Source organism: Schistocerca nitens, chromosome 3 (assembly GCF_023898315.1).
Source record: "Schistocerca nitens isolate TAMUIC-IGC-003100 chromosome 3, iqSchNite1.1, whole genome shotgun sequence".
NCBI lineage: Eukaryota > Metazoa > Arthropoda > Insecta > Orthoptera > Acrididae > Schistocerca > Schistocerca nitens.
Window position 1 is genome coordinate 163,830,689 of NC_064616.1, and position 288,358 is coordinate 164,119,046.

At 41.6% G+C, this 288,358-nt stretch overlaps 1 protein-coding gene across 1 annotated transcript; it reads right to left on the reverse strand.

The window, feature by feature from the left end:
- Window positions 1-25,268: 25,268 nt before the first annotated feature.
- On the reverse strand, window positions 25,269-201,969 carry LOC126248103 (polyamine-transporting ATPase 13A3). Its single transcript, XM_049948774.1, has 18 exons — window positions 201,775-201,969; window positions 200,000-200,405; window positions 158,784-158,863; window positions 145,863-146,030; window positions 138,547-138,617; window positions 131,119-131,237; window positions 130,572-130,728; window positions 129,044-129,248; window positions 126,015-126,213; window positions 95,778-96,082; window positions 94,034-94,234; window positions 73,066-73,251; window positions 68,654-68,788; window positions 54,004-54,154; window positions 49,586-49,828; window positions 43,147-43,304; window positions 28,990-29,308; window positions 25,269-26,746 (listed from the first exon to the last, which is right to left on the reverse strand). The coding sequence occupies exons 2-18, from the start codon at window positions 200,097-200,099 to the stop codon at window positions 25,365-25,367; spliced, it is 4,179 nt and encodes a 1,392-aa protein (XP_049804731.1). The 5' UTR covers window positions 200,100-200,405; window positions 201,775-201,969; the 3' UTR covers window positions 25,269-25,364.
- Between the last annotated feature and the right edge of the window lie 86,389 nt (window positions 201,970-288,358).

Sequence of the window (288,358 nt, forward strand, 5' to 3'; positions counted from 1 at the left end):
TGCACCCAGCACTGGGCTGCTCCACCCGTGTCTTTTTTTCCCCCTGAGCCATCCACCAACGCCCCTGAGACCACGTTCATCTGGATCTTGCTGGATCCTTTCTGAGCTCTGTGCGGCTCATTGTCAGGGATGCTTATTCTAACTATTCCTATGTTGTCAGCACGGTGTCCACCATCGCTGCCACTACTCTTGATGTGTTCATCCAGATTCTTGCCATCGAAGGCCTTCCCTGCACCATCATGCCAGACAATGAGCCCCAATTGACAGCAAAAGCTTTCAAACAGTTCTGCATGTCTAATGGCATCCAGCACTAGTTTAGTCAGACATTTTAAACAACAAATGTTAAATGCAGTGGGCACTTCCATAACCACAGCTCCACTCACCATGTTTCTGAGCACGTATAGAACTACCCCTGTGCATAACAGTAGCCTAGTAGAGCTCCTCCATGGGTGGCAGCCCCATACTCCTCTCCATCTCTTAGCTCCACAGAACCCTGAACCCACCGGGCTCTACCTGCCGGGCTCAGCTGTATGGGAACACTCGTAGGGGGCAAATCCTTGTGGTTGCTGGCCGCAGTGGTTGCTACCCATGGGTGGCATTTTTGCATGTGTTCTTTATCTCTGTTACTGCAAGCCCTGTTATTAAGCTCAGATCTTTATCACACAGTGGTTTCAGAGTCATGATTCTTGAGTGCTTCCCAGCACTTCACAGAGGCAGGAAATAATGTTAACAATCTTTGAACTACACAAAAAATATTGTGCAATTATAGATGATTTAACTGCACCATTAACAACCAAGTACTAGCTATGAGTACAGCAAGGGATATAACGAGCTCTTGGATTTTTTTGTGATACAAGCTTGAGTATCACTCTTCTTGCCCTTCACTTGGTCCCACTGTTGTGAGTCCTCTATCTGCAAGCAGTATGCCAAGGTGATGTCCGCTGTTGCCATTTGCATATTCACATGAGTAGAAATCGTGCTACAGGTCGCCAGCATTAGTTCCAGTGCAAACAGGTGTGGAAGTGGAGGTCTCAGTGCAGCTTCCACTCTCTCGGCCATCATTGCCCACACCATTGTTGTCTACACTGGCCCCAGCCTGTTGCCAGACTGTCTGGGGTGTTTCCAGCCCTATGTGCCCATTTCCAGATGGAGGAATCTGGTATCCCACCCCAGCGAGTTTGAAAGCCCACCGGAAGGCATTGACCTTGATGACAGCCACTAGACGGCACTGCTGTAATCTGTGAGTGCTGCTGTTGCTGCTGCAGCACTGTTTATGGAGACACGCCTGTCCTGCCAACCTATAAGTGCTTGTGGGTGCCCTTAAAGCCAGCACTGCAGCTGCTCACCCGTCAGTTGTGATTCCTCTACATTATTGTATTGGTCATGCTACACATTGTTGTCTTGGTTCTTAATTCACTATGCCTTAGGTTTTCAGTTTTGGTTTACTCACTGGACTTGTTATTCTGCCAAGCCATTTCCATTGTTTGTCTTCCTCATATTATTGTCCACCTGTTTACCCTCAGGCAATTTGCTATGATGCCCTTAGCCGGTTGACTTGTGTCTGCTGGTTCCCGAGTCATTTCCAGTCTTGTCCAATTCCGGTCATTATAGCTTTCCTTTGTGCCAGTTACTTCCATTCTATCAGAATGTGCCCTTTTCTGCTCATCAGCTCAAATTGTTCCAGTCTTATTGGATTTTTCTACTAGGCCAACTGTTCAGTCATGAATTTTAAACCTAAATTTTTTTTGTCTGGTGTATCAATTTGCGTTATTCCTGCTTCCTTCAGATCATCTTTTACTGCACCCTTCAATTTTATTGTTTCAGTTTTGCTTTATTGCAACTTAAGTAGAATTCCACAGTCTAGTTAATCTAGTTGGTTCCACTCTTTTAATATGTCTGTAGATTTTTTATGTTAGTCACTTGGTGCACAAATTGACAGTCCGTTGCTCTGTTCAGCATAATGTCTCATCAAAGTTGTATCATAAGTTTATAATATGACTGTTGTGAGAGAGTATGCTCAACAGTGACATGGAAGAAGAAACAAAGGCATGCAAAGATGAAAAGAACAGTTACATGGTCTCTAAGATATAATATAAGAGTGTAATTTATTCATGTAAGCAATATATTTTTATTTATGAATTTGGCCAGCTATGGACCGCATACAACTTAAGACTTATGGTGTTTCTTTTTCTTCCGTTCTTCCCAGTACTACTTCATTTTCTCGCCAACTGCTCGTCTCTGTTCATCTGTCCACACTCTCTTGGGTCGATGTTTTGGTGCATCTTCTTCATAGTTTGCGTTTTCTACAAGTAGCCTAAAGTTATTCCTGTCACGTATTATTTCTTCTGTAACACCTATTTTGTTGGCGTCTTTCTTTACTGCTTCTATCCATCCTACAGTTTTTTCAGCTTACTAACGTAATTAAAAATTTTCTTTGTAATCCATGTTTCTTCCATTCTTTTTAAATGTCCATAAAATTTTAGCTGTCTCTTCCTCATTGTATCTGTGATTTTTCTGTATTTTTGTATAGGCCTTCATTTCTCCTTTTAATCCACCTATTTTCCTTGTTTTTCTCAGGACCTAGAATTTTTCTTAATATTTTTCTCTCTCTTTTTTCTAGTTCTCTTACTTCGCCTTTCTTATTCAATGTTAGGCACTCTGATCCATATGTTGCTTGTGTCCTAATAACTGAATTATAATGTTTAATCTTTGCTTGTATGGATATTGATTTCTTATTGTAGTAGTTTTGTGTTAATTTATATGCAAATTCCAACTTTTTTATTCTTTCTTTATTTATTTTGTTATCCAGTCCATTGGCTTGGATCCACTCCCCCAGGTATTTGAATCTATCAACTCTTTTAATTTTTGCATACTTTGTTTTCATAAACTTTTCTGTATTATGTTTGTGTTCTATATACTCGGTTTTTTCGTAGGATATTTTTAGCCCAGCAATCTCGTGTAACATATCAAGCATAACTGTTGCGTCTGTTCGGTTTTCAGTTATCAATGCCATATCATCCGCAAAGGCTAAACATTTTACTTCAAATTTGTTCTTTCCTTGGCCCATGCTTATACCCTTTGTGCCTCTGTTTTTTAATGTGTTTTCCCATGTTTTTACTACTTTATCTAAAACCAAGTTAAAGAGAATTGGGGACAGTCCGTCACCTTGTCGAACTCCTGTTTTGATTTTGAATGGTTCAGAAATTTCGCCTTGAAACTTAATTCTTGATGTTGTATCTGTGAGTGTTTGTTCAACAAGTATTCTGGTGTTTTCATCTATCCCTGATTCATAAAGTATCTGGAATAGTGTTTGTCTGTCAACTGAGTCGTAAGCCTTCTTGAAGTCTACGAAAGTAACTACTGTATTTCTATTTTGTATAGCTCTCACTCTCAAAATTGTTTTTTAAATTAAGAATCTGTTCTGCACATGATCTACCTTTTCTAAATCCTGCTTGATAATCTCCTATATTAGGTCCTGCTTGTTCCTCTATTCTATTTAAAAGTGCTTTAGAAGGTATTTTGTATGCCACTGGTAACAAGGATATGCCCCTGTAGTTGTTGGTGTCTGTTTTATCTCCTTTTTTATGGAGAGGGTGGATCAATGCTTGTTTCCAGTCACTGGGTATGATTTCTTTTGTCCAAATGTCTTTAATTACTTTGTGAATTTTCTGACATGCGGATAAGCCCCCTAGTTTCCACATTTCTGCCACTATCCCATCCTCACCTGGTGCTTTGTTATTCTTCAATGCTTTGATAATCTTTTCTATTTCTTCTACTGTAGGTGGTTCCTACGGTGGATTTTCATGTTGTGGTTTTTGAAATTGTAACCTGTCATTAGGCTCCTCACAATTTAATAGATTTTCAAAGTATATATATATATATATATATATATATATATATATATATATATATATATATATATATTATTGTTTTGTTCACTGACTTCCTTTATATTTTTAATTTATACCTGATTCAAATATGAAACAATAATTCCAACCATAAAGTATGGTGGTTCGTCAGTGATTGCATGGGGTGCGTAATAAGTTGTGCTGAAATTAGAGACTTGCATTTTATTAGAAACAGTGGTAAATGAAGTACCCTCTGCAACACATATAGATATCGATTTGTAGCTGATGTGTAACTCAGGTAAAAGTAAAACTGCCACGAAAATTAGTATTTGGCTGGACTCCTCACCATTACCCCCTGTGAACCGTGGACCTTAACGTGGTGGGGTGGCTTGTTTGTGTCAACAATTCAGATGCCATATCTTAGGTGCAACCACACAAGAGGGTATCTGTAGAGAAGCCAGATTAATACCTGTTTCCAGAAGAGTTGCAGGAGGCAACAGTTTGGATAACTCACAGATCTGGCCTTCTAACATTGGTCAATATGGCTTTGCTATGTTGACACTGCAAACTGCTGATAGCAAGGGGAAATGACATCATGGATTTCCCAAAGACATTCTGCACTACAGAGGTAAAATAATTCTCCATTCAGATCTCCAGGCAGAAACTGCTCAGGAGGATGTTGTCATTACAAAAATCAAATCTGGTGTTCTGTGTGTTGGAGCATGGAATATTAGATCCCTCACTCACACACACACACACACACACACACACACACATGGCCCGTGTGATTGCTTCAGACAGAGCAGCTCCAACACAGCTGAAGTCAGGCTCTAGTGCCCTGAGATATTGGCCATGTGAAATGAGTTGTGCTTGCACATTCACGCACGTGTGTGTGTGTGTGTGTGTGTGTGTGTGTGTGTGTGTGTGTGGTGGGGGGGGGGGTCGTGCATGTGTGGAGTGCACACATGGAGAGAAAGAGAGAGAGAGAGAGAGATTTCCACTGCAGAAGAAACACTTTGTGTGAAAGCTTTAATATTTTAGCAGTCTTTGCCATTGTGTCCATCTACAACTCAACATCTCCTCTATTTGGTGAGATTCCTTAACTGGTTGGATAGGTCAGAGAATTTAAAAGAGAAATGTATAGTTTCAGACTAGATATAGTGGGAATTAGTGAAGTCTAATGGCAGGAAGCTCAGGATTTCCTGTCAGATTAGTACAGGGTTATCAACATAAAATCAGATATTGATAATGTAGGAGTAAGACTAATATGAAAAAGAAAATAGGAATATGTCTGAACTACTATGAACAGCAAAGTCAATGTATTATTTTAGTCAAGACAGACACAAAGCCAACTGCCTTATCAGTAGTGCACGTTTACAAGTCTACTAGCTCTACGGATGATGAAGAGATTGAAAGAATGTCCAATGAGATAAAAGAAATTGTTTATTTTGTTAAAAGAGAAAAGAATATAGCGATAGGAAATCATATACTGCCAAACTGCACATCTGTGTGCCAGCTATGTGATGTTTATTTTTATAGAGGCTTCAAAATTGCAATCTTCTTCAACAGACCCAGCAGGAATTGTACAACCACATACACAGCATAATTCATTAACAGCTTCCAGCACCAAATTTTCTTATCAGCAACTTATGGTTTTAAAATGTTTTCAATCTACATTTTGCAAATTTAATTTGTCAGTTTATAAGATTAGGAGCAAGTGATGTAAACATTTTTTAAGGAGTCAGTTACACAACTGAACTCTTCTGTATCCCGAGGACCAAATTAATCATTAACGCCTTATAAGCACAGAAAAACTTTGGGCAGCATTTTTTCAAATGCTTTGATGGTATATTGCACCACGTTATGTATACTACGAACTGCGACAACATTTAGTTTTTCTCCCTTATATGATAAATGTGTGTCAAATGCCCATCTTCACAGCACTCTTACTTGTAATTGTTTTCATACAATTAGGCTCAAATTTTAATTATTTACTAATCCAAGTCATTTGAGAGATTTATTTGCCTACTTTGTTATTATTCATTATTGATTTACTTACCTTATTAACCCTCATATTCCTACCAATTAATAAAAAAAAATACATATAAAAAAAGGAAACATTTGGGAATTGAACACAGGTTCTCTGCTCTCCATCCAAATGGGTTGGTCACCACGCCAATAGCATTTTCATTGCACAGAGTTTACCTTATGGATGTATAAATGGCAGTCAAAAAAGTTTCTTTCCCAGATTTCTAGGATCACGTGGGTTTGCAGTTCCCTATATATGATGATGAAAAATGATCAGTTTTCAATTATCTATGGATCTCATCAATTCTGAGTTATAGTGCATCATGAACTTTAGTGGAGTGTTTCTCAAAAATGGGCCAGTTGAGCCGAAATATCTTAGTATTTCATTTTAGGTTGTACACAAGCATCCTGTCAAATGTGAGCCGAACTGATTGGCCTTGTCTTAGGCCATCCGCTTGTAAGTATCCCATTACTATTCAGGTGGGTGAGAAGGCTTGAGTACATTATATGCCCAAAAATTTTAGAAAACGACATAAGAAATCATTCTGACTGGCAGGTACTTCTTGAACTAATTTTCTCTCCTATTTTTAAAAAGAAATTGTTAAAAATATCTGCTACACATTAACTGTCTTTTATAATACTCCCATTCTTTTTAATAGGAATAGTGTCATGGTTGCAACTCTATACAGTGAGCATGCATAATTAAACAGCATGCGTGTCCATGGCCTGCCTAAAGAAGCTGCCTCACATCGGCACAGATAATGCAGCAAGGACAGGGCCGTGTGCAAAACAGCCTTATATAAGGCCAGGCCCTGAGCCACTCTAACGTTTGTGTGACAAATGTATACTCCACTGTTAGACTGTGCCTTAATGTACTCCTTGCTTACAAGTGTTTGTACTGCTTACTACATCATTCAGTGTCTTAGTATATTCTGTCATATGGAAGCAGAATGAAAGAGAATTGGTGGCAATTCTGATATTGCATTTGTGCAATATTAGAATACTTTTGGCGACAAGTGCGATATTCTCTCCACATATTTTGTTTCATGGTTCACTGTGGCAAATATATCAGTGGAAGAAACTCTTCAATCCCTTGTTGAACAGCAGTGAGCTCTCACCAACCAGCAGCGTGTTCCCTCTGTTGCACTAAACAATTTGGCATCACCATTGACGTGACTCCCACCATTTTCTTAATATGATGATTCAATGTAAAATTGAAACACATTTGAAAAACACCTTCAGCAACATTTCCAAGCTTGTGGTGTTGCTGAACCCAATGTGTGTAAGGCTTAGCTAACTCCTCTTCAGGAACCTGCCAGTCTCTCTTTTGATGAGGTGTGTCAGCTGCATTCTGCTTTCACTGCGAATGTACTCATGTGGATTGGTGGTCACATTGAGTTCTACTGTTGTCAAAAGCAGCTGCAACAGTCATAGAGAGCTCGAGCAGTGGAACATCACAGACTTAGCCCCATCGCCAGTTTTTTACTGAAACTCACCAGGGCTCGTATGACAATTTGATGGTTCATGATGCCGTAATATGCTTGGCCCCTAATAGGGAAGTTCATGAATGCACTTTACAATGTAAAAATCACTCCCCCACAGAAGTTTTGAACATAGCCTAGTCTTTTGAAATATTAAGGGAAGCAGAAAATCAGACAGAAACTCGGTGTGAAGTAGCCACCATTGCTTCTCCTGCTCAACCACCATCGGTTAGCTCATGGGGGGGAAGATAACATCGCAGCTGTGCAGTCATGTTCTCCAGGATGCGTGGGGCTGTGCCATGCTAAACCAGCACGCAGTATCACAACAGTGGCCGTGTGCTCCTCTCCATTTGTGCTCTTTTTGTTTTGTTCAATGAGTGATCTGAGAGCCCAAAGCAATGGGTGATGTGTAAATATTGTAAAAACAAGGGGCATATTGCGTCTGTGTGCACCTCTCAACCTCCTCCATCAGAATGAACATAGATGTGAATAGTGTTTCCCACGTGACAGTCGTGGCAAGCAAACTTTATATTGAAGTATGTGTTATGGACGTTAAGAATGTGAGTAGTCACTGTGACTTTGTTAAATTCTCTAACCTACATACACTATATGATCAAAAGTATCTGCACACCTGGCTGAAAATGACTGACAAGTTTGTGGCACCCTCCATCGGCAATGCTGGAATTCAGTATGGTGTTGGCCCACCCCTTAGCCTTGATGACGCTTCCAATCTCGCAGGCATACGTTCAGTCAGGTGCTGGAAGGTTTCTTGGGGAATGGCAGCCCAGTCTTCACAGAGTGCTGCACTGTGGAGAGGTATCAATGTCAGTTGGTGAGGCCTGGCATAAAATCAGGATTCCAAAACATCCCAAAGGTTTTCTGTAGGATTCAGGCCAGGACTCTGTGCAGGGCAGTCCATTACAGGGATGTTATTGTCGTGTAACCACACCACCACCACAGGCTGTGCATTATAAACAGGTGCTCAATCGGGTTGAAAGATGCAGTCGCCATACCCGAATTGCTCCTCAACAGTGGGAAGCAAGAAAGTGCTTAACACATCAATGTAGGCCTGTGCTGTGATAGTGCCATGCAGAACCACAAGGGGTGCAAGCCTTTTCATGAAAAACATGACCACACCGTAACACCAGTGCCTCCGAATCTTACTGTTGGGCACTACACATGCTGGCAGGTGACATTCACCATGCATTCGCCACACCAACACCTTGCCATCGGATTGCCACATTGTGTACTGTGATTCGTCACTCCACACAACATTTTTCCACTGTTCAATCATCCAATGTTTACGCTCCTTACACCCAGCGAGGTGTCATTTGGCATTTTCCAGCATGATGTGTGGCTTATGAACAGTCGCTCGACCATGAAATCCAAGTTTTCTCACCTCCCACCTAACTGTCATAGTACTTGCAGTGGATCCTGATGCATTTTGGAATTTCTGTGTGATGGTCTGTATGGATGTCTGCCTATTGCACATTATGACCTCCTTCAAGTGTCGGCGGTCTCTGTCAGTCAACAGACGTGGTCGGCCTGTATGCTTTTGTGCTGTACGTGTCCCTTCATGTTTACACGTCACTTATCACATCAGAAACAGTGGACCGAGGGATGTTTGGGAGTGTGGAAATCTCATGTACAGACACATGACACGAGTGATACACAATCACCTGACCACATTCGAAGTCCATGAGTTCCGCGGAGCGCCCCATCCTACTCTCTCACAATGTCTGATGACTACTGAGGTTGCTGATATGGAGTACCTAGCAGTATGTGCACCTAATGTGAAAAATGTGTGTTTTTGGGGGGTGTCCGGATACTTTTGATCACATAGCGTGTGTTGATCTGCAATCACCGACATTGTCCACTGCCTCTCATCGGTTGGTGAGTTACAACAAATACACATATTGGGACAGTTTTCTACTCCCATAGTGTATAAAGCAGTTGTTTGGCCTTTGACCTTTTGAGTGGTGGATGATGCCAACACTGAAAACTTATTTGGATTAGACTTCTTCATAATTTTTGGATTCTTTAATTCTGACAAAGTGCATTGTGTGCCACTGATTTCAAGGCTCGCATCACAATGCAACTGATGGTGTAACCCTCTTTTTTTCAGGCCAATCGCCATAGCTTTAGGGAAGCAAGTCAAATCAAAACTCGATCAACTTACATCCTTGGGTGTTGTCACGCCTGTCTCCTCTAGTGAATGGTCTACTCCATTTGTAATTATCGCAAAACGTAATGGCAACATTCGGCTTTGCTTGTTTTAGAAGTCTCTAAATTCACAGTCTATTATTGATGTCAATCCATTATCCCCGTCAGGATGAACTCGATACACAGATTTCCGGAGGCCAATATTTTTCTGAAATAGTTTTGTTAGAAGCCTACTTGCAACTGCCTCTGGATGATGATTCAAAACGTATCCACATAGTGAGTACCTGCGTCAGGTTATATCAATACCACTGTCTACCCTCCTATTTTCCAACTATTTTTGGAGCAACTCGTGGCCTCTCTACACCAGTGTGCATTAATGACTTGGATGATGTTGTGGTCTCTGCTTCCTTAACAGAAGAACACTTGCGAAACCTGCTTGCGTTGTTCATGGTGTTGCAGGACACCTGGTGGAAATGTAACTTGGATAAATCACAATTTTTTTTCAGCTGTCTATTGTCTGTCTCAGTTCTGAAGTCTCACGTGCTGGTGTAATGTCTTGATGTCAGCATGTCAGTGCCATTGCAATTTTGCCATGTCCTGCCGATGTCAGAGAGTTGTGGGCCTTTCTTAGAAAGATTGCGTACTACTATAATTTTTTTCCTGATGCAGGCACAGTTGCTCAACCCCTTCATGCTCTCTGATGTAAAGGTGTTCCTTTCTACTGGTCAGCCACCTGCAAGTGTGCTTTTACCCTGCTGAAGTCAAAATTACACTCGTCACCTTGCTTGGTTACCTTCCAACCAGGCCAACATCTTGTTTTGGCCACAGACAGAAGTGGTACGGATATGGCTCCTCCATCACTGGTGCTCTGTTACAGTCTTTTGCAGGAGAGTTGGCACTGCACCTGTCCATGCCTGTGCTACTTCAGTCTGTATTCTCTTGTGATGGCACGACACCTGCTCCAGCAGTCGCCCCCTTCTGATGAAGACATTGGTTTCTCCACAGTGAACATCTTTCCTCAAGGGGGAAGGAGTGTTGTAAACCTATACAGTGAGCATGTGTAATTAAACAGTGCATGCCTCCACGGCTGGCCTGAAGAGGCTGCCTCTCATCGACAGAGACAGTGCAGTGAGCACATCACTGTGTGCAAAACAGTCTTATATAAGCCGGCATGATAGCCCCTGAGTCACTCTAATTTTTATGTGACAAATGTATACTTCACTGTTAGACATGCCTTAATGTACTCCTTGGTTGCGTGTGTTTGTACTAATTACTACGTCATTCAGAGAGTTAGTATATTCCTTCATATGGAAGTGGAATAAAAGTTGGTTGGTGATAATCCTAATATTGTGTTTGTGCAATGTTACGGTAGTCATCTACTGAGTCTTCTTTCCCTGTCTCTATTTTAACAACATTCTATATTGATTTGATTTTATTGTATGATCTGTCAATTTGTGATAAGAAGTGTATACTGCCAGATTATTTTATAACTTTTTCTAAAACATTTCCGTTCTGTTCTATAGTATGAAAGTAATTCATAGTCCTTACTTGTTCTTGCTATTTTGGATATTTCCCATTTTTGTGCTGAAAATACCTTAATACTTTTAGTAAGCCAAGGTGTATTTGAAGATTTCCTATTATTGTATTTAATAATTTTTTTAGGAAAACTGCTTTCAAAAACAGTTACAAATTTATTAGGAAATAATAAGAATATTGAAATGGCATTAGGCTCATTGTAAACTTCACTCCAGTCAACATTTTTTAAGCTTTCCTTAAAACTTTCTATTGTTTTGTTAGTAATTAGCCTCATTGTTTTTGTTTAGTGTTTCTGGACTGAACATTTAGCTAAGTTATGTAATGTGACTAACTGTGAATCATGAGCTCACCTTTCTTGTTGTGTGAATACATTAGCAATCAGTGTTACTACCTTCAGCTACTTGACTAGGGAAATTTATAAAAGACATTAAAGCATATGCAGCTAATAACATCTATAGATCTTTTTTTTTCTGCCAGATTCCTTTAAGAAAGTTGCATTAAAATCTCTAAACGCAATAATCCTTTCTTTCTTTCTAATGGGCAGCACAATGACTCACTGAAGTTTTTCTTGAAAATTTTCCAATCACCCAGTGGAGACCTGTATGCTCGAAGAATAACAAATGTTATGTTGTCCAATGTTATCTCACAAACATGTGTTTCTATCTCCAAGTCTATACAATATTTACATTTTCTAAATTTTTGTATTTTCATTTATTTTTTTATGAAACTGGGAACTGCTCCACATTGGATCTACATGAATATCCAGCTAATTTGTAACCACTTTCTGTAAGATTTTCTATCCCAGTGTATATATGGTGTTCAGACAGACAAATTACATCAATTTATTTCCAAATACTGAAAACTTCCACACTAAGTTTCTTGCACTGGCTTTATTTCTTCTCTTGAATCATACTCCAACAGTAATCTGCAAACATACAAGGTATCTACTACCATTTGTAGACCTATTGCCTTTCCATAGCAGAAATTTGCTTCTGGAATATTTCACCATGTTCCCCCAATTCATGAATACAACTCTTCATAAAGTACTCTAAGTAACAGAGACATGTTGTATCCAGATCTCAATCCTCTTCAGTCATGTCATTCATGACCACTTTGTACTTGGGAGCTCTTCTTCTGAGGTGGTTTCATGTTGCACTATAGAGAAATACTCAGTCTCTTTTTTTCTTTGGCATGATTCAAAATGTTCATTATTCAAAAAGTTCTTAATCTGCCGTCTCAGAGATTCACCTTCACATATCTTTGCAGATGAAAGACAAGGCAATTTGTCAGTAAAATATGCAGATCCTTTGTTTGTTGGATCCAAGGCCTTTACAAACTGTCTCTTGGGCCATATTTCATGTGAAGTGACCAAAGTAATATATCACCAAAAGATTTCTTTGATGTCTTAAAACTTTTTCTGTCTTGAAAATGGAAATTTGCATTGGATGCTGATAGCTTCTATTTCAAGAGTTTATAACTTGTAATTAGTTTTAACCCTTTAACTGCTCTGGATGTGTTAACGCGCACGCCTTTGTACCTGTCCCTGTGTGCTCTGAACGTGTTTACGCACACCACCAGGACTGGTGCCACGCGTAAACATGTTCAGAGCACACAGGGACAGGTACAAAGGCGTGTGCATTAACATGTCCAGAGCAGTTAAAGGGTTAATAATACTTCCTTTTAATTTGATTTCACTTACTGATTATTGGTGTGTAGTAGAGTAACATTCTCATACACAGACAGTTAAATACAATACTAACAATATTTTCTCAACTGCAATACTTTTAATTTGAATACAATATTTGTTGTTAAGTGCAGGATTATGTTGTACCTTGGAACAGTTTTTCACATTTGGAAAAACATTACTTTTCTGGAGTATTTTTTGTAATTTCAAAGACAAGTAAAGCGAATGCTATCATTTCAAAAGGGTATATGAAAATATATTGAACTTCTATTTCAGATCTGGTGAAACTCTGAAAAGTGTTCCAAGATACAACACTCTCCCTTACTAACCATGACCAATAAATAGCGCTTGGGCCCTCCAAGAAAATACTGCTACAATAATACAGCAGGGTACAAGCTTACCTTAATGCATTTGTTGTTACTGAACGAAAGAAGAATTCTGTCAAAATCTCTTTTTCGTACACGTATTTTCATTGCTTTCCGGTAACGTAATTGCCTTTCTGTCACTAAAATCGATTTGTACCATGAGTGTAAAGTGCCTGACGTGCCGTAGAATCGTTAGCTCTGGGGTCTGGTGTGATGGATGTAGTAACTTTTTTCATTGGGGTGATTGTAGTGGCGTGGGAATTGGGAAAATGAGCGAGACTCATCAGTGGTTCTGTAGGCTATGCAGTAGAGATAGGAAGATTGTGGAACAGGAGGGGAAAATTGCTGCCCATCAGGCTGAGTTAGATGAGGCTAGGCGAGAACTGGGCAGGTTAAGGGGGGAGAAGGGTAAACAGGGGTGGGAAGTGGCAACAGGCATAAGGAACAGGCCAAGAAATTCTTCTGACAGCTTTGTTATTATTGTACAAAATAGGTTTGACCTGTTGCCTCAGTCAGAAACTGATGAGCCTCTCACAGAAGTAGATGTAGACAGGGCTCAACAAACTTTCAGCAGCAAATTGAATAAGAATGTAGGGAAGTCTGCAAAGAGAAAAAAAGTCTTGTTGCTAGGTAGTTCGCATGCTAGGGGCGTGGGCCAACTTTTGCAGGATGAATTAGGATCAGAATACCAGGTCACAAGTTTTTTCAAACCTGGTGCTGGACTGGGGCAGGTTACAGAGGATTTAGGTTCACTATGTAGAGGCTTTACTAAGGAAGATACCGTGGTTATTGTGGGTGGGCCGGGCAACAGTATTGACAGAGATCCGGGGTACAGCATAGAGTGTGACCTGGCAAAGATTGCATCAACATCGAGTCATACCGGTGTTGGGTTTGTGTCGGTTCTGGAGCGCCACGACCGACCTCATTTGAGCTCTTCTGTCAGGAGAGTTAATTTGGAGTTGGAACGGCTACTTGGATCTGGTGCAGGGTCACACATTGGTGTGGTTCCTGTTGATTCACTCCGTAGGTGGGACTATACTAGACATGGCCTACACCTCAACTAGAAAGGGAAGGGTAAACTGGCTGGGCTGATAGCAGGAAATTTAAAGGGGGGAGGAAGTATATCTCATGGTGGAAACTCTTTTTTAGTGTAAGATCAGTGTCCAGGGGGAAACTCAGCCAGGCAAGTAATAAATATGTTAAAAAAGTTCAAGATACTCACAAAAGTAAAGTGAAAAATAATGTTAGTATATTTCATCAAAACATTGGGGGATTGAAGAATAAAATTGATGAGCTTCTGCTTTGTTTAGAAGATATAGAAACTGAGAATGTAATAGATGTACTTTGCCAGTCTGAGCATCACATTGTCACTGATATGCAAAAGGTTAGCATCAATGGGTACAAATTAGCTGCACATGTAAGTAGAGATAATATGATGAGAGGAGGAGTTGCCATATATGTTAAAAGCTTCCACAGTGTAAAAAATTTAGAAACTAAAAAATTTTGTGTAGAGCAACATATGGAAGCATGTGCCACTGAACTTAAACTAAATGATGGCACTTTCATAATTGTAACAGTATATAGGTCCCCCTCAGGGTATTTCCAGCTATTTCTAGAAAACTTGGATGCTTTGTTGTGCTATCTGTCAGACAGGGGGAAGCAAATTATCATTTGTGGGGATTTCAATGTTGATTCCCTGAAAGAGTGTAATAGGAAGAATGACCTTGTAGTATTACTCAGTTCTTTCAATTTGAGCTCAGTCATTGATTTTCCTACTCGGATAACAAAGAACAGCAGTACATTGATAGATAACTTTTTTATAGACCAAGATAAGTTTAAGGACATAAATGCTTATCCTGTTGAGAATGGTCTTTCAGATCATGGTGCACAGCTAGTTACAGTACATGACATAGCTCCATGCAGTATATCAAATCAGACTTTCAAAGCAGTGTGTTCAATTAACAATATAAATATTGCAAACTTTAGGGAAAGCCTACAGCAGCTAGACTGGGATGAAGTGTATAAGGAACCCGATGCAAACTTGAAATATAACGTATTTCATGATACATTTTTAAGGGTATTTGAAAATTGTTTTCCCAAGAAAATAGTTAAACATAATTCCAAGAAAACATAAAAAAAAACCTTGGCTAACTAAAGGAATAAGAATATCTTGCAACCATAAAAGAGAACTGTATCTAACAGCAAGAGGGAGTACTGACCCCGAAATTGTTCAGTATTATAAAAGCTATTGTGCGGTACTAAGAAAAGTTATTAAAAAGTCCAGAAGCATGTGTATCATGTCTGAGATCAGTAACTCTGATAATAAAATTAAAGCAATTTGGAATATTATTGAAAGGGAAACAGGGCAACCAAGAGCACAGGAAGACTTTAGTGCCATAAAACTGAATGACAAGTGTACTAACAAACAATCAGAAATTGAAAATATTTTCAATAATCATTTTTTAAATGTTGTGGAGAAAATAGGATCTAGATCTTCACTAGAAGAGGCAAGGCTACTAATAGAAGAGGCCATACCTGTGCAGTTTGAAACAACTGTAATTCCACCAACCTCTCCCTCTGAAATCGATAAAATAATAAACTCACTGAAAAGTAAAAGCTCTTACGGAATTGATGGCATTTCCAGCAAGGTACTTAAAGCTTGTTCCCCACAGATAAGTAGGATTCTCAGCCACGTATGTAATAGCTCTTTGGAGCAGGGTGTTTTCCCTGATAGACTGAAATATGCCATTGTAAAACCATTGCATAAAAAGGGGGATACGTCGGATGTCAACAACTACCGCCCAATCTCTCTTCTGACAGCTCTATCAAAAATTTTTGAGAAAGTATTCAAGAGTAGCCTCCCATATTTGTAAAAATAAAGTACTAACAAAATGTCAGTTTGGTATTCAGAAAGGCTTTTCAACAGAAAATGCTATATACGCTTTCACTGATCAAATATTAAATGCTCTGAATAACCGGACATCACCCATTGGTATTTTTTGTGATCTCTCAAAGGCCTTTGATTGTGTAAATCATGGAATTCTTTTAGATAAGCTAAATCATTATGGTTTGAGGGGGGCAGTGCAGAAATGGTTTAATTCATACTTAACTGGAAGAATGCAGAAAGTTGAAATAAGTGGTTCATTTAATGTTAAAACAACAGCTGATTCCTCAAATTGGGGGGCTATCAAGTACGGGGTCCCACAGGGTTCGGTCTTAGGTCCTTTACTGTTCTTGATATACATTAATGACTTACCATTCCACATTGATGAAGATGCAAAGTTAGTTCTTTTTGCTGATGATACAAGTATAGTAATAACATCCAAAAACCAAGAACTAAGTGATGCAATTGTAAATGATGTTTTTCACAAAACTATTAAGTGGTTCTCAGTAAACGGGCTCTCTTTAAATTTTGATAAAACACAGTATATACAGTTCCGTACAGTAAATGGCACAACTACAGTAATAAATATAGACTTCGAACAGAAATCTGTAGCTAAGGTAGAATTTTCAAAATTTTTAGGTGTGTCCATTGATGAGAGATTAAACTGGAAGCAACACATTGATGGTCTGCTGAAACGTCTGAGTTCAGCTACGTATGCTATTAGGGTTATTGCAAATTTTGGTGATAAGAATCTCAGTAAATTAGCTTACTATGCCTACTTTCATTCACTGCTTTCGTATGGCATCATATTCTGGGGTAATTCATCGTTGAGTAGAAAAGTATTCATTGCTCAAAAACGTGTAATCAGAATAATTGCTGGAGCCCACCCACGGTCATCCTGCAGACATCTATTTAAGGATCTAGGGATCCTCACAGTATATATATTCACTTATGAAATTTGTCGTTAATAATCCAACCCAGTTCAAAGGTAATAGCAGTGTGTATAGCTGTAACACCAGGAGAAAGGATGATCTTCACTATGCAGGGTTAAATCTGACTTTGGCACAGAAAGGGGTAAATTATGCTGCCACAAAAGTCTTTGGTCACCTACCAAACAGCATCAAAAGCCTGACAGATAGCCAACTAACATTTAAAAATAAATTAAAATAATTTCTAGATGACAACTCCTTCTACTCATTGGCTGAATTTTGAGATATAAATTAAGGGGGAAAAAAAAGAAACAACTTAAACATTAGTGTCATGCAATATTTTGTGTAATGTAATATCTTGTACAGACATCTTTTATTAACCTGACACGTTCCAAATCATTACAAAATGTCGTATTCATGATCTGTGGAACAAGTATTAATCTAATCTAATCTATAATAGTGAAGGCAGTCAAATGACTTCTGAATGAAACTCTACTCAGTGAGATACCTACATCACAAGTGTCCCAGTTTTTATTTTCAAAACATTAGATAGCTGAAATGCACAACACATGTAATATTACCAAGGTGATTGCACTGGTTTAACCTGTAACTTGCCTGTACCATCTGAGTACATCACCATCTGAGTATATCCATCTCAGTCAATAGACTTTGGTGCATAAGGCCTGACCCTGAGATGAATATACCATACTGTGATGTACTCAGATGGTATTATGAATTGTGTTTTATTCGTCTCATGACGTACATTTGCAATCCATTTGGTTTGGCAAGCTACAGGTTGAAACAATGCAATCACTTTGATAAAATTATGTGTGTTGTGCATTTCAGCTATTTGGAAGTCTTCTAATGTTTTCAAAAATAAAAACTGGGGCACTTGTGACGTAGGCATCTCACTGAGTAAAGTTTCATTCAGAAGTTATTTGACTGCCTTCACTATTATAGAGATACTTGGTAAATTCAGGGATTCGCACATACTACCACTGCTTGTAGGGTAACACTGTGCAATAAATGTGTATCAATGGCATATGAACAGACAGATATTGCAAAATACTCTAAATATCTGTGACTTGCACAGGCAGTCATCAAGTGAAGCAGGTGTTGTCCTGTTTCTGCTGAGGAATGGAAAATTCAGGAGCTGAAGGTACCAATAAATATTTCCTAGTGTGAAGCTAAGAAACCATTCACAGCACTGCAGTGTCGAGCATTTGCTACTTTTTTTGCAGCGGCTATCAAGAAATTTATTAATAGAACTAGTTTATCCTTATTATGACTCGGTAATTATATAATCACTTCACAGGAAATGAGTTTCATTAAATACTGATTAACAAGATGTTTGCGACTTCCAAACCCATTAGAGAGCATAAAATCACTATCATAAATATTTATTTTATGTATAGCAGCCATGATTAAGGAATGCATGAAATTCTAATCCTTGTTGTCAAGACCAGATGTTGTGCCTACTGTCTCTTCTTTTCTGCTTAACAAATAATATTTACAGGTTCCACGCTGTAATTCGTATCACTGACATATTTAGAAAACCAAAATTCTTATTTAACTGTGATACTTTTATCTTGACACATGAATGGCAATGCAGTAACCCACATTAAAAAATTAATTAAATGAAGAACCACGCATTTTTGTTCACGTATACAGTGAAATGTGTGATAGTGTACATTTTGCAGCAAGTACTTAGTCTGACTTGGAAAACAGTGTCATGAGCCTTTGGCTCTTGTTTCCATGGTTTTGCACAAAACAGAGGTGATTTAGGAAATAAAATGTCAGATAGTAATGGGTAACAATGAGTATTTACTCAGCACCAAGTTACACATTTTTCTTGTTGAACAGGGTGAAATTACATAATGCAAAATTTCAATATTTGTTCTTTTGTAACAGCAAATGTGACAAAAATATAATTTAATTTAATTTAATTGTGACTGTGGCAGTGGTTTAAGTTACTGTTTATGAGTTGATAAGGGCACAAACCATCATCTTCCTTTAGTACTGATAAACATGGTAGTTCTCAAAGCATGTAAAATCATTTCGAGCTCTCACAATTTAACATTAGCTTTTCTTACAACAACATTACCCAGTTCAATGTTTCACAAAGTCTTTGTAATTTTTATAAAAGATTTGCTGCAGCAGCTTTACCAGATCTGTCCCAATCTTAATCCATCTTAACATACACACAGTTCACATTAAATTACATCAGTCCATGCTTTAAATGACTTATGTTACCCACATCTATATCAAGGCATTGCACTGATAAACATGTGAGATTTATTATTCCCACACAAACGATGCCATTATTTCAAGGAAAAGGAAATAATTAGAGTAATAATCACAAAATGAAAGTTTGGCTTTCATATCCAACATTTATCCTAAGTACGATCAAACATTGACTTTCACAATCAACGGTGATAAAATAGACCATGTTTGAAACAGTTTGGCATACTTAACAACCCACTGTTGGTCAACATTTTGGTCTCAGTCTTAGTAATGTTCAAAATGATATGCTTATTAAAACACTATACAAACAAAATCTTGGTGTTTAACTTGGCAGTATTGCTTCTTTCCTAGTTCCATCTTCATCAGGACTATTCACCATGTAATAGCTCTAACACTTCCACACCATTAAGCAACCATTATCACTCACAAAGAGACATTACATATCTTACCACAAACAAAATTGGTGTATAACATTAAATAGACAGAAAAAAAGAAAAAAAATGCTATCACCAAGGTTTTCTATTTGACCTGCAGGAATTATTATATTGGTTTGCATCAGATGATGATGATGATGATGAGGATGAGGATGAGGATGAGGAGGAGGAGGATGGGGATGAGGATGAGGAGCAGAAGGAGGAAAGTGAAGAAATATCAAACTGTAAAACCATTATCCATTGCCTAACATACGCATGCATGCGTGCGCACATGCATGTCCTCTCTCTCTCTCTCTCACACACACACACACACACACACACACACACACACACTCGCACATACTCTGAATAGGGCACATACTGTTTACATACAAATATTGTCTGGTTATTTTCTACATATTTCTAAAATATCACCCACAATGTATGAAGATGATGTATAGTTTTCCTGAATCACACTCCATTATCAGAGATCATGCTTTCTATAAAATTTTTGAGGCTCTTTTGTATGCACAATATATTGTTAATGACTTCCCACGTGGATACACAGTTACCTGCTCATATTAAGATATAGTGGAGAGATCATGGATCAGTAAAATACAGCATATTGATTGCTGTTAGCATGACAACGCAATTCAGGAGTCTTTACAAATAAATATCCAAAATACTATATGGAATGTGTGCTTGAAGTACTCCATATGGTGTGTAGAATGGTTTTAATTTTTTGCATTTTTTTCTATCATCAGCAAACCAATCTTTTTACTACTTCATAATTTCAAACAATTGCACAAGTAAAAAAGAAAGTTGTATGTCACACAATAGTTAAATTAGAAATATTTAAATAATACATACAAAATACTAGAAACATAATACTGTTCACAAAGTATGTCACATACTGTAACAAAACACTAAATGAGATTATGTACCTTTTTTTAAAAAAATAAAAGCACAGTAATGGAATTCTCAAATGAGATTAGGATAAATCTAAACCATTAACTGAACAAAATCTGCCATGTAATTAAAGCTTCCTGACTTAGTCATTGAAGTACAAGCCACAAAAGTATTGAGAAACAAAATAAAAATTAAATAGACTATTATTACTTTCACAGGTACAAAAAAGAACATCATCTCAACAGCATTTCAACCATTCACATAGTAAAAATTACTGTCACAGTTACTATCACATACTCAGAAATTTGATTCATTTCATGACTGGTAGTAATACTAACTGAACAAATACTTTTGAAAATCACTTTCAGTCAAAATTCACAACATTTCATGAAAATGTTAAAACAACATCACCCAATTAAGCTTCTGAGCAGACGAAGACAGAAACTATATGACATCACAACAAACTTTTAATCTGGTAGCTTTTGTATTTCATTTAATAGAAAATATTTTTTATAGCATTTAAAAAAATCCTCCTCTGTTTTGCATTAGTTGGTCATGGGATGAGTCACAACCTGTTACTAAACAAATTGCAGTCTTAGAATAGTGTTGACTTTAATGATTCATATATCAATTTTCATTACAGACTCTACATTAAAATCAGGATCAAAACTACCACTTTGGATATCAACTTCTTAAACTACATTAAAGGTAGGTTTAAAAGGGAAGTATTCACCAAATCTAGGAATAGTATCTTGGCTGACCAGTGTAAAGAGTTGTTGGCCATATTTTGATCTCACTTAGACCATCCATTATATAAGCAGCAGTCAAATGAAAACTGAACACCTGCCAAAACATGCAGTCCATGCAACAGGTGGCCCACTGCTGTTAGGTTTTGATACTGTCACCACTGTGGTAGGTGAACGGCATAGTGCCAAATCACAGATGCATGTAGTAGCTGGCACACTGGTCTAGCTTTTTGTCCAGCTGCTGTAGTATCGTATGGCTAGTGCCTAAGATCTGACTATCCTTCAGACTGCTGTGTAGCAAACATGGCCTGCATACTTCATCGCTCACTCCATGCCAATCCAGCGATCACATTCCTTGGGTGGGGAACCACAATCGGATGATGGCTACACTTCAGTGATTTGACTGAGAAAGACTGCAACAGGCTCCATACAGCCTGGACCTTTCACCATGTTATTTTCACATTTTTGGCAACCTGAAGACAGACATGTAAGAACATTGGTTTGAGTCTGATGAGGAAGCACAAGAGTGGATGCAACTGTAGATCTGTCAACGGCCAATCATGCTCTATGAAACAGGAATTGATTGTCTCATCTACCTGTTTTGAATGGAAACATTCTGTGGCTATGTTGTGACAAGTGTTTGGTTTTCATTTGCCTGCCCCTTAACAAAAATGGTGGCACCACATTTCTATTTTTCCTACCCGCCATTAAAAACAAAGGCATGGAAAGTTACTTTTGCTAACATGTTTTCCTCATATATAGGTTCTATGTATGGGAAGAAACAATTTTGAGAAGCAAAGAATAATGTCCTATTAATAGCTGTCTACAATTTCTTTGTTAGAATTCTTTTCAGTTTGGGAATATCTCACGCCTTCTAATTTATTTATTTATTTTTATATGAGTGATAGCATACAGACTGAGACAGTAAAACTGAGACTGTTTCAAAACATAACAAAAAAGTTTTTGAGGGAAGCAAGTGACTCAAATGTGCATGACCACTATCAGTATCTACAGACACTATAAAAACTTTAAGCAAATGAGCATTAATTCATTATCAATTAAACATTTTTATGATTTTCATAGATGAGACAGCAGCATGAATGGTTCTGCATAATCAGTAGTGCATATACTGAGAAGTTTCTCATAACCAAATATTTATTTCATATTCAATACCGATGTAGAAGATAAACAAGACAATATCGCAGTTAGTAACTGTGACTGACATAGACCTCTCATGTTTGATTAATGATAGATAACATTCAGGATGGTACCTTATTGGACGCAACACATAATTTTCAAATGGAAAAAAGGATATGTGACACAAAAAAAGACACATGACAAAAACAATGGTGCCTTTCATTTGAGTATAGCTTTATTTACTCTTGAGTTATGACTGATGTTTCTTTCTTACAGCTGATGAGGTTAACAAAAGCCTAATGCATTGAGATTGTCCTGATATCAGGAGAAAGGAGCATCCGTGTTCTTCCAGCAGATTTCACTCAATGTCACTCAGACACACCACCAATTACCTGCAGTATGGTGGTGAAATGCCTTGCGAAATTCCATTAAACTGGCTCTGTCACAGCTGAACCAAAAACTAGACAGTCAAAAGTGGCTCTGGATGAAGCAACATCAAACACTGTTCTGGCATCTTTCAGTAAGAATTCAAAGCATACAGCTCACCATATCTTGCAAGAAACTGGGGTCAGCTGTAAATAGCACCCTTACAAAATGCATGTGTTACAACATCTCATTGAGGACAAACCACATCATAGGAATTGGTTTGCAGAATGCGTGACATGTGAGCTGGATGAAAACTGCCATTTCTCCTATGACATATTGTTTGAGGATGTTTTGCCATTGTTGCTGTCTGAAGATGGGACATTTCCAACTTTCTTATAGCACGCTGATGCCTCATCTCGCTACAGTATAGCTGTCCAGGCATACCCAGATATAAAGTTTTCAAGGGAAGGATACGGCATAGAGATCCATGGCGTGTCCACCATGCTTCCTAAATTTAAGTATGTCAGATTTCTCTCATTGGGACATGTGAATGCAATTGTGTATGTGGTAAGGATCAGAAAACTTGAATGTATTGTTGATACTTGTTTTCACATTCTAATACTTGTGTTGGGTGAAGCAGATTACAACCACCTTATAATGTGCTGACAACACTTTGTGTACATCGCGTGGCCTTCTCGTATTATCACCAGTATTTGCCTTCTTCTATACAAAATGTGGCGAAACTTGAGAATGAATCAAGCTATGTTCAAATGAAAGACACCACTATTTTTTTGATGTAATTACCTATCAGTTTGACATATCACATGCCCTCTTTCCATTCGAAAATTACAAGTTGTACCCAAGATGGTGGCTTCCAAAATGGCACCATGTTGGTACCATAGCCTTGCAGGTTTTCGTCCTTTCCCATTTCACACAAATTGACTTTAAATTTAAATTTATGTGCCCATTTTTCATTTATAAGGATGGTTTCAGTCTTATTGACCACCTTGCACTTTTCTGTGGTGGGTGAGTAAGAAGCGAGATCAGCTTAACTGAGTTAAGGGAACTCTGGAATGCACAGGCATAACCAATTATCAGGAGTGGTACAGCACAGGGTGTCAAATCTGTTGCAAAGTGTGATGCAGACAATGAAGATAAATGTAGAATGAGGGAATGGGAAAGAACAGCAGATTAAAAAGGAATGCACACATTACAGATATGAGTATAAGATGTAAGTCACTATGGGATTATGATGATTTGTGTGTTTATACGTGTGGCGCGAAACATTTGAGAACCACATATTTCATGTAATGAGCCACTACTTGTGATTTTCTTTGCATTCGTTCTGTATTATTCTCTCTCATTCCCTTTTTTCCAAAAGCATTTACACCATAGGTCAACAACTTCTCACATTAAATTGATTTTGCACAGACTTATTTCATGTACAGGTTGTTTAAACTTATCTACTTAATTTTTTTCTCCATAACATTTACCATTACTGGCTCATCTTGGCTTTGACTTTGCCATACTACATATTCAAAACAAACTTATATACACACATGCAAATTTATTTATTTTCCTTTTCAGTTAATAGCTATTAAAAATGGACCCATTTTCTCAATTTTAGGAGCAGACTAAACTACGCAGTAATAGGATATCTCAGAAATTCACTTAAGTGTTCAGTCTTGATCATGTCTCACTTCAGTGACAATTAGGTACAAACACTTAAGACCTTTGATTAAAATACAGTAAGTTTATTTATGCTTTCATGACTGTTAAATAATCTGTTATCCACTAGATAAAATTTCATTTCTTTTGGGACATAAATAAATTGAAGCATAGTAAAGGATAACATTGCACATGTATGCCAATAAAATACCAATCTGCAGCAATGGCTAACGCTAACGTTAATGGTGTTTAACAATTATGATAGCTCACCAGCAATAAAAAGCACACATACCAGCCTAAAAAATACGGATAATTATGGTGTGGATAACATATTAACTCACAGTCTTTCAGTACAGCTGTAACAATTAAGTGAAAAACATATGTGCATCCCTTATCTGCATTACAGTCCATAACTACACAGCCATAAGTTATAATACATTTATTACACATGATAAAAACACAATACTGTTAAAAATCCATATGTGAGTAGCAATTGAAAATTTACAAAACACACATACACACACACACACAGACAGACAGAACTCTTACTTCAAAAATTTGTGTCTGCAAAACACTGTGTGTCATTATGTAGTTTCTGTCTTAACACAGCAAAACATAAGGTTTAATATGATGACTGTCCTTGGTCATGAAATACTCACAACAATTAACTCTATCATCTGTAAAAGTGTTGCCACAAACTGGAATAATAATTTACACACCTCATTAACAGAAGATGAACATGTTTGTTTGAAACGACAGTCTCACCAATGGCAACGTCAAACTGCAGTACACACACAACCTAAACAAGTTAGCTCAGAAGATTAACTGGACCATACACTAAAATTTCCATACATGAAACTTCAGTGATGCTGAAAATACTTCCAAATATGGAAACTTTATTTACATAGATTTTACATTTATCAAAAACAGAAACACATACACTTCTGTTTTGGCATTGAAAGACTAGCTCAGTTTTTCAACTGTACATACAGATGATGTTACATTTGTTCCATTTACAAGAGTCTTTGGTGACACAGTCAATGTTTCCTCACTTTTGTGATCACTGTCAGTTGCATGAATGTCCGCAACAGGATTAATAACAGTATATACAATATTCCTACTGTTCACACCAGACAGTTTATTAGTGCCTATCTCTGGAACACTAGAGCTGGAGTTAGCCACTGAATTACTGGCATGGGTTGATAAGTGTTCAACACTATTTAGAGATGAGATGTTTGTTTTTTTTTGTTCCAAGAAAGTAGCTGGACTTAATGTAACTTCATTATTATGAGAAGAGCCTGCACTTATTAGACTGCTAATATTGTTTTTTCTCTCATCAACACTGTAGATCTTTGACACAATAGGCCTTCTAGTCCTTCTGTTTTCATCTGACACAGCAGAATCACAGACAACTTCCTTTGTTATAGGTGGCCACAGAAAATCGTGTTTTAAATGCTCCTCAACTAAAAGGTACAATTTGGAAGATTTGTTCTTTCGTGGTAATTCATACCTCAGTTTCTGTATAAATATGTGATCAACAATGAAATATTCAAGGAATGCAGACACAACAAAATTTGTAAGAGCCAGTATCAGCATCAACACCCTATATTTCATGTCAGGAGGGAGCATTAGCTCAAATGAGTCTCTCAGCCATTCAAACGGCCATAAAATCAGATAAACTGTGAACCCAGTCAAAACAACAAATGTCAACAAAAAGCCTACATTACAAAAAATAAATTTTCTGTATGGGGCACCTTTTGAGAAAATAAGAGCTAGTATTATGTACTGAAAGCTTGAAACAGCAAAGAGAGCATAGTTTTCATAACACTCAACACTGCCATCCTCATCTTCTCTCACACTTGAATTGAATGGCTCAAACCATGGTGCTTGCTGAATAATAAAAAATGATGCACTCTGGAAAGCTGTAACAGTGATTGCTTGAGTTACAAGTGAAAGTACACAAGAAAAGGAAACCAGAGAAAGAACTGGGGGTTGTTTAAATAATGGACCTTCATAAGCTTCTGATCTCCCAAAGAAGAATGCAAAAGTTGTTATAATGAAAAGATCAATATACAAATACTCAATATCTGTCAAGTTACTATCAATTGAATACAGTATCATAACAGACACAAACTGAGTTAAGCTATATGCAGCCATGTACTTAAAGATACCGAAGGAAGTAACCAATGCAGCACGTCCTTCTCTTATCAAGTTAGGTACGCAGGAAATGTTTGCTTCTTTTGATGTGAATGGTGACGCAACTGATGATTCTGCCTCAGAAAGTGATATGCCTGCATGAGCTGCTTTCAGGGCTCCACAGTCATTGGCACCATCTCCACACATGGCTGCACATACACATAAAAAAGAAATAAATAAAATATGCTCTGCTAATAAATTTAACAAAAATTTAAAACTACACATAAACACCACACTAACAGTTCTCTTAATTAAATTTCACAGAATCCTTGTGAAACATAAATATGTACTGAACTGACGTAAATTTCTCAATGCCACACTTACTCTGCTATTTAAAGACACACACACTTTTTATTTGTGTTCAGTGCCTCCATAACACTAAAATCGTTTGGGTGTGGCATTCAATGGTGAGGTTATTTTTGCTGTAACTAAAATAGCCTAAGGAGTACATCGCTAAAATGGGTAAAGTTTAAAAAGTATAATATACAAACTCAAGTAAAATCAAACTCACTCTTTCTCATTTTTCACTCCCATACATCTGAACCTTCACAATATCAGTCACACTACACAAAGTGAAAAGCAGTTGTAGTTCAACAGGTCTGTTATAAAAAAACAGCTTGGATAAGCAGTCTATCCTGATAACACATTACAAACTTCTCCATATCAATTAGTCTCTACCCTCTTGTCTGAATAAAAGACACTATTCAGTGCACTGGCTGCAGCTTATTGTCTGCCACTTCCAGTAGCCCTCCACCTCACTGTACTTCAACAGAATGAAAAAAAAGCACAAAATGGGGCAGCACATCTACCAACTGATTAGCAGTGCTTGCGTCATTGGCTTTCACATTGCTAATTTATTTGTTTGAAGTCCCCTGTGTCCAGTAAATGGACACATTGTTCCCCAGACTTTGTAGGCAGAGAAAAGTGTCCCCGATGCTCTGGCCTTGTTTGTCTGTTGAGTACATAGGTTGTACAGCTCATGGAGCATTCAGAGAATGGGTGAAGATGAGGTATTTCAAAGCACAGATACAAAATTAATCAGTGGAAAATTCAGGATGGAATGACAATATTATGAAAAGGATAGATTGCTACTCACCATATAGCAGAGATGCTGAGCTGCAGACAGGCACAACTAAAAGACTACTAAACACGTAAGCTTACGTGTTTAAGTTGTCGTTTTGTTGTGCCTGTCTGAGACACATTTGGTTGGGGGGGGGGGGCAGTTATTAGTTATATTGCACTCGGTAAAATCACAAAATTATGTTGGAATTTTTTATTTTCCTTGTTTGATAATAGTTACCTTTTAAAATACATTCAGCAATGAGTTAAAACAAATAATTATTATGGTAGTAAGCAGGTTAACTGAAAACGAGTGGTGTGAATCATGATAGTGTTATGGTGCAGATATGGCAAGCATTAACTACCTACAGCAAAATCACCATAATTGAGTGATAATTCAAACTTTCACCTTCAGGAAATGAAGAAATTGTAAACCAGGACTCACTTGTAACACAGTGTTCCAACTACACCTCTGGTTTTTAACTACAAATACATCAGCGTTTTGACTGCTCACTCATGTACATCAAGATTCCATGAGAGTGTTAAGAGAATTGTAACATCTTGAACCATTTTGATGTGCCAACTAACTGTATGTGTTTTCTTAGAATAGTGCTATGAAAATTTCACAGAATTCAACCATCTCGTGACATAGTGCAGTTATATGGCAGTGCATTTTCTGTACCTGAGCTTTGAAAGGTGAATAGTTCCAATCTACTGAAGTTGTGTTGGGCATGCTGAGGGAATGTACTCATGTTTCCTGCAGCTAAATTAATGGTGTTTAGATGGGTCATGTTGTAATTCTTTCATAGACAGGATGATTGTTTCTGGGGATTGCTGTATTGACTGGATGTAATATGGTCAGAAGAACATCCTTACACATGTACACAATTTCTGGGAGGCCACACAGCACAGGTGTATGCACATCACGTTGCGTCCTCTATAATATGGTGTTGAAGTGGCCATACAGTGCACTAAGAATTCGTTGCTAGCTGGAGGACTAAGGCCACAAGCACCTCTAAAACGACTTCTACTCACACCATAGTGCCATTGTACCTATGTCCATCTGTGTTGTGTGATGGTGAGAATAGAATGGTATTCAGTAGCATTCATTGATGATTGCAGAGTCTGTCTACATGTAAGTAACAGTAGTTTCAGTTTATGTCATAAACTAAGAGAGTGGCATATTTCAAAGCTTATTTGTGCATAGATTCAGCAACTTGTTGATAAAATTTTCTTTCCTCATTTTACCAAATACACAAATATAATCGAGAGGAAAAGAGAAGCAACTAATTTGAAAAAGAATAATATTTAGAGTATTATTTCAGTGACATACCAACATAGTATCCAATATCTTGGAGCCCCTGAACAATCTGCTGCTTCTGTTCAGGACTTGTTCTTGCAAATACTGCACCTCTTGCAAGAATTTTGGGAACTGTGTCTTGGAAATAATCTCTCAATATTCCCCAAGACTGACCATCCAAAGCAAACAAATAGTCTGCTGCATCAATGTTGTTGTCATCCTTAGCCGAAATTGCTTCTCCATGAATACTTGTGAGAGACTGTGTGCCACTTGTGTACGTGGAGTCCAGACTGAGACCACTTGTAATACTATTGCTGTTACCAATATCACCACCAACCAGTTCAGTTGTTGGCTGGAATAAATAACCAAAGTGACATGATAATCATAAAGCCACAATGTGAAGTTATGTAATCAACAATTTACAACTTTCATATATAGTACTGACTACTACGTCAAATGCAAAAGCTGTAAAAGTTCTAAAATTAATAGGTGGAGCAACATAATATTAAGTCCCACAAACTTCAGATTACCATGATTCACAAATTCCTGATATTTTTGTTATGTATTCTTCATAGACAAATGTAAGATTTGTTTTGGATTGCGGACACATCTTAAAATTCTGATCACAACTTTGCAGATACAATTACAAAAATGCAATTTATCTCAATTACTTATAAATGATATGGTACAACTAAGAAGATAATCTATCCCTTTGACAGAAATTTTTTAATACTATAAAAACTCTTATTAGTACGAAACTGTGTCAATGCCACTTCAAAGCAGTGCCCTTAAGCTTTTTAAATACCTTGGAACTTTGTTATACAACTCGATCCCCTTGTTATAGCAGTTAGTGTCTGCACCTTTTGTGTTATGCCTTGCCTGGTGATACAATTTATCTTAGTGTTATAAACAATCCAATGAAAGGGGTTTGGGTTTGGTGCATGTCTGGAGAACATTATCTGATATTATGTATAATGCCAATAGTGAAATACGGGGGAGATGGTGTTTCAGTAAGGCTGTGTTTTTTGTGGTTATGGTTCAAATGGCTCTGAGCACTATGGGACTTAACTTCTGAGGTCATCAGTCCCCTAGAACTTAGAACTACTTAAACCTAACTAACCTAAGGACATCACACACATCCATGCCTGAGTCAGGATTCAAACCTGCGACCGTAGCGGTCGCGCGGTTCCAGACTGTAGCGCCTAGAACCGCTCGGCCACCCCAGCCGGCTTTTGTGGTTATGTGTGGTCCTTTTATTGCACTTAAGGAAACACTAAATGTGAAAGAACATGAACACATTTTACAGCACTGTGTACTGTGTACAGTAGAGGAATAGTTCAGAAATGATTACTGTTTGTATCAACATGGCAGTGTACCTTGTCATGAAGCACCAACTGTGAGGCAATGGTATATGGACAATAAATAGAAACTCTGTCCACAGGCCCTGAAGGGCAGATCGGTACTGACTGACCACCACGTCATCCTCTGCCAATGGTGTCACTGGATGTGGTATGGACGGGTCTGTGGTCAGCGCACCACTCTCCCAACGGTTGTCAGTTTTTGTGACCTGGAGCTGATATTACTTGGGCAAATAGCTACTCAACTGGCATCACGAGGCTGAGTGCACCTTGTTCCAGTCCTCCCACCAAGGAAAAATCCCTGGCAGTAGCGAGAACCGAACCCGGGTACGCTGCATGGCAGTCAGCCATGCTGACCCCTCAACTATGTAGGTAGACAGTTTGTGAACAATAATGTTTTTAAAATGAACCAGCCTGCCCAGAGACTCAACCTGAACCAAATAGAACACCTATGGAATGAGTCAGAATGCCAAATTTGTTCCAGACCCCAGCCTCCAACATCATTACCTTCTCTGCTTTCAGTCCGTGAAGAAGAATTAGCTGCCATTCCTCCACATACATTCACGTTAGTGAAAGAGTCCCCATCAGAGTTCAAGCCATCATAAATGCAGTGAACACACATCATATTAATGTCACCAGGTGTCCAGATACCTGAGATAAGGTAGTGTATGCTGACTATTCAGCTCTGAAGTTGAATACTTAACTAGTTTAGTGGACAAATTTGATAAGTTCTAACTGAAGCAACTGTCTGATATTTACTTTGGTAATTTACAAGGACCATAGAAAATCAGTTTAGACTGATGGCTGGCCTGGGACTGCACTGAAAGTGTCCCCAGCAGAGTTCAAGTCATCATAAAGGCGAAGGATGGGCACACACCATATTTATGTACACTAATACGTGTCTAGATGCTTTTGATCAGACAATGTCCCTTGCTATTGCACACACTGAGTAGATCATTTATGCACAATATGAACTGTCACTGCCAAACTGTGGCTGAGAGTAAATCAGATCAGACTGTGGCGCAACAGGTAGCTGATTATAACATGCTTGATTTCAATGCCTGCTTCACTACCCGAGCTGTCTGGATCCTCCACTCCACCACCAGCTTTTCTAAACTGTGCACATGGGAGTTATCATTACAACACATTCTCTGCTCCTGAAATCATACCAGCCTCAAACTATGGTGACATACTGTCCCCACACCCTCAACCCAACAGTTTCCACCTCCCAGTCCTATCACCTCCTCCATATTCTCATCTTCCACCTTCTTTTTGTGCCACCCTCTGACAATGCACCTGCCCATTCTTCCCTACTCCTCTCCTTCCTTGCCCCCCCCCCCTCCACCCACTCTCTGCACCCTTCAGCCTCCCAATGCTGTGCCTGTTGGCAGTCTAGTCCCAACACACTCTACCTTATAGCACTCTTCTCTCTCCCTACCCATACACTGCTATCCTTTCCCCTTCCTTGTCCCTCCAGATTGCTGCTTCCATTCCATGTGACAGTTACATGCTAGTCCGAGCTGCTGGAGATGGCAGTCATGTGTGCATGAGGTGTACTTGCTTGTGTCAATGAATGTGCGTGTTTCTGTCTTTCTTTTTCTGATGAAGGCTGTGGTCAAAGGCTAACATGTAACTGCCCTTTACTTGTGCCTATCTGCAGCTTAATGTCATCTTTACCGTACATAGCACTCTATCTCTTCCTTTCAATGGATGTTATCTCAGATGGAGAGTTACTGACATAAGTAGAAGTAACTTCACACACACCACCAGTATGTGTGTTAGGACAATTGCTGTTCATGTTGTATATTAATGGTCTTGCATGTAATACAAATACTTCAGACTTTTTGCAGATGATGCAGTTATTTATTATGAAGTGCTGTCAGAAAAAACTGTGCACAAATATTCAGCCAGATCTTGGCAAGATTTCAAAGTGGTGCAAATACTGTCAACTTTCTTTACATATTTAAAAATGTAAATTTGTTCACTTCACAAAATGAAAAAAATGTAGTATCCTATGATTACACTATCAGCAAGCCACAACTGGACTTAGTAAACTCCTACAGATACCTGGGTGTAGCACTTTGTAGGTATATAAAATGAAACAATCACATAGGCTCAGATAGGGGTAAGGCAGGTGGCTGACTTCAGTTTGTTGGTAAAAAACTAGGGAAATGCAGACAGTCTACAAAGGAGATTTCTTACAAATCACTTGCTGAACTCATCGCAGAATATTGCTCAAGTGTGTGGGATGCATACCAAATAGAACTAACAAGGGATACTGAATGTATACAAAGAATGGGAGCACAAATGGTCACATGTTTGTTTGACCCATCATAATGTGTCACATAGAAGCTGAAGAAATTGAACTGGCAGACACTTTAAGACAGATGCAAACAACCCCAAGAAAGCTTACTCACAATGTTTCAAGTATTGGCTTTAAATGATAACTCTACGAATATACTACAATCCCCTAAATATAGCTTCCATAGGGATTTGAGGACAAGATTAAATTAATTACAGCAAGAATACTCTTTCTGCACTTCATAGTGCACTCCAAGAATCAGCCCTAATTACTGGTACAGTGGGAAGTACCCTCTGCCATCCAATTCACAGTGATTTGCAGGGTATGGATGTCACATAGATGTATGCATCTCTCACATTCTTTTACTGCCAAACAATGGTCAATGTGGCACCCTCAAAGAATTATTGTATCAGGTTGTATTAACAAGGGAATTCACTGTTTCTTATATTTGTGCACTTCTTTGTATTGGGATAAATCAGTTAGTTTGGGCACTGGAGTGGCTAAATGTGCACACAGGAAAATAGAATGTAACCTTGTGGGACAAATGATAAAAAGCATTGAATGCCTGAGAATGTACTGGAAGAACTGTAGGCCCCAAGTTAGGGAAATAATGTAAGAGCAAAATCCCTTTATAATGCAGATATGACTGATAAACCTGTGAAAAGAGATTAAAAAAAATTTTTTTTTTCTTTAATAAAATAATATTACTAGGTTTAAATACCTATTCAGGGATGGTTAAGTAGATGAACCTTTACTTAGTTTTATCATGTGTGTGTTCTTAGAAATTGGCTACATTAAACAGATAATTAGCTGGGTGCATCCAGTAGACACAGCTAGGTGTTATGAAGCAGTTAATAAGGGAAATGTGCAATTCACATTAAGTTTAAGACACCAGGGTGTAGGTATCACTTTTCAGGGTTGCTGGAGAAGAGGCTGGAGGTAAAGCTTCTGTAGGATTGGGGAACATCACATTCTCCAGCTCATCAATCACACCTCATGACAGGGCGGTTAGTGGTTTTGTGGATGGGACGGGTGTCTGTCTTTTGGGTCTATCTCTTCTTTCTTCAATCCCAAGATCATTGATCTTTATTTTCCTTTCTTACTTCCGTTACTTCACTCCTTCCAGCTTCATATGTTCTACGGCATGAACCCTTTTCTTTACCAATAAATTTCAAAACTCATTTCCATGATATCCCAAAGTTTATGCATTGACTAAAATTCTTCTTCTACAAGCCTCTCAGGCAGTGTTTTGCTTGCAATAATAATTTTTTCTATAAAAAGGCATTCAACATTTCTTTATCATTAACATTTTTGTCTTTAATGGGAAACAGCATGAAGTTGGACTAATATATAACAATAAGTTAGTAACGTAATAGTAAGGAGTCAACTATAGAAGAAATAATCTACAATTTAAGGTAGATGTCATACCATCTTTCTTGTTACTCATCATGTCATGTTGATAAGGGGGTGAGAGAGGGGGGGGGGGAGGACTAGAAAAAACCCGCTTACCATCAGTAAATGCAAGGTTGAAGTTACGATCCATTAAAATGGCTAGTTGAAAAGAAAAAAAGAGAAATAAATAAAGAGTGAAGAGTTTTATTAGCTGTTCAATAATGGAAAATCACAGGTCAGCTATTTAGTTAGTGATGGACACCATCTACATAAAAGTTACTTGCAATTACACATTGGAGAGTAATTAATGATTGTATAAAGTATGCCTGGTTTCAGGGCAGGTAATTGTAAAGTTCATAAATAAAAGTACATTTGACACAAACCAATGCATGGAAAAAAGCAGGTGTGCTGCCCATTTGAAGTTAGTAATACACTCCTGGAAATTGAAATAAGAACACCGTGAATTCATTGTCCCAGGAAGGGGAAACTTTATTGACACATTCCTGGGGTCAGATACATCACATGATCACACTGACAGAACCACAGGCACATAGACACAGGCAACAGAGCATGCACAATGTCGGCACTAGTACAGTGTATATCCACCTTTCGCAGCAATGCAGGCTGCTATTCTCCCATGGAGACGATCGTAGAGATGCTGGATGTAGTCCTGTGGAACAGCTTGCCATGCCATTTCCACCTGGCGCCTCAGTTGGACCAGCGTTCGTGCTGGATGTGCAGACCGCGTGAGACGACGCTTCATCTAGTCCCAAACATGCTCAATGGGGCACAGATCCGGAGATCTTGCTGGCCAGGGTAGTTGACTTACACCTTCTAGAGCACGTTGGGTGGCACGGGATACATGCGGACATGCATTGTCCTGTTGGAACAGCAAGTTCCCTTGCCAGTCTAGGAATGGTAGAACGATGGGTTCGATGATGGTTTGGATGTACCGTGCACTATTCAGTGTCCCCTCGACGATCACCAGTGGTGTACAGCCAGTGTAGGAGATCGCTCCCCACACCATGATGCCGGGTGTTGGCCCTGTGTGCCTCGGTCGTATGCAGTCCTGATTGTGGCGCTCACCTGCACGGCGCCAAACACGCATACGACCATCATTGGCACCAAGGCAGAAGCGACTCTCATCGCTGAAGATGACACGTCTCCATTCGTCCCTCCATTCACGCCTGTCGCGACACCACTGGAGGTGGGCTGCACGATGTTGGGGCGTGAGCGGAAGATGGCCTAACGGTGTGCGGGACCGTAGCCCAGCTTCATGGAGACGGTTGCGAATGGTCCTCGCCGATACCCCAGGAGCAACAGTGTCCCTAATTTGCTGGGAAGTGGCAGTGCGGTCCCCTACGGCACTGCGTAGGATCCTACGGTCTTGGCGTGCATCCGTGCGTCACTGCGGTCCGGTCCCAGGTCGACGGGCACGTGCACCTTCCGCCGACCACTGGCGACAACATCGATGTACTGTGGAGACGTCACGCCCCACGTGTTGAGCAATTCGGCGGTACGTCCACCTGGCCTCCCGCATGCCCACTATACGCCCTCGCTCAAAGTCCGTCAACTGCACATACGGTTCACGTCCACGCTGTCGTGGCATGCTACCAGTGTTAAAGACTTCGATGGAGCTCCGTATGCCACGGCAAATTGGCTGACACTGACGGCGGCGGTGCACAAATGCTGCGCAGCTAGCGCCCTTCGACGGCCAACACCGCGGTTCCTGGTGTGTCCGCTGTGCCGTGCGTGTGATCATTGCTTGTACAGCCCTCTCGCAGTGTCCGGAGCAAGTATGGTGGGTCTGACACACCGGTGTCAATGTGTTCTTTTTTCCATTTCCAGGAGTGTATTTTTTTAAGAAGCAGCCATGGGCTAACAGAAGATTATAAGAAATGCATTGGGAATAACCAGAAATTTAGGTTTTGATTGGGATATGAGAAAGAATGAAGATGGTTTCTGGTGATATGTTATATAAAGGTGAAGTTTGTTTCCAAGAGAAAATGGTGTTCATATTTATGAGCAGTGTGACATAGGAAATACAATGGGTAAATGTACCACAAAAGGAGGACCTACACCTGTTTAAATGGCTAGGGACAGACTTTGGAGGTGGAAATGATGGATTTATGTTTCATAGCAGACATGATGGCTACTCTTGGCAAAATCAAGAGAGCAAAATGGATGGAAAACTTTTAATAAAATCTAGCTACCATCTTATTTACAAAGTGTGTTCCATAAGTAATGTGACCAAATTCATAAAAAATCATTTATTGAATATATTCATACAAACAATCAAAAATTTTCAAAATAGCATCCTCTTGCATCAATACACTTCTGGAGGCAGTGTTTCCATGCCTGGAAGGCATCCTGGAATACATTTTCCGGAATGTCCTTTAGAGCTGATGTAACATGCGCCTGGATGCTTTCAATCGTGTCCCAATGTTTTCCTTTCATGACTCCTTTTAACTGAGGAAACAAAAAAAAGTCAGCAGGAGCCAGGTCAGGACTGTAGGGAGGCTGGGGAACCAATGGGGTCTTGGTCCTGGCCAGGAAGTCGTTGACAATGAAGGCACTGTGACTTGGCGCATTGTTGTGGTGAACTTTCCACATGTCCTTGATGTCGCTTTGGCAGCGCAAGACCCTCCTTTTCAGTCTTTTGAGCACTTCCAAGTAGAAAGCTGAGTTCACTGTAGTCCCGGTAGATACAAATTCACGACGGACAATACCTCTGACGTCAAAGAAGACAATGAGCATGGTTTTGATCCTGGACTTGCTCATCCCTGCCATCTTGAGATGGAGCGATGATGGGGTGTGCCACTCTGAACCCTGCCTTTTTGTCTCAGCGTTGTACTAAAAAATCCATGACTCATCACCAGTGATAACTAAGTTTAAAAAATGAGCATCATTTTCACACATTTCCAACATTTCTCAGCACCGAAGCACTCGCATGTGCTTGTGTTCGTCGGTCAACACTTTTGGGACGAGTTTGGCACACACCTTTCTCATGTTGAAATCTTCGGTCAAAATGTGGAAAACGGTTGTTTTTGACATGTTTGGAGTTTGTGCTGTCAATTTAAGGCTCAACCATCTGTCAGAGTTCAAACAATCGTGCACACGTGTCACATTTTCCTCGACTCGTGCGGTTGATGGCCGTCCACTGCGAGGTTCATTGGTGATCTCCTCTCGGCTGTGCCATCAGAAAACTTGTGATCTGGACAAGCAATCATTCCCAAAAGCATGCTGAAGTAATGGAAACGTTTCGGTGGCAGACTTCCCAAGTTTAACGCAAAATTTGATAGCGTACCATTGCTCTACAGAATGATCCATTGTGCCATGTTACATAAACTCAAAATGGGGTTGACAGAAACCCACATCCTGACTCTCTGGCAGCTCGCAGCTGAATGAGACAAAGAGCGTTTTGAAGCTAACACCCCCCTACGCTTAGCCCAGCCGGTTACAACACGCTGTGGTGTACCGTTGCATCAGAAAAAATCGGTCGCATTACTTATGGGATGCACTCTGTGTACTGTTTTTACTTCACCCATGTAAATTCTAAAGTCATAGCTTCAGTTATTATGCAAGGACCTCCACTGTGATGTCAAAACACCAGAAATGTTCATCTGCGAATTTTGCTGAATTCTTTTGTATATTTGTTGTGTACATAGTTCCGTGTAGTCAGCGCGTACACAACTTTCCCACTAGAGCGCGCCCCGCTAAGCAGACAGCGCAGGCGCAGCGCTCGTCCGTCTCCGCACTACGAGATGGCGCTGCCATAGAGACAGACCAAATTCTGCTTCCGTCGATCCGCGTATTAATATGTAACACAGCCAATGAAATTGCTGCTAACGTAGAACCTTTTCTCCTCATGGATCACACTCGCGCAGTGATACATGAATGCATGATGTATTATAACGAGTGGACAGACCTCCGATCAGTCAGTCTGCATTTGTCTGCATCAGTGTGAACCAGTCTGTACCAGTCTGTGCGAGTTCTACATTTGTCTGTACCAGTCTATAGTCAAGTTTCAGTCTGCGCCTAATAAGATTACCATATTCCTGTACATAGCCATGAAGATAAATGTATAGACACTTTTGTCAAGTATCAGAGATATACGTGAGAATAAGATTAATGTACCAATACTAAAGGAACTTCAGACTGTCAATTGTAAATAGCATCCAGAACCAAGTTAAGTAATTTTTATGCTTGTTATTATTTTAATAAGTGTGTGTGAAAATTAATCAAGTTCTTTTTAAAGTTGGTCACCGTCAATCTGCTACTCTAAGCATGCAAGTGGCATTTCTATCGTCTGACCTAACAGCAGAAGATAAACACGCCACGATAAGACCACAAGACATATTGCTGACACTCGCCTACTTCGTTAGAGCGACAAGTCAAATAATCTGATGGTGTGTGTACTGAAGGTCTTACAGTAAGCACACCACAATATTACATCACAATTAATTAACTTTCACATACTGCTATAACAGTGTAAACAACATGTGGAAATTACTTCAGTGTGATGTTAGATACAAAAGAAACCAGCAAATGAGGGTCCTTACATAACAACTGAAGTTCGATATGAGAACGAATAAAGTTGGTACATTGGTGCAGTAGAAATGTTATTAATAAAACAGTAGGTCAATTTTAAAATTAAAATTTTTGTAGACAGATTTAGAAATGTGAAGGAATAGAAAAGGTTGTTGTTTTTGAAGGATATTTTTGATGACTGAGTTGTGAGTGATGTTATGTAACACAGCTAGTAATGGAAGATTTGCAAATATGCATTTTTTAAAATAGACTGTTGAAAAAATGCAACACCCTCAAGAAAAAGGTCATTTTATTGACAAGTGTGATGACATGTAGTCAGTCATTATAGAAATATGCGCTAATAAATTCAGACCAAATGAAACACGTGTCAGTAAAATGTGCCCAAACTTTTCCATCAATACACAGTGTACCATCCTCTGGCAGTAATGCAGGCAAACAATCATAAAGGCATCAAATGACTCCTGAAAAGATTGTCCCAAGCATCTTGCACCATTTGCTGCAATTTCACAGTAATTCTTGCAGGCCCTGTAGAACGAGTAAGTTCCCACTTCATCATGTCCCATACATGTGCAATTGGTGAGAGATCCAGTGTTCTTGCTGGCCAGTGCAGTTGTACACCATGAAGAGCACACTGCATTGCAACTGTTGTATGTGGATGTGCACTGTCCAGCTGAAAAAGCACACCACCTTCCCGTCGATGAAAAGCAATAGCACAGGGATAAGAGTTTGTGCAATGTAGTGGTCACGGATTACTTCCTCAGCAGAAACACCAAATTGTACTGGGAGTTGTAACTGATGACCCCTCCCACAGTGAAGCCTGGGATGGGACTTTTGCGTCACGGGCAAATACACTCTGGAATAGGCAGCTCACCACGTCTACACAATGCACCACCCATCACTCATATACAGACAGAACCTACTCTCATCACTGAAGACAACACAGTGCTATTTCACTCACCAGTCATGTCTTTCACAACACCAAAGTAGCCATGCTCTGCAATGTCATTGTGTCAGTGATAGACTGGCCAAACACTCATGTGATCTTAAATCTGCTGCAAGCAGATGGTTCCCAATGATCCCTGATGACACAGCAGGTGCAAGATGTGCCCAGATTTCATCCCTAAATGATATTCAGTCAGCCATTGCTGTTTATACAAAGTGTCAATTCTGATGTGCATCTGTACTATGCAGACATCCAGAACCTGGTCTACAAGTGTGAGGATGTTCCGCAGACCACTGTTGAAAGCAGTGACACCAGCATATTGTGTTCAACATGTTCAGAAATCCATCAATATGTTCAACCAGCTTCCAGCAGGCCCACAATGTGAGCCCTTTCAAATGGCTGAATCTGTTCAATACGAGTATGTACTCATTGATGGGGCATGGTTGTACCCTAGCATGTTGCAAACACTGTTCACTTTTACGTTCAGCACATTTTCTGCACGCAAAGTCAAAACTGAAGGTGCAAAGACAGGCCTCCTGAGTACCATCTGGTCACCAATGACTGAGGCAAATGAATCACTAACACAAAAACTCCTCAGTATGCACATATTATGCCTGATCACAGTCCTTGAGAGTGTTGCTTTTTTCCCTGCGGTTATGGGGAGATAAATTGAGACAATGCCCTATTGATGTAAGAGAGTTCATGTAAAAAGAAGCAAAAAATATAAAGTATCTGAAATATGTTCAGCACAGTAATTCCCAAGAGATAACGAAATCTTATTCTTGCCTGTTATAAGAATGTAAGGATGGTTAAGACATAGAAAAAGGAAATAACTGAGGTGTCTGTTTAGTAAACGTGTTGATAGTAGAAGGTGGGGGAAAAAAAGCTATTGTGTGCCATGTATGATGAGATGATGTACCAAAACAAATATAAAATAATGTAACTATTACATTGGTTACTTACTTGTGAATAATTTGAGGAACCAAAATGCAATACTATACTTGTCAAATATGAAAATATGCAATAACTTTTACAATTAAACTTTGCAAGTACACATAAATATACGAAGAATTTAGGAATTAAATTATGAACACAAACAGAAAAGCTAAATATATGACTTGCTAGTCTCCTAGTGCTTCACCAAAAAGGGATGAGTTGTGCCCAAACAATCTCGAATGTGGTTTAAATTTCTATCTCAGTCGAGTTGAGTTTCTTGTGTACTGTGACAAATACACCACCTCCATTTACCATTAGCCTATTCTTCTGATATACACTTAAATTTTCCCCAAGAACATCACTGCTATTAACTTCCATGTTTTAACCATATACCAAGTATTATCTGAGCTCACACATTTTCTGGAGCACTTCATGCTCTAGTACCATGTTGTGTATGCCGTAGCTGTTTTTTACTAGGATTTTAATACTCTGGCCTGTAGGCCTTTGGATCTTTGGCTAATACTTCCGGCTCTCCAACAGCTGCTGTTTTCTGGACTGGATGGAGAATTCCCCCCACAGAGTCAGCTACTTGGCTGATGTGTAGTGCACACTTGACCCATTTACGGGGACCATGCGGTTCTCAACCACATGGTGCAAGTTTAGGAAGTTGTAGCCAAGCTTGTCACAGAACTTTTGAAGTCCCTGCTTCAGTCCTTCCACTTGTGTCAGAATCAGAGGGCCATGATCAGTGCCAGGGACAATCCTGCAAACTGTGAGCTTCGTTGAAATTCTGTACACTACACCACTCTTCTCAACCTTCTCTGTCCATCTGTGGAATGATCCAAGTATGACCTTGGAGGCCAGATGAAAGGCATTGTTTGATCCAACATGTGCAACAATTTGCAGATGGCTGCACCCTGCTCCCTCAACGGCTGCTTGAATAGTCTCATGAACATGTTGAATGAGGCTCCTATGCATACACATTGAGTACATATGGTGTTCCTTCCTGTTCCTTGCTGCCATTTTCCTAAGGGGTACCATTATTTGCCATACATTTGAACTCCCATTTGGTTAATAGACCCCCATCCTTTTGTGTTTGCCTCCTCTTGACACAGGACACAACAGATTTCCCAACAGGTGAAGTTAGCCCTATATACCCCTTATGACAGAGTAAGCCTTGGTTTTCCACCATATCCATTTCCCCAGTGGCATTATTCCCACATACATCATGACTGTCGACAATGGAAATTTGAATCAGACTTGGATGTACGCTCAGATTGCCATTTTCCTAAGGGGTATCATTATTTGCCATAAATTTGAACTCCCAATGGTTAATAGACCCCTATCCTTTTGTGTTTGCCTCCTCTTGGCACAGGACACAGCAGATTTCCCAACAGGTGAAGTTAGCCCCATATACCCTTATGACAGAGTAAGCCTTGGTTTTCCACCATATCCATTTCCCCAGTGGCACTATTCCCACACACATCATGACTGTTGACGATGGAAATTTGAATCAGATCTGGATGTATGCTCAGACTGCCTAATGGTTAGGGTGACTGCTCACAAAAAGCAGGAAATATGAATTCAAGTCCTGATCAGACTCAAATTTTCAGTAATTTTATTTTTTTAATGCTGCACATCTACATTGATTCTTTCTCAGAAAGAAGGCTGTTAACATCCTGCCTTTAATAACTCTATTGAGGTACTTCCACCCAATCATCTTATGTAAGTCCATGGAGTTTGTCAAGAATGGCTATTTTTCATATATCTTCAAAATCTATTCTATACTATAAAAGTCATTCTTTTATCTTTGTTACCACAAGTGTCAAATTTTTAAATGCTACTCTAATGAACAGTGGGACTGATATAGGCTACACTTATTTTAAATATATATAGTAACAAATATATACATAATATAGAAAGTGGAAACATTGTTACCAAAAATGTCAAAAAATTCTTGACTGATTCACTTCAAAGTTTTACACTATTCTCTAATGAACATTCACAGGGACACAGGCTATATATTTATTAAATGTGTATAATATACGAATGTATATGTAATGTAAAAAGGGGAAACATTATGGCCAAAAATCTTGAAAACTTCTTGACTGATTTACTTCAGATTTTTACTCAGTACTCTAATAAACATTCAGATGGATATACGCTATATGTTGTTTAAACAACAATATACAGGTTTTGTGTTAAAATTGACGGTAAGAAAAACGTGTGGATTTTTTTTTCCTTTCTCACACTCAGTTTTAACTATGATATGAGGGCATTTAAATGTTAGAGAAATTGTTTCCCCATAGATGCTCTTTGTCATTATATATTTTTATACACAAAAGTTGTATACGCAATAATGTACTGTTTTGGTTTATTTCTCACACTCGGTGTTCACAGAATACAGGAATGTTGTATTTCTAGCTTGTTGTTAGAATACCACTACAGAATCTGAATTTGAAATAAGAATAAACAAGGCTTGAAGTTAGAGGTGGGGTGAGGAAATGAACATGTTGAGAGGGAAGGAGGAGATTGACAGCGAGAGGCAGAGAATGAGATGGATGGAGAGAGAGGAGGGGGGGGGGGTTGATGGACAGAGAGAGGGGAAGAAGGAGATTAGAACTTTTATTCAATTCTCATACATACGTAGCAAATTGGGATGCATTGCTGGGTTCACTGGTACACATAAAACTGTAGAAAATACTTACTGCATCTCGTTGGATGAGACGAGAAGAAGCATTTGTGTAGAAAAGTCTTGGAGGGCCTGAAAGCTGAGGTGGCTTCCCATGTACAATAATAATTCTCTGGGATGAATTCACTATTCCACATTCACGCGCTACACTTACAGCAGTGAGCAAGTTGTCTCCTGTAATATGGGTACATAGACCTTAATACACTTACAGCCCTCCTGTGTATATGATAAATGTTTCTAATTAAAGAAAAAATTAAATTACATCAAATAAATGAAAAAAGATGTCAAATTATACACATTTATTCTACTCTGACAGAAGAAATGAGACTGTTCGTATTATTAAGGAACAATTTGTCATTGCATATTAGTGTGTGACTGCTTTGATATGTAGTATCAAATCTGATCAACTCAATGGCAGCTGACAAACAATTTATGACAGATTTGTTCTTGCACTCTGCCAGTAGACAGTAATGGTGGAGCTCCTTCACTGCCCATGGAAAACGACATGCAAATTTTTTTTCAAACAGGGCAAGGAATGAATGAGATATGTGTATACTCAAATATTTCTTACAAGACAGCAAGCACCATTAACTGAGCATCTCTGATAACTAAACAATTTTGCAACTTCAGTCACATTTCTTTTGCATCAGATCTCAGGTGCGACATTTTCTGGCAGAACACAACAACATGCCCGTAGAAACTGCTTGTCTACTGCTGCTGCACTGATCTATTTTGATGAAATGGATCACCGTGAAAGGACAGAGTTTAAGGTTGAAATACAGTCATGCACTAGTACATTAGGCCAAGAGTTCCTTGTGGAATCCCAACACTGCATTGAAAATTTCCTGTATCAGGTTGCATTGACAGTTTCAGTTAATGATGACTTTTACCACATTCCACTAACAGATGACTCAGGATGTAGTAGGCACTTACATTATGGACACAGAATGTTCAACGCTGAGCAGTTGTGAAGAGCTCCAAATGTACAACGTTACTTCACTAATCATTCCAGAACCACACAGGTAATCGTTCTATAATGAATGGACACATTTGAAACTAGTCATCATTAACCCAAATAAAATAGTTCATTTAATTTGTCATGGTGCATTAGTGCATGACTGCTTTCAGTGGTTGATCCAGAAAATATTTTTAATTTTTAAAGTATCAAATGAAATGACAATGCAGAATGAAATGTATGCAAGAATAAGTTAACTACTGAGGTCCCTATTAAATGAAAGCAATAGTTCAGAAAAAAATATTTATACTACTGATGGTTTTATAAGAATGTTAGCTCCAACCTTCAGATGAAAACGAAACAAAAATAAACCAGAACAGAACGTCAAATCATCTGTATATTCTGTTCACACTGTTTATCATTCACTACTTTATTTGAAAGTATCTGAAAGTGACTGTTGTAACCTTATACTGTGAGCACGTATAATTAAACAGAGTGTGGTTCCACAGCCAGCCTAAAGAAGCCACCAGACATGGGTACAGAATGTGCAGCAAGTGCTTTGCCATGTGCCAAAGCAGCCGTATATAAGCTGGCACACCTGAGCCCTTTGCAGACCAATGTTTATGTGACACATGTACGCTCAATGTTAGACTGTGTGTTAATGTACTTCTTGGTTATGTGTGTTTGTACAAGCTACGGCTTCATTCTGTGTCCGAGTATATCCCTGCATGTGGAAATGGAATAAAAGTTAGTTGATTGGAATCCTGATATTGTATTTGTGTAACATTACAATAGTGACCTTTTCCTCATTATTAGTATTCATTGTCTCACATCTTTGAAATGCAGATGCCTTTAACAACATGCAAGGTATACTAAACATAAATATGCAGAATTGTAATCACAAAGAAAATAAAACAGTTATTAGTGGCCTTTGACACAATCTTTTATTTATAAGGGTGACAAAAGTGTAGAAGAACCTTCAAAGTTAAAGCCATTAAATTTTGTACCATTTATCTTACTCCCAGAGGAGGGACAGACTCATGTGCAAATGACAAACATTGTGTTCCAATGAATGATCTGCCACTGGGTGGTCCACTTTACTCTTGGGCACAGTTTGGCAATGGGCACTCATTTTGGTGGTCATGTTCAATAAAACGTTGTGCAGAAGTTACAAGCAGAGTTAGTATATGACATGGCTGCTTTTGCTGGTGGCCCTGTTTCCATAGCATGTCCCTATGATGGGTCTGGAATAGGATGTCCTGGATGGGTATATAGGACAAGTCTTGTACCTTGTATCTTTCGCAAGAATATGACCCATGGGGCAAAGGGTAGGGCAATACATGACATCAAGACCAACCAGGACATTTTGTAGATTGTGTGGGCAGTAAAGTACCATTTTGGAAGAGGTGTACTGGTCAGATGCTGGGTTGTTGTTCGATGGTTGCGGCATAAGTTCAAGTTGCCGAGTCCATTCTTACTGGTAAGTTTGTATAGTGGCAGAGATTGGTGTCAAAGATCAGTACCTCCTAACATATGGGGTCGACATTCACGGTTGCTATCTCTTGTGTACTCAGTCTGACATTTCTGGCTGCCATACTCTGCTGTGTCTTTTCCCTTACTATTTGGCGAATGAGAGAGGTGAGCCGTGGTTGTCTTTCACAACTGCCATAGGGACCACATTTAGCAGTCAGTTGTACCACTTTTGTCCAACTCTCTCATTCTCTCTCTCTCTTCATCCGGTGGCACCAATTAATGAGTACCTCTGACGTAACATCCATCGCCTGAAGAACTCTATGACTCCTTTAATCAGGTGTGAGATAGCTTTGTCATATTTGGATTACGATGTGGCACAGTGCCAAAACATTCTGAATGTATGACTATGTCTTTTCCTCATGATATTGGGCCCTGTTCCTCAATTGTTCGTCTGTAACGTGCTCTTGTAGCAGTTTGCTTCTTACAAGGATAATCTATTAGTGCCACATAGTGACAGTCCCAAAAAACACTCTGCATCATCATGTTCGATGATGTTTGGGACTTCATCTTTTTCATTGGTGGTGAATCCATATTTCCACTGCTGGCTTTGCTCCTTTTTCATAGAGCCATAGTGATACATCCAGCACTTGGAAGGGAGAGAGGGGCAGGACGTATTCCTTTGCAGCTGGTTAGTGGGGGTGGGGGTGGGGGCGGTTGGAAAATTACAGATGTGTGGATATATCCTCTTGGAGATCTGTTTTTGAACTACGTTTGCAGGATAGCACCTGTCTGTGAAGGCCTTCTATATATAAATCTACATGCATACTCCACAAGCCTCTGTACAGTAAATGGCAGCTGGTGCTTTGAACCACTGTTAGTCATTCCCTTTTCAGTTCCACATTCAACTGGAATGAGGAGAAATTATAGTTTGCATGTGTGTATGTGAGCTCTTATCTCACTTATTTGTCTTGATGGTTCATTTGCAACATTGGTGTTGGAAGCCATAGAATCATTTGCAGTCTTTTTCTAATGCTGGTTCATTAAACTCCCTCAACAAGATTTTGCTTTAATAGGACATTCAGCATACTGGGCAAGGAATTACTCACCACGGCAGGTGGCTAGACTGTTAGGAGAGACTTTTTAATGTGCATAGGATGGCGGCTGTCACAGTCAAGGCACGATTTCTGTGGAGTGTTTGCAAGTCATTGTCCAGGACGAACCATGATGAACTGAAGAGGATCAGGTAAAATGGATAGGAGAAAATGTGATATGCATGTCACTGAATGAGGATAGAGTATCTTGGCTCCTGGTATCATCACTGAACATAAACCAACAAGGTTTAGGATCTCAGATTGCTAGGAAAGTTTTCTCTCAGTGGCCCATAAACCAATTTGACATATGAAGCTGCCCTAAAATGATGTGACATCCTTCACTAGAACTTGGTATATGTCTTCTATGACTCCTTTCATCAGGTGTGAGATAGCTTCTGTCATACTTGGATTTATGATGTGACATAGTGCTAAACAACTCCTTTACCAAGTAAATGCACTACAGAAAAACAGGCATTTGGAAGACAGACAACAATATGCTGGTATGTTGGCACCTCGGACACAGAGTATGCTGCAGAGAGAGAAGACAAGTGTTTGATGACTATTAGGCCTCAAGACATCTGAGTACTGAGAGTATGAACACAGCTTATCAGACTGATAATAAGGGAAGCGTTTTTTGATGGATGTTATTCTGAAAATTCTACATGCCATTAGTAAGGAACACCAGCAAGCATTGAGCTGAGGTTCATGAAAGCTGCTTAAACAAATGTAATGGCTTCGAATTTTTGGTTCTTTGGTTTGATGGTGGAACTTTTAAGCTTTTTGTACTGTGAATCCACACTGCTCTATGCATCAGTCCTTGAAGGAAAAAACAATATTGTAGAATGGAAATTATCAACCTAGTATACATCCAGGCTGTTTGGAAATTCGTGCCCAAGCATTCTTCAGTGCTGTTCGAGTGTTTGGGAATCCCACCAGATTGGATTGGAGGAAGACATCGAAACAACTCAAAAGGTGGGCTGCTAGATCTGTTACTGGTAGGTTCAATCAACACACAAGTATTATGTAGATTCTACAGGAACTCAAATGGGAATCCCTGGAAGGAAGAAGACGTTCTTTTCAAGGAACACTATTGAGAAAATTTAGAAAACAGGCATTTGAAGCTGACTGCAGAATGATTTTTCTGTCGCCAATGTACATTTCACATAAGCACCGCGAAAATAAGACGAGAGAAATTAGTGCTCATATGGAGCCAGTCATTTTTCCCTTGCTCTATTTGTGGGTGGAGCAGGAAAGGAAATGACTGGCAGTGGTACAAAGACCCTCCGCCATGCATAACACGGTGGCTTGTGGAATCTGTATGTAGATGCAGAAGCTCTTTATCAGTCACTGCAGGACTAGGTTTTAAAATAAAAATATTCTTTGTCAAAATGTCCCATCCTCCACCGTTTGTGAGGGAAAACTATCTACAGTATATGGTGTGGTAACACTAGAAAATGGAGATCCACATATAGTGAAGAAAAATTATACCGAAAAACCAAGTCACACAATAAACCTTCTTCTGTTAACTTAAGACATCCATGCTTAACATTAACAATGCTGTTAAATCTATGACAGGAACCAATCAAACATTGAGTTAGAACTGAAAGCATCAATGGTGACGTGTTGTAGAATGTTCCCACTCACCTTCTTAAGCATTCAGAAACAATTTTGAATAGTGGCTGTAAATTACTGCAAACATTGACAGTGGTTTCATTGTACAGTTATGCTTATTGGTGTGGTTTAATTTTATTGAACTTTGTATGTACCATATATTACAAAAGGAGAAGATCAGGATTTAACATCCTGTCTGTGAGAAAGGAAAATGGCCATACCCTTTCAAAGAAACTATTCTGGCATATGCATTAAGTGATTTGGGAAAACCAAAGAAAACCAAAATCTAAATGTTTGGATAAGAATTTGAACTACTTTCTTCCCAAATTCAAATCCAGTGTCCTAATACTACATCACTCATTATATCTTTACATGTTACACTTGGTCATACCATTGTAGGTTTGTTCAGTGCTAAACATGAATTGATATTGGCATCTAATTGTAGTTTACTATCCATCAATCTTTGTTATCCCAAATATCAAATTGATATTGGCATCTGATTGTAGTTTACTATCCATCAGTCTTTGTTATCTCAAACAAAGATTGATGGATAGTAAACTACAATTAGATGCCAGTATCAATTCATGTTTAGCACTGAACAAACCTACAATGCAGAACATTAAAAAATACACCCAATGAAGCTGAGAAGATTGAAATTGGAAATCTGAGGTAGTTTTAACTACAACTTTACGCCACTGACCTATGTCATAATTATTTGAAAATGTTACTCAGTCATGAGATAAACTCAAACCACTCTCCCCATCCTGCAGAGCTGTCACATGATACAACTAATAAGAGTTTTTCTCATAAATGTTGTACCACACAACATCTTGGCAAAGAGTAATTTTGTTTTAAATTTCAATGCTGCACTGTATGATGAAGAGCTGGAGTGTGAATTTCCAGATGTCCTTTATAAGATAAGATAATCTCTTACACATATTATTTGATCATTTTTCAATGAACACACTGTTACAGGTAACTCCTGCATAAGAATGTTGCAGGAATCCTCATACTGGAATTGTATCATTTCTTTCTTTAACAATGAGCATTTATATTACTTGCAAAAGGATGACACACCATTAGATTTTCTTAAAGATATGTAACTTTTCTTTAATATATGTTTCCCCAATGAACAGGATGCATTTAACACCTAAAACCAGTTTTACATTCTGTACATCTTAGTATGTACACTACGTGTAATATCTAAAAGATGTCTCTTGAAACAAATTATAAAAGTTCATTTTTTGTTTGATGTGATCGTGTTTACAAATCAGATGATGGAAATTTTCCTGAAAGAAAAACTGCTGAAATAATAGTTTACATACCTGTTATCATAACTGTCCTGATGTTAGCTGATTTCAGTTGTTTTACTATTCCAGTTGTCTCAGGTTTCAGTCTGTTCTCCATAACAATGAACCCAAGAAATATCAGGTTTGATTCTATTTCTTCTCTTTGAATTCTCTGTGTTTTAACATAATTGATTTTTGGGAGCCCTTTGTATGCCAGGGCAAGGACCCTGTAGCCTTCCTGAGCATATCCTTGTAACACAGTGTCAAAATCAGCAGGAACTGGAAGAAAAATGTGCAGATTAGATCAGATACACAGTTCAGTCTGCAGGTATAAAGTGAGGAGATCCTTGAGGATATGGTACATCTTAAAAACATGTAATGCATGTTTACAAAAAAATGAAAAGCTGATCTTCTTTTGACAAATACTAAGTAAATTGTTTCTCAGAGTTGAAACTTAATTTAAATTTTTAAACACACTTCAGTGTGTAGCCCGTATTGTCAAAAGAAAACACACAATGCTAACTTACATAAATGGCTTTATGGCACAGAAAATGTGGATAAGTCAGGTATTAGATACTACACACATTATGAGATATTTTTAATGGTTTGTGCATCAAATGAGTCTATTAAGAAACCCAGCACTCGTGTAGAAATAGATGACCACAAATAAATCCTTAAACTGTGCTTTATTGCCAACTAAACATTTTATGGTTATTGGCAAGTCATTGAAGACGAGTATTTCTCTACAATTCATAGTTTTCCAGGTGAAAAACAAATAATCGGAGGAGAAAAGGTAACCACTCACCACAAAGTTGGACCGAGTGAGGTGGTGCAGTGGTTAGCACACAGGACTTGCATTCAGGAGGACAATGGTTCAAATCTGCATCCAGCCATCCTAATTTAGGTTTTCTGTGATTGCCCTCAATCACTTCAGGCAAACGCCAGGAAGATTCCTTTGAAAGGGCACGGCCGACTTCCTTCCCTATCATTCCCTAATCTGATGGGACCAATGACCTAGCTGTTTGGTCTCCTCCCCCAAATCAACTAAGCGACCACAAATTTTAGACATTGATCAGCCCATGTGACCACAATCAAGACTGAAATCATCACTAACCTTTCAATCTATGCCCTTTCTCAAAAATAAGAGAGTAACAAAAACACACACATACATGCATTGTGCATTGTAAGAGTGATGCAGGCTGACAGGGATGAGGGTTTATATTAGATGGAGTGGGTAAGAGGAACAAGAAGGAGGTCAGGAGAATTTTGGCGAAGTAGAAGGAATGGAAGGGTAAAATGACCAGCAGCAGAAGCACTGGGACTGGTGTATACGTGCAGATGGGAACTACTTCGAGGGTGATGGTGACCATTAGTCCATAGGTAAGGTTTTCAACAGATGGCAGCACCAGCCCCGAAAATTTTGGATAGCACCTCATACAGTGCCTGAAGCTGAAGCTATAGCTGCTTCACATGTGATAGCACATAAATAAAAACAGTAATCACAGATGAGTCAAAGAAAATGAGTAACAAAATATTTCACAGCTGCCTCTAGTTTCCAGCGTGATGGGAGCTACAAGATATATATACTACTGAAATAAATGGTTGTAGCTCTGTCACCAGTTGCATTGAGAAGTATCTTTTTTTATATCTTGATGGTGACTAGTTTTGGACAGGGCATCGACGAGCCCTACCTGGCACAGGCAGAGTAAGTTGTGTACAGCACGTAGAGTGATGGAGTGGGCTGGAACAAAGAGAAACAGAACAGCAAAAAAGGGAGACTGCATAGAGACACAATATGGGTGTAGATTAATGAAGTGAATTGAGAGGCACGGTGACAGGGGCGACGGTATGTATGGTCAAGGGTAAGTGGGAATTGCGGCTACTTTGCTCTCGTCCACGATTTGGCAATGGCCATTCATTCAAATAGCTGGTTAATGGTCATACCTACAAAAGCCTGTGAAGAAATTTGAGTGGAGTTGGTATATGGCATGACTGCTTTCACAAATGGCCATGCCTCTATTAGGGTAGTATATGCCTGTGACAGGACTGGAACAGTATGTGCTGGGTGGGACCATAGGACAGGTCTTGCATATGGGCCTTCTGAAGCAATATGACCCTGGTGGCAAAGGGTAGGAGGTTCTGGATAACAGTTAATGACTCCTCCTGTTGATTGTTCTTACTCCTAGTATTGATTACATGAACTGAGGTGTTGGCCTGAAATACAGGTATATTATTTATAGTAAATTTCATTTGGAAATAAATGCACTGAAAAACAGTGATTTGTGTATCCTTATCCTCTGAACAGGTTTTTTGCAGGGTGTGCCTGAATTTATACTTCAAATAATTCATGTTACATATTTAATAACTAGGACAACTTTGGTTTGCCTTTACAAGCTAATCCAGAATATTATACTTTTTGTCACTATGAGAGGAAAGCAAGGAAATTAGGCAGTTATCTTCTCTTTTGCATCACCTATGACTAACAACATTTACATTGCAAATGGAGATATGGTTAGGTATATCAGCAAATTGTGTGGTATGTTATTCCCACTTGAACTTGTGATCTTTAATCTTTTACATCTGCTCCATCTTTAAAAATCCTGTGAAAGCTTAAGATATAGTCAAGTGGAAAAAGGTTGTGACAACTGAATTTTATAATGCTTTTTAATGTAGATTATTGTCACACTTGTTTTTACACGGATTCCTTTTCTTTACTGAACATCTTCAGTTGCAGAGAAGCCAGTCAGTTTCACGTGCTGTAAAAAGCATCCAAAGGTAACTTATGAAGAAACCTGGTAATCATTGTAAAAATGACCAGCAGCAGAAGCACTGGGACTGGTGTATACGTGCGGATGGGAACTACTTCGAGGGTGATGGTGACCATTAGTCAAAAGGTAAGGTTTTCAACAGATGGCAGCACCAGTCCCGAAAATTTTGGATAGCACCTCATACAGTGCTTGAAGCTGAAGCTGAAGCTGTAGCTGCTTCACATGTGATAGCACATAAATAAAAACATAATCACAGATGAGTCAAAGAAAATGAGTAATAAAATATTTCACAGCTGCCTTAGTTTCCAGCGTGATGGGAGCTACAAGATATATATACTACTGAAATAAATGGTTGTAGCTCTGTCACCAGTTGCATTGAGAAGTGTCTTTTTTTCATATCTTGATGGTGACTAGTTTTGGACACCTGATTACATTTTCAAACCATCTGTACCATAAGTGTGACAAATACAGGCAATAAACTATGCACAAAAACTGCCCCTGCAGTAATGATCAAAGCAGCACTATGGCTGACTCAACGCCTGTTGTATATACTATGCTGCCTCATGCTCATACCTCTTACATCATGCACCAATCAGTGGCATTCTATTCAGGAAAATGAATAGGGTTAAACATTGTGACATATTTTACTTCAACAACTGTGTCCAGTGAGCTATAAATAAGAGATGTTCTCCTAAAACTCATCCTGCTGTATCAGCTATGTAAAATGTGGTGAAATATAACAAAACTACATTAACACTGCACATGAATATTTCCACTACCATGTACTTGTGATTTGTTCTCCTAAAAGTCTTGCACAGAAGAAAATCATGACCATGTCATGAAAAATGGAAAATTTTGCCAACTTGGTATCCAAACCTAAACCTTCTTCTTATAGTAAGCAGTCACCCTAGCCGTTTAAACCATCAAAACATGCCTTCGAGAGCATCTCAAATTTTCAATGCGACTGATGTTTCCCTCCAATTACTTTTGAATAATAAAAGAGGTTCTCCCATGGGGTAAGTGGGGACAGTGCTACTGTAGGAATAAATTTTGTGGCAGACCATGGATCACACTGTCACAGAGACATATGTATATGAGGGTATCTATGCAAATTTAACGAAGGTCACTGAAATGAAATGAATGAATGAAATCAATGGGAATTTTATCAAGCCACATTCATTCCATATTTCTGAACATATTTCACTGATACACTTTCCTGTTATTGCACTTCATTGATTTCACCCTCAATGATTCCCTTCATTTCATTTCAGTAAATTTAACTAATCTGAAATAAAGAATTAGTGCCTACATTTTACAAATATGGCATTTAGACTTTTCTTGAGGAATCAGATATTCTTGAAAGATGACACAGTATTGTATAACTGGAGATGTTTTCCAAGGATCAACTACCAATAAATCATAGATAAAATGTTCTGAGTTTTTCTTGCAATGTCATGTTTGTGAGAAAAATCACCCAGATACAGCAAGAAAACTACTAAAATTTTGTCCAAGAACATTGTTAAAAAAATAATCTTCCAATAACAATAAGTAAGGATATCTCTTTCAATGAAACTGGATCATAACATACATAGAAATAGTGAGTGCAGGGGTGTCACAATAGTTATAGAACAGATAGGTATTATTAATTGCAGTGGTTACAACTACAATGATATATTATGAGCATACCTGTGTTATTATGGCACAGGGATGCAATCATTTCTGGAGATCCCTTGCAGTAAGCAGTGTAATGGGCATCACCAAGCTTTCTCATAATGACACTCATACGTTGTAAGTTAGATGAAAATGGGAACTGACGAACAATGCCCAGCGTTATATCCTATAAACACAAGACAAGAACATATGACTACTTCAAAAGCACTGACACTGTATAATAGTTCAATAATTATGAAATATGAAGGGTGAGAAACACACACCCATGCATGCACACATGCGCACGCACGCACGCACATGCACGCACGCACACACACACACACACACACACACACATATATATATATATATATATATATATATATATATATATATATATATATATATATATCATACTAAGAATTGTGTTCAAGCTAGTGCTACTACCAGAGATGTGTTGATGAGACTTGTACATTTTATTGCAGAAGCACCTAGATCAGCTGAAGATTATACAATTACCCAGGAATTTCTAAGTTCTACTGCTGCAGACTTTTGTGGCACAATAACCACGAATCTTTATTTTCTGTATGTAATTACAACAAAACAGGCTTCATGATAGGTACATGTTAATAGAGAACATAAGCAGTCTGACAAAAATTTTTTTACATGGCATGAACCAAGCAGAAATAGATAGTTTATTGCCATTTTTGAGGATATTCAGTTTGTGTGAGTTTCAGTTTATTCTCAGCCTGTGCCTCATTATGTCAAAATTTGTGTTGGTTTTGGTGTAGAGGTGATTAATTTCTTTCCTGGTAACACATTTTGTAATTTTGCTCCTGATACACAGAACACAGAAACATAAAAGTACTACAGTTCCATAACTGTTAGTACTCTGATGCAAGCAATAAGCTGATGACAGTACCCCAGAGGACTAGCCTTGTATATCACCACATCATCATCATCATCTTCTTCTTCTTCTCTTCTTCATTGACACCTCCATTTCATTTTTACTTCAGTTCCATTCCAGCGTGTCAACTGATTCACTTGTTTATTTTGTCACCTCTTCTAGCAGTTCACAAAATGCACCTCTCCATTGCTCACAGACTGAGCTTAAGTTTTTGTATGGTTTTACCATTGAAAGTTCATATGAAGGGCTTATTTCAATAGCCATTTTTGTTCATTCTGAGATACAGAGTCCTAAAGTTAAATGAGCTTTGCAGTTGAGATACCAGAAATATTCAGGTATATGTACTTTAATATTTCTGGTATCTCAACTGCAGATTTTTCAGCACTCATTTAACTTCAGGACTCTGTGTCTCAGAATGAACAAAAATGGACTTGTACCACAATTGAAATAAGCCCTTCATATGTCACTGCCACAACTCAAAGCTGATAAAACACATAAATTACAAATTTTATGTTTCAGATGTGTTGGATGCATAATTTTGAAAACTCTATTTAAATTAACAATTGCAGTCCAGACCTTTCTTACTCTCTTTTTATTTCTTTTGCTGCTCAGCAATTCATTGTCCTCAGTACCCATAAATCTAAAAGCTCATTAATTGACTGCATGATTTCACTGTTAATTTGTACAATTTCCTTTCTGATGTGTTAATATCACATTATTTTAACCTTACTGTAATTGCTTTCCAGACCTATTTTTAAATGTGCTGCAGTAAGTTCTTCAGTTTGTTGCTGAAGTATATCTGCATTAGAGACGAACAGTGCAAAGTTGTCAGCAAAATAAAGAAGTTAGAAATGGTATTAATTTGCTTGGATCCTTGTTCAGTTCTTAAATGATGCCCCACCATTCTGCTGAAGTTAAACTGAAGCTGTAATTTTGGCACACAGGGTGTAAGGAAATACTGCTGATAAACTGCACAGGGTTGTAGACAGTGTCTTCATGAATGAATTGAGGATACAATCTTCAGAAACATCATCCAACAACACAACAGAAATTGCAGAACACTGGTATAATTCAACTTTAAAGCACTGTATCTCAAATATATTTTGAGTCAAGTGGAAGTTTCTAACTACAGTTTTCAATGATTTTAGGGTCATTCAAGCTGTGGCTTTCTGGACTGGTTCCATAAGGCAAAGAGTTAAAGAAACTCTCTCAGTGGCTTTGGAGTATTTTGTCCTGCAGACAGTGAATAGAGTACTGAAATATATGGAGTTTGTAGATATGGGTCTCTTAGATTAAGTAAATATCCATCCAGTTTGGATAAATGTAACAGGAAATAAACTCAGAAACCAACAAGTATTTGCAAAAAGTATCACAGTTTGAAAAACTTCCAAAATAAAATATGGTTTACACTGACGGTTATCAAATTAATGGAAACACGTTGTACAGAATATGCTTCCACTTCAGATTCTTTTTGTACCATCCGATGCATAATGCAATCTTTGACCTGTACTAGTAGCAGTCTCTGTTAATGCTGTGTAGAATCAATGTTTCTGGTGTGTAGTAAGAGCTATCACCTGTAGAAGAAATTGTAAACTGATTGGATGTTACATTTTCCCAACTGGGATCAATATGTAATTGTTTGGGTAGCAAAAGCAATAAAAACTTTAGTCCATATTATGATTTGGGAACATTGTGAAATTGTACATGATGTAAAACTTTACAATTGTGTACAGGTTTAGGAGTGTGGTACCAGTGTTTTTAGTCTGAATACGGTTACATTCCACTGTGTGGATTGAAAATATGACAATGTGACATCTGTTGGTCAACAGGATGGTCAGTCTGCACAGTAACCATTTCTGAAAACTGCTTGGGAGTTTGATCTAGAAGATTAGTTGCTGTACCCTGCACTCAAGCAACATGAGAGTAATCACACCAGTACTGTTCTAACCAAGTAAAAGGCAATTTGCAATTGAAATCTGAACCACTCACTTGGTCTTTTTTTTATTTTATACAATATACATATAAGAAATTCATGCATGTATTCACTCTCTCATTTCTGTTTACTACTGGAGACAGTAATTGTAGTACAGTGGACACTCATTAACCAGACCAATTGCTCTTGTAAATCATTTGGATAGTTGAAAAGCAAGGTAATTGAACACACATAAAAAAAAGTTTTGCATTACCTAGGTTTCAAGAGTTCCGGAACCTGTACAGAAAATTGGAACAGAGATCAACATAAACATCATTTCCGCCAATTTTATTGCTCATGAAAACCGCACATTGCATCTTGTACCACCATAGAGCGAGACCTTCAGAGGTGGTGGTTCAGATTTCTGTACACACTGGTACCTCTTAATAACCAGTAGCATGTCCTCTTGCACTGATCCATGCCTGTATTTGTCATGGCATACCATCCACAAGTTCATCAACGCACTGTTGGTCCAGATTGTTCCACTCCTCAATGGCATTTGGACGTAGATCCCTCAGAGTGGTTAGTGAGTCACATCGTCCATAAACAGCCCTTTTCAGTCTATCCCAGGCATGTTTAATTGGGTTCATGTCTGGAGAACATGCTGCCATTCTAGTTCAGCGATGTTGTTATCCTGAAGAAAGTAATTCACAAGATGTGCACAATGGGGGCATGAATTGTCATCCATGAAGATGAATGCCTTGCCAATATGCTGCCGATATGGTTGCACTATTGTCGGAGGATGGCATTCACGTATTGTACAACCATTACAGCGCCTTCCATGACCACCAGCGGCTTATGTCGGCTCCACATAATGCCACCCAAAAACATCAGGAAGCCTCCACCTTGTTGCACTTGCTGGACAGTGTGTCTAAGGCATTCAGCCTGACCGGGTTGCCTCCAAACACATCTCCGACAATTGTCTGGTTGAAGGCATATACGACACTCATCGGTGAAGAGAACGTGAAGTCAATCCTGCGTGGTCCATTTGGCATGTTATTGGGCCGATCTGTACCGCATTGCATGGTGTCGTGGTTGCAAAGATGGACATTGCCATGGATGTCGGGAGTGATGTTGCACATCATGCAGCCTACTTTTCACATTTTGAGCCATAACACGATGTCCTGTGGCTGCACAAAAAGCATTATTCAACTTGGTGGCAATGCTGTCGGGGTTCCTCCGAGCCATAACCTGTAGATAGCAGTCATTGACTACAGTAGTGGTCCTTGGGCAGCCTAAACGAGGCATGTCATCGACAATTCCTGTCTCTTTTTATGTCCTCCACGTCTGGACGACATCATTTTGGTTCCCTCCGAGATGCCTGGACACTTCCCTCGTTGAGAGCCCTCCCTGGCACAATATAACAATGTGGACATGATCGAACCGTGGTATTGACCATCTAGGCATGGATGAACTACAGACAACATGAGCCATGAACCTCCTTCCTGGTGGAATGACTGGAACTGGTCGGCTGTTGGACCCCCTCCATCCAATAGGAGCTGCTCATGCATGGTTGTTTACATCTTTGGGAGGGTTTAGTGACATCTCTGAACAGTCAAAGGCACTGTGTCTGTGATGCAATATCCACAGTCAGCGTCTATCTTCAGGAGTTCTGGGAACTGGGGTGATGCAAAACTTTTTTGATGTGTTTATAAAGAAAAGCAATTTTTGTATTATAATTCTAAAAAGATAAATGTACACGTACAGTTCTCTTTTAGCTACATTGTCATACGGTTATCTTCCTAAGGTTAATACATAGTGTTAGGTGTTTCTTCAAAACAACAAAAACAAATTAAACCTATTAAAATCAACAAAAATCAATGTTTATTAAGAGATTAGAGACATGTTTTGTATTTATGTACATATTTTCTCAAAATTACTAAAATATTGCAACTTCAATCATGAAAGACCTGACAAAAGTCACATGGGACAGTCACTGTAGTTTAATTTTGTTTAAAATATTTGATAATTGTGATTTGATGTAAACAATTTTTTTCTCTTCATTGTTGATATATCAAGAATTCATTTTAATTGTAATAAATTCACAGTATCATGCTCTGTTTATTTTTCAAACTATTTTAAAGCTGTTTGCTGGGCTTGAAATGTTTCTGCATGAAATGGTCCTGCATCATTTTCTGCATCAACATTTTCTTCTGTTTCATCTTGCATTTCCTGCTGTTCGCTTGCCTGCAATATGTTTTCAACAATTTCGTCATCTGACGTGATCTGAAAATCTTGATCATTACTGTCACAAGTGAGCCAACTCCATATGGATGGCATCACATTCATGGCATATGTGTACATTTGTCATTATCTCATTTTTATCATCAAAAACAGAATCATCCGCACTGGTGTTGAATTTTCATGCTCCAATTTTAGTATTCTGTTTCAAGGTTTTTTCAGTCTTTCTTTCAATCAAATCCCAATCATCTACAACCATGTAACAACACTACTATAAATTCATTTGCTTGAAAAATGACAAAACGATTACTATGTTATCTTCATCAACAAATAATAATCTACATAAAATTAGTATTCTATAAAGTCATTTTAGTGTTTCAGTAACACTTTGATCCATTTATTGTACCAAGAATGTCACATTAGAAGGCAAAAATTTTACTGTAAACACTCCATTTTCTGTCTCTAACATTTCAGATGAAGGATGGGCTGGTGCATTAACCATTAAAAGTATAACTTTTCCTTGTTTATCAATTTTGTTTTAATATTTTTTTACTTCACGGATAAATGTATGTTATACCAGTTAATGAATATCTCAGTGTCCATTCATGAACTTTTTTGGTTTTTATAAATTAAGAGAAACCTGATTTTTTTAAGAACCTGGAGGTTTTGGATCATCCAATGAGAGGCAAATGCATTTTATGAGTCCTGGTAGCATTTGTGCAAACTAATATTGTTGCTCACTCTTTACTAGTTTTATGTTCTGGAGCTGTACACTCTTGCCAAGAAGCTAATGGTTCTGATGGTAATGATTTTCAATTTAATCTGGACTCATCAGCATTGTGAACAAAGTACAAGTCACAGTCATTTCTGTCCAATTCTTCTTTAAAACAATATGTAAAAGAATTTGCTGCATCTACATCAGCTGACATTTTATCACTTGTACTTCCAATTTGCAAATTCCATGATGAGATTTAAATCAGAACAACCATTTGTTACTTGCCACGAATGATTCATCACCACATTTTCTTTTATTTAACTGTAATGCCTCTTCACAGAGCAAGGGAGCAGCTATCAGCTGATCAGTTGATCATTTTTATAAAAGCCAACAATACAAAGCTCCTTTCCAATGTTCATTTTTTGGTTTCTTCCTTACTTTTTGATGTGTAATTCAAAACTGAATTGGTATTCTTCTTAATATCACATATCGTAGAACTATCTACACTATACTTATCGGCTACATGTCCATACATGCACAGTCTAAACTACAAAGATATTTGCTCACGGTTGACAAGCAAGATATGTATGAATCTGTATCATTGAGGTCCAGATAATTGAGTCTCCACTGTAGTAAAATGAAATAATTCCAGCTTGTCCTTAATTATGCTTAAAAAAGTACCAGCTAATGCTTTACTGAAGGCAAATGCCTTGCATATTAAATCAAAAGCTTTCCTGACTGGACTACAGTGGAATAATAATTAACAAATATTTATCAAATGTGTTTCTGTGACAAACGCATATGGTCTGCATGAATGAATAATAAGAATGTATGTATGTTTATGCTGACATGATTTGGCAGTCAAGGTTAAAAAAAGGGGGAAATACTATCATTTCATTTCAGCTTCACTCGTCTAAGTGTTATCCACATTGGTGTACTATCAGCATTGTTCAGAAATGTGTCACTATTATTATATATATATATATATATATATATATATATATATATATATATATATATATATATATATATATATATACAGAGGGAAACATTCCACGTGGAAAAAATATATCTATCTCTGTCTATATATGTCTGCTTGTGTCTGTATGTGTGGATGGATATGTGTGTGTGTGCGAGTGTATACCTGTCCTTTTTTCCCCCTAAGGTAAGTCTTTCCGCTCCCGGGATTGGAATGACTCCTTACCCTCTCCCTTAAAACCCACATCCTTTCGTCTTTCCCTCTCCTTCCCTCTTTCCTGATGAGGCAACAGTTTGTTGCGAAAGCTTGAATTTTGTGTGTATATTTGTGTTTGTTTTTGTGTCTGTCGACCTGCCAGCGCTTTTGTTTGGTAGATATATATATATATATATATATATATATATATATATATATATATATATATATATATATATATATATATATATATATATATAAGATGATGAGACTTACCAAACAAAAGCGCTGGCAGGTCGATAGACACACAAACAAACACAAATATACACACAAAATTCAAGCTTTCGCAACAAACTGTTGCCTCATCAGGAAAGAGGGAAGGAGAGGGAAAGACGAAAGGATGTGGGTTTTAAGGGAGAGGGTAAGGAGTCATTCCAATCCCGGGAGCGGAAAGACTTACCTTAGGGGGAAAAAAGGACAGGTATACACTCGCACACACACACATATCCATCCACACACACAGACACAAGCAGACATATTTAAATATGTCTTTAAATATGTCTGCTTGTGTCTGTGTGTGTGGATGGATATGTGTGTGTGTGCGAGTGTATACCTGTCCTTTTTTCCCCCTAAGGTAAGTCTTTCCGCTCCCGGGATTGGAATGACTCCTTACCCTCTCCCTTAAAACCCACATCCTTTCGTCTTTCCCTCTCCTTCCCTCTTTCCTGATGAGGCAACAGTTTGTTGCGAAAGCTTGAATTTTGTGTGTGTATTTGTGTTTGTTTGTGTGTCTATCGACCTGCCAGCGCTTTTGTTTGGTAAGTCTCATCATCTTTCTTTTTAGATATATTTTTTCCACGTGGAATGTTTCCCTCTGTTATATATATATATATATATATATATATATATATGCACTTTAATTTGAGGACTGATACACACATTGTGTAATTACGACAGCATTAGATGGGTTGGCTTTATGACAAAGCACATAAAAACATTTAACAAATCATGACCGGTAGCTAATTGTAAGAGCCACCACATATTACAACAGTCAAATAAGATTAATACTGTACTGGATCATTATAGCCACCCACACCACTATGATTCATAGTGGAATGAATGCCCACATCTTATTCATTATTTCAAGATCAATTTTGTGTCATATATAATGTAGTGTAACACTTAATTTAATAAGTGATATGAGGGTGTTTGTCTGGCAACAAATAAATCGCACAACACAAAAATTTATGGTTTAAAACCAACAGAATATCAAATGATTACCATGAAATTGTAGTTCAGACAGTCATCGAACCATTTTCCTGAATAATGGTAGGCTACCCAAGGAATGAGATCCAATTTGCTGTTGAAACAAACTGAAAGCTGACTCTAAAAACTATAACTATTTTTTAGTTTCTTTAGTTCATGCTTCACATCACCCATGCCTGGTCAATCATGCAAACACTGACCAGAGTACTTCTGTCTAATTTCTTTAAATGTAGTAACAAGTTACACTTGCATCAGTGCATCAGACATACAGTTACTGCACTCTTTTTCAGATTTAGAAACAGTTTCTGTAAACATGAGAGAGAGAGAGAGAGAGAGAGAGAGAGAGAGAGAGAGAGAGAGAGAGAGAGAGGGTTGGGGGGGGGGGGGGGGAAGCCACAGGCTTGCAAGGGAAACACATTGAATGTATTCTCAAATTTTAATGGTCTTGTAGCAAAATTTTCTTGGGTTTCTTATCGAGTCAATTTACAGTGATTCCTTCCATCTTCTGGCTGAGTGCTGGTGTCTCACAGACCATCTCCTTATAAAATAGCTGGCAACTTTTGACATTTAAATGCCTGCAATGGTTGCACCTCATCAAGTTAACCACCACCAGTCCCAGTATTTATGATGTCAGAAGCTCGGGCCTCACTGTTTTCACCATCCCATGAAATGCAGATGTCCCTTCCACTTTATTGCTTCCAATGGAGGTTTCCAAGATGCATTGAGGGAAAAGCCCCTAACAAATCAGATTTGGTGACTGCCTCCTTAATAATAGTGTCTCAGAAACCACTCACTGGAGAGATATCAGACGTATTCTCGAAAATGAACTTGTGCTACTCCATTAAGCTGCACTCAGTCCATGTCACTTTACCATCCTGGTGGAGCCTTACAGCATTTATATGATCAATGCAACATACACAGAGTTACAAAATGCTTGTCTATTGTAAAACTTCCTACATTCACAATGAATGCAACAAGCCCCAGATATATGAAGCATAATGGTATCTTTCATGCTGCAATTTTTTTCATTTTTTGTGTTTGCACTTGGCTGGAAAATGGACTCAATTCCTTTGTTGTTTAGAGCTTTGCAGATTTTTGAAGAGGCTGCATCAGCATATGATAGGTAGGCAATTGTGTATTGAACCGAGGGCCTAGAAACAATGGAGAGGCTTTGTCCCGCCATAGCCCTCTGTGGTTCACAATACCAGGTACATGGAGACAGTATTTGCGCAGCAATTGGCGACACAGTGTAACTGAGGTGGAATAAGTGGAACCAGCCCACAGTTGCTGAGGCAGATGGAAAACTGCCTTAAAAACCATCGACAGGCTCGCCAACACACCAGATCTTGACACAAATCTGCTGGACGGTTTCATGCTGGGTGGTGGCACGCCTTCCCGCTAGGTAGGCAATTCTCTAGTTTCTTTCTCTGTTCTTGTTTAAACATCTCTGTACACACAGCACCTTCTGAATACCTTCATTCCTACAGCTATTAGAAGCTAAAGTCTATTCTAGACATTCCAGTTCCATCAGTACATTCTCCTCACCACATGTAGTTCTCACCTTTGCATCAGTGTCATCAGGCACGAAACTCACTGTTAATGGCAGGTTGTCACTAGTGGTTACAATTTTGTGCAAATGACCATCAGGATTCTGTACATAGACATCCAGAAACAGGAGCTTGTTGATCTCAAACCTCCATGTTCAATTCGTCATTTCTATTAATTTCATTTAAGGGTTGACGAATTTATCTAGTGACTCCCTTCCATGTTGCCACACCATGAATGGGTGTGGCCTAGTAATCTCTCCAGATTTCTTCATGCAGAATTTTGCCACTGCAAGTGAGCCCATTCGAATCCCATCAACTTGCTCATAGTAGTTCCTAACATCACAGACGTAGGGGCACTGCTGCCGGTTGGTTTAAATGTTTCATAATCTTTTTCACTAGCCCAGAGGAGTCCAGGATTGTAGTCATATTCCTTGTGATTATAGATGCTACATCCCAATCAATTTTCTTGTAGACTGGATAATTTAGAACTGCTACCATCTTCCCCATAAAGTCAGTTTTGTAGAGGATAGTGAAAGGGGTTTTACCCTCAGTGCAACTTGGCAACCTGTTCTGGAAGCAATAAGACCAGAGTGACAAACTGCATTTTGTGGGAGAGCAATGGACAGCGAGCCTGAGCTGCCAGCCATACAAGCATGGGACTACATGGCGCTTAAATTGTTGTAGAGTGGTCAGTGCCAGGATTTAAATGTCAACTATGGCCAATGAGACGGACTGTGAGACACTGACACTTCATCAGAATATGAAAGAAAGTACATATCCTCCATTGCAGACTCACTGCAAATTGACGCAGAAAAAATGTGAGAAGATTTTATTGCATTGACATGCCACAAAAACCTTCAAGTGCATATTAGATGGTCTTATGATAAATAAATGATGTGTGGTATAATTAGCAAAAAAAATGGCTCTGAGCACTATGGGACTCAACTGCTGAGGTCATTAGTCCCCTAGAACTTAGAACTAGTTAAACCTAACCAACCTAAGGACATCACAAACATCCATGCCCGAGGCAGGATTCGAACCTGCGACCGTAGCGGGTATAATTAGCAGGTGGATGAAAATGTAACTGGTAGTGTAAACTGTGTTAAAGTAGCAAAAGAAAGTACAAGTTTGTTGAAGAAAATAAATTTTTAAAGAAAGGCAGTCCACTCTCTCCACTATTTCTATTATTGTAATGCATGAGCTACTGAGAAATGTCAAGAAAAAAGGGAAAGCTGTAAATATAATGGTCTTTCTCAGTGCCATAATTATTTTTGGAGTAGGCATATGAAGTTCAGAAGTAACCAGTCACATGTCAAAGAAGTGTGGCAACATTTGTGATTAAATGCAATATAAATATATATAATAAAGACTACAATAGCAGTGAAAAAGAAAGAGAGCTCCACCACAGAATTGCTGCATAATGGTAGATATTTTCTTCTTCTTTCTTTCTTTGTTTGAAAGTTATATTTTTAAATATCTGCAGAGTAAAAATGGAAGTAAGGGAGAGGAATAGTGAAAACTTGAGGTAAACTGGGGAAAGAAGCAGAAACAATCCCCAAAAGTGTTAGAAGATTATATCACAGAAAACAAATAGTATGTATTTATACCTAGCTGCAATTTGGGATTGGAAGTTATGAGAAAAAAATCAACAAAAATCAAGCACAGGGATGAACATTTATGCATGTATAAGGAGTAAGGTGGACACTGTTTCCCACAGTTTCTTTGTTTGACTGTAGACAGTATATATTCATATAAATACAACAAATAATTACTTTTGATAGCAGACAATGCATCAAAGACAATATCACTACTAGAAAGTATTAGAGTAACACCCAAAATTGTACACCAATAGAAACTTTCAGCCAGAAGCTTAGCATGAACTGTAACAACATTAATGAATGAAGAATGAAAACATTGCTGACAGCTGATAAAATTTGATTTTTGTTGACCACACTACTGGTTTCATGGCTTACAGCCACATCTTCGGGTGCAACATACATATCAAACCCTCGAGTGGTCGTGCCCATTTTCGTAACAACTGGCACATGGTGTACTTTATACAATGTAAGGAGTAGTTGTTTTTATGTTACTAAGGTAAACATGTATGGGTAAAACCACAGTTTAATTTTAGATTAATTAAACAATAATAGAATAAACTTTCATTATGTCACACTGTTGCCACACAAAAGTGCTACCCCACAGTAACGATCCACTCAAAGCATTATACGGTGCAGTCACATCAGATCAAGACAAAACGCTTATTCAATTACAAATTATCTCACAGACAACTGCCTCATTGTAAGATTGTACTACTAGCTCAGAATCTGGGGCATTTTCTTGCACTGACCATAAATTTTTTTCTCACCTAGCTCTCTGTTTATTTTATTTTACTGCTGCTGACTTTGATGTATGACAAGACAGTTTATCACTGTGTTAGATGAAGCAATAATGAAGGAATAAGTACGGTCTCACAACTGCAAAATAACAATGGAACAGTACAAGATAATGTTGTTTATGTTTGGTACACTTTATATACATGTGCACCCATTCAAGCGTTAAGAATGGAAATATCATCATAAACTGTATTGCTATTTTGCATTATTATATAAAGATTATTTGCAGACTTATGCTCACCAAATTACATAAATCCATAATTGGTGACTGCAATATCCTTAGTCAAAGGTATTAGCATTCTGAGAATACTTTCAATATTTGAGAACTCTACATGAATGAAGACTACTTTGGAAGCCAATCCCTGTAATATCCTATACTAATGTTGCCAGGTAGCTTGAACCCATATAACAGCCTTTCATTGCATATGTAAGTGTCTATAAGAAAGAGAAACAGTGCTGAAGGCTAAAACTGATTCCAAAGATAATCACTCATAATGTAGTTAACAGTGCAAATAGTGCAAGACCGTGGGAAGAAAGTAGAATAAAGTAGCCATGTTGCTTTCTTACCATCTCAAACCAGACACAGAAGGCACAGGTTACAAGAGCAGGCCCTGACTTTGCCGGTCACCAGGAAACACTGACTGTCCAGGTAAACAGTAACTATCACATAGAAGCCTGCCTGGTTAGGGGCACCTGATCCCCAGCATGAATCCCCCTGGCAGACTTGTGTCGAGGTCTGGTGAGCCGGCCAGTCTGTGGATGGTTTTTAGGCAGTTTTCCATCTGCCTCAGCGAATGCGGGCTGGTTCCCCTTATTCCGCCTCAGCTACACTATGTCGGCAATTGCTGCACAAACAAGTTCTCCACGTATGCGTACACCACCATTACTCTACCACACAAACATAGGGGTCACACTCGTCTGGTGTGAGACATTCCCTGAGGGGGGGGGGGGGGGGGTTGTCCACCGTGAGCCGAACTGCACAATACCCTGAAAGAGTGGTTCAGAGTGGGGCGGCGGAAGGGTGAAGTTGTCTGCGGTGGTCGTCGTGGGGTTGTGGACCACTGCGGCTGCGGTAGGGACAGAGCCTCTCCATCATTTCTAGGCCCCCAGTTCATCTACATCTACATGGTTACTCTGAAATTCACACTTAAGTGCCTGGCAGAGGGTTCATCGAACCATTTTCATACTACTTCTCTACCATTCCATTCTTGAATGGTGTGTGGGAAAAAGGAAAACCTAAGTCTTTCTGTTTGAGCTCTGATTTCTCTTATTTTAGTATGATGATAATTTCTCCCTACATAGGTGGGTGTCAACAAAATATTTTCGAATTTGGAAGAGAAAGTGATTGAAATTTGATAAATAGATCTCACTGCAAAGAAAACTGCCTTTGTTTCAGTGACTGCCACCCCAACTCACGCATCATATCAGTGACACTCTTACCCCTATTGCGCGATAACACAAAACGAGCTACCCTTCTTTGCACTTTTTTGATGTCCTCCGTAAATCCTACCTGGTAAGGATCCCACGCCGCGCAGCAATATTCCAGCAGAGGACGGACAATACAATACAATACAATACAATCACACAGAAGCTGTGTCACAATGTACACATGACTAAGAGTGTTGGGTCACTCCCTTACGAAATAATTAACCAAAGAAGCAATGAAAGATTGTCAAAATATTATGATGCTTTAAACCCAACAGACCATTCAACATGTTCTGTATACTACCTTTTTTGTATTTCCACTATCTCCAGTACACTCAAATCCTGGCCCTATTCTTTTCTATGAAGGATTATAAAATTTTCAGCAAGTCTATGCCCCACTTCCCGTGCATGTGAGGTTAATGCAGATTTGGAATTTGTTAAATTAAGATGTTCCTGGAACCCTTTAACTGAAGGACCTACCGGTTTGTCCTATGTATTTTTTTTTTTTTTGGCTATCATTGCATTAGTTACAGTAAATACCTACTGAATTACATTTGTCGCAGGAAATAGTTTCTCTATGCCCATGTTATGGATTAATGTAATTTTGCGAGTTAAGTCTGCATATAATGTTTATATAATAGCACAAATTTGCAATAGAGTTTATAATATTATTTCATTTCTTAAATATGTACATTTCACCTGAATTTGTGGCTGTAAGCCATGAAACCAGTAGTGTGCTCAATTAAAACCAAGTTATACCAGCTGTCAGCAGGGTTTTCATTCATCATGACCTTCAGCTGCTGCAGATGCCCTGCATGTAAAATTGTTTGTAACTCTAATGAAAAACAGATGCTTATGAAAAGTGATGTTCATATAATTAGAAATGCCAGCTTCTGTACCTAAAATTGGCTAATTTATAACTATGACCTTGCAGAAGGTATCAATTTGCACTTATGAACAGATCAGTTGCATGTAACAAAGAGGGTTTACAGCTTAAGGGGTGACTAACAGACCGTCTGATGACACACTAAAATTAATAGCCACTTTGAGAGCAAATATTCTCATAGAAAGAAACAAGAAAGAAAACTTAACCAAACAAAACTCACATCTATGTCAGAGTCCTTTCCAGCAGAGGTGTATCTTCCCTTGGGTGGCTTAACTACTGTTGGAAATAACATATCAAACTTTGAAGTGTCTTCAATGTCATGCTCTTCCAGCTGCCATCCTGTTGACTCAAACATCTGGAAATGATAGAAGTGCAATATATTCAACAGTCTTCAATTAAAGTTAGATTAGAATATCATCAGTAAGGGTAAAGCAGTATTTTCATTCCAATAATGAAAATAATAAATCCATAAAAAGTTAATCTGTCATCAACCCAAGAGTTTTAACGTCACTGTGTTTTACTAGGCATGGGCCTATTACAGGTGGTATGCCATTTCCTTCCTAGGACCTTTGAAGATCGAACTGACTTACTCAGCCAGTAATTGGGGGACCTAAAGTTTAATGTGAATTACAAGCCATGGTGCACCTTGGCATTTTTCACATTAACAAACACTACCAGCAGTGAAAGAAGTGAAGAATAACAGATGAAATTTTTGGACTGACTGGGGAGCACACACAAGACCTTGGATCCATAGTCTGGCACTTTACCACAATACATGAATATCGATCTTTAATATTTTTTCCAAGAATGAAATCTTTACTGAAACTAAATGTGAGATACAAAACTGATGGTACTCCTCACAAAATAAACACTAGTAACAAAGATAGAAATTTGAAGAGTCATGTTGTAAGCAGAGAGAAGAACCCGCTTATTATCTTCCAACCATCATTTCCATTGGTATTTATTTTGTATTGTATACAATTGCCAGTCAGTTTTATCCTACTCTGACTTGAGCATGAAGCTCTGTTTTTCTAAGCTTTTAAACCTCTGCTACAAAATAATATCCCAACATATGAAGTTTGTTAGCAACAATCCACCACCATTTGAAACCAATGGTAACATTCATATAACAGTTGAAGGAGAAATCTATAATCCTTTATGAAGACACGTCATTGTTTAACATTGTTACCAAGAACCTTGAAAAGTACTTAACCAATCTGCTTCAAATTTTTACACGATACTCTAATAAACATTCAGACAGACACAGGCTACATATTTTCTAATATACATGGAATATAAAGATATATTAGCAAAAATCTCCAATTTCCTTGACCTATTTACTTAAAATTTTTACACAATACTCTAATAATCTTTGGATGAACATAAGCTACATTATAAACTCTCTCTCTCTCTCTCTCTCTCTCCCCCCCCCCCCCCCCCCCTCCTCTCTACTAAAACCAATCTCCAAAACTACTACATGAATTTTCATGGGATTTTCACAAGTAACTTTAGCACAGATTGGAGGCAAGATATAGGTTTTATTTAATCACAATTGGAACAGGAAATAAGAAGATATCTTAATTTAAAGTTTTATCTAAAATCATCTGCTCAGCTTAGTAGATCAGATGTTTAAGCATCACAAAATAATACAGCAAAGAACCAATAGATGGTGCTTTCAGTTTTTTTTAACTCAGTGACAGGTATGTTTTCTGAACTGTATGTCAGTACAGAATTAAGCACAACAATCTTATCTTTATGAATACAAACTAACAGTGAATTTACTTGGCTAGTATATATAGATTTACTGCTTTCAATTTCTGTATTAAAAACATAATGACACAGATTTCGTTTTTTAAATAGGTTTCATTTATATTCTTTGCTAGAAAAAGCATTTTGTTTGCAAATAAAAATGCCTAGAAAATGATTGTGTTTTTCTGAATACAACAGAACAGCTAAATGACTGAGTGTATGCAGTCTAAAGCTTCAATTGAAGATCACATGAGGCAAGACTTGCTGCAGCCTGAGAACATCAGGCTTTAACTCGCTCTTTGGAAACTCCTTCGAAAGGTGAGGCATGACGTAACTCTGATCAAGAGCATCATTCATTATCTTGTTTCTCAGAACCCTTCACTCACAGTGGCTTAAAGTTACTTCTCTCCATCATCACAGAAGCAGACGTTTTGACAGGAAGTGGCCCTAGCAAGCTAGTTTTTATACCATGAATTCTGTTTACATCAAACAATTTACCATTTGACTTTAAACATGTACAATTCCACTGAGCTTATGTTATCTCATGGCCTTAGACAAAGTATAAAGCCAGGTGCTGTATGTTGTGGTCGTTGACCTCAGTGCCCGTTTCTTTTTGCATGTTCACCTCTATACTGAGCGAGGTGGCGCAGTGGTTAGCACACTGGACTCGCATTCGGGAGGACGACGGTTCAATCCCGTCTCCGGCCATCCTGATTTAGGTTTTCCGTGATTTCCCTAAATCGCTTCAGGCAAATGCCAGGATGGTTCCTTTGAAAGGGCACAGCCGATTTCCTTCCCCATCATTCCCTCACCCGAGCTTGCGCTCCGTCTCTAATGACCTCGTTGTCGACGGGACATTAAACACTAATATCCTCCTCCTCCTCCTTCACCTCTATGTGGCACCTTCCCACGTTAGTTCAATTCAATTCAATAGTAAAACAAATAAGCTCTTTGTTCATACTATTCCTCAGCACAACACAGGCTGGAAATGGCCAAATAAATTAAGGAGGGTTGTTGCATGGTATCTTTCTCATTACATAAAAAGTGTCCACTCAAAATTTCATTAGTAATAGTATTGGCATTGGGCAAAAACTTGCATTCTTGTAGAAACACACTGTATGTTATATTAAAAATGATTTTTTTTCTCTAAAATGGAAAACGTGATTTGAAAAACAAGACTTACAGAAGTTTTGAAAAAATTGTATATTAACCAATTTGTGTTACAGTACACATTTGTGCCAGATAGCAATAGTACAACCTGCATGAAGCTGAATCTGCAAGATGAACTCACTGTTTAATAAATAAAGAGGAATGGCTGTAAAAGCTACTTGATATTTTACTTGTAGTGATGGTGTAACCAAGGCACTAACCCTGTCTGTGTACTGCCTTAATTGAATGCACAGTTGGCTTCAACTCTACTATGAATATAATATAAATGATGAGCCTGAAAACATGATTCTTTTTATTTTTTATTTTATTTCTTTGTCTGGATGAGACACAAATAAAAATTTCTTGGTGCACTTGTTGTTAATTACAAAAGGATTACTCAATGAAGTAAAATAATGTTATTAAGCATAAAATTAACATTAAATTTATTTTAGAAAGAAATGGTTTATAGACCTATGATATGGCAAGTTCCAAAAAGAGAGGTGGTTGTGTACGAGAAAGATTGTCCTCTGTGCCACTTTCATAAGGAAATAAATAATAATAGCAACATTAAATTTCATTTTAACCTTAAGAATATGAAATGGCTGTTCAGACATAATATATAATATTAGGATGTATTGGTAGCAATTTCATATGTTACAAAGGGACAAATGAAAAATAGTTACATGAATTTTTATGGATATGGAAAAAAGGAAAGTAGTTAGGTTGAAAATTTATAATGCATATAGTTTTGCATAACTGTGCTTGCATAAATATGGACAATCTATGTAGGACAGGGCTAATCTGTGAATGTTGTTTACCGCAGACAGAAAATTGATTTTTTGCTATACGCCCATTGTCTGCAAAAATTTTACAAGTCGTGAGCTTTGTGTGTGATTATTAAATTTGTGTGAAATTTGGTGGTAGATTCTGATTTTATACTAAATATGATAGCTGAAAAACCTTTAATAATGTGGTTCTTCATGAACAAGAAGCTTTTAAGCTCATATGAGGCAACCATTAATTGAATTTGTAACCATCTAATGGCAGTTTCTGTGACATATTTATTAGTTCCTCCGAGTCTAGGGATTCCTAAACTGTCAAAATAATATTGACAGCTGCTTTCAAATTTTGTACAGTTGAAATTCTCAGTTGTTCACGTAAGACAGAATGGATCCTCTAACTCAAGAGCAGAGCACATGCTAAAACTGTGGGCTGGACTGGGACTCAAGCCTGCATCCTTGCTTTTTGCAGCCAGTGTGCTACAATTGCTAATATCTGTGATGGCAGAAAGATATATGTAAATAGCACAGTTTTAATAGCAGAAATGGAACAACTACTGGAAATAAAACACCATATACAGAGGCAAAACAGCTTCAGTGGCACTGTTACAGTGACATTCCTATCTCTATCACTGTCGTTTCCTTTACAATAAATTAATGTTAATGTTCATCACAGACTTTTCGGAAGTTTTCTGAGAGATTAAAGAAAAGACTGGTCTGTACACACAAAGGGGAAATGAACACAAGCTACAGGTTAGAACAGCGTGTTTGAAGTTGCTAAGGTTTATGAACAGTACATCACTATTACAATTTACCACATCAACACTGTTACACACAATTATAGATATAAATCAAATAGTTGAATGAAAACTGGAGAGGTCACTTAACAGCTAATAATAATGTCAAAGTGTGACAAGTATAAGGTAATGCATGATTAAATTATAATAAGCCATACCTTGAGATCTAAGGGTTCACCAGAAAGTTCACCATCAATTATTGTCAGAGAGTGACATGTAGCCATTCCAAACACAAATTCATCATTATTCAAACATGAGACAGCTTTCTGAGGTGTCAAGAATGTACTGTTTTGTACTGGTACAACACCCCACATATCCAGACCATCTTCTGTCAATGTTCCTGTCTGAAAAATAGTAATAAACGTCAAGAAACAAAACACCTCTGGACCTGCAATAATCCATATTTCCTGCAATTTTTTAACATGAAGTAATCAATTGTAAGTAATAATAACAATTCATTACATAATGAAGAGAGACAAATTTATGTCTTACATGCAAATATCTGTATTGGATACAACCATACATTTCAATCTGTGGCTTGATCAACAAAAATATATTTCAAAGAAGAGTGTGTTCAAACTGCTCTCATATGTGACTTCCAAAATGTAATTTACTAACGTAATTCATTGTATCATATATACATTGTGATATTTTAGATGTGGCAGGAAGAAAGAAGGAATATTAAGAGTTAGCATCCTGTCAATGATAAGGTCATTAGAGATGAGATAATAAGTTCAGTTTGGGGAAGGATGGGAAAGGAAGTCAGCTGTGCCCATCCCAGCAATCTCCATGAAAGATTTTAGGGTAATCATAGAAAATCTAAACCTGGATAGCCAAACAAGGCTCTGGACCACTATCCTTCCAAATTTGAATCCAATGTCTTAACACTAGATAACTTGCTTCATGAGAAGTGACAAATACTTGTCTCACAGTGTTAGGCTGGAGTCAGGTTACACCACAGTCCCATTACGTTGAGTGAGTTCCATATAAATGCAGTGGAATAATATCAGTTACATACTGAGGAATGAGTGCAACATCCTCTTACTGTGTTAAATGCAGTCTGTATTATACGAAACTAGTGCATAACGAAGAGTAAGTTCAGTGGAAGACTTATTTCTGGGTTACTTTGCCACACTAAAAATTGTGACAATATACTTCCAATTTTAGTTATAATTGGTGACCATAGACTGCATGAGAAGGTACTCTTTACTGCTGATGGTTCAAAACAAAGTTTTCTTTAGATTTAATTTTGAGTCGTCAGTCATGGTTGGTTGTAACTTATTGTAGTAATGGCACATCAAGGGTTAGGGGAGAATGCTATACCTAGAGCATAATGTACCTAGGAACACACAACATTTTCTGGTTGGTATTTCAGTCTTGTGATTGATTTTATAATCATATGCAGCAATGCGCACTAGAGATCACCTTAAGCAGTTTCTGCCATTTTCTACAGTTTTTATTGTTGCTAGACATGAAGTTGTGTTTCGTGCAGCACTTGCAAATATTTTGAGTTTCATACGTGTAAGTGCTGTACAATATATTACAGCAATTTGGAATATATTATTAATTCTTTAGTTACAGAATTTTATGGTAAATAAAATTCTACATATTTTTAAAACTAGGTATAGGAGCACCATTCTGTACCTTGAAACAGAAGGAGGTCTTTTACAATGAAACATGGGACATTTGCAAATTGCCTGAGTTTCATTAATGTTTTAACATTTTTCCTGTCTTGAAAATGGGAAATTGTTTCAATTTCCAATAGCTTCAGTTGTTAAGCATATTTAACCTGTAACTAAAGTCTGATAATACTTCTGCTTAATCTGATTTCACTTACTGATGACTGGTGTGTAATTGAGTATAAATGTAATAGCAAGATCACTTAATACAGCACTGACACGATTTTCTCGACTGCAACACTTGTCAATTTCAATATAATATTTGTTCCTAGGTACATGACCATGTTGTACCTTGGAATATGTTTTTACATTTGGAACAACCTTAATTACTGGAGTAATTTTTGTTATTTCAGAAAACGACTGCAGCATATAAAAAGTGAATGCAATCATTTAAAAATGGAATAAGAAACTATATTAAACTTCTACTACAGAGCTGGCTAGAGGTGAAAGTCTGAAATGAGTACCAATGTACAACACTCTCCCCTATTTGACCAAGCCATCATCAAATTACTTGCTGCAAAACAGATGTTGAATGGCTTAGGTAATGAACATACACAGTCCAGTCACATTAATGTGATCACCTTCAAAAGCTTGAATAACCACCTTTTGCAGCACGAACATGCAGGAAGAGGGTCAGTGAGGTTCTAGAAGGTACTGACAAAGATGTGGAGCCATGCCAACTCAAGTGCCATGGCCAGTTGCACTGGGATTCACAGCTGAGGATCCATGGCACATGCAGCCCTGCAGAGGTGGTCCCACAGATTCTTGACTGGGTTTAAATGTGGCCATGGGAGTATGGTACACTCATCCTGATGCTCTTTGAACCACTAACATACACTGTGAGCTGTGCGACATGTTGCACTGTCCTGTTGGTAGATACTGTTGTGCTCAGGAAAAACAAACTGTGTGTAGTGGTGGACATGGCCTCCAAGGATAGATGCAAACTTGTGTTAAGCCACTATGCCCTTCAGAATGATGAGATCACCCAGGAAATGTCACGAATACATTCTCCAGACCATAACACTCCTTCTTCCAGCCTGGACAATTCTGATGATTGTTGCACTACACCAAAGGCCATCTGTCTGATGAAGCACAAAATGTGATTCATCTGAAAAAGGCAACCTGTCACCACTCAGTGGACATCCACTTGTGGTTCTGGCATGCAAATTCTGGTCTTCATCGCTGATGAACAGCAGTCAGCATGGGTGCATGAACCAGATATCTGCTGCAGAGCCCCATAGACAGCAATGTCTGCTGAATGGTCATTGTGGAGACACTGTAGGTAGCCCCTTGGTTCACCTGGGTGGTCAGTCGCTCAACAGTTGCACGTCCATTCACCTATATACATCTCCACAATCGTCATTTACACCTGTCATCTATGGTCCTTGATTCACCATAAGTGCTTCAGTGCCTGTTTTGGATAGTGCCGTTTTGTCATGCACAGTATACTTAAACCAAGACGGCATATGAACAGATTACAAACTTAGCCATTTCAGAAATGCTTCCGCCATTGGCCCAAAAGCAAATGATCATGCCCTTTTGTATGTCAGATTAATGGCTCCATTTTTCACATTACGACAACAGCTGCACTGTTTCCTGCATCCCGGACACACTTTATATACCCTCCACTGCTAGTGCTGCCACCTGACATTTGTGTGTGGTTATTGCACATGGATGTCCAACATAGGTGGTGGTCACATTGGTGTGACTAGCTCCTGTAATTTCAGTTGTACTAATGTGTCCGGAAGTGTGTACTGTTATTATTAGACTAAGGGAAGGATGGTCATGAAAAGGGGTAATACATACTTGTGAAAGGCAACAAGCACCACACTTGCCTCACTCGATCAGTCATGAACATTACTGTTTAACCGCTCCTGATACTGAATTTTGGATTTAAAAAAAAAGAAAGAAAAAAGGAAAGAAAAAAGATAAAAAAAAAACAGGCTGTCCCACTACACTGGGGTTTTGTTAACATTCTTCGGCTTGAATAGGATGTGGAGTGGTGATTTCATGCTTGTATGTGTAGGCTTCCACAGCTGTTGTCACTGTCAGTGAATTTATTTAGGTCATGTGATCACATTATCAATATTTAAAATCATCCAACATTTTGGACACTGTTGCAAATGGCCTTACTCAGGGTGTTTTGCTTACTGCTGAATGAGAAAAATTTTACTTCTTGTATACTAATGGAAGAAGCTATTTTCATGACTTGAACCGTTGCTATTCACAATATACATAAATGACCTTGTGGATGATATCGGAAGTTCACTGAGGCTTTTTGCAGATGATGCTGTGGTGTATCGAGAGGTTGTAACAATGGAAAATTATACTGAAATGCAAGAGGATCTGCAGCGAATTGACGCATGGTGCAGGAAATGGCAATTCAATCTCAATACAGATAGTGTTGAGGATCAGTGGACAAAGTTCAAAACCATCATACAATATGAGTTAAATGAGTATGTGCCAAGCAAGATCGTAAGAGATGGAAAAGAGCCACCGTGGTACAACAACCGAGTTAGAAAACTGCTACGGAAGCAAAGGGAACTTCACAGCAAACATAAACATAGCCTAAGCCTTGCAGACAAACAAAAATTACGCAAAGCGAAATGTAGTGTGAGGAGGGCTATGCGAGAGGCGTCCAATGAATTCGAAAGTAAAGTTCTATGTACTGACTTGGCAGAAAATCCTAAGAAATTTTGGTCTTATGTCAAAGCGGTAGGTGGATCAAAACAAAATGTCCAGACACTCTGTGACCAAAATGGTACTGAAACAGAGGATGACAGACTAAAGGCCGAAATACTAAATGTCTTTTTCCAAAGCTGTTTCACAGAGGAAGAGTGCATTGTAGTTCCTTCTCTAGATTGTCGCACAGATGACAAAATGGTAGATATCGAAATAGACGACAGAGGGATAGAGAAACAATTAAAATCGCTCAAAAGAGGAAAGGCCGCTGGACCTGATGGGATACCAGTTCGATTTTACACAGAGTACGCGAAGGAACTTGCCCCCCTTCTTGCAGCGGTGTACCATAGGCCTCTAGAAGAGTGTAGCGTTCCAAAGGATTGGAAAAGGGCACAGGTCATCCCCGTTTTCAAGAAGGGACGTCGAACCGATGTGCAGAACTATAGACCTATATCTCTAACGTCGATCAGTTTTAGAATTTTGGAAAACGTATTATGTTCGAGTATAATGACTTTTCTGGAGACTAGAAATCTACTCTGTAGGAATCAGCATGGGTTTAGAAAAAGACAGTCGTGTGAAACCCAGTTCGCGCTATTCGTCCACGAGATTCAGAGGGCCATAGACACGGGTTCACAGGTAGACGCCGTGTTTCTTGACTTCTGCAAGGCGTTCGATACAGTTCCCCACAGTCGTTTAATGAACAAAGTAAGAGCATATGGACTATCAGACCAATTGTGAGATTGGATTGAAGAGTTCCTAGATAACAGAACGCAGCATGTCATTCTCAATGGAGAGAAGTCTTCCGAAGTAGGAGTGATTTCAGGTGTGCCGCATGGGAGTGTCATAGGACCGTTGCTATTCACAATATACATAAATGACCTTGTGGATGACATTGAAAGTTCACTGAGGCTTTTTTGCAGATGATGCTGTGGTGCATCGAGAGGTTGTAACAATGGAAAATTGTAATGAAATGCAGGAGGATCTGCAGCGAATTGACACATGGTGCAGGGAATGGCAATTCAATCTCAATGTAGACAAGTGTAATGTGCTGCGAATACATCGAAAGATAGATCCCTTATCATTTAGCTACAAAATAGCAGGTCAGCAACTGGAAGCAGTTAATTCCATAAATTATCTGAGAGTACGCATTAGGAGTGATTTAAAATGGAATGATCATATAAAGTTGATTGTCGGTAAAGCAGATGCCAGACTGAGATTCATTGGAAGAGTCCTAAGGAAATGTAATCCGAAAACAAAGGAAGTAGGTTACAGTATGCTTGTTTGCCCACTGCTTGAATACTGCTCAGCAGTCTGGGATCCGTACCAGATAGGGTTGATAGAAGAGATAGAGAAGATCCAACGGAGAGCAGCGCGCTTTGTTACAGGATCATTTAGTAATCGCGAAAGCGTTACGGAGATGATAGATAAACTCCAGTGGAAGACTCTGCAGGAGAGACGCTCAGTAGCTCGGTACGGGCTTTTGTTAAAGTTTCGAGAACATACCTTCACCGAAGAGTCAAGCAGTATATTGCTCCCTCCTACGTATATCTCGCAAAGAGACCATGAGGATAAAATCAGAGAGATTAGAGCCCACACAGAAGCATACCAACAATCCTTCTTTCCACGAACAATACAAGACTGGAATAGAAGGGAGAACCGATAGATGTACTCAGGGTACCCTCCGCCACACACCGTCAGGTGGCTTGCGGAGTATGGATGTAGATGTAGATGTAGATAGGGTATTGAGGATGAGGAAGGGACGGGGGATGGGGGAGGGGGGGAGGGGGGGGGACTGGGACTGTTGGGCATCATTTATTGGTGTTTACTTTATGTCTTGTTATTGGTAGAAATGGACTTACTTGTTTTCTGTTTGCTTTATTTCTTGCCATTGGCACAAATAAGTGAATGGGAAATGGTCGGCAGTTGTGACGTAGTGCTGTTTTATTGCTGCCTCATGGCGGCTGAGGGGTGCCAGTATTCTGTGTACCTATGGCTGCTGTGATCTCCCAATTACCTGTGTGAGCTCCTTTGTTTGAGCTGTTATCCCATAGCACTGTTACTTCTGGCAACCAAGATGCTGAAAATCTGTCCTGTCTTCTCTATTCAGGTTAAAGGGTCACTTGGCTATTTCTACTGCCTCTCTAACCTTCTGCACAAGGTACGTGGCTGTTTTCTTAGAATGTGGGCTTCTTCAAATATTACTTTTATGCCACACTTGTCCTGGTGTTCAACCACCACTGACTTGGAGTGTTATCTTAAGACAAATGTATCTTTCATGTTAAGACACCTGTGTGCTAATTGGTCACCCTGCCTTGCATACATACACTAGATCACATTTGCAGTCGATTTCATAGACTCCAGCAGTATGTAGCATGTCAACTGCATCTTTTGTTGAACCAAGACATCTTTTACTTCATTGCTCTTTGGAAAATTGGCTTGATACCTACTCGGCAGAGAGTTTTGCCCACATGTTCGGCAACCCCTTGTATGTATGGCAATAGGGCACTGTTTTGTGCTTCCTATTGCTCTCTCCTTCTACTTTTGTCTTCATCATTTGTTGCCATAATTTTGCCTAACATCTTCATCCCATAACTGCTGGCTCCAAAGATGAACCCAAAATTTCCTAGTTCTGCCTTCAGATGTTCTTCATTGCTGATCCTATGGGACCTCTTGGTTAACGTGTACAGGGTTTTTTCTCCCCATAGGGTGATGGTGGAAGGAGGCATATAGGTACCTGTCCACGCTGGTGGTTTTTCTACCTACACTGTGGATACGTTTACCATTAGGCTTTCGATAAACTTCGATGTCAAGGAAGGGCAGCACCTCAGTCTTTTCTGTCCCCATAGTAAACTGGATTTTGCTGTGCTGCTGATTGAGGTGTTGGTGGAAGTTCTGTACCTCTTCTCCTCCATGTGTCCAGACAACAATGACGCACTTATTAAAATATTCCAAGCTATTATGCCAAAGTCAGATGACTTTCATGTTGGAACCAAACATTTCGTCCCCATCTACAGGAGACACCTACAAGGGGTTTTTAGCTTTTCAAATGTCTGACACACAAACTGGCTCACTATTGAATACAGTAAAGCACACTCCCACACAGAAGCATGAAGTCACATGTTTCAAAAACTCGAGCACAATTGGTCATTGTCGGCTCCTGTCATCAACTACTGCAGTCACCGTACGGTGGAAGATGGGTACACATCTTTTGCAGGTCTGGAATCCAGATATTATCCAGTTTCACACCCTTCTCCTTCCAATTAAAATTATTAGGGTGTTTAGTAATCTCTATTGTCTCTCTGTACAGTCTCTCATAATACCGAGTTTGTTTGCATGGCCATCCTCCACAGAAAGCACAGAAATATTTGTTTTGTAAATAAAAAATGCCTTCTCTTGCTGCACTGTGTTTTATTCTCCCAGACGCATTTCACCTTTTCTAACTCTAAGGCACCACCATCAGCAGAATCTATACAGTTATGATATATTTTAATTTTGATATGTATTATTTGTGGATTATAAAACAGTTCACTTCTCGCTTTTTATGTAAATAAGTGATTACTTACAGTTCTTCGTGTTTTTAGTTGGCATCTGCATTTCCTCTCATCTGGTCACATGCTGGAGGTCACACTACTGCTCTATTTATGAAACATAAGCATTATGTTTCGTAAATAGGCCAGATGAGAGGAAATGTAGGTACCAACTCAAAATGTTAAGAACTGTAAGTAATCACTTACTTACTTAAAAAGCGAGAAGTGAACTGTTTTATAATCTATGAATAATACATACCAAAAGAAAGTGTATCATAATTGTATCATTATAGATCCCACCAATGAGGCCTTAAAGAGAAAAAAGGTGAAACGCACCTGGGAGAATAAAATACAGTGTGGCAAGAGAAGGCATTTTTTTTATTTACAAAACAAATATTTCATACTACCACTTGTGTCTGCCAGTACCTGAGTCTTATCATATCATATCCAGTTGTCTCCTGGCTGCAAATCATGTTCCGCAACAGCTGATCTGCCTGTTTCTCACCTTTTAGCATCTGCCTTTCCTACAATTAACTTCATGTGGCCACTCCACTTCAGATCATTCTGGATAGTTACTCTTAGGTATTTAATGGTTGTTACTGTTTCCACCCCCCCCCCCACCCCCCCCATAAACCATGGACCTTGCCGTTGGTGGGGAGGCTTGCGTGCCTCAACGATACAGATAGCAGTACCGTAGGTGCAACCACAATGGAGGGGTACCTGTTGAGAGGCCAGACAAACGTGTGGTTCCTGAAGAGGGGCAGCAGCCTTTTCAGTAGTTGCAGGGGCAACAGTCTGGATGATTGACTGATCTGGCCTTGTAACACTAACCAAAATGACCTTGCTGTTCTGGTACTACGAACGGCTGAAAGCAAGGGGAAACTACAGCCGTAATTTTTCCGAGGGCATGCAGATTTACTGTATGATTAAATGATGATGGTGTCCTCTTGGGTAAAATATTACGGAGGTAAAATAGTCCCCCATTTGGATCTCCGGGCAGGGACTATTCAAGAGGACGTTGTTATCAGGAGAAAGAAAACTGACATTCTACAGATCGGAGTGTGGAATGTCAGATCCCTTAATCGGGCAGGTAGGTTAGAAAATTTAAAAAGGGAAATGGATAGGTTAAAGTTAGATATAGTGGGAATTAGTGAAGTTCAGTGGCAGGAGGAACAAGACTTTTGGTCAGGTGAATACAGGGTTATAAATACAAAATCAAATAGGGGTAATGCAGGAGTAGGTTTAATAATGAGTAAAAAAATAGGAGTGCGGGTAAGCTACTACAAACAGCATAGTGAACGCATTATTGTGGCCAAGATAGACACGAAGCTCACGCCTACTACAGTAGTACAAGTTTATATGCCAACTAACTCTGCAGATGACAACTAAATTGATGAAATGTATGATGAGATAAAATAAATTATTCAGATAGTGAAGGGAGACGAAAATTTAATACTCATGGGTGACTGGAATGCAAGAGTAGGAAAAGGGAGAGAAGGAAACATAGTAGGTGAATATGGATTGGGGCTAAGAAATGAAAGGGGAAGCCGCCTGGTAGAATTTTGCGCAGAGCATAACTTAATCATAGCTAACACTTGGTTTAATAATCATGAAAGAAGGTTGTACACATGGAAGAACCCTGGAGATACTAAAAGGTATCAGATAGATTATATAATGGTAAGACAAAGATTTAGGAACCAGGTTTTAAATTGTAAGACATTTCCAGGGGCAGATGTGGACTCTGACCACAATCTATTGGTTATGAACTGTAGATTAAAACTGAAGAAACTGCAAAAAGGTGGGAATTTAAGGAGATGGGACCTGGATAAACTGAAAGAACCAGAGGTTGTACAGTGTTTCAGGGAGAGCATAAAGGAACAATTGACAGGAATGGGGGAAAGAAATACAGTAGAAGAAGAATGGGTAGCTTTGAGGGATGAAATAGTGAAGGCAGCAGAGGATCAAATAGGTAAAAAGACCAGGGCTAGTAGAAACCCTTGGGCAACAGAAGAAATATTGAATTTAACTGATGAAAGGAGAAAATATAAAAATGCAGTAAATGAAGCAGGCAAAAAGGAATACAAACGTCTCAAAAATGATATCGACAGGAAGTGCAAAATGGCTAAGCAGGGATGGCTAGAGGACAAATGTAAAGATGTAGAGGCTTATCTCCCTAGGGGTAAGATAGATACTGCCTACAGGAAAATTAAAGACACCTTTGGAGAAAGGAGAACCACTTGCATGAATATCAAGAGCTTTGATGGAAACCCAGTTCTAAGCAAAGAAGGGAAAGCAGAAAGGTGGAAGGAGTATATAGAGGGTCTATACAAGGGTGATGTACTTGAGGACAATAGTATGGAAATGGAAGAGGATGTAGATGAAGATGAAATGGGAGATATGATATTGCGTGAAGAGTTTGACAGAGCACTAAAAGACCTGAGTCGAAACAAGGCCCCCCGAGTAGACAACATTCCATTAGAACTACTGACAGCCTTGGGAGAGCCAGTCCTGACAAAACTCTACCATCTGGTGAGCAAGATATATGAGAAAGACGAAATACCCTCAGACTTCAAGAAGAATATAATAATCCCAATCCCGGAGAAAGCAGGTGTTGACAGATGTGAAAATTACCGAACTATCAGTTTAGTAAGTCACAGCTGCAAAATACTAACGCAAATTCTTTACAGACAAATGGAAAAACTGATACAAGCCGACCTCGGGGAAGATCAGTTTCGATTTCATAGAAATGTTGAAACACATGAGACAATACTGACCTTATGACTTATCTTAGAAGAAAGATTAAGGAAAGGCAAACCTACGTTTCTAGCATTTGTAGACTTAGAGAAAGCTTTTGACAATGTTGACTGGAATACTCTCTTTCAAATTCTGAAGGTGGCAGGGGTGAAATACAGGGAGCGAAAGGCTATTTACAATTTGTACAGAAAGCAGATGGCAGTTATGAGTCGAGGGACATGAAAGGGAAGCAGTGGTTGGGAAGGGAGTGAGACAGGGTTGTAGCCTATCCCTGATGTTATTCAATCTGTATATTGTGCAAGCAATAAAGGAAACAAAAGAAAAGTTCGGAGTAGGTATTAAAATCCATGGAGAAGAAATAAAAACTTTGAGGTTCGCCGATGACATTGTAATTCAGTCAGAGACAGCAAAGGACTTGGAAGAGCAGTTGAACGGAATGGACAGTGTCTTGAAAGGAGGATATAAGATGAACATCAACAAAAGCAAAACGAGGATAATGTAATGTAGTCGAATTAAGTTGGGTGATGCTGAGGGAATTAGATTAGGAAATGACACGCTTAAAGTAGCAAAGGAGTTTAGCTATTTGGGGAGCAAAATAACTGATGATGGTCAAAGTAGAGAGGATATAAAATGTAGACTGGCAATGGCAAGGAAAGCGTTTCTGAAGAAGAAAAATTTGTTAACATCGAGTATAGATTTAAATGTCAGGAAGTCGTTTCTGAAAGTATTTGTACAGAGTGTAGCCATGTATGGAAGTGAAACATGGACGAGATAAATAGCTTAGACAAGAAGAGAATAGAAGCTTTCAAAATGTGTTGCTACAGAAGAATGCTGAAGATTAGATGGGTAGATCATATAACTAATGAGGAGGTATTGAATAGAATTGGGGAGAAGAGGAGCTTGTGGCACAACTTGACTAGAAGAAGGGATCGAATGGTAGGACATGTTCTGAGACATCGAGGGATCATCAATTTAGTATCAGAGGGTAGCATGGAGGCTAAAAATCGTAGAGGGAGACCAAGAGATGAATACACTAAGCAGATTCAGAAGGATGTAGGCTGCATTAGGTACTGGGAGATGAAGAAGCTTGCACAGGATAGAGTAGCATGGAGAGTTGCATCAAACCAGTCTCAGGACTGAAGATGACAACAACAATAACAACAACTGTTTCCAGTGATTTTTCATTACAAAGATAATAAATTGCCTTAAGTGGTCACCATAGCTGACTACCACACAGAGGACCCTGGTTCAATTCCTGGTAGTGACAGGAGTTTTATTAGGTGGAAGGAGTGGAACAGGGTGCACTCAGTCCCGTGATGCCAACTGAACAGCTACTTGACTGAGTAGTAGCAGCTCCAGGTCACAAAGACTGATAATGGCCAGGAGAGCAGTGTGCTGAACCCCACACCCCTCCATACTGCATCCAGACGCCACTGATGGATATCCAGTAAAAATGGGCTTTAAATTACATACCTTAAGAGCTATGAGCACTTGTTCATATTTGCTACTGTGGAACACATCGCTTCTGATGAAAAAGTTCTCATAGTTCTTATGATATCCATTTTACAGCCCATGTTTACTTGACAATTTTTTATTGTTTTGATCCATAGTACCACCTCCCAAAATATAGAAAAGGTCTGTTAAATGCGAACAAACTTGAAAAAACAATTGAAGATGAGATTTAACATACGAAACTGCAAGATGAATTTGACAGAACACAGTTGATACAAGGCCTGTGAAGTAGACGACATTCCCTCAGGATTATTGAGGTCCTTTGGAGTATAACAAAACTGTTCCACTTGGTATGCAAATTAATGAGACAGGAAATACATCCTCAGACTTCAAGAAGCATGTTTTAGTGTTTTGAATGGTAGGCTGCTAGCAAATATTGATAAGTTCTGAGTAGCTTGAAATTCACACTTTATTAACACAGCTCAGAAAGAATTACATTCAACATAAGGTAGTTTCTGAATGGTAACCTTCTGAATAGTACAACTGAATGGGATTCTTCTGACCTGGTTATGCTGCAGATGAGGAAGAGCTGTGTTAACTGACATCCACAGAGAATTAGTGATTCCCCTGGGCGATGTACGCTGCCCCTGGAGTGTGGGCCCCAAGGTTGTGAAGTGGTTTGTGGAGAGGGAATGGATGAAGAGAGCATGGCCTGAAAATGAGAACAAAAGCGCAAGACTGTCGTGGGGGTGATGAGGGTACAAAATGTTGTGCTGCCATCATAAGGGAGGCCGGTCATGGCTTAATCTCCTTGGCAAAGGTGCAAGGCATGGGGGTAGCATCAGGCATCACTGGGAAGAGTGGCAGGAGAGGTGAGGATCCGGGACAGGGAGGAGAATGCACCTGGAGGATGGGGACTGGTGCCCGGGGCACCACATTCATCTACATCTACATCTACATCTATACTCCGCAAGCCACCTGACGGTGTGTGCCGGAGGGTACAATGAGTACCTCTATCGGTTCTCCCTTCTATTCCAGTCTCGTATCGTTCGTGGAAAGAAGGATTGTCGATATGCTTCTGTGTGGGCTCTAATCTCTCTGATTTTATCCTCATGGTCTCTTCGCGAGATATACGTAGGAGGGAGCAATATACTGCTTGACTCTTCGATGAAGGTATGTTCTCGAAACTTTAACAAAAGCCCGTACCGAGCTACTGAGCGTCTCTCCCGCAGAGTCTTCCACTGGAGTTTATCTATCATCTCCGTAACGCTTTCGCGATTACTAAATGATCCTGTAACGAAGCGTGCTGCTCTCCGCTGGATCTTCTCTATCTCTTCTATCAACCCTATCTGGTACGGATCCCACACTGCTGAGCAGTATTCAAGCAGTGGGCGAACAAGTGTACTGTAACCTACTTCCTTTGTTTTCAGATTACATTTCCTTAGGACTCTTCCAATGAATCTCAGTCTGGCATCTGCTTTACCGACAATCAACTTTATATGATCATTCCATTTTAAATCACTCCTAATGCGTACTCTCAGATAATTTATGGAATTAACTGCTTCCAGTTGCTGACCTGCTATATTGTAGCTAAATGATAAGGGATCTTTCTTTCTATGTATTCGCAGCGCATTACACTTGTCTACATTGAGATTCAATTGCCATTCCCTGCACCATGCGTCAATTCGCTGCAGATCCTCCTGCATTTCAGTACAATTTTCCATTGTTACAACCTCTCGATACACCACAGCATCATCTGCAAAAAGCCTCAATGAACTTCCAATGTCATCCACAAGGTCATTTATGTATATTGTGAATAGCAACGGTCCTATGACACTACCCTGTGGCACACCTGAAATCACTCCTACTTCGGAAGACTTCTCTCCATTGAGAATGACATGCTGCGTTCTGTTATCTAGGAACTCTTCAATCCAATCACACAATTGGTCTGATAGTCCATATGCTCTTACTTTGTTCATTAAACGACTGTGGGGAACTGTATCGAACACCTTGCGGAAGTCAAGAAACACAGCATCTACCTGTGAACCCGTGTCAATGGCCCTCTGAGTCTCGTGGACGAATAGCGCGAGCTGGGTTTCGCACGACCGTCTTTTTCGAAACCCATGCTGATTCCTACAGAGTAGATTTCTAGTCTCCAAATAAGTCATTATACTCGAACATAATTCGTGTTCCAAAATTCTACAACTGATCGACGTTAGAGATATAGGTCTATAGTTCTGCACATCTGTTCGACGTCCCTTCTTGAAAACGGGGATGACCTGTGCCCTTATCCAATTCTTTGGAACGCTACGCTCTTCTAGAGACCTACGGTACACCGCTACACGAAGGGGGGCAAGTTCCTTCGCGTACTCTGTGTAAAATCGAACTGGTATCCCATCAGGTCCAGCGGCCTTTCCTCTTTTGAGTGATTTTAATTGTTTCTCTATCCCTCTGTTGTCTATTTCGATATCTACCATTTTGTCATCTGTGCGACAATCTAGAGAAGGAACTACAGTGCACTTTTCCTCTGTGAAACAGCTTTGGAAAAAGACATTTACTATTTCGGCCTTTAGTCTGTCATCCTCTGTTTCAGTACCATTTTGGTCACAGAGTGTCTGGACATTTTGTTTTGATCCACCTACCGCTTTGACATAAGACCAAAATTTCTTAAGATTTTCTGCCAAGTCAGTACATAGAACTTTACTTTCGAAGTCACTGAACGCCTCTCGCATAGTCCTCCTCACACTACATTTCGCTTCGCGTAATTTTTGTTTGTCTGCAAGGCTTAGGCTATGTTTATGTTTGCTGTGAAGTTCCCTTTACTTCCGCAGCAGTTTTCTAACTCTGTTGTTGTACCATGGTGGCTCTTTTCCATCTCTTACGATCTTGCTTGGCACAGGTGATGAAAAAGGCTCATGACCGAAGGGCAGAGATGGGACCTGGGTTGGCGGAGGCATTGTAGGCACTGAAGACTTGCAGGAAGAGCAGAACAGCAAGATGAGGAACACAACAGTGGGCCTGTGGTGGCGGACTTCCTGTGGGTCTCAAAGTAGTGCGTGAGGAGCATTATGAGAGGGAGGGCTGTTTGGAGGTAGAAAAGCTGAGATGTGAGGTATGCTGGACAATGAAAGGAGGGCCAGTAGCGAAGCCCAGAGTGGCCAGAAGGTCATTGCCATGGCATGCATGGGTGCACTGGAGGAAGCACAGAAACCGGCACATAGTCGTAAGTCAGACAGAAGACAGGAGGTACGGACTGTTGCAACACCCTCATAAGGGAGGTCAGCCACAGCTACACCTTCAAGGTGAAGATGTGAAGCACACAGGGGACGGCTTGACGGGCTCAGTCAAAGGGGGGTTGCATCTGGATGATGCGACTATGATGGTGGAAAAAGAGCCATCCATTGTGTGTTGATATTGCCTGCATGGAAGAAGGGAGTGGTCATACCACTAGAGAAAGTTATGGAGCCAGCACAATGTCACATGGAACCCAGACATGAAATGGCACAAAGTGCTAAACCACCCATGTGAGGAAGGCCGGCTATGGCAGTACCTTCATGGCAAAGGCACAATGCACAGTGGTAGCATCGGATGAGGCTGGAAGTTCAGATGCTGGGATTGGGAATGTTGACTGTACGCTCATTGTCATTCGATGTGCTGCACCACACTTGTACAGAAGGCTGTCCGTGGCTGCATCATCACAGGAGCAGCTTCAGGTGCCCCTCAGGTGAGAACAGTAGTCAGGTGATGGATGAGCCCTGATGCTGTGTGAAGAAGGTCGACTACGGCTGCATCCCACAGGCACAAAGTGCAGGAGCAGCGTCAAGTGCTGCTGATGGAGGGGCAGGAGGACTGCAGATGTGAACTTTGGTGCTGACTAGTGTGGTGTGCCACTCTCACGAGGAGAATCGACCGTAGCTCCATCTTCTTACCGAAGGTGTGAAGCACCAGGTGCACCGTCGGGCTTGTGGCCACAGGAGGGCAGCGGTCAGCTAGTAGATGAGGTCCACTGGAGTGGGATCCACACTGCTAAGTGATATGTCTAGGGCTGTACCACCTTTGTGAGGAAAGTTGTCCACGGCTGCATCTTCTCGGTGATGGTGCGAAGCGGCAACACAATATCGGGCAAAGCTGAGGGAAAGGGCGAGGACCGGGAGTGGGGGTGGAGAGAGGAGGGGGTGGGGGGGGGGGGGGAGTAGTCAGGTAGGGCAACGATGGCAAACGACCCCTGGTGCTGCAAATTTTTTAGAAACTTATCCTCATCAACAACTTTTGGGCTGGAGCAATGCTACCCTCGAGAAAAGGTCTGGTCGTGGCTCTAATGTGTGGAGCAGTGGAAGCAGCGTTGGACATAGCTGCAGGGGAGGTCGCGACTGAGTGGCGGATAAGATCACGTGCTGCATTTATCCAACTTCATCCTCACTGTCAATTTTAGTGTCCTGATTGTTAGGCTGCATGCAAGTAATGACGATTTCCCAAATAGCATGAAAGTAACACTTTATTAACACAGTGTGGAAAGGACAAAGTTCAACATAACATAGTTTCTGAAGGGTACAATGAAAGGGATCCTCCTGACCTGGTAATATGGCACAGCCAAGGGTCCATTGTGGCCTGGGTCATGACACAGGTTTTGATGCTAGTCGACTGTGATGTGGGTCATGAGGGTAACTGCGATAGGTACTGAGTCTGAGGAAAGTCAGTGTGGGATGGTGGTAGGTCAGTGCTGGATAGGTTAAGACCCAAAAAATTACAACTGGCAAATCAATGCATCACAGCTGATGTGAGCTCCAAATGATGGGCCGTGACACAGGCATCAAGATTGGAGCATGAGCTGGTGTACTGCTGCCTGCTTGCAGTCGAGGGCATCTTTATAGGCAGTGGGCAGAAGGATATTGTGCAGTGCTCAATGAGCACATCATGGAGGATGCAACATAGTCCCTGTGATGGCAGAACTGCTGTCACCAATGTGCACGCTACTTGATAGTGAGACTGGAACCCTTGGTGGCACCTAGCAGAGGTCAGTATATTACAGGTGTATTACAGATTGTCTGCAGTAACATTTCCATGACACGCAGTGTACTAGTGATGCCTGGTGCATGACTGTCTCCAGTGGAGGAGTGCCTACAGTACTGGAGCACACTACCTGCTGGTTGTGGGCAGGTTTGATTTTTAAAGGGTGGTCATCGGTCCGCAGGCATTGTGCTGGAAGCTGAAGTGACCAGAGAATGGCCAAGTACATGGCAAATGTAATAATTCCAGTTCCAAAAGAAGTAGTGACAGGTATGAATATTACAGAACTATCTGTTCAGTAAGTTATTATTACAAAATACTGACACAATTTATTTACAAAAGAATGGAAAGACTGGTAGAAGCTGACATCAGTGAAGATCAGTTTGGGCTCTGGTAAAATGTGGCAACACAAGAGGCAATACTTATGTTAGAAAACTGACTGAAGCATTTACAAATTTAGTTAAGACTTTCAACAAGTCAACAGGAATACACTTTTTGTAATTGTGAAGGCATCAGGGGTAAAATATTGGAAGCAAAAAGTTATCTACAACTCGTACAGAAACCAGATCACAGTTATAAGAGTTGAAGAACATGAAAAGGGGGCAGAAGTTGAGATGGAGTTGTAGCCTACCCCCAATGTTACTCAATCTGCACACTGAGCAAATGTTAAAGGGAATTAATAAGAAATTTGGAAAAGGGAGAAGAAGTTAAAACTCTATGGTCTGCTGACTTGCCCACAAATGACATAGGTGCTAGGTTTGAGACCCAGTCCTGCACACAGTTTTGATCTGCCAGGAAGTTGTGACACTGTCATTCTTTCAGTGGCAGCTAAGGACTTGTAATATCAGCTGGACAGTGTCCTGAAAAGAGATTATAAGATGAACAGCAATAAAAATAAAACAAGTGTAATGGTTGGAGTAAAAATAAACCAGGTGATGCTGATGAAATTAGATTATGAAATGAGACATAAAAATAGTAGATGAGTTTTGCTATCTGGAAAGCAAGATAACTGCAGATGGTCAAAACAGAAGGGACATAAAATGCAGACATGGAAGAGCAAGACAGCTGTTCTTGAAAAAGAGAAAATATTTTATCATCTAATATAAATTTAAGTTTTAGGAAATATTTTCTGAAACTATTTGTCTGGAGTGGGGCCTTATGTTGAGGTGAAACATTGATGATAAGCAACATAGACAAGAGGAGAATAGAAGTTTTTGAAATGTGGTGTTACAGCAGAATGTTGAGGCAGAGCTTATCAGCTTGGCCTTTGGGACAAAGAATTCACGAATTTAGTGGACCATTTCTTGGGAGCTACCTGGTTTATCATGGTGGACGCGTTATAAAATTTTCTGTCCGTAGTACAGATGACATCCACCACATTAGCAGTAATGACCAAAGCCCTGGCAAAAAATATATGCAGTAGAGGAGGCATCTATGACCATAATCTTAGAAAAAATTGCCTCGCTTCACAGTTACAAGATTTGCAGAATTTTGCAAAAGAAATTGAATCAAGCACATTCTCACCCCACTGCTGAACCAAGCTTATGATGATGAAGCTGTATTAATAATGAAAACATTTAAAACACATATAAGGGAAGCTTTGAATAACATTTCCAGAGGAGATACTCTCACCAATTTTTTGAGCATATATAGATCCATATGAACGAAAGCAGCAACCCAACTGATCTGCATGGATGGAGGTATTGGACCCTTTCTGGCCCACACCAGTGGCCCTGAAACACTGGTAATGACCCTACTTCCAAGCTGGCTGAGCAGTTTACGACTGCACCTATGAGCACTCACCAGAATGGATACCTGCCAGCATCAGGGGTCTCTAAGGCCAGAAGCTGCTATTCATCAAGGTTACGGCTGCCTACGTCAAATGCAACCAGACCCAACTGTGGCCATGATGGCTCAGTAAATACATACAGCCAAGCCAGGAATCAGCTTCCAGGCTCCAACATGCTGCCTCTATCAGACAGATCACTGTTGCACCACTAGACCCAAGTCTCAAGGGCCACCCCATCGGCACACGCTGTGATAAATGGACAGCTGCTACAGCCTTCAGCAGTGTGCGTAGTGTCTTTGTTATGTGCTGTCACTGTTCTTACATTGTGGATCACTCATGACTTGATTAGTGTACAGTTTATATAGAGGCTCAGGACTCTGATCTGCTTTCTTGTTGGTGGTCTTGAGTTGGTATTGTATGGGTTATGATTTATGTTACCTAATGAAGTTATTATCTCATTACTTAATGGAGAAATATATCCATGGTAGAGGCAGTTGACCATTCAGATTCAGCACAACTTGGAAATATAGGAAGGTCTTGATCACACAATTATTTATTAAGCAATATATGTTTCAAAATTTCATCAACAGAAAGAAGCTGTGGTACAAATAAATTAATGATCACAAATATACAGTAGAGATCCATATACAGAATTTTCAGTTTTTACAATTAATATCATATTTACATTTAAATTTGAAAAGTAAACAAAGGCCAGTAGATGACGCTAGCATTGATCATAGAAACAAAATAAAAGAGTAACCCAAACAAACCATTCTGTATGATGTCACTATACCAACAACTTCTTCACTACAATGTAAAATATTATTTGTGATGTTACCTTACAATGCACATTTCAGGCTATGGAAATTCATCTAATGTCAGCATATGAGTTTCTTCTCTATAAAAAGAGCATGAATGTACATCTGTCACGTTGTCCACAATGTTATGTTATGACATGTAGTTCGTCATTATGTATACATAAAAGAAAATATCCACTGTCAACAAAAGTTTTCCTTTTTATAAATAACATAGGTGTCTTTTAATATAGTACATCATGCTGAAGGAGTTGTTAGTATAGGGACATCACACATAATGGTTTCTTTGTAAAATTACTCTTTCATTTCATTTCTACGGTCAATGCCAGTGTCATCTACCGGCCTTCATTTACTTCTCAGGTAGCTTATTCACCACAGTCAGTGTGACACTAGTTCTCTTCGAACAGACAATGGCACAGTCAGATAATCCCATATGAAATGAGATCTATATTATATCCTGTCTATGTGCTCACTTTTACAAACCTTTTACTAAAGTTTTATTTAAATTTAAGTATGATGTTGATTGCAAAAATTGAAAATTCTGTATATGGATCACTAATGTGGATACTTAAGTATATATTTGTTATCATTAATTTCTTTATATCACAGCTTTTGTTTGGTGATGAAATTTTGAAATGTGTAATGCTTAATAAAGAATTGTGCAATCAAGATCTTTCCATATTTCCAAGTTATACTTAAGTTATTATCACCCCTGATAAAATAGATGGCCACTTTTATCAAAATACTACTGAAATAGTGTGGTTTCCACATAGTGTTACATGTAATACCTACAGTACTTGTACCTGAGTCATAAACCTAGCCCTCAATAACACCAAGAGGTTTCCCAGTTATAGAATAAGCTTCCACTGTCTACAGTAACCCTATGGGGGGATGGGGCGTGAGAGTCAAAGTTTGGTCTTACAAGCAGACAGTGCTAGGTATGATACCAAATTTGAAAAAAAGTTTGTGCGTAGTAAGATGACTGATCAGAGGTGCAGGAAATGCTTTGTGTTAAATTGTTTGCACAAAAACAAGGGGAGAATTAATTCTACAAGACAATAGCTCGTATCCACACAGAGCACGCCTAAAGAGCCAATATCTTGAGAACAACCATATCCAAACAATGGAGTGTCCTCCAAGGCCCCAGGATCTTACATCTCTGTAGCACTTGGGAGCTGCCTGATATGTCCTGTTCACCCTAAGAATTCTACGAGAACTACAACTTGCTATCTGGAGACAGTGGATGTAGATATCAATAAAATTGATTCACAACCTCTATAAATATTTGCAACCACATTAAGTACCTTGTGTTAGAGTTTTTGTTGTAATTATTTTAATTTATTAATCAGTTTATGACTAAAATTTGAAAAAAAAACATGTAACAGAAAAATTAAACAATGCAAATAAAACTGTCATTTTACCTTATCAAAACATACACAGTCTATTGCTCCTGCAATATTAATGTTCCGTGAGCTGATACAATAGATAGCTTTTTTTTCTAAGCGCTTTTGCGCATAAAAGCTACCAACTGTCATGGCAGCAGGTAATGCTGGTGGTACTACAACAGTAACAAGATCACATGCTTCCAAGATTAAGGCACTGACACTCAGTCCTCTCAATACCTGCAAAACAAAAAAATCCATATATTTGAATCTCATCTCAGGAAAATAAAAATGAGAATTATTTGCATATTGGAAAGTACAGAACAGTCTAGCGCACCCCATGAGATTCAATTTGTGCACATGCCAGAATATTAACACATCAAAATTAAATATTAATACAATACTGGAAAATTTTGGGTGGAATACAACTAAACTGTCTTGACACTGAGGTGAGGCACAAGTGAGAGTTTTTTTATTTATGAAATGTCTGATGAACAATGGAAAAGGGAAGGGAAGGGAAAGGAGAAGAGAAGGGAGGGGGGAGGGCTATGAGAGGGAGGGTCAGCATGGGAAACAGGTAGGAATATGTCACCAGAGAGAAATCATCTTTGTGTAGGCAGGGATAATCAGATGGAAGACTGCTGAAAGGTCTCTGTGGGTGAATATTCATAGATTCATAAAACTATGAATCAAATTAAAAAGTGAGGGATCGGAATAAAGTAGTAACGAATAATAAGCTGAGGGAAGAGGAACAGAAAGGGGAGGAGTGATAATGCAGCACATCCCCTGCCAATTCTGCCAAAGATATATCATGTTCATTCTGATCTCGTAACTTCAGTTCAATCCATACATCTACATGTGAATGAACATTCATCTAAATCATTCACTCAGTGTTCCTCCTCACTATTTACAATATATTCTTCCCCCTTCATCCAGCCACTAGCACCAGTGAAAGCTATGCTTTTCTACACAACTTTAAACTATTTGGCATGCTGGACAGTTCATAATAAGCTTCAACTTGGCTTCAGTTACTTTCATCTGCTTAAGTCAATACAGCTAGCTTTGACAGTAAACCAAATTCTTGTCAAATTATCAGTTTTAGTTTTATTTCTCACTGCAGAGGATAGTCAGTTCTTTTCACACCTCGCACGAGATTTTGTACATTTTGTTAATTTCACTGACACACTCTCAATGAAGTTAAACCTGATCCATCTTTAGCTGGTAATTCAAGCACTACAAAAGATAACTGAAGGTAACATAAAGTTCACAGATTATTCATTGCAGGTATAATCAATGGAAAATCCAGGATTGCCACTATTCACTGCAGGTGAACCACTTCTAGGGGTTAGAGATGTTTTCAGGAACATGTTTCAAAGACTGCACAAAAACTATGGTCTTGGCAATATAAAGTCAAGAGATTTAGATAAAGTGGTTATATCTTGCAACTATTTAGCTATCCTTACAACTAATCTGCAGAGTCGTTCATGCAATCCTGTACATTGACCATATATAAAATAATTGAATGAAAGCTCCCTCATAATACTGAAAATGTTTAACCCTATTACAAAGTAATTGTTACTATGGATGACAATAGATATAATTACGGGTATCAATGTTCATGTAGGTTTTACCCGCAAAGTAATTATTACTGTAGGTATCTGCATGGACTTCTATTTGTGTGCCTTAATGTCATTCCACATCTCAACTATATAGTATGTATCATTACTCATTCTATAGCTTAAATTTAAAAATAAATAGCACTAAAATAATGTCAAGAACTAACCTTTGTAACTACAGTGTACACAAAACCTATCGTGGCTACTGCTGCCATTAATCCAATAAACCTATATGAATCACGTTCAAATTTGAAGTCGACTGGTGGTGGATACAAAATAGCTCTCACGAGCTCTCCCTTTGAAGTTGAAAAGCCAGATCTAATTACAACAGCTAACACACTCTCATGTCCGAAGTAGCGAGCTTGGATTATCTGAGTTCCACAAAATAAAGTGTGTTTTGCATGCTCTTTCTTGTCATAAAGCAAGTCAGGATGATTTGGCAATGGTGTTTTGGTCACTGGCACACTTTCACCTGAAACAGAAGTCCTGTAAATTAGTAAACAGTGATAATTAATAATTAAGATTTTGCTGTTTTAAAAGCCCAAATATTTGAAAATTGTGCAGGACAATTTGAATTTTCAGGGAAAAAAACTTTTCATTACAGGCCTCTACAGATTCCTTAATTTAGAGCACAGGGTTTTCCTCTATAGAATTGTCAATGTGCTATGCTCAGTTATTAAGAAAGACATGAAATTGTTTTGGGTGAGGATTTCAATATAAACTTTCTGACAGAGTCTCCACAGAAAACAATCTTAATGGATTTACTTGAATCTTACAACATGGTAAAGACAGTGTACTTTCCAATTAGAGTTCAGGCAAACAACAGCACATTCATAAACATCTTCTTCACAGATTGTTCTCTAGTTGATGGGCATAGTGTGAAGAAGATTAGTAACAGACTGTCAGATCACAATGCACAAACAGTAATACTGAAAGAAATCAAGGCAGTGTCACAGTCCACAGTAGTATACAGAAGATTTTGAGATGTGAATCCACTTGCAGTGCAGACATGTGAAGCCAACCTTGGAGGCACAGCTTGGCAATAAGTCTACACATGACAAATATAGGGTGTTTCACAATTCCTATTACAGGCTTCTAGAGATTGTAGAGGGGACTTAGCAGATAAGGAACTTACGTCTGGAAATGAACCATTTGGATGTAAAGTAAGTTTTAAGATTGGATCACTTTCAAATTGTCTGCTTTATGGTACACATGCAGTGTGGGCAATGAGCTCTGACCTGTGTACTCTACAGGATCCCATATTTCAAGTACTCATCATCAGGTTTTCTTCTATGTAACGAATGACGTCCTCTTCAAAATCTAGAGCACAGTGCATCTGCGGAACACCACAGTCAACCACCATGGTTGTAGACGTACCATTTTCTTGCAGCTGTTGTTATAGTAGGATGAAAATGGTATATGATGTCATAATTCCAACAGGGAATGAAGACTTTGGCCTCTTGCCAATTTGTCTGGATACTGTGAAGTGGGAGGTTTGAAAGTGATCCAGTCTCCAAACTTATTTCATATCCAAATGGTAGATTTACAGACATGGGACCCTTATTGAAGCTTTATCTACTAAGTTCTCTCTACAATCCCAGGAGCCTATAATAGGAGTTGTAAAACGCTCTGTGTAATACATTTCTTCAAAACTTTATCATTTTCTTTAATAACTCTTTCCATTTAAGAAATGCAGACACACATACAGTACTCACAAGCAACTTATTTGGATACCTAATGGCATTAGAATATTGTGTAGAAGGAAACAAGAGCTGTATCATTATATGGACAATCAGAAAGCAGTAACAGAATTTTACTACAGACAATATTGCAAAGTGCCAAGGAATGCCATAGAAAGGCTAAGACAATGTATTACACAGTGGCAGCATGCCATCATGTGCTAATGTGCTACAGCACACTATAAACATTGCACTAAAATTATGCTACTTCTCTTCAAATGTGAGTCAGAAACCACATTAAAGGCACAGATGACCTTCAACCCCACAAAACAACCAACCAAACCACACTAAAATTAGCCAATTTCTCTTCGAATGTGAGCTGGAAATCACACTAAAATTATGCAATTCTCTTCAGATGCATGCTGCTATGCAAATAAAATAGACGAAAAATGTTTTGTAGTACTCTCTCGAAGATAACTACACTGGTGTCCAAAATTAGAGCAACAAATGGCAATTATGCAAGGTTGGATTTTTTTGCCATAAAACAGTACACACATGTGATAGTAAAGTACAAACAATGTAAAGAATACGGAATGTAAACAACTGCAACAAGCATAATGATAGACAAAAATGTTCTTCATTTTTTCCAACATAACAGATTTTCACACACATTCTGACAACTGGTTAATGTGCCCATTATGGGGTATGCTGTGAATGATATGATCAGTGTCATGTTGAGGCAATAATGCTCATTCCTCCTGCAGAGCTGCTCGCAAGTCTTGGAGAGCGGTTGGTGGAAGATGACATGCTACCTGTCTCCCCATGCATCCCAGACATGCGTTATGGGTTTCAAACCAGGAAAGTGAGCAGGCCACACCACAGGTGCAATAGCTTGCGTTTCCAAGAGAACATCAACCACCCATGCTCTATGAGGTCGAGCTTTATCGTCCATTAATGCGAAGTCTGGGCCCACAGCAACATGCAGCAACCCCACATAAAATCCCAAGATCTTGTCATGATACCTGACAGCAGTTAAACCTTGCTGATTCACCCGTACAATTTCGCGAAGGTGTGTCTGTGCGGTTAACATAATCCATTAATCCATGCTACACCACTAGGGATCCTCCTTGATATCAGTCTCTTTCCATAGTATTTGGGCCCCGAAATCTAGTTCCACGTTCCCTCCAGATGCAAATCCATCGAGAATCTCTCTCCAGACCAAACTGGTACTCATCTGTGTAAAGGACATTGGCTCACTGTACGACTGCCCATGTGGCATCTACATCTACATCTACATCCATACTCCGCAAGCCACCTGACGGTGTGTGGCAGAGGGTACCTCAAGTGCCTCTATCGGTTCTCCCTTCTATTCCAGTCTCGTACTGTTCGTGGAAAGAAGGATTTTCGGTATGCCTCTGTGTGGGCTCTAATCTCTCTGATTTTATCCTCATGGTCTCTTCGCGAGATATACGTAGGAGGGAGCAATATACTGCTTGACTCCTCAGTGAAGGTATGTTCTCAAAACTTCAACAAAAGCCCATACTGAGCTACTGAGCGTCTCTCCAGCAGAGTCTTCCACTGGAGTTTATCTATCATCTCCGTAACCCTTTTGCGACTACTAAATGATCCTGTAACGTAGTGCGCTGTTCTCCGTTGGATCTTTTCTATCTCTTCTATCAACCCTATCTGGTACGGATCCCACACTGCTGAGCAGTATTCAAGCAGTGGGCGAACAAGTGTACTGTAACCTTCTTCCTTTGTTTTCAGATTGCATTTCCTTAGGATTCTTCCAATGAATCTCAGTCTGGCATCTGCTTTACCGACAATCAACTTTATATGATCATTCCATTTTAAATCACTCCTAATGCCTACTCCCAGATAATTTATGGAATTAACTGCTTCCAGTTGCTGACCTGCTATATTGTAGCTAAATGATAAGGGATCTTTCTTTCTATGTATTTGCAGCACATTACACTTGTCTACATTGAGATTCAATTGCCATTCCCTGCACCATGCGTCAATTCGCTGCAGATCCTCCTGCATTTCAGTACAATTTTCCATTGTTACAACCTCTCGATATACCACAGCATCATCCGCAAAAAGCCTCAGTGAACTTCCGATGTCATCCACAAGGTCATTTATGTATATTGTGAATAGCAACGGTCCTGCAACACTCCCCTGCGGCACACCTGAAATCACTCTTACTTTGGAAGACTTCTCTCCATTAGGAATGACATGCTGCGTTCTGTTATCTAGGCATGCTGACAATTCCACTCTAGACGTTCCCTTCTGTGACTCTGCCAAAGCCTCCTGTACACCATTTACCTTGATACAACACATCCAGTGGGTACTGTGGGGTCATACACCAGTTGCCGCGCAGTACTAAGGTGGTACTGATATGCCCCTAGAGCCAAATAATGATCCTCTCTTTCTGATGTCACAAATGGTCGGCCCTGTCCTAGTCTTTGGGATACATTTTCGGTCTCTATAAACTGTCACCATATCCAAGAAACAACAGAACAATTCACATTAAACTATCAGGCCACATCAGTTACTGCTTCCATTCTTCCTATGGCCCTCCACCACAGAGTCTGACAGGCGTCTTCCCTGTTCCATACTGCACTGTCTGTGACTGTGAACACAGCAATTGTGGATGAGGGACTCCATGGCAAACACTACCCCATTTGATAGGTGCCCTGATGTCATCACTGGCATGGTTGTCCATTGACCAGAATGCTACCTTCCGTGCAGAACACAATTGTATGGACATCTGTTGATAGTTTGTATTATTACATTGTGAATTAGACACAGAATAGGGAAACAGTCATTTGTTGCTTTAATTTTGGACACCAGCGTAGAAACCAGTGTCGAGTGCTGAAATGAGGGTCAATCATGCTACGATCAAATCAGAGAAGGGATGCAGCTGTCTGTTTTCAACTGTGCATGCTGTGAAGTGATGCCATCCCTTCTGGTACTACGTATTTACTCGAATCTAAGCCGCACTTTTTTTCCGGTTTTTGTAATCCAAAAAACCGCCTGCGGCTTAGAATCGAGTGCAAGGCAAGCGGAAGTTCTGAAAAATGTTGGTACGTGCCGCCACAACTAACTTCTGCCGTCGAATACATGTAGCGCTACACAGGCAATCAGGCATGCTTTGTGAGCACAAAGATAAATACTGGCGCCAAAACCTCTGCGTCAGTAAATAAATTTCGACCACTGCATTTTCATACATTATCCAACGAATTAAATACAAATTCTGTATTGTTCATCTTCGAATGTAGCAGAATTTCAGTGTACTACGAAAATCCGACTGGCAAGACTGGGATGTTTGTCAATATGGCCAACTCTACGTTCTGAATTTTTTCCTGCCTGTGGGAAGAGATGGTTGCTAATAGGAACCTGATGAAATGTGAATCACATGCAGTATTCTCTTCACCATAAGAATAATACGAATGTAAACATTATGTCATGTATTCTTTTGTGTTTGCAGCTATCTCATTTAAATCCTGTCTGCTTAATAAACTACAAAACCACGACTAGATTTTTAAATCTAACATGACTAATTTCTGTGCAGAATTTGATGTACTAAAGAAGCGGCCGCAAGGATTTTCAAACGGAGAAAAATTTTCGCCTTAACTCTCATTCAGAACATGTTCTATCATACGCAGTCTATTATATGGTTCTTGTTGATCATTATCAAAGAAAGCAGCAGTGTAAGTAACAACAAATAGCAGTCTCTTGCCATTGTTTCACTAATGAGACGATTCCTCTCTCTCTCTCTCTCTCTCTCTCTTTTTAAAAAAAATGGTAAGCGGCGGTAGCGCGCACAAAGGGAAGGCTTGCCGCGATCGGCGACAGGCCGTAAACACGCACTATCAGAATGCGACAAACAATGCATGACACAGTACAGTAATGCATTTTCAGCTTAAAGTGACGTAAACACCTATAACAAAGAAAATGGCACTTATCAGATCAAAGCAAAATAAGCAATCGATTCAAACTAGACGAAGCACGTGAAAAAGGAAGGGTACCCTTACAGATACGGACGGAGCGCCTGACGCATAGCAATGGCTACCTGGTAAAGCTTAACTGCTAAGCTTACGACTCGAACCAAACTACTGTAGCTGTATCGTCATTCATTCGACCTAAATTGTGTCTCATATTACAATGGACCAACTTTGTTTCGATTTGGAGGTGCAGCCTAAACCTTCTCTCTCCCCTTGAATTTCGAGTCTCAAATTTCAGGTGCGGCTTAGATTTGGGAAATTTATTTTTCCTTTATTTCGAGTCTCATTTTTCAGGTGCGGCTTACATTCGAGTGCGGCTTAGATTCGAGTAAATACGGTATATATGATACATTGCTCACAGCACCAAGTCAATATTTTTCTTTGAATTGGCGTGTAATATATTGTGCAAGCATAGCATATGAGGAGCAGTTGCTGTAATGGCTCTGTGAGCAAATAGTGAAGCCCACTGTTGGCAATTTGTGAACTCAGGTTCGATTCCTGGTGTTACTGACTTTTTTTCATTTTATTTTATTCCTTGCAATGTTAAACAATTAATTGTAAAATTTAAATATATTTAAACAGTTCAGTTCAGTTTAGTTATGATTACTACCCTTGTAAGTCAAAAGACTATAAATGGCAGTAAAAAGACAAGTACACAAGCAAGTATAGTATGAAAGACATTTTTTTCTTTTTTCTTTTTTTTCCATAGCGGGTATCACAGAAATGAATTTATTAAAAGAAGGTGGCATTGCCCACCTTTGCTGTATTAATTGTATTTGCTCATGACTAGTTTCAGCCTTCTAGCCTGTTCTCAGTTGATTTTATGGTTCTGCAATAGAAAACTATGGCTTACCTATTGCAATGTCAGTGTCTTTAAATTTATGTTTTCTATTCGTTTTGGTTCACAGATGCTGTCTTGTTGGTTTGACAGCTTGACATTTATAAAGGTGAACCAAAATGAATACAGAACACAAATTTAAAGATGCTGACATTTCAATATGTAAAGCATAGTTTTCTATTGCAGAAACATATTCTCTGCTGCAGAAAAGCATCATCATTTGAGAATGGCCTAGAAGGCTAAAGCTAGTCATAAACAAATAAAATTAATACGTCAAAAGTGGAAAATGCCACCTTCTTTTAGTATAAATGTTTTTTCTTAAGATGATCTGCTAAAGAAGCCCTTTCCAGTAGATCTTTGGAGGAGGAAGCGAGTTATAAAGAGTTAGGTAGGTCTTCTCCAAATGCAAATCCATGTAAATTGAAGCAGGTAGATGCCCATTTCACGTTCCTATAATATTTCGCCTGAATGGGCCACAGGAAAAGGTAAAATTCTCGCTAAAGATTTATGTGTAGAGCATCAGGGTTTTTTGAGCAGCTATTCTACGGAGGGCATGGCAGCCAAGTGGTTAAATGCACACTCTTAATTTGGCAGCTTGGTTTCGATTCCTGCTGGCTCCTTCATTTTGTTAAATTTTTTTAATTCCTCACAATGTTAACCAATCAATTATAACATTTAAATATATTTAAACAGTTCAATTTATGTACATAAAATTAATATATTCAAGTTAGTCACGATTACTACCCTCGTAAGTCAGAAGGCGATAGGCCACCACATTGTAGCATGATGGTAAAATTTTGCACAAGTCACCACTGGTATTACACCAACAGAATAGAAAGCTCTCAGAACAAAATTAAAACTGCATGGTCAATTGTGAAAGAGATATCAGCACATAACATGGGTGCTCAACATATTACACCTCTCTTGTATGAGAAGGAGACCGTTATTGAGCCACTAAAACTGTGCAAAATATTTAATAAATGCTTCTTGTCCATAACTGGCAAGGTAAATAAAATTTTTGTTGGTGTGCAAATGAAACTGCTGGTGATCCAGATTTGCACAAAATATTTCATGATTATTTCTTGTCACCAGTTGACAAGTTAAATCAAAATTTTATTGGTAAAGGTAAATATGTAGAACTCTTACAAGCTAGTGTTAAGAGACAACTAAATCATGTGCAATGACAGGAAACAAGCAAATATGAAACTGAATCAACTGCAATATCATAAAAAACATAAAAACTCCCAAGGAATGATGAAATTTCAGATACATTCATGAACTCCAACGCACCATACATTAGATATGTATTTAGTCATGTGTGCAATGAATCTTTTAGATGTGGTCAATTTCTCGGCAGATTGAAGTATTTGTTAGTGAAACTCCTTTATAAAAAGGGTTAAAGAGGTAACATACATCATTTCTGGACAATTTATTTGCCATCAGCGTTCAGACTCTCAGTTCGGATTTAAGAAGGGAGTACTCACAGAAAATGAAAGTTATTCTTTTGTGCTTGAGGCACTAGCAGGGCTAAATAATAGGTTGATGAAAGTACATATTTTCTTTTATTTAACAAAAGCATTTGATGTGTGGACTATAGAGTACATGGCAAGTCACTCTGGGCTCAAACTGCAGCAAAATAATGCCCATCCACACAAAGCGAGAGTTTCTACTGCTTGTCTTCATGCATGCCAAACCCTTCCTTGGCCAACAAGGTCACTGGATCTCTCCCAAATTGAAAATGTTTGGAGCATTAGGGGCAAGGCCTTCAACCAGCTTCGGGTTTTGATGATCTAACATGCCAACTGGACAGAATTTGATACAATATCCCTCAGGAGGACATCTAATGACTCCATCAACCAATATGAAGCCAAATAACTGCTTGTGTAGGGCCAAAGGTGGACATATGTATTATTGACTTGCTCAATTTGTGAAGCTCTTTCCCTTGAATAAATCATCCATTTTTTCCAAAACAGTAATCATTTGTCTGTCTGTACATGTACATCACATCTACCAATTTTCATCCCATTCAGATAATTCCTTCATGGTGTGAGTGGGTTCTTTCTTTTTTTTTTTTTTTTTTTTTTTTTTTTTGTCTTAGAGTGTACTTGTACTGCCAGTGCAATATCATTTTTTTATGTTATGTGTTACAACATGATAGGCACAGATGATGGGATTTTTTGTGTTTGTTACGTAAACACAGGCCCTGTGTGACAGAATACCTTACCAGTTGTGCCATTCTACATCAACTTCTGCAACAGCAGTTAGAGGGAATGTCAGGACGTTTGGCTCTGCATTGCTCTCCCAGTCACTGGCTAGAAATCTGTCACCATTCTTTCCTTACAAGACTCTGAAAGAGTGGGAAGCATACACAAAGCTCCTCCGGCAGCACTTTGCTGCAGTCCAGGTAACAGAGCTAGCCGTAGTAAAATCACTTACTTTTCCTGTCATGGATCACACATAGTATGTACCAGCTTATATGCAAACTGGGCCCTCTCACGAAACTGCTACATCTGACCTTTGACGAAATTTGTGCTCTATTAACTACCTATTTTCATTGACACTGCCATGTCATTGCATCCTGTGTGGAATTTAATTACTGTTGTAAACAGCCAAATCAGTCATACCGTGCATGGGCAGCTGAGTTAGAAGGACTCGATAGGAAATGCTGTTTTGTCATATGCCAGAGAAAATTGCCCTGATTGGTGGGCACAGTGTGAGACATGCTGGAAGAAAGGACATTTTGCATCTGTCTGCCGTGCTCTGGAAAAAAACACTAGCCTCGAGAGGACCCAGTGGGCAGTAACATGATTTTCTCGAAGTCTCACACCACAGTGGTGCCATCTAAGAAACTGTTCATCAGACTCACTTTGCACAGACAAGTTCAGCTACGAGTTGACACAGGTGCCTCGGCATCCCTGTTAAACACACAAATGTATCTAAGGCTGAGAGCACTATCACTTCAAGCCACAGCTCGCCACCTGGTGACATTTAACAAACAACACATTCCACTCAAAGGATAATACACAATCACAGTGATGCACAAAAATGTCGTAAGGCACCCCATCTTCCTTGTGGTTCACAGCAGAGTCTATTCAGCCTTGACACTTTTTCTGCTTTCGGATTTGTCATCCACGACTCAGTCTACCTGGTCTTGGAACAAGAACCATTTTGGGAATTGGAAACATTCAGTAAGGAGTACTATGACATATTCTCTACACGTTTAGTAAAAAATTAAGAACTTTACAGTGCACTTTACATTGAAGAAATTGGTGCACCTTTATATCTTCTGTGCACAGCCCAGGCCGCTCACACTGTGGGTTGCCATCAAGAAATAAGCTCAATAGATTGACAGCCTTGGATGTCACTGAACCCGTGGCTAAAAGAGAGTGGGCAACACTTTTGGTTATTGTGAAAAAATTATTGGGGAAACTGCATCTGTGTAGAGACTTCAAGGTTATGGTCAGTTCCCATTCAGAGATCGACATGTTTCCTATTCTGAAACCAGACGAGTTTTTCTCTGCAGTCAAGGGAGGCCACGTAGATCTCTTTGAAGCTTGTTTACAGCTACCCCTGATGAGGAATCATAAAAAGTCCTGGTAGTAAACACACCACACGAATTATATTGTTTTAAATGCTTATTTTTCTGGGTGGACAGTGCCAAGAAATCTTTCAAAGGTTCCTCAAGCAACTGCTGTAGGATGTCCTGGGCCACATAAATTATATAGACAACATTGTGGTGATGAAGGCCACAAGCTTGTTGGCAGCTGTTCCACACCCTCCAGTCCACAGGCCTCAAATGCTGTCTCAAAATATCTCTAATTTTTGAACCATTAGTGGAATGCCTAGAACATCATCATCTCTCGCAAAGGTACATAGCCAACACAGAAGCTGGTCGAAACTGTCATCAGGCTTCGTCACCCCATAAATTTAAAGGAATTCCAGTCATTCTTGGGAAAAATATGTATTGCTGAAAATTTATACCAGGCCTGCCATCAATTGCGAACCAACTCAACAAGCTGCAGAAAGAGAGTGAGCCTTTTGTATGGTTGGAGGCATGTGGACAGTTGTTCAGGGTCCTGAAGCCTCACCACATTTCAACTGGGCAGACAGCTAGTGGTGGTGACAGGCATCTCTGAATGGGGCCTAGGAGCCATCCTGGAACACAGAGACATGGGTGGCTCTGAACATCCATTCACAGCTGCATTGAAGGCGCTCAATGTCATGCAGAAGAGGTATTTGCAAATTTAAAAAAAACTGCCTTTGTGATCATCCTTTCACTGAAGAAATTCCATATATTCTTATACAGAAAAAAGTTTCACCTAATTACAGATCATAAACCATTGATCTCCTACTCCAATCCTGCAGCAAAGCTACTCAGCAGGTAAGATTCACTTCCGCAAGAACAATCACCGTGCCAACACGGACACCCTGTCCCATCTCCCAATGGGCCCTGACATGGAATTCAACCAAGACAAGATCTCGTGCTTAAAGTTTGATGTAGAGGCTCGACAGGCAGTGGACACACATCCCATCAGGGGGGGCCACGTAGCTGCGTACATGGCCAAGAACACCATCTTACACCAGGTATGGCAGTACATACAACAGGGTTGGCCAGACCACATTCTCGTCAGGACTTCAACGTGCTGTCGGCATTCTCCCACCTCCACTACCAACTATTCCTGGTGGACAGAATTATTTTACTAACCGTGGGTCAATGGTCTGCCTAGGTAGTACCACTTGAACCTCCATGCACGACAGTCTTACAGATATGGAACCAAGGTCACTGGGGCATCTCGCAAACTAAACTGCCCTCCTGGCACCATGTATACTGGCTGGGCATAGACTGGCAGATCGAACATACTGCCCATAACTGTCATTAGTGTGAACAACAGTATGTAGTTCTCTGCCAAATGTTCTCCCACCTGGCCGATGCCCTCATGCCGGTGGGTGTGCACTCGTGTCGACTTACAGGGCCTCTTCCTGGACACTATCTGGCTGGTTGCCCTCAATGTGAACACCGACTTTCTGTACGCGGTCAACTGTCCCTCAACGAGTGTGGAGGCTACAGTCGCAGTGCTCGGCAGAATTTTCACTATTGAAGCACTTCCTTCCTCTTGCACTGGTGATAGTGAACCAGAATTTTGCTCCCAAGTTTTTGGTGAGTTCTGTCACCAAAATGATACTCAGCATCTGCTGTCTCTGCCTTTCCACCCTCATTCAAACGGTGAGGCTGAAAGACTCGCGCAAACTTTTTAAACACAGTGAAGAAATATGTGACTGATGCTACTATGAATGATGCGCTAACACTTTTTTTGAATTCCTACAGCCGGATGCTGATAGTGGAGAAGAATGCAGTAGAACTCATCCATGGCCATCAGCCGCACATGCTCCCCTATCTCATACAGCCAATGTCTGTAGGGAAGACTGCGGTGCTGCCACCTCTCTCCCAGCCAGGGCAAGGGGATTCTGGAAGTTGTCCAGCAGCATTGTGGGGATACCGCACGTTCACTCTGCCGAGAGGGACTGGATGATGATATGCCATCAAAATCAGCTCCACCTGCAGTGGAGCATCCAGCCGTCACTGCCTCTGGACCCTTCGGCGAACACACATCACGGTGACACTATCTTTTGGCTCTCTTCTGCCAGACCCTCCGCTATCTCTCCCATTGCTCCCAAGCGGTTCCTGTCTCAGGTTATAAATTCTGTTCACCAGTCCTGGCCACACCACTCCCTCTGTTTATAAGCCAAACAAGACGGATCGGATGTTGGAAGAAGATCACGACCCCAGTACCGGCCCCAATGGCGCCATCTCCACCACTACAGCTCCCTTCCGTGCCAGGAGCCAACATAGACATGCAGGGGCCTTTGCTACCAGTATCAGAGTCACCAAGAATCCAACTGCACCACCAGGCGGGGACCTTCTGGCCGTACACTCCTGTCTGCACTGAATGGGAATGGGTAAAACCTGAGGGGATCTATGATGTTCCCAAAGACTTTGGCCTGGTTTGGAGCACTGCCCAGGTGCCCAGCCAGATGGGTTCAACACACCAAAATGTAGCTTGCTGCTTCCTCATGGAAGAAGGGATGTGATAACCAATGGGCTACCACCTAGACATCAGGCACAGTCTGATGCATCTGATATTGGCCATCATCACACAAGCAGCATATATGACATGACAGTCACTCCACATTCACTACTGCACAGCATGGCCACCAGGGGAGACACTGCAGCTGAGAGCGACCACACACAACAGCTGCACAGGCACCTTCCGGCACAACCTGTGACACACTATCTACACATATGATTGCCCTCAGTCTGCTCTCACTCACCATGCTTTTTACTACACTAGCTATGAGGGTTGTACCAAAAGAAAGGTTCCCATATTTTTTACAAACAGAAAACATTGTTTATTGTTATTAATTTATACATCATTGAAAAGCTTTCACTTTTGTCTATTTTTCAACAGGGTCTCCATTTTTTTGACACACTTTTGAAGATGGTGCTCCAGCTTTTGTATTACTAAGTCGAAGAAGTCTCCTGCCAACCCGTCGAGGAAGCGTGTGACCTCTGCTCGTACTTCATCATCGCTCTTGAAGCGTTTGCCACCTAAGTGTTCCTTTAGCTTGCGGAAGAGGTCATAATCGCTGGGGGCTAAGTCCGGGCTGTACGGGGGGATGGGGTATAACAGTCCACCCAAATTTCTTCATAAGCTCCTGTGTTTGACGAGTGACATGGGGTCGAGTGTTGTTGTGAAGAAACACTACTCCCTCTGTCAGTTGTCCTCTCTGGTGATTCTGGATTGCTCGCCAGAGTTTGGTCAATGTTTCACAATATCTGTCTGAGTTTATTGTTGTGCCAGGTTGCATGATATCAATGAGGAGTACCCCCTTCTGATCCGAAACAACAGTCGCCATAACCTTTCCTGCCGACCGCATTTGTTTGAATTTCTTTGGTGGCTGTGAACCGGAGTGATGCCACTGATGAGAGTAATGTTTTGTTTCAGGGGTGTAATGAAACACCCACATTTCACCTCCCATGGCAATAGAGTCCAACAACTCCTCATTGTTGCCTCCCCCCTTGCATTGTTGAAGAAATTTACGAGCACAGTCAAGGCGTTGCTCCTTGAGTCCATCAGTCAGCATCCAGGGGACCCAGTGATCACACACTTTCCGATAACCCAACATTTCAGGAATGCATTCAACAAGTTCACAAGACAGTAAGCCTCCAATCTTTGAGCAGCTCACTGCTGATCTTCACGACAATCGCATCCGAAACCGGTGGTCTTCCACTCTGTTCTTCATTGTGAATTTCTATGTGACCCTCCGCAAAAGTCCCGCACCATTTGCGGATATGCTGAACGGACATGCACTCTTCACCATAAACCTCAGTCAGTTGCCGACGAATCTCCACGGGCAGTAGCTTCCTTGCATGGAGAAACTGAATTACTGCTCGAACCTCGCACTTGGTGGGAGCGGTGATCAACACTTTCACCTTTGACGACTGCCAAGCCAACACTGAGCGATGTAGCAAATCGCGGACAGGCGGGCCAAGAGTGGGGAAACCACTGCGCATGGCACTGTTGTCAGATTTAGCTTAGCACCTTCCCTCGAGGCTGTAGCTCATTGGGAACCTTATTTTTGGTACAACCCTCGTAGATCTGTGCTGTACACGTCTTGCCACATGGGTATGTCAAACATTGAACCTGCTGTGAACTACTGTCCTGTGAGACTGTTAAATATAGTTGTTCTGGAGGTGCCATCTTGTGTCTTATTTATGTTGTGAGTTACAACACTTTACTTACATTTTTGCTGGAAATTTGTTTGCCTGCCGCACACAGCTCAGTAATAAACGCAACACCATCACTTAACACTTTCACAGTCTACATTCTAAAGACTCATAAATGCTGAGATAGACATATTTTGGTTGCTAAGATAGTAAGATACACCATGTGTGTCCCACCTAACTTCTTCGCAGTACTGCTTGCCAGCACCACCCTGCATACCGCAACACACTGCCCACACTGCTAAGTTACAATATCGCTGCCATACGTTCCCACCCCTACAGCGGTCACACTTGATGGGCTCTCTAACCAGCAGCCTCCTGTTACCCCTCCTACCCCAACACGTATAAGCACTTCAGAGGTGTGGAACTCTGCACGCATCTGTCAACACTACAGAACTGCCACTGACTCAGCTGACCAACGGGGCAGTGCGCCCAGTGCAAGCTAACCCTGCAGACACCACTGGCAGTGTGCTCGTGCTGCAGTGTGGCAGTCGTGCTGCTGCTCACTTGCTCTCCTTCAACCCACGAAACACAGGCCTGTAGTTTGCTTCCATTGAAGAAGTTTTTGGAGGTTGTGCTACCACGAGCAATGCAACGAAATTCGGAACAGTTGTCAGCATCTCGACCCGAACACCACCACGCAATCTGGGATGTTATTTCATACTCACCCCCCTCCAGCAGCTACATTAAACTAAAAGAATACAAGATATCCAGCTTCGTGCCCTAGAAGCAGCAACATGTGTGTAATTTTTTTATCATCCAAGCAGTGCGACAACATGCACCTACCCCTGTTGCTGGGTATCATCCAAGAACTTGCTGAACTGCACACCCTCCCCAAAGGCCTGCTCCTAAATTGCTGGCTCATGTACCTTCTCACCCCCATACAGGCTGCCCTGGGCTCGCGCACCCATTTATTGTATGGCGACACAACAGTCTTGGGGGATAAACTGTTTGAAACCCTGAACGTCTTTCCCACTGCGGTGGCAGTGCAGAATGCCGCCTACCACCCTGCAGCTCTGGCCGGCTATTCACCGACCCCTCCTTCCCCACCGTAAGCCATTGCGTGTGTGACATCACTGATGCTATTGACCCTCTGCTCAGCTCACAAGCCCCCGACCTCTACCAGATTCTGAGACATTTGAGCTCTGAGATGGCAGCACTTACTGCCAGTGTCATCCACCTACACCTCATGCACCTGCCGCCAGTTACTGATGGCCTTCATACACACACAATGCCGGACCATGCAAAAACAGCTGCCCCCGCTGGCATAGTTCTAAACCCCCCCCCTCCCTCCCCTGCCCCCAACAACCACAACCACCATGATCTAGGCAAAGCCTGCTGGTACCACCAGAGGTTTGGCAAGAACATGACCAACTGCAGACTTCCATGTTCCTTGCCACAAAACTCTGGCAGTATGCGCGCCCTGTTGCTGTACCACTTCACAGTGCCTATTCATATGGGATTTGAATGATGCTAGTCCCCCTGTCCACTACCTTGTAGACACCGGCTTTGCCTTATCCATATTCCCCCACAAACTACTCCTAAATCCTGCCCCCTCCCCCCCCTCACCCCTCCTCGCCACCACAGCTGACAACTCAGCCATCTCTACTTAAGGGGTGCATATCCACTTGATTGATCTACGGTTCCAGTGCGAACTCCCATGGATCTTCACAGTCGCAGATGTTACTGACCCCATTCTGGGTGCTGACTTCCTCGGCCATTACAGCCTACTGGCCGACGTAATGAAGTGCCGTTTAGTTGACGGCAACTCCGGTAGGACTGTCCGCTGCAGCTCCCGCCCTGCCATGTGCTTTGCCATGAGACAGCTGGCACTTTCAGGTCCATATGCTCAGCTCCTTGCAGAAATCCCCCTCCTCATCCAGCCACCCAGCGCCTCCCTGAATGTTCAGCATGACACTGAGATTTACATCGCCAGTACCCCTGGCCCCCAGGTTTTCTGTTGTGCCCGCCCCTACCCACTCACAAGCGCAAAGTCGCACAAAAGGAATCTGAAGAGCTGCTCACTGTCGGTGTACTTTGCCCTACCAGAAACCCCTGGGCTGCAGTCCTTCACCTCACCCCCAAGAAGGACAGTTCCTGGTACCCTTGCGGCAGTTACTGTAAACTCAATGTCCACATCACCCCTGAATGCTATCCGGTCCCACTCCTCTGCACATACAATGATGTCATCTTGGGAATTACCATCTTCAGTAAGATACACTGCACTAAAGCCTACACACAAATGTCAGTTACCCCAGAGGACGTTGAGAAAACAGCCTGTTTATGAGTGAATTCATGAAATTTGGCCTCAGCAATGATGCACAAACATGGCAGCGAATTTTCGACAACATCGTCCGGAAGGCACCATAGTGTTTCGCCTGCCTAGATGATATACTCATCTACTCCAGAGACCCTACTGAACATCACCAACACCTACAGAATACTTTTTCCCACCTGCAGAAAGTTGGGGTGATCCCCAAGATGGCAAAATGCATTTCTGGGGTGAGCAAGATCGAATTCCTTGAGCACTTAGTCTCTGCTGCCGGCTCCCGCCCCTTCCTCAAGACAATACAGGCAGTAGCAGACTTTCCATGCCCTACTACCTTCAAAGACCTCGGTGTTTCATTGGCATGGTCAACTTTTTCTGTTGCCACCTTAATGATGCCCCAAGAGCCCCTTACTACAGCACTTTGTAGTGATAAAAACAAAGGCAACACGCTGCTCCCTTGGACCCAGGCCAGATTCAAGATCTTCGAAAAACCAACATGGGACCTTGGGCAAATACGTCCCCACCCTAATGCCACCATCTCAACAGTGGTAGATGCGAGCCAGACGTCTATCAGGGCCATCCTACAACAATATGCGGACAACATTTGGCATCCACTCTCCTTCTTTTTGTCCAAGCTCTCTGATGCACAATGCCATTGGGGCAAATATGACTGTGAGCTGCTCGCAGTCCATGAAGCTGTCCACTAATTCCGATCTTCAGTCAATGGATGCATCTTTACGATCTTCACAGACCACCGCCCTCTAACCTCTAGTTCTGGCGGGAAAGACATAGACCAGATCTCACCTCGACAGATCAGGCTGCAGGAGTGTATTGCACAATACGCTATCAATGACCAGCATGTTGGCAGCATCGATAACGTTGTGGCAGATTGCCTTAGCCATTCTTGTGCCATCACCCAACCCTTAGATTACGATGTCCTCACTGCTGCTCAAGAGGGGACCCGGACCTGGCTCATGCCCCTGAGAATATGCAATCTGGCTTCAAACTCCAGCTACAATCCATATCCGGCTCTGACTGTAAGATCTAGTGTGACGTCCTCATGGATCCTTCACAACCTGATGGTTCTAACAATCGCTCTGCCACTTCTTCCCTCTGGTCTTCAAAAAATTTGACCATGTTCATAGCCTCACACGCCCAGGCATCTATAGTCGCGCCAACCTCATGAAACAATACTTCGTCTTGCCAGGCATCCAACATGACTGCAGCAACTGTGCCCAGTCATGTGTTCCGTGCCAGCACGCCGAGGTCAGATGACATGTTCACTCCCCTGTGGCCACCTCTCCCCCCACACAACACTGGTTCACACGTGTTCACCTCGATATTGTCGGTCCACTACCCTCCCCCAATGGATATCGATATCTGCTGACAAATTACTGACCGATTTACTCGCTGGCCAGAGGCTACCCCATCCCCAACAATTCAGCCGAAACAGTGGCTGCACCCTTTGTTTGGACCTGGGTGTCCTGCTTTGGTTGCCCACATGACATCATTACAGATCACAAGTGCCAGTTCACCTCAGCTCTCTTCCAATCTCTGACAGGCACCTGCAGCTCCAATTTCCATTATACCACCAGCTACCACCCTGCAGCTAATGGCATGGTGGAGCAGTTCCACAGCACACTTAAAGCTGTCCTCACACACATTATTCTTCTGAATGGTCCACTGTCCTACCCCTGGTACTTCTAGCTCTGCACACAAAACAGACCTGGGAACTTCTGTTGCTGAGCTGGTATATAGACAGCCACTCACCACTCCTGGTGATTTTTGGAACCAACCCTGCTCCCTCCTGACAGCAATGTCCCAGGATTTGTGCAGCAGCTCCATGAATTCATGGCCCGGCTGCGACCAAGATCTCTGCAACATCACAGTGAGCACCCGACCTTCATCCACCATGACCTCACAGCATGCACACAAGTCATATCTCCGGTAGATGCATACCAGCCACCTCTCCACCCTCAATATTCAGGCCCGTACTTGGTGTTGCAACATGGGGACAAGACATTCTCCTTTTGTCTGAATGGGGTCGTGACAACCATTTTCATAGACTGGCTCAAGCTGGGCTACATTCTAGACCCCCTCCAGCCAATGGACACAGCACCATCGAGGTGGAGTTTCTCTCTCCTACCACTGACCCTAGTCACAGCACCATCAACACTGCACCCAATACGACGCAGGCCAACACTATCCCCTCCACTGTTCTCAACGTGTCACCAGTTGACACCACCCCTAATGCTGTGTCCGACACACCACCAGCTGATGCTGCCTCTGGTCCACCGCCAGATGACTACATGACTGACACACCCTCCAGTGCCTGGGACTCTGATGTCACACTGCACTACCCTTTATGCAGCCTCCATCTGATGGAGACAGCACCCCACCACCACAGATGGCCCGCACCCCCAACAGAGTGTCGTCACTACCGCTGCTAGCACCTGCACCATTGGAGCAGCAACGCTACTTCACACACAACGCTGTACACAGGAGCTGCCCATGCCCCCATTCTCATTACAAACCACAGCAAGAGCATGAGCACAGCAGCAACAACCCGTGCATACCTCCCAGCAAGCAACCTCAGTCAGCTTCAAACATCCCTCTGTGCGGATGGCACCGGTGTTTTCCACTCAAAAAGGTGGAACCGCGTGGTGACTCCTTCCATCGCCTCCAACTGCAGCAGTAGATGACGAGCTGCGCAGACCAGAAACCAGCCCTCCAAACACCCTCACTGGTCACTTTGGCCAGAGGTAGAGTTTAGATAGCCACAATTTCCATACACCATGCATCCCAAACCATTGCTCAAGTGGTCTCTTGTTCCATACTGAAAAGGCAACACCTCCCAGCCGTGCTCTTGGCAGCTTGCCTGCACAATGCCACATGGCTCGTGTCATCGTCTGCCACATTTTGCCGGGGTATGGGTGAACAGCGGAATTCTTATTCCGGGTTCAGTGTCAGTTTTCTGTTGCAGTTCTTCTAGCAATAGGAGTGTTACCATGTTTTCCCCTGCTGCCTTCCCCCGAGCTGCATCCCCTTGAGGTGCTTCTATTGACTACGGATGTACAAAGCCTGATGCCACATGCTTGTTTCATCCTCCCAATATCAGCAATTGGAGTATTGTGTGCAGTGTAGTGTAAATAGTGCAGTGCATGCCAGGAGTACCAGACGGGTTTATTACTACTCCGTCCCCAGATGTTCTCATGCCCGCTTTGCCACCAAGCACATCAGTGGAGTGGGTTTTTTCCCGTCCTGCCAGACGATGCTGAACAGAGGCTGTAAGCTATTCATAGTCCACACTGTCCAATAACTCCACCCCTAGTGAGGACCCTCCTTGATTAATAGGTATTAACTTGTTGAATTTTACTGTAGTAAAAACATTTGTACATATAGCTTTTTACTTCCAATATACAGGGTGTCCCAAGAAGAAAGGTCAATATTCTGGGATATTACAGAGATGTTCAATTGGAAGCAAAAAACTTCATATGTTTATATGCCCTATTCTGAATGGTTTCTGAGATAGGGCACATTTAATGTACATCTGTTTCTGGGCCAGTGGTGCTCACGTATTTGTCTTACCCAACCAACCTCACTGACATTTGATTCTAGTCCAACCTACCTCCTTGCTTCCAATCCAACTACTTGGGATGTCTTTCTCCCATTAAACTGATCTGCTGAATGTGTAGCTTTTCATGGTGTGTTGAGAGCGAAGTAGTGTGAGGGATTGACAGCATATCAGGTACACGTGCTGGCTAAAATGCGTCATGTTTATGCTAATGAAGAATATGCACATATGGTGTATGTTTATAGCTTCTGCTGTCATAGTCGTCCTGCTGCTGTATAAGGACACTGTCAGTGTTTTCCTTCCTATCAAATTTCTGACTGTAGAATGTTTACAAGAGTTTTCAGAGCATTGCATGAAATAGACATTCTTCCAAGTTCCTATTTTTCTTCTGAATGTGTAGTTCAATAACCTATGGAGGAACAGAAACACACTGTTGAAATGGTGCGTCATAGTCCTGCTACCAGCAAATGGCAACTTTCTGCACCTATAAATGTCCCACAAACATGTGTATGGTGAATGTTACATGCGGAAAACTTGTACCCATTTCACATAGTGTGTGTCCACAATCTTCACATTGATGACAATGCCACACAGCTTGAATTTTGTCATTGGTTAAATGAAAATTGTCATCTGCTTCCATTAATACTATTCCCTGCTGAAGATCAAGAACACATGTAATAAGCATTGATTTTTGCAGCAAAATCTGCATGCTATTCCAAACCAATTTCCAAATTTGTTTTTCGATCAACAGTTTGGTGTGGCATGATTGGACATACGTTGAAAAGTAAAATCATTTTAGGAGAGAGCAAATGACAGGACAGAATTACTTGCAATTGTTTTAGAAAACTCATTTGTTGAACACCCCAAGGGTGTTCCTTTGGCCACACTGACTAATGTACCTCCAGTATAACGGAGTCCCCTCTACATTTTAGCAGACGTGAGGGAACACCTGAACTGTACTTATCCTAAATGCTGAACTGGTTATGGTAGTACAATTAACTGGCCACCAAGATCAGTAGCCCTTATGCCATTAGATTTTTGTTTATGGGGATGGATGCAGTTTGAGGTGTACAAATGAAAGGTGGACACAGGAGATGAACTGTTGGGACATATGATAGACACGTCAGCCCTCATTAGGGAAAGTGCAGAGGCACACAGACAAGCAAGACAACATGTCCTCCTAAGAGTGCATACATGCACTGAAGTTGATGGTGGGATATTCAAACATTTATTGTGAACCTACAACAGCTGTAATGTGACACATATGATAATACTTAGAGGCGAATGTATTAAAAATACATATTTTTCAGTCAAAACTTTGCAAAATGCATGTTGTATTGTTTACTTAATGTTGTACATGTGTAAACCAAACAGTAAGTGTGTTCTACCTCAGAAACCACTTGTAATATGAAGTTTTTGCTTCAGATATTCATTCGCATGTACCATCCCCCATGGGACACCCTGTGTTAGACATACTTGTGATAAAATGTTACTTATACAAATTTGCATACATTAATGGCAAGACTTTGATATTATTTCATCATACTGTAGTAACAAAATCAATAATTGAAAACACTGAATTTTTTACGGAGAATAAAAACTGTTAAAGATTATTTTAACCAGGTTCCTGCTCAAAACTTTGCCTTGTGAGGCATTATTCTTCTTCATAAAATTGTCTGAATGGATTAATTATGATGATGATGATAGGAATTGGAGAAAAGTATATATCGGCAAAGTCAATGCTGATGCAAAATAATCAAAAGCAGCATTGGTCATCAGGAAGTGGTTAATGAGAACCAATTACTTGCTGCAGGACAACCTTGTAATCAATAAAAGTTTCAAGTACAAACATTTAGACAACCTGAGTGGAGTGGTAGAAGGCAAGATTATGTTTTGAGGTTAAAAGTGGTTCTTTTAAATACTAATAACAAGGCATGGTAAGAAATTATGGAAGAAGTTGCTCCAATGTGGAGAATAACTTTGATATTGAGATATGTCTATGGACATTTAAAGTGTGTCATGCTCAGTCACAATGTTAAGTTCCCCTCGCAATTAGGAGAAGATTTACAATGGTGAAGTAGGTCCAAAATGGACTGAGAAAACTGTTGTAAAATTATATCAATGTGTGAGGAGATAGCACTATCACTGTATAACTTATATATGCAAGTGGGACAAAAGCTTTCCAATAGTAACATGAAACATCAAGGAATATCATGGCAAGGGAGGAGCTATGGAGGGGAAGAAAAAGTTGGGGATGGTAGGGGGAGAGGAGGGGGCAATAATAGAATGTGCTGAGAGATGAAGGGCTGGGGGATGAAGAGAGAGGTGAGAGGTAAAGGATGGAGGAACAGGGGAGAGGTATTAGCAATGAAGGAGTGATGGGGAAAGGAATGAGAGAGGGAGGGCAGAGCATGGAGTGAGAGGCAAGGGAGAAAAAATGAGGAATAATGGAGAGAACGAGGCTCAAAGGAAGGACAGGAGGCCTAAGGAAGGAATTGTTGGCCAAGAAAAGGAGTAAGAGAGATAGGGAGGAAAGGATGGAAGGTGGGGCAATGGAGGGCTGCAGGGAATGGAGAGAATGAAAGGCAGTTGAAAGATGAGGCATCGCTGGAGGAAGAATGAATAAGAAGGAGGTGATTTTGAAGGACGAAGGTGTCATTGGGATGGGAGGGCATGGGAGGGAGTGGAAGGTATGAGATAGAGGGAAAGGTGAGGGATGGAGGGCAAATTGAGTGATGGAGGGGAGAAAAAGAGAACGAGAAAAAAGAGGGAGAGAAAAAAGGAGGGTTGGGGATAATGAAGGAACAAGGGACAAACAGCATGATAAGGTAAGGATGGCAGAGGAAAGGAGGGGAAGATGGCATGGTGAGGGGGAGAAAATAGGGGAGGTTGATGGAAGGAGAGAGTAACAAGGGAAAGAGGGTGATGGAGGGAGGTGGGGAGGGATGGAGGTGTGAGGTATAAAGTCAGGCCTACACATGCAACATAAGTGATGCCACTTGGCTGCCCCTTAAGTGGCTGCACCGACATTACATGTGGAAACACCTAAATTCTTGTGGTGCCACTCAAGTGACACCACTTTTAGCCATGCATTAAAGACTGCTGCTTTAACTTTGTGATGCTGCTCTCTTTCCCCAATTAATTCCACTGATTAGTGTCAGAAGCAAACTGTGCAGCCACCATCTTGATTCCAGTGCTTCCGAAGCTAATACGTGTATTAGGTGGGTTTCGCATTTATACTTATGTATTATGAAAATATGCTGCTTCAACAATACACCGCATTAGAAATCTGTTCAAAATGCATAGTTTTTAGCACAGTTTTTGTGTTACATTGGTAGGAAGTGCGACTTCAGCATATAAAACCCTCATAATGGTTAATCTATTTGGTGAAAGTATATTGTTGAGTGAGTAAGCAAGCATTACTGAGTAATTAGTGAAAGGTGATTTTGAGTTTCAGAACAGCTCACTGAATTCTACAAATGATGAAAATTAATGCAATACTGAGAGTATATTCAGATTCTAGTACTGGCAACTTCAATACCAATAAAGCTTGCCCAATAGATCTGAGAAAGGGAGTAACAAGGTTTCTGGTGGCAGGATAATCTGAGACTGGATGTAACTTTTAATAAAGGAAATAAACTATATTGAAGTGTCTTTAATGTACTTGCATGAAGTGTAACTTCAAAATTCTGTATAGAATAACTAATATTTTGTTGTATTCTACTGATTTGGGTGCAAGAGTGAAAATATTAGCTTTCAAATGGGCCTTCAGGGCATTTTAAATAGCATGCAACACACCACAATAGAACACTTTTTAGTTTTACGGAGGTGACAGAAACATTGGAGAGATGACAGGCAATAACCAGATGTCAAATATCAAAGATTAACTTGTAGTTTCACTCGGGCAAGACTCCATCTCTAATGCATCGGATTTTTTTAACAGAGAATTCAGTTTACAATGGAGGAGGAGGTAGATGAAAAATTACATTTCCTCAATGTGGTTGTTTTTAGAAATGAAAATGGTCATTTGGGCCACTCAGTATACCGCAAACCCACGCACACGGACCGTTAGTCGCACCGGGATTCGAACCACCACCCACAACAGAAGCGGGGTGTTATCAAGACTTTAGCGGACAGAGCTAGACATATTTGTGAACCTGAGTTGCTCGACGCTGAGATGGAACATCTCCACAATGCACTAATGAAGAACGGATATTCGTCCGCCGAAATAAAACGTGCGTTGAGGCAGCCACGCAGATATCATACTGACGTACAGACTACTGCAAAATCTAAGGTTTTCCTGCCATTTGTTAAAAATATAACGGAAAGAATAGGGAGGATCTTGACGAAGTGGAATATTACCGTGATTTACAAGTCCACCAGGAAGATACAGGAATACCTTAAGCCTGCCAAGGACGCTCGCAAACCATTGGAAAAAGCTGGAGTGTATAGGATCCCCTGCAGCTGTGGTGATGTTTATGTGGGTACCACTAAAAGAACGGTTTCTAAATGTTTGGAAGAGCACAAGTCAAATTGTAGAAGAGGAGAAACGGAACGATCAGCTGTTGTGGAGCATGCTTTCCAGCCAGGGAACCACAATATTCGTTTCAAGGAGACACAAGTACTAGCGGCCACAAGCGGATATTACGAAAGGCTCTACAGTGAGGCAATTGAAATAGCTAAACACCCAAATAATTTCAACCGAAAGGAGGAGGGCGTGAAATTAAACGGTATATGGATGCCGGTGATAAAGAAGATGTGTACCACCCGTCCACTACTGGGTGATGGCAACGGCAATCGACGGTGTCGGACAGCGGCCAATTGCACTGACGTTTGCAAAACACGTGATGTCACGCCGCAGCGTGGGAGTGCACGGACACGGAATTTAGCAGCAGTCAGTAGCGAGCCAATGGGTGTGTTGGACCTTACATCGAGCTACGGATAAACCGACCACGGCATAACAGCCCAGATAATTATAATGGACATGATATTTCCGGCCGTGAAAGTCTACATTTTAGTATCAGACGCCTCTACGGGGAGGAGATGTCAAGAGAAGTGTGACGCCTGGAAGGACTCCAGAAGAAGAGAGTGCAGCTTTTGTGTTCCCTCACATTCCTGTCTCGTTGCAGAGCCGTCGGCGTTATACCGAAGTTTCTGAAGATAAAGCAACTGTTCTATTTGGGAAAGGCACAACACATTTTCAAACAGACTGAGGAGGCCTTATTACGAGAGTGCATTCAGCAGACCCGACGGGACTTGGCAAACACAAACTGTAAGTTAATGTCTCTCCATATTATGATCAGTAATAAACTGTGCAGCGGTGACTGGGATAAAATTGATAGACTACTGCATGATACCATGCGGAAGCGTATGTTGACAACGTCTAGTAGACAGAAGAAGAAGTTCGATAATTTGCTACCTAATCAGACTGTTCGGCATTTAGACGTTTCCCGGACCGTTATCAATTTGTCCAAACGTTCGTTATCTGACGATGAGACATCTGTGCTTGCCAAGAGAGGAAATTTTGCTGTTAGTCCGCATTTTGTGCCCACAGAAGAAATTATAGCCAGTGTAGAAGCAGGAATTCGCAGTGTGGACTCTGTAACAGCTGAAGAAATCCGTATAGAAACAGTGAGAATATTAGCCAATGCAAAACCGCCAAAAAGTAATATAACTGTGGGTGAGAGAAGAGCTTTAAAACTCCTGAATGACGACAATAGTATTTTGGTTCTCCCAGCTGACAAAGGAAGCGCAACGGTGGTTATGGATGTGGCCGACTATCAGAGTAAAATTACTGACCTACTGGATCCGCAAGCATATAGCAAGCTGAATAAGGACCCCACTAACAACGTTCTCAGAACTGTGTCGCGGTTAATAAAAAAGTCCTCCATTGAAGAGAGTGTACAGAAAGGTCTCTGCAATTCGGTTGCGCTACCACTGAGGCTTTATGGATTGCCCAAAATTCATAAAGAAAATGTGCCGTTAAGACCGATACTAAGTGCCATTGGTTCGCCCACCTACTCGTTAGCCAAGTTTTTGACTACGCTGTTAAAACCACATGTGGGCCGTTCGGACTCTTATATAAAGAATTCGACACATTTCATCAGCAGATTGCATGGCATAGTGGTCCAGCCGGAGGGCATATTGGTCAGCTTCGATGTGGTTTCACTGTTTACCATGGTTCCACTTAATGATGTATTGGAACAGCTGGATCGAATTTTTCCTGCCGACATTTCAGAACTGTTTAAGTGTTGTTTGACGACGACATATTTCAAGTGGAATGAACAATTTTATGAGCAAACGGATGGCGTGGCTATGGGAAGCCCCCTAAGTCCCGTAATTGCAAACTTCTTCATGGAGAAATTCGAAGAACAGACCTTAGGTACTGCCAGCAAAAAACCAAATGTATGGTTCCGATACGTGGATGACACGTTTGTGCTGTGGAGACATGGTAGGGAGGAACTAAGCCGATTCCATGAACATCTGAACAGTATAAACACGAGAATTCAGTTTACAATGGAGGAGGAGGTAGACGGCAAATTACGTTTCCTCGATGTGCTTGTTTTTAGAAACGAAAATGGTAGTTTGGACCACTCAGTATACCGCAAACCCACGCACACGGACCGTTATTTGCACCGGGATTCGAACCACCACCCAAAACAGAAGCGGGGTGTTATCAAGATGTTAGCAGACAGAGCTAGAAATATTTGTGAACCTGAGTTGCTCGACGCTGAGATTGAACATCTCCACAATGCACTAATCAAGAATGGATATTCATCCACATTGAGGCAGCCACGCAGAAATCATACTGACGTACAGGCAACTGCAAAATCTAAGGTTTTCCTGCCATTTGTTAAAAATATAACGGAAAGAATAGGGGGGTTCTTGACGAAGTGGAATATTACCGTAATTTACAAGCCCACCAGGAAGATACAGGAATACCTTAAGCCTGCCAAGGACGCTCGCAAACCATTGGAAAAAGCTGGAGTGTATAGGATCCCATGCAGCTGTGGTGATGTTTATGTGGGTACCACTAAAAGAACGGTTTCTAAACATTTGGAAGAGCACAAGGGAAATTGTAGAAGAGGAGAAATGGAAAGATCAGCTGTTGCGGAGCATGCTTTCCAGCCAGGGAACCACAATATTCGTTTTGAGGAGACGCAAGTACAAGCGGCCACAAGCGGATATTACGAAAGGTTCTACAGGGAGGCAATTGAAATCGCTAAACACCCAAATAATTTCAACCAAAAGGAGGAGGGCGTGAAATTATCGGTATATGGATGCCGGTGTTAAAGAAGATGTGTACCACCCGTCCACTACTGGGTGATGGCAACGGCAATCGACGGTGTCGGACAGCGGCCAATTGCACTGACGTTTGCAAAACACGTGACGTCACGCCGCGGCGTGGGTGTGCACGGACACGGAATTTAGCAGCAGTCAGTAGCGAGCCAGTGGGTGTGTTGGACCTTACATCGAGCTACGGACCACCTTGAAGATGTCTTCCGCAGTCGGAGACGAAACGTTGAGAATCAATACAGAATTCATCAACCGACCACGGCATAACAGCCCAGATAATTATAATGGACATGATATTTCCGGCCGTGAAAGTCTACATTTTAGTATCAGACGCCTCTATGGGGAGGAGATGTCAAGAGAAGTGTGACGCCTGGAAGGACTCCAGAAGGAGAGTGTGCAGCTTTTGTGTTCCCTCACATTCCTGTCTCGTTGCAGAGCCGTCAGCGTTATACCGAAGTTTCTGAAGATAAAGCAACTGTTCTATTTGGGAAAGGCACAACGCATTTTCAAACGGACTGAGGAGGCCTTACTACGAGAGTGCATTTAGCAGACCCGACGGGACTTGGCAAACACAAACTGTAAGTTAATGTCTCTCCATATTATGATCAGTAATAAACTGTGCAGCGGTGACTGGGATAAAATTGATAGACTACTGCATGATACCATGCGGAAGCGTATGTTGACAACGTCTAGTAGACAGAAGAAGAAGTTCGATAATTTGCTACCTAATCAGACTGTTCAGCATTTAGACGTTTCCCGGACCGTTATCAATTTGTCCAAACGTTCGTTATCTGACGATGAGACATCTGTGCTTGCCAAGGGAGGAAATTTTGCTGTTAGTCCGCGTTTTGTGCCCACAGAAGAAATTATAGCCAGTGTAGAAGCAGGAATTCGCAGTGTGGACTCTGTAACAGCTGAAGAAATCCGTATAGAAACTGTGAGAATATTAGCCAATGCAAAACCGCCGAAAAGTAATATAACTGTGGGTGAGAGAAGAGCTTTAAAACTCCTGAATGACAACAATAGTATTTTGGTTCTCACAGCTGACAAAGGAAGTGCAATGGTGGTTATGGAAGAGGCCGACTATCAGAGTAAAATTACTGACCTACTGGATCCGCAAGCATATAGGAAGCTGAATAAGGACCCCACTAACAACGTTCTCAGAACTGTGTCGCGGTTAATAAAAAAGTCCTCCATTGAAGAGAGTGTACAGAAAGGTCTCTGCAATTCGGTTGCGCTACCACCGAGGCTTTATGGATTGCCCAAAATTCATAAAGAAAATGTGCCGTTAAGACCGATACTAAGTGCCATTGGTTCGCCCACCTACTCGTTAGCCAAGTTTTTGACTACGCTGTTAAAACCACATGTGGGCCATTCGGACTCTTATATAAAGAATTCGACACATTTCATCAGCAGATTGAATGGCATAGTGGTCCAGCCGGAGGGCATATTGGTCAGCTTCGATGTGGTTTCACTGTTTACCATGGTTCCACTTAATGATGTATTGGAACAGCTGGATCAAATTTTGCCTGCCGACATTTCAGAACTGTTTAAGTGTTGTTTGACGACGACATATTTCAAGTGGAATGAACAATTTTATGAGCAAATGGATGGCATGGCTATGGGAAGCCCCCTAAGTCCCATAATTGCAAACTTCTTCATGGAGAAATTCAAAGAACAGGCCTTAGGTACTGCCAGCAAAAAACCAAATGTATGGTTCCGATACGTGGATGACACGTTTGTGCTGTGGAGACATGGTAGGGAGGAACTAAGCCGGTTCCACGAACATCTGAACAGTATAAACACGACAATTCAGTTGACAATGGAGGAGGAGGTAGACGGCAAATTACATTTCCTCGATGTGTTTGTTTTTAGAAACGAAAATGGTAGTTTGGACCACTCAGTATACCGCAAACCCACGCACACGGACCGTTATTTGCACCAGGATTCGAACCACCACCCACAACAGAAGCGGGGTGTTATCAAGACGTTAGCGGACAGAGCTAGAAATATTTGTGAACCTGAGTTGCTCGACACTGAGATTGAACATCTCCACAATGCACTAATGAAGAACGTTGAGGCAGCCACGCAGAAATCATACTGACGTACAGGCAACTGCAAAATCTAAGGTTTTCCTGCCGTTTGTTAAAAATATAACGGAAAGAATAGGGAGGATCTAGACGAAGCGGAATATTACCGTAATTTACAAGCCCACCAGGAAGATACAGGAATACCTTAAGCCTGCCAAGGACACTCGCAAACCATTGGAAAAAGCTGGAGTGTATAGGATCCCATGCAGCTGTGGTGATGTTTATGTGGGTACCACTAAAAGCACGGTTTCTAAATGTTTGGAAGAGCACAAGGGAAATTGTAGAAGAGGAGAAATGGAACGATCAGCTGTTGCAGAGCATGCTTTCCAGCCAGGGAACCACAATATTCATTTCGAGGAGATGCAAGTACTAGCAGCCACAAGTGGATATTACGAAAGGCTCTACAGGGAGGCAATTGAAATCGCTAAACACCCAAATAATTTCAACCGAAAGGAGGAGGGAGTGAAATTAAACGGTATATGGATGCCGGTGTTAAAGAAGATGTGTACCACCCGTCCACTACTGGGTGATGGCAACGGCGATCGACGGCGACAGACTGCGGCCAATTGCACTGACGTTTGCAAAACACGTGACGTCACGCCGCGGCGTGGGAGTGCGCGGACACGGAATTTAGCGGCAGTCAGTAGCGAGCCAGTGGGTGTGTTGGACCTTACATCGAGCTACGGACCCCCTTGAAGATGTCTCCCTCAGTCGGAGACGAAACGTTGGGAAGCGACACAGAATTCATCAACAGACCACGGCATAACAGCCCGGATAATTATAATGGACAGTTATTATTTTACCTCAACTATAAAAGAAAACTATAAAATATCATGAGATGCTGACATTAAACATGAAAAACCTGTACCTGTTAACATGCTCTCATTAACAATACAGTTGCCAGTAAGCAACACAGCATCACAGTTCATTGTATATCCATGGCGAGGAATCACTAAAACATCACCAGGAACTAATTGATCAGTTGATACTGTTTCAGTTTGTGCTGGACCCCGCATCACTGTTGCAACATCAGACGCATGTATGGTGCTTCTTAATTTGTGTTGTGTCTAAAACAGAGGAAAAGTTAGTAAATATTAGACATTAAAACCTCATTAGTTTGAAAGTGCAAGATATTCAGTTCTACAATTAACTTAATTTTGCATCATAACTAATAAACGTAAGATGAACACAGTGCCCTCTCACAAGCATACATGACAAAAGACACACATATCAAGTTTTTAAATCTATGTCCAAGATCATATACCACAGACAATTATAATTACATGTGCTTTTATGTGTTGGCACTATAAAATTAAACATTAATCTTAAATTAAAAGTTTCCTGACTCATTGTTTCCTTAGTCTTATTCCATAATCTTCATTAATTTATTTTTTTCACTAGAGTTTAATTATCTCTTGCAGCAATTTCAAACAATAGCTACAATATACAAGATTCTTATTACCAACAGAAAGACAAAATGTCTCTTCAGGAAACTGCACCAAAAATAAATCATTCAAAAACTGAAGACAAAGGTTCTGTTTGGCAACATGAAACATGGCACCAAATGATGTAGTAGAGTATCTTGAGCTTTGGAAACAAGTGAGCTGTTACCTTCATTTTTGAATTACCCTTTTATTACATATAAACTGTTTTCTCTTTCACAGGTATGTTCAAACTATTCACATTTCTAAGCCTGTCTCTCTTGACTATTAATTTCTACAACGCTATACTATGCAGTCTCTCTTGGATTAAAGACCTGAAAAACACTAATATCTAGTCTTAGAAACATTACCACATATTTTGCTTTTAAATTTTATACTGCAGTAAGGAAACCATAGAATCACAAACTTTACAAACTATGATCTATTGTTTACACCACTATATCTGCTTCCTGGTGATTCCATAAGCAAAGTCATTATTTAATTATTACTTTGTTTCAATATACAGAAGTGCAAAATTCCTAAGAAGGAATAACTAGAGGACAAATCTGCAAAACTGGCTAAGCAGGAATGGCTAGAGGACATATGTAAGGATACAGAAGAATATATCGTTACGAGAAAGATAGATACCGCCTACAGGAAAATTAAAGAGGCTGTTGGAGAAACAGAAGCAGCTGTATGAATAACCAGAACTCAGATGATAATCAGCACAAAGGAAAGGTGAAAGGTGGAAGGCATATATACAGGGACTACGCAAGGTAAATGAACTTGAAGGCAATATTACAGAATGGCAAGAGGACGTGGATGAAAATGAGATAGGAAATATGATACCACAAGAACAATCTGACAGAGTACTGACAGACCTAAGTTGAATCAAGGTCGCTGGAGCAGATGATATTCTGTCAGAACTACTGATATCCCTGGGAGAGCAGCCCATGACAAAACTGTTCCTTACAAAAAAAGAATGGCTGACAGATGTGAATGTTATTGAACCGTCAGCTTAATAAGTCATGGTAGCAAAATAGTAAAATGAATTATTTACAGAAGAATGGAAAAACTGATAAAAGCTAACCGCAGAGAGATCAGTCTGGATTGTGAGAAATGAAGGAACAAGTAAGGCAATATTGACCCTATGACTTCTCTTAGAAGATAGGTTAAGGAAAGTCACATCTATGTTTATAGCATTTTTAGACTTAGAGAAAGCTTCTGACAATGTTTACTACAATACACTCTTCAAAATTCTGAAAGTATCAGAGTTAAAATACAGGGAGTGAAACGCTATTTACAGCTTGTACAGAAACCAGATGGCAGTTACAAGAGTCGAGGGGCACAAAAGGAATGCAGTAGTTGACAGGGAGTGAGACTGGGTTGCAGCCTATCCTTGATGTTATTCAATCTATACATTGAGCAAGTAAAGAAAACCAAAGAAAAATCTGGAGATTAAAGTTCAAGGAAAAGAAATAAAAACTTTCATATTTGCTGATGGCATTGGAATTCTACCAGAGACAGAAAAGGAATTGGAAGAGCAGTTGAACAGAATGGAGAGTGTAATTAAAAAAGGTTATAAAATGATCATCAACAAAAGTGAAACAAGTCAAATTAATGTGGGAGATGTTGTATGGATCAGATTTGGAAATGAGACATTAACTGTAGTGTTGCTATTTGAGCAGCAAAATAGCTGATATGACCAAAGTAGAGAGGATTTATAATGTAGAATGCCAATGGAAAGAAAATTGTTTCTGAAGAAGGGAAATTTGCTAGCATCGAATATAGATTTAAGCGTTACGAAGTCTTTCCTGAGGGTATTTGTCTGGAGTGTAACCTTGTATGTAGGTGAAATGTGGGCAATAAACAGTGCAGACAAGAAGAGAATAGAAGCTTTTGAAATGTGGTGATACAAAAAAAAAATGCTGAAGATCAGATGGATAGATCATGTAACTAATGAGGAGATATTGGACACAAGTGGCTAGAAAAAAAAATTTGTGGCACAACTTGACTAAAAGAAGGGATCAGTTGATATGACACATTCTGACTTTCTGAGACATCACGGAATCACCAATTTAGTATTAGAGGGAAGAGAGAGAGGAGGGGGGGGGGGGGGGGGAAGGGGGGAGGAAAGTGTGTGTGTGTGTGTGTGTGTGTGAGAGAGAGAGAGAGAGGGGGGGGGGGGAGGAGATTGTAGAGAGAGATGAATACAGTACGCAAGTTCAAAAGAATGTATGCTGCAGTAGTTATTTGGAGATGAAGGGGCTTGCACTGAACAGGCTAGCACCGAGCACTGCATTGAACCAGTCTTTGGACTCAAGACCGCAACAACAACACACAGTATGATAATTATGTATCACTTGCAAAAACATTTCAGTGTTGTCCCAGTTAATTAATTCTTTAAAATGAACTTAAAGTTATCTGCAAAGTAACAATTATGCACATGAAACAGAGCAAGTAATAAATAACTAACCTTTCTGGCTTGTATTACAGACATTATAACACCAAATGCTGACATAGCCAAAATGGTGAGAGCGTAATACATGTAGTCATCTGCAAACCACAGGATAAATGACAGCAACTGGAACACATAGTATGGGTTCAGGACTTCTAGAAACAGCAGTGTTACCACTGACTGCACTGGAACGATTATTTCATTTGGACCAAATGCCAAAATTCTGCAACAGATTAATTCATTGTAGGTTAAAAGAATTATTTTCATATAATATACACAAACAAAACCAGTAATAATAATTACATCATGGAAGTGAAAGACAAATATAAAATTTATTAAAAAGTTAGACTTTATAGAAGTTTTGTCCTAATTTATTCCCTCTACAACCAGAATGAGGACAACAATGAGAATGGCAGCTGCTCCAACATCTACATGAATCCTGAGCCAATTTCATCACTTTATTACAGAGTTTTTTTCTCCTGGGGAGAACATAGTTACAAATAAAATACAAGTATCGATATGAAAACAAGTATGGGTATTTTTGTGTTAATTGTTTCAGGTGATTTTCCAAGGCACATGTTCATAACCTACTTCCATAAACAGAATAAATGTGCTTAATGAGTATGAATACAGAACACCTTTGAAACTGAACCCCAAGGAGATTTTTTGGCCAACAATGTCTTACAACATTTTTTACTGGTTTTTAAACACTGATTTAGTCTAAAGAGGCTTGTCATACACATTCACAGTGATCGGAAAGCTACTGAATACCTCCTCATAAATAAAGTTAACTCATCCCGTCTCCGTAAATAAAGTTAACTCGTACCTTCTCCAGATTAGCAGCCAACTTCTTTGATGTTGAGCTGCTGAGGGCCAATGTTACGCATTTTCATGTATCTATTCAAAAATAAGCAGCAGCAACTGTTTTTATGATGCCTGGCGAGCTTTCAATGGTTTATGCTCTCATTCCTGGTTTTGCATATATTGTTTTCTGATGTCACCTCAGCTTTCTTACATTCCACCATTCCAGGTTGGAACAAATTACCCACTCACTCATGCTCATTACACTTCATATTAACCGTATTATCTAAGACCAGAATTCAGGAAGTCTACAGATGGAAAATTTCCCTGAAATAGATGTGATTGGATTTAATCAAACAATGGAAGATCCAGGGCAGAATAAAACCCTTTGGCTGAAAGCTTACTTGTTTTACAGTCTTTTTGTTGTGCCTATCTGTGACTCAACATATCAGCTACATGGTGAGTAGCATTGTAATTAGATTTATTTATTTCACCTGGCTTGCACTTTCATTTTCTCCCACACTTTCTGTAACTGTGTCCATTTCTTTGTTTTACTCTCACATTTCCACACTCTTTATCAGATTATAAACATTATTACCATCATTGCCATCACCACTATTGCTCCCACTACAACTCGTTTACCACTACTTCCTCCTTGACTTTTTTACTTCAGCTATTGAGTATATAAAATTTTTCTTGAATGCTGTATTGTACCATTAGGCTATTTTTTGACAAATATCCATACCTTGACAGTTGTTCCTGCTGTGTTAATCCTTGGTGCTGATGTAGTACACTTACAAGCACACGCTTGTCTAAGCCACACAACTTATGGAAGTCCCCACTGTCCTCATCCCACACATAAGTTTGCTTCTTGCACCGAAAAAGCCGCAAAACATTGTATGCTAGAAGAAAGTAAAATTGAATGTATCTGTTACTATTATCATGCTAGAAAAACTAACAATTTATGTGTAACTTTCAAAAATTTTCCCTTACTTTGATTTCATAAATGTACTGTTAGTACACAGCAAAACACATTGCTCAACAGTGAAAAAACAACGATGACCTAAATAACGAAAATATGGCTTTACACACAAAAATTTACAATATGGAGTTTATGATATTCTTCTACCACAAAACCATTTGTATTTTACATTGCCCTGCAGTGTTCAAGTAATGGCAATGTTATTTAAATACAAGAACCAAACAGAATTTTTTAACAAAGCAATGCTTTAATAGGAATAATAAAATATATTTTCATAGTTTTTGGTAGTTATGGATAGAAAATTACTTACATTTAAAACTTCCTCCACTGAAGTGTACAGCCAAGTGTGCTTTTTCAATATAATTGACATCTGTAAGCATGTGGTCATTCCAACAAGGTTCTGAGTCAAAGCCACTTGTGCCGCGATTTCTGTAAATGAAAATATTAGCATAAAAAACTAATCTAAAATTTAACAGACTTAGTGCATAAACTGGGTAACTAAGGAGAATTTATCCCCAGTCACCTAACACAGCCAGTCTTTTTATTTTCTAACATAGATGAAAATGCAGTAATAATACATATTCTCCGGGGGGAAAAAAAGTTCACACCTGCTCCTTGTGGAATCCAGGAACTTAAAATATTGCTGTTTATCTTAACTATAAGAAAATTAAGTATGAGAACATGTGTGAGAGAAATTGCAGTACATAATCTGAAAACAATTAATCCACATAAAAATGGTATTCCTCTAACCCAGAGAATTTCTATAAAACTAATTCAATCCCCAAAGCCAAAAGAAGTTTTCAATTGTGTATTGAGAGTCATAGTTATTAACAGACACGGGTTCTATGAGGAATTTTATTTAACATGGCAACTCCTGTTTAGATCATAAACAACTCTGGACATACATTTTCCATTTTTCCCAGTTACTATAGTTCGCAGATTTCCAGCAGGAAGCTTGTGCACATACAAGAACATTATTGTACTCATTAAGCCTTAACACTTCTTTTTATTCTACACAGATACACTTATAACATGGTAACACTCATTACCAGTCTTGGCCATAAATTGGCCATCATCAGAGTCTTTACATAATACCTATGACATATTGAATAGGAAGATGCCCAACGTATGGTCAAAACTGAAATTGTTGTTATTATATTCTATACATGATTATTTTTTAAATAAAAAGAAGTTACATCAACAGTTGGGAAAGATCTTGCCCACAGGAGGACTTGTATACTTGTGGAACTGTGATCAATAAAATGAATTAGATTTGTAGAATTGTGGCAAACATTTGATCTTCAGGTAATTATGACAAACAGAAGTTTGGCAGTCACCGGCTAACATGAATGGTAAGAAACAGATTGACCATGGTGCAATCTCTAGCTGAACAATAAAGGATATTATGAACATCAAACTACTGAAATGTGCCACATTTGAATCTGATCATTGCCATTCCTAGGCTAATGTGAATTTGTTCCTCTCTAGAAGATTCCTCCAAAAACTGGAAATAAAATTCAGAGACATCATATGATGAAACTTACGATCGGGCAAGAAGTTAAGGAGCAGCAGCACTGGAACTTGACCTCTAAATCTGAGATTTGGACTAACATTGCATTTAGCAGTCAGCAGGCAGCCAATGTGACACTCCTGACAAGTCCTAAAGAAAAACTCCAATCGTGGAACAAAATCTGTGACAATACACTGGATCTTGGGACAATTTCCTGGAAAAAATTGACATTGACGAAGGAACAGAAACATTTTGATTCAAGGAAAGTTGTAGCTCGAGTGTTTTGATGTGTAAAGTAATCATATTGGAAACAACAGATAGAGGTGATACATCACTCATCAGGATTTCTTGAAGTACAATGTTAGGGACTTTTATCAAACCTTCAGGTTTAGTGTGAAAGGGTATCAAGACCCTAGTCTGTGTTCTACAGATGACACTGAAAATCTAGTCCTGAACAACATGGCAAATTGCAACATTTTGGCTCAGTACTTCAACCAACTACTCAACTGTGATGAGACAACAGAGAGCTTACTCATCTTCCCTATTGTTCAATGTCTGTCTAATTCTCAGCCACCTTGTAATCCAATAATTAAGCAGATCATAGAGAACATGAAAGAAAATGAAGTAGCTGACAAAGATCCTATTATGGTGGAACTACTGAAGCTATTTAATGAAGATTCTCTTTAAAGAGATCTGGAGAATAGGTACAACAATAGCTAAATGGCAGTCGGTACTTACCCATAGGAGATAATAAGAATGTCAACAATTTTGGGAGTATATCAATAGTGCCTGTTCCTTATGAGATTCTTTCTAAGGCATCATAAACACAATAGGAGTTCAATGTAATAAATGGTTGGTGAGTACCAGGCTGGTTTCAGAAAGGAGTGCTCCTATACAGAACAAATTTTCAGTCTGAAGAACATCATCAGATATAAGACTACAGGGAGGCTTGACTATGTGGTTGTATTTGTTGACTTCAGAAAGGCATATGTGATTAACTGAGAGCCATTACTAGATATCATGAAATAATTTGGAGGGGATGATATGTCCAGGAACGCGATTAAAGAGACTCTCACCTTTACAATTCTAAATGTGAAATTCAAGAATGACATTTCACAGACCTACGAGGTAAAGTCTGGGATCAGGCAAGGAGATGGATGTTTATCTGTCTGTTTTCAGTTGTTTCTTAGAAAACATTATTCAGGAATGAAGAAAAATGCTGAACAAAAAAGGTTGGAGATGAAGATAAGTTTTAGTTAAGGCCCAAATTCAAAGCAGTGTATGTATATTGAATGAATGGCTTTTGCAGACGACATGGCCATTTTTGCCAACAACATCAGTTAAGAGCTCAGGAAAAAAAACCATCTTGAGAAGAAGAGCGTCAGTGATGAGCCAGAATATGTGGTAACTGACAATAGGAAAAACTGGAAGAATCAAGATGTTTGAGTACATACATGAAGTAATCCAACAAAATGGGCTAGAGCACGAAATGGCCAGTATCTAGATCCAGAATTAGAATGGGTGTATCAAGCAACTAAAAACATATATAAGAAAATGCTGAGTGTAGGAGCCAAAGTAAGACATTGCAGCACTGTTGTATGATGAGAAGATTTGTATGTTATGGAGAAGCTGTGCATGAATCAAAAAGGACAAGTCAACCAGTTGCGTAAAAGGGAACACAAGATACTATAGAATTTCTTAGGCAACACATATGTTGATAGAAGGTTTGAACGGGGTACAATAGAGTAGTGTACAGCAAGATGGAACCAATAACTACAACAATTAAAAGGAGAAGACTACTTTCCTATGGGCACATCCCCCATGTGGATATATTTCACAAAGAAAATCAGGAATTTTCTAAATCCGAAGTCATCTAAGTTAAGATGGTTCCAAGAGTGTGAGAGAGATCTATAAGAGGTGAACATTGCTGCAGGCAAAATAAATTACAGGGATGCTGTCAGGATAATAATGAAAAGCTATCAACGTTTTATGGTACAATCAGATCCCAGAAGATGGAAAGAGCCTTTAACAGAGAAGTAATTAAGAAAGTGCTGGTTCATAGACTCAAGTGATACTAGCAGAATTTTGGTACCACGCGCCGCGGAATTTGAATCCGCGCCAGACGTCATGGACGTCGAAGACCCATAGAGGTTGCTGCACCGTAAGCTGTGGCGGCGCGTGCCTCCTGGCCCGCTTTTAGTGTGGGGGTGCCACAGTGGAATACGTGGTCCCAGCGGCCAATAGCGGCGCCCCCGAGAGTGTACTTAAGCGCCGGCCACTCGCTCATCCAGTCAGTCTGATCTCGCTTACGTAGGTTTACACCTCGCTTGCGCTAGACTGCTTTCTTCCTGGTTCGTGTACGAGTTTGTTTCCTTGTGACTCTGTTGTTCGGTCTTGTCATATTCATTCTGTCCTACATTGGTCGTGTCCATCCTTTTCCGTTGTGTTGTTGTTCGCGGGCCTCTCCGCGGGTCCCGCCACACCTTCCGTCAGTGCTACCCCGCGACCATCCTGGTCGCAGTTACAACAAGAATGCCAAAGATGGCAGATGAACAAGATCTAGGCACTGAAAACGAAACTGGTTTTTACACCCATTCCACAGCAGCTCAATTCGCAATTTGATTGGTGTGGGGGGAGGGGGGCAGGAGGAGGTGTATAATATGTCACTCACTCTTCTCTGTATACAAGTGTCATTTTTTTCCAAACCCTATAAAGCCCTTGAACTAAAAGGAAGTGATAAACAATCAAGCAAGTAAGCAATGATTAACAAAGTAAAAAAAAGAAACAAACCATAATAATTGATGATGGCCCATGGAGCCACTACTCCAATTGTCCCATCTTCCATCACATCCTTGCATCTACATCCTATACCCTCAATTACCTCCCCCCTCCAAATTCCAGTTTCAGACTTACCACATGCACACACAACCATTTATGCATAAAAAGAGAAAGAAGAGACAGAGGGCACATTTTTTAATGCAATAAGAGTCAAACCCTTTCACTGTACCTCACTTATTAGCTAATATGATAAACAAAAGAGGAATGAATGTCACATTCTGATTGAAAACCACAAACATAATAAGTCTGAATAGTTCACTAAGGTGATTGACAACATTGAAAAATTATACACAAACAGAAAATAGATGTTTGTGTATGAACTAGTGATGTGTGAGGTTGTAAACAATGAAATGTTTGTTTAGCTGTTAGAGAAACAAATGAAGTCTACTGTTGATTTAGAAATAGATCCGAGATGAGACAATTTTGAAAAATAGTGAAATTAATAAGCATTAAAAATCTGGGAAATATGTTTCAAAAGTTGTTTACAACATAAATAACAAAGGTTAAAACTGAAAGTCAAATGTCCAAAATATTTTCAGTAATATTTACCACATATCTAATGCGTTTATTACTTCCAGTTCTGCATCACAGACACATTTCACAACTCAGTTATCAAAATCTTACAGGCAGAAAAAACAACAGTTCCAAATTGTATTTCTTCAATTCTCTCCACATCACCACCATCCCTTTACCCATTCACATTTCTTTTCCATCATAAACAAGTAGACTGGACTCAAACTTTGTCTTCAGGTCCATCAATAATCACAGTATATCCAGTACATGTACTTCCTATTAGCAGTGTACCTCTCAGACAATGATACCCTTACAAGTCATACTTAGTTTTTTCTTCCTCCACTCTGAAGCCTGTTTTTGAATAAGATACTGTCCATTCAGGCAAATGGTGGCACACTGGGACTAATGCAGCTTCACCAGAGCCCCGTCAGCCGTCACTCTTCAGGGTTCCTGTAGGGTTTTTACAGCTGTTACAGCAGTGCAGAGCACAGGGCATCTTTACTGCATTTCATCCCTACAGGCATTCCCCTACTCCGTGCCGTTGCCCGTCTCCCGCGAACTTGGACGTGGGGTTGGCCTTCTGGGAGACACTTTGCACGTAACAGAAGTAAAATCATTAAGATAATACTCCATCCACAGTCATTTCAAGCTCCATCATACTCTGAAGGAAGCATTTAATTATGAAGCTTCATTTTTAGTTACTCTCCTGTTTTCCCAAACTATTACATCTTTTACTGTGAAAAAGTTTGAGGCAACAATCTGGCACGATAAAATACTTCCTTTGACCACTGAAGATGTCTGCTTACACAAGCATTGTTATGAAGAAGATAACTCCAAAACAAATAGTGAACATCAGTGATAGCTTAATATGGAAAGTTTTTGTGTAAGTTTACTGTGTCAGTAACATACCCAATATTCCAGTAATTGTGTCCCAAATAAAGGAATCAGCAAGGAAAAAAATCTATGTGCCCATTTTCTCCTACTATTTTTAATTGCTAGCAGGCTTTAGACCAACCACAGTAGATATCAAAATCTGACAATGACATGTGGTAACCCAGTAAGCCAATATGTTGGTTTAAATAAATAAATACTGTGGGATTGTCTGTAGTTTTTGAGTATCAGTATGTTTCATCAAGAATCCAATGATGGAAAATCCTACATATATATGAGGATACTTCATTACTCACAAAATAGACAAAACACACACACACACACACACACACACACACACACACAAACACAAACACATTATGGTCATGGACATGTATTGGTGTTGACTGAATTACTATTAAAAACAAACCAGGCAAGAAAACAGTACTTCATTAATTATACTCCTAAATAGGTCAGTAAAAAGTAGTACAAAGCATTAAAATGAAGCTCTAATGGGGAATATGATCATCTCAAACAAAAATACCCACTTCTGTAATCTGAAATTAAGATATTGATCACGTTGGACTTATATGCATTGTTAGCTGGATACATCACTCTACAAAAATTTGACTGGTTTCACTTGCACATTACACAGATCTCAAACATAGCATTTCAGTAAATGTTAGTTTTGGCTATTATTATTCGAGGTGCAACATCACAGGCCTTCATAGTAACATTTTTTCCTTAATTTACAGTAAATGATATATGGCAGAAATGGGCTGTTATCTTCTATTTTTCAGTCTATGGCCATTTATTTAGGATATTAAAATAACTGAAGCATGTATGTTCCAGAATATGTTATCTACATTTACATCCATATTTCACAAAACACTTTCTGATGTGTTGTGGGGGCTACTTGTGGTACCACTATATCTCTCAATTTTTTCCTGTTTAATTAGCAAGGTTGTTAAACATCATTTATGTTATGTCATTTGTTACTACAGTGAAAGAAGTATATTAGGCAGTGTGACCATAGTGGTTTAGCAGGTAGAGCACTAGACTCTGGCCTGGAGGTCACAGATTTGATCCTTGATAGGGGTGGAGTTTTTCGTTGTCCCAGTCTCTCCAGTATGCCCGCAAGTCCACTCAGTCTCTATCAAATGAGTACCGAACATCTTTCCTGCGGCAAAAGATGGCTGGAGCAACAGGCTTGCCACCCTACCCTCCGTATCATCGCAGCGAAGAAAGCCTGTACTCTACCTACAATTCTGCCAGTAGCCCAGTCACAGCTGTGCACCACAGACTTTACCCTGTTGGCATTAGGCAGTAACGATCCTTTGGTTTGTAAGGCTCTAAAGTTGGTATATTTTCTGACAGATTTTTTCCTTGTAGTAAAGGTAGTGATGTCATATTTCCATTCTTTGTAACACACAACACTTTACCATCAAATCAAATGGTGGTGCAGAAGCCCACCAAGATGTGATGGTAATGGAGCACTCGTGATGTCAACTAGCACCCAGCTTATGAACTCCATGCTCCACAAACCCTAACCCACCCCTTGCTTGCTGACCTCCCTGATGTGCTCTCAATATGGTACATCCAGTATTTTACATTACTAATGCTTTTAATCTTAATTGTTCTTATAGCTTCAGTTTTATTCTTGAAATACATCCAGCTTTATGTAGTTCTCAGAATATTAAGAACATCCTCATCTTTTCTTCCTATATCCCTTAGAAATTTCAATTATTATATTCAGTCAACACTGGTTAAGTTTTCACAAGAAAAATGTATTAATGATGCTCTACTTTTACATTCTCATGATGGCTGCTGTCATTGTACCCTCATGGTACAGCACAAATGAATTGTAGGCTCCGTTTAAAAAATTATATTAGCTCTGCATTGAATCTAAATATCAATAACTGATGAAACAGAGTAATGAGCACAAGTGGAACTTTACACTTTTTAGTATTCAGTCAATTATAAATTATCTTAGACGTTACAACTCACAAGGCACTGTCAGCTCTCACTGTTTTCACTGTCTTCACGTAGTACCGCCGATGTCTTTTGTGGTACTGCTCCTATAATGAAATCAATAACACAGAAGTGAATCAGCTACACACTGGAAACTGCATAACTTCACTCTGCAAGTGCAGTAGTGGTAAATTACACACTATTACATTTTTACAGTATGAAACTTGTGAGTGAGATGTAAAAGTATATTCCTGTTTTTACCTCAAACAACTAAGTATATATGGTGAACTTATGAATACATGAATTATATAAAATGGGAATACAACTGAGAAAATAATTACAATTACAAATACTCACCTTTCTGCGTCTTCGAATATAGGAATTATTAGACATGATACGAGAGAAAAATGTGCGCAACATAATTAGGAAAAGAAAAAGTGTGAGAGCACAATGAATTTTAGTATTAAAAAGCAATAAATAAAAATAACATTTTATCAGAAACTCCAAAACTGAGATGCAGTTGATAACACGCTATACACATGATCCAAATTGAGAGTTTTCAAATCACCTCTATCATTATTTTCTCCAAATTAGCACCATAAGAAAAAAACCAGTTTTCCAGAAGTATGAGAGTAAATTTATGACTCTCTCTCTCTCTCTCTCTCTCTCTCTCTCTCTCTCTCTGTGTGTGTGTGTGTGTGTGTGTGTGTGTGTGTGGTGGGGGGGCACACATGTGTGAAAGGAAGAGAGGGAACTCTGAAGGAAGGCTTTTTCCAAATATTACCCAATTTCAGGCATGTTAACACTACAGTACAAGAAGAGAAGAAGAAGACGACGACAATGCAACAGAAGTAAATAATACTACAAAAAACAGCAACTGTACTACTTGTAAATGGTTACTGGCTTACCTTTTTATTATCTGTATTTATACTGGGATACAGATAGTTTGCATCAAATAATGTGATTAATTCCAAGAGAAAACACAACTAGTGAAGTAATCAGTCTTCTGACTGATTTGATGTGGCCTAAACTTTAATGAGCTATGACCATGGAAATTAAAATTAGAATACTGGGTGAAGTCTTTGGTATCATCTGAACTTGTTTAAAAGATGTTTGTGGCACAAAAAAAGAAAATAAAATACCACAGGATTTAGCAAATGAAAAAGGGGGAACTTAGTTGATAAACTCATTTATCTCGTTCCAAATTAACACAGACATGTAACCAAAAATAATATTATTTGTGTTTACATCTAGTTTTATATAGTAAATATAGTGGGTGATGAGAAACAGAGATAAACGGACACAACAACAAGGCATTCCCTTTAATGAATAATAATGATGATGACAATTTTGTTAATCTGTACGTATAAAAAAAGAGTTACAGTTGATAAGAGCTTAATACATTTGAGTCATTAGAAATAGAGCATCAGCTATTGCTCTGTCCCAGAATTTACTGACCTGATTTAGGGTAGCTACAGAGAACCTAAATTAGTTGGCTGTTTTATATAGATTTCAAAACACATTACTATGATAATGGAAGGCCTTGGGTGGGATACAAATAATGTAATGATTAAAGATAATCTGTGGTGTCACCGCCAGACACCACACTTGCTAGGTGGTAGCTTTAAATCGGCCGCGGTCCATTAGTACATGACGGACCCGCGTGTCGCCACTGTCAGTGATCGCAGACCGAGCGCCACCACACGGCAGGTCTCGAGAGACTTACTAGCACTCGCCCCAGTTGTACGGACGACGTAGCTAGCGATGCACACTGACGAAGCCTCGCTCATTTGCAGAGCCGATAGTTAGAATAGCCTTCAGCTAAGTCAATGGCTACGACCTAGCAAGGCGCCATTAGCATTACATTGCATGAATCTACAGAGTCTCACTTGTATCATCAAGAACGCTACCTATCTCTAGCCTGCGTCAGTAACGCGTGCCTTTCGGCTACTTCAGAGTGGCGTGGTTGTCTCACTACGCTACAACATAATCAATCCCTCACAATATTCTTGAGGCACTGTGCAGCTGATAGGCATGTAGGCAAGAATGAAGACATTTGTTGAGATTCACCTTCTGGGGGAAAAAAAATCTTGTTCAAAAGCTCAACAGCATTTTTAGTCTTGTTTATGTGTCTATCAATCACTCAATGTCTCAGTTATACGATGAGTGATTATCTTTACCCCTTATATTGTTTGTAGACTTCCACAGATTCTTATTAAGGTATCATATCTACTGTTTGGAAAATCAATAAAAGTAATTAAATATTCTCTGTTGAGACATTTTAAATACTGATAAGATACTTGTCACATCAGTGTAGCAGATATGTCCTAGTTAATGTTGAAAGACACAAGTAATGGAATGAAGGACGGGAGAAAATCAAACCTGATGCCAGTACATAGCTTACTTCTCACAAAAACTGCCAGGTCTCACATTCCCATGCAGCAAGTATGAAAACAATTACAACTTTCTTAAGTTCTCATTTTGCAAAGCAATGAAGAAACTCGTCCAGGACACTGGTGTGCAACTCACTGATCAGTAACTGTACATCATTCTGTCTCCTTGCATTTCTGGCTAAATTCTCAAGACAGAAAATGTTAACATCACCACAATTACAGTCTAAATTTACTCTTCTGTGCTCATTTAACACCTCTTCGTATCTGCAAGTCATCTTGATGGATCCCAGGTAACTCTCTCCCTTTTGCCGTGCCTTCCACACCTCTACTATAAGAATCTCATTAGTTTACTTGTCTTGAGTGATACGGGGTGATCTGTCTTATGGGCTGTTACTATGGGGCTACTAATGTCATGTCCGGGGTGTACTACAGATGCAGAAAAAGGTGCTATGAATAAAGTGCAAGGTTGGTCCAAAGGAACATTGTCGTCCCTTATTCATCAAAATGAAAATGATGACAGTGATAAATATTTACATTTATGCATCACTGATACATGCTAAAAAGAACAGAACAAAATTTAACACCAGAGAGAACATACACTTTCATGACACCAGAAATAAAGAGAGCACTGACATTCCTAGACATAGGCTGACAAAAACAGGCAACTCTCATAAAGTGAACTGTTTGAAATTATTTAAAAAATTTCCACATACTGCACTCAATACACCTTTCAATAATTTTCAAAGTAAACTGCACAAATGGTTAATAGACAATCCATACTACAGCCTTAGAGAATTCTTGATATTTGTAACATAGAAATTGAGTATTAGCGGATGACTGCAATACTGTACAATTGATTAATGTAGCATAAATATTTTGTACTTGTAATGCAAACACTAACCAATATAGTAAATCTTCTGTATCTTGACATTATTATAAAGCCTATTTCAATGCATGTGGTCAATGGCAAATAAAGAATCTGAATCTGAACTGCTTGAAAGAAAGTGTACTGGCTGCAAAGATGTACACATTAGTGTTTGGTATGAGCTATGAGCATCTGGCAAATTATTCTGTATATTGTGGTTTTAGCCTTGACTTGGTGATGCATCATTCATCTTGTCCCGCACACACCTGGCATTGTTTTAGAAAGAGTACTTGTACAGCTGGTATAGTAGACAAGTAATAACCTTTTATTGAGATCTGAAGATGGTAACCATGCTTACTGAAACCAGTAATCGACAATAATAGTTGTTTACAAGCAATCTTGCCTAAGAAGTTCACCTTCTCTCAAGTAATAAGAATATCACATGACACAACTGCTTTCTTCTCTGTCACCTCTAACATTCCTCAGAGATGTCAATAATGACCCTATGTGATTTCTTGTCAGTTTGCCATTCAACACTGAATCACAATGAACTCCTTATTCATTTTACAAGCCGAGTAATCTCTAAAATAAATCACTCAATTAGGTGATTATTACCTCCGCCCTTTTGACAGTTTCTTTGGCTTCCCTCTTGATTTGTTGGAAGTGGAACATACTAGTGTTTTAAGATAGTTTCTACCGTAGATATACTATGGACTTCCTCTGTCATCTGACTGGTCATGGGCCTTCTTGCATGTATAGTAACTCTTGTGCTTTGCTCATACTAGTTTTGCCTTCACTTAATTGCTTGCTGTTCTCAGTGGAGATATCTAAATCATCTGTTCGCTCTATAATGATCCTACTTTTGAAACTTGTAATTTTTCAGAGATGTTTGAGATTGTGAGAGTAATACCTTCAAACAATCTTCCATGGATTTTTCTTCAAATCTGTGGAAAACTTTTATTTTAGAAGCTACAGTCCTGCTACTCACTGCTATGTAGTTTCTAATTCAGGAATAACAAATACTTGATGACACCATATTGTAACAATATAACTTCAGAAATCTTTAACATATCCTCAGTTGTTGTGTAGCTTTAAGGCATGACATTTAATACAGCTTCACACATTTTCTGCTATCACTACACACAGACATTTTTCTTCCTTCCTGGAGGTACTGATTAACAGCCACAACTACTGTGGATTCTTTCTGTTCATCCATTGTTGCTTCCTTTGTAAATATCCCACTACTCTAGTAGAGTACTGCAGCTATTTTTATGCAACAGACCAAAGTCTTCATCTGATTAGTTTATATAAACTCTCTCACTTGACTGCATATTCTAACTTGAGAAACATGACATCATTTCACCAATATATTGTGTCATAATCAAAATTGCTCACTTCACCAAAGAAGCGTCAAAAAGCATATTTTACAACTAAGCTTCCTTTCCTCTATATTTAAAAATAAAATCTTGAAAGAGAGAAAGAAATGAAAAAAAAGACACCTCTAGTTAAAATAAGTTCCAAATCAAAAACACATCACACTATGTGAAAGACAGTGTGTTACTACTTCTTGCAGTTATGTGGGGCCCTGTGTCTTTGAGGCGTCAAAGTGTCATTATTTCAGTTCTCAATCTAAAATTACTTTTAGCCACCATAATTTGTGAGCTTCAGTACTTTTGCCCTAGCTAATATAATAATTTCACTCTGTGAGTTCTGTATGTGATGCGCATTTTGGAATGTAGCTTCAACATTTAGCACTGATATTTGAGTTAATATGCATTTGATGATGCCAGTCTTGTTATCAGAATGTTCACTACGGATGACAGTAAGGAGACATGTCTGCTGCTGTACATGGGACACTGTCACATATTTCTGGCTCAACTTTTCAAGAGAATATCAGAAGCAGAAGCTGTGCCCCAATGTGGAACATACCCCTCCCTCCATCATCAGTTGCCAGGAGAGAAAGTTTTAATAAGCATCTAATGTGGGATTAAGAGAGCAAGAGCAAGAGAGTGAGTGAGTGAATGAGTGAGTGTGAGAGAGAGAGAGAGAGAGAGAGAGAGAGAGAGAGAGAGAGAGAGAGAGAGAGCAAACACATGTCACAAACAATATATTTCCTCTCTTTCTGTGCAGAATGTATTGCTCAGTCACCTTTTTATACAGGGTGTTACAAAAAGGTACGGCCAAACTTTCAGGAAACATTCCTCACACACAAATAAAGAAAAGATGTTATGTGGACATGTGTCCGGAAGCGCTTAATTTCCATGTTAGAGCTCATTTTAGTTTCGTCCACATACGCTCAATGGAGCACGTTATCATGATTTCATACGGGATACTCTACCTGTGCTGCTAGAACATGTGCCTTTACAAGTACGACACAACATGTGGTTCATGCACGATGGAGCTCCTGCACATTTCAGTCGAAGTGTTCGTACGTTTCTCAACAACAGATTCGGTGACCTATGGATTGGTAGAGGTGGACCAATTCCATGGCCTCTGTTATATCCTAGCCAGTAATGCCAACCGAGCCTGCTGCCAAAAAGGTTGGCAGCATCAAAGTCCGGACGCCGTCCGCATAAGCAGCGCCAGTGATACAGGAAATCGCCGCAAGTCTGCGCGCGCCACCGCTGGCTTCTGGCTTCTTAAGCGCTGGAGTCGCGAGCGCTAGGACAGTACTGTATTCGCCGCTCAGTTGTATACTCGCCACCGAATTGTGTACCTGCTAGTCAGTTGTGTGTTCATCACAGCAGAGTTGTTGTTTGTCGTCAGCCGACGCTGACCTAGCCGCACCGACTCAAACTAGACAGATTTCTGTAGACCATGTTCACCACTGTGTTCTGTATCGTCGTTAATAAAGATAAGTACCGACTTTCATTTAATCCGAGTGTTTGGGTTTTCATCTTTCTGTTCACTGTTCCAGCGGACCGGTCGGCCCGCTATTAAAAGTGTGGCGGTGACTTCGTAGGCCGTTTCTACAGCGAAGTGTTGTCGCTACGAACGCCGCCACAAAAGCCTCCACGCTCTCCTGACCTGAACCCTCTTGACTTTCATTTATGGGGGCATTTGAAAGCTCTTGTCTACGCAACCCCGGTACCAAATGTAGAGACTCTTCGTGCTCGTATTGTGGACGGCTGTGATGCAATACGCCATTCTCCAGGGCTGCATCAGCGCATCAGGGATTCCATGCGATGGAGGGTGGATGCATGTATCCTCGCTAACGGAGGACATTTTGAACATTTCCTGTGACAAAGTGTTTGAAGTCACGCTGGTACATTCTGTTGCTGTGTGTTTCCATTCCATGATTAATGTGATTTGAAGAGAAGTAATAAAATGAGCTCTAACATGGAAAGTACGCGTTTCTGGGCACATGTCCACATAACATATCTTCTTTCTTTGTGAGTGAGGAATGTTTCCTGAAAGTTTGGCCGTACCTTTTTGTAACACCCTGTATACACACTACTATCCACCTGCATAGCCGAAATCGTAATGTAAGCCTGTGTGGTAGGCTGGTTCAAATCTTGGAGATTGAAGAAATTTTCACCATCAGTATTTAGCTGGCAATGGGAGGGGATGTGGTGGCATAAATTCTTTATCACTACACTTTGTGCCAATACCTGGATTACATACCATAAATCTCTACAACATTTCATGAAATGAGAGCATATGCCACTGTTGGTGGTGATTCGACTGTCAGATGGGGACATTTAAGCCCAGCAGACCCTAAGGTGCCATTTGAGAGGAGTAAGCCATGTGAAAGCATTGGGCTTAACCCTCCCCCTTATCTCATCATCATACAACACAAACGCGATGTCTCACTGCACACACCAATTACGGTCACCTACAATCAACAGGTATACTTAACGCACAATCCTCACACTTCATGAAGGAAAGGTGTTGGTGGGCAAGAATGAATGGAAAATCTTTCCAGGTAGGTGACTAAATCTATCTCTCGGGGTAACCTAGTCAGTAATGCCATACGATAATCAGTCAATACACACTACTCTAACAAGGTACAACCATTTCTTTATGTAAAAGCATTCTCCCCTCCCCCAAGTTTACATACAGTTTTATAAACATATCCATCAATGACTACTTACAGCAACCAACACTTTCTCAGCACTCTGAAGTGAGCATCTTTTGTGTGTAGACTTGAGCATCCAGGTTGGTTTCCAGTGGAAAAGTAATCTTGCTAGTCCACATGTGAGCAGTATCAGCGTCCATGTCCCAGCAGTTTTCCAAGGACACTTCTTGTATCCATATATTTCCTAAGGAAAATACATAATTATTAACTATATGCCAATGACATAATGACAAATTACAATTCTTTTGTTATAATGCTATTCACATGGTGTATATGACCCGGGACAACCGGGAAAAACCCGGGAATTTTTTCATCCGGGAGAAAACCGGGAAAAACCCGGGAATTGTTTAGAATTCCGGGAATTTTTCATTGTTTTGGTTTTCAGTTAAATTTTTGTGATATTGACTGGTAAGAACCAATATTCTAACAAAGGATATTACTGTATCCCGCTACTGCAGAATAATACTGGGCAACAAAACATGAACAGGAGAAAAAAAAAGAAAGAAAATAAAACTTAGGTTGCAAAGGAAATGCGCCGTATACAACAACAAAACAGTACTCATACAAGCGTCTGCCAACAGCAAAGTGTGTCAAAGGCTTTAGGAAGACTATTCAATTGCCTCCGATAAGCATGGCGTGACAACTGTTAAAATTAGATTTGTTTGAGCTGTTGCGGGCGGGCTCTTGCGCACGCGCAGTTGAGTCACGTATGAGTAGTACCTTCTCCCGCTTCTCGTTCCAGATAGGTGGCTGGGCACCACTACTTAATATTGCCCCAGTTCTGAAATTAGTAAATCTGGGGCTGATGCAAAGAGCAGTCTGAGTTGTGGTGGGTCGTCTCCACGTGGCCTGTTTACATTTAGTCATTTTGATGTTTCCTCTTCATTTATTGCTCTCACGTTAAATGATAACAAAACAGATTTTTGCGGCCGGGAGCTACCAAATGAATTAAAAGATGTTCACGTAATTACGGAGGGCTAAAATATGTTATTAGTTTTAGATTTTATTTCCACCTTTCTGAGAGTCAAACATTAATCGCCTTACAGAACAATGAAGTTATTTTGGCCAGTTTGCAAAAGAGATTTGGCTTTTATTATTCTTTTCTGTTGAGGCAGTCAACTTATTTGAAACGAAGTGTTTAATTTCACACTATTGGCCAGTTTCAACTGTTCGCTGCATTTCAAGTGCACTTATGGCATTATGCCATAATAAAGAATCAAACATGAGATAATACAGTACTGTTACTCCAAGAAAATTTGTATACGAATATGCATTTTAAGCTGAATTATGCATTTTAGTATGGTTCACAAAATTCCGACACTCTTGAAGTATCCTCTGATGTCTTGTTTCAAAATGGTTCAAATGGCTCTGAGCACTATGGGACTTAACTTCTGAGGTCATCAGTCCCCTAGAACTCAGAAGTACTCAAACCTAACTAACCTAAAGACATCACACACATCCATGCCCGAGGCAGGATTCGAACATGCGACCGTAGCAGCAGCACGGTTCCTGTAGCGGCTAGAACCGCTTGGCCACCCCGGCCGTTGATGTCTTGTTTCTTTTATGACATAATGTAAGATCTTTTAATGTTTTACACGTGCGAACATATGGGCTTCCAGTGTCATCGTAGCTGCGCAAGCGTGGTGACGGTTGTTATCTGGCGCTCTCTTACAACTGTTGAAACGAACCTCTTTCTAACTGGTCGCATGAAAATATTGCGAACGGTGGTTTGAAAAGTGTTACATTCAAAGGAGATTTCCTTTTACATAAGATGAGCTATGTGCGAGAATGTACAATGAATTTCTTAAATCACAAAGCGTTTGACTCTCATTTAAAAATCAACTCTTTGAGGATGACCATTTAGAAGAATTTTGAGCCCAGAAGATCAAACATTTACGTCGTTATCAAAAATTTTACTGGCACATTTGTGTGATGTATCTTAAGGGTAACAAGCACAAAAAAGATCAACATTATATGTGGAGGCTTAGCTTCTCTTCCATCTTATTAATCTTCGAGACCAATATTACAGGTGAATGCTATGTATATTAATTTAAACCATTAACATTTCTTTTTTGTGTGACGCTGCTTAAGAGTGATCTTGCTATTGGCTGACTACATCATGTGTCCTATGCTGTCATCAGCTGGCGAGATCATGTGACATGAGCCATGACTGGCTTACAAAAGTGCATCGCAATCTCAATTTCAATGCTACGGAAAGTGACATGTAGTGTTTGGTGGAATTCTAATTTATACCTTTGTAATACGAAAATATGCAGCGTACATGTTTCTGCACATCAAAGGTCTTTCAAAACGTGTTTTTCCCCCCTGAGTTACGTTTTCTAAAGTGCTGGGAAATTCTACTTTGGTATATAAAACCATTAACATTCATAGGATTGATGAGTTTTACAGTGCCGAATAAGAGTATACCGTCACTTAACACAGAAAAAGTGTATTTTCACCTGGAAGAAAGGGTATTTTTAACCAAGAAATCCGGGAAAAATCCGTGAATTTTTTTTCCTTGTCAACGTATACACCTTGTATTCAATAAAATTCATAAAGAAATCATTTGTGTAAACAATACGTATGTCACAAATGTCCAGCAAGATGTAAGCGAAACAGATGTATAGGATGAATAGGTGGATCTAATTTGAATACTGTTGTACAAGTGTTTTCCAGAAGACCAGAAAGTTTGGAAGATGATAAAATCTGAGACCAACTCTAGTACATATTTTAACACAGACATATAACCAACAACAATAAACTATCACACAGTTAATGTAGTCACACTTTGAGCTATCAGTTTAATGGCTTTGTTCTCAGAATTTGATTATAAAAAACTTGAATGCACAGTATTAATTTTCCACAATATCTATTTAATAGTTTGTTATGAAACAGCTTTTGGCTTCCTAGGCCACGTCGTATCTGGCGACGGCCTTGTAAGCTGAAAGTAGGTTCATAATGAACTATTAAACAAATATTATTGTGGAACATTAATACTGTGTATTCAAGTTTTTAATACTTCTATGTGCCTTCAAGATCAGACAGAATATTCAATAAATATGATTCGATTAATTTCTTTTTAACTTTACAACCATTCCCACCTTTTTACTTTATAAAAGTTTCTTTCAAGAAAAGAGGTGCTGGTGAAGCAACTGAATTATACTACTAACAACCTTTTCATGGAGTAAACCATAGTGGCAAATATACTGAATAAATGATTATTCTTACTGGTAACTGAATAATAGCAGCTATTGTTTGTAAATAACTGAAGAACAGATTGGTGTGAGAGACTGGTCAAACTCGTAACATGTTCTATGGTCTTCTCAACAGAGAACCTTTTCCCTCCAGCAGGTCATTAGCCTTCTGTAGAAATGACGCAATATCATCTTCACTGTGTGGGCAATTTTAAGTTCTCCAAATAACTCTTTAATTAATTTATATTCCATGGGATACATTCATGTCCCAGGTCCACTTTCTATGACATAAAAAGAGGATTTTCATTACATAATTTCTTTTTTCACTCAAGGCTTGGGAGCAGAGGCAAGTATTGCAAGTATTTTACCAGCAGCACACAGAAGATACAACAGGAGGGATATGCTTATGGAATAAAACATAAGGCTATGTCTTTGTTGACCTATTATAGATTTCTTTTTATGAAAATCTCTGTCACTGTTCAGGGGCCAACCAATGCATCTGTTGCTTTAACCCACATCTATATGCAGACAGGAATTTGCAGTGAAATAATGTTCACTTCTCACTTTTAACAAACTGAATTTATTGCAGAAAAATTAAGTGAAATGTCCTTTTCCACTATTCTCAACAGTTTACTATTAAAATAACATCTGTCGATGCAAAAATCTTAGTAAGCCAACCAGCATCATTTGTTCGCTGAACCTAAACAAAATCACAGAAAATATTTAAAGTGCTCCAGCAAACTTCTACACAGAAGTTCTGTAATCATGAACTAACAACATTTTTAACTGCAGATCAGAATCAAAGTTAACTGCCTAACAGTTCACAGATGTAAAACTAAGTACTGTAACCCCAAAGTTTTTCATAGTCTTCACACTAAAAATGTTTCAAATTCTTTGTGACAGACACTTGCAAAATATTTACAAGTCTCACCCAACCAGTTCACATGACACGAATTTTTCTAAGTGCACACAAATTAAAAATATTTCAGAGTTCCTCGCATGTACTTTTGCGAGTCCATGACCGAAGACTTAGAAAATATTTCAGTTACACACACAAGGGGACTTTCAGCTGCACATACATGCTGTCTGTACATCCTCTGCTCCAATTGTATGCTGAAATCCAAGTTGTCCCATGCAAAAAACATGCATATCTGACTTCTGAAAACTTTTAAACTGCAAATTTATTAAAAAAATTTTCTTTTTAAAATTCAGTCTTGATCGCACCACGTATGCTACAAGAACATAGGTGACCAGTTTTGGTCATATCGCATGACCATTATCAGACCCATGGCACCCTTCGAAGTTGGTATGTGGAACATTCTTCTCAGCTACTGTGATGTCAACTGGTCATCACAGCAGCTGAGAAGAGTGTTCCACATACCAACTTCGAAGGATGCCATGGGTCTGATGATGGTCATGTGATATGACCAAAACCGGTCACCTATGTTATTGTAGCATACATGGTGCGATCAAGACTGCATTTTAAAAAGAAAATTTTTTTTAAATTTTTTGATTGCTGTTCCAAAAATGTTTATTAAAATTGCAAATTTATTGTTATATATACATATCAAACATGAATTTGGAATTAAATTCCATCAACTTTTTAATGCTGCTTGTATTATTCATGTATCTTTAATGGTTTTCCCTCAAATAGTGTCTTTGCTCATATGGATGCCATTTTACATTGTTATATCACTAATAAAAATTAAACTAATTACAGTAATACATATCTAATACTTCTATTTACTAATGCTGCTGCTACCTTCACTATTTCATGTTTTATTTACAGGAAAATTCACTTTTTCATGTGTGGAATATACATTCAGGCCTGTAATTTGAAGTACATGATATTTACATATGATTTATTAGAACAGTTCAATAATGCTCACTGAGCCCTAGCCATTAACACTATGTTGGTCTGAAATGCTTAAGGCATTGGTGATTTATTACTATTTAAAGATCATGCTACATCCAAAACTTGTAAACTAAATCTCATAGTCAGGGTGTACCTTCACTCACGCACTCATCTAATATTTGTCTTTAAAAACCATATGAGTGGTTTCTCTGTCACTGATTTGATTTAGTTTTTATTTACAGTTCCCTTATTTCATATTTTCTTTATTCACTTAGTTTGGCCATAGCAGCTACCCTCCACAGTTCATTCAAACAGTTGAGTATTACCCACTACATGGCCTGTGTCTCCGGCTTGTTGACCTGCAGTCAGGATTGCTCATACTTTGAGCTCTGTCAATCGTAGTGTGTCAAAGGTCCTGCCACCTATTGACAGAGCTGTAAAGCTCATCTGGGTCGGCATGACCCCCTCAACTGTCAAACCTCGTTCTCTTGGCTGTCATAGCATTTGCCAATTTAGCTGCTAGCATTACAACAGGACACACGTACACGGCCGCATCTGTTGTTAAAGCTCTTCATAGGCATTTTCGAAATGTACCATCTCACAGTGAAGACTATAATTCATCGAATCTCACTTGTCGACTTTACCAAGCTCCCCAAGAGATTGATTCCAATTCAGTGGAAAGCACTGCTGCTGGCAGGTAGCAGATGCCCCAGAGGTAATTGCAACATGTGGTTCCGTTGCTGGCATTCCTTACAGTGGCTCACATAGTGTCTATCAGACAGATGAAGACCTGGCCAGTGGCACCTGCATCTCATACTTTTTAGAATCTTCACAAATATGATGTTGGTGCGTCATGGAATTATTACATGATCGCTAGGTTATACGAAATGGGATGACAAGCAACCATTTCCACCCCATTGGATAATATTAACTGTTCTGTTCATTAACTGGAATTCTCTTTCGGTTGGTTCCTCCTTCTTCAAGACTTCTATGGTTTGCTGAAATGATGGATATTCCCTCTGCTCAGCAGCAATGTCATTTAAAGCAACATTGACTGAGATTTCTTCCAAGCTGCTGTGTTCTGCCAAAGGGTTCCTTGAAGGGCAGCTGGTGTCCTAGTGCTTGCATTGATTTTTGTATACCACTGAGATATCGTATACCTGAAGCCTCAGAGCCCATCTCACCAGCCAACCCAGTGGGTCCTTCAGGCTACTCTTCCAGCACAGAGAATGGTGGTCCATCACAATGGTGAACGGTTTGCCAAATAAGTATAGCCAGAACTTGTTGACGGCACAAACATCGGCAAGGCACTCTTTCTTGGTTGTAGAACAGTTCCTTTCAGACTTGGAGAGTACTCTGGAAGCACAAGCTATCATCTTTTCAGCACTTCCTGGATTTGTACTAGAACTGCACCTACCCCATACCTGGTAACATTGGTGTAAAGTGCTGTGTCAGCATTCTCATCATACAATTCTAGGACTGGAGAATGTGTTAGGACTTCCTTAGTGAGGAGGCAAGATTTTTCTTGCAGCTCATTCCAAGAAAATTTGGAATCTCCCTGCAATAGTTCTTGTAAGAGATGTGTATTGGCACAGAAGTCCTTTATGAGTCAGTGGTAGTATGAGCACATGCTGTGAAAACTTCTCACATCACAAATAGGCCAAGGAGTCACAAAATCTGTGATTGCTCTTATTTTCTCTGGATTGGAACAGACCCCATCACCAATAGACTCAAACTCTTTAATTTCTTGTGTGTTGAAGATGCACTTTTTTGGATTCAGGCAGTTCAGGCAGAGAACTGCAATCTGAACACAGTAGACATTCTTCAAATATCTTGGGGGGGGGGGGGGTGGAAGAAAGAAAAGAAAACAATGACAATGTCATCCTGATAGCAAAGACATACTGTCCGTTTAAGGCATTGAAGCAAGTTGTCTATCATATGTTCCAAGGAGGCCGGAGCATTACACAGTCCAAACGGCATAACATTAAACTCATAGAGCAGATCAGGAGTTATGAAGCTAGTTGAGGAAAACTTTGCTCCTTTCACACAGTCTAGGCTGTCATCAATGTGCGGCAATGGATACACACTTTTATTCATGATTTTGTTCAATAGTCGGTAGTTGACACAGAAATGTCAAATGCCGTCCTTTTTATAAGGATCACAGGAGATGACCAAGTGCTCTTTGTAGGTTTAGTGATGTTATCTTGCACAATCTTCACGACTCCCTCATCAATTATCCCAATTATCCATTATTCAGCCACCGACAATCTATTCGAGTGTTGACTGATTAGTGGCTGATCCCCAGTATTAATGTGGTATTTTACCATGTATCACTTGGCCTGTCTTTTGTCCATTTTGGATTTGAAAGCAACCAAAAACTGACGCAGAATGGCTATCATTCGCTGACATTGCTGCTCAGCTAGGTCACATCCTTTTGGCAATTTTATAGTAGCTTTCTCCCCAGCATTGTCTGTTGTGGTAGTGGAGCACGATTCCTCATCAATGACACCAAGCTACCCTTCCTGGACTACTGTGTCTGTCCCTAAGCACATATCTGTAGGGATGAGTTGCTGCTTGTAACAATTAGTGATCCAAAGTTCTCCCTGACCACATACAAAGCTTATGATCATCACTGGCATGTAGATTTCTTTTGTGAGCCTGAGTAGCTTTTGGCAATTGACAAAAGCTTTACAGTTTACCTGAGCACCTCAGTTGATGACTGGAACTTGTCTCATTGATGACAGTGGGATAACAAAATCATCATTGGCAAACAGTGCCAAGCACAATCTTTGTTATGTGTGATTGCTGAAATTGCTTTATTACTCTGCAGCACTGATCTTCCTCAGTCTATGGCTGCTTGTAATCCCTGCAAGAAATCCCATATAAGAATAACATTATGACAAACAACAAATTCAAAAAGCTGAGTTCTGACATTGATATCTTGCAATACAAGTCCCTGTCAGCTGACCGTATTTTCCATTTGTGACTTTCACCAAAATCACTTTCATATCATAGAACACAGTCTTCTTTAGCTGGTGATAATAAGAACTCAACATTACAGGAAAGAAAACTCCTTAATCGGCAAGCATCTGAACAGGTTGGCCGTGGATCATGACGTTAATAAGATGTTCTGAAATCTTGGTGACTGTCATCCATTATGGACTTGCATCTGTGGTGGCTTCACCTCCATAGATGGTTGCTTTGCTTAGTTTTCCTCAATTCAGTGGCTAGGAGAGCGGCTGGTACACCTGTACGGCAATGGGGAATGGCTGTGCAATGTTGGGGAAGGAACTCATCCTGGGTACAGCGATAAAATTTGTCCAGCAGGTCGACTAGAATCATCTGCAGTCGACTGGTGCGAAAAGAACTGTTGAGATAATTGACATCTGATGGTGTAGTAGTAATTGAAAACATGTTTTCTTTATCTGCAGTAGTGTATTTCTCCAGGGTATCCACAGTGGAAACATACTGGTGTGTTGTCCTCTCTCCTCCAAATGTCTGTTCTTCTGCAGGGTGTTGTACTTGGTGGGGGAGTTAGTCGTTCCAGTGTTGGTCTGGTGCTGGATTGTTATCTGATAGCTGTGATGTAAGTCCAAGCTGGCCGAGACTGTTCTTCCTGGTGTGTTCAACTGGTGGGGGAAATTGATACAGCTCTTCTTCAACACTATCACCTCCTGCCATATGAGTTCAACTTTTATTTCTGCTAAGTCTTGCTTACATGGTGCAAAAGTTTTGGACCCATAAAATGCTGTATTTCTTCTTTTACAACAAGGTGTAGTTCATGGTGAACTGCCATAGGGATCACAGCCAGCAGTCTGAAGTAGCTCTTTCTTCTGATTCTTTTGTGTTGCATTGCCTCTATGCACTGGCACCACTTGATGAAGTCCTCCGTTGCTGTGACACCCTTTACCAAAAGAGCTTGGTACATGTCTTCTGCAACTCCTTTCATCAAATATGAGATTTCATCAGCTTCTTTCATATATTGATTCACAATGTGGCATAGGGGCAAGGTATTCTGTATACAGGACTGTGTCATTTCACCATGACATTGGGCCCTGTTCTCAAATCGTTCTTCTGCTATGTGGACTTCCATCTGATTGTTACCAAATGTTTTCTTCAGTTCAGCCCAAAATTTATCAGAGCTGTTCAACATCTGCCAGTGGCCTTGCCACAGTGGTGATACCTGTTCACGTCAGATCATCGAAGTTAAGAGCCGTTGGGCTTGGCAAGCACTTGTATGGGTGACCGTCAAGGTGTGCCAAGTGATGCTGGAAAGCGGTGTGCACTCAGCCCTCATGAGGCCAACTGAGGACTACTTGATTAACAAGTTGCAGGTCCAGTCATAAAAACTGATAACAACCGGGAGAGTGGTGTGCTGACTACCTGCCCCTCCGTATCTGCATCCAGTAATGCCTGTCAGCTGACGATGACAGGGCATTAGACAGTACCATTGGGACTTCTGAGGCCTGTTCGGACGATGCACCGAACTTCTGTAACCTGTCCTCAAACCACTGTTGGGCTGTGCCACCCAAGTAAAAGTATACTTCTGCCAAACACATTATGTCATCCCACCTGTTGTATGTGACAAGTCGGTTGATTCCTTTCAGTCATTCAGTGGGTTCTGACCACCATCTCCAGGAAATGCTGATGAGTGACTTCTGTTCACCTGACTTATTGCTATTTTGGAATTATTGGTCTCCCAAATACAGGGATGGTGGGAATTATGTACCACTTATATTCTGGCTCCTGTATAGCTACAGCTTTTACATTGCCTAATTGGAGCCACAGTGATGTATACGTTTTGAAGTACCAGGCACCTCCATCAAACAATGTCGTCATAACCAGAATAAAGTCCAAATCAGAAAGCAGGATCATAAATGAAGTGCAGTACTTGGCACTGAAAGCATGTTTATTACGAACACCAATACAGCCGGAACAAAATTAAACCCCTGGAAGGAGAGTGCAGATATTTACACAAAACTGAATATTTCAGAATGAAATAAAACATTACAAATGAAGGGTATTTTGAGAACCATCACAAACTGATAAATATTAAATGATAAACAATTGCAAGTTGTTGTGTTTGACTGGGTGACCCACAGCAAGCCAGCTTGTGATGCTAACTTGTATGCTACACTGCATGCAGCACAACACATTACAATATAATTGCAAAATAAATTAGTGGAAACTTTAATGTTACATCACATTAAAAAGTTTGTTGGGACTAGGTTTAATTCTTGACAATTGTATTAATGTATCTATTTTTTCTGTAAACTAAGCAGAATATGTTCTTTCACGCAAGTAATTAGTGACAAATTGTTCCATAAGCGTTATTAGATACAAGAAGTGTGAATATTTGCAATATTTTCCTAAAGCACTTATTTTGCAACTCTGCAGACCATTCCATCAAGTTCACCTGCTTTGAGGAAGGAAATTCTTGCATTTCATTTATATCGACAGAAAAGAGATCCATAAACCAAGCTTTTTATCAGTTAGATTACAGGAACTATTTACAAGAACTTTGTCACAATCCACAGAGTTACTATGCAAGACATCCAATAATCTGACGTGATGGTAAAATAGCCACTCTGGTAGATACAAGTGAATGCTGGAAGCTGAAAAATGAACCACAGCCACTGTTTAAGAACTGTCATTCTGATAGTTCTAACTACTTTATCCAAGATTCAGTTTTGTTTTGTACTTCTAACCTTCCTTTTTATAAATGTAGTAACATAGAATGAAAATATTTTGAACAACTTAGGTCTGCTTTTTCCTTCTGGTCAAAGAATAAAATGTACTTTTTTAACTGTAGCATACAGTGATTCAGTAGATGGCAATACGGCTCAAAACAGACAAAAACTAGCCCCCCCCCCCCCCCCCCACCTAAAAACAATGGTGGCTTTTCTGTGCTGTTTGTGGAAATGTATAACACTCCATTATAAATGCCAAAAACTATGAGTCAGAGAGTCTAAAAAATAAGTGTAATACATAATGTATACAGAAAACCTCAAATAGTGAACATAATGGTACAATAAATACACAGCTTGCACAAGGAAGCTATTCCATACTCACCATGCTCGGCCAGTCTCTCAACAAGTGACCACCACTGTGTGATTATTTCAAATGGCACGTACTTCATCAACAACATTTCTTTCAACTGAGTTATGTGCAAACTTTCACACTGAAGTTAAATATTAGCCAAGAATAAACAAACTGAGTGTAAATCTTAGAACATAACTCCTTCTAAGTTATTAGGACATGTCTAACAGGACTCTGATTTTCATTACTTCCACTGTAAGTTTTAAAATGGCACACTTTCTAATTTATTCCCATATTCTTCTCAATATACTGTTTTCATCAGTGACATTGCACTTTTTACAGTTTGAAACACAAAGATATACTTTTTTCATGTGTAGGAGAGAGCCTGTTTACACTAAACTAATGCTTCATTCAAGAGAATAGCAACTGAAACATCACTGGGCACAGAATTCCACTGAGGTGACAAAAGTCATGTGATAGCAATATTCACATATACAAATGGTACTAGTATCACTCGCTCAAGGTATAAAACAGTAGTGGACTGGCAGAACTGTACTCAGAACTTGTACTCATGTGATTCATGTAAAAAGGTTTCCGACATGATTATGGCCACATGACAGGAATTAGCAGACTCTGAACAGAGAATGGTGGTTAGAGCTAGACGCATGGGACAATCCCTTTAGGAATTTGTTAGGGAATTCATTATTCTGAGATCCACAGTGTCAAGAGTGAGCCGAGAATATCAAATTTCAGGCATTACCTCTCACTATAGACAATACAGAGGCCGACGGCCTTCAGTTAACAACTGAGAGCAGCGGCATAAGCACAGGGTTGTCAGAGTTGACAGACAAGCAACAATGCATGAAATACTTGCAGAAATCAATGTGGGATGTACAACGAACATACCCATTAGGACAGTGTAGGAAAATCTGGAATTAATGGGCTACGGCAGCAGATGACTGACATAGGTGCCTTTGCAAACAGCACGACATTGCCCTTAGGGACTCTCTTGGGCTTGTTACTGTATCAGCTGGAACCTAGATGATTGGAACACTGTGGCCTTATCAGATGAGACATGATTTCAGTTGGTAAGAGCTGAAGGTAGGGTTCAAGTGTAGCACAAACCCCACAAAGCTGTGGACCCAAATTGTCATAAGGCACTGCGTGAACTGGTGGTGGCTCCATAATGGTGTGGGCTGTTTTTACATGGAATGGACTCGGTCCTCTGGTCCAACTGAACTGATCATTGACTGGAAATGGTTATATTCGGCTACTCGGAGAGCATTTGCCGCTATTCGTGGACTTCGTGCCCCCACATAACGAGTGAATTTTTATGGGTGACAGTGTACCATGACACAGGACACAATTGTTTGTGAGTGGTTTGAAGAACATTCTGGACAGTTCAAGCAAAGGATTTGGCCATCCAGAATGCCCGCAATGAATCCCATTGAACACTTATGGGAAATAATGAAGGGGTCAGTTTGTGCACAAAATCCTGCACTGGCAACACTTTTGCAATTATGGACAGCAATAGAGGCAGCATAGCTCAATATTTTTACAATGACTTATTGAGTCCATGCCACATCGAGTAGTGCACTACGGTGGGCAAAATGAGGTCCAATACTATATTAGGAGGTATCCTATGACTTCTGTCATCTCCCTGTATGTCCACTACTAAAGCACAGACACAATACAAAGTCACTAGTACATAACCAATAACAAAATAGTAATCTGTAATTTATACATATAACGTGTCTACACACTAAATTTTCATTTGAAACAAGAACTAACAAGCTCCATTAGTAAACAAAATGTTCCTCAACAAAAGTTATGATGTTTTAGAACATACCATTTGATCTTCTTCCCCATAGTTAATGTATTCAAAATCTGATTCTCCAGGAGGGGGATGTGTCATTGTGTTCCCTGTACCTGTGGATTAAACCACCATTCATTAAAAAGTGAACTCAAAACATGTTAAACATTTTATTTTCTTAGCTAACTTAAGATTGTTCATATGACTCATTGGCATAGATAAAGATAGACAAAAAAAGAAAATACTTTTCCACTCAAATTCAGGTACAAGCTATATTATATAACTACACTACACTGGAACAGAGATAAAAGTTAAAAAAAAAAAGAAAGAAAGCCAAATATGGGCACACTACAGACTCATAGGATCAAGTGAAGGTTCCAGAGCATCAAATTGAGAACATGTGGTAGGGAAGGTGAAATTTTTTTTTCCATTCGACCACTGCCATGAAATCATAAATCACATCAACATAGTATCAGTCTTAAATACATATTATACTATACATTACATTAATTATACTAGCTTAGTTGGAAAATGAATGTGAAAGGAAATTACTGGTGGCCTGTCCATAGGACTAATGCTAACATTCACCTGGAGTGATCTATCAAAACCATAAGAACTACAAAGTTAGAAAGTTGGTTCCCCCAAATACGAGTCCATTGCCTTAACCACTACTCCAGCATACTTGTTATGGTTAATGTTGGCAATATAATGATTCATTTATATGAGCTGTAGTCTGAGACACACCTTCCTCAAATGTCAAAGCTTCTAACGCATGGATGTGAGATAGCACTTGACTTAGATTAAACCAGTTTGAATCTAGATGGTGGGAAAAATTTAATCTAAAGTATTTTGACAGAAAGTGGAGGACATAGTGACACCGGATTCCTGATTATAGGTCTTCATGAAAATGCCCTGGGTTAATTTCCAAGCCACACCACATTATATCACGGAGTGAAGGTATATGAAATGGTGACAGTGAATCAGCTGTCACATGAGAACATTAAAGTCAGTCCCCCCCTCCCCTTTCAGGCTATTCTGGTGGGACAAACTATACGTCAACACCCTCACCAATCTTCCTCATAAAGATTATCATCAGCAACTAAAACACAAGAGCATGGGAATAAGGGGAGTAGAAGCTGGACCAGTAAAGGCTAAAGGTGATGAAAAGAACAGATTGTCAGCACAGAGAAAGAGAGAATGGGGGAAGAGAGAGTGGAGAGAGGGATGATGAGAGCAGAAGGGGAGTGAGAGAAAGGGAGGGAGAGTACGGGGAGAGAAAGATGAGGGAGGGAGAGGTGACAGAAATGGGGAGGGATGAGATGTTATATACACACACCAAAAGAAGTTTTGCATCACCTCGGTTCTGAGAGTTCCTGAACCTGTACAGAAAATTGGAATAAGATCAACATAAACATCATTTCTGCCCTTTTTATTGCTCATGAAAACCACACATTGCATGATGTACTACCATACAGCGAGACCTTCGGAGGTGGTGGTCCAGATTGCTGTACACTCCGGTACCTCAATACCCAGTAGCACGTCCTCTTGCATTGATGCATGCCTGTATTCGTTGTGGCATACTATCCACAAGATCATCAAGGCGCCGTTGATCCAGATTGTCCCACTCCTCAACGGCGATTCGGCGTAGATCACTCAGAGTGGTTGGCGGGTCACGTCATCCATAAACAGCCTTCTTCAGTCTATCCCAGGCATGTTTGATAGGGTTCATGTCTGGAGAACATGCTGGCCACTATAGTTGAGTGATGTCGTCATCCTGAAGAAAGTCATTCACAAGATGTGCATGATGTGAGTGAGAATTGTCATCCATGAAGACGAATGCTTCACAAATATGCTGTCGATATGGTTGCACTATCAGTCAGATGATGGCATTCACGTATCGTACAGCTGTTACGGTGCCTTCCATGACCACCAGTACACGTTGGCCACACATAACGCCACCTCAAAACAGCAGGGAACCTCCACCTTGCTGCACTCACTGGACAATGTGTTTAAGGCATTCAGCCTGACTGGGTAGTCTCCAAACACGTCTCCGACGATTGTCCTGTTGAAGGCATATGCGACACTCATCAGTGAAGTGAATGTGATGCCAATCCTGAGCGGTCCATTGGGCACGTTGTTGAGCCCACCTGTGCTGCGCTGCATGGTGTCATGGTTGCAAAGATGGCCCTCACCAGGGATGTCGGGAGTGAAGTTGTGCGTCATGCAGCCTATTGCGCACAGTTTGAGTCGTAACACGACGTCCTGTGGCTGCACGAAAATCATCATTCAACATGGTGGCACTACTGTCAGGGTTCCTCCGAGCCATATAATCCGTAGGTAGAAGTCATCCAGTGCAGTAGTAGCCCCTGGCCGGCCTCAATGAGGAATGTCATCGACAGTTCCTGTCTCTCTGTATCTTCTCCATGTCTGAACAACATCACTTTGGTTCACGCCGAGACGCCTGGACACTTCCCTTGTTGAGAGCCCTTCCTGGCACAAAGAAACCAATGCGGACGCAATCGAACTGCGGTTTTGACTGTCTAGGCATGGCTGAACTACAGAAAACACGAGCCGTGTACCTCCTTCCTGGTAGAATGACTGGAAGTGATCGGCAGTCGGACCCCTCCGTCTAATAGATGCTGCTCGTGCATGGTTATTTACATCTTTGGGCAGGTTTAGTGACACCTCTGAAGAGTCAAAGGGACTGTGCCTGTGATACAATATCCACAGTCAACGTCTATCTTCAGCAGTTATGGGAACAGGGATGATGCAAAACTTTTTTGTTGTGTGTATATGCTGTCCACTCACATTAATATGACTACCTGTCAAAAGCTTGAATAACCACATTTTGCAACACAGACCACTGTGAGACATGCAGGGAGAGAGTCAGTGCGATTCTGGGAGGTACCGATAAGGATGTGAGCCATACTGCCTTCAGTGCTATGGCCAGGTCTCTTGGTTGAGTATTCATGGTACAAACAGCCTAATCAAAGTGGTCCACAGATTCTTGCTTGAGTTTAAATTCAGGGAGTCTGGTGGCCAGGGGAGTACATACATTGCAAGCTATGTGACATGTTGCATTGTCTTGTGGTAGATGCTATCATACCAAGAAAAAACAAACTGCATGCAGGGGTGGATATGCTCTCCAGGATAGATGCATATTTGCATTGATGTAATGTGCCTTACAGAATCATGAGATCACACAGAGAAAGCCACAAAAATGTTCCTGAGAATATAACTCTCCTCCTCCTGCCTGGATACTTCTGACAATTGTTGCAGGGCCATAAACCCCAAGGGCCATCTGTCTGATGGAGCAGAAAACATCATTCATCTGAAAGGCCGCTTGTCTCCACTCAGTGGACGTCCAGCTGTGGTACTGGTGTGCAAATTTCAGCATTCGTTGCTGCACAGCACAGCAGTCAGCACGGGTGCATGAAACAGGCACCTGCTGCGAAGGCCCATACGCAGCACCATTTTCTGTACAGTCACTGAAGAGACACTGTTGAGAGCCTCTTTATTCACCTGGACAGTCAGTTGCTCAACAGTAGCATGTCTATTCAACTGAACACATCTCCAAAGGTGCCATTCACCGCTGTCATCTAGTGCCTGTGGTGCAGCAGAGTTGCCTCAGCGCCGGTTTTGGATAGCGCCATTGTGCCATGCACAGTACAGTTTAACCATGGTGGCACATGACCAGTTTAAAAACATAGCCATTTTGGAAATGCTTCCTCCTTTGGCCTGAAAGCCAATTATCTTGCCCTTTTGGACTTCACATAAATTGCTGCATTTCCAAATAATGACAACAACTGCACTGTTTTCCACATCCCCCTGACACACTTTATATACTGTCCACTTTTAGTGTTAGCCACCTGCTGTCTGTGAGTGGTTATCGTGCATTGATGTTGAACATAGATGGTAGTCACATTAGTGTGTGTGTGTGTCCCAAACTTTTATGGGTAAATTACACATATTAGCAGAGGTTCCTAAAGAGTGTATGTTGAGACAAGGAACTAATGGTCCAAAAACAATATTTATCTGCTTATTGACAAACAACGTACACCTTACAGATGCAGAATCAGCTTACACACATTGTTCAAAGTTATGTATTGTTGTGTTAAAATAGAAAGAATGCATTTGGCTGTTTTGCTGAATTAATGTCTGTCTGGGCAATAATCCACATCTTGAGTTTAAGACATACAGCCTTGTGAATATATAAATGCACACAGAAGCTGGATACTATAAACTTTTTATAGCACAGAAATGGCAAGTATGCTCACCGGTCAAAATATAATCAACCCCTTTAAGACTGCACTGCTCACTATGGAGTGCTGTAGATGGTGTAAAAATGGAACCAGGTGGTCACGTGACCTTCTACTGCTGGCGTAGCTCGTGGCAATGAAGTGATGTGTATGTGCCAGTCTGCATGTGGAACCATCACAGTAAGATGTGGAGGCATGAAAGAATAGCAGAAATGAGTCATAGTGTTTTGACCTCAAAGTAAAGGAGGTTGCCCGATATGTTGGTGTTGCAGTGTGCACTGTCCATTGTATCTATTGTGAAAACTCTTAAAGCTTTTTAAATAAAAAAGTTATTAACATCCTACATCTTTATTCTTCATGTCTACATATTTATTTCTCAACATAGTCACCCAAGTGACAAACACATTTCTCCCAATGAGAGAGCTGTTTGTTGATATCACCGCCATAGGATGTATGAGTTTCTTCATGGAGCAACAACCTCACCTCCACAGACACCACTTCATCATTGAAAATGTTTTTTAAGTTTAAGAAACAGATGAAAATCAGATGGGGCCAAGTTGGGTCCTTATGGAGGATGATCAATGACAGTGAACCCAAGGCGTCAGATTGTTGCAGATGTCGCAGTGCTCATGTGTGGTCTGGCATTGTCATGCTGAAAGAGAAGGTACTCTGTGTGTGGACAAATTCTTCGAATTCAAATATCGATTACAGGACACTGTTTCTGACACACTGACACAGTTACATTACACACTGTCATGTTACATGTTACAATTCGGAGCATTCTTGCAGCAGAGGACTGCAAGATATACAATACGAAAAGCTTTAAGAGTTTTCACATAAAAAATTTTTGAGGCATTGCTTTTCAGCACACCCTTGTACAAGGAATGGTGTACCACCCACAATTATGTCACACAATGTAGGCAGAGTGATCTTAAAAAGATCCTGGCAGACAAGGGGCGGAGATAAGTATCGTCCTGGCAGACAAGGACCAGAGATAAGTGTCATGCCTTGTCACTGAAACAAGAATTGCTGCCATCAGTTAATGCAGAGCCATCTCAACCGGTTTCCGAGTATACATCATGAAGAGAACAGTATGCAGTGGACATTTGGATCAGGTACCCTGCAAAGGTCATTGCTCAGAATGGCACATAAGGCTGTAAATCTTCGATGCACCAAATAACACAGAAACTGAACAGACTGACTGGAGGCATATAGTGTAATCCCACAAATCAAGACTTTGTGTCTTTTTAAAAGATGCAAGAAATTTAACCTGCAGTGTGTTGCATGCTTGTAGGTCCACTGTCCATTCACCTACCTGCAAGTCCTGTCTACCTGCAAGACACTCAGACGCTGTTCTGCATCCGTTCTACAGTTATCGAGGCACTCGTGTCTACAGATAAGCTATATACATGTGTGGTGTCTCTTCTGTGGGACTTGGCCAAGATGGTTAGGGCAACTGCTTGCATTAAGCAGGAGATCGGGGTTTGCGTCCCAGACCGGCACAAACTTTCAACTTTCACCATCAAATTATTTTAATGCTCGATTGCAACTGGAGTTGGTCTCTCCACTGAAATTTGGTATAGTTCAGGTCAGATGTGCTTGACTATGTAATTTCCGTACACGTTTTTCATATCGTGACTTGTGCCCACTCATTCAGGTAACCCCGGACATTAACTACAATGTTTATTTCAACATCCTAAATGACCAAGTTGCCCTTTCTTCTGTATCTTCATAATAAGTATCCTGTGACACTCCCATACTCCCGGCTGTATTCACAGAGCTACACGCATGCCTTCCTTGTTTGATGAAAACTCGTGCACCACATAGCACACTGACAGACCCATTAAATCATCCAATCTTAATTTCACTCAAAATGTTTGTGACTATTTGGAACAGCGGGTGAAATATTGTAATCAACATCCCGGCAATTTGGTAGCTCTATGGGATCTAAACAATGAGTGGCTTCTGCTGGAAATGGCTTACCTGAAGAAACTGGTGGGCTCTCTTCTTTGCTGAATTGAGGGCATTATGACGGCTAGAGGCAGTGTTACACAGCATTCTCAGTATGTCTCCTAGCAGTCTACTTTTTTATACAGTGTACTTACCTGGTGCAAATGCTAGAGGTGTTTATAATATGCATATGTTTTATTTTATTGTTCACTTACAAAATAGCTGTTATATAGACTGTGTTTCCAGTCTGTGCATTTGTTAGCACACTGTTTTGTCCCCATTTGAGTTCCAAAGGAAAAATGTCTTAATGCCAAAATATTCTTTAACTTTCAGTGCATCTACAAATAAGGAAGTAATGGGGCTTTTATGATAAGAAGTCGTGGAATAAAATGGAAGGCTCAAAGTTTTGCATGCAATGATTTCGTGACTGATGCTCGGTATGAATATATGGTTGATCTGAAAATGATTTTAAGCTGTGTGGAAACACCTGCAGAAAAAAGATTGCTGAAAAAGATGGTGTACAACAGTGCACTTCTTCAATAATTACAGCACAGTGGGGTTTTAGAGGAAGAAAAACCCCTTTAAATGACAACCAGCAGAAACAGATGGAACTTGGACAAAATACACTGCATGACAGTTGTTAAGGAATAAAGACATTGCTGGACAGCAATAATCACAGGCAATGATGGATGGCATGAAACACAGTACATACATAATAGAGGTGGAGTGGTATATTTATCACAAGAAATGGTAGATTTCACCACATGGGAAAGCAAGTTAACAGGCATAAATAACATTTATGTTTGAAACAGGTCATACTGCCAACAGACTCTCAGAGAGGAATATGCCCTCCTCAGGCACAAATGCACATTTTGCGCCTATTATTCACGGTGGCTACCTAACTGTCGAGTAGCCCTCGGAGGATATTCCCATCCCTCTCTCAAGGGGGTTTTCAGTTTATGTGCGGTTCGCAGAGCAAGTGTTTGTTGACAAACACAACTGAAGAGAATCTCCAGTATGTTTTATAGGGTATAGGTCTGAGCAGTACACAAGACATTCCATATGTTCAACATCTTCACTTTTCAGTGTGTCCAACACCTCAACGGTCCCGTGTGGGTGGACACTGTCGTCCATAAGAGGAAGTCTGGCCCTTCCACACCCCTTAACAAATGGACACGATGCAGAATAATCTCCACGCAATACCACTGTGCTGCAACATTACCTCACGCAATATGCAGCAGTATTCAGCCATTTTACATACGGTCTGCCCACACCATCATGCCTAGGCCAAACCAATGACGTTCATGAACATTCAATGGTGTGTAACGTGTTCCCCTCTCTCTCCAAACTGATGACCAGAACCAGTTGCCACACTGAACCAGGATTCATCGCACGTCACTGTGGACCACACTGTTGCCGACCCCCAACAACTTTGCTCCCTAGAACAACGAACTCTTTCTCAATGAAGGCGTGGTTGAAATGGTACGCATTTAACAGGCCTTCGAGCATACAAACCTGGCTGAAACAATCACCGAAAAATGGTTTTGGCAGAGACATGCAATGTTTGCAGCGATCTGCCTAGGAGTGAGTTGTCTGTTCCTTTTCGCTGCTTGGGCTACATATGTATCCTCCTGCAGTGTGGTGGTCTATCTACAACCACTGGCACGCTTTCAGATAACATTTCCACCTTCAGTGGCCTTTTTCAGTTGCGAGACGACACTTGGACACACCCATTACTGTGACTACAGTAGTGACACTGAGATGCTTCGCTGTCCAACTGCTCCTCCACGATCGGCAGCACTCCAATGATGTCTAGCAAACATGTTCTGGTACCACACACAATGTACCACTAAAAGATTCCACGACAACCTTCGTCCAACACTGTACCGCATGAACTGTCGAATGCATACAGAATGTCCGTGCACAAGCTTTGCTGCAATTAACACGACCTGCCCTCTACATTTTCTTTTATTATTATCGGTCGGATGGTCGGTAGCAACTGGCAGCTGTTCCTTAACAAGTGTCAGTTGTTCTTTAGCAACTGTCAAGCAGTGTATAGGGCAAATGTGGATAAAGAAAGTTTTCATAAGAATTATTTTCTGTCAATCAAGTCTTTTTTGTCAATAAAAATAAATAAATGACTTGCGAGTTTCGTACTGATGCAACACTTTCGATATGATGCGATTATAGCGACTTCCGTGTTGGTGGTTATTTACTCGAGCAGTTCCTCATGTAGCCTCATCAGACTGAGCAGATCGTGGTCCAGGCATTCCCTACATAGAGAAATCTAAGGTGGTCAGCAGAAGTCGAGCTCGAGACCGCAGCAACAGTACCCCGAGACGCAGAAGCCGCGCCGCACCTAGCAGCTCTGCACCACGCAAACGGCGCCGGGAAGTCCAGAATCAAGCAGGTACTCGTAGGAGTGCAGCAATGTTCCAGTGTGTGTGTGTGTGTGTGTGTGTGTGTGTGTGTGTGTGTGTGTGTGTGTAAGCGCGCGCGCCTCGAAACAATGGAAATGAGGAACGTCGACCAAACAAAGCCGCGCACGAACGAACCATTTCCTTTGATGCACCGACGCTGCGCGGAACTTGTTCGTTGTTGCGCAGAGCGGCGCAGTTTGTCATCCACACAGGCGGCGCCGAACCTCTTTTCTTGGTTTTGCGCGACGCAGCACGGCCGCTGTGGGTACAGCACAACCGTGAGAGTTTCGATGCTCTAGTCTGTATTAATAGTTAAGTAAGATAGTCCGTCATTTATGCATAACATAACCAACCGACGAGTGCATTCAGGAACTACCCTAATTCAGTATGCACAGGATGTACTTGTTTCTCATTGCTTTCTATCAGTTCTCCGGAAAGCTGATGCTTAGTATTTCATATTGCATTTGCACTCAAATACACGAAACAGTCCACCTCTTTCCTTCCAATGCGAACACTGCCTCAGTGCTGCCACTCCGCTTGATAAGGATAGAGCTTTCGAATGTTTAATCAAGTGCAGTTTTTTTCCCCTTGGGCCATTCCCTGTACCTCAACACCTACACAGAACAGTGGATAGTGCGAACAGATGATTTTAACGCCAGTGTAATGACATGGCTTAACGTTCCTGGATTTATTATATGGGAGAACACTACAAACGAACTGATAACTCGTACCGGGGAAGGTCGGTTAGTATCGGAGACGTAAGTTTTTACGAAATTATATTTTTTCTGAAATTTGTATTGGAACTCTCTTCAGACAAAAGAATACTATGATAAGTTACTTCCTAGGATTATAGAACTTAATGTCAGAAGGATATACTTTCGTTTTTTTTTTTTTCATCTTTCAAATTTTAGCGTTTTAATTTTTCGAGTGCTGTATTGGACATGAACAATAGTTTAAGTGCCTGTCAATGAAAAGGAAATGGAGGTGACATGAAAAAGCACTTAACAGAACAATAGGTTAAGTACCTGTCAATCAAAGGAGAACAATAGGTTTGCCCCCGAGTGCATAGCTGCCCCTGATGTAGGCAACCTGCACTAAAAAATTGTGCTCATACATAGTTTGTTCTACTACTATCGTCAGGAATGCCCCAGAGAAGTGTGATAGGACTACTACTGTTCTCTGTACGCATAAATGACCTGGGGGATAGGGTGAGCAGCAATCTGCAACTGTTTGCTGATGACGCTGTACTGTGCAGGAAAGTGTCGTCGTTTATTGACTGTATAAGGATACAGCATGGCTTACAATTTACATTTTGTGAGATGAATTGCAGCTTGCTGTAAATGTAGAAAAAGGGAAGTTAGTACAGATGAGTAGGGAAAAGATCCTGTAAATGTACGAATACAACATTTTTGGTGCGCTGCTTGACACAGTCGCTTCGATTAAACATCGAGGCGTAACATTACAAAGCTATATGAAATGGAACGACAAAGTAAGGGTTATAGCGGAGCAGGCGAATGGTCGAATTTGGTTTATTGGGTGAGTGCAGTTCACCTCTAAAGGAGACTGTGATATTGTAGAACACTAGTGAGACCCATTCTAGAGTACTTCTCGAGTGTTTGGAATCCTCACCAAGTCGGATTAAAGGAAGACTCCGAAGCAATTCAGAGACGGGCTGCTAGATTTGTTACAGGTTGGTTCGATCAACATGGTCATATTATGTACGTGCTTCAGGAACTTAAATGAAAATCCCTGGACGGAAGGCGACGTTCTTTTCGAGGAAGGCTGTTGAGAAAATTTAGAGAATCGGGATTTGAAGCTGACTGCGAGAAACCCCACAGCCGCCAGCGTATATTTCGCGGTAAGGACCACAAACGTAAGATAAGAGAAAGCAGGGCTCGCATGGAGGCATACAGACAATCGTTTATCTATTGCTCAATTTGCAACTGGAATAGGAAAGGAAATGACTAGCAGTGGTAAAACGTACCCTCCGCCACACACCGTATGGTAGCTTGCGGAGTATGTATGTAGATGTAATTTCGGATGTCCACAGAGATGTGCGTTGGACCCATAGCCGTTCGTGCTGTATATTAATGAGCCCGCGGTTATTAATAGTTCGAACAGTCCACGGGTGTACTGTCGGTCCACTGTGTCCAACGGGCACAATATTTCGGCGATCAGACATGTCGCCATCGTCAGGTGCGCTGACGAACTGAGCTCCTGAGGGCGGACGGCGCGAGGCGTTCTCTCTGCGGTCACCCAAGAAGGTGTCCTCGCCCAAGAGATGGAGACTGAGCGGGATTGAAATGCGACGACGAGAAAGTCGGCTAAACATCTTAATGCACGATGGACACGATGCACCATGTAAGGCGCCCTTCCCCAATTGGCTCGTTCTTCGGGAAAATTTTGAAGAATGGAGGTCAAACCCTACAGGGGTCCATCACATAACGGCCAAAACGTGTGAAACTCCTTTTAGTCGCCTCTTACGACAGGCAGGAATATCTCCGGCCTGTTCTTACTCCCGGATCCGCTGGGGGCAGACAGAGAAGGGCAGCAGGAATGGTCAACAGGTTAGTTTGACCTGCGGGAGAGTGTCACAGAGATGTTGACAGAACTGAACTGGCAGGCACTTGACGATAGACGTAACTATCTCGCGAAAATCTACTTACAAAGTTTCAAGAACCGCCTTTAGACGATGACTATAGGAATATAATACAACCCCTACGTATCACTCCCATAGGGACCATGAGGACAAGATTACATTAATTACAGCTCGCACAGAGGCATTTAAACAGCCAGTCTTCTCGTGCGCCATACGTGAATGAAACGGCAGAAAACCCTAATAACTGGTACAATAGGACAAACCCTCTGCCATGCACGTCACAGTGGTTTGAAAATTATAAATGAAGCTGACGTAAATGTATCTGCAGCCAAATAAATATGAATTACGTAACTTATTTTTTTCGTGCTGATAATTAAAACCTTATGACTCCCTTCGTAGATGAATTTGGAGAACCCTTTTCTCACTCCATCCACTAAATTAAAGGAACGAGCAAGAGACGGTGGGGAAAGGGGGGGGGGGGGAGATGTTTCTGTTACACGGTGTACCAACTGCCTCCCGCCGTATAGTGTAGAGGTTTATGATCAATATCCTGGAACCTGTGAATGAAATGATCGGCATCACCAAGGCGTTCCTATGATCGTACAATACAGCACCAATTTTTTGATAGGGCTGTGGTTATTCTTCAACGCAGCACGAGCCAGAAGAACAAGTCTGCGGGGGTGGTTTGGACCTGCCGAATTCCGATTTCTTGGAATTACCAAGGATCAGGCGCGATTGGAAAAGTATGTCAGTAATGACATATCCTATTCATTGTACTATGTGACATGCGACAATCTGACGTGAAAAGTCTTTAAGTGTTCCACTGCAGCAAAAAATGATATGCGACTGGACACTGTAGACCGGCAGTACACCCGTGGATATTTTGGTTTAATACATATCTCCATGCTAGTATATCCTGTCCAGCCTCTTCATCTCGACGTAACTGCTCAAACCTGCTTACATTAAAACCTGTTTAGTAGTCATAATCATTTATTAGTCTATGCTCATCCATTACTTACTTAAACACTACACACAGAACAAGTCGAGTAAGGGAGCGAGCGATTTATAAATTACAATCACAAATAACAAAAAATACAATTTAAATGGTAGAAATTATCCATAACTACAAATTCAGTTTTCAAATGCTGTGTTTTGCAATCCACGCCTTGATCTCCTCCTACAATTTTTACCCCTCACAATTCTATCCCTTAGCAGATTAACTACGTGTCCTGTCCATTGAACTCTTCTTTTCGTCACTTTGTAGTACCAGTTTCTTTTCTCTCCAATTCGAGTCGGTTCTTCCTAATTATTTATCCGATCTACTTATTTAATATTGGACAGTCTTCTGTACGACCAAATTTCAAAAACTTATGTGATCATCTTGTCTGAACTGTTTGTCATCCACCTTTCACTAATGATACACCCCAAATAAATACCTTCAGAAAAGAATTCCTAACATTTAAATTCATATTCGATGTTTAAAGATTTACTTTCAGAAATGCTTTTTTTTGCTGTTGTCAATTTACATTTTGTATCCTCTCTACTTCACCCAGTATCAGATATTTTACTGTCAAACAACAAAACACTTCTAGTTTAAGTGCTATTTCCTAATTTAACTCTCTCAGCATTGCCTGATTTAATTCGATTACGTCCCATTTCTCTTGCTTTGCTTTTGTTGATTTGCGGGCCTAATGAGGAAATTAAGGCCCAAGGGGAGCAGCAAAGTTACATCATCTGTAATCAGCGAGTATGCAACACACGAGCTTATACCAATCTGATTTAAGCATGGAGGTATAAGGAGGGGAGATGGCACTATGGCCGTCTGCTGTACGTCTGTTTGAAGCCGGTGGGCCGCCATGTTTGATTGGTCAAAACAGTGACAGAGCTCTTGTTAGAATTGCGTGTTCTTCATATTTAACGTTATGTCTGCGAAATAATTTCAGATGATGAGTGTTACAATGTTTACATGCATAACACGTCAGAATAGCTTTTTCAGGTGTTTTCGTTTTGTTTTTAATGCGTTTTTGCCCCAGCAATACCACTGATTTGGTCTCGTTAACTTAAGTGTTTCTTTTGGATACGAACTTCGAATGATGAAAAATAACAGTGTACAAAGCTCTTTTCAAACTCAAATCACCTTTTACTGTATTTGTGTCGATGTAAACTGAAAGCAGAACCCAAAAGCTATGCTAGTTTACATACCGGATGATATTTCTTACTCGTTTACACACTTATACAAAATTTCATTTGTAAATACAAACATCGTTTGTGCTTTGTCAAGAAAAATAAGCATATGAACCCACAGAGCCCTACGAGCTTCATTGATCGGAAATCTGAAATAAAATAAGAAGAAAACAAGTTTCACAAAACGTAAACAAGGCCGCACATCTCACGAATATAAACGACAATATTTTACGAACGGGGCCACTTACGCATGGAACGTGATTCCTTTTAACTTGGTAGCACTATTCCAACGGTTAGTACACCCGTAAACAACGCAAACCGGCATTTTAAAATGAAAAAACCTTCAGCAGCTCTAGACAGTAGCACAATCGGAAACGAGTCTTCTGACCAAACTGCAATGGCGGAGCTCGGTTTCTGTCGGCTTCAAGTTTGTGACGTCATGGCATCTCCCCTCCTTATAACTCCATGGATTTAAGCCACACCGCCCAGAGGCAGTTGTATCGATTCTCTACACAGTGCCTCCGATTTGTGAAACATAAACGTCATACACTTCATATCACTATCCACTATTCAAAAAGAGCTCACTGACACACACAATTCAATTTATTTTTTTTAGTAAATGTATTCTTCAGTGTTATCTCTAATACTACCAATCAACATATTTTTCCTCTGATATTTTCCTCCTCTATAAAAACCTGAGTACGACAATGTCCGGTATCCGTGGTTCTAATAGGAAAGCTTAAGTCCATGCTGTTCCTCACAAGAGACTTCTAACCAAATTGCGTGCGTATGGAGTACGACTCGATTCGTGGTTTCCTGTCAGGAAGATAACAGTACGTAGCAATCGACGGAAAATCATCGAGTAAAATTGAACTGATATCTGGCATTCCACAAGAAAGTGTTATAGGTCCTCAGTATTTCCTAATGCATATAAATGGTTGAGAGGATAATCTGAGGAGTCCTATTAGATTATTTGCAAATGATGTTGGCATTTACCGTCTAGTAAAGTCATCAGAAGATTAAAACAAATTGCAAACTGATCTAGACACAATATCTATTGTGCGACAAGGGGCAACTGCCTCTAAATAAGAAAAAGTGTGAAGTTATCCGCATACTTACTGGCTGGTTATAATTACAGTGCAGCAACTCACGGAGGTCCAGTGTGGGCTGTAATTATCGTATAGCAGCGAAACTAATGCGTTAATGATTCAAATGGCTCTGAGCACTATGGGACTTAACAGCTATGGTCATCAGTCCCCTAGAACTTAGAACTACTTAAACCTAACTAACCTAGGGACATCACACAACACCCAGTCATCACGAGGCAGAGAAAATCCCTGAGCCCGCCGGGAATCGAACCCGGGAACCCGGGCGCGGGAAGCGAGAACGCTACCGCACGACCACGAGCTGCGGACAATGCGTTAATGCAGAACCGATTTTCGCTGGAAAAAAAAAAAAGTTCCAGTTTCGGCCATTAGGTGCAAATCTGGCACTGTACACGGTATGACAGTTGACATCCACGTTGTGTTATTTAGCGAGCCATAACGCAAGTGAAAAATATGGCTATCGACAAGAGAGTCCGTGCACTGTTGGTGAAGAGTGCCGCACCAACTGAAAGGTCTGAGGAGAGGTCTGTTGTCATTTAATGATAATGAAGTTCGAAAACACGTGTGAGCTTGGCGTAGCGCCTAGAAGAGGAGGCGTCCAGCCTGATGGAAGTTATTGACGAGATTGCTGTTGCTATAACTGACCATGCAGCACCTACTCCGGCTAGTGCTAGTGCTAATGCTCACGTGCGCATATATCCGGAGGCAAAGGGAGGCCGCTGCGCCTCCCCCCCCCCTCCCCGCCCCTCACCATAGCTCTCCGGGAAAGGAAAATATATAGTGTCGTCAGGTGTTCTCTTTCCCCCCCCCCCCCAAAAACCCCCCCCCCCAAAAAAAAATTGATAACATAGTCGGAACTTCAACTATTATGGCTACTTAAAAGTTGCCTATCCTATTCGAAAATATTAAAAAACACTCCATAACCTATGTTTAGCACCCCGCGCCCTATGTATGGGTGCCGTGCAATGCCACGAGAATTGTCCATCCCATGATCAACAGTACGGAAAGTTTTGCAGTCTATTTCGCACTAGTACCCGCACAGGATCCAGATGGTGCAGCAACTGAAACCTCGTGATCCGCAACAACGTTCTGAATTTGCTCTTCGGTTTCTGGAACGGATCGAAGTTGATGAGGCGTGGCCAGTCAATATTCTATGGAGTGACGAGGAACATTTTAACTACAGGATGCAGTGAATGCCCAGACAACACCACCTCATGCCGCTCGCCCAGTGAAAGATCTGCTTAATGCAACCTTCCACAAACATGTTATCTCCAGAGGTTTTCCAAATGCATCGTCTGTAGATCACTTGGTCTGAATCCATGTGACCTTTGGCTCTAAGGATATCGAAAAGAACGCTTTTAACAGGGACACGTTCAGTCTGCATCTATCTGCAGGCCAGTATACAGGAACACGTTGCTGAGATTCCACCAGGACTACTGCGAGCAACTGTTGATCACGTCGTTTTACGAATGCAGCACCTCGTCGACGTCTCCGGTGCTCGTAGTGAACTAACTGTATAAGTGGCAGTTAATAATGAAATAAACATTATGCCTTTGTCACTTGTTTGACATTTTCTGCCCATGCGCAGTTTCTAATCCATCACATATAAACATCTCTAGACGTGTTCCTTGCAGTCACAGTCTGCATCTGGTGGTCAAAATTGGAACCATTATTATTGCAGTGTAACCTGTTCCGCATTAGAATATCTACCAAGTTTCGCTGCCATACGATTTTTACAACCCACACTGGACCTCTGTGAGTAGCTGCGCACAAATCACACAAATTTGAAGGCCGTCAATTCAACTAAATACCTTGGAATTACAATTCCGAACAACTCTCCCTCCTCTGCTAGAGTATTGCTGTGTGGTATGGGGTCCTCACCAGATAATATTCCAAAGAAGGGCAGTTCGTTTTGTATTATCGTGAAAAAGGGGAGAGAGGGTCACCGATATGATGAGCGAGTTCGGATGCAAATAATTTAAACAAAGGTGTTTCGTTGCGGCGAGATATTTTCTTGCGGAATTTCAATCTCCAATTTCTTCTCTGAATGTGAAATTATTTTAGTGTCGCCATCCAACATAAAGAGAAATGATTATCGTTAAAAAATAAGAGAAATCGGAAACCGTACGGAAAGATTAAAGAGTCCATTCTTCCCACGCGCTGTTAAGAGAGTGGAACAGTAGAGCAATAGAAAGTGGTTCGAAGAACCCTCCGGCAGGCACCTAAGTGTGAACAGCAGAGTAGTCATGTAAATGTAAATGTCACATTTTGGTGTTACTGTGTCATACTAATTCTACAAGTTGGAAGTACATTTTAAGTCAGATCTTGCAGAAAATACATGTGTAACTGTCCAACCATATACTTCAAGGTTTAATTACACTTGCACCACAAAAAAATTGAAAAAAAAAAAACCGGTCAAATATTTTGTGAAATGATTTGTCTGAACGTAAGAAATAAAATCTATTCGAGAAACATGACGTGCCTTTGAATGATGCTCGAAATCACCTACAGCAAATGAGATGCAGATTGAGAATTTACATTTTTTATCGGGAAAAGTGAGAGGACGAGAACAATAATTTCGACAATCTTTCAAATTGCTTCCTGCACTGCATGCATTCTCTTTCCTGATATTTGAAGTGTTCCGTACTTAAAAAATTTTTGGAACTTTTTTACACCTTCGGGAGTAGATTACACAAATATGTCAACGTCACACAATAGAAGACTGAACGGTCTACATAATCTCCCCCCCCCCCCCCCCCCAAGACAGATATCGTCTAGCACTTCGTTTTCAAGCCACGAGTGGCTAACCGGGACCATCCGACCGCCGTGTCATCCGCGGTGGAGGATGCGGATAGGAGGGGCGTGGGGTCAGCACACAGATCTCCCGGTCGTAAGATGGTATTCTTGACCGAAGCCGCTACTATTCGGTCGAGTAGCTCCTCAATTGGCATCACGAAGCTGAGTGCACCCCGAAAAATGGCAACAGCGCATGGCGGCCTGGATGGTCACCCATCCAAGTGCCGACCACGCCCGACAGCGCTTAACTTCGGTAATGTAACGAGCGTATGGCATTGGTGACCGGGAGACCCCTCGCGGGGCGGTTCGGCCGCCGCTCCACAAGTTCTTTAACGCCACTACGGCGACTTGCGAGTGAATGAGGATGAAATGATCAAGACCACGAGCCGCGGACGCTTAACTTCGGTGATCGAACGGGAAACGGTGTATCCTCTAGCACTCTTTAAAATTATAAGTTAGACATTGAACTTTAAATTATCAATAGGTACCTTTTCTGTCGTACATGATTTCGAGCATCATTCAAAGGCGCGTCAAATGTTTCTTTAGTCGGTTTTATTTCTTACTTTGAGGCAATTCATTTCACAAAATATTTGTGACGTTTTTCTTATCTTTTTTTATTTGAAGTTTTTGACACTCAAATATCACATAAATGTATCTTTTTATGCACAAAATTGCTAGCTCTTTTTTTTTTGACACTTCATTTACATAGCTAGCAGCATCTGTTCGTCAAATCCCTCAAATCACTAAGTTTTTCTTAATATGGGGCCGCGGGTGTTCATGTCTGACGCCGTGTGCCCGCCGGCGCCCACACTCTCCTCCGTTTAATACAGAAATACGCATTACTGAGTTGACGCCGGCGTACAGAAGATCGGGTACAATGTCTTGTTCAACATTGTGAACTTTGTTTTTTTTTGCAACTGTACAAACCACCGCCAAGATACAGAGTGAAGCGTGAGGCCGCTGGCGACCACACAGTGTCAGGCGTGAACCTCTGCTCTTTCAGTCTGCGGCCTCGCGGCAGTCACGCGTTATTTGGAAAAATGGAAACCCCGTGATCAGGCACTGAAGACAGTCGTGTGCCCGCCAATCATCATCGGATACGGTATGGAGGAACATGGGGTCAGCACAACGCACTCCCAGCCGTTGTCGACGTTCCGACCTAGGAGCTACTGCCTCTCAATCAGGTAGCTCCTCGTCTGGCTTTACGAAGCTGAGTGCACCCTAATCCAGTCCTCACACCAAGGAAAACTCCCTTGCAGTATCGGGAATCGAACCAGGGTCCCCCGGAAGAGGGTTTGTGGGGTTGACCACTCGGCTATGGAGGCGGACACGGGTTAAATAGCTTCATGTCCCCGCCCCCCCCTTTTTTCCCCCAAAACTAGACGTCACACTGATCAGTTCGCTACCCCATTTCCCACACGTTGACTGCCAGGAGCTTGGTGATGGATGTTTTACAGCCAGGCTATGCACACAGCGTTGCGGCAGTCAACGTATTAAGTATGATCGTTTTTTTAATTATTTCATTCACTGAAGTGTACATAATCGCTGACGTATTCCAGCCTTTTGATATTCACTACTGGATAAAAGCCGCCCCTACTCTTTCCATATATAGGATCTTTAGGTATATTGGTGCACATTCAAGCTGCTGCTGTGTGTTTTCTAGTGCCATCCCACCTATCTTCCCTTTGATCGCCGTTTCCGTCTTATTATCCCTAGGTATATAGCACAGGACGTTCTCGGTCCATCTTTAGGTATATTGGTGCACATTCAAGCTGCTGCTGTGTGTTTTCTAGTGCCATCCCACCCATCTTCCCTTTGATCGCCGTTTCCGTCTTCTTATCCCTAGGTATATAGCACAGGACGTTCTCGGTCCATCTACCATTCATTCGTATTCCGCCTTCCTCCACCTCATTTCCATTACCGGTGGAATAATTATTACCTCTCTGACTCCAGTATGTCCTCTGATCCAGTTGTTTTCTTATATATCCATTCCTCGTCACGCAACTGACAGCCTTTTTACAACGATTTTTCCATTTTAAGTCCACGTCTCACTGACTAAAGACGTGAGAATGATCGCTGAGAAACTAACATTGCAGTCGAACGGATGTAGGCGGAACAAAGATATGATCGAGCATTCCAAATTTATAATTCTCGGTTAATACTAACGCGGAGATCTGTATTTCGTTCTGTAGATAGTGATCTGAAATCTGAGCGTGAGTTACGGCTCCTTACTACTGGAAAAACATTCCGTCAACGACAAGGTCATCGATGCTCAAGTTGCTGCGTCTTTCTTTGGTGAAATTATAATCTTAGTATGCAACAGAACCACGTTACTGAATCACAGGGAAAAAAACCCGACCATAACTGGAATGAATTTTCTACTTTGATACTCCGAAAAGTATCGTAAAAAAACTGGTGTGATCAACATGCACATCAAAGTAGCGATATAACTGGTTCAACGTTCGTATCAATTTGTATGGACGTCTGAGTTGATTAAAATTCTCACGTTAACGGTGGTTTGATCTAAATGAAGGTTTAGAAACTTTCATCATAGCTCAGTCGTAGTGTAAAAAATTTTGTAAATTTGTGGTAAGATACTATGCACTTAAACTAACTTCACTTACGCTAAGGACACACACGCTAACGCCCCCCCCCCCCCACACACACACACAAACACAAACACAAACACAAACACACAGGCGCGCGCGCCCAAAGGAAGACTCGAACCTCCGACGGCGGAAGCCGCACGAACCATGACAAGGCGCCTGAGACCGCGCGGCCGTCGCAGTGTAGATCAAGAAGTGACTACGCCTAGTCTTCAGTGCAGCTGAACGAGAAAACCAGGTACGGCGGAAAAACTGCACCCCTCGTTTTAATTTTCTACTTATTCGCAATCACCCACAATATGCACAAAATTCTTTATCAAACTTAAACACAAGATGTTTGTTTCTACGTTCAGGTTTCAAAAACTGAATGCCGTACATCTTCGTACGGCTCCATTTACCAGTGGTGTGCATCTATGGTTGTTCCTGATGGGAAACTTAAGTGATTCCTAGTATAGTATTTAATGTAAATGTCACAACACTTCATAATTGACTGTAATCAAAATACTGGACTCCAATTCGAACGGACGACTGTTCAATACTATATCCAGATTAAAGTCTCCTACGATTTCATTACCTCGCAAGGAGCAAATGTTGGGGAGGTGTCATCGAAAAGGACACGGATAAATTTCTTCCCTTAATGCAGGCTTGTGCTCAATCTCTACTCATCTCGTCGTTGACGGGGCGTTATACCAGAATCCTGAGTCTTCCTTCCGACTGTACACAAAGACCATGACAGATGCAATCATTTTAAAAACAATGTGTTGCGGTCAGCCACAAACTGATACAGGCCATGCCGCGTTCCCTTAGTTATACAATTCACTCCATCCGGCTAGAGAATATTAATTCTTCTATACCTGTTGCTGTGAAAATGAATGCAGTCTAGGTCAAATTATTATGTGCATTGTGTTATGAACTCTTCTGTACTCGTGGCTCACGTTACTCTTTCTATCACCAAATTATACATATATTAAAAAACAATTGTCAGAATTAAGTACAGCATACTTGGTCAATAGAAGCTCACATATACACATTACAGTACAAATCGTGTAGTTGTTCCGCCTAAAAAGCCTTGTACCACATTGGAAATGCGCTGTAGGATGTTTACAATTCTGACAACAGTTTTCACTTGCTACGTTATAAGTTACGTGACAGACGAACTGTAAAAACGTCATGAGGCTTTGTCTCCTCGTGAAGATTTACTGTTTTGCGGACGGCAGCGTCAATAAAGATGAATTACCTAGCTTACAACCAAAGGAAGATAGCGCTGGAATGTGACAGCAGTGTTCATCGCGCCATGTGCAGCAGCTCCGTCTGTAGACCATCCAGAAAAATACGAAAAGTAGCTGAAAAGGAACAAGTTGCTGGGATGTTTACAATCAAGCAGTAAGTGCCTGCAGTACCATAGTCGCCACTGTTTCTCTCATATCTCCGACAGTCCCAAACAACTGAGGGGCAAAAATGTGATGTGTGATATGATCTCCCTGGTACGCCGCAATATTGCCTGTAAAAGTTACCTCCCTCGACATCTTATTCAATCTTTTTAAAATAAATTACTGCAGCTTAATAGCAGTACAGTTCAATGTGACACCGAATTTATCTACAATTTTACGCATGATGTAGAATTTTAACTTCATACTTTAAAAAAAAATAACTTCTCTTGCTAGGTTCGGTGGTTAAGGGCCAGAATACGGACTCCAGGATCTGGGGACATTATTGACACTACAGTCTTAGGGAAGTTGACAGATAATCAGACTGGAATTTGTTCAAGACTCAATTCACTGTGCTGACAAGAATCTAAACTGCAGATTATACACGCTGCAGTACTTACTTTCTATGCGAAGAACAGAAAAAAAAAGGAAATATATGTCTAATACAATAAAACTTGTGTGATTTTGGTACCTAGACTTTTTCTAGTTCGTATACCTAAATTGTGCTCAAATCAAAACTATCTGAGAACTTAACAGTGTTAGGTCACTATAGCGTTCGGACGTTGGCGGGATAAATTACCAAGTTAGAACGTAGAGAACGGGGAGGGGGGATTGAATATTCAACGTAAGGTAAGAATTAGGCAAATAACTTGGCAGATAAAAAAAAAGGGGCTTGCATCTTATCAAATTTACCGTCATCGTATACAGTTTCCTATTCCTCCTGCAAATGAGATCCTCTTCGTAAAAGCTATTTACGGACTATCAGGTTAAATACTTCTCTTATTTTTCATATGGAAGCTTATAATGTGTGGATTCTATGACAATTCAGGAATTTTCAGTCGGACATCAAAGTGTCTCCAGTTGTTTTGAAGCATTGTACGGGAACAGAATCTTAGTATTCGGGCCAATATGCTTAAGATCATTGTCTTACAGGGGAACTGTTTTCTGAATACATTTTTTTACCACTTAGATGCATGTTAGTCATTGTTCCTTCAGTGACAAAGATTTCCGACTCTAATCGAACTTATATTGCTGTGTTTTATTCTTGTGCCAAGACACTGTGCTTCTCGCCAGATTCAAAAAATGTTAATACTTACTTCCCTCGTAAACAAAACCCTTATTCAACAAGTCTCAGCGTGGTTTCTGTGTTTAGTGGTGAATGATGGCTCTTCTTCCGATTTACTTCAATAACTATTGCCTTCTTTCTAGATACTCGCCCATGATATCTTTCTAATGATAAATTTATTCCTCTTTTGGGTTCAGTGGCTACTTTTGGAGTCCTGATTTTTTGTTCTCCTGCTGACGTGGGGAATAAATCACTTTCGCGTACCATGGACCCATTGGCACCGATCTGCTTCTTGGGATAGCTTGCGACAATTTGTATCGTTACTTCACAGGATCTATACTAGTTATTAAGATGTACTGATCCCCCGCACAGCCTTCAACGTCAAACTGTCTTCAAGGCACTCACAGGTACCCTGATGTCTCACAAGCAAAATAAATGGTTACCAGAACCACTGAAGTCAGAACTTTGTAATACTTTCTGCCAAGTGTCCGAATTCTTGCTGCGTTTCGAAATGGACGACTGTTTAATCGTTTCATTTGCAATCTGAATTCTAAAGTTAATTTTGTCATCCTTCACACCTATAACATATACTACAGTATCTACACTGATCAGCCAAAACATTATGACCACTGCTCACCGCAAGATTGAATACCGCCTGGTGGCATATATAAGCGGAGAAGGGAGAAGTGGGGAGTCATTCTAGCGATGGTATGGGCCGCAGAAGGGGAAATCAGCTAATGTAAAGGAATTTGAAAAAGTTCAGATTGTTCACGGCGCCTGGGGACGAATATCTCAAAAACTGAGAAGCTGGTCGGGTATTCGCGCGCTACTGTCGTTAGCAGCTATGAAAAGTATTTGAAGGACGGTGAAACGCCAAGGAGCCGACAAGGTGACGGACTTCCACGCCTCTTCACAGAACGTACGGCTCGTAGATTTGCCTGCTCTGTAAAGTAGGACGGGCAGCGATCTATGGGAGTTTTGACATCTTACAATTCCGGTGCAGGCGTAAGTGTTTTGGAGCACAACGTTCAGGGTTCACTGTTGAACAGATGACTGCAGCAGACGACCTATGTTTTTGTCATGTTGACACAGCTATAAAGCCAATAACGATTGCAGTACACAAGGGATCATCGAGGCTGAACCGTTAAGCTATGAAAAGTGTCGCTTGGTTAGAAAAATCACATTTCTTGTTAACACCATGTCGATGATCCTGTCCAGATACGCCGTCATCCAGGCGGCAGGATATTCGATACATGTGCCGCGCCACGGTTGCAGGCCTTTGGGAGCAGAGTAACACTAGGAAGGGCACTTACAATGGGCTTCCATGAGACCTGTGATAGTAATCGAAGGCATCGTGACTGCTGTGGACTACACGAACATTACTGCAGTTACCTGCGTCCTTAACGGGTGATATCTTCCACGGTGGCGATGGCATCTTCCAGCAGATTCAAATGGCTCTGAGCACTATGGGACTTAACCTCTTATGTCATCAGTCCCCTAGAACTCAGAACTACTTAAACCTACTAACCTAAGGACATCACACACATACATGCCCAAGGCAGGATTCGAACTTGCGACCGCGCGCCTAGAACCGCTCGGCCACTCCGGCCGGCCTTCCAGCAGAATAACTGTCAATGTCACAATGCCAGAATCATGCTACAGTGATTTGGGGAGCATGACAGTGAACTCAGGCTGATGTCTTGGCTATCAAATTCGCCTGATGTGAACCCAAAAGAAGAAATCTGGGATGCTATCGGGAGTCAACTCCGCACCGACAAACCACTAACCCGTAATTCACGGGAACTGCATGACCTGTGCATTGACATACCTCTGGAACCTACTAAAGACATGTCGAATCCATGTCACGCAGTGTCGCTGCTGAACTGCGCTCCAAAGGTGGACCAAAAAAATATTAAAAAGGTCGTCATAATGTTTTGGCTCGTCAGTGTATAAGCTGTACTGTAAGTTGTTAGCTTAAGAACCTGCGCCGAAATACCTGTGTGCGAATTCATTTTACACTCACGGTGTATCTGGAATGCAAGGACCAAAGTACTGAACAATAGGAATGCGGAAGATAGGGCATGGTACGATATTATTTGTGAATTATTCTCATTTTTCACTGACAAAACATGTGCCGCAGGATAATTTATTAGTAAATGATCTCTTTTTGTCTGTGCATCGCCAATAGCACATTGCGTGCGTTACACGATATTGACGGAATTACAACACAACCTAGCGGCTTACTTTCAATAGACGACTTAAGCCTTTTTATTCAGGGAAACGTAAGCCGTTTATAAATACGCCAACATTCCCGCAATTGCTCGCATATTAGATAGTTTTTTTTTTCTTTTGCCACAACAACAGATTCATAGAAATAGAGCAGTCAAGTAGCAAAACTTCAGGAGGAATCAGCTAATCCAGTATATTAGTAAACAAGAACTAAGGGCAAGTCAAAATCTTACGAAGATATCCATAGTTCACATAAAAATAAATACGTATTTTATTAATTTGTTTTACTGTAAAACGTGCGCAACAAATACGACGAATCAAACGAAATGATAGTATGGCATTACTGACCGAAACCCCCGCCTGGGGTAGTTCGGCCGCCTGATGCAAATCTGTTCGACTTGCGCTTCGATGAAGATGACAGTGCAAACACCCAGTCCCCGAGCGAAGAAAACCGGGAATAGAAACCAGGACCACGGGTTCTACAGGCAGAGACACTAGGCACCAGACTACCAGCTGTGGGCAATACGACGAAAGACAGACGAGAATGAAGCCACCATGACAGCATATATTTTTTGTCAGATACGATAGTGCATTTGTTTCCAGTTCTCTCTAATTTCGATTCAGTCATTCTGTCGAATGTTGTTTTCGGGTAATGACGTCAATAACAGAACAAAATTTCTACACATTTCTAGCTTTCAATAGTAATAACACAAAGGAAATGTTACTTGACCGTATCTTTATTAAAACTTAAACAGTACATGTTAAGATGTTTATGTGAACAGTAACAGGTACTGGAAGTTTATTCGAGAATACCTACACCAATCGCAAACCACGTACCTACCACATTTTCATTGCAAACTCCTCGGGGTACGAACGATGGGTTACATAGTTTCAAAGAGAGAGAGGAAAACTCTGAAAGTAGTTCATTATCATGCATCGATTTATGACTGACACGTTAAATATTAAAATTTGTTAATCGAATAGCCCCATTTAACGTTGTTCGATGAAGATTACGCAATGACAAAAACAATGCGCAAAACCAGTTATTTTTACCAGAAGAAAAACGTTTACCAGAAAATAACTCCATTAATGCTTTAATGTTTTACTTCATTCGCACAAAATTGTAACACAAAGGTACGGAGTGATTTTATCTGTTCGTATAGTCGCTACATTAAAAATTACTTGATAATACTGCGAAAGTCTGCCACAGCTTCCGCTTTCTTACATCACAGCGAATCAAGTACATATGGCCGGACGAAGTGGCCGTGCGGTTAAAGGCGCTGCAGTCTGGAACCGCAAGACCGCTACGGTCGCAGGTTCGAATCCTGCCTCGGGCATGGATGTTTGTGATGTCCTTAGGTTAGTTAGGTTTAACTAGTTCTAAGTTCTAGGGGACTAATGACCTCAGAAGTTGAGTCCCATAGTGCTCAGAGCCATTTGAACCAAGTACATATGGTTACAGGCGCTGCGAAACTGTTGCGATTTTATTTAATTCGTATATTTCACAAATGTAGCGACACTTCAGGATGTGGATTCACAAAGGCACACATACTTCCAACTCCATTCGGGGATTGTATGCACAGTTTACAGCCACTGGAAGTCTGTACTGTGTAATACACCTTCCGGGCGACAGTGGCTTATGAAATAGTTGAGCGCGCACAGGAAAGCACCCTGCGCAAACCGTGAGCGGTTATGAGCAGCCAAGAGAGCAAACATTCTACAAACGACCGTTTGGGAGCTCTGGTGAAAACAACTGAAGCAGAAACTTAACCGCTCGCAGCTGCTACGAGCTACACCTGAGGAAAAAGCAGCTTTGATTTCAGAATGAATCCTCACTCCGCAGCGCAGTAAGCGCTCATTTGAAACTTTTAATATGTCAAAGTGTGTGCCCGATTGGGACTCGAGCCCAGACCAGTGTCTTTCAGCGACTTATCGTGATGCCACTCACGACCCGCCCTTACAGCTTCACTTCCGGCAATACCACTCCCGCATCCCAAACTTCACATAAGCTCTGTTGCATACAGAATAAGGTGGTTCCTTTGAAGAACTTACCTTTAATTGTGAAGCAAGAATTTTTTTGTGAATGGTATCGAGGAATAGAGCGTATGAATCTGGGACAGAGAAAATCCTCTCTACGGTGCAGCACGTTCGTGACACACCAAAAGTTAGTGTCTCCTGTTCCATCTCACAGTTTATGGTCCCTTTGTCTTTACGGAACAGACTATTACAGATAACACACACAGATGCCGCGAAAGTGGCTCACCCTGCAGCTAGCAATCGGCAGTGTGAAAATACAATAGGGTAGTGTTCCACCTCACTCACATATACATGTTCGCGACTTCTTACGTAAATTGTTTTGATTCTTTGCGCTTTAAGGAAGTCGTATATACAAGCTGGAATATCGCGCCATCTCAAAATTTTATATTTTATTCGCAAAGGAAATTTTTAATTGTTAAAAATGGGTTTCTAAATTCAGTCGTGGCGAACCTCTCTAAGATGATTCACTTTAAGCACTTCCCAAAACTGCAGACAGGGGTATGCCTTACGTATATTAGAAGAAAATGAACAGAACATTTTATATGAAAACTGTGAGAAACGTTCGTTCAAGATCTGTACCACATTTGTCACGTACTCACCAACTGAAAATACTACGGGAAAAGGAAAAAAGCTTTCAGAAGGGCAATGAACCTACTCACAATGCGCATTGGCAATGAATAACCTGAATTTGGAGTTACGAACGGTTGGAAAATCCATACTATTCACCTGATTATATACATTCTTAAGAATTGCACACAGCCCTGTATCTAGAGATATTTGTGACCTGAAATGTTTTTGAGTCCAGTGAAAATATGTGAGAGACTTAGTAGCGTGTTTTACAGATCTACCACATTCGCATTTCAGAGATGTAATCTGCATACTGTAGAGACATTGTACAAAGAAAATTAACCTAAAACAAGGACTACGTTAATAAATAAGTGCATTTTTACATTAAAAAACTGTATTCCACTATTAGTACCAGATATTTTCACTTGTCACATTTTCTTCTCTTTTGAGTAGTGTGTTCACGTGTCTGGCTGATCGAACATTCAAGAAAGGTGAGAAATGCGGACAAAGTAAAGCACTCAGTAGCTAAATATTGGTTTAAACATGTCAGTGTCCTATCACGTGTGCACGTTTGTGAATAACACGCCCGTAATTTGACGTACAATCTAAACTACGGCTTTTTTTTTTTTTAGCAAAATTTTCGGGGAAGAGCAATGTTGTCCAGCAAAAGACGAACATACGATTATAGCTTAGAATTTTCTGTTATTATGGAACAATTACCAAATCATGTAACTTCAAATGATTATGGTTGTATATAAACAAATGTTACCGCATAGCGTTAGAGTCGAGGAGTTAATAACTGGAATGGAAGGAAAGCTACTACTTATATTGTGATGTAACTAATTCTTGAGGTCTTACCACAAAACGTCACGATGAGCTGGAAAGTTTCAGACCCACTAAACGCAGCTATATTAGCATCTTTTCAGTTATAGTTAACACTTCGACAAGTTTCATATTTACCAAGTATTGCTTATAATCTTTAAAACATCCAGTAAACTCAAACACAGAAGGGCTGTGTCGCATAAGTTATTGTTACGATCACAAAATGTTACGCTGAAATTTTTACACTCTTCTTACATAGGTACTGACGGCCGAGAGCGACAGTAAAACACAACCTGGGACGAGAATGTTGCAAGCCAACTGCGGTATGGTACAAGCAAACAAGTTCCGCTGTACAAACACATCACTACAAACAGTAGTTCGTGGAATGACGAAACACAGGGACCTGACAGGAAGGAAAGTTATCTGTCGTTCACAGGCGATCAGAGTGAACAGTGAAAGTTACACGAAAAGTTCACGCACGATGCGACGCCTTTCACGGCTAATGTGGCATTATGGATTTAAAATTTACTAACAAGAGAATACTCTACGCTGGGCTTCTGCAAGTGATACACACAGGGGGCGGATAAAAATATGGAAATACCACGCTATACCTACGCTATGTCCTCAGTTCGTTGCAAGTGTCAGAACAGTGTTCTGTCTAGCTGTGAGTGCATAACGCGTAAGTTCAGCGCACGTGTGAACTTGTTGGTGCACGTGTGGTGGATACTTCAGTAATCAAGGAGGCCGAAGTGTTTGGTGTTTCAGGAGGCACCGCATCGAAGATTTATACAGAATTCAGGGAAAGTGGAGAAACATCATCTCAGTCACAACGCGGACGAAACTGTGTGTTGAAAGATCGTTACGGCCGGTCATTCAAGAGGATTGTGACGAAAAATTAAGAGTATGGCAGTTGCTTTGAATGTCACCCCAGAACTGAGCATAGCATACGCCAACCCTGTAAGCAGCAAACCAACACTAAGGAAGCTCCGTAAGCCCGAAAGAACAGACACCATATCCATGGCAATACCGGCCATGACCTCCCCCCCTCCTGTGCGGATGTACACATATTCCCCGAACTCTTACGGGACTTTGTAAGAATGTCTTCCACGAGTAATGACAAGGTGAGAATGTGGGTCTCGCGGGAGGCGTGCGCGTGATAGTCCCTGCAGTCGCGCAGTCCTCTGTGCCCTCGGTGGCTCAGATGGATGCCCGCACTGTAGCTCAGCGTGTTCGGTCAGAGGGCTGCTCGCCCTCTGTAATAAATAAATAAAAAACTGAGTAAAGGAATCAACGATCAACTTGAACGGATGTCTTGTTACGTCCGCCCAGACCAAACGCAACGAACAATACCGAACAAATCCTCAAGACCAACGCACATGTTTTTTCAATTGTTGTTTTGCTCAGTTATGGCGGTTTTTGGCACCATTTTGGGACAAATCTTTCGCATGTGCAAAACTTCAGTCAAAATTTGATGTACGCTGAACGTGTTTAAAAGGTCGCCGATCATCCTTATTGTTAAACGTTGGCTTATCTCACAAGAGCACGTACACGTTCGACGTTTTCATCGGTTTTTGAAGTTTAAGGTCTCTGCTTCGACGTGTCCTCGGCCTTCCAATAATGATTTGTGCCAGCGAAAAAACTTGTGCTCTTGATAATAAATGTTCTGCATAGGAATGTTTCTACTTTTCGCAGATCACATTCGCGGATTCCCCTAAAGTTCTCACAACACTTGACGGCATAACGTTGCCTTAAATTCCGCTGTTGCATTTTCGTAAACCACAACAAAAACGCAACTTCACTGATGGCGCTCTCAAAAATCACGTGATAGCTGTACGGGACAAACTGGCTGAACACCTGGAAGGGGTGAACACAGCGGTCTACACACGTAAGACAACAGAGTGTTGCCAGATCGCTCGAATTTTTGTCAGTCTCATTACTTTTCTCACACACCTCGTTGTCTGGCGATTTTTGAAAACATGAAAAATTAAACATGCAGTGTTCTGCCACAATCAGAACGAATATTTCAGTTTAGAATACAGTAGCCGTCCGAGGTGGCCGAGCGGTTCTAGGCGCTACAGTTTGGAACCGTGCGACCGCTACGGTCGCAGGTTCGAATCCCGCCACGGGTATGGATGTGTGATGTCCTTAGGTTAGTTAGGTTTAAGTAGTTCTAAGTTCTATGGGACTGATGACCTCAGAAGTTAAGTCCCATAGTGCTCAGAGCCATTTGAATAAAGTATTACATATGTGAGTATATTTCTCCGTCTGGAGATGATGCAGGGCTAATCACATCGGAAATATTTCTCTATCGTATTCCACTTCAAGTAGATTCGGGGACTCTACCCTTTTAAAAGGTTCGCGGCCGATTCCCTGCGTGGGCTTTCAAATGTGACATGTAGCAAGTTTCTTCTTCTTCTTCTTCTTCTTCTTCTTCTTCCTCCTAACCTTTACCTCGTATCTTCACGGGGTCCGCATGTTAGTTATTGGATACAGCAATATCAGTGGTAGGATTCTGTTCATGCCGCCACCTCCAACGGGGAGGAATATGTGTACCCGAACTATGAGGACAATACTAGGGTAAGAAAACACAAGAAAAGTGAAACAAAACTGCATAACAGACGAGACAAAATGTACAGAAAAGGCAGGGAGAACCTGGGCGGTGTGGAGGCAAGGTCAAGTCCTCCATAACCAACACCTACATTAACTAAGGGACTCAAATACCAGGGTTTAAACCTAATACGACAAACCACTTTCATGATGAAAACCGTGGACAGACTTTACCATGCTAACACCCAAGCCAAGGAAGGTGGGAGAGAATGTTTAGTGAGAACGGCCAAAAGGCGGCAGCAGTCCAGCAAAATACGAATCACTGTGAGGGGAGTCTCACAACTACAAAAGGGGTTGGGGGGGGGAGGGGGGGGGGGGAGGAGGGGGCGGCCTCACTGAGGAATAAGAAACCATGGGTCAATCTAGTATGGCCAAGACAAAAACGGCAGAGGACAGCATATCCTCACCACGAGAGGCAGAGGGAAGAATGCCACGTGGTGGGAGTCTCTTCAATAGCACGAAGTTTATTAGATGGGACGGTGGTTGCATCCCAAGAGTTGGTCTACAACTGAGCAAAAGCAGATTTGATGTAAGGCTGCAAATCCCCCTGCCTTCCAAGAGTGGATACAGAATGGGGGGGGGGGGGGGGGGTGCCTCACCCCTAGTCAGATGATCAAGTTCACAACCTACATGACCAGGAACCCACAGGAAATCAACCAAACATGGCAGAGACCAAGAGGTGGCGGGAAAGACTCCGAGTGCTAGCCTGAAGGGCACTCATTAAGTTTGTACGTAACAAAACTCTGGTGAGGGAGGACCATTTAAGAAAGCAGAGGACCTGATATATGGCCATCAGTTTCACAGTAAATACCCCACACATGACAGCCATGAGATGGTGTTCCATGCCAACAGGAGACATGAAGGCATATTCCACACGATTAGCAGATTTAGAGCCATCAGCATAAAAAACAATGGCATTCTTAAAACTCCCCTAAGTGCCTTTGTAACAAACAATGGACCACCACTGGAGTCTACAAAGGCTTTCGGACGCCAGAAGAGATCCATCTGAATCTCGGGCAGAGGAACTAACCAAGGGGGTGGTGGGGGATGGAGGGGGCGGGGAGGCAGGAGAGAACATGGGGAAGAAGACAAGAAGGTGAGATGGCAGCCACAGCAGAGAGAAGCAATGTGGAGCCCAACCGGTAAACCCACCTGAGGGCAGACAGCGGGTGGGCAATGGACCAAAGCCGCATTTTCGCAGGGGAAGAGCAGATATTGATTGCATAGGAAACCACGAGCTGGGACTGCTGAATCAAAAGTTGAGGGTCCCAGTGTCAACCAGACTGCTATCGACAAGACTAGTGTGAAATGCACCGATGGCTAAACGGATACCATGATGGTGAACCAGGTCCAATCCATAAACTTAACCCTGGTGCAGACAAGGCAGAACTAGTGCCCAGTAAAGGCAGAGAAAGGTTGAACCATCTGCACCCCAAGTGCTGTGGGCAAGGAAGTGAAGGACATTGAGTTAACGAAAACAATCAATCTTCAAATGACAGATATGGGGCAACCAAGTAAGCTTGTTGTCATGAAGAAGAGCCTAGAAACGAAACTGGGGGAGCACTTTCAGGTGTTGCGCGTCGAGGTAGACCTCTGGATAAGGATGGATCATAGTACGGCAACAGAAATGCACCACAGGGAGAGAATTTAAAACCATGCAAGTGTGTTCTTGTGGAAGCACACTGGATGGTACCCTGCAGCTGTCATTCAACAGAGGCCACTGAATGGAAGATAGACTAAATACAGAACTCATCCACATATAAAGTATGGGTGACCAACGGTCCGGCAGAGGCCATAGGTCCACTAATAGTGATTAGAAAGAGGACACTTAATATGATGCCCTGTGGAACACAATTCTCCTGGGTCTGCAGAGAGCTGAGAACAGTGTGAATGGACTCTTAATGACCGGTGAGACAGGAACTGACAAATAAAAAATCTGGAGGGGACCCATAAGACCCCACTCATGGAGTGTAAGGAGGATGTGATGGCACCAAGCTGTGTTGTGGGCCTTATGAAGATTGAATAAAACTGCAGCTAGATGGCAGCACTGAGAAAAGGCCTGTTTAACTGCAGTTTCCAATCTAAGTACATGATTGGAGACCGTTCCTCGTGAAATCTAAACTGATAAGGAGATGAAAGGTCCCGAGATTCAAGGACCCAATTGAGCTGATGAGCCACCATCTGTTCTAGCAATTTGCAGGGGACACTGCTCAGGCTGCTTGGCTGGTAACTATCAAGGGACAGGCAGGGCACAGAAGGGGAGCGAGCTTCTGCAAGATCTGGAACCAAAAAACAGGGCAACTTTGCAGTGCACAGACTGTGTGTATCATGCCTGTGTTGTGGTAGCAGGCCTTAGAAATGCAGGGAAGACAGGTCCCAGGAGCTAGCCTAATCACTGGCGAGTGCTGAATAAGGGGGACACTTCTTCAGCCAGGGAAGGTGAGCAGTACGGGGAGGGGAGGGCATGGGAACTGCAAGGAAGGGTAGAGAAGAGGGAGATGGGACTGGGCTAATTAAGAAGGGGAAAGGACATAACAGAGGAAAAAGTAGAAGTCATCAACACAGGGTGAAGTCAGTCATATTGTTGATGAGCCTCAGAGTAAGTTAAACAATCAACGGACTTATACTACTGTATCTTATTTTCTTTCTTAAAAGCTGGGCAATCTAATGAGCAACGAGAATGACACTCATGACAATTAGCACACGCTGGCGGCGGAAAAAAGGGGCTCCCCTCGTGGAGTGGGTGTCTTACATTCACGATGTAGAGGGTCAGCCATACATCACGAAGACGTGCCCGAAACGCAAGCAAAGAAAGCACCTCATGGGTGGCAAGGTGTACAGCTTCACATCACACTGATAACACACAACTGTGATTTTCTCCAGGAGGCAGTCTCCCTAAAAAGCTAAAAAGCCAGTATTGGTGTTACTGTCTTTATGACCTTTCTGCAGACACCAAACAAAATGAACACCCCATCTTTCCAGATTGCCCTGGAGTTCATCAGTTTGAAGGCTGGGGCCCCCATGAAAAATTACTCCCTGAACAATATTCGAAGACTGGTGCAGTTTAATGGACACCAGGATGTCACAAGATGATCAAAAGCATGAAGGGCTGCAGATTGGATGGCAGGACAAGTTCTGATCAACAGGGAACCTGACTGCATCTTGCAGAGAGACTCCACTTTGTCAAATGTGTTCACTATTTTCTGCAAAAAGTAATGGCTTAGTGGCAGTGAAAGTGTCCCTCATCCATCCTAGTACATATGGTGTAGTGAAGAAAGTGTTTCATTTTTGGAGCCGATCAGTGGCTGCCCCCATGGGCACCGCCAAGCCACAGAATGAGCCATGTAGCATGGTGGCCATTGCTGGGAGTTTCAGTGCTCCAGAATGACAAGTGACCACTCTTAGGCCTACATGGGGGACTGATGACCACAGCAGTTGAGTCCCATAGTGCTCAGAGCCATTTTGAGCCTACATGGGGAGGCAACAGCTCAGGTATCATAAGCATGATCCCTGAGTTGTCAGGGGGATCAGCCAAATGGGTACATAAACAGCCCCACCACATAGACTGGCTACATGTGCTGGTGGCCAAGCAGGGCAGATGGGGGGAGGGGGGGGGGGAATCTATGGCGGGGAAGGAAGTGGGGAGATGCTAGGGAGTGTGTTCTTCCCCAAATGGCTCACACTACAGAGAGAAAATTAAGAAGTGGAGGTTCAACCCCAAAGGGGAACCAAAAATACCAAAAACAAAGGACGAAAAAGAAAAGGCAAAGGGAACACTACTGCAAGGAATATAGGAAACCAGTTGTATAGCCAGGTCAACATAAGTAAGAACACAGAAAGGGGAAGGAGGGGGCAGCAAGAAAGGAGTGAGTACGTAGAGAGAGGTACACAAGGAAGAAAATGCCAGCCAGGAAGAAAGGAAGAATGGGATGCAATAGCTCATGGCCCTGTGGGCGTCACACATGAAATCACAAAAGAACCGTGAGCTCCTTTGGGGCACTTCCAAAGAAAACGCTGTAATTATCCTAAGTTGTGTACTGGCCAGAATTTTTTTGGTTGCAACTATGCGCCCCTCAATGTCCTCCTGCTCAAATACTGTAGCATCACTACACTATCACAGAAGTTATGAAACTCATAAAACAACACTTCTACAACATACTTTATATAAAAAAAAATCCTCCCCTCCACCCCTCACACTGAAGAATGCGCCACCAAAAGATATAGTTAAGGCTCCCTCTCAGCTCCAAACAATCTGAATGTTTCAAGTGGACCTCACTTTTGTCTCAGCAGCTACTTTGATTTATCTTTTTAGTAATTTGTTTTATGTTTCCTTTACTCACAACAGCCATTGTCCACACGTAGCATCCAATGAAAGGAGTACTGGTTATGAAACCTCAAGGCACGTTTGCGTTATAACTTCACATTTCTAGCATTGTTTTCCAGTTTTTCCACTTCCAGTAACTTTTAAATGTTTATCATATTTTGTCCAATTGACTTTATTAAAGTAAATTTACATGTAGAAGTAAGTTGTCTTTCATTGTCAAGGTGATGTGCTCAATCAGAGCAAGTCAGCAATTTTGTTTTTATAGCAATGCAATGAGAAGTAACAGAATTTGAAACAAACAACTGAAAATTAAACTTCACTCACACTTTAAATGAATTATAATTTTGTCTGTGGAACTGTCGCTGTACTTACATGAAAATAATAAAATTGAGATATTTAGCAACTGATATAGTAGTGCCATGTGTATTAGGTACAAAAAAACACACACATCTGTAAATTAATTATTAGCAAAAAGCTTAATACCTCTTCACAAACTGAATTTATCTGCTTCCTATAAATTAGCTGAGTGTTGTTGGCACATGAATGCCTTGCAAATACCTGCAGTAGGACAACTATTGGCAGATCAGTGGCTGGCCAAATGAAGGCAGGTATGGCCATGTGGTCAAATGTTAGTTATTCTATTATGAATTGATTGTGGCAACAATTTCTAATGGCAGGTTTGGCAAGCAGCAGAAATATACTTAAGGACAGCCAAGGGATACGATATGTGGTGAACAGAACTTGTTGTTATGTGCCCTAAGGGGTAGGACTGTGAGGCAATTCCAATTACTGTTTGCACTTGCTACGACCTTCGGAAATGTGCTATCAGCAAGTACTATGTGTAGAGTTCGATATGCTCGGTGACCTGTCATGTATGTCATGGTCACCATTCAGAATAAGAGTAACTACTTACAGATGACATGCCAACATAAAAATTACTGTATATAAGTGGAATACCATCCTCTTCCAAGGTGAGCCTTTGTTAAGAATGTTCAACATGCTATTGACAAGCAGCAGCACTAGTTAAAATAAGACAAGGAAAAAAAAAAAAAAAAAAAAATCTGTAGATGTCTTACAGGAATCACTGTGGTTGCTACCCTACATAATTTGGGCAAATCACCTCATGCAATTATGAAGAGGGTTACAATGGAATTTGAGCCCCACCCTCATTAAGAAAGAGTCCAGTGTCATAAATGTACAACAGTTTAAATGTAAATACTGCAGAACATATAAGATTTGTGACCAAGCACTAAGCAGTTTGGTTTCTATGCAAAATGCACCAGTGAATCAAAATCCTCCATTCAGACATTTCATTGCACTGGCACCAATAGGCGAGATCATAAAGCGAAGATTAAAAATACCATATTATCTCCTTGAACTAGCTTTGCTGAAGAACATTACACGGCAGTTCCACATTCAAGTGTTGTACAGACACAAATTACATTAAAGGGGGAAAAGAGACTAAAGAACTGAAAACTAAGTTAATTTGCACTATAAATGAAAGAACTATAAGACCTGGTGAGAGACTCGTAAAATCCTAATATAATTACAACACTCTACCAAAACACCACCCTGTCCCCCATCGGCTAGTATGGCCCTGCATCACCAATTGATAAATAACAAGTTTGCTAAAGGCAGATCCCACTGAAAACATATGTTATTGTTAAAGCAAACACAGACAAAAGAGCTACATCATCACGATGATTATATGTTTATGGAATATCTGGCCAGGTACGCAATTAGACAATTTAAACAGAACATGGTACATCACTGATAATGAGCACACAAATTTAACACTGGAAGTGCCCCAACAACATGTGACAACCAATGTCTCCTCTGCCACACACTACAGTGGCTTGCAAAGTACATATGTAGACATTAATCCTGGCACCACAAAGCTCCAGCTGCCTTTTGGTGACATACCAGGAGAGTAGCAAGTTATATATTTAGCTTCTCCCATGCATTTTCACAGTTAATTCTTAAGTTAGTAAGCCTAGGATGGTTATAATGTGTGTGTACTGTGTGGGGATGCAGGATCAGCTGGCCATAGCTCATGAACAGATGAAGACACTTCTGGCAATGGTCAGCCATCTTTAGGCTGCTGCCTCAGAGCATAGTGACAGCGAAGAACGTGGTGTGCAGAATGGGACCCCTCCGGAGTCACTTATTTTATCCAAGGGCTCAGCTGCCGAGGCACACTGTCCAATGTGGGGGTCAGCCCTCACCACATGGTGAATGATGGGTTGTAAGGTGTTCGCATGACTTGGGGGGGAGAGTCAATGTGGAGGCTCCCTGTCTCTTCACCCATTCACAGTGGATGCTCCTTCAGCAGGGTTAGAACAGGCGCATAGGGACGGGGATTGCCAATTATCACGAGCTCCAAAGTTATGCAGCATTATGGAGCATTTTATGGAAACAGCATCCAGCGCCGGAAAGATGTCCAATGTATGCTCAGTAGGTCCACAGGAGGGCCTTGCCTGCGACTAGTGCAGGGTTCAGTTGCCTGCATGTTGTGGCTCATGTCTGCACCAATGACATAGGTCGCTTGGCTTCTGAGGCGATCATCAGTTCCTACAGGTGATGGGTGGAAATGGTGACTACGGGGTGCAGTCGTAGCTCATGACTTGCAGTACCACGCTCAGTGTTGATTGGGGTATGGTTTGGAACTGAGTGGGTGGTCTCAACCAAACTCTCTGTCGACTCTGTGATGCTCTTGGCTGCAGACTTTTGGACATGCATTGCGGTGTGGAGTGTTGTAGGACTGCCCTCGATAGTTCAGGGATACCCTACACAAAGCAGCTATTTGTATAACAGATAGATGTGAGGAGCATGAGGGGTCTTTTTAGGCTAGGCAGTAGTTTGAGGTCCTCTGATGAACTTTACCAGTCAGTACACAGAGAGCAAAATCATAGGAAGTAAAGACATTTGTACTATCAAAATTTTAAAAGTGAATTGTCAAAGTATTTATACCAAAGTTCCTGAATTTACTGCCCACAATGAAAGTTATCGCACTCAAATTACTGTCGGAACTGAAAGCTGACTGAAACATGAAGTAGAAAGATCCAAAATATTTAGCGAGCCATGGAATGTATATCGGAGAGACATCTGATGCCGTACGAACTGCAGAGTTCACTGCAATCGACAATAATACTTTGTCAATTGAGGTCAAAACTGAGTAACTGTGAAGTTATCTGGACCAAAGTAACAGGTCTAGGTGAGCTTCAATTGGTGGATGTTTTTTTACCGGCCACATGATTCCACTGTGACAGTTTTAGAACCATTCAAAGCAAGTCTATACCCAGTAGTGTGGAATTACCTAGATTATGCAGTATTAATTGGAGGCAACACTGACCTACTGAGTATAGACTAGAATGACTGTGGATTCATTGCAGGTAATACAGGTGGAAGGCAGTCTTGTGAAGCAGTTTTGCACATTTTTCCAAAAACTGACTTGAGCAGCCCAAATGCAATGGCAATATTTTAGATTATTACATGAGGAGGACATTGATTAGTTCTTGGCAACTGTGGTTCATAATACTGCTAGCAGCTGAAACACAGGCATGAGTATTCAAATACAAAGATATGTAAACAGGCAGAATACGGCATTGCGGTCGGCAACGCCTATATAAGACAACAAATGTCTGGCACAATTTTTACATTGGTTACTGCTGCTACAATGGCAGGTTATCAAGATTTAAGTGAATTTGAATGTATTGTTATAGTCGGCACGCAAGCGATGGGACACAGCATCGCCAAGGTAGCGATGAGGTGGGGATTTTCCCATACGACCATTTCATGAGTGTACCATGAATATCAGGAATCCAGTAAAACATCAAATCTCCAACATCACTAAGGCCAGAAAAAGAACCTGCCAATGTTGGGACCAACAATGACTGAAGAGAAACGTTCAATGTGACAGAAGTGCAACCCTTCTGCAAATTGCTGCAGATTTCAATGCATGCTGGGCTATCAACAAGTCTCAGCATGTGAACCATTCAACTAAACATCAAGATGGGCTTTCGAAACCGAATGTCCGCTCGTGTACCCTTGATGACTGCATGACACAAAGCTTTACAGCTCGCCTGGGCCCATCAACACCAACATCGGACTGTTGATGACTAGAAACATGTTGCCTGGTCGGACAAGTCTTGCTTCAAATTGTATTGAGCGTATGGACATGTACGAGTATGGAGACAACCTCATGAATCCTTGCACCCTGCATGTCAGCAGCGGACTGTTCAAGCTGGTGGAAGTTCTGTAATGGTGTGGCGAATGTGCAGTTTGAGTGATATGGGACCCCTGATACGTCTACATATGACTGACAGTTGACACGTACATAAGCATACTGTCTGATCAGCTGCATCCTTGCATGTTCATTGTGCAATCTGAAGGAATTCACCAATTATAGCACGACAGTGCAACACCATACACATCCATAATTGTTACAGAGCCACTCCCAGAACACTCTTCCGAGTTTAAATACTTCCGCTGGCCACCAAACTCCCCAGACATGAACATTACTGAGCATATTTGGGATGCCTTGCAATGTGCTGTTCACAGGAGATCTCCATCCCCTTATACTCTTACGGATTTATGGACAGTACTGCGGGCCTCGTACTCATGGATTTATGGTCAGTCTTGCAGGATTCATGGTGTCAATTCTCTCCAGCACTACTTCAGACATCAGACGAGTCCATGCCACGTTGTGTTGGGGCACTTCTGCGTGCTGGCGGGGACCCTACACGATATTAAGGAGGTGTACAAACTTTTTTGGCTCTTCAGTTTATAATGCTAGATAGCTCCTATCCAGATTGACAACACTACGTCACTGCACAGATGGTGGAGTCCTGGTTCATAACAATAGAAAACTAGGGAAGAACATATATACAGTGTGAAACTTCCTGGCATATTAAAATTGTGTGCCGGACTGAGACTAGCACTCGGGACCTTTGCCTTTCGCGGACAAGTGCTCTACCGACTGAGCTACCCAAGCACAACTCATGCCCCATCCTCACAGCTTTACTGGCAGAAGTAAAGCTGTGAGGACGGGACGTGAGTTGTGCTTGGGTAGCTCAGTTGGTAGAGCACTTGCCCGTGACAGGCAAAGGTCCCGAGTTCGAGTCTCGGTCCGGCACACAGTTTTAATCTTCCAGGAAGTTTCATATCAGCGCACAGTCCGCTGCAGAGTGAATCTCATTCTGGGTATATACAGTGTGTTTCACATTTCATGATAAACATTTCTAGAGGTTGTAGAGGTGGCTTAGCATATCAAGTATTATAAAGGAAACCCTGTCCGGAAACGAACAGGTCTTAAGTTATAAGTGAAAACCGTTGTGATACCTCTCACAGGGAACACTTGCACTGGTACTGTTGTTGCTAAGATTGTAGGGCAGGCAATTTTTAGAGGTGGTAATATGGACGAAAACAAGAAGAAATGTCCAGTAAACAGGAGCTCTAAAAAGCATACTTTAAGAGCTATGAGCACTTGTTCAATAGAGGAGATGTGTTTCGCAGCAGCGAAAATGAACAAGTTCTCATAGCTCCTCAGCTACGGATTTGCAGCTACACATTTTAGAGCGCATGTTTGCTGGACATTTTTTCCTAGTTGTCATCCATATACTACCACCTCTGAAAGTTGTCTACCCTACAGTCTTAGCAACAACACTACTTGTACACATATTCCACTGTCAGCGGTACGATATCAGAACCTTTTCATTTATAATTTTGAAACACTTGTTTCCAGTACAGGGACCCTTGCCTCACATCGATACATTTATCTTTCTCCATAATCCTAGAAAATTTGTACTGTCATCAGGAATCACCCTGTACATACATACATTTACATGTGCCAGTGTCTATGACTGACACCCTGCAGCGTCGTTGGATGATGTTTCCCAGCACGGGTCCCTATGTAATACTTGATCTACTAAGTCCCCTCTAAAAGCTCTAGAAGTGTATAACGTGTATTGTTAAACACCCTGTGTACACAGTTAAGTAATACAAAAGATGCAGACATACACTGAATAGAATTTACAATAACAGTCTTGCAGGAACTATTTAGTTTGATCATGTGTTAGGTTACCAGATATTTTCTAACAATAATTCATTAAATTCATTATGATTCTCTGAGGATGCCCCAAATTTTATACTCAAATGCAACAGTTATGATTAGGTGACTTATCAAAATGGTTTCATCATTTTGCAGCATTCATGCATATCACAAATGTTTAATGTCAAAGAACAGAAAACAAACCTTCTAGTAGCCCTGTGTTTAATTCACGTAGACCACTTCCTCGAATGCCACGATGGTTAGTGGTCCGTGAGAAATGTTTGTGGCTCGGAGCGGATGACATTTTAACAGTTTATAAACAATACACTCAATATAAAATACTGTCACACGACAAAAAAATTATATAGCTCCTTAAGCAAAAAACTTAAGGAAATAAACTTTATGTCAAAAAATTGTCACTGTAAAATCACTGAAATCACATCCGCTGAATCAATAAAGTGTTCAGCTGTTCACGTAAGTTCATCAGAGATGCCGGTGTCAGTCTCCAGGATCAGATTTCCTCCATCCAATATACAAGTTTTTCTTTTCACTGTAGGAAATCATCCCATTAAAATGACAGATGTATGAAATCCGACACATTCCGAGTACTCTGGAAAAAAAGAAAACACAATGTAAATGATTATCAACATAAATGTTACAATTTTAGTAACATTCTAAGCAAGCTATGTCATTTGTTTCTACTATGAGCGACATGAATTTCAAGATGTGGGATTACAACACAATTTGTAAACAAGATTGGTAGTAATACAAATATAAATTTTTTATACAGAAAATGTTCTATTAATATAAACACTTATTTCTTTGAGTATCTGTCTGCAATGATTTTTTGCATTACGCTTCCCTGAAAGAACACAGATTCCAGCCTTGTTTTGGTACAAATACAGGTGTAATAGTAATCATGGTCAGCTGTTATGAAATGGACAAAAATGCATAGAATACCAGTTCATAAAGTTTGCTGGTTTAGTTGACAGATAGCACCGCTAAATGAAAAGTTATATCAGTCTAATATTCAGAAGCAAACATACAAAGTGAAAGAATTACATGTGGTTGCAGGTGCATTTGTAAGATGTGGCGGGATAACAGGAACATTATAAAATTTCAATCAATTACTAAGTAGGCCTAACAGATTAGTCTTCAGAACTTATAGATTAACGAGAAATGGGTCAAATAATTTTTGCTGTCCAGCTGAATACGGCACTTCATGTTATAAAACAATAAAGAACGGATATCCCTTCTCAATTTCCATGCCTTATATTGCCGAATAGTGAAAATCTGAATACACAGATACTATCACCAACACAGTAAAAAGCCAGGGACGAAAAATGAGACTAACAGCATGTGTTGTCATGCATTAGTTACACATACCTGTGCATGTTCTACATATCACCGGTAAAAATTACTCACGCACAAGGATCGGCATGTTTCACTGAGTACACTCGACAAAAATAGAAATCTGTATTTCCCAGAAAATGTTTACATTACAAGATTCTAACAGAACACCTAGGGGCACTACATGGAACCGGGTAATGATACACCAACAGTTTTTACTAAACTCTGCGTTACAAGGAATATAGCAGACGTGCGGTATTACACAAAAGAATGCGACAGTGTACACCACGGTTACCGAATTTGGTCGGAAAATTATATTTTTCAATTGCCGTACAACACGTATACGTCGCAAGGCGGTAACAATCAGCACAAACAGAAGCAGACTGTGTTCCTAGTTGTAATAATGCCATAATACAAAAGTTTCGCTGCCCGAGCACATGTTCAATCTCAGTGGTTTTCGTTGTATTTGGTGCACAATGCAGGTCTCGTATTTTTTTTTGTGTGAATGCTGCGCCGATTGTACACGAAAATATTTTAAATTCCATCACTTTTCATCCCTCCGTCCTTTATTTCTTTTTAATGGTCAAGCAATCGCTAGTATGTAATTCAATACAGCTAAACTTCCTTACTGTTTTCCTGTTTTCTTTAGAACTGCATACTTATAGCACGGCGTCAATACGAACAACAGCGTTCACAGATATTTTTGCTAACTGCATCCACATTGTATTCACTTAACACTTTGACAACACATAACCGCAACCACAACCGCACCACGCTCCCAACTGCTACCGAATACGGACAGCTGTTGAAATAATTCTCGCTCCCTAGACTGCAAAGCAAAGAGTATGGCGGACAGAGATATCACTTCACTGCTGAATGACAGAGAGCGACACATTGTTGTCTTCTTTTTGCAGATACACGCACGGGATTGGAATCTCACAGCATAACATATTAAACTGTGGGTATCTGTTGTCATTATGTGTGCTGTTGGCCCTGCTACTATACCAATCTTTTGTAAATTGACGCCAGGCAAAAGCCTGAAGCAACTATTGTAAAACTTAAATCTAGTAGCGATTTACCATCCATAATTTTGTAACTGCGACCAGTTAACGTATAAACGACACTTTGTTAACAAAATAACTATATAGAGACGTGATGCAGTGAACTGTAATCAGCAACACTTTCGTTTTAACGAAAGTCACTTATCAATATACGGTCGCTGTTGGCGCCACACGTACACGCGCCTGCACAACTAGCACCACCAGTGTTTCCACGCGCTGCCGTCAGATTTCACTGCCGCACATGCGTCGCAGCATCTGAGATCAGAGCGGTTTTGCCTTGCGTGCAGAATGAACTTAGTACTAGTGCTGAAAATATGTGAAATAGAAAGAAGATGAAGCAGAATACTGAGTTGTTGATATATTTATAGTTGCTGTTAAAGCTTAACAGGCTAGAGCTCGCTATACACAAGGTTGGAAAAAAATAATCAGGCATCGTATACATCTGCACATACAGTGTATCAGTATCGAAAGAATACATTCCTTAGTGAAATATAAATACGCTTGGTGACTAGGTCATACATATAATGTGTCTTAAATAGAGACCACTTGGGAAATAGCCACTAATTTCAATAGTTGTCACAACGACAACTAGACTCACCGAGCGAGATGGCGCAGTGGTTAGCACACTGCACTTGCTTTCGGGAGGGCAACGGTTGAAATCCGCGTCAGGCCATCCTGATTCAGGTTTTTCGTGATTTCCCTAAATCGCTTCAGGCAAATGCCGCTGTGGTTCCTTTGAAAGGGCGCGGCAGAAGTCCTTCCCCATCCTCTAACCCGATGGGAACCGATGACCTCGCTGTTTGGCCCCCTCGCCGCCCCCCCCCCCCCAAAAAAAAAAAAAAATCAACCAACGACTAGGCTCCCACATCAATACTGCAGCAACTACTACATATATTAGTAGGTCCCATGACCATTTCCACTTCCTTGATTGTACTGCTACGATAGCTGATACTAATATTAGTGGGTCACAGAACTATTGACATCACTAACAACTACTATTGATAATTATGCTACTAATACCAATACCATACTGCTACTTCTACCCATGGGGGTCCGTACGGGGGAGCAAGGGAGGGGGGGGGGGCACTTGAACGCTCCTTGGAATCTGATAATCAATTCTCTGGAAGATAATAAGTTTTTTTGTTGCACCAATAAAATTTATTTCTTGAAGCAAGACATGCCTTGAAATTGAGCAAATCATTTCTTTAACAATGGCAATTCTAGTCTCCCCCCTCCCCCCCCACCCCACCACACACACACACAAATAAATTTCTGCGGGTGCTAATACTAATATCCAATTAGTATCCTTTTTGATACTGACATGTGTTTGGGCACTGACCTTGAAAGTACGGCTGAGTAGAGCATTGGCTAGTTTCATTACACTTGCATTCTTTTCCGTTTTAATCTGGGAAAGGCTGACGCACTTTATTGTTACTTGATTAGTTTCACTGCACGTTATGGCATCTTGTGGAGTTGAATCAGGAACCGTCTGAAGCTTCAACTGGCTACTCCACGTACTCCCAAAGAGAAAAAGAATTCCATGTCAGCTACAGCCCAAAGGCTATAAAACTCTCGGTTATATCAGTTATCTAGTGCTATAGAACTGTAGGATTTTGGAAGGAATCAAGAGCAGCTAGAAGCAGATTGTAGGTCGGCCATGAGGCAAGCTCGACTAGCGCAATAGTAAAGCACTGCACGGAAGTCTGATGTCTGGGTTCGAGTCCCATTGCGGTACACAATTTAAACTTGTTACATGTAATCAACGTGTTATTACTTTTTTCCAATGACGATTCTGACAGTAGGATACCAGTTATCAACAAGTTTTGAAATCTATGACTGGTCTAAATGGCTCTGAGCACTATGGGACTCAACTGCTGAGGTCATTAGTCCCCTAGAACTTAGAACTAGTTAAACCTAACTAACCTAAGGACATCACAAACATCCATGCCCGAGGCAGGATTCGAACCTGCGACCGTAGCGGTCTTGCGGTTCCAGACTGCAGCGCCTTTAACCGCACGGCCACTTCGGCCGGCTTATGACTGGTCTCCCACATATAATATTCTGTTGTACGACAGACAAGTTATACACACATCAAAAAAAGTTTTTCATCACCTCGGCTCCAAGATTTCCGGAACCTGTACAGACAATTAGAACAGAGATCAACATAAACATAATTTCAGCCCTTTTTATTGCTTATGAAAACCACACATTGCATGTTGTACCACCATACAGCGAGACCTTCACAGGTGGTGATCCAGATTGCTGTACACACCGGTACCTCTAATACCCAGTAGCACCTCCTCTTGCACTGATGCATGCCTGTATTCGTCGTGGCATACTATTCACAAGTTCATCAAGACACTGTTGGTCTCCTCAACGGCGGTTTGGCGTAGATCCCTCGGAATGGTTGGTGGATGACATCGCCCATAAACAGCCTTTTCAATCTATCCCAGATATGTTCCATAGGGTTCATGTGTGGAGAACATGCTGGCCACTCTAGTCGAGAGATGTTGTTATCCTGAAAGAAGTCACTCACAAGATGTGCACGATGGGGGCGTGAATTGTCGTCCATGAAGACGAATGCCTCGCCAATATGCTGCCGATATGTTTGCACTATCGGTCGGAGGATGGCATTCACGTATCGTACAGCCGTCACGGCGCCTCCCATGACCACCAGTGGCGTACGTCGGCCCTACATAACGCCACTCCAAAACATCAGGGAACCTCCACCTTGCTGCACGCGCTGGACAGTGTGTCTAAGGAGTTCAGCCTGACCAGGTTGGCTCCAAACACATCTGCGACGATTGTCCGGTTGAAGGCATATGCTACAGTCATTGGTGAAGAGAACGTGATGCCAATCCTGAGCGGTCCGTTCGGTATATTTTTGGGCCCATCTGTACCGCGGTGCATGGTGTCATGGTTTCAAAGATGGGCCTCGCCATGGACTTCGGAAGTGAAGTTGCGCATTATGCAGCCTATTGCGCACAGTTTGAGTCGTAACACGACGTCCTATGGTTGCACGAAAAGCATTATTCAACATGGTGGCGCTACTGTCAGGGTTCCTCCGAGCCATAATCTGTAGATAGCCGTCAACCATTGCAGTAGTAGCCATTGGGTGGCCTGAGCGAGGCATGTCATCGACAGTTCCTGTCTCTCTGTATCTCCTCCATGTCCGAACAACATCGCTTTGGCTCACTCCGTGACGCCTGGACACTTCCCTAGTTGAGAGCCCTTCCAGGCACAAAGTAACAATGAGGATGTGATTGAACTGCGGTATTGACTGTCTAGGAATGTTTGAACTACAGACAACACGAGCCGTGCACCTCCTTCGTGGTGGAATGACTGGAAGTGATCGGCTGTCGGACCCCCTCCGTCTAATAGGCGCAGCTCATGCATGGTTGTTTAGATCTTTGGGCGGGTTTAGTGACATCTCTGAAGAGTCAAAGGGACTGTGTCTGTGATGCAATATCCACAGTCAACGTCTATCTTCAGGTGTTCTGGGAATCGGGGGTGATGCAAAACTTTTTTTGGTGTGTGTATTTTAGGGGCAATAATGATGACGTCATCGCTCTTCTGATACCTGTAGCAACACGGTTTGTTGAAGTACCCAACACCAGAAAAATCATTTTACGTTCTGAGGTACACTGCAGCAACTCGACCGAAACGTGCGTTATTTTAATATTTTACGTATGTATAATGACACGACAGTTCACCCACAACGATTTCAATAAAAAAAAGATAGGGGACATTGTACGGGAACGCCTGTAAGCTACGATTTCATCGTTGTGATATGCATCTGGAAGGAGCGTTTTAAAATTCTAAAGATAATTACCTGTAAGAGCAAGTTGATGCTTTCCCATCCCGGCAACGAAAAGAGGTGTATTTATTTCTAAATTGCATTTATTTTTCGACATAATCCTCTTTTGGGCCAATACATATTGTCTACCGTCCTTCAGTGAGTAGATTCCATCCCTCAAGTGGGCGTCTGGAAGATCTAGAAACTATCCAAACTACAGCCCACAGCTGTCCTTTGCTTCAAATCATTTTTAGGCCGCAATGAAGATTAAGTTATAAAGTCTCAAAGACGGCGAGAAAGTTAGGTACAGAACAAATGCTCTGGATGGACAAGGATATGTTCGAAACTGGCGGTGTTCTTTTCAAAGATACCATACTGGCATACACTGAAAATGATCTAGAGAAGCTACAAAAATTTAAATCTGGATGATATGACGGGGATTTAAACACCGCTCCTCTTTAATAGGGGGCCAGTGTGCGAGTCAACGTGCCCCCTCGCTCCAAATATTTCAGCGACAAATTGCTCTAAATTCGCAACTAATCGGCGATCAGAAGGTGCAATAGCTGGTGAAAACGGTGGATGTTCCAATAAATGTCGGCCGCTGTGGCCGAGCGGTTCTAGGCGCTTCAGTCCGGAACCGCGCTGCTGCTGCGGCCGCAGGTTCGAATCCTGCCTCGGGCATGGATGTGTGTGTTGACCTTAGGTAAGTTGGGTTTAAGTAGTTCTAAGTCGAGGGGACTGATGGATGACCTCAGATGTTAAGTCCCATAGTGCTTAGAACCATTTGAACCATCCAATAATTTGTACTGCATACCCATCAGTTTTATCACTGCTGACCGTCTTTTGATTGATGGACACATACAATATCTGATCAGAAATGTTTGGAAGCGTATTAGTGGACAAATATGAAGTGTGCCCACATTTGCCTTTATGACGGCTCGAACTCTGCTGGGGACACTTTCAACGAGATTTCTGAATGTTTGTGGAGAAATGCAGTCCATTCTTCGTCAATAGCCGATACCAAAGAAGGTAGAGATGTTGGACACTGTAATCTGGAGTGAAGTCGATGTCCCAACCCAACTCAAAGATGTTCCATTGGGTTCAGGTTGGGACTCTCGGCAGGCCAGTCCATTCTAGGGATTTGTTTGTCCAGAAAAGATTGACTCACAGATGCCGCCCTATGAAAGAGTGCAGTGTCATGCTGATACAAACATCAAACAATGATCGTCTCCAAACCGTTCCTCTACTGTATGCAGTATGCAGCGCTGTAAAATGGTCACACCCTTCTGAATATAGCGTTTTCTTAAGCGCAGTAAGGGGACCATACCCTAAACACGAAAACACTACCTCCTCCGTACTTCACTGATGACACTACACACGATGGCAGGTAAAATTCACCAAACTGAAGCCCTTCCATCGGACTGCCACAAGATGTAGGGTGATTCATCGCTCCAAACCACACGTTTTCAATCATCCACTGGCCGCTCTTTACAGCACAGCAAGCACAGCTTAGCGTTGACTACAGAAATGTGCGGCCTATGAAGAGGTGTTGACCACTGTACCCCTTTCTTTTTAACTCCCTACGCACAGTGATTGTGCTGGTAGCGCTTTGGAACTCACAGGTGATTCTTTCCGCTGCCTGATCTTGAGTTAGTTGTCGTGTTTATTCACGTTTACAATTTACAATCAGATCACCAACAGTCGACTTGGGCAGCTTTAGACAGGTTGAAATTTCCCTAATGGCTTTGGTACTCATGTGACATCCAATGACTAATCCATATAGGAAGTCACTGAGCTCTCGTGGACGATCCCGTCTGCTGTTACTGCCTCTCTGCGGACAACACAATACCCCCCGCCTCCTTTTACACTAGTGGATCCGCTTCTCGTGACATCTAGCGATCACTGCATTGCATAGGGTGTCTGGGAACTTATCATCAGAAACTGTATGTCTCACTAAAGGTATACGAAGTTTAGAGCGATGAGACGTCTATAACATATATTTGTCTAGTGCTACCTTCTAATGAGAAGCTTCCTGAACTTGAGTAAAATACTAAGCACTATGAGATGAATATATACACTACTGGCCATTAAAATTGCTACACCAAGAAGAAATGCAGATGATAAACGAGTATTCATTGGACAAATATATTATACTAGAATTGACATGTGATTTCATTTTCAAGCAATTTGGGTGCATAGATCCTGAGAAATCAGTATCCAGAACAACCACCTCTGGCCGTAATAACGGCCTTGATACGCCTGGGCATTGAGTCAAACAGAGCTTGGATGGCGTGTACAGGTACAGCTGCCCATGCAGCTTCAACACGATACCACAGTTCATCAAGAGTAGTGACTGGCGTATTGTGATGAGCCAGTTGCTTGACCACCATTGACCAGACGTTTTCAATTGGTGGGAGATCTGGAGAATGTGCTGGCCAGGACAGCAGTCGAACATTTTCTGTATCCAGAAAGGACCGTACAGGACCTGCAACATGCGGTCGTGCGCTATTCTGCTGAAATGTAGTGTTTCGCAGGGATCGAATGAAGGGAAGAGCCACGGGTCGTAACACATCTGAAACGTAACGTCCACTGTTCAAAGCGCCATCAATGCCAAGAGGTGACCGAGACGTGTAACCAATGGCACCCCATACCATCACGCCGGGTGATGCGCCAGTATGGCGATGACGAATACACGCTTCCAGTGTGCGTTCACTGCGATGTAGCCAAACACGGATGCCACCATCATGATGCTGTAAACACAACCTGGATTCGTCCGAAAAGATGACGTTTTGCCATTAGTGCACCCAGGTTCGTCGTTGAGTACACCATCGCAGGCGCTCCTCTCTGTGATGCAGCGTCAAGGGTAACGGCAGCCATGTTCTCCGAGCTGATAGTCCATGTTGCTGCAAACGTCGTCGAACTGTTCGTGCAGATGGTTATTGTCTTGCAAACGTCCCCATCTGTTGACTCAGGGATCGAGACGTGGCTGCACGATCCGTTACAACTGTGCAGATAAGATGCCTGTCATCTCGACTGCTAATGATACGAGGCCGTTGGGATCCAGCACGGCGTTCCGTATTACCCTCCTGAACCCACCGATTCCATATTCTGCTAACAGTCATTGGATCTCGACCAACGCGAGCAGCAAAGTCGCGATACGATAAACCGCAATCGCGATAGGCTACAATCCGACGTTTATCAAAGTCGCAAACGTGATGGTACGCATTTCTCCTCCTTACACGAGGCATCACAACAACGTTTCACCAGGCAACGCCGGTCAACTGCTGTTTGTGTATGAGAAATGTGTTGAAAACTTTCCTCATGTCAGCAGGTTGTAGGTGTCGCCACCGGCGCCAACCTTGTGTGAATGCTCTAAAAGCTAATCATTTGCATATCACAGCATCTTCTTCCTGTCGGTTAAATTTCGCGTCTGTAGTACGTCATCTTCGCGGTGTAGCAATTTTAATGGCCAGTAGTGTAGAAGGCGTGAGCAATCAAATGGGTTGGTACGTGTTGGTAGATGGCACAGTGTGTGTTTCACAAAAACTAAATCAAGTCACCATCTCTGGTAATCCAACAAGGAAAGTGGGACTGCATCCGGTCATGAAGTACTTGTATAATGATAACAAAACCAGTGGCTGTATTTGAATCCAACGTCGTTTAGTCTTCTTTATACATGCTACCAGTTTCAACACCAAATAGTGTCATCTTCAGGTTCCAAACCTAATCTTCCATCCACAACTGTTTGCATGTGGAATGAACACAATCGTATGCAGCGGGCCAAAATTAACTGTATTCCGTACCTTCAGTGCTAATAACAAGCCCAGCATGGTCAGACGTCCAAACGATTTTGTTTCTAACGAGAAACAAACCGACGTCTTCCGTTGACGTTGGGTGTCGCATGAAAAGTGTGATGGACAGTATTATCGGCTGATTCGAGCTATACATATCAAAACGAAATTGCAAATATTTTCCGAAACACCAGAGAAAATGCACACGACGACTCGTAGGAGAGATACCAAATAGAAATACAGGGTGTAAATGGTAACTGTTTACAGTGTTCCACGCTGATGTAGCTGTACTCGAGACGAACGAATTGATAAAGAGGGGACTGATGACCTCAGATGTTAAGTCCCGTAGTGCTTAGAGCCATTTGAACCATTTGAACCTTCCTCCCGAATGAAAGTCCAGTGTCCCACATCTGTGTCGCTCCCCTCGGTCATTCTAGCAGCGATATATTACAATTACACATATTTCAATATAACACTAATGTTGTACCACTTGCATGCAGCCGGCCGCTGGTGGCCGAGCGGTTCTAGGCGCTTCAGTCTGGAACCGCGCGACCGCTACGGTCGCAGGTTCGAATCCTGCCTCGGGCATGGATGTGTGATGTCCTTAGGTTAGTTAGGTTTAAGTAGTTCCAAGTTCCGGAGGTAAAATAGTCCCCCATTCGGATCTCCGGGCGGGGACTACTCAAGAGGACGTCTTTATCAGGAGATAGATAACTGGGTTTCTACGGATCGGAGAGTGGATTCAGAAGGATGTAGGTTGCAGTGGATACTGGGAGATGAACGAGCTTGCACAGGACAGAGTAGCATGGAGAGCTGCATCAAAGCAGTGTCAGGACTGAAGACCACAACAACAACTTCTAGGGGACTGATGACCTGAGATGTTAAGTCCCATAGTGCTCAGAGCCATTTTTGAACTTTCATGCATCAGTAAGTGGAGGTGGCAGCCAATGAAACAAGCTCCAGACAAGTAGTAAAGAAAATTCTTGTTGTTCCGATGAAAGTTTTAGCGATGTAGTAAATCGACATTTTACCCACGTCATTTAACAGGGTTGCATGACATATCAAGAGGTACACTGTTTGTCCCATCTTGTGGCGCAGTACTGGTGGTTCCCATTACCTCTCCTTATATTGTGCCCGTGGCAGCACCCATTGATGCACAAACGGCAGCCACTTCAAAAAGATTCAGTTGGCCGCTCGACGCCGTTTATTTGGGTGGCAATTTGCCCTAGAGGGACAGCGTTTGTTACCTTCTGCAACTTCCAACGCGGGCTACCAAACTGGGCCAAGGTAAATCCGGTATCCTGGCCAACGAGATTCTAAGACAATCGTATTTTTGTTTCTTTCATCACGCTGTCCTGGAAACCATCAGATCAATTATTTGGCGACGCAGTTCCAAAAATTAAAAGTGTGATTCTCTGATACGTTGCAAAAACACGGAGCAGAGCAATGAAGTCGATATCAAAGAACTTTTATTTGTGTTTGGTACATGTTATGCATTAACGTACGAAAAATGTCGTTTACCCCTGCGGAGTAGTGTTTACCACAAGGCTGCTTAGAGTAGTCGTCAGTGTTTCGTCCAAATCGATAATCTGGAACTCCCCTCCCTCCTAAAATTCTTTGTTTGGTCACTTTTTCGTGAGCGTAAAAGCATCTAAAGTTGGTGAGGGTACAAAAGAGTCAGCTTTTTATTTTCGACACCTAATAAATGGATGGTTGCATTCAGACGTGGCGATAATTTTTTGAAAATGATGCCCTAAAACTGCAACCACTAATGGAAACAATATAGTAAAGAATCTTCGGCGATGGAGGTACGTGGAACAGCTTCCTCTGTAGGCATATCGTCGGCCGAGGTGGCCGAGCGGTTCTAGGCGCTTCAGTCTGGAACCGCGCGACTGCTACGGTCGCAGGTTCGGATCCTGCCTCGGGCCTGGATGTGTGTGATGTCCTTAGGTTAGTTAGGTTTAAGTAGTTCTAAGTTCTAGGGGACTGATGACCTCAGATGTTAAGTCCCATAGTGCTCAGAGCTATTTGAACCATTTATAGGCATATCAGAAGAAAAAGAGCAAAAATGAAATCGCCGTGTCCTGGCCCAGATTTGCTAATCGCGACCGACAACAACCGTGTCGTCCTCTGTCAACGGCGTCAACTGGATGCGGTCAGTGGATGACGCCAGCACACCACTCGGCTAGCAAGAAAGAGAGAGGTACACTTACACTGCGAGAAACTTTTGTGTTAGATGGGCACTGCATTTGTTGAATTCTTACCAAAAGCAAATACGTAAACGAATTTTTTCAAAGTTCGGACAACATTAACAAGCACCCAATTAACGCTGTGCGCTGATTTTTGTTTACTGTCGATGAAATGTGGGTCCGCCTGCCATTTCACAACAGAAGGGAAACAGCTACCAAATTAAAGTGTGCAAGCCAGTTCCCTGCACAAAATATAGCTGATTCGAATTAATTTGTCGGGAACTATTACGACCGGTGTTCCATCTGATACAAAACGTTCGTCTTTTTGATCACCTTGCCAAGGACAAAAAACTGGCCATTACTATACAAGTCTTCCAGGCCAACTGGATTAAAAAATAGGCGAGAGGGAACCTGAATTGCGAAAGAAAGTGAACATATTTAATGAGGATAACGCCCTTGCCCAAGAGGATCCTTTGGCAAAAGGAAAGCTGTAGGATTTCAGTTTGAAATAAGAATGGTTGAAAAATCCGCATTGTTCACTAGTTTTGACACTGCTTGACTTCCACTTACTCCCTTATGTAAGAAAATTACGTCTGGGAAACGTTTTGTATCTAACGAAGACATCACGGCAGCCAAAAGTGGTGTTCCATAGACTTTCCAAAACCACAACTTGTGATGGAATCTCCTTACAGGAAACATCTTGGGCAAAGTGAATTAACCTGGAAAGAGACTTCGTCGTCGACTATGAGCATGTTTGACCACAAAAAAGAACTTCCCTGGCAAATCGAGAAATCACCTCCGTATCCTCGTACAAGGACGTTCAAACTCCCTACTCTATCGGTGTTTACAAAACTCGCTTACGAAACATTCTTGAATACAATCTACGCATATGCAGTACAATACCCGTACCACCCGAAAAGCCAAATGCGCTAACGCGCCGCACCTGGGATTCGGGGCGACGAGCCTGCACCGGATCGATTCCGCCTCGCGGTTTAACGATGACGGCTGGTGAGCCGGCAAGCCTGTAAGTGGTTTTTCGGCGGCTTGCCACATTCAACTAGGTAAATACCTGGATAGACGCATGCCCGCCTCACGTACACACTACACAAATACTTAGAAAACGTTCTCACAATAAAATATAGATTTTTCTCTAGACACAAACAGATGAGGTAGACATATTCCGTCCCGCGGGAGTGCTGGCCTCAGGACGTGCACCCAAACAGCGCCAACACCGTAGTCAAATGGGACAAGACCAAAGAAGAAGACATTACAATACGTGTGAATTTATGAGTCGATAGAATGAAGTTAGAGGCAATGATGAAATGAGCCAGCCGTTAAGCATTTCGCATATAGGGTACTCAGTAACTTTACGCTGATGATTTACGTTTTAAACAAAACGAAAATAATTAATGGCACATAGCTACGAAGGCATCCGCGGCCGGTGTTATGATGGTTAAAATTTCTCTGGGAATGGTACCGCGTAATTGTATAAAAATCTTAATTATAAACCGTAAAACCAACATTCCGACCGCATTACAACGGCTACCCTCTAGGAAAGACTGGTTTTGGTGGAGGAGGCACCTTTCCCCCACCAAATCCAGTCTTTCCATGAAGAAGGCCGTTGTAATAGATTGAAACGTTGGTTTCACAGTTTACAATTAAAGTATTATATATAATGACGTGGTACCACACTCACAAGAATTTTAATCATCAATTAATGACACAATTGCAGGCTTTTTAAAAACACCGATTATGATGAATGAGATCAAAAAATGGTTCAAATGCCTCTGAGCACTATGGGACCTAACTTCTGAGGTCATCAGTCCCCTAGAACTTAGAACTACTTAAACCTAACTAACCTAAGGACATCACAGACATCCATGCCCCAGGCAGGATTCGAACCTGCGACCGTAGCGGTCGCGCGGTTCCGGGCTGTAACGCCTAGAACCGCTCGGCCACTCAGGCCGGCTGAATGAGATTTACTTTACACTGTAAATAATGCAAGGAAGATGAAATGTTTGTTGAGAAATGCTACTAGAAACATTTCGAAAGATACACATTCGAAAGGAAGGAAGGAGTATCAGAGTTTAACACCCCGTTCATGAGGAGGCCATTGGAGACGAAGTACAAGCTCGGAACGTGAAAGGAAACTGGCCTTGTTAGTTTCAAAGAAATCGTCCTGATACTCGGCTTTAGCGATTCAGAGACATTAGGCAAAACTCAGTTTTGGATGGTCGGGCCAGGATTTGAACCACTGTCCTCCCGAATAAGAGTGCATTATGTCACCACTGCACCATGACAACATTTGTACAATTATTCCCTCCTTACGCCATACGCACGTTGTAAGATACACACCAGAAAACATAACGGAAACAATCTGGGAATCTTCTCCCAATACTTACAACCACCGGCAGCGCCTCCGGTCCACCAACCGCAATGAAGGGACACAAATCTCTGTGAAAGCCGCCCATTCACTGGGGCGAGACGTTCCAAATTCAACAATTAATCTTAGAAACTGAATGGGGTACAAATGGGCTCACAGTATTAAATGAAGGCTACAGTCTCAACTGTTACATGTCATCTTTCCTATACGAAAAAGAGGCGTGTGTAAAACTCACTGTTTGGCACCTACCAGAAGTTTCCAGTTTTCAACACCTGGATCATCGATGTTTTCGTTTGTCCTTTTTTAATGCTATGCGTTACCTAAATGTTACTCAAATAGCGTGTTTATAGTATAGAAATTAACATAGTTTAGCAAGGATAGATCTGATAATGCTCTGTCTTTGCTTTTAATAACAGTGATTCAATTCGAGATACCGGAAGTCGTACTACGATCTTTCAAAATACTAATCCTACAGTTAACATCTACATCGGATTATTCTGCGGTTTTTTAAAAAAGAAATATTCTGAAAGTAAAAAAAAAGAACATCTGAAATGCTACATTATTCATAATGACTAAATATGACTAAATTGTGAACTAATAACGAGTTTTGCGTTTTATGTTGATAGTGCTCATATAGTAGCATATTTACTAAGCGATAGTGAAGCAATTACACGTTAATGCCTGAGACCTAGGATTTGTTTAACAGATTATCTGCAGATTCAAATGTAAAAAAATCTTTTAACTGTGATTCTTGAAATTTCCCCAGCCTAAAATGTATTTCATGAAGCTTCGGGATTGCAGCCGGATGACGTCAACTTCTTGCCACTGTGTTTCGGTTGACAGCCATTCAGCCACCTTCAGGTAACTGTTTTATACTAGAGACTGCTAGGTTACGTTGCTAACTTCATACGAAAACTTGGCATGCGCAAAAGCAGTTGCTACATGAGCGACCTCTGTAGGGTTTCACGACCTCTTCGAATATTGCTCCACCTATTGCGCGCTGGGGTATGAGTGGTGGTGATATTACATACGCGCTCCCTGTCGGAATACGGGCTCGCGGAATACAAATTAGGTGACAAATTAATAAAATTAACTGTCGCTAGACGTGTCGTTAGGCATAATATGTTTTCTTTCTGAATATACACTACTGGCCATTAAAATTGCTACACCAAAAAGAAATGCAGATGATAAACGGGTATTCATTGGACAAATATATTATACTAGAAATGTGTATTATTATACTAGAAATGTGAGTACATTTTCACGCAATTTGGGTGCATAGGTCCTGAGAAATCAGTGGCCAGAACAACCACCTCTGGCCGTAATAACGGCCTTGATACGCCTGGGCATTGAGTCAAACAGAGCTTGGATGGCGTGTTCAGGAACAGAGCTGCCTATGCAGCTACAACACGATACCACAGTTCATCAAGAGTAATGACTGGCGTATTGTGACGAGCCAGTTGCTAGGCCACCATTGACCAGACGTTTTCAATTGGTGAGAGATCTGGAGAATGTGCTGGCAAGGACAGCAGTCGAACATTTCCTGTATCCAGAAAGGCCCGTACAGGACCTGCAACATGCGGTCGTGCGCTATTCTGCTGAAATGTAGTGTTTCGCAGGGATCGAATGAAGGGTACAGCCACGGGTCGTAACACATCTGAAACGTAACGTCCACTGTTCAAAGCGCCATCAATGCCAAGAGGTGACCGAGACGTGTAACCAATGGCACCCCATAGCATCACGCCGGGTGATACGCAAGTATGGCGATGACGAATACACGCTTCCAATGTGCGTTCACCGCGAAGTCGCCAAACACGGATGCCACCATCATGATGCTGTAAACAGAAACTGGATTCATCCGAAAAAATGACGTTTTGCCATTCGTGCACCCAGGTTCGTCGTTGAGTACACCATCGCCGGCGCTCCTGTCTGTGATGCAGCGTCAAGGGTAACCGCAGCCATGGTCTCCGAGCTGATAGTCCATGCTGCTGAAAACGTCGTCGAACTGTTCGTGCTGATGGTTGTTGTCTTGCAAACGTCCCCATCTGTTGACTCAGGGATCGAGACGTGACTGCACGATCCGTTACAGCCATGTGGATAAGATGCCTGTCATCTCGACTGCTAGTGATACGAGGCCGTTGGGATCCAGCACGGCGTTCCGTATTACCCTCCTGAACCCACCGATTCCATATTCTGCTAACAGTCATTGGATCTCGACCAACGCGAGCAGCAAAGTCGCGATACGATAAACCGCAATCGCGATAGGCTACAATCCGACCTTTACCAAAGTCGGAAACGTGATGGTACGCATTTCTCTTCCTTACACGAGGCATCTCAACAACGTTTCACGAGGCAACTCCTGTCAGCTGCTGTTCGTGTATGAGAAAGGGGTTGAAAACTTTCCTCATGTCAGCAGGTTGTAGGTGTCGCCACCGGCGCCAACCTTGTGTGAATGCTCTGAAAAGCTAATCATTTGCATATCACAGTATCTTGTTACTGTCGGTTAAATTTCGCGTCTGGACCCACGCCTTATCCAGTTGAAAGCCGCCATCCTCTTTAATAATGTCTTCCGTCAAACGTATTTTCACCGATTGCTTCATAATTGAATCCCAGAAGGATCTCGTCGAGTCCAAGATTTCCGTGGCAGAATAATCCACGGAATGTCCTGTGGAGGTACAATGCTCGGCTGTGGTTGACTTACTAGGCTCGGAAAGGCGAGTTTGGCGATCATTTTCAGCACACCTTTCACGGATTGTGCGCGTTGACTTACTAATGTGGGATTTGCCACACTGGCAAGATATTCTGTAAATTCCAGCTCTCTGCAATCCCAGATCGCCCGTTGCTGAACAGAGAAGAGCACAAGTCTTTGTAGGTGGGAGAAAGATTAGTTTGACATAACGTCTGGTAAAGACTCTACCTAATTTCTGCAGAGAATGGGAGGAACGACCAGGACATTTCTTCTTCCTTAAGGCTGTGCTGATAAGATGTGAGGAATCCTTCAGACACAATACATTATGTGATCAAAAGCATCCGGACACTTCCAAAATCATACGTTTTTCATATTAGGTGCATTGTGATGCCACCTACTGCCAGGTACTCCATATCAGCGACCTCAGTAGACATTAGACATCGTGAGAGAGCAGAATGGGGCGCTCCGAGGAACTCACGGACTTCGAGTGTGGTCAGGTGACTGGGTGCCACTTCTGTCATACGTCTGTACGCGAGATTTCCACACTCCTAAACATCCCTAGATCCACTGTTTCCGAAGTGATAGTGAAGTGGAAGGACACGTACAGCCCAAAAGCGTACAGGCCGACCTCGTGTGTTGATTGACAGAGACCGCCGACAGTTGAAGAGGGTCGTAATGTGTAATAGGCAGACATCTATCTAGACCATCACACAGAATTCCAAACTGCATCAGGATCCACTGCAAGTACTATGACAGTTAGGCGGGAGGCGAGAAAACTTGGATTTCATTGTCGAGCGGCTGCTCATAAGCCACGCATCACGCCGGTAAAAGCCAAATGACGCCTCGTTTGGTGTAAGGAGAGTAAACATTGGACGATTGAACAGTGGAGAAACGTTGTGTGGAGTGACGAGTCACGGTACAGAATGTGACGATCCTATGGCAGGGTCTGGGTATGGGGAATGCCTGGTGAACGTCATCTGCCAGCGTGTGTAGTGCCAACAGTAAAATTCGGAGGCGGTGGTGTTATGGTGTGGTCGTGTTTTTCATGGAGGGGGCTTGCACCCCTTGTTGTTTTGTGTGGCACTATCACAGCACAGGCCTACATTGATGTTTTAGACACCATCTTGCTTCCCACTGTTGAAGAGCAAATTCGGGGATGGCATTTGCATCTTCCAACACGATCGAGCTCCTGTTCGTAATGCACGGCCGGTGGCGCAGTGGTTATAGGACAATAACATGCCTGTAATGAACTGACCTGCACAGAGTCCTGATCTGAATCCTATAGAACACCTTTGGAACGTTTTGGAACGCCGACTTCGTGCCAGGTTTTGAACCAGTAACTCCAGTAAAACTTCGTGCCAGGCCTCACCGACCGACATCGGTACCTCTCCTCAGGGCAGCAGTCCGTGAAGAATGGGCTGCCATTCCCCAAGAAACCATCCAGCACCTGATTGAACGTATGCCTGCGAGAGTGGAAGCTGTTATCAAAGATAAGTGTGGCCAACACCGTACTGAATTCCAGCACTACAGATGGAGGGCGCCACGAACTTGTAAGTTGTTTTCAGCCAGGTGTCCGGATACTTTTGATCACATTGTGTATGTGACCAGTGCACCAACGTTCGAAGGCCGCCCACAGTTTATGGTGGCCGATGGCAGCTAGACTCCTGCAAATACATGTCTGTATGTGTGGCCTTACGGTTAACGGAGTGCCCCAATGATACATCCACTTCCGACTCTAAAAGGGGAGCAAGTTCTTTCGCATATTCTCTGTAGAATCTCACAGGTATCTCATCCGTTCCAGATGTCTTTCTACTATTAAACGAATACAGTTGCTTTTCTATTCCGTGATCACTTATCTCAATTTCTGACATTTCGGCGTTAGTGAGATAACTGAAAGGAGGAAGCATTAGGATCCTCCCCGGTGAAATTGTTTCGGAAGACCAAATTCAGTGTTTCTGACTTCACTCTGACATCTTCCGTTTCGGTGCCAATGCACTGAACGACTGTGATTTAACTGGAGAAAACACAGCATGTCGTTCTTAAAAAAAATGGTTCAAATGGCTCTGAGCACTATGGGACTCAACTGCTGTGGTCATAAGTCCCCTAGAACTTAGAACTACTTAAACCTAACTAACCTAAGGACAGCACACAACACCCAGCCATCACGAGGCAGAGAAAATCCCTGACCCCGCCGGGAATCGAACCCGGGCATGTCGTTCTTAACGAAGGAAAATCATCACATGTAAAAGTAGCTTTGAGCATATTCCGAGGGAGTGTTTTGGGGCCATTGTTGATCGTAATGTACATGACCTAGTGTGTAACGTGTCTGTTGTGTCCTCGGCGTAACGAGGTGGATGAACACTTTATAACTCATCAAACACTATAAAATGATTAAAACATAAATGTGTTTATTTGTAATATATTCGACATAAAGCATTGTGTGTATTGTGTATTGAACCGGGGGCCTAGAAACGATGGAGAGGCTGCGTCCCGCCGTAGCCCTCAGTGGTTCACAACTGCGCAACAGGCCACAGCAGTCCACCCACCCCACCACCGCCCCACACCGAACTCAGGGCTATAAACATAAAGCATACATAGCTTTGTATCTTGTAGTCTCTCTCTCTCTGTTCCAGTAGTACCGGTTATCAACATTCACTAGCAGTCTAAGTATCAACAGCGTCGAGCTAGGTTCATAAAGTTGTCACTGGCTTCGTGCTACGTTTGTAAGATCTCACTGCACTGTAGTCCGAGCACTCGGTGTGATCGGAGAGAAGTCTGATGATAAATCTGAAGGTGATCTGAGGACAGTCTGTAGCGGGACTCAGAGTACGGCGACCTAAAAAGACACACGGATCAGTCGCAATTGCAAGCAGTGAGGTGAGGCGAATTTTGCGTCCTCTGGTGTATGCAGCGCTACCTGGAGACGCGAGCCCTCTTTAGCAGCGACTCACGGCGACATAATTGTTTCTCCTGCGCAGATGAGACGACGACGCGCCGAGTGCGGTCGACGAAGACATCGTTGGTATCGTAATCTAAAGCGAGATGAGGTTGTACACTGAAGCGCCAAAGAAACTGGTATAGGCATGCGTATTCAAATACAGAGATATGTAAACAGGGACAATACGGCGCTGTGGTCGGCAACGCCTATATAAGACAAGTGTCTTGCGTAGTTGTTAGATCGGTTACTGCTGCTGCCATGGCAGGTTATCAAAATTTAAGGAAGTTTGAACTTGGTGTTATAGTCGGCGCACGACCGATGGGACACAGCATGTCCGAGGTAACGACGAAGTGAGGATTTGCCGGTACGATTATTTCACGAGTATACCGTGAATATCAGGAATCCGGTAAAACATCAAATCTCCGACATCACTGTGGCCGGAAAAAGATCCTTCAGGAACGGGACCAACGACGACTGAAGAGAATCGTTGAATGTGGGAGAAGTACAATCCTTCCGCAAATTGCTGCAGATTTCAGTGCTGGGCCATCAACAAGTGCCAGCGTGCGAACCATTCAACGAAACATCATCGATATGGGATTTCGGGGCCGTAGGCCCACTCTTCTACCATTGGTGGCTGCACGACATTAAGTTTTACGCCTTGCCTGGGAAAATGGAAATTTGTGGGAAGTTCTATGGGACCAAACTGCTGAGGTCATCGGCCACTAAACTTACACAGTACTTAATTTAACTTAAACTAACTTACACTAAGGACGTCACACATACCCATGCCCGAGGGAGGACTCGAGCCTCCGACAGGGAGGCTACCCCGCGCACCTCGCCTGGGCCTGGCAACACGGACACTGGGCTGTTGATGACTGCAAAAATGTTGCCCGGTCGGACGAGTCTCGTTTCAAATTGTGTCGAGCGGATGGACGTGTACGGGTATAGAGACAATCTCATGAATCCATGGACCTCACATATCACCAGTAGACCGTTCAAGCTGGTGGAGGCTCTGTATTGGTGTGGGTCGTGTGCAGCTGGAGAGATATGGGACCCGTGATACGTCTAGATACGACTCTGACAGGCGACACGTACGTAAGCATCCTGTCTAATCACCTACATCCATTCATGTCCACTGTGGATTCCTATGGACTTGGGCAATTCCGGCAGGACGATGCGACACCCCACCCGTCCAGAATTGCTACACAGTGGCTCCAGGAACACACTTCTGAGTTTAAGCACTTCCGCTGGTCACCATACTCCCCAGACAAAACATTATTGAGAATATCTTGGATGCCTTGCAACGTGCTGCTCAGAAGAGATCTCCACCCCGACGCACTCTTACGGATTCATGGAAAGACCTGCAGGATTAGTCGAGTCCATGCGACGTCGTGTTGCGACACTTCTGGGTGCTCGCGGGGGCCCTGGACGATAATAGGCAGGTGTATCAGTTTCTCTGGCTCTTTAGTATAGGAAGATGATGCGGTTGTATAGGCAGGGGCACCTTTTAGTGACCCGCGGGCCCGATTCACATACTTACAAGGGAAACGCCCCATTGGAACCCCCCTCAGATTTAGTGCTAAGATGACCCAGTGGACAGCCCGTCAAAAACTGAACACAGATGAAGCATGAAAACAGGAAGAAGGTCTACTGAGCTGTGAAGAAAGCGAAATTGAAACAAGAGCAATATCAAGAAAAATAGACCAGTCGCGGCGTCGTAGGTAAGTGGTCTCGGTATTGGGTTCTAAACCGGACGCGCTGTGTTCAAAACTCCCTCGTGTTGTTTATTTTTACTTATTTTTTTACAACATTATGAACTGTCCGTCCAGTCATTGAAATGTTTGTTCTCGTTCTGTTTTCGTACTATACGTTGGTTATAGAACATGAGTCATGCGATAAGAATACGTTACCGTCGCAAGTAAATCTGATGAGTAGTGAGAGCAGGCGAGATAGCACGTAAGACGTCTTACAGAAATGAAAACAACGAATAAACGGATGTTAACTATGTAAGATAGCAGGGTTAAAATACAGGGAGCGAAAGGCTATTTACAATTTGTACAGAAACCAGATGGCAGTTATAAGAGTCGAGGGACATGAAAGGGAAGCAGTGGTTGGGAAGGGAGTGAGACAGGGTTGTAGCCTATCCCCGGTGTTATTCAATCTGTATATTGAGCAAGCAGTAAAGAAAACAAAAGAAAAATTCGGAGTAGGTATTAAAATCCACGGACAAGAAATAAAAACTTTGAGGTTCGCCGATGACATTGTAATTCTATCAGAAACAGCAAAGGACTTGGAAGAGCAGTTGAACGGAATGGACAGTGTCTTGAAAGGAGGATATAAGATGAACATCAACAAAAGCAAAACGAGGATAATGGAATGTAGTCGAATTAAGTCGGGTGATGCTGAGGGAATTAGATTAGGAAATGAGACACTTAAAGTAGTAAAGGAGTTTTGCTATTTGGGGAGCAAAATAACTGATGATGGTCGAAGTAGAGAAGATATAAAATGTAGACTGGCAATGGCAAGGAAAGCGTTTCTGAAGAAGAGAAATTTGTTAACATCGAGTATAGATTTAAGTGTCAGGAAGTCGTTTCTGAAAGTATTTGTATGGAAGTGAAACATGGACGATAAATATTTTGGACAAGAAGAGAATAGAAGCTTTCGATATGTGGTGCTACAGAAGAATGCTGAAGATTAGATGGGTAGATCACATAACTAATGAGGAGGTATTGAATAGAATTGGGGAGAAGATGAGTTTGTGGAACAACTTGACAAAAAGAAGGGACCGGTTAGTAGGACATGCTCTGAGGCATCAAGGGATCAGAAATTTAGCATTGGAGGGCAGCGTGGAGGGTAAAAATCGTAGAGGGAGACCAAGAGATGAATACACTAAACAGATTCAGAAGGATGTGGGTTGCAGTAAGTACTGGGAGATGAAGAAGCTTGCACAGGATAGGGTAGCATGGAGAGCTGTATCAAACCAGTCTCAAGACTGAAGACCACATCAACAACAACAATGTTACAACAAAGAATTTCAAGAGTCAAATCTTCCAAAATGGAATGCAACTTAAAAACGTATGTTTTTACAAAGCACAGAGAAACTGTGTGATTGTGAAACTGTTGCGCTCATTTGTTGCAGCTTATGTTACAAACTTTTATGCTTTCATCATTTCAGAGTGATCACATTCACATTCATACGAACACCTAAATCGGGCAAGGAGGCATATCTCAGTCACTTACCAGGCGTACAAACTAGGTGCGTCGATAAGAGATTCCTATCATATGACACATTTTTGTGCCGGCCGCTGTGACCGAGCGCTTCTAGGCGCTTCAGTCCGTAACCGCGCTACTGCTTCGGTCGCAGGTTCGAATCCTGCCTCGGGCATGGATGTGTGTGTGATGTCCTTAGGTTAGTTAGGTTTAAGTGGTTCTACGTCTAGGGGACTGATGACCTCAGATGTTAAGTCCCATAGTGCTTAGAGCCATTTGAACCATTTTGAACCATAACGCTCTCTCGATTGTTGTAGGGTGTCTGCTTTCAGACGTTTCACGCCGTACACGCCATGGAGCATAAAACGTGATTCACTGGAAAAGGCCACCTGTCACCAATCAGTGAATGTCCAGTTACGGTACTGGTGTGGAAATTCCAGCTTTCGCCGCCGGTGAACAGCAGTAAGCATGGATGAACGGACCAGGCAAGCAGCAACGTTCGCTTAACGGTCGTTGAGGAGACACTGTTAATAGCCCCTTGGTTCATCTGGGCGGTCAGTTGCTCAACAGTTGCACATCTATTCGCCCGTACACATCTCCTCAACCGTCATTCACCCCTGCTATCTATGGCTGTGGTTCGCCACAGCTGCATCGGCGCTGGTTTTGGATAGCGTCAGTTTGCCACGCACGGTGTACTTTAAGCATGGCAGGACGCGAACAGTTTACAAAACTTAGCCGTTTCGGAAATGCTTCCATCCTTGGGCCACAAGTCCCCAATGCAATCATGATGCCCTTTTGGAAGTCAGATAAATCGCTCCGGTTCCGCATTACGACAGCGACTGTACTGTTTTCTGCCCCCCCCCCCCCCCCCCCCCCCCCGGCATGCTTCATATAACCTCCACTGATAGTACTGCCACTTTCTATTTCCGAGTGGTTACAGCAAGCTAACGTTGAATATTGGCGATGGTTATTTAAATGAGACTGGCCTGTCTGGTTGCAGGTAGTTTAATAACTTGATCAAGAAATGTGTGTGAAGTCGAAAGGGCCTACAAGAAACTGCCTCAGGGCTTACCATCTTGGCAAGCAAATGGTTCAAATGGCTCTAAGCACTATGGTACTTAATATCTGAGGGCATCAGTTCCCTAGACTTAAAAGGGAACCTCCCCATCGCACCCCCCTCAGATTTAGTTATAAGTTGGCACAGTGGATAGGCCTTTAAAAACTGAACAAAGATCAATCGAGAAAACAGGAAGAAGTTGTGTGTAACTATGAAAAAACAAGCAAAATATACAAACTGAGTAGTCCATGTGCAACACAAGCAACATCAAGGAACGCGTAAGCGCAGTATCGCCGTGGTCCCGTGATTAACGTGAGCAGGTACAAAGCAAGAGGTCCTTGGTTCAAGTCGTCCCTCGAGTGAAAATTTTACTTTCTTTATTTTCGCAAAGCTATGATGTGTCCGTTCGTTCATTGACGTCACTGTTCACTGTAATAAGTTTAGTGTCTGTGTTTTGCGACCGCACCGCAAAACCGTGCGATTAGTAGACGAAAGGACGTGCCTCTCCAATGGGAACCGAAAACATTTGATCGCAAGGTCATAGGTCAACCGATTCCTCCACAGAAAAACACGTCTGATATATTCTATACGACACTGGTGACGGCATGTGCGTCACATGACAGGAATTTGTTGTCGACCCACCTAACTTGTACACTTGGCGCATGGGTAAATAGATTCTTCTGTCTTGCCCGATTTAGGTTTTCTTGTGGATGTGATAATCACTCCCAAAAAAACTGATGAAAAAGTAATAGTTTGTCACATAAACTGAAAATAACAAAATTAAACTTTTCACTCGAGGGAAGACTTGAAGCAAGGACCTCTCGTTCCGCAGCTGCTCACGCTAACCACGGGACCACGACGCTCCGGTCCATATACGGTCCTTGATGTTGCTTATCTTACACATGGACTACTCAGTTTATATATTTTGCTCATTTTTTCATAGTTCCACACAACTTCTTCCTGTTTTCTCGATTGATGTGTGTTCAGTTTTTCAAGGCCTATCCACTGTGCCAACTTATAACTAAATCTGAGGGGGGTGCGATGGGGAGGTTCCCTTGTTAGAACTACTTAAACCTAACTAACCTAACGACATCACACACATCCATGCCCGAGGCAGGATTCGAACCTGCGACCGTAACAGTCGCGTGGTCTGGCGAGAAGAGGTGATGCTATTTGTCACTTGCACTTCGGGCTCTCTCCCGTCCACGTTCTCATAAAAGACGTCACAACCCATGTTTAGTCATCTTGAAAGCCCACAAACCTCGTGAATGACATTTTAGGTTTTCTTGTCTTGACGCTATCACCCCTGTCATCAATGGCGTGTGGTTCACCACAGTTCCCTCGTCGCCGGTTTTGGATAGCACCATTTTGCCATGCACAGTATTGCTACGTGGTATGGGATCCGCATCAGATAGGATTGACGGAGGACATCGAAAAAGTTCAAAGAAGAGCAGTTCATTTTGTATTATCGCGAAATAGGCGAAAGCGCGTCACGAAGTGGATTCAAAATGGCTCTGAGCACTATGGGACTTAACTTCTGTGGTCATCAGTCCTCTAGAACTTAGAACTAGGACATCACACACATCCATTCCCGAGGCAGGATTCGAACCTGCGACCGTAGCGGTCTCGCGTTTCCAGACTGTAGCGCCTAGAACCGCTCGGCCACTCCGGCCGGCTCACAAAGTGGGGTGGCAGTCATTAAGACAAAGGTGTTTGTCGTTGACGCAGGATCATCTCACAAATTTCAATCACCAACTTTCTCCTCTGAATGCGAAAATATTTTATTGGCGCTCACCTACATACGGAGAAATGATCATCGTAATAAAATAAGAGAAATGAGACCTTGCACGGAAAGATTTAAGTGTTCGAGAGTGAAATGGTAGAGAAATAGCTGGAAAGTGGTTCGATGAGCTAGGCGCTTGACTGTGAACTGCACAGTAATTATGTAGGTGTACAACTTGATTAAAAGAAGGGATTGGTTGATAGGACGCGTTATGGGGCGTTGAGGATTTGTCGGTTTGCTAATGGAGGGGAAAGCGTGTGTGTGGGGGGAGGGGGGCGGGGGGAGGGAGTGGTGAATAGTGGGTTGAAAGCTTGGCTACAATACGCAAGTTTCCTTCATAAAAAATGATTGGAGGTTGCAGTAGTTATGCAGAGATGAAGAGGATTGTACAGGATACACTAGCGGTGGAGAGCTGCACCAAATCAGTCTTCGCACTGAAGACACAACAACAACATGAAATGAGTATTTCCAGCCGGGACAGTTTCTAATTCAGCAGTCGAACGAAATGTGAGACGAAATGTGAGAAGTAATGAAAATAGCCTCAGCCACGCTCCAGTTTCTGGGAAGACAGGCATCCCGCCGGTGTCTCCGATTCTAAGAAAGGAGCGACACAGTTCACCGGGCGCCGCATGTAACAGGACGTCTCAGCTTCCGAGAAGTATTCGTAGGCGTTAGGAATGTGTCCTGCAGCAAATATATTATAGCGCCTGGAGCCGTATTCCGAGAAAAATCTTGCGCTTACGGACGGTCGCGTCTTACAGAACAGTTTTGTTTTCAGGATACAAATTCTATTCTTGGGGAGAAGTGCTCATGTATCTTAACGCTCTTTGGAAAGGAATGCGCTTGGCCAGTCTGAAAGTGGTTCCTTTTTTGAGGGGTTCTGAATACATGCCTAACAAGGAGAGGTCAGACGATGTGGCCCACCGATCTCGACGTCCTTCTGCATACTAGTCGAATGAAAGGGTTTAGGTAACAGAACTTTCGTTTCTGGGATAATGGGAGCCAAATTGTATGACATAAGATCTGTTTTGGGCCAGGCTGAACCATTAGCATACTCGAAAATAAGAAAATTTTAATTTTACGTTTCAGGCCCGTATGGGAATAATTTCCGAGAAATGGAAGAATTAGTGGTTTCAATCTGCTGTAGATATGCTTGCGCATGCCAACTGGGACAATGAACAAGTGGTAAAAGCCTGCATTCAGATCTCAGATTTGCATCTGCGTCTTGTACGAACACACAGTGGTTTATCAACAGCAGCAGATGCACTTGCAGTAACAGAATATGACCACATAATCTCAGATAACAATCAAGTCCTTCAAACAACATCACGCGGAGGAAAGTTTTTCACAGCAGTAATTCCTTCAGTACTATTCTGATCTATTCGTACAATAGTTATGGTAACAAAATTTTGGCCACCATGAACATTAATATACTTATATCGATATGGCCCGAAAGAACAGACACCATATCGATATAAGTATATTAATGTTCATGGTGGACAAAATTTTGTTACCATAACTATTGTACGAATAGATCAGAACAGTACTGAAGGAATTACTGCTGTGAAAAACTTTCCTCCGCGTGATGTTGTTGTTCTTTCGGACATATCCGACACCATATCCATATAAGTATATAGTTCTATATAAGTATATATGTTCTTTCGGATATATCCGACACCATATCCATATAAGTATATAGTTCTGGCAATACCGGCCATGACCTTCTTCTTCTGTGCGGATGCACACATATTACCCGAACTCTTACGGAACTTGGTAAGAATGTCTACCACGAGTAATGAGTGTGTTAGGGTGAGACACTAAGAATGTAGTGTGTGGGCATACAAGGTGAGAATGTACGTCTCGTGGGAGGCGTGCGCGAGATAGTCCCTGCACTCGCACTATCTTCAGTACCCTCGGTGGTTCAGATGGATGGAGTGTCTGCCATGTAAGCAGTAGATCCCGGGTTCGAGTCCCGGTCGGGGCACACATTTTCACCGGTCCCCGTTGATATATATCAACGCCCGTCAGCAGCTGAAAGTATTAATATAATTCTAATATGAAAATTAATGTTAGTTAAAAATGTATCAGATTATGGGTCTAGCGCCACGTGACATCCGCAGAAGAACAGTCGCAGAAATGGAGAAAAAGAAGCAGGAAATCGATCCCAGACGGCCCTTGTTTGGATATGAACCACCAAAATCTAGGTTGAGGTCAAGGAGGAGCTTCATACGTATAACATTAGCTGTTCCATCGGCACCTGGACCTCGCCGAACAGAGCTGGGGCGGAATTCATTAACCGAAAAGGTAGGGGAGCACACCAAAGATGAACTTGCTGCGGCTTTCATCTGCCGTGTGTGACATGGACCGACAGAGGACGCAACCTCAGGAAGTGGCGTTTCATGACTGAAGATGAGTCCTATGAGTGTGGTGACCAGCAGGACTCGCAACGTCTTCTGGTCTGCAGAAACTTGTCCGATCCTTGTACTACAGAAGATCTATGTGCAAGTGATAGGGCCAACGAGACAGCGGAATTCTGGAGATTACGGACCATCTAGCAGAAAATCAGTAGTGCTTGGTGGAATTTTGTTATTATGTTTCTTATTTTGAATTACCTAAATTGTGGACACGTAAAGGAATAAGGTAAAATCAAATTTCACTCCACGATAAACAGCAGGACCACAAATAAATTCTTGCGTGTGGGTCGTCTCGTACTTTCTTCAATAGATTTTACACAAAAATCTGTTCAAAAATGGCTCCACGCACTATGGGACTTAACATCTGAGGTCATCAGTCCCCTAGAACTTAGAACTACTTAAACCTAACTAACCTAAGGACATCACACACATCCATGCCCGAGGCAGGATTCGAACCTGCGACAGTAGCAGCAGCGCGGTTCTGGACTGAAGCGTCTAGAAGCGCTCGGTCACAGCGGCCGGCACAAAAATCTGTAATCTTGTACATAATCACTTGTCAGCCCCAATATTTCACACGTTGTTATAGTGTGCATGGTACGTATCGAACCTACCCGCCTCCATAAACAAAGACGAAGTTTGCCTTTCATCGTATGTTGGGAGGGAAATACGTGTACGAACTAAAAGTGGTTTCCATTCAGGGTGCAAGCGTGGTGAAGAGAGAAGAGGATATTGAGAAGCAGAAAGAGAGAGAGAGAGAGAGAGAGGAGGGGAAGGGGCAGGGGGAGAGAGCGCGTGGGAGATTCAAGCAACGATTGTTTAATACTTCTCATCACAGTTAATGAACGTTTTCATTTTCCCTATAAAAGAATAATATATTTTGTGAAAAAAGACTCTGACGTAACACAGAAAATCATACAATGTACGCGGAGGATCAAACAAATGTTGTCAAAGTTGGTAGGCACTTACACTAATCACTTTTATATTTTGTTCACAATAAATTTATTTTCCTCTAAATAGCAACATATATATTTTGTGATAACTTTTATTCTCTTGGCAAGTAGTAGAAAATATTGCCAGAAGTGTGATTTCGACTCCGGGCGCATGTTATTGTACTATGACCAGAACGCAAGCCCAATACCACTTAGTCACCGCCTCAGTTAGCAAGTATATCTGCAGCGGATAGAAATCTCTAATTCTTCAATTTTTTGGAAACTATCAGGATGCAGGCCTTACTCGTAAAAATAAAATTTCCTCATCTTTGAGTGTGGTAACGATTCAACCTGGTTTGCGAAAGGTTCCTACGCCACGATATTTGACTTCCATTATTTCTGAAAAAGAAGAGGACCGACCTAAACCCTTTCACAGGAGTTAATAATATGTTGAAGCTCGAAATCGGTTGGTAATTGGGTCTGGGCTCTCACTGTAAACAAATACTTGGCAGGTGACGCGTTTTTGCTTGAGAAACACAACTCACAAATAGTTAAAAAATACGGTTATACGTATAAAAAGCTTGGCACCGTTCTCAAGCAGGTTCGGTGTACATTCTGACCACAAATAACATATTATCAAGAACACAGTTTGGATTTCTGAAGGGTTCTGATATCGAGAAGGCTATTTACACCTACAGTGAAAATGTACTTAATTCATTAAATAACAAATTACAAGCAGCAGGTATTTTCTGTGATTCGTCAAAGGCATTTGATTGTGTGAACCACAACGTCCTTTTAAATAAATTAGAATTCTATGGTGTCACGGGCAGTGCTGCAAAATGGTTCAAGTCATACCTAGCTATCAGGAAACATAGGGTTTCAGTACAAGGGACTAGTGAATTAAGTCATCAGTCATCATCAAAATGGGAAGAAATTACATGTGGTGTCCCACAAGGATCCATCTTAGGGCCATTGCTTTTTCTTGTGCACATTAATGATCTCTCATCAGTTACACTGCCAGAAGCAGAGTTCGTTTTGTTTGCAGATGACACAAGTATTGCAATAAATAGTATGTCGAGTGTAGTTCTAGAAAGATCTGCTAATGATATTTTCATGGATATTAATAAATGGTTTAAAGCCAACTCATTGACATTAAACTTTGAAAAGACTCACTGTATGCAATTCAGAACCTGTAAGAGGTTTCCACCCAGCATATGCATAAAGTATGAAGAAGAGCAGATAGAAGAGGTTGACAGTCTTACATTTCTGGGATTACAACTTGATAATAAATTCAGTTGGGAGGAGCACACCACAGAACTGCAGAAACGCCTTAAGAAATCTGTATTTGCAATTAGAGTATTAACAGACATAGGCGACATAAAAATGAAAAAGCTTGCATACTTTGCCTACTTTCATTCCATAATGTCATGTGGTATATTTTGGGGTAACTCTTCAAGTCAAACAAAAGTTTTCAGAGTCCAAAAGCGTGTAATACGTATTATTTGTGGAGTAAAGTCACGGACGTCATGTAGAAACCTCTTCAAAGAACTGGGTATACTAACCACTGCCTCTCAGTATATTTACTCGTTAATGAAATTTGTCCTAAATAATATATCTCTTTTTCCAACAAACAGCTCAGTTCATACATACAATACCAGGAACAAAAATGATCTGCACAAAGACTTTAAAGCACTTACTTTAGTTCAAAAATGGGTCCACTACTCAGGAACACTCATCTTCAATAATTTGCCAGCAAACATAAAAAATTCAGTTACAAATAAAGATCAATTTAAAAGGAGCCTGAAACAGTTGCTAGTGGCCAACTCCTTCTCCATTGACGAATTTTTTAATAGAAACAAATGATGTATAGTATATATTCATACTATTAGTATTGTTATTTCAGCTATATATATATATATATATATATATATATATATATATATATATATATATATATATAAAGTTGACATGTTCCACATCCACGAGGATCTCCTCAGCATGGATCTATGGAACGAAAAACTAATCTAATTTAATCATCTAATCTGTGGCGACAAGAAGAATGTTGCGGGTGGGAGAGCCCCGTCACATGCCGTGTGAGGACTTACAAGCTGGGGGGGCTGTCGGGTTATTTCGAGAAGAGCTGGAGCGAAGCTTCGCCTTCCCCCTTTCTTTTACTCCGTGCTCGTGTCTAAGAACACAAACACTATTCTGCACCAAAATCTTATCACGATCATGCACGATTCTCAGTTGGAGGTCCGGCACACCATCCATTATTAGACCACGGTAAAGGATATCGAGAAGAAAGAAATTCAGGTTTGCTGCACTGAAGAAACCTAATTGTGTCTCAAAACAAACAACTAGTTCCTTTCGTTGTGAGTGTCATACATGGCACTGAAATTGGAACGAAAAATAGCGTCCACAAACCCATGACTACGTCTTTCAATAATTTTTGCGTGGAAGAATAATCATAGTTCAGAGATCAAGTTTTAAATTGTTTGCAAAAATAACACTTATAACTGCTGACAAATTTAAATCCACCTCAGAAAATATTCCAGTCTCATTCCAAACGCAAAATCACCGTAGTTTTTTGAAGGTATTTCTTTTCTGAGAAGAAGAAAGTAGCTTTTTGAATGACAGGTGATGTATGTGTCGAAAAGAGAAAGAATGATATCATACCCATAACGTTAATACTGTCGTCAGGAAAAACAAAAATGGCCTTCTACAGATCGGAGTGTGGAATGTTAGATATCTTAATTGGATAAGAAGGTTAGGGAATTTAAAAAAAAGGAAATTGTTAGGTTGAAGTTAGATATAGTAGGAAATATTAAAGTAAGGTGGCATGTAGAAGAGGACTTGTTCTCAGGTGTGTAAGGGGTACAAATACAAACACATATAGGGATAATTCAGGTGTAGGTCTAATAATGAGCCGGCCGGTGTGGCCGAGCGGTTCTAGGCGCTTCAGTCTGGAACCGCGCGACCGCTACGGTCGCAGGTTCGAATCCTGTGATGTCCTTAGGTTCAAAATGGTTCAAATGGCTCTGAGCACTATGGGACTCAACTGCTGAGGTTATTAGTCCCCTAGAACTTAGAACTAGTTAAACCTAACTAACCTAAGGACATCACAAACATCCATGCCCGAGGCAGGATTCGAACCTGCGACCGTAGCGGTCTTGCGGTTCCAGACTGCAGCGCCTTTAACCGCACGGCCACTTCGGCCGGCCATGTCCTTAGGTTAGTTAGGTTTAAGTAGTTCTAAGTTCTAGGGGACTGATGACCTCAGATGTTAAGTCTCCTAGTGCTCAAGGCATTTTCTAATAATGAATAAGAAAATAGGAGTGTGGGTAAGCAGCCACGAGTAGCATAGTAAACGCATAATCGTATCCAAGATAGACACAAAGCCAGCACATACCACAGTGGTACAAGTTTGTATGCCAACCAGGTGAGCAGATGATCTAGAGACTGAAAGAATGTATGATGAGATCAAGAAAATCATACAGATAGTTAAAGGAGATGAAAATTTAATTGTGGCAAATGTTTACAATTCGGTAGTAGGAAAAAGAAAAAAAGGAAAAATAGCAGAAGAATGTGAACTAGGGGAAAGGAATGACAGAGGAAAGATACGGGTAGAATTTTTCACAGTTCATAATTTAATCAGCTCTAATACTTGGTTTAAAAATTATGAAAGAAGGTTATATACATGGAAGAGACATGGAGGAAAGGTAGATTTCAAATAGGTTACATAATGGAAAGAAAGAGCTTTCGAAACCAGAATTCAAAGTGCAAAAAGTTTCCAGGAGCTGAAGTGGACCTGGATTATAATTTATCGGTTATGAACTGAAGATTAAAACTGAAAAGATAGCAAAAAGTTATAAAATTATTATGGGACCTAGACAATTTGAAAGAACCAAAGATAGTTGAGAGTTTCAGAAGGAGTATTAGACAACGCTTGAATAATACTGGAGAATAAAGTAGAAGACAAGTGGGTAGCTTTGAAAAATGGAATAATGAAGGCAACAGAGGATCATATAGGCAAAAGCACAAAGTCTAGTAGAAATTCTTGGATAACTCACGAGATATTGAATCTTACTGACGAAAGCAGAAAATATAAAAATGAGCTGGCCAAAGGGAATACAGACGTTCGAAAAAAAGAGATTGACATGAAGTTGAAACGCCAAAATAAGAATGGTTAGGCGAGACATGCAAAAATGTAGAAGCATGCATAACTAGGGAAAAAGTAGATGCTGCCTGTAGGAAAAGTAAACAAACCTGGAAAGAAAAGAGAAGCAGCTGTATGAATATCAAAGACGCAGATGGAAAACCAATTGTAAGCAAAGAAAGGCACAGGAAGCAAAGTTAAAGGAAATATTATAGAAAAGGAAGAGAAGTAGGTGAAAATGAGATAGGAGATATGATACTACAAGAAGAATGCGACAGAGCACCGAAATACCTGAGCCGAAACAAGGCCCCTTGTGTAGATGACCTTCCTTCAGGATTACTGAGGTTCTTGGAAGGGCCAACTATGATAAAACTATTCCATCTGGTGTACAAGTTATACGAGACGGGCTAAACACTCTCAGACTTCAAGAATGTAATAATTTTGATTCCAATGAAAACATACTCACAGGCTATCAATTTAATACGTCATGATTGCAGAATACTGACAAGAATTATTTACAGAAAAATGGAAAGAAACTGGTAAACGTCGACCTCGGAGAAAATCAGTTTGGGTCCCGGAGTTACGTACGATCATGCAAGACAATACTGACCCTACGATTTATCTTGGAAGACGGGTTAAAGAAATGTAAACGTACGTTTATAGCAAATGCGAACATACAAAAAAGGTTTTTACATCGTTGACCAGAATACATCCTTTGAAATTCTGAAGGCAACAAGGATAAAATAAAGGGAGCGAAAGGTTACATACAGATTGTAGAAGAATTAGATTGCAGTTGTAAGGAAGCGATGGTTAAAAAGATAGTGAGACAGTGCGGTGGCCTATCCCCGATAATATTCAATCTGTTCATTGATCAAGCAGTAAAGGAATCGGAGGAGAAATTTGAAAAAGGAATTAAAGTTTAAGGAGAAGAAATAAATTGAGGTTTGAAAATGAAGTAAATCTGTCAGAAACAGCAAAGAACTTGAAGAGCGATTTGACGGAATGGACAGAATATTGAAAAGAGGTTATAAAATGAGCATCAACAAAAGCAGAAATAGGGTAACGGAACCAGTAGAATGGGTGGAAATTAAATTAGGAAATGAGACATCAAATGTAGCAGATGAGTGTTGCTATCTGTGCAACAAGATAGCTAAATAAGAGAGGATATAAAACGTAGACTGGCTATAGCAAGAAAATTATTTATGGAAGAGAAGAATTTGTTAACACTGAATATAAATCTAAGTGTTAGGACCTTTTATCTGAAGGTGTTTGTCTGGAGTTTAGGATTTCATAATGGTTCAAATGACTCTGAGCACTATGGGTTCAAATGATTCAAATGGCTCTGAGCACTATGCGACTTAACTTCTGAGGTCATCAGACGCCTAGAACTTAGAACTAATTAAACCTAACTAACCTAAGGACATCACACACATCCATGCCCGAGGCAGGATTCCAACCTGCGACCGAAGCGGTCGCTCGGCTCCAGACTGTAGCGCCTAGAACCGCACGGCCACTCCGGCCGGCAGCACTATGGGACTTAACATCTGAGGTCATTAATCCCCTATAACTTAGAACTACTTAAACCTAACTAACCTAAGGACATCACACACATCCATGCCCGAGGCACGATTCGAACCTGCGTGTAGCAGTCGCGCGGTTCCGGACTGAAGCGCCTAGAACCGCTCGGCCACCGCGGACGGCTTTAGACTTGCATGGAAGTGAAACGTGGACGGCAAGCAGTCCAGAGAAGAAGAGAATAGAAACTTTTTAAATGTGGTGCTGTGATGAACACGGTAAGCAAGTTAAAATGGATGCAGGCTGCAGTAGTTACTCGGAGATGAAGAGGCTTATACAGAATATATAGCATAGAGAGCTGCGTCAAACCAGTGTTTTGATTGAAGACCGCAACAATAACAAAAACAACAGGAATAAGTTTAATATTGACATGTTGAATAACCGGGTCTTCTGCCGGTTGTTCGCGTCGTTCTCGCACGATATTTCGACGGTGTGACTCGCTGTTATATATAAATTCAAAGTTGGGGGGGGGGGGGGAGAAATGAAAGGAAAGGGATTACTGATTTCAGCTGCATTGGGACATTAAGCGGACGACGAGCAAAAATGTGTATCGGACCGGGATTCGAACCCGGGAGCTCATGCTAACTTTTTTTTTTTTTCGATACATGAGAACGTGGATAAGTGCGTTGCATCATGTGATGGGTAGGCATGGCACACCCCAACTTTGAGAGGGGGTCAAGGAAGATGCTGCGGAGACAACCGGCAAAAGTTTGTCGGTAAGATGGTTTTCGGGTGAGGGTACTATGCGCGGTCACAACTTTGTACCAGAAGTCAAGGACTGTATGCGAACCACTCTGAAAGAGCTATTCTAAAGCCTGTTCTCGAAACCAGATGAGTGTATGGTGCTTACAAGGGAACCTCCCCATCGTACCTTGATGTTGCTTATCTTGCGCATGGACTACTCAGTTTGTATATTTTGCTTATTTTTTTTCATAGTACCACACAACTTCTTCCTGTTTTCTCGATTGATCTGTGTTCAGTTTTTCAAGGCCTAGCCACTGTACCAACTTATAACTAAATCTGAGGGGTGTGCGATGGGGAGGTTCCCTTGTTAGCAAGAGGGTAGTGAAATGTCTGGGGCAACAAGAAGAAATCTGGGGTTACCGTCGTCGGCGGGGCATGGAGGTAAGAGCCCACGATTCGTTGGACGAGGAGCCAAACGTTTCGTTTCAGGAGGCATGTAAGACGGTGCTCGTCGGTGTCTTCGAGCTGACAGTCAGGGCAGAGTGGGGAGGTGGCCAGTCCTATGCGATGAAGTCGACTATTATAGGCAGGTGCGTTAACCACTGGGACACAATGTTATCGTAATTTCGTGGACTATCTCGGCATGCTTCACGGCTGACCCACATTCCCACCGCGTGCCACCTATCCACAGTCCCTTTCCATTTCCTCTTGGTCCGAAAGAACAGACACCACGCATTCATTTAATTCGCGTAAGTGATTCGCTGTGTTCTTCATGGGCTCTCTGAGACTGTCTCAGGAGTTGCTCAGTGACTTTTGGCGAACTTTCGCGCGGATGAGTTGAAGATGGTTGGTTGGTTGATTCGAGGAGGAGACCAAACAGCGAGGTCATCCGTCCCATCGGATTAGGAAAGAATGGGGAAGGAAGTCGACGTGCCCTTTCAAAGGAACTATTCCGACGAAGATATTCTTTAAACAGAAAGGTGCTGAGTAATAAACATATTGTACAGCGCGTGTTCCAACGTGCCTGTGAAATCGTAATGTAAATCTCCAGAATTCGCATAAGCCATTGGCCCAAACGCCGCTGTAAAGTGGATCAACCACATTTTCTGAACTACAGGGCCGTTATTTTAAGTCTCCAGTTGCAGTACGTTTCTGTGTAGAGAATGAGAAAATTTATTTGTTTTAGCCTATAGTCGCACTTTTATTTTGCCTAAGGATTGCTGGTTTCGGTACCAAGTACCACAATCAGGCCATTATACGATCAAAGGTGACACATTGCCTAGTTAAAATACTCATTAAGAAATATCAATAATTTGTTTTTTTTTTTCTGTGGTATCTGAAGCACGGTACAAGCAGCTCATTAGCTCAAACGTGTAGTCGTCAAACTCATATGAAATGTAAACTTTTCTGTTAAGTGCACAACTAATTGGGCTCAAACGTCACCCATGGTCGATGATGGTAGGTGCATGATGGGACACCGTCACATTTTGTTGCTGGTGTAAGATGACATACAGGATGATACCGTGGTGATGCTACAAACTCTCACGAGTGGTGGAGGAGGCTAAATGTATCAATTTGAGGTAAGGGAACCTGCTCCGGAAACGGCGACTCGGAAGTTATTACTGAAAATCATTCTGATGTCTCCTGACGATGGAATACATGTACTGGTACTGTTGTTGCTAAGATTGTAGGGTAGACGACTTTCAGATGTGGTAGGATGGACCAAAACAAGAAATAATGTATGGTAAACATGGGATCTAAAATGAATACCTTAAGGGCTATAAGCACTAGATCAGTAGAAGAGAGGTGTTTAACTGTAACAATGACGAACATGTGCACATAGCTCGTAATTTATGCATTCTAGAGCCCTGATCATTCGACATTTTTTTTCTTTTTTTGGACCGTACTACCACCTCTGAAAGTTTCGTGGCCTACAATCTTTGCAACAACATTGCCAGTACATGTATTCCACTGTCAAAGGTATCAGAACGATTTTCACTTATAACTTTCGACTCGGTTGTTTTGGACCAGGGTCACTTACCCCAAATCAGTACATGTGCCCTTCTCCATAATCCCTGAAAGTTTGTAACATCATCACGGAATAACCCTGGATAACGCGCCAATGTGTGAAGAAGGCCGGCCGCTGTGGCCGAGTGGTTCTAGGCGCTTCGGTCCGGAACCGCGCTGCTGCTACGGTCGCAGGTTCGAATCCTGCGTCGGGCATGGATGTGTGTGATGTCCTTAGGTTGATTAGGTTTAAGTTCAAAATGGTTCAAATGGCTCTGAGCACTATGGGACTTAACATCTGTGGTCATCAGTCCCCTAGAACTTAGAACTACTTAAACCTAACTAACCTAATGACATCACACGCATCCATGCCCGAGGCAGGATTCGAACCTGCGACCGTAGCGGTCACGCGGTTCCAGACTGTAGCGCCTAGAACCGCACGGCCACACCGGCCGGCTAGGTTTAAGTAGTTCTAAGTCTAGGGGACTGATGACCTCAGCTGTTACGTCCCATAGTGCTTAATGCCATTTAATTTGTTAAAGAAGGATAGGCCGAGCAGAGTCTGTTCGAAGATCACATGGCCTCAATTCTCTGGATTTTTCTTGCTGCGTACATCTCTAAACTGAAGCGAACAGCTCTCCTTTTGATAAGATCGAGAACTGGAACGTCGAATAGTCAAGGTTTACGAGATGATCCGGTTTTGTTTGAAACGATTCGTCTAAGTGGAGAGACGAGTACAGTATTGCAGCCAAATGCGAGGACACATGGAACACGTCCTTTTACTGGCGCAAGTGTACAGTAAATTGTAACAAATAACTTGCTGGAGCAGTGTTTTACTTCTTGTTAAGGTAAGCCATGGGTGAAATTTTGTCCTTGTTAGTTGCTTTTTTTACATTTCAAATACATCTTACTAACTAGTACAATATTACATACTGAAGTCAGTGGTAGCTCATAATCACACATTCACAATTATTTCGCAAACGGCTGACCCATGTTTACTGGAGTGTTTTTGCTTGTATTATCGTATAGTTTCACCAGTGTCAGGTTACGTAATTAATTATGACAGACTCTGTAGACAACCAGACCGATAGATCTGTAATGCCTCTAATTGATCCCAAAACAAAAAGAAAACTGTGAATACAAGTTGTGATTATGGCTGACTCGATAAGTGTATACGAAAGCAAAGCTTCAGACATATCAGTAACTTCACTTTATCCGTTATATAATAGTTGAGCGAATGTTTGCTACTATCTGAATATAATGTTACTTCTCAAAAGACATACATAATTTCTGGTAGCAGTCATTGCTCATACCGCTGTTTCACTGTTATAGTACGATACATTTTGAAATTTTGCTCTCATTTTCAAGAGCTTAATACTTACATTTTTATAATTAGGGGGCAACGCATGCGTTTTTATGATCGAACAACTGAATTTCGTTTTGCTTCGTCCACGCTCGAACTATTAGGAACGCGCTCAGGCACACGACCGTCACACAACGTAAAGACTAGCACTTGACTCGGAGAAACGCGCACGTCGTCAACCAGGAGTGAAAACTTAAGCACGAGTAGCTGGCAAATGAGAATACATTTTCGAAACTCGCCCACTTAGCACAATAAGTCAATGAATAAGTAGCGACTGGTAACAGGTATCGTGTAGTCCCTGTGAGAATCATCATTGCGTATAAAAACAGCCGTGTACCGCAAGTTTCTAGAGGAACGGAAGGTTCCAAATGATTGGAAAAGAGCACAGGTAGTTCCAGTTTTCAAGAAGGGTCGTCGAGCAGATGCGCAAAACTGTAGGCCTATATCTCTGACATCGATCTGTTGTAGAATTTTAGAACATGTTTTTTGCTCGCGTGTCATGTCATTTCTGGAAACCCAGAATCTACTCTGTAGGAATCAACATGGATTCCGAAAACAGCGATCGTGTGAGACCCAACTTGCTTTATTTATTCATGAGACCCAGAAAATATTAAATACAGGCTCCCAGGTAGATGCCATTTTCCTTGACTTCCGGAAGGCGTTGGATACAGTTCCGCACTGTCGCCTGATAAACAAAGTAAGAGCCTTCGGAATATCAGACAAGCTGTGTGGCTGGATTGAAGAGTTTTTAGAAAACAGAACACAGCATGTTGTTCTCAATGGAGAGACGTCTACAGACGTTAAAGTAACCTCTGGCGTGCCACACGGGAGTGTTACGGGACCATTGCTTTTCACAATATACACTCCTGGAAATTGAAATAAGAACACCGTGAATTCATTGTCCCAGGAAGGGGAAACTTTTTGACACATTCCTGGGGTCAGATACATCACATGATCACACTGACAGAACCACAGGCACATAGACACAGGCAACAGAGCATGCACAATGTTGGCATGTACACTAGTACAGTGTATATCCACCTTTCGCAGCAATGCAGGCTGCTATTCTCCCATGGAGACGATCGTAGAGATGCTGGATGTAGTCCTGTGGAACGGCTTGCCATGCCATTTCCACCTGGCGCCTCAGTTGGACCAGCGTTCGTGCTGGACGTGCAGACCGCGTGAGACGACGCTTCATCCAGTCCCAAACATGCTCAATGGGGGACAGATCCGGAGATCTTGCTGGCCAGGGTAGTTGACTTACACCTCCTAGAGCACGTTGGGTGGCACGGGATACATGCGGACGTGCATTGTCCTGTTGGAACAGCAAGTTCCCTTGCCGGTCTAGGAATGGTAGAACGATGGGTTCGATGACGGTTTGGATGTACCGTGCACTATTCAGTGTCCCCTCGACGATCACCAGTGGTGTACGGCCAGTGTAGGAGATCGCTCCCCACACCATGATGCCGGGTGTTGGCCCTGTGTGCCTCGGTCGTATGCAGTCCTGATTGTGGCGCTCACCTGCACGGCGCCAAACACGCATACGACCATCATTGGCACCAAGGCAGAAGCGACTCTCATCGCTGAAGACGACACGTCTCCATTCGTCCCTCCATTCACGCCTGTCGCGACACCACTGGAGGCGGGCTGCACGATGTTGGGGCGTGAGCGGAAGACGGCCTAACGGTGTGCGGGGCCGTAGCCCAGCTTCATGGAGACGGTTGCGAATGGTCCTCGCCGATACCCCAGGAGCAACAGTGTCCCTAATTTGCTGGGAAGTGGCGGTGCGGTCCCCTACGGCACTGCGTAGGATCCTACGGTCTTGGCGTGCATCCGTGCGTCGCTGCGGTCCGGTCCCAGGTCGACGGGCACGTGCACCTTCCGCCGACCACTGGCGACAACATCGATGTACTGTGGAGACCTCACGCCCCACGTGTTGAGCAATTCGGCGGTACGTCCACCCGGCCTCCCGCATGCCCACTATACGCCCTCGCTCAAAGTCCGTCAACTGCACATACGGTTCACGTCCACGCTGTCGCGGCATGCTACCAGTGTTAAAAACTGCGATGGAGCTCCGTATGCCACGGCAAACTGGCTGACACTGACGGCGGCGGTGCACAAATGCTGTGCAGCTAGCGCCATTCGACGGCCAACACCGCGGTTCCTGGTGTGTCCGCTGTGCCGTGCGTGTGATCATTGCTTGTACAGCCCTCTCGCAGTGTCCGGAGCAAGTATGGTGGGTCTGACACACCGGTGTCAATGTGTTCTTTTTTCCATTTCCAGGAGTGTATGTAAATGACCTAGTAGATAGTGTCGGAACTTCCATGCGGCTTTTCGCGGATGATGCTGTAGTATACAGAGAAGTTGCAGCATTAGAAAATTGCAGCGAAATGCAGGAAGATCAGCAGCGGATAGGCACTTGGTGCAGGGAGTGGCAACTGACACTTAACATAGACAAATGTAATGTATTGCGAATACATAGAAAGAAGGATATAGAAAGAAGGATCCTTTATTGTATGATTATATGATAGCGGAACAAACACTGGTAGCAGTTACTTCTGTAAAATATCTGGGAGTATGCGTACGGAACGATTTGAAGTGGAATGATCATACAAAATTAATTGTGGGTAAGGCAGGTGCCAGGTTGAGATTCATTGGGAGAATCCTTAGAAAATGTAGTCCATCAACAAAGGAGGTGGCTTACAAAACACTCGTTCGACCTATACTTGAGTATTACTCATCAGTGTGGGATTCGTACCAGGTCGGGTTGACAGAGGAGGTAGAGAAGATCCAAAGAGGAGCGGCGCGTTTCGTCACAGGGTTATTTGGTAACCGTGATAGCGTTACGGAGATGTTTAGCAAACTCATGTGGCAGAGTCTGCAAGAGAGGCGCTCTGCATCGCGGCGTAGCTTGCTGTCCAGGTTTCGAGAGGGTGCGTTTCTGGATGAGGTATCGAATATATTGCTTCCCCCTACTTATACCTCCCGAGGAGATCACGAGTGTAAAATTAGAGAGATTCGATCGCGCACGGATGCTTTCCGGCAGTCGTTCTTCCCGCGAACCATACGCGACTGGAACAGGAAAGGGAGGTAATGACAGTGGCACGTAAAGTGCCCTCCGCCACACACCGTTGGGTGGCTTGCAGAGTATAAATGTAGATGTAGATGTAAAAAATGCAGCATGATAGGAGAAGATATGTTGTGACAGTACCTGTATAAAAAAGATTCTGTGTGCGCAGTTCGGGTCCGCGCTGAAGATTTTTCGTGGAGACATCTGGATACAGTCATAACAAGTGTTTCGTATTAACATGTAGTTTAACTATCAATCTCTTTAATATAATGGTTGCACAGAGTAGTACAATGGCTACAGAATAGATAAATAGCAAATTTTCACTGTCGCTGGTCACCGTTATGCATGCCTGATCAGCTACGTACTCGCTTTGTATTGTTTTTTCACTTCCCTTTCGAGCTGCCTGAGCACCAGGCGTTTTATGCTTTTTAGATTCCTTTCGATAGGAGCTATCCTCTGACTTGCGTTTTTTGTAATTCCGATCATACTTACGAGTCACACGAGACGACATGTTTCATTATTTTATAAATTTCAATTCAATACCGATTTTCACTTATATTCCGGCGAATATTTTTATTGTCGCACTTTGGGTCCTAGCAGTATTCCGCAAGTTCTTCACAATGGCACCTGACTCATTGTCCTAGCTAAACGTTTTTCCACGGTACACCAAAATATAATTTTACACAAAGGTAAATCGTACAGTCACGCGCATGCGCTTACACTGGTACGATGATCCCCCAGGCAAAACAAATTCTGCGCTACGAGCACGCATAGACATTATCCTTTGTGGACTGAACCTTTGTTTATGCATTACTAGTCTCGTGTCCGCCCCCGTAGCTGAGTGGTGCCGGCACGGTAACTCAGCCTGTTCGGTCAGAGGGTTAGCTGCCCTCTGTAATAAAAAAAAATGAGTTAATGGACCAACGACGAACTAAAACGGGTGTCTTGCGATGTCCGCCCCGAGCAGATACAACGAACGAAAACGAACAAAATGACATTTTTTTTTTAAAGTGGCCAGCGCGATGGAATGTCAATCATCAGGGCCCGGGTTCGATTCCCGGCTGGATTGGAGACTTTCTCCGCTCAGGGACTGGGTGTTGTGTTGTCCTAATCATCATCGTTTCATCCCCCTCGACGCGCAAGTCGCCGAAGTGGCGTCAAATCGAAAGACTTGCACCAGGTGAACGGTCTACCCGATGGGAGCCCCTAGTCACACGCCCCCCCCCCCTTTTTTTTTAAGTCTCGTAGTTATCAACGACTCAAATCTGACTGTATTTTGTCACACGAAAAAGTTCTATGGACGAGAGAATATACGTTTTCGCGTCAAAACTGTTTACTCTGGATTGGAGAGAGAAAATAGCTAAGTTTACTATCAGTCTGCGGTATCGGTCCTTATGCGACAGCATGCGCTGCCAGTATGTTCCAAAACGCCGCGCACAAAAAAAGGATTTTCCCTGGGCTCATACCTCGGGATCTATTCGTGTTAGAAAGGCAGGATCAAATGCTTTCGATGGCCCTTAAGCTAGAAACCATTTGTATACTCAGCGGAAGGACCGTCTTACTATAACTATCCTGCTATGCAGGATCAAGTTTGAATACTACACACTTCTTCCAGCTTAGGCAAATGGAGAAAATCGGTTGGTTCTTTTTGAATTAGATGTGGTCTACGGTGAGCCTAAAGGGGCTTATGGAGGCACCGTTTAGTTCATGGGCGGTTCCTGTGAAAACCCGAAAAAGTTGGTTTTTGGTTACGAAAACCGAGCCGCGGACTCCAAGACGGCTATGCAAAGCAAATGGCTGGAATTTTTTGGATATATTCCTAAGATCTCGATCTCGAAGAACCTTGAAAATTGTCTTGTTATATGTATCAGTTTTCAAGTTAAATAGGTTACGGTACTTGTACACGTAATATGCGTACATAAAATCCAGTGTGAGGCGAAAACGTGGTATACAAAGTGACGTAAGACGGAGAAATATGCTGCAAAGCAGGGGTACTCAACTGTTTTTATGTAACTCCCACTTTTGTGTCTCCGTTAGTAGTAAAATTCCCTAACCGACCATTTCTTTCTCAATGTAGGTGGTTTATAAGGTAGGGAGGTAACTTAACAAATCTTATAAAGCAGAGTTGGAGCGAGGTACAGCATATAAGAATAATTACTTACCAGACACTTTATGTTAAAATTTTACGAAAACCTATTGAAGATGTTCTTAAAATCCCTATCGCTTACCGCCCACCATTAAAGTTGAACGCCGACTGGTAGGCGGTAGGGACTAGGTTGGCTACCACTGCCGTAAAGTGTCTCCGTTATCATCAGAAGGGTTATGGGAACACCATGATGTCGCAGTACTGAAGCACATGCAAAATTTTTATGCACATAAAATCCGATCTCAGGTGTGTAATTATATAGTTTTGCGATATTTCAATTTCACATAAGTAAATTAACAAAATTTTACTGAACAATAAAGCATATGAATGACATGCCGTGTTGCAGCAGGGAAAAGAATGGATCCAGCGGAAAAATGCTCCATTGGAGTACAAAAGGACGAATATGCTTCTGTTTATTAAAAGACTGACTGAAAAGTGGGCTACCAGCTGCCTCATTTCTACCTTGCTCAGCACCATTAAAATTTTTCCAAAAATTTTGAAATGAACACATTTTCATACTTTTATATGCTGAGAGGGAAGGAGACAGTGACAGCGGGAAGGAAACGGAAAAGTAATAAAGACTGAGAGATGGTAGGCAGTTGTTGTGGTATAGAAAGAGCGAAGTAGACAATGGCATTGTGAGAGAAAGAGAGGCATGCAGCGGCAGCGGAACGTAGCTTCAAATGGTTCAAATGGCTCTGACCACTATGGGACTCAACATCTGCGACCGTAGCAGTCCCGCGGTTCCGGACTGCAGCGCCAGAACCGCACGGCCACCGCGGCCGGCTAGGAACGTAGCTGACAGTGAGAAAACAATCCTAGTAAAAGAGTGAAAGAGACAGTGCCAGTGGGAGAAGGATAAAGAGAAGGAGAAAGTGGAAGTGATAACGAGAGACAGAGTCTATGACAGCGACAACTAGAAGAGAAATGAGTTGGACTGAATAAGTGAATGAGAATGGGCAAGCGGGAGGGTATGAGCATCACCACCTGGTCTCTCTAGGTGGTGGTGGTATGAGCGGCTTACAGCGATGGTTAGCGGGTGTCAGCGAGGAATGTATGAATTCTCCGCCCTGCGAACTTACCACCCCACTAGAAATCTGCGAACTCTCCGCCTCGTACCTGCGTCCATTGTGTCCCGTCCTACCTGCAGCCGGACTGTGCTAATCACCTTGGTCTACCTGTTCCCTGGACTCGGCCGAACTCCGCCCGCACAGTCCCGTCTGCCTGTTAATGTCGCTCTAGTTTTCCTAGACTTCACATCGCGCCACTTGGATTTTACTGTCTCAGTAGTTATGATTCTCACAGGATGGCAACATAGTGAAAGAACTGGAAGCGAGGTGTAGCAAAGCTAATGCAGTGAGCGCTCAGCTACGATCTACTCTCTTCTGCAAGAAGGAAGTCAGTACCAAGACTAAGTTATCTGTGCACCGTTCAATCTTTCGACCAACTTTGTTGTATGGGAACGAAAACTGGGTGGATTCAGGTTACCTTATCAACAAGGTTCAGGTTATGGATACGAAAGTAGCTAGGATGATTGCAGGTACTAGTAGATGGGAACAACGGCAGGAGGGTGTCCACAACGAGGAAATCAAAGAAAAACTGGGAATGAACTCTATAGATGTAGCAGTCAGGGCGAACAGGCTTAGATGGTGGAGTCATGTTACACGCATGGGAGAAGCAAGGTTACCCAAGAGACTCATGGGTTCAGCAGTAGACGGTAGGAGGAGTCGGGGCAGACCAAGGAGAAGGTACCTGGATTCGGTTAAGAATGATTTTGAAGTCATAGGCGTAACATCAGAAGAGGCACCAATGTTAGCACTGAATAGGGGATCATGGAGGAATTTTATAAGGGGGCTATGCTCCAGACTGAACGCTGAAAGGCATAATCAGTCTTAAATGATGATGATGATGATGAGAAGTTATGATATGCAAGTTTCAACGAAGGTTATTCTTACACAGTGAAGAAAATGAAGGAAGATGGGACTGTGATTTGGCGCTGTTCAAAACAGAAAGAGAAGCATTGCCGAGGAAAGCTTAAAACCAAGGATTCTACAGTGCTCTTTTCGCACGAGCATCAATATGGAGCTCCGGATGACGCAAGGTTGGAAGTACAGAGGACTCTGAACCAGGCAAAGAAGAGGGCACGAGAGGAAATTACGTCTATTTCCAAAATCTATTCAGAGGAGATAGGTAGATTGCATAATCGAGGGTACGACTTTGTGACAGGAATGCCAGAGCAGCGAACAACGAAGAGGACGTTATACAAGCAAAGAGCAAAGTCGCAGGGAAGTGAGAGGGATCCAGAGACAACAGAAGAAATTGAACTTAAAGCAGAACTATTAACTATGAATGATGACAGCAGTTTCCTGTTAAGCGACGAGAAATGTGGAGACAGGATAATAGGTTTTTGTTGAAGAGCAGGGAGAGAGTCTCTAAGAAGTAAATGAGACTTTTTTATGGATGGTACGTTCAAGTGCTGTAGCAAACAGTTTTCACAGAAATATACAATTCATGCAGATTTTGGAAGTAATAAAAATGAGACTAATATCTACCCAGTTGCATTTGCTCTATTACCAAATAAAAAAAAGAGACATAGATCCGACTTTTCAGAAATGTGCTGCAAAATATTGCAGAATGGAACCCTGCAAGTGCGACTGTAGATTTTGAGTGAGCAGCGATTTCTGCAATTATACATATGTTACCAAGTACCTCAGTGCATGGATGCTATTTCCACATGAGAAAGTCTCTCTGGAGGAAAGTACAGGATCTTGGACTAACTCGCGAATATAAAGAAAATGAAGAAGTGAGACAACGAATTCGCGTATGTGCTGCGCTGGCGTTTCTACGGTCTGAAGATGTATGTGATGGCTGGCTGGAGATACATTCACAGGCACCGGATGTTCCTAGGCTTTCTCACTTTTTCGACTATTTTGTAGAGAGGTGGTTGGAAAATGAAGAAAACCCTATCAGCCTTTGGAGCTGCTACAAATGGCTCCATCGAACAACTAACTCCGTAGAGGGCTGGCATAACAAAATTAATAATATGCTAGCCAAACCAAATCCTAAAATTAGTGATGTAATTACTTGCATGAAAACAGAAGCAGAAAATTCAGCGTGCACGTTTATGAGAACAGAGCTGAGTATGGAAGGTAAAAGAAAGAAAACAGTGTACATGAAATGGGATGAAAGGCTAGAGAAAATATAGAAAAAGTACGAGGAGGATGGTGAGATAAGGGCTTGCTTGAAGGCTATCTCCTACCTTCAAATACAAGACTAAATAATGAATCAGAATATGTATACAAATAAAAATATATGAAATGTAAATAGCAATCTTAAAAAATACAAAAAAAACCAAAAGAGATAAAAAAATTTGGCGAAACTTATAAGCTGATTTTAAACACGCCTAAATGACAATAAAATTACTTTTGCAATTCAGCCAGTCCAAAGCCTGGATAAAGTGCGATGGGAATCAGATTATTTTTAAAAGTGTAGGTATGTGATGTCTAAAGCATCTAAGCCCAAAGCGGCACTAGTTCCATGCCTCGTTTACTAATTAACAGTTAAAATTAAGCTACACTACACATGTGTGAACATAAGACCACTTAATATTTCCCTGTATTTAATCACTTTTATGAAAATATATCTATTGACAGTGACTGCTGTCTGGTCCTGTAAAAGAACCGAATCTTCTTTATGTACTGAAATATTCTTAAGTCTCTGTAAAGTCTATTTGTTGTTTATTGTACCAAGTGAGGTTTGCGCAGTGGCTAACCAGTGCTCAATCATCTGGCCGTCCATATTCGTAAACCGTGTTTGGTTTTCCTTGTTGCTGTGAAGGTTCCTTACAGAGGTCATGGTGGCTTCCTCCCCCCACCCCCCCAAACGCAGAATTGGTCTTTATAGATTGTAATGATGAATGATCATATACTGATCTAAAATTAAGCATATCTTTGGAATGTAAACTTGCTTTTTGTGAGTTCCCATTCACTTTAGAAAGACGCGCACTAATGATGCAAAGATGAGACTCCTGAGCTATTTAAATATTAAGTTATTGAATGACTTGGCGATGTTTGCCATGATCAATTTCGAGCTTACACAGAACTGTATTAATTTGCTATTTTATTACCTACACGTCGAATATTTTGTTCTTCTTCAAACTGACGTTTACGCAGTGGTATAGCTATGTATTTTAGTACCTAACGCGGACTTCTGTCGCCCTCACCAATTACCATCCTCACAAAATCATTTATTTATTTAGTAATTCCGATAGGACCATTCTTCCGTTTGAGGTGCTGTCTAGGTAAGGTATTTCTGTTTACAGTTAGACTTGTTCCTAAGGTTTTAAGGTTTAAAAATTCAACCACGCTGGAAAACTTTTAACAAATTTATATGCGTTGTTCAAACTCGTGCCTGTGGTAAAGAGACTACAACAAGATTAGTACAAACTGTGATTTTTAGTTGAATGTGCCATCCAAGTTCTAAAAACATTCTCACGCTGCGGCTGATATGGGAGTCAGACGTTAACTGTTAGATAACGCTTTTTTATCTCATTGTCTGTTAAACAAGAACTAATGATTAATGTTTGTTTTTAAATTTTTTGTCACTTATTATTTTGATGATTCAACTGTTAGATTTCGAAGACAGTCAAAGGTCACTGACAGATGTCAGAAAAGAAAATATTACTACTTCTTTCATTTGATTCTTCTTCATGTGCTTTTTCTTCAACTAATATACTGTCTTCTTTTGCATGACAGTTATGTGCAAGATTTTCTAGGTTTTCTTTAAGTCCTTCAGATTTATCAAGAACCACCTCGTTAATAGGTTCTTAATTTTTGTTAGTCTCGTCAATTTTTTGATCATCTACAAATGCACTCTGGAACTATAACATTTTTGCGCCTTATTTCATGTCTTTTGGGTCGAGTGCTTCTCTGACGTAAGTTTAACGAATTTCAGCACTGAACCAGCCAACAAATGGCCCTTCAAAAACCGGACCGCAATTTACTTGTTTATTTATTTATTTATTTATTTACTTATTTTGTGCTCCACTTGGGCAACATCGCTGTGTATGTGTTCTAAACCAAATTTCTACATAAATTAATAGAATATTTTGGATGTGACGTCCACCAGTTACGTAAAAACCGTTTTTCTCAGTGCCCAAACATGTTTCGGCACCACTGTGCCATCATCAGTGGGTTTTCGTTTATATTTATTCTCCAACGTGAATATTTTTGTTAAATGATTATAAAATTATGTGCATTTTTAGTTCAAACAACATATCGTTTCTTTTTGTAAATACCTTTATATTTGGTGTGCATGAATTTTCTGGATAACTTGTGTTTTAATTACTACAGGTAGCTTGTCATCTGCAACCAAACGATGTAGTGGTTCAAATGGTTCAAATGGCTCTGAGCACTATGGGACTTTACATCTGAGGTCATCAGTTCCCTAGAACTTAGAACTACTTAAACCTAACTAACCTAAGGACATCACAGACATCTATGCCCGAGGCAGGATTCGGTCGCGCGGTTCCAAACTGAAGCGCCTAGAACCGCTCAGCCACACAGGCTGGCCCAAACGACGTAGTAATTAACACAAAAGTGATCCAGAAAATTCATGCACACCAAATGTAAAGGTATTTACAAAAAGAAACGATCTGTTGTTTGAACTAAAAATGCACATAATTTTATAATTATTTCACAAAAATGTTCACATTGCAGAATAAATAAAAACGAAAACCCACTGATGATGGCACAGTGGTGCCGAAACATGTTTGGGTACTGAGAAAAACGGTGTTTTGCATAACTGGCGGATAACTGCAAACACGGCCAATACAAGGAGCTGCAGATCAAAAAGATGGATAATAGATTTTTTTTGTTACTTTTAATCAGTAAGAGCTCTCTACGTGAAAACATATACTTATCAGAACTAATAACACTGAAATTGTTACATGCAACATATAGTATGGCTGGTACCTTACGGCTTGAGCATGCTAGCTCGCGTCCCCAGGGGATTAGTGGGCTCTTCCTCGACCTTTTCTGGGCGGAAATTTCACAGGGCGCAGAATACACGACACCGTCAGCGAGTTACAGTTAGGGCAGTTTGTGGGAGTGACGTTTTCGCTGGTGAGTCTATACCTGAATATTGTTCGTTTAAAATCGCATGAGAAATACTACATGGCGAAGAAAACACGAGAATTGAAAAATTGCTATTTTCAGTATCTGCGCAGAAACTGCTGCGTCTATCGAAAAACTAAAACTTTAAAAGAGCGTGTCACATTGCTGCATATACTTAAAAATCTTTTTATGGAGGTACGTAATGTACCTCTGTATTTACCTTTCCACTTCGTTCCTTACACAAAGCCTCCGCTTTTTGATCAGGCAATCTGCCGATAGCGGACGTACCCATCCACAGGCATTTCGCTCGCGTGGCTCCAAACCGAGCAGCCATGTGACGGGGCGAGTCTGTGTCATTTATAGCATTTCTCTGCGTTTGCCGCACAGAGCGATCTGAAACGGCGAGTTGATTTCTGTGACTGTGCTAACCAGCAATTAAAAATAACGCTGTCCTCTTATTAGAAAGGTGCACCAGAACAGCTGCATGTAATAATTAATCTTTAGTAACGACAGTTTCGGCATTTATCACCATTGCCAAGTACTTGCGGAAAACAATTCTGGTGGGACCGTATATCAATGTGAATGTAATTTATGTTGAAGTAACTGTACCGTACTCACGTCTAGGACGGTGTGACTTCCATATTACATCGCTAGTGAACTGTCTTATAACTATCAATTTTTTGATTATGTGATGACTGACGTAAATATATTGAAAATAATACGTTAATTATGGTTTGACAGTAGTTTGGTAGTTCTACTCTTACGATGTTATACGTTTACAAAGATTATAAAGACAAACAGCGATGTTATTTTATTAGCTTAAGCTTTGACACGATTACCTTTGCTTGTTGCATATATTATTTCCGTGTTCACGAAAGTATTTGACGTAGTATTTCTGTCTAAATGCTGTACACTCGTTTGATGTTTCTTGTGGGTATTTTCTCGTGTGTTCATAGATGTCCGATTCTTCAAGAAAGTTCATTGTATGACGTTTTGGTGTTCTGCGCAGAATTTGGAGTGTATTTTCGGTTGTATTAGCAGTGTGGTTTTGATTTTACAAACGTAGAAAGAAGCTCGACTGATTATTCTCGCTGTTTCTTCTGTGTACTTTATGTCTGACGTTAAAATTTCTTCCTGTTTGGCCGATGTAGAAGTTACTGCAGTCGCTACATGCGATTTTGTATATGCCTGGGTTATCATATTCGGATGCTGTCCTAAAGAAGAAAAGGAAAAAAACTCTATCCTTGATCAGAAGGTTGGGTTGAACACTGCAGTGCTTTACTATTCATGATTCTACTGGAGGTGGTATTTTCTTAGATTCCTCCGACAAATAGGCATTTATGTGTTAAACGGTTTTGTTGAATTGTTATGTTAATAAGCTCCTCAAACTAAATATTAATCACTCCCTTAAAAGAGCCCACTGGTCGCTTTGCAGCGCCGTGAATGTTGTACAAGTGGCACCAGGTGGTCGTGGTACCCTACTCCAATAACGTAAGTCATGGCAATGCAGTGGTTCGTTTGTGCCAGTAGGTTTTCTGGAATCAGTGAAGTGAAACAATGGGTCGACGTGAAGACGGTACAGAATGGGAGAACGGATCCATCATGTTAGGATGTGCCCATGCTCACACTGCGAATGAAATTTCCCGACTGGCTGGTATAACAGCGGGAACTGTCCGACTTGAGCTTGTGTGATGGTCATCAATGAGATGTTAAACCGTAATTTTTCTTCCTTGTGTTAGCATATGAGTGTGGATTGGGTATCCTATATTCAGTATTAATGCGGGCAGTGAATTCGTAGCCGACCATGTCAAGAAACGAGCAACAATCTTCATGTCACAACATTTTTGTCTGGAATGTCGTGTTGTTAGATTACACAACAATGCGACCATATCAGTAGGAAAAGAACGCCTCATATGTATAGTCTTTGAAGGCGTAGTATTTTATTTGTACGTTGCCAATATCAGTCTTTTGCACTTATTTCCACATTCGCTAGTTTCTTACCATTATTGGCCCGAAAGCAATCCTATTTCCTTTGTGCTTGTATTCTGTCATGATTGTGTAGCGTTAACATGTATATTACCCTTCTTCTCAATGACAATTTCCGTTAAAAAATGGCTCTGAGCACTATGGGACTTAACATCTACGGTCATCAGTCCCCTAGAACTTAGAACTACTTAAACCTAACTAACCTAAGGACATCACACACATCCATGCCCGAGGCAGGATTCGAACCTGCGACCGTAGCAGTCGCGCGGTTCCGGACTGAGCGCCTAGAACCGCTAGACCACCGCGGCCGGCAATTTCCGTTAGTTAAGACCAAAAGAATTATGATGAAGAAAACAAAGAAAGCACAAAATTCTTTCCATGTAAAAGGCGAGGTACTTTACAATAATGATGTTGGTATGTACCAAAGTCTGTCTAAAAGTGGCAGATCGCTGGCTCTTCCTGTCTCTAAAAGGAAAGACTTCAAAACTCTCCTGCTGAAACACTTTCGCCCAATTTGGCAAGATCTTCAGTCGTTGAAATTTTATCAAACAACAATATTAGCTGGTGAAACAGCTTGCAATGACAGTGAGAGTTCCCACACAGTCTCCGAAGTCTGAGTCAGTGATTCACGTGAAATATCTGATATTTTAATCTAAATGAGAGCAAACTGAAGGCTTAAAACAACAATATTAATAAGTATGTATGAACAATGTCTATTATAATAATGCACATAATATATAACATATTTGATTATTTGCAGTTTTTTTTGGCAAACGGGGGGGGGGGGGGGGGGAGAGTGGGGACTACAAGGAAGGTGCCTCCTTAAGACCACTCCGCTGATAACACGTCATCATAGATGATCTGGTGTGTACTGGACAACGTTAGGAGTTATACTAGGGGCAGAACCTTCCACCGCCAGGACGACAGCAACAACGAGACCAAAAGGCTTTTATCAAAACCAGCTTCGACGCTAATCTCCATGAATAATGAGGGTATGTCATATGAGAAAGAAGCTTTGCTATTAGACATCTGCAATCACATAAACTGCGACTTTATTATGACACAAGAGAGTCACATAGGCCCCTATGATCGGAGGTCAAAGGTAAACAGCATGAAGCTGATCAGTGAAAGACCAAAGTTCAGTAAGTAAGTGCAATATTTGCCAAACTGGACCTTCTTATCCTATCGACGGACCTAACAGCTGTAGAAGACATATAAATTCTGACTGTTGAGGTTCAGTCATGCACAGCGACATCGGTGTATAAACCACCGAAAACAGACTTCAATTTCAAGGAACCAAATAGTTTCTGCTGCATACCAACGAAACTGGCCATGAGTGATTTCAGTTACCACAGATCTTCATGGGGCTATAGGGAAATGGACAAAAATGGAGAATCTTAAGGCTGGGCCTAAAGCATGGAACTGAAGCTCATACACGACACGAAGAAACCACCCTCTTTCAACAGTGGGAGGTGGCGCTCTGGATATAACTTTATATGGTCTTTGTAAGTGAACACATAGCGTATTAGTCGAAAAATGAGAAATGACTATTTCTTGCCCTTTTACTTTAGCAGAACTAGCGGATACCAAATGCTGCATGAAGAATAACAAAGATTCAGGCCTAGATGATCTACTAGTTGAACAAATAACCGAACTAGATGCTAAAAATTGGATTCTAAATCTACTTAACAACTGCACCTCGAAGTTACAGATACCCAAAATCAGGCATAAAGCTAAAGTGGTAGCCATAACGGAAACCTGGCAAAGATCCAACAGAGCCCAAGAATTTTCGGCCAATATCGTTTCTCTGTTATCCACACAAACTATCTACATATCTAGATATGTAGACAAGACCCTTATTAAGCAACAGGCAGGATTCCGCTCCGGAAAATCATGTTGTGGCCAAATCTTCAATCTGACTCAGCATATTGAGAACGGATAAGAGAGAGGGCACATTACAGGCGTGTCATTCGTGGACCTAACAGCGGCGTATGACACAGTAAATCATAACAAAAGCGCAAGGAAGTGTAACGTATATGCAGCCAATATGTGACGTTCCTACAACAAATATTGCCTATGTTTGTCTGTGAAAATGGACTCGATGAGCAACCTGAGCTATCAGTAATCGGAATCTAACTTGCATAACACTGTGAGCATGTTGTAAGAGTGTCAGTTTTACTGTCATTTAAGCCCTCAAAAGATAGTTACGCGAAAAATTTAAAACTAACATTCGGATAAGCTACCTGACTGCGTATTTGAATATGAAAAACTACAGGAACAAATGAACCTCTAACAATGAATACGTAAGCTATCTGACTGCGTTTTCGAACCAGAATTTATAAATGACAGAATCTGGCTTGTGCAACGGAATTTACTGGATTAGAGTACATGACATGTTGCGGTGTCTCTGCTTTGAACCTAAGTTTTGCACTCACCTCTTTAGATGACTGCCTTTTTCCGTGTGGTTTACAGCAATTCGCAGCAGCAGCGGCTAAAGCTTATTATTACTAAGAACGAATTTAATAAATTGGAGTTTGCGTGGATCCTATTAACTACTATATAACTTATGAGAAGGTATTTCATAAATTAAGTCTATTTAAAAACTTCAGAAATCATCATGACCAAGTAATAATAATGTCGAAATGCCTCACAATGACCGTATAAGTATTAATAATGGCTGAGTGCCAGATTAACAAATTACTTCAATTTCAAAGTTAGATTAATATTTAATAACCACAGCATATTTATCATTTAGATGTGCAGAATAATTATTATTATGTGGAGGATAAGGAGGCTTCTTTAACTGACAAGCAAAACATTGGATTATTGCAAACTCGGACTAACGATCACGAGCCTAAGCCTGCAATTGCTATTGCGCTATGCTTCCAGGCCGTGCGGTTCTAGGCGCTTCAGTCTTGAACCGCGAGACTGCTACAGTCGCAGGTTCGAATCCTGTCTCGGGCATGGATGTGTGTGATGTCCTTAGGTTAGTTAAGTTTAAGTAGTTCTAAGTTCTAGGGGACTGATGACCTCAGATGTTAAGTCCCATAGTGCTCAGAGCCATTTGAAATTTTTTTTTATGCTTGCGAATTTTACCTTGAATTCCATCTTCAAGCATAGTGAAGCCATCTAAATCTCTCCTGGCTATATAAATGTAATCACTCCTTGAGTGTGGTAAGATCGGCCATCACTTACGTGAGGGCAGCGCAACACGTTTTCTGTCTCTGAGCTCTCAACAGACACTACTACTTTCTAGAGTTGTGGCGATACGTGAATGAGTCGTTCATTTGAACGACCCTAAATAAAGAATCGTAAGAATCGAATCGTGATACGGACGAATCGTCGTTCAAAAGAATCGTAAGAACGAATGCGTGTTTCCGAGTCGTGACGATTCCAAGTTCCAACGATTCATCGATTCTTAGTAGGCTATGCTTCGAAGGCAACTGAGAGGTGGCATGAGCCTCCTCTCATATTTCTATCTTACGATTTTCCTTTCTAATTGCATGTGGTGAAAAGTTGCTATTCCTTCACACGTGGACTTCCCATGCAGCGTCTCTCGTCACCCAGGTGGTCCGGTGACAGGCGGGCTCTTCTGATCTTGAAAGGGTAAGCCGACGGGTGTGAGGGAGTCGAGTGAATGCTTTCCAGACGCCGACATTGTCAAAAGAGACGCCCGGAGGGGCCAGAAGTAGCGGCTGGGCTAGAGGTTCCGTTACTTCGCAGAAACTTAGCGAAAACACTTTCTGGCAGGCTACCAGCGAGGCGTGGGAATGACTTGTGTTCCCAAGCAGCCTTGGCGTGCAAATTCCCGCGTTTTCTGCCGTATAGTAACTGTGATTGGCTTGCTCAGGGCATAGCTCCGTGACGTAGCAAAATCGGCGCAGAAATTGGCGCCAAGAATCTCACTGGTGGAATGGTAGTGCTCCGGCAATAGAGTGGAATTTTCCGCCGGTTTTCGAGTTGCTGATTGGAACGGTTAACCACGGCCACTGTCGTGGAGGCGGGAATGTTCTGTGTTCGGTTTGTACGGGTGCTCTTGTGAGGGGTCGGCTCTCGCTTTTCGGTCGGAGTAGGTTACAAGACTGAGCTCTCGCTGCTCTGGACAGCCCGCCTTCCGTTGGCTGTCTAATATACTTTTTTTTAATTGTAACTGTTTGACGAAGTTACTGAAGTTTCGACTTCAACGTAACTTCCAGAGTACAGTTGGCAATTGAGCGTTCTGCGTACAAGCGGCCTATGTTGTCTGTCTTGAGCAGTTTTGGCTAAAGTTGACTGTATCGGAGTTACAGTGTGACTTTGCTTGTTAAAATCAATCACTGTACCGTCAGTGATTGTGTGGCGAGCCTTCTTCGTCTCCCTCAGAGGCGCATTTGTATTGCTAGGAAGTCTTTAGTCTGGAACAACCAGACCAGGATAATTAGTTTCGGGCTATACTCGCGACATTATCATCACCACGACGGGACGTCGAAGCAACCAGCCATCGCCTCCGGTACGCCAGATCGTGTTCTTGCAGTTAAGAAGACAGTTTGGTAATGTATGTCCGCAGCACCGGCAGATAGGGATTTTCCTTGGTGATAATCAGAGCTAAGCAGAGCGTGCCTGTTCGTCTTTTTCTAACTTTATTCTGTCTTGGATGTTCATTGACTGAATTCTCACTACTGTAGCAGCAATTAATGTTGGGTTGGCTGTGTGTCTCTCTTAAGACTTGAGTTGCAAGGAATTGGCTCCACATACCACTTCGTCATAAATGTCACAATCTACTTTAGGGACTACTTCACCTTCACAGCATTTATTTGAGTATCCAATTTGAGCCAATGTGATGTATTGTAAATGTTTCATGTGTTTTTGTTTATTATTTTGAGTTATAATAAATCATATTGTTATTTTGGACAGAACTTTCATTCTGTTAATCGGTAGAGGAACCCTATCATTTCTCACTACGTTAATGAAGCTTTCCTTTATTTAACTTATTTATCAAATGAAATTATTGCAGGTGCCAAACTCTTTTCTACTCCACTTGCAGGGTCGATTACAGTCAGTTCGCGTTTCTTTTTAATCCATGTGCAAAAGCAAAAGTCGGAGTTAGAATAGGGGGGGGGGGGCTTAGAGCATCATTTACATATGTAGATTCTAGAAGAATTTTGTATTAAATACACTGCTAGCCCCGGCACCTCGCACAACTTCCGAATCATGCCGAGTCGTGCCAAATGATTATGACCGTCACATGGCAGTCAAGTGGAGGATGCGTGTGAACCATAGAGTAATACTGTATGGTGTGAACCAGTGATCTCTATACTATGGAGATCACTGATGTAAACAAAGGAAGCTCGGAACGAACAAACGAAGTTCGTGGGTCGTAATATTACTCGTGAAAACCAAGCTGGCATAATGAAATAAAACAATAGATGCAATCAAATCAAACGTGACCTTTCATCACTTAAGGCATTACACGTATAAATCGAGAATCACACTTGTAACGTCATATGCATGTTTACTCATAAATAAACTATTTCTGATATATCTTATCATGACACAGTTCGATTCTAACCCCATTGACAATTTCAGACATGTCCTGCCATCTGTGAGTAAGATGTAGAACGTTTTGCATTCCGTAAGAATCATGCCATCGCAGACTAGAATGAATCGTGAACGAATCGTAGGAATCGATTCGCAATGTGAGATTGAATCGTAGGAATCGAATCGGGAAACAGAATCGTATTGCCCAACTCTACTACTTTCACTGTCGCCTCTCGCAGACAGACCTTGTCTCACAACAATGCTTAGAATCGCGCTCCCATGTTTCGCCCTCAGATTGTTACTATCGATATCTGAGTGCTTACACAATGCAAATAATAGCGTTAAGTTGACTATATTGTTTTCGACGTAATGTTCTAACAGAAGATTTATACTATCACCAAGGACTTCCGATTAAAGCAGTTCATCCAAACCTTACTACAAAAGAGGCAGTTCTTTGTCACATTAACAACAAGAAAAGCCGATGGAGAATCCAGAAGAACGATCTTTCTCAAGACAGTGTGCTGGCACCGCTGCTATACAATGTCTACACCAATGACCAACCTAACGGACCAGACACAAGAGCTTTCATGTATGCCGACGACACAGCGTTTGCAGCCCACGGAAGAACGTTCGAGGAGGTAGAAATGAAATTGACTGCAGCCCTCGAAGATCTCGCAGAATACTTCGACAATAACCACTTAAAGGCTAATCCATTCAAAACACAGGTGTGTGCGTTTCACTTGAAAAATAGGCAGGCTAGGAAAAAACAGGAAGTAACTTGGAGGGGAAAGCATTTATAACACTGGGACATCCCTACATAGCTCGGAGTATAGGTCGATCGCACACGTACTTTCAAAGACCATTGCGAGAACAAGAAAAAATGTTCAAATGTGTGTGAAATCTTATGGGACTTAACTGCTAAGTTCATCAGTCCCTAAGCTTACACACTACTTAACCTATATTATCCTAAGGACAAACACACACACCCATGCCCGAGGGAGGACTCGAACCTCCGCCGGGACCAGCCGCATAGTGAGAACAAGAAGCTCAGAGCTTGCAGCAGAAACAGTATTATACGCAGGCTCACTAACAGCACATTAGGAGCTCAACCAAATGTACGTACGTCTGCTCCGTCTTTTCGTTTCTCTGCAGCAGAACATGCTGCACCAGTCCGGCAGAGCTCTGCACACATAAGGCACGTGGACACAGCTCTTAATGAGACAGGGAGCATTATAAATGATTGCCTACGACCAACTCCATTTGACAAAATCGACTATCTTATAGGCAAATACATCCCAGGATATCAGACGAAGAACAGCAGCAGAGGTTGAGAAGACGAAGGAAAATGATCCCAGGAATCCGATGTTTGGAAGCGAAGCATCGTGTGCTAGGCTGAATTTGAGAAAGAGATTTCTTCGAGCAACTGAAGGCATTACATCTTCACCTTCCACTCGTCCAATAGAACTGTTGCGAAACAAGGCAACCTGAAGTAACAACCGAAACCTAAAGGAAGAATCCGCTGCTGTTTCCAGCTACTTTACCAGACGTGGAAGACTTTGAACGGGCTGCAGACGCGGAACAAACAAAACTTGAGCGGGTGGGCTGCATTACTGGAGATGCAACCTGCGAGTGTGGAGAACTTCAAGGTAGTGAACACCTCTGGGTCTGCCCAAAGTTGTCTCCAGCCTGCACGCTGGAGGACGTGGTTTCAGCAGATGTCCCAGCAATCAAGACTGTCGAATTTTGGACTCAAAATCAATCTGACATCTTCAGAGTTTAATGTATATGTTATATTATACTGCATTATTTTGAATTTATAAATAACTGTACTGTACTGTCCTGGACACGATACTATTATTATTATTATTTTCTTTTTACTGTGTTCAGTTTCTAACAAGGGAACCTCCCCATCGCACCCCCCTCAGATTTAGTTATAAGTTGGCACAGGGATAGGCCTTGAAAAACTGAACACAGATCAATCGAGAAAACAGGAAGAAGTTGTGTGGAACTATGAAAAAAATAAGCAAAATATACAAACTGAGTAGTCCATGCGCAAGGAAGGCAACATCAAGGAGGTGCGAGCTTACGAGCGCCGTGGTCCCGTGGTTAGCGTCAGCAGCCGCGGAGCGAGAGGTCCTTGGCTCAAGACTTCCCTCGAGAGAAAAGTTTAACTTTTTATTTTCAGACAATTATCAAAGTCAGACACTCACACATAATCAACTTCGCTCTCCAAAATTCCAGGACATGTTCAGATTTGCTTGGACATAGGCAGGATTTGACGGTCTATACACGGAAGCATTTGAAAACGTAAAAAACGTATGTTTTGACACAGCACAGGGAAAATTGTGCGACTGTGAAACTGTTGCATTCATTTGTTGCTGTTTATGTGACAAACTCTTATGTTTTCATCACTTTTTTTGGAGTGATTGTCACATCCACAAGAAAACCTAAATCGGGCAACCCATTCAACTTATTACAGTGAACACAGACGTCAATGAATGAACGGACAGATCGTAACTTCGCGAAAATAAAGAAAGTAAAATCTTCAGTCGAAGGAAGACTCGAACCAAGGACCTCTCATTCCGCAACTGCTCTCTCTAACCACGAGACGACGGTGCTCCTCAGCTTGCAGTGTCCTTGATGTTGCTTATCATGCACATGGACTACTCAGTTTGTGTATTTTGCTTATTTTTTCATAGTTCCACACAATTTCTTCCTGTTTTCTCGATTGATCTGTGTTCAGTTTTTCAAGGCCTATCCACTGTGTTAATTTATAACTAAATCTGAGGGGGGCGCGATGGGGAGGTTTCCTTATAAGTGGCCTACAAACTTTTAGTGTGAGAAATCCTACTCTATTCTCCTTAGTGTTCTGATGTTCTTCTTCAAATGTTATTATCCAATTTATGATGAAACGCTTTTTTATTGATATAAAGAAAAGTAATCACAAAGTCTCTTTTTCATAAGATTTTGTATTTTAAAAAAAGTATAGTTTTATAAAAAAAAGAGTAAAATTAAGTAAAACTGAAAATAAAACGGCCAAGTCAAATCTTAAATTAACAAAAAATGGGTTCATTATGAATCAGATTTGACAATAAAATTTAAATAGTAAACCATTAAGGATTTATCTATGAATGAAAAGCGTTTTCCACCATCATTGTCTTGTCTCTAGAAGTTTCTCATCTATACTAAAAAAATTGCCTTCAGTGACTTGGCCGGTTTGCTACTACTCGCCTCGTATTTTCAACGAAGCCTCATAGAATTTACGATGTCTGGAAAACTTCAAAGCTTACATATTGGCCTGCTGACCAATAAAACATCACCTCCAGCATGCCGCTCACATCCACCAAAGCACTTACTCATATAATGGTTCGATGAACGGAAGCTGCTCATTCGACGCTGCATGCTAAAACATGCAGCTGGTACCTGCCTTCGTCACTCATTAGATACACGTTGTGAAAATTTGTCAACAGCAGTAGCACACATATAGGTGTGTTCCATTCGACATCCGATGCTTTTGCAGATAGTAAAAGTGAATTTGCAGTAAAAGGGGATATTTAGTCGCTAGCACTATTAAATCAGTCACCTACTCTATACACTCTACATGAATGCCAAAATGCTTTACACTGTGTAGCCAGATGTAGGTTCTGATGTGCAATGGTGTCCAAGCAGTATCATACACACAGTTGGCTTACCATCGGACTGCAAATGGGGACAAACGTAGAGGGAGAGGAGACCGGTTTATAAAACTGATATGTTGCGGAAGTTGGCGCACAAGCTTTGAATTTTTTTCTTTCATAGTAGGTTACGCGGGTTTTGAAGTACAATAACCTCGAAAATGCGGTAAAAAAGAAACAATCAAAAAATACTTTTCAACATTAGCAATCAAACTCATAGGTGATCAAATAACGATAGGATACAACGAATGGTATCCGCCCACTGAAACGTAATGATAATCGCAAAACCAGGATAAGTAAATGCTATCTGGCTGAAGCATGTGTAAATATTGTCTTTTCGTTAGTTTTTAACTGTTTGTGCGGAGTGTTTCTGATACAAAAATAAGGAACAACCCGTCATTCGCTTAAAAGTACCTGGGAAAACGCGTAAAAACAACTCTCACTGTACCCATTGTACCACACTACTCGTGGTTAGGCCGGTATTACACTATCAAATTTCTTTGTCCAATATCTTTGTCCAATATCTTTGTCAAAGATATTTGATAGTGTAATGGGATCTTTGACAAATGTCGTCCAATATTTGATCAAATCTAGGCCGAGGCCGTATATTTGATCAAAGAAATCGCTTGTCTTCTGTTCACTGCAATGCGAAATGTTACCACGCGGAGCGCCAGCATCGCTGGAGCGTTCTGTCATCTTTTGTGTTTGTAAACATGGCAGCTAAATACAATTGGTGTGTGGCGTCTACCACAAAATTAATTGAAATGTACGAAGCGGATGAGGCGCTTTACAATGTGAGGCACCTTGAATATAAAAATAGATTAAGAAGATTGGAGAGATATAAAAACATAGCAGATATTATTAGCCGTGACATACGGCCAGGATGTACGGCAGAAGATATAAAGAGGAAGATCAATGGCCTCCGTACTAGCTACTCGTACGAGAAAGCAAAAGTACGTATTGACATATTCATTTATATTTATTTATGCTAGTAAAGTTTACATGTCATACAACTGATTAGCATTAATATGTTCACTGCAGCGACTTGAAGCATACAATAATGTTTACGTAACCTACAAGTAGTTTTAATTATTTTCATTATTAATATTGCAGATGAATAAAAGCAAAAGTGGAGCCAGTGCGCAGGCGGCGTATACACCACAGGTGTACTGGTTTCAAATGTTGAAATTTCTAGACCAGTCAACAGAGGCCGACGAGAGTATGTGCAATTTGGAGAGCACGGAAAGTGAAACTGGAAGTGAACGTGCCACACCGACGTTTGAGGAAATGTGTGCGGTATGTACATTTGTTTACATTTTACGTTACTAAATGTGATTATCTTGCCAGGGCACTTTCCCAGCGCCATTGTAAAATGTCTTAAAGTATTCCCTAACTGCTCTCCCATGTACTGTACGTCCAGAAGCAGCTTGGCAAGCTATAGGTTCCATTTGCTGTAGGTCCTCAGTGCTTTGTGTCTCCAGATAAGTGCAGTCTCCTACTACGGCAGACACTGTTTCCTGACGTGTGTACAAGTGTTTTCTTCTCTCAGTTAACAAGTTGTGCAATGTGCAGGCAGCCAGTGTTATTGTGGTAACTTTTTCAGGAGGCAGATTAATGGTAGTAAGAAAAATCCTGAAACGACTTGCAAGAATGCCAAAGCTGCTCTCCACTAATCTTCTCCCTCGTGACAGTCGGTAATTGAAAACCTTTTCTTCTTTTGTGATTCCTTTTAAGGGGTATGGCTTCATAATGTTATAACTCAGAGGAAAAGCGTCATCTGCCAGTACTACCATTGGAGTTGTAATATTTGTGTTCCCAAGCTTCCTGCCTTCAGGAATGTTGAGCATAGATCGGTCAATGAGACACTCACGTAGTTTGCTTTTTGAAAACACTCCAGCATCACCAACACGCCCATTAGTTCCTACATCTACATACAAAAATTTGTAGGAAGCATCTACCATGGCAAATAAAATGATACTGTTGAAGGATTTATAATTGAAAAAGTGAGATCCACTAGCTTGTGGACATTTAATACGAATGTGCTTTCCGTCCATTGCTCCTATAGTGTTATAACAGTTCCACTTCTTCTCGAAATCCTCTGCAATTTGCTCCCACTCTCCTCTCCTTGTGGGTACCTGTAAATAAATAAGATTTATGTATGTGCAAGGAAGTACGTAACTAATTGCTTTTATCTTTTGTTTTATAGCCTGAGATGCAAGAGCCTGTCGCATGTAGCGAGGCACAGCCACAGCCCCTGCGTCAAGAGCGGCCTCCCACAAAAAGGAGGAAAGTCACGCAAGACGTGGCAACTAACGTCATGGAGGAGGCCAGCAGGACACTACAGGCTATGGCTGATGCTGCCAGAACCATACCTGTCCATGAAGACCGCTACAGCACACTTGGCGCCCACATCGCAGCAGAACTGCGTGAAATGGAAAGGGTGGGCGGCAGGGAATACACCACAGCCACTATGCACAGTCTGCAGCGGACTTTAATGGACAGGTGGGATTTGCTGCATTCCACAGCCCGTGCACAACCGTCCACCTCTGGATATATCCAGGTTGCCTTGCAGCAGGCTGGAATAGAGGATGAAGATTCCATTCCATAAATATATGTGTGTATAATTTTTGTATCTCTCCAATCTTCTTAATCTATTTTTATAATCAGGGTGCCTCACATTGTAAAGTGTCTCATCCGCTTCGTACATTTCAATTAATTTTGTGGTATCACACATCTCATTTGCCATGTAAATAAATTAAATAAATAAAATAACAATTTATCTTCATGAACATAAAGTGTATCGAACAGTTATTTACCTTCAGACAATGGTCCTTTAGTGCTTTATAAATTGCTTCACACGTTTCAGGTATTATTTTACTTAATGTGCATTGTGGAATTCGAGTGCTGTACTGTAAGCTAGAGTAACTTTCTCCCGTAGCAAGGAATCGTAGTGTTACAGTGAGCCTGTCTTCTGCAGATATAGCAGTTCTTAGGTGAGTATTGTGTTTTGAGATATGAGGAATCACTTCACTGAGAACATACTGAAAAGTATGCTCATCCATTCGCAAGAAATTGATGTATGACTTGACGTCTTCCACTATTAGCTCACGTAACAAGTTTTGCTGAATGCTTTTTTCGTCTCGTCGTGAAACCCACGGCTTCACCCAGGTACGTTTCCTTTTTTTCCCCCGCTTCTGTATCGCATGTGCACACACAGCAATTGTGGCACATGCAGCAGCTGCTGCGGTTAATAACAATTTGCTTTTGCCAGCCATCTTGAACTTTGACGAAATCTTTGATGACAGTGTAATACCCCTTCTAGCGCTACGTCAAAGATCTTTGTCAAATATATTGGACGGAATATTGGATCACATCTTTGATCAAATCTTTGACAAAGAAATTTGATAGTGTAATACCGGCCTTAGTGAGGTGTGCTAAATCGGTGCGCCTCTGTCGCAACTGCCCGTTTCATAAGCTAACGCGCTAGGCATTAAATTATAGGAACAAGTCGTGTCTGTAAAATCTCTGATAGTGGAGTATAAAACACGCACACACACAAACACACACACACACACACACAAAGGCGCGCACGCGCGCGCGCGCGCTCCAACACGTTTTACACACATCAAAAAAAGTTTTGCATCACCCTAGTTACCAGAACTCCTGAAGATAGATGTTGACTGCGGATATCGTATCACAGATACAGTCTCTTTGACTGTTCAGAAATGTCACTAAATCCACCCAAAGATGTAAACAACCATGCATGAGCAGCGCCTATTAGACGGAGGGGGTCCGACAGCCGATCACGTCCAGTCATTCCACCAGGAAGGAGGTACACGGCTCGTGTTGTCTGTAGTTCAACCATGCCTAGACGGTCAATACTGTGGTTCGATCTCGGTTCTCTTCACCAATGACTGTCGCATATGCCTTCAACCAGACAATCGTCGGAGATACGTTTGGAGGCAACCCGGGCAGGCTGAATGCCTTAGACACAGTGTCCAGCGAGTGCAGCAAGGTGGAGGTTCCTGATGTTTTGGGTGGCATTATGTGGGGCCGACGTACGCCGCTGGTGGTCATGGAAGGCGCCGTAACGGCTGTACGATACGTGAATTCCATCCTCCGACCAATAGTGCAACCATATCGGCAGTATATTGGCGAGGCATTCCTCTTCATGGGCGACAATTCGCGTCCCCAACGTGCACATCTTGTAAGCGACTTCCTCGAGGATAACGACATCGCTCGACTTGAGTGGCCAGCATGTTCTCCAGACATTAACCCTATGGAACAGACCTGGGATAGATTGAAAAGGGCTGTTTATGAATGATGTGACCCACCAACCACTCTGAGGGATCTGCGCCGAATCGCCGTTGAGGAGTAGGACAATCGCGACCAACAGTGCCTTGGTGAACTTGTGGATAGTATGCCACGACGAATACAGGCATGCATCAATGCAAGAGGACGTGCTACTGGGTGTTAGAGGTACCGGTGTGTACAGAAATCTGGACCACCACCTCTGAAGGTCTCGCTGTATGGTGGTACAACATGCAATGTGTGATTTTCATGAGCAATAAAAAGGGCGGAAATGATCTTCATGTTGATCTCTATTCCTATTTTCTGTACAGGTTCCGGAACCGAGGTGATGCAAAATTTTTTTGATGTGTGTATTTAGACAACTGATCTGTCAAGTTAAGGACTAATAAAGCATTCATTCAGTAACTGTAAAGTCAATACTATAATTACAGAAAGACACAGAAATGGATGCCCACAGCCGGGTTCAGGTCCGTGGCAAGCGATTTCAAATACTGGGCATTCCTGCATTGATGGGAGAAATTTAGGATATGATGCAAAGCACAAAAGTAGCAGAATAAGGTATGAAATTTTAGCTCGTATACTCTCCAATCACTGCTATAATCCAAAATAGTTGCCAACGGTAAGAGAGGTAACAAAGTTCCACGGAAACGAGTAGCACAGTGGGCAAGCCATCCTCCTCCCGTCTCAAATATTTGGGCACACTTGAACTGCTGGTGAAGGCGAGAAATGTACCTTATCACTGTTCTGTACAGTTCGTTTACAGGTACCACTGAGCTCCTACAGCGCGTCTGACGAATATTTACGTCTGAGACGCGAGCGCATAGAAAATAGTGTTGGTTTATATACAAAATCCGCAACCATCGATTAGAGGGATTGCCGCTACGCTTTGCCTCAGTCCCTGTCACCAACGTACAACTTACCAATAATCCTTCTAACTCGACTTACACCGAGGTGACAAAACTCATGGGATATCTTCCAATACCGTGTCGAAACTCCCTCTGTCCGGCGTGGTGCAGCAACAAGTCGTTGGAAGCCCACTGCAGAAATATTGAGCCATGCTGCCCCTATAGCCCTCCATAATTGCGGAAGTGTTGTCGGTGCAGAACGTTGCGCACGAACTGACCTCACGATTATGACCCATAAACGTTCGATGGGATTCATGTCAAGCGATCTGGGTGCTCAGATCATTCTCTCGAATTGTCCAGAATGTTGTAACAGGACGCATTGTCATCCATAAAAATTTCATCGTTATTTGGGAACATTAAGTCCATGAATGGCTGAAAATGGCCTTCAACAATCCAACATAACCATTTCCAGTCAATGATCGTTTCCGCTGGATCAGATGATCCAGTCCAATCAATGTAAACACTGCCAACACCAGTATGGAGGGTTCACCAGCTTCCACAGTGCCTTGTTGACAACTTGGGTCTATGGATTCGTGGCCGGCCGAAGTGGCCGTGCGGTTAAAGGCGCTGCAGTCTGGAACCGCAAGACCGCTACGGTCGCAGGTTCGAATCCTGCCTCAGGCATGGATGTTTGTGATGTCCTTAGGTTAGTTAGGTTTAACTAGTTCTAAGTTCTAGGGGACTAATGACCTCAGCAGTTGAGTCCCATAGTGCTCAGAGCCATTTGAACCATTTGGATTCGTGGGATCTCCGCCACACTCGAATCCTACCAGCAGCTCTTACCAGCTGAAATCGGGACTCATCTGACCAGACCAGAGTTTCCCAGTCGTCTAGGGTCCAACCAATATGGTCACGAGCCCAGAAGAGGCATTGCACGCGGTGTCGTGCTGTTAGCAAAGGCACTGGCGTCGGTCGTCTGCTGCCATAGCCCATTAACGCCAGATTTTGCCAGACTGTCCTAATGGATACGTTCGTCGCACGTCCCACGTTGATTTCTGCTGTTATTTCACACAGTTAGTTAGTTAGTTGTTTGGGGGAAGAGACCAAACAGCGAGGTCATCGGTCTCATAGGGTTAGGGAAGGATGGGGAAGGAAGTCGGCCGTGCCCTTTCAAAGGAACCATCCCGGCATTTGCCTGGAGCGATTTAGGGAAATCACGGAAAACCTAAATCAGGATGGCCGGACGCGGGATTGAACCGTCGTCCTTCCGAATGCGAGTCCAGTGTGCTAACCACTGCGCCACCTCGCTCGGTATTTCACACAGTGTTGCCTGCCTGTTAGCACTGACGACTCTACGCAAACGCCGATGCTCTCGGTCGTTACGTGAAGGCCGACGGCCACTGCGTTGTGCTTTGTGAGAGGTAATGCCTGAAATGTGGTATTTTCGCACATTATTGACACTGTGGATCTCGAAATATTGCATTCCCTAACGATTTCCGTAATGGAATGTCCCATGCATCTAGATCCAAGTAGTATTCCGCATTCAAAGTCTGTTAAATGCTGTCTTGCGGCCATAATCACGTCAGAAACCTTTTCACATGAATCACTTGAGTGCAAATAACAGCTCCGCCAATGCACTGTCGTTTTATACCTTGTGTACTCGATACTACCGTCATCTGTATACGCGCATATCTCTATCGCATGATTTTGTCACCTCAGTGTAAATCCTGCAGTAAACAGTAATTTTGACAGCCCATAACAACATTGTCTTAAGTACTCACTGTATCTACCTCTCTACACTCTCCCCCCCATCACGTCCTAAATAATACGGCTGGGTCATATCGCTGCTGCGGGTAAAAATTTTCAGACGATCTGTAACACTGGAGTTCATGTTTTAATATACGAGGCCTGTTCAGAAAGTAAGCTCCGATTGATTGCCAAATTGAAACCACAGTGAACATCAGAAATGTTTTACTTGTAACAATTAGCTACACCTTTCAGCTACTTCTCTACGTAGTCGCCGTTCTGACTTAGACTTTTGTCATAGCGTTGCACCAACTTTTCAATAGCCTCATCATAGAAGGCAGCCGCCAGTGCTTTCCGCCAATTCTCCACGCTGGCCTACACCTCGTTGTCTGTGTCAAAATGTTGTCTTCAAAGACAGCGGTTCATGTGACCAGAGATGAAACGCAGGGGGAGACAATTGCGGACTGTATTGTGGGTAATCTCACATTTCCATTTGAAAACGATGCAGGAGCATCTTCATTGCCCCTGCAGAATGCGGCTGAGAATTGTCTTGAAGAAGAAACAGCACGACAGTTATGTAATGTTAGCTGCATAGCTTCAGGCGAAATTTCTCACCAGGCCCTCGTACTTGGCGGCAGACACTATTTTCTAGACATCTTTACGCACTCACTGCGAGCTCAGAAATGAGAAGAGCGACGTGATGCTAACTGGGGTTATACTAGAGACACTACCCAACACATCTGTGCAAAGCTTTATCGGATTTTCATACTCGTTTCCATTTCGCGACCGATCGGAGCTTACTTTCTGAACGCCCCTCGTACTTATTGTTTACATCTTCAAGAGCTAGCGCACATATTGCAAGAGTACGGCGTCGTCTGATCAAGCACAAGGTATGTCTGGTGACGAGAGCAGCTCGAGCGTCCGCTGAAAGTGAGAAACGGAACATTCACAGTCAGTATTATCGACGCACACAAAGGAATGAGGAACAAGGACGCTCCGACAATCTTAGAGCCTCAAGTTGTTCCAAAATTTACCCTCATACTTCTAAACACATACTTCACTTGGGCAGTCTTGAGAAATTTGTTGCTCTTCTATTCATTTACTAACTAATGGACGTAAGTAGCAGGGAAGCAATAAGGCTGAGCCAAAACTAGTACCTATGTGAGAGACGTCGATAGCACATCCTTGTACACGAACTAGGGCAGATGTGACCCAGACATGACAATGAGAAGGGACAAGGGGGGAAAAAAACCCTTCTGACTTTGAAGAAAAGTGCTTCATGGTCTAGCAGCACAATTATCGGTAAACGTATTGATCCACAGGCTGACGGTCACTGGAAAAAAAAAATACTATGCGCAACAAAAGTAAAGGATCACTTTTTCGAAACGCCGTAAGATCAGCCCATTGCTACTCTTAAGTATAAAATTTGGCTCAAACTTGTGTACAACCTTAGTCTGTCATGGTGCAAAAGCGTGGCGCCCTGTGATGTCACCCTAGTGCTCCCTGACGCTTAAAACAGCAAGGTGGCGATACTTCAGAAGAAAAGGCCACAGCTCAGAACTTCAAGAGGTGTGTCAGATGGGTTAATGATGTTACATTGGCACCACATTTCACCACAATTCTGTCCAATGCCACCGTGGACGTGTCGCACGATCAGAAGGTCGCCACACACCCTCTTACCCACATTCCGTTCCTTAATTAGTCAGAATCGCGACGCCCAGCACTGAAACCACGCGGTTTCCTTATGAGCTGCCGAGCAAACATTCCACACACACCGCCGCTCGTAATCGGCATGAAAAGGCCGCACGATCTGGCATAAAGGGCATCAATGCAACCGCCCCTTTCGGTGGTGCAGTTACACTACTGGCCATTAAAATTGCTACACCAAGAAGAAATGCAGATGATAAACGGGTATTCATTGGACAAATATATTATACTAGAACTGACATGTGATTACATTTTCACGTAATTTGGGTGCATAGATCCTGAGAAATCAGTAACCAGAACAACCACCTCTGGCCGTAATAACGGCCTTGATACGCCTGGGCATTGAGTCAAACAGAGCATGGATGGCGTGTACAGGTACAGCTGCCCATGCAGCTTCAACACGATACCACAGTTCATCAAGAGTAGTGACCGGCGTATTGTGACGAGCCAGTTGCTTGGCCACCATTGACCAGATGTTTCCAATTGGTGAGAGATGTAGAGAATGTGCTGGCCAGGGCAGCAGTCGAACATTTTCTGTTTCCAGAAAGGCCCGTGCAGGGCCTGCAACATGCGGTCGTGCATTATCCTGCTGAAATGTAGGGTTTCGCAGGTATCGAATGAAGGGTAGAGCTACGGGTCGTAACTCATCTGAAATGTAACTTCCACCGTTCAAAGTGCCGTCAATGCGAACAAGAGGTGACCGAGACGTGTAACCAATAGAACCCCATACCATCACGCAGGTTTATACGCCAGTATGGCGATGACGAATACACGCTTCCAATGTGCGTTCACCGCGATGACGCCAAACACGGATGCCACCATCATGATGCTGTAAACAGAACCTGGTTTCATCCGAAAAAATGACGTTTTGCAATTCGTGCACCCAGGTTCGTCGTTGAGTATACCATCGCAGGCGCTCCTGTCTGTGATGCAGCGTCAATGGTAACCGCAGCCATGGTCTCCGAGCTGATAGTTCGTGCTGTTGCAAACGTCGTCGAACTGTTCGTGCAGATGGTTGTTGTCTTGCAAACGTCCCCATCTGTTGACTCAGGGATCTAGACGTGGCTGCACGATCCGTTACAGCCATGCGGATAAGATGCCTGTCATCTCGACTGCTAGTGATACGAGGCCATTGGGATCCAGTACGGCGGTCCGTATTACCCTCCTGAACCCACCGATTCCATATTCTGCTAACATTCATTGGATCTCGACCAACGCGAGCAGCAATGTCGCGATACGATAAACCGCAATCGCGCTGGGCTACAATCCGACCTTTATCAAAGTCGGAAACGTGATGGTACGCATTTCTCCTCCTTACACGAGGCATCACAACAACGTTTTACCAGGCAACGTCAGTCAACTGCTGTTTGTGTATGAGAAATCGGTTGGAAACTTTCCTCATGTCATCACGTTGTAGGTGTCGCCACCGGTGCCAACCTTGTGTGAATGCTCTGAAAAGCTAATCATTTGCATCCCACAGCATCTTCTTCCTGTCGGTTAAATTTCGCGTCTGTAGCACGTCATCTTCGTGGTGTAGCTATTTTAATGGCCAGTAGTGTATTACCACACAATTGGTGGTCGGAAACGACAGCACGCTGTGCGATGAGCAACAGGAAAACGTTGTTCCATGCCTTTGACACTGCTGATACCCACGGGCGTGTCAACCTTTCTCTAAGAACGTTGTGCGGGTGCATCCCCACAAAACGTGATCGCACCCATCCGGAGTGCAGGCGACCGCAGTTTTCGCAGTCACGTACATGTTGGAGCCACCAGGATCCGTTCAAAACATTCGACGAAATTTGAAGGTGATCCGAAGCAGCTAATGGTGTTCACGCTTTTTCAGCGCTCACATTGTGCCTCGTTCTGTGGCGTGATCCCAGGGGGACGTGAGACTGACGCGTGCGTGAATAAAACGAGATACATCTACGTGATTACTCTGCTATTCACAGTAAAGTGCCTGGCGGAGGGTTCAATGAACCACCTTCAAGCTGTCTCTCTACCGTTTCAGTCTCGAGCAGCGCCCGGGAAAAACCAGCATTTAAATTTTTCTGTGCGAGCCCTGATTTCTCTTATTTTATCCCCATGTAGGTGGGTGCCAACATAATGTTTTCGCTGTCGGAGTCGGAGCTAGTTACAGCGGACTGGCTGGCACACAATGGAAAGACTGATGTGAATTTTATAAGGCCTGAGTAGGCTGCTTCCCTACAGGAGGAGAAAACTGGTGATTCAAATTTCAAGAGAAGATCCCGTCGCAACGAAAAACGCCTTTGTTTTAATGATTGCTACTCCAATTCACGTATCATGTCTGTGGCACTATCTCCCCTATTTCGCGATAACACAAAACGAGCTGCTCTTTTTTGTACTTTTTTGATGTCATCCGTCAGTCCCACCTGATGCGGAGCCCACACCGCATAGCAATACTCCAGAATAGGGCTGACAAGCGTGGTGTAAGCAGTCTCTTTAGTAGACCTGTTGCACCTTCTAAGTGTTCTGCCAATGAATCACAGTCTTTGTTTTGCTCTGCCAACAACATTATCTATGTGATGGTTCCATTTTAAGTTATTTGTAAATGTAATCCCTAAGTATTTAGTTGAATTTACAGTCTTCAGATTTGTGTGACTTGTCGCGTAATCGAAATTTAACGGATTTCTTTTAGTACTCATGTGAACGACTTCACACTTTTCTTTATTAAGGGTCAATTGCCACCTTTCGCACCATACAGATATCTTATCTAAATCATTATGAAATTCGTTTTGCTCACCTGATGACTTTACAAGACGGTAAATGACAGCATCATCTGCAAACAATCTAAGACGGCTCCTCAAATTGTCTCCTATGTCGTTAATATAGATCAGGAACAATAGAGGGAACGCCGGATAGTACTTCTGTTTTATTCGATAACTTTCCGTCTATTACTACGAACTGTGACCTTCCTGACACGAAATCACGAATCCAGTCGCATAACTGAGGCGATATTCCATAAGTACGCAGTTTGGTTAGAAGAAGCTTGTGAGGAACGGTGTGGAAAGTCTTCTCGAAATCTAAAAATATGAAATCAATTTGACATCCCCTGGCGATAGCACTCATTACTCCATGAGTATAAAGAACTAGTTGTGTTTCGCAAGAACGACATTTTCTGAATCCGTGCTCACTATGAGTCAATAAATCGTTTTGTTCGAGGTACTTCATGATGTTCGAATACACTACATGTTCCAAAACCCTACTGCAAATCGACGTTAGTAATATGGGCCTGTAATTCAGCGGATTACTCCTACTTCCCTTTTTCGTTATTGGTGTGACATGAACAATTTTCCAGTCTTTAGGTACGGATATTTCTGTGAGCGAGCGGTTCTACATACACTCCTGGAAATGGAAAAAAGAACACATTGACACCGGTGTGTCAGACCCACCATACTTGCTCCGGACACTGCGAGAGGGCTGTACAAGCAATGATCACACGCACGGCACAGCGGACACACCAGGAACCGCGGTGTTGGCCGTCGAATGGCGCTAGCTGCGCAGCATTTGTGCACCGCCGCCGTCAGTGTCAGCCAGTTTGCCGTGGCATACGGAGCTCCATCGCAGTCTTTAACACTGGTAGCATGCCGCGACAGCGTGGACGTGAACCGTATGTGCAGTTGACGGACTTTGAGCGAGGGCGTATAGTGGGCATGCGGAAGGCCGGGTGGACGTACTGCCGAATTGCTCAACACGTGGGGCGTGAGGTCTCCACAGTACATCGATGTTGTCGCCAGTGGTCGGCGGAAGGTGCACGTGCCCGTCGACCTGGGACCGGACCGCAGCGACGCACGGATGCACGCCAAGACCGTAGGATCCTACGCAGTGCCGTAGGGGACCGCACCGCCACTTCCCAGCAAATTAGGGACACTGTTGCTCCTGGGGTATCGGCGAGGACCATTCGCAACCGTCTCCATGAAGCTGGGCTACGGTCCCGCACACCGTTAGGCCGTCACGCCCCAACATCGTGCAGCCCGCCTCCAGTGGTGTCGCGACAGGCGTGAATGGAGGGACGAATGGAGACGTGTCGTCTTCAGCGATGAGAGTCGCTTCTGCCTTGGTGCCAATGATGGTCGTATGCGTGTTTGGCGCCGTGCAGGTGAGCGCCACAATCAGGACTGCATACGACCGAGGCACACAGGGCCAACACCCGGCATCATGGTGTGGGGAGCGATCTCCTACACTGGCCGTACACCACTGGTGATCGTCGAGGGGACACTGAATAGTGCACGGTACATCCAAACCGTCATCGAACCCATCGTTCTACCATTCCTAGACCGGCAAGGGAACTTGCTGTTCCAACAGGACAATGCACGTCCGCATGTATCCCGTGCCACCCAACGTGCTCTAGAAGGTGTAAGTCAACTACCCTGGCCAGCAAGATCTCCGGATCTGTCCCCCATTGAGCATGTTTGGTACTGGATGAAGCGTCGTCTCACGCGGTCTGCACGTCCAGCACGAACGCTGGTCCAACTGAGGCGCCAGGTGGAAATGGCATGGCAAACCGTTCCACAGGACTACATCCAGCATCTCTACGATCGTCTCCATGGGAGAATAGCAGCCTGCATTGCTGCGAAAGGTGGATATACACTGTACTAGTGCCGACATTGTGCATGCTCTGTTGCCTGTGTCTATGTGCCTGTGGTTCTGTCAGTGTGATCATGTGATGTATCTGACCCCAGGAATGTGTCAATAAAGTTTCCCCTTCCTGGGACAATGAATTCACGGTGTTCTTATTTCAATTTCCAGGAGTGTAGTTGCTAAATATGGAGCCATTGTATCAGCATACGCTGAGAGGAACCTGATTGGTATACAGTCTGGACCGGAGGCCTTGGCTTTATTAAGTGATTTCAGCTGCTTTGTTAGGCCGAGGATATCTACTTCTATGTTTCTCATCTTGGCAGTTGTTCTTGATCGGAATTCAAGAATATTTACTTCGTCTTCTTTGGTGAAGGAGTTTCGGAATACCGTATTTAATAACTCTGTTTTAGTGGCACTGACATCAGTGACTTTACCGTCGTTATCGCGCAGTGAAGGTATTGATTGCGTCTTGCCACTGGTGTGCTTTATGTATGACCAGAATCTCTTTGGGTTTTCTGCCAGATTTCGAGACAGAATTTCGTTGTGGAAATTATTAAAAGCATCTGGCATTGAAGTACACGCTATATTTGGAACTTCTGCAAAACTTTAACAGTGTTGGGGATTTTGTGTTCTTTTAAATTTGTCATGCTTTTTTCGCTGCTTCTGCAACAGCGGTCTGACCCATTTTGTGTACAATGGGGGATCAGTACCATTACTTATTAATTTATATAGTATATGTAGTGTCGGCAGACTTGCCAACACTACGCACACTAATTGAAAGAGGCGGCCAAGATGCACGCGCTAACTCACGAAGGATGGAGTGAGGTCTGAAACAGGAGACTTAATGAATGTGATAAAGAAAATACGTATCTTTGGAATATACTTAACTTTTAATACATCCTTGTATACATCGTTCTTGATGAGATATCTGGAGATTGTGGCGATACAAGTGACTCTTTATATACAAGCTATTTAAGGCTAATGGCGCCTTGCTAAGTCGTAGCCATTAACTTAGCTGAAGGCTATTCTAACTGTCTCTCGGCAAATGAGAGCTGATGCTTCGTCCTTATAGTCGCTAGCAACGTCGTCGTACAACTGGGTCGAGTTCTCGTACGTCTCTCGAGACCTGCCGTGTGGTGGCGCTCGGTCTGCGATCACACAGTGGCGACACGCGGGTCCGACATGTACTAATGGACCGCGGCCGATTTAAGCTACCACCTAGCAAGTGTGGTGTCTGGCAGTGACACCACATTATATATCTCTCAATTGCTGTCGATACTATCTCTCTGAAATCATTCGACAACTTTTCTACGCTTACATGATCAGATCGGAAGGAGTGACGACTTAAAAAGGCATTAAGAGCATTTTTATCAGCTTTTATTTTTAAATAGATATATTTTGCGTTTCTTTTTGATGGTTATAGGTGTTACGGTATTCAGCCTAGCAGCAACTGCCTTGTGATCGCTAATCCCTGTATTCGTCACGATACTCGCTATTTATCCAGGATTATTTGTTGCTAACAGGTCAAGTATGCTTTCGCAACCGTTTGCGCTTCGACTGGGCTCGTGAACTAATTGTTCAAAATAATTTTCTGAGAAAGCATTCAGTACAATTTCGGATAACGTTTTATGCTTGCCGCCGGCTTTAAACGTATAATTTTTCCAGGATATTGAGAGTAGATTGGAGCCATCACCGACTGTAATTTTGTGAGTGGGGTACCTATTTGGAATGAGACTCAAGTTTTCTTTGAACTGTTCAGCAACTGTATTTTCTGAGTCGGTGGGTCGGTAAAATGATCCAATTAATAGTTTAGTCCGATTGTCAGGTATAACCCCTACCCACACTATTTCGCAGGAACTATCTATTTCAATTTCACTACAAGGCAAACTACTTCTGTCAGCAATAAATACTCCATCACCAATTGTATTTAATCTATCCATTTTGAACACCGTTAGGTCGTTTGAAAAAGTTTCGGCTGAATTTATTTCCGGCTTGAGCCAGCTTCCTGTACCTATAACTATTTGAGCTTCAGTGCTTTCTATTAGGGCTTGGAGCTCTGGTTCTTTCCCAACACAGCCACGACAATTTACAACTACAATACCGATCGTTTCTACAACTACCGTACTGTGTTTTACCTGCCCCCTTTTAGACGGACGTCCTTTCTATGGTTCCCTGAGAACCTCTAACCTAAAAAACGGCCCAGTCCCTTCCACACACTCCCCGCTACCCTTGTAGCCGCCTCCTGTGTGTAGTGGACTCCTGACCTACTAAACGGAACCCGAAAACCCATCACCCGATGGCGCAAGTCAAGAAATCTGCAGCCTACACGATCACAGAACCGCCTGAGCCTCTGATTCAGACCCTCCACTCGGCTCTGCACCAAAAGACTACAGTCGTTTTTGTCGACGATGCTGCAGTGAGCTCCGCCTTAATCTCAGAGCGGCAAGACTGGCAATCTTTACCATTTCCACTACCCGGCCGAAACCAGAGAGAATCTCCTCCGATCCAAAGCGACACACGTCATTGGTACCGACATGAGTCACCACCTGCAGTTGGCTGCACCCTGTACTCTTCATGGCATCCGGAAGGATCCTTTCCACATCCGGAATGACTCCCCCCGGTATGCACACGGAGTGCACACTGCTTCCTTCCCGTTCTTAGCAGCCATGTTCCTAAGGGGCCCCATTACGCGCCTAACGTTGGGGCTCCCAACTGCCAGGAAACCCACCCTCTGTGAATGCCCAGACCTCGTGGGCTGAGAAGCTTCCTCTGGAACAGGGTGGACGACTGCATCCGGCTTAAGAGACATCGCCAGCCACAGATAACGCCGAAACCTGTTCGTCAAACGAACCGGGGAGGCCCTAAGATCGTCCCCTCGGAAAATTTTTCGCTGCCTGCCAGTCTTTGGAATGATCTCCCACTCGACCACATGTGAGGGGTCAACCTCAGTGCAGGCAGTGCCTGGGGCGGCCACAGCAGCGGACCGATCGGGGAACACGTGGGACGTGCTGGAAGTCCCTCGCATCCCCGCGTCCGACCCCCCACAGTGAAGCCCCTTGGCAGCAGCCTCAAGTTGTGTGACGGAAGCCAACGCAGCGTGGAGCAGTGAGCGAAGGGTCGCCAACTCAGCTCGCATCTGTACACTGCAATCACAGTTCCTATCCATTACTGCAGTCGCTCCTGTTTGAACCTCGTAAAAATATGTAACAAACGAACGGTGTACTCGCATTATTAGCAGCAGGAACACGAGGTGCTCTGTCTCTGACGGTCCATCCGACACTGAGCTATAGTAACCAAACCAAAGAAAAGCCTATACGGTACGAGGGTCGATATTACGGTCGATAACAACGGCGGTACTGTACGCTACACTGTTATTAAAATAAAAGCTTGCGCCTAGTAAGCACTCGAACACGCAAAAAATTACAAAAATAATCTAGTAACTACACATGTATCTGTAAATAAGTCGCTCGTAAAAATATATAACAAACGAACGGTGTACTCTTCGTATTTGCAGCAGGAACACGAGGTGCTTTGTCTCTGACGGTCTATCCGACATAGGCTCCCTTTAAGAGCCCCGACTTCGGCAAAACTCTCGGTGGCACCCGTCAACTTTATTCAGAATTTTAAAAATGTACCTGTACAGACAGAACCCGTGACGACGTCCTAGGCGCTTGCAGACGGTTAACCCCTTTGACACTGACACTCTCCGACTCCAGATGGCTTACTATCAGGCGCAAGAGCTGCATTGTAGCGGCGAAAGAGCAGCAGCGTAACCGGCTTGCAGGCAACTGGTACTCTCGTCACGGTCTCTGTCTGTGCCGATTCTGAGCGGCGGTCTGTCTGAAATGTTTTGCTCGGCAACTCCTAGGGAAACCGCGTGATTTCAACGTTGGGCGACGCGGTTCTGACCTCCGTCGCAGAGGCGTCAAAAGAAGGGGTGAAATGTGGGTAAGAGGGAGTGTGACGACCTTCTGCTGTTACGACACGTTCATGGCAAGAGTGGGCAGAATCGTGGTGACATCATTAACCCACCTGACACGGCACATGTGGCCTTTTCCACAAGTGTCGTTACCTTGCTATTTGAAACGTCGTCGGGGCCGACGGTGAGGTCACAGAGCACCACGCTTTCGCAGCATTACACACGAAGGTTGTACGCACGTCTGAGCAGAAATGTTAGTCGCTCTAGACACAGTTTTATCTGCTAGCTAACGTTGGTAGCGACCAAAAACGGGTCAATGCCGGTGAACGTCATTCGATTTCTGTCGATCAGTAATGCCATCAACCATCTCGCTGAGAATATTCTTAGAATGCGCATGTAGTAATGAAATTGGTCGATAGTGGAACTGAAACTGGAGAAAGTATTTTATTTCCGTCAAGCAATAGCCTGTGCACGAGTCGTGACTTATTTCAATAAGTTTATAAAGACCGTGGACGCAAAATTCAGACGTAAACATGTTATAAGAACTCTTGTCAGTATAAACAACAGTGATGTTTAGGAAATGAGGTGAGAGTAGCAGTTGCGCACATTACCAGCCACAGAGAGTGCGTCCGCAGCTCGTGGTCGTGCGGTAGCGTTCTCGCTTCCCACGCCCGGGTTCCCGGGTTCCCGGGTTCGATTCCCGGCGGGGTCGGGGATTTTCTCTGCCTCGTGATGACTGGGTGTTGTGTGCTGTCCTTAGGTTAGTTAGGTTTAAGTAGTTCTAAGTTCTAGGGGACTGATGACCATAGATGTTAAGTCCCATAGTGCTCAGAGCCACAGAGAGTGCTTTCCATGAGCCTAGCCGACTTCGGCCTATCTCACATGTGCCAGTCCGAGTACCTAGCAGCCCTATTATTGTTACGTAAGTGTATCAGACTGTGAATAGCTGTCTGGTCATGAACTGAATCACGTCGCCTCGCCGTAGATTCATCTTCATAACTGACTTTAAATATTCTTGAGGGAGATCACTACCAGCTACAAATACTTAAAATGAACTTTATTTAGCCAGTTACCGTTACAGACCATTATGCACAACTTAATACGGCTACACTTGTTTTGTTACACTGTCGGTGTCTGCCCCTGTAATGTACTCCTGTGAACAATGTTTTGTTCCTTTATTTCGTTTGAATTTTTGAGAAGGAACACGAAATGCTTAAATACATATACAACGAACTGAGCATGCCCTTAACACTGCTTCATGTCACCATATAATAAGAATTCACTTGTTATAAAAGCATTATTTATATCAGAAACAAATTTCATAGGAAGTATCATGTCAAATGGTGACTTTGCAAACATCTACCAGCACCGTTGTTATAGCAGAGTTGCCACTTGGCACGGTTCTTTGTATCAGGTCTCTTTCTGATATAAATTGAGAGGTGGCATGAGCCCCCTCTCATATTTCTATCTTACGATTCTCCTCTCTAGTTGCATGCGGTGGAGGGTTGCTTTTCCTTAACACGCGTACTTCCCACGCAGCGTCTCTCGTCACCCGGGTGGGCCGGTGACAGGCGGGCTCTGTGGAACAGGAGAGAGTTAAGCCGACGTGTGTGAGGCAGTCGAGTGAATGCTTTTCAGACGCCGACATTGTCAAGAGACACGCCCGCTGGGGTGTGAAGTAGCGGCTGGGCTAGAGGTTCCGTTACTTCAGAGAAACCTTGCGAAAACACTTTCTGGCGGGCTACCAGCGAGGCGTGGGAATGACTTGTGTACCCACGCAGTTGTGGCGGGAAAATTCCCGCACTTTCTGCAAAATCAGCACAGAAATTGGCGCCAAGAATCTCCATTGGTGGAATGGTAGTGCTCCGGCAATGGAGTGGAATTTCCGCCGGTTTTCGAGTTGCTGATTGGAACGTAACCACGGCCACTGTCGTGGGGGCGGGAATGTTCGGTGTTCGGCCTGTACGGGTGCTCTGGGTAGTCGAGAGTCGCCTTTCGGTCGAGGACGTCGCAGCAGCCAGCCCTCGCCTGCGGTACGCCAGATCGTGTTCTGGGAGATAAGAAGACTGTTGGTAATGTACGTCCGCAGCACCGGCAGATAGGGATTTTCCTAGGTGATAATCAGAGCTCAGCAGAGCGCGCCTGTTCATCCTTTTCTAACTTTGTTCAGTTTCGAGTAACAGCAATTACCATTGGGTTAGCTGTGTGTCTCTCTTGAGATTTGAGTGGAAAGGAATTGGCTCCACATACCACTTCGTCTTAAACCACACGATCTAAGTTAGGGACAACTTCACCTTTATAGTGTTTGTATGAATCTCCAATTTTAGCCAATTTGATGTTTTATAAATTTGCTGTGTTTCTTTTACTATTCTGTGTTTAATCTTAATAAATCATATTGTTATTTTGAACAGAACTTTCATTCTGTTAATCGATAGAGCAACCCTATCATTCCTCACTATGCTAATGAAACCTTTGTTTATTTAACTTATGTATCAAATTAAATTACTGCAGGTGCCAAACTCTCTTCTACTCCACTAGCAGGGTTGATTATAGTCAGTTCGCGTATTTTCTTTATCCTTGTGCAATAGCAAAAGTCGGAGTTAGAATAGGGGGGGCTTAGAGCATGATTTACACATGTGGATTCTAGTAGAATTTAGAGATAAATACACTACTAGCCCCGGCACCTCGCAAAATAAAGATTTTATGACAATTGGCTTCTTGTTATTTAGCGACCTAAAGCCGTGTTAAGTGCATGCTCAGTTGATTAGCATAACGGTCGTAAACCTCCAGCGCGACCTACTGTCGCGAATTAAAACAAATACATTGTACACATTCCGTAATCGACAGTGACAAGAAAACACATTAAAATAGTAACATAACAATTGCAGCCTCAGACATGTACTTTTCAAGAATTATTTAATTTTTCTGCACATGGACATTAGTGGAGACGACAGTGACGATGAAATAAAGCAAGTATCTGAGAATGGGAAAGGTGGCCACAAACGATAACTGAAAAAATATTCTTTAAAAGCATTTGTGGCTGGTTGCGGTCTCCCTTAACAATGACTAGTTGAGCAACAGCGAACAAGAACCATCATAAAAAAAGCGAAAAGCAGATTGGACAGCAACTGTTAAATGAAAAGACCGAATCCAGCTCAGTTTTGTAATTTCAGCTCCTTGGAATAACAACGTGTCAACTAACAATTCATTCCTGTCAAGTAAATTGATGTCAAAGTGGCATTAACTCATTATTCAGTTGTATCTACAGCTACAACAGCGATTTTTTGAAATAGGATTAATGAGGAAGATAGGGGGACCTGTAATAGATAACGGAGAATGGGGGAGGAGGAAAAACGAGGAAATCTACCTTCTGATGCGACAACCAATTATCCTACAGAAGATAAATAGCAAAAGAATACAATGGGTGGGCCGTGTAGCCCGTATGCCAGATAGGAAGACCGGCGAAGATGGCACTAGCGGGGAAACCAAACACCAAACGCCCCATTGGACGACGGCAACGCTGGCTGGACGAACTGGCGAAGGACCTAGCAGCCCTGGGAATCGAAGACACCTGGCGGAACCGGGCACAAAACAGGAAGGAATGGAGGCAGTTTGTGGAAGCAGCGCGTGGTCTGCAGGGCCTGTGATCGCTGAATATCTATCTATGTTGTCACAGTAAACTGCAAAGAACATTTACAAAAACATTGTAACAAAATTGCAACATAACTGTGTTAATGTGTTAACGTCCCGCCTGCTTCATTCTTTGTAAAACTGCTGCTGCAAACAACCTCTGAAAACTACAAGCCATTGGTATCTGATCATGCTATTCAAGCTGTTATGCATTTTCACGTGTCAATTACCTCTACTATTGTTTTATCAGTCAATTTATAGGAGCAAATTTCCCTTTTCTTGTTTTTTTTTCCTTCAAAAATGGTTCAAATGGCTCTGAGCACTATGCGACTTAACTTCTGAGGTCATCAGTCGCCTAGAACATAGAACTAATTAAACTTAACTAACCTAAGGACATCACACACATCCATGCCCGAGGCAGGATTCGAACCTGCGACCGTAGCGGTCGCTCGGCTCTAGACTGCAGCGCCTAGAACCGCACGGCCACTCCGGCTGGCTTTTTTTCCTTCCAAAAATGAACAAATTACATGGTAGATTTTTTTTGTTTAAATCCTTAAGTGTGTTAGGTCGATGACATGTGAGTAACGAATAATATAATTATACAATTATTCAACTTTATGTATCATTATTTACAAGAAAAATAACTCGACGATAAAAAAATTAAGTTCCATCTGCTAGAAAGAACATTGCCATCCCGACAAATCAAAGTGTAATGAAGAGAGTAGTGATGAAGAGTAGGCTGAAGTTCAAGACATTAGTCAGGAAGAATCAATACGCAAAGAAGTGGGATACGGAAGCACTAAGGAATGACGAGATACGTTTGAAGTTCTCTAACGCTATACATACAGCAATAAGGAATAGCGCAGTAGGCAGTACAGTTGAAGAGGAATGGACATCTCTAAAAAGGGGCATCACAGAAGTTGGGAAGGAAAACATAGGTACAAAGAAGGTAGCTGCGAAGAAACCATGGGTAACAGAAGAAATACTTCAGTTGATTGATGAAAGGAGGAAGTACAAACATGTTCCGGGAAAATCAGGAATACAGAAATACAAGTCGCTGAGGAATGAAATAAATAGGAAGTGCAGGGAAGCTAAGACGAAATGGCTGCAGGAAAAATGTGAAGACATCGAAAAAGATACGATTGTCGGAAGGACAGACTCAGCATACAGGAAAGTCAAAACAACCTTTGGTGACATTAAAAGCAACGGTGATAACATTAAGAGTGCAACGGGAATTCCACTGTTAAATGCAGAGGAGAGAGCAGATAGGTGGAAAGAATACATTGAAAGCCTCTATGAGGGTGAAGATTTGTCTGATGTGATAGAAGAAGAAACAGGAGTCTATTTAGAAGAGATAGGGGATCCAGTATTAGAATCGGAATTTAAAAGAGATTTGGAGGACTTACGGTCAAATAAGGCAGAAGGGATAGGTAACATTCCATCAGAATTTCTAAAATCATTGGAGGAAGTGGCAACAAAACGACTATTCACGTTGGTGTGTAGAATATATGAGTCTGGCGACATACCATCTGACTTTCGGAAAAGCATCATCCACACAATTCCGAAGACGGCAAGAGCTGACAAGTGCGAGAATTATCGCACAATCAGCTTAGCAGCTCATGCATCGAAACTGCGTACGAGAATAATATACAGAAGAATGGAAAAGAAAATTGAGAATGCGCTAGGTGACGATCAGTTTGGCTTTAGGAAAAGTAAAGGGACGAGAGAGGCAATTCTGACGTTACGGCTAATTATGGAAGCAAGGCTAAAGAAAAATCAAGACACTTTCATAGGATTTGTCGACCTGGAAAAAGCGTTCGACAATATAAAATGGTGCAAGCTGTTCGAGATTCTGAAAAAAGTAGGGGTAAGCTATTGGGAGAGACGGGTCATATACAATATGTACACTCTTTGACATAAAACTTGACCGGCGGCCGGCCGCTTCAGAGGCTAAGTCCGCGCCGATCGCGACATGGGACAAAAAAACTGGCCAACTCGCTAATTCTCTAAGTCCGGTTATCTGCACAATCTGGCAACACTGTAGACTGCGGCACTTCCTGGAGGAAAACTTGTCCCATGATAGAGAAACTCTAGGCTGATTACGCCTGTGGTCTAGCGGTAGCGTGCGTTGTTTCTGTTCATAATGCCAGTGGATCGAGAGCAGCTGGCATAAAATATTTTTATAGCCTCTTCTGTCTGAATGCTGAAGACGTGAATGTAATGGTAGCGCAGATTCAATCTATTTCGCTTTGTGACACACCGATATCAAAATTTTATCCAGTAACGATTTTGCGGCAGATTTCCTGCAGACTGTCCTCCTCTGGACGCCGTATGCGGCAAAGCTCCGGGATCCATTTGCTGGCTACTGGCAGCGGCCGTGGCGACAGCAGCGGCGCTGCACTCCCCCGTTCTTTATCGAAAGCGCCTGCTACCGCTCATCACTTTTGATGATTTAAAACGATTTATTATTAAATGTTGCTCCACAGAAAATTTCTACAATTTCCATTCGCGCTCAAAAGCAACGGAGACAGACGCCCTGATTAGTAGGCGGGTATTATATTACATTAATCGGCAAGAGCTGAGTATGGCCCGAAATTAATTTTATAGACTGGGACGAAATTAAACCACCTCACTAAATTCGATGAATTTATAAATGCTTCATACCTCGTTTCTTTTCCTTTCAAACTCAATTGTTTGTGCAACTTTTGGTCAATGTTTGGATGTTTTCGTCAAGCCAGAGTGAGCGTCTGTGGTGTAAAGTGTATTACAGTTCTTGTTTCATTCCTTATGGTAAGTCTATGCGATAAACTGTGTGAATACCCTGTAATGCATGCTCTGTAGCAGTGCAGGAACACTGCACATTTGGAGTTCCATGTATGGGTTCATGAAGTATTTATTGTTGATCGGAAGTGATAGTTAAGGTCATCAGATTTAAACCAGAAAAATTTGTCGTTTTGAAGGTTTCAGAGAACGGAAAGCAATTGCTAACGCCGGTGTTAGAAAACGTCTACAGTTAAATGCTATTGCAAAAATTTAGAAGAAGGGAACTATATTAATGAACATGTGCACTTCATAAACAACCTTCTGACATGTTAGACCTATATGACGAACAAAGCTCAAATTTACATCGTTGACAGTCGGTTTGAATCTTTTCAGGGTCTGTTTTACAGTGAAGCACCTTGTAATTTGCAAAACAGAAATCCATGATATTAACTTAATTTACTAAGTCGAAATCGGACGAAGATTGATGTTTAAAGGCATTCTTCAGATTTCGCATAAGAAATTTTTACTAGCAGTTTGCAACTCCATTAATTAAAATGGAAAATAAAAGGTTGTAGTCAGCGGCTTCTACCGTGATTCGAACTGATATGTCTTATAGTACAAGCACTGCAACGCACAAGGGAACCTCTGAGCTAACGACACACTGGCGGCCAGAGGCGGAATATAGTCACTGCGATTTTGCCTGAGCCTCAAAACGCAACCTTAAACACACGAACAGAGGAGGTGGAGATTACTGTTTTAACGTCCCGTCGACAACGATGTCATTAGAGACGGAGCACAAGCTCGGATTAGGGAAGGATGGGGAACGAAATCGGCCGTGCCCTTCCTAAGGAACCATCCCGGCATTTGCCTGAAGCGATTTAGGGAAATCATTGAAAACCTAAATGAGGATGGCCGGGCGCGGGATTGCACCGTCGTCCTCCCGAATGCACACACAAACAGGTGTTACTTATGTGAAGAACGCCGTTCTTGGAGTCCAGAAATTAAATATACTTTCTAATTGTGTCATCTTGCAGTGGATTATATCGTACGAGTCTTCGATGTGGGAAACGAATGTCAAGTGAATTTAGCGAGGTAACGCAGACCTACACCCGGAAGTAAATGCACTATCAGAGTGTTGACAAATACTTGCTACGACGCTGCCATTTCTAGGCTCTCTGACGAGGCAGCTCTTCAGCGAAATGCTTGCCGTGATTCTCCGATACGGTTCTTCAGAGTGGAGACGCGCGCGCACGTTTGGTTTTTATGCGGCGTTCTCCCCTGATGGTTTCTGACGTCGCCTTGTGGGCTATGTATACATATGAGACATTCAATTATCATTAATCCAGAATGATACAAGTTTCAGCTTCCGGCGTGGAAGAAGGCTGTTGACGCCGACATTATATCATTTCAACGTAGGGAAAGCAAAACGGATCATTCAATGTTTCTCATTCAACATAAAGCATGTGAGATAATTTTCCGTAACGTTCATAATCATCTAAAAATACAAACGAAGTAAAAATACACCGGAAGCTTATTCGAATTGAATATAACGCTTTGCACCTCGATGTCGAATTTGTCCACTTGCAATCTTTTGCAGCATACACATAGAATGTCATGATTACCACGAGAATGAAGAAATATGTTGGTAAGGATGGAAGCAAGAAGAGACGCAGTCAACAAATATTCTATTCCTCATGGCATTCATTTCATTTGACACGTAAGAAGAGGTAAAGCGGGAATTTACTTTCGTTAACACGAAAGATATGCCGCACATATTGATAACGAGGAAGTCTGCGTCTTCATACGTTTCCTCCTTGAAATCTGTATGCTCTATTATATACTAAGTAGCCCGGTCATTGTTTCAGTAATGTTACCCTCTTGTTTGACCCCGTAACGATGAACAGATTCCAAATGCATGTCTCACTTCCTGGGTTGTTTTTTGTGTTTTATTGCTTGGAATTCCTGAAGCAGACCACTGTGCCTTCCCCCCTCGTGGGTTAGGTCTCAAAACTAAACCGCTTTGTATCCAATGGCATAATTTATTCAGACAGCATCAGCATAAGACTATCAAACAAAGCCTTCCATTTACAGTTGCAGCACTCTAACCAGCACTGACCAAAGTGTAATCCACGGTCATGGTCCTAAATTACCAGCTGTCTGCTACTGTGGCAAAGTCCGTACTACACTTTCGATTCCGCAGCACCATTTTATCTGGTAACACTGTGTAGTTGCACAGTTGTGCTACCAGGTCTGTCCTCACACTGTCAACTTTATGTATCTCACTTCTCCTGTAGCGTAGATCACGAGGAGCCGAAGTAAATGAGTGTATTCTGCATGACGTAACATTCAGTATTCCCTTCTTTCATAGCCACTCTTCATGTGCATCGATACCAAATAGGAATGCGAAAACTCTTGCGAGTGAGAGAATGACAATAACAATCGTAACAAGAACAAGCAAATAATGAATGATGTTTATTCCAACGCAGAACGAGAATGGCTTTAAATATAAAAATCTGTATCTATATATCCATATCTATTGATCTTTGAGTTGGCACAATGCAAATATATTCTTAGCATTTAGTTACTGAATTTAGTTCTGGATGTTTGCAGAGAAAAGGAAAAGTCGGTACTTCTCGCTAGTGTAATATAATGTGAACCAGCAACTACCCTTTCCTTAGAACACGACTCAAGCAGGTCCTCAAGTAGGTAGCAAGGCACTGCTGCATTCTGTTCCCTGACATTGCTCTGATGACGGTTAATGCAGATAGTTCCGATTATGAAATACAAAACGTGTTGCAGGTTAGTTCCTAGGATAGTAACATTAAATTTGCGTTGTAGACGGCACATGAACGTGACGACTATCCGTATTACTCATCAATATAAAAAGACAATATTTTGGGAATTTAGCAGGATTACTCAAAATGAATTCTGAAATTGGGTGACTGACTGCACAGGTGCTAAACGTCGTCAAGAGTATACGATGTCCTAATCGCATTAGGAATATGAAGATCGTCTTCGACAGCTCGCAACTTTCACATTGCTATCTCCACCCTACTCCAGACAGCCCTCGGTGGAGTTGCACTACGTTGCCGATGTTATGGAAGGCCTTCAAACCGACAACAGACCACATATTGAAAAATACAAGCGAATTCTCTTGCAGCG

What these genes read in the sequence shown, in the direction of transcription:
- LOC126248103 (XM_049948774.1), bottom strand. Translation starts at nt 200,099, where the DNA reads ATGTCATCCGCTCCGAGCCACAAACATTTCTCACGGACCACTAACCAT. An exon ending in ATGGGGAAGAAGATCAAATG is followed by an intron (nt 146,031 to 158,783) that starts GTATGTTCTAAA and finishes TATTTTCCTTAG; the next exon opens with GAAATATATGGATACAAGAA. An exon ending in AGATATTGGATACTATGTTG is followed by an intron (nt 26,747 to 28,989) that starts GTATGTCACTGA and finishes GTGTATGTGCAG; the next exon opens with CCATGTGTGGAGATGGTGCC.